Below are 288358 nucleotides of genomic sequence, written 5' to 3'. Positions count from 1 at the left end.
GCCAGGCTTTGGTATCAGGATGATGCTGGCCTCATAAAATGAGTGAGGGAGGATTCCCTCTTTTTCTATTGATTGGAATAGTTTCAGAAGGAATGGTACCAGCTCCTCCTTGTACCTCTGGTAGAATTCGGCTGTGAACCCATCTGGTCCTGGACTTTTTTTGGTTGGTAAGCTATTGATTATTGCCACAATTTCAGCTCCTGTTATTGGTCTATTCAGAGATTCAACTTCTTCCTGGTTTAGTCTTGGGAGGGTGTATGTGTTGAGGAATTTATCCATTTCCTCTAGATTTTCTAGTTTATTTGCATAGAGGTGTTTGTAATATTCTCTGATGGTAGTTTGTATTTCTGTGGGATCGGTGGTGATATCCCCTTTATCATTTTTTATTGCATCTATTTGATTCTTCTCTCTTTTTTTCTTTATTAATCTTGCTAGCGGTCTATCAATTTTGTTGATCCTTTCAAAAAACCAGCTCCTGGATTCATTGATTTTTTGAAGGGTCTTTTGTGTCTCTATTTCCTTCAGTTCTGCTCTGATTTTAGTTATTTCTTGCCTTCTGCTAGCTTTTGAATGTGTTTGCTCTTCCTTTTCTAGTTCTTTTAATTGTGATGTTAGGGTGTCAATTTTGGATCTTTCCTGCTTTCTCTTGTGGGCATTTAGTGCTATAAATTTCCCTCTACACACTGCTTTGAATGCGTCCCAGAGATTCTGGTATGTTGTGTCTTGGTTCTCGTTGGTTTCAAAGAACATCTTTATTTCTGCCTTCATTTCGTGATGTACCCAGTAGTCATTCAGGAGCAGGTTGTTCAGTTTCCATGTAGTTGAGTGGTTTTGAGTGAAATTCTTAATCCTGAGTTCTAGCTTGATTGCACTGTGATCTGAGAGACAGTTTGTTACAATTTCTGTTCTTTTACATTTATTGAGGAGAGCTTTACTTCCAAGTATATGGTCAATTTTGGAATAGGTGTGGTGTGGTGCTGAAAAAAATGTATATTCTGTTGATTTGGGGTGGAGAGTTCTGTAGATGTCTATTAGGTCCGCTTGGTGCAGAGCTGAGTTCAATTCCTGGGTATCCTTGTTGACTTTCTGTCTCGTTGATCTGTCTAATGTTGACAGTGGTGTGTTAAAGTCTCCCATTATTAATGTGTGGGAGTCTAAGTCTCTTTGTAGGTCACTCAGGACTTGCTTTATGAATCTGGGTGCTCCTGTATTGGGTGCATATATATTTAGGATAGTTAGCTCTTCTTGTTGAATTAATCCCTTTACCATTATGTAATGGCCTTCTTTGTCTCTTTTGATCTTTGTTGGTTTAAAGTCTGTTTTATCAGAGACTAGGATTGCAACCCCTGCCTTTTTTTGTTTTCCATTTGCTTGGTAGATCTTCCTCCATCCTTTTATTTTGAGCCTATGTGTGTCTCTGCACGTGAGATGGGTTTCCTGAATACAGCACACTGATGGGTCTTGAGTCTTTATCCAATTTGCCAGTCTGTGTCTTTTAATTGGAGCATTTAGTCCATTTACATTTAAAGTTAATATTGTTATGTGTGAATCTGATCCTGCCATTATGATGTTAGCTGGATATTTTTCTCGTTAGTTGATGCAGTCTCTTCCTAGTCTCGATGGTCTTTACATTTCGGTATGATTTTGCAGTGGCTGGTACCGGTTGTGCCTTTCCATGTTTAGCGCTTCCTTCAGGAGCTCTTTTAGGGCAGGCCTGGTGGTGACAAAATCTCTCAGCATTTGCTTGTCTGTAAAGTATTTTATTTCTCCTTCACTTATGAAGCTTAGTTTGGCAGGATATGAAATTCTGGGTTGAAAATTCTTTTCTTTAAGAATGTTGAATATTGGCCCCCACTCTCTTCTGGCTTGTAGGGTTTCTGCTGAGAGATCTGCTGTTAGTCTGATGGGCTTCCCTTTGATGGTAACCCGACCTTTCTCTCTGGCTGCCCTTAACATTTTTTCCTTCATTTCAACTTTGGTGAATCTGACAATTATGTGTCTTGGAGTTGCTCTTCTCGAGGAGTATCTTTGTGGCGTTCTCTGTATTTCCTGAATCTGAATGTTGGCCTGCCTTGCTAGATTGGGGAAGTTCTCCTGGATAATATCCTGCAGAGTGTTTTCCAACTTGTTTCCATTCTCCCCGTCACTTTCAGGTACACCAATCAGACGTAGATTTGGTCTTTTCACATAGTCCCACATTTCTTGGAGGCTTTGCTCGTTTCTTTTTATTCTTTTTTCTCTAAACTTCCCTTCTCGCTTCATTTCATTCATTTCATCTTCCAGGGCTGATACCCTTTCTTCCATTTGATCGCATCGGCTCCTGAGGCTTCTGCATTCTTCACGTAGTTCTCGAGCCTTGGTTTTCAGCTCCATCAGCTCCTTTAAGCACTTCTCTGTATTGGTTATTCTAGTTATACATTCTTCTAAATTTTTTTCAAAGTTTTCAACTTCTTTGCCTTTGGTTTGAATATCCTCCCGTAGCTCGGAGTAATTTGATCGTCTGAAGCCTTCTTCTCTCAGCTCGTCAAAGTCATTCTCTGTCCAGCTTTGTTCCGTTGCTGGTGAGGAACTGCGTTCCTTTGGAGGAGGAGAGGTACTCTGGTTTTTAGAGTTTCCAGTTTTTCTGCTCTGTTTTTTCCCCATCTTTGTGGTTTTATCTACTTTTGGTCTTTGATGATGGTGATGTACAGATGGGTTTTTGGTGTGGATGTCCTTTCTGTTAGTTTTCCTTCTAACAGACAGAACCCTCAGCTGCAGGTCTGTTGGAGTACCTGGCCGGCCCTGTGAGGTGTCAGTCTGCCCCTGCTGGGGGGTGCCTCCCAGTTAGGCTGCTCAGGGGTCAGGGGTCAGGGACCCACTTGAGGAGGCAGTCTGCCTGTTCTCAGATCTCCAGCTGCGTGCTGGGAGAACCACTGCTCTCCTCACAGCTGTCAGACAGGGACATTTAAGTCTGCAGAGGTTACTGCTGTCTTTTTGTTTGTCCGTGCCCTGCCCCCAGAGGTGGAGCCTACAGAGGCAGGCAGGCCTCCTTGAGCTGTGGTGGGCTCCACCCAGTTCAAGCTTCCAGGCTGCTTTGTTTACGTAAGCGAGCCTGGGCAATGGCGGGCGCCCCTCCCCCAGCCTCGCTGCCGACTTGCTGTTTGAGCTCAGACTGCTGTGCTAGCAATCAGCGAGACTCCGTAGGCGTAGGACCCTCTGAGCCAGGTGCGGGCTATAGTCTCCTGGGGCACCGGTTCCTAAGCCCGTTGGAAAAGCACAGTATTCGGGTGGGAGTGGCCCGATTTTCCAGGTGCCGTCTGTCACCCCTGGAAGGGGAACTCCCTGACCCCTTGCGCTTCCCGAGTGAGGCAATGCCTCACCCCTGCTTCGGCTGGCGCACAGTGCGCTCACCCACTGACCTGCGCCCACTGTCTGGCACTCCCTAGTGAGATGAACACGGTACCTCAGATGGAAATGCAGAAATCACCCGTCTTCTGCGTCGCTCGCGCTGGGAGCTGTAGACCGGAGCTGTTCCTATTCGGCCATCTTGGCTCCTCCCCCCCAAAAAGAGCCCAGGAGTTTCAGACCAGCCTGGGCAACATAGCAAAACCTCATCTCTACAAAAAAAAATACAAAAATTAGACTGAGTCTGGTGATTCATGCCTGTAATCCCAGCACTTAGGGAGGCCAAGGTGGTAGGATCGCTTGAGCCCAAGAGTTCAAGACCTGCCTGGGCAACATAGTCACTAGTTGCAGAGAACAGGAATCTATAAACTCATACCTTATTGTGTATACATATGTATACACACAGTATATACAGGCTCATGCCTGTAGTCCCAGCCCTTTGGTAGACTGAGGCAGGCACATCACTTGAGTTCAGGAGTTCCAGAACAGCAACATGATGAAACCTGTCTCTACAAAAAAAAATTAGGCAGCTGTGGTAGTGCCCGCTTGTGGTCCCAGCTACTGGCTACTCATGAGGCTGATACAGGAGGATCACTTGAGCCTTTCCTGCTTGCTTTGCTGAAGGCATCAGGCAGTTTCATGGCTGGGATCAACTCTTCTCAAAGCAGGTCCTAGCAGGACTGGGTGTCCACACCCAGGATATGGGTCCTGCAGAGAGTTTGTAATACTTACCCCTCAACCTTGGGGGAGGAGCAGGGGCTGGTGCCTTGAGGACTTACTGTCCTTCTGACCAGTCCTGATGTTTCCAAGGCACTGGGGTTTTCAGGACTGGATAAGACTGTTCTAAGGCCACAGTGTAGCAACTGCAGTGTGGCAACTGCAGTGAGTCACAGGCCAAATCCTCAACTTGGGCACTGTCTAAAGTGTCTTTCTTGGCCAGGTGCAGTGGCTCATGCCTGTAATCCCAGCACTTTGGGAGGCTGAGGCGGGTGGATTACTGGAGGCCAGGAGTTTGAGACCAGCCTGGCCAACACAGTAAAACCCTGTCTCTACTACAAATACAAAAACTAGCCAGGTGTGGTGGCACATGTTTGTAATCCCAGTTACTCGGGAGGTTGATGCAGGAGAATTGCTTGAACTCCGGAGGCAGGGATTGCACTGAGCCAAGATCACACCACTGTATTCCAGCCTGGGTGACTATACATATATACATACACACACACACACACACAACCAAGTACTATTCAGCCAGGCTGGTCTCGAACTCCTGACCTCAAGTGATTGGCCCACGTTGGCCTCCCAAAGTGCTGGGATTACAGGAGTGAGCCACCATGCCCAGCCCTCTTTTCTTTATGAATTACCCAGTGTCAGGTATTCCTTTATAGCAAGGCAAGAACTAACACAATCTCATAGGACAAAATAAATACCCATAAATCCATATGGATATAAATAAATAATTCATAAATGTATGAGAAGAGACACTTCTTCCTTACAAAATTCCAATTAATCAATGTAGAAGGAATGAGTAAAATACAAAATCCCCACTTGAACACCACATTAGTAACTGTTGACAAGATCCACCAACAAAAGCGAAAATCAGCAGCCAAAAGTTTGAGAAGAAACAGGATGCTACTGCAGTCTCAAAGCATCTCTCCAAGATGTTTATCATTTACAGAAGGAGAAAAGAAACCTGGGAGATGCCACCTTAACCAAGTGATCGTGGTAAATATCACTAATAAGCCACGTTGGCATCCTGTACCCCGATAGGAAATAACAAGAGCATTTCACCTTGTGATCTTCTTCCCCCAAACCCATCACCTTAGTCTAATCATGAGGAAAACATGGACAAACCCAAACTGAGGATCATTCTAAAAAACAGCTGACCAGTACTCATCAAGAGTCCATGAAAGACAAGGAAATATGGAGCAACTGTCACAGATTGGAGGAAACTGAGGGGACACAGAAACGAATGCAACGTGGGATCTTAGATTATATCCTGGAACATTAAAAAGGCATGGTAGGGGGTGGGAGGAGATGGTGAAAATCAAAGGGCTGTAGTTTAATTCATAGTATTGTATCAAAGTTAATTTCCTCATTTTGATTACTGAACTATAGTTACATAAGTTTTTAACATCGGGGAAGCAAAGTGGTAGATATATGTGAACTCTGTACTATTTCTGCAACTTTTCTGTCAGTCTGAAATTATTTCAGAAACAAAATAAATACACACGCATGCACAAAATAGGAACTATGAAGAGGTGATAATAGGCTAATTAGCTTGTGATGATCATTTCACAATGCATGTGTATATCAACCATCAAATTGTACACCATATATAATTTTATGTCACTAAATCTGTTAAAATATATAAAAATAAATGAATTAATCAAATAAAAAATAAAATAACTTAAAAATAAGAATAAGCTCCATCTGAAGCACTACTTGCATAGTGTACATTAAAAACCACACTCTATTGCTGCTGGCTGGAGGACTTGAATACCATTCAGAATTTCCCCTAACACTGGGCAGCTCTTCATCTAAAACCATAACTACAAAATTGCTGGCAAGGTACTCTCCCTGGTCCTCAATTTTCCACACCTATAAAATGAAAGCATTAGGAAAACAGATATTTTTCTTTCTCAGTTTTGACATTCTATGCGTTGTGCTTCATAATTCCTGACTCTTCTTAGCTTGGCTTTCATTGCAAAGTGAGGCTATACCAGCTTTGGTATACAAGTGACCAGAGATTACATATGCCAGTTTGGGGCTCAGTATGTCACCATATTAACCAAAGTCAGGCAATGTATGCGGCAGAGGTCTTTGGATTCTTAGTTTTCTTTTCTTTTTTTCTTTTTGAGACACAGTCTCACTCTATCACCCAGGCTGGAGTGCAGTGGCACAATCTTGGCTCACTGCAACCTCCGCCTCCCAGGTTCAAGCGATTCTCCTGCCTCAGCCTTCCAAGTAGCCGGGATTACAGGCATGCACCACCACACCTGGCTAATTTTTGTATTTTTGATAGAGACAGAGTTTCACCATTTAGCCAGGCTGGTCTTGAACTCCTGACCTCAAGTGATCCGCCTGCCTCAGCCTCCCAAAGTGCTGAGATTACAGGCGTGGGCCACTGTGCCTGGCCAGGTTCTTACGTTTCAATATCTCAGAAAGCTAACTAAAGATCTTAATCTCATTTAAATCTCCTGATTTTACACAGTAGTAACAGTGAACACATGGTGAAATCTGGCCAACTTAACTCAGAAACTTCATTTTAGGATGATATTTCAAACTCCTTTCCTATCTAGGCATTCAGTAGCCAGACATGTGGCACACCTGACTCCCTTCACCTCCCTCTTAGTGAAGGTTTAGGGATTAGAGATGTACTCAAAGCCAGAACTCAGTGGCCTACATTACCAATCCCTGGATTACTACGAGCTCACCTAGAGTCTAAAAGAACAATTCTCCTTATGCCCACTGTGACCCTGGAGAAATTACTTCTCTCCTCAGTTGTTGTTTCTCACTTAGCATCTCATTTTGAAAATCTTTATTTCACTGTGGCTACTATGACATCTGCTCCACTGAGCTTTCTGGCTTTAATTTTTTCCCCTTCAATCAGTTCCAAAGAGCCCTACTGAAGTAGCACCAGAAACTTGCATTGGTATTCCACTCTTTAAACTCTAATGATTTCTCATTTAAATATTAATTACCACTCCAACATTCCTGCATTTGTGGTCATCTTGTCAGCATATCTCACTGGCCTAAATGAAGAAATTCCTGTTCCTTTTACTCCAGATTATCCATATAATTCTTCTTAAAGCCATTCTTCGGATATACTGAGGAAAGTACCTCAATTTTGGAGTCTGCTGATCCAGGGTTTAAGTGTTGACTGCACCACTTACTTAGCAAATTTCAGAAAGTTATTAAATTCCTATAAATGTGAATGTCTGCTTTATAAGGTGTTTCAAAAATTCAATGATAATGTATGTGATATTCACACCACAGGGTCAGTCTGTCAAGCAGTACCCTGTCACTGGTGGCTAAGAAGATGAAGATAAGTACCCATGGGATTCCATGAACAGAGCAGTCATCTCTACTGACCTCAGCCACAAAACACCAGCCCTTCTAGCTTCCCTGGATCCTTTGCTAACTGTGCCTTTTTCTGGGATAGTATGTGGTTCTCTATTTGGCTTGAGAACAGAATACTCCTTCAAATGGTTGAAGTATCTTCATTATATACATGGTCTGCGCTTTATCATAATAATTTTTTTTTGAGGCAAGTTCTCACTCTGTTATCCAGGCTGGAGTGCAGTGGCATGATCACAGATCACTGCAGCCTTGAACTTATAGGGTCAAGTGATCCTCCTGCCTCAGCCTCCTGAGTAGCTGGGACTATAGGCACACACCACCAGGTCTGGCTAATTTTTTATTATTTTTTTTTAGAGATGGGGTCTCACTATGTTGCCCAGGCTGGTCTCAAACTCCTGGGCTCAAGTGATCCTCCCACCTTGGCCTCTCAATGTGTTGGGCTTACAGATGTAAGCCACTTTGACCAGCCCTGAATTTTTTTTCTTATGGTAAAATACACAAAAATGTACCATCTTAACCATGTTTAATTGTGCAACTCTGTGGTGTGAAGTACATTCATATTGTTATGTAGCCATCACAACTATCCATACCCTGAACTTTTAAAAGAATCATCCCAAACAGGATTAAACACTAACTCTCTATTCTTCCCTATCCCCAGCCCCTGGAAACTACTTTCTGTCTCTACGAATTTGCCTAGTCTAGCTACCTTACATGAGTGGAATCATATATTTGTCCTTCCGTGACCTGCTTATTTCACTTAGTATAATGCCCTCAAGGTTCATCTACGTTGTAGCATATGTAAGAATTGCACTTCTTTTTAAGGCTGAATCATATTCCATTGTACATATATACCTCATGTTGTTTATCCATTCATCGATGAACATTTGGGTTGCTTCCACATTTTGGCTATTGTGACTTTATCCTGTTTTATATTCTGCAGCAATTTACATCTTTATTTTCAGAACTATTAAGTTTCTTCATATTAACAGTCATAGGAAAAGAGCAATGAAAGACTTTTATTTGATTTCATTTTTTGGCCATTCCTTTTTTTTTTTTTTTTTTTGGCAGCCACAAAGACTGGGATTTCTAATTCTATGTTATGATAAGTAGACAATTTAAGCCATCTATCTTTTTTTCTGTTTCCTTTTTAAAAAAAAAGAAAATAGCATTTTTCTAAAATATGATCATGTCAGTTTGGTCTATTTTTATACGTGTTAAGGAAAGCACTAACAGACAAAAGAATAACAATACAGCGATTAAGTATTTAGTTTTTTTTAAAAAAAAAAAAAGGTTGACGATGGGGCAATAGATAGCCTGCCTCTTCTCTAACCAAGTTGTGAACTGTTTAAGAAATTGACGATAAAGAGTATGGCATATGGAGGCCAGAACATTCCTTTTATTATGAACAAAGTTGATTTGGGAGAATGCAGCTTATCTCTACTTGCAGGCAGATGGCCATCTTAATTCTATACCCCAGAATTAAACAGGTCTCCCAGCCACTCATAGACAGGTCTCCAGGAGAGAAGGAAAAATTATCAACTGACAAACAGTCTGATTAAATGCTTGTCTTTTATACCTGCTATGGTTTGAAGTGCCTCCTCCAAAACTAATTGTTGCTAAATGTGATAGTATTAAGAGGTGGGGCCTTTAAAAGGTGATTAGGCCACGAGGGCTCCTATCTTGTGAATGGGATTAGGTGCCCTTATAAAAGGGCTTGAAAGAGGGAGTTCATCCCTTTTTGTTCTTCTGCCTTCTGTTATATGAGGACACAGCATTCTTCCCCCACTCCTCAAGGATGCAACAGTCAAGGCCCCATCTTGGAAGCAGAGAAACTAGACCCTCACCAGATAAATGAACCTGCCAGTGCCTTCATCTTGGACTTCCTAACTTCCAGGACTGTGAGGAAACAAATTCCTGTTCTTTATAAATTACCCAGTCTGTGGTATTCTGTTATAGCAACTCAAAACAAACTAACACAATGCCCTCAACCCACTTCTCTGCCTTGGTACCCATCATATTGTGTAGCAATGAATCTTGGCCTGTCTCTTTCCTATGAGCATGTTGCTTTCATCCATTCTTCCACTGACTCAACTGCTTTTACTGAGTGCCTGTTTTGGGCCTAGCAATACACTAGGTCTTGCATTCAAGACCTCGCAGAGGTGACAGAAACTGACAAGACACCTACCCTTAAGGAGAGCAGAATAGATAATATCGCAAAGGAGACAGAGTGTGGCGCTAGACAGTAAGAAGGGCAGAGTGACTTAACAAAGTGGGAGAAGGCTTTTCTTGGGAAGTCACATTTTTTATGATGCCTCAAGTTCAATGAGCACTTCACCAGTATATTATACTCTGGTGTCCAGTAGAGGCGTATAGCATGTAGCAGAGCTCAATAAATGCTTAACAAATTAATGAATGAGTGATATATGTGAAAGCACTTTATAAGCAGTCAAAGTACCACACAGATGTTAATCATTATCATTTAGTTAATATGGAGAGATCCACTTTATTCAGCTTCTCTGAAACACCCAAAAAGATATATGGCAGTGTCTGGAGACATTGTGAGTTGTCACAACTGGAGTTGAGAGGAGATGTGGTAACGAAGTCTAGCGAGTAGAGACCACAGTTGCTACTAAACATCCTACAACATACAGGGCAATCCCCCAAAATGTCAATAATGCCACTATTAAGAAATCCGATTCTAAAACAATTACTGTGTTTACATGTGCATTCACCTGTTTTACAGTGGAGAAACATTTCACCGTATAAACATAATACAACTAATGCTAACATTTTTGCATTCAGTCATTCAACAAATAATTACTAAACACCTAGTATAAGATGGTATAGTCCTCAAGACAGTGGGGATTTTTATTTTATTTGTAGAGAAAGGGGCTTTCTCTGTCTCCCAGGCTGGAGTGCAGTGGAAGGATCACAGCTCTCTGCAGCGTTGAACTTCTGGACTCAAGTGATTCTCCGGTCTCAGCTTCCCGAGTAGCTGGGACTATAGACATGTGCCACCACTCCTAGCTAATTTTTTTTTTATTTTTTGTAGAGACGGGGTCTCACTATGTTGCCCACACTGGTCTGAAACTCCTGGCCTCAAGCCGTTCTCCCACCTCGGCCTCCCAAAGTACTAGGATTATAGGCATGAGCCACCACACCTGACTGGATTTTTAAAATATTAAAGACACATCTTCGACCATTTGGAAGTATGTGAGATACTTTAAGAAAGTTACTAAAGTTCTAAATAAATAAATGTGCTAAAAGCTCAGGAGAGACCACACCTGACTGTGAAGAGGAAAGGCTTTATACACCCTGAAGGACTTTGGAGGGCAAAAGCATTTGCAAAAGGCACAGGGAATGGCCTAACTGGAGCACTGGGGTATGCAAGGACACCGCACAGGGGAGTATGGAGAAGACCAATTTGCATCAAGTTCAGGACTTGACTTGAAAATCAGAGCAGTGAAAAATACGATAAAAAGAGGCAGAGTCGGGCGCAGTGGCTCACACCTGTAATCCCAGCACTTTGGGAGGCCGAGGTGGGCAGATCACCTGAGGTCAGGAGTTCAAGATTAGCCTGACCATCATAGAGAAACCCCGTGTCAACTAAAAATACAAAATTACCTGGGCACGGTAGTGCATGCCTGTAATCCCAGCTACTCAGGAGGCTGAGACCTGGGAGGCGGAGGTTGCAGTGAGCCAAGATCGCACCACTGCACTCCAGCCTGGGCAACAAGAGCAAAACTCCGTCTCAGAAAAAAAAAAAAAAAAAAAGAAAGAAAAAGAAAAAGAAGCAGAAGGCAGACTGTTAAGAACTTCTGAATGCTAGACTAAGTTCACTTATTAAAATGAAAAATTAATAGTATCCTAATAGCATCTTTTACTCTCTAATCAAGGCTAGTCCCCTGAGTCTATCCTTACCCCTAAACACACACTCACATAGTATTTATATCTACCTTTTGTTTTCTTTATTCAAATAATGCTCTCACCTCTATTTTTAACTGGCTAAAATCAGCATTTTTAACGCAAATATTAAAGTAAGCACCATAAAATTATATAAAACAGTTTAAATGAAGAATTGAGTTAGAATGTTATATTCTAACTTTTTTCTATGAAAAGGATCATTACTTTTGCAAACAGAATTTAAAAATCAAAAGGCAGACTTAACAAAAAGAGAAGCCCATTCACCACTAGGTTCTTTGACTTCTTTTTATCAGATTACTCATTTAAACTAGCAATTCCTAGTAATCTTTATACCATCTACCTTTAGCAAAAAGACCTTCAAAATTTGCACCTAAAATACCCTAACAAAGTGCTAACATAGGGAAAGTTGCCAACATTTTTAATCAGACATCAAGTGATGGTATGTGTATGTGGGGTATGTGGTCTCGAGTGTTTATTTTTATTTTCTTTAGGAGCAAAGAAATGTAATAAACAACTGTTTTCATAACAAGAAAAATATAAAACCATGTCACCGGGATAAGGGCAGAGTATAGTATCTTTAGTGTAATTTACATGTTTAAACTCCACATACATAAAAACAAATATTTCATAAGAATCTCTAGAATTCCCTAAAGTAAACTATGATTTTTTTTTTTTGAGACAGAGTCTCTGTCACCCAGGCTGGAGTGCAGTGGTGTGATCTTGGCTTACTGCAACCTCTGCCTCCCATTCTCCTGCCTCAGCCTCCCAAGTAGCTAGGATTACAAGCGTGAGCCACTGCGCCCGGCTAGTTTTTTTATAAAGTAATATACCACCAATAATTTCTCATACACGGGATTAAGTGATAGTACTCTGGTTACTTTAAGGCTGGGATATTTATCAAAAGGAGACAGAAATCCAATAGCTGGCAATGACACAGCAACAGTTACTGAAAAGAACTGTTAATATTATCTGAAAGATTAAAACTGCATCTTGCTCCTTTAATTTTCAACTTGTCTGAAAAATGAGGGCCTGGAAAGTACTGTGTTCATCATCACACTAAACTTGGCCACAGGGCACCCTATATTCACACTTCATGTTCCTGTAACTATGTACACATCATCTATAAAAAGTTCCTTGTTTCACCTGAAAAGCAGCACAGACTAGTATTTACATCTACTGACAGCCATCATAACCTAAGTAAGTGTGCAGCATGAACAAAGAGGCCTTTATAAAGCCAAAGGAAAAGCTCTTAGTAACGACCCGTTTCAGCTGAGACAAGCTGATCTCCACTTTTGAAATTATACTTAATCATTCACCAAAATGGCTGCATGTAATAAACCACTTAAAGCATCTTTTTTAGAAAGGTAAAGGGGGCTGGGTGCAGTGGCTCACACCTATAATCCTGGCACTTTGGGAAGCTGAAGTGGAAGGATCACTTGAGCCCAGGTAGTTGAGACTGCAGTGAGCCATGATAGTGCCACTGGACTCCAGCATAGGCAACAGAGTAAGACCCTGTCTCCCCCAGCAAAAAAAAAAAAAAAAAAGGAAAAGAAGGGAGGCGCTAATTTTCTATGAATTCCTTTTTACACTTAATTCACTTTCAATGCTTGCACTTTCAAATGTTTCAATGTTTTTAAAAATGAAGTTTTAAGTCTTGATTTTGGAAGATAGTTCTAGAACTAGCACTAGTCCAATTTCAGAGGTTTTTATTGCAATCATTAAGAAACCATTCCATTTTCATTTAAGTCAAAAATACTTTAAAAGTTAACTTAAAACTTTGGTAGTTTGCTTGAATGTTGCTCTCATATGTACCGGGAAGGTTCTCAAGGTGTTAATATCCCAAAAAAGTATTCACGGGTTATCAATAAGAATCCCTACTGTGCTGGATCATTAGTTCTCAACATTATATGTATTACCATCCATCCACCTCTAAAGTCTCCTCTGCATAGCACAGAGTTTAATTTTTTCCAATGAAAGAAACTTCAAAATTAAAGAGACGTCATTACTCTTAACGCAATCATGATATCCAGACACCACCATCTTAAGTGGGAAGATTCCACTTACCACTACTGACTAACATGAAGAGATCTTTCCCAGAGACTAAAGAGCTGGGGCAATTTATTGGCAAACTTTTGAGAAACATACACTTCAAGACCGTACTCATTAAATAATTGTTCCCCTGATCTTCAGAATGCAACCTTCCCAACATACTCTTACTGAGCTCTTTGCACATTTCATTGTTACATCAAATTCCTTTGTCTGATAATAGCTCAGTCTTCCTGAGCTCAAACTAATACATCTACCTTCTTTGTTTTTAAACTAAAATCTTTTTATAATCATTTTTTAAATGCAAAAAATGGCAACGAATGGAGAAGACCTGAAAGGTCTTCTCTCAAGCTTCTAACAGCTCATTTCAAATATTTGCTGAGTACCCACTCTAAGCTAGAAACAGTGCTGGTACATGACGACACAGCCTCTTTTCTTCTTAAAGTAGTTAATCAGAAGAGACATTCCCATAAGTAAAAAGATTCCAGTACGTGTCATGTGTAGTGATCGACCTGTGTATCAGGAAATAATGAGTTTTCCCAAGGGAAACATGCTAAAATGTCATCAGTGGTGAATCTGAGTGATTACTTCCTAAGCTCCTTTATCTTTTCCAGATTTTCTATGATATGTTATAATACGCATTTACTGCTTTTACAGCCTGAATAAAAATCTAAATAACCAAAATAAAATAATAGAAATAGTACTAGTAACATTTATTGACTACTATATAATACCCTGTGTGCTACATGCTTCACATGCATTATCTCACTTAATAAAATCACCCTATTAAAAAAAGACATCCATATTTCAGAGAGGAGAGAGACAAAATACGAAATAATTTGCTGGAGATGTCTTTTTCAGCTAGAATTTTTACTTATTTCCTCAGAAATAAGCAGGGGTTGGGACAAAAACAATCAGCTGTGTAAATAGAAAAACTTGGAAATAGGTGCCATTTGTTGGATGTATAACCATAAGCAAGCAACTTAATCTCAGCGAGCCTCAGTTTCTCCTATTGTATTGTATTGCAAATGACTTAGTAGGCCCTAACTTATTTAGGTTCTCAAGAATAACTCATTTAGGGTTCTCAAGAATAAATGATATTATGTATAAGAAAAATAAAGAACCCTGTCTGGCAAATAACTGATAACAGAATGCTAGTTATCAGTATCTTCATCAGTATAATCCGAAAAACCTGGACAAATTATTTAACATCTCTGAGTTCAGTTTCTCTACCTGTAAACTGGAGATAAAAATACCTACACCATGCAGTAACTATGAGAATTACATGAAATAATACACAGTACAGTGCCTGCAATGTGGTAAAACAGTCAAAACAGCTATTATAATTATCCACAGGACAAACAAAATGGAGCTAGCTAAATAAGGTACAGTACATGCATATGATGAAATACTTTGCTGTTGAATATGTAAGGACATGATAAAAATATTGACAATGTATAACTGTTCAAAAATTATGTAGAGTAAAAGTCTTCTTTAAAAATATATAAATATATGTTACAAAATATACGAAAAGTAACAAGAATACATTCTAAGATCTATGATTTGTGGACTTTTAACTAATTCAATTAAAAAAATTAAACAATTCTCACTATTATCACCACCACTATATGAAGCAAGATGTTAAAACAACAATTTTTAAAATTCCCATATATATGTATTCAGACAAGCAGGGGCATCATGCCCAGATACCCCACTCCATTACATTATCACTAGGATTCTTTAACATACATATATTCTTCTCTGAACATTAAAAAAAGGGATTACTTTAAAACTTCTCAAATTTTAGTAAGAGAAAAGGAGGCTATTTTGCTTCTAAGACATACATTTTTAATTCCCACAATTCCAGGCTTTCACATTTTGTATTGTTTAATACAGAAAAATTATTCTGACTAAAAATAGGAATAAAACAACATTTCCACAACGGCAAATTCACCCCCAAAAGACTGAGAATTCTAATTCTTAAAGGGAATAAAAATTAATGTCAGGTGTGGTGGCTCATGCCTGTAATCCCAGCATTTTGGGAGGCTGAGGCGGGCAGATCATGAGGTCAGGACCAGCCTGCCCGTCTCTACTAAAAATACAAAAAATTAGCCAGGCATGGTGGTGTGTACCTTAGTTCCAGCTACTCAGGAGGCTAAGGCAAGAGAATTGCTTGAACCCAGCAGGCGGAGGTTGCAGTGAGTCGAGATCATGCTGCCACTGCACTCCACCTGGGCAATGGAGCGAGACTCTATCTCAAAAAAATAAAACCTAATATTTAAAATGAATATTTCACAATATAGGTGACACTAAAGTCACAATTCTGAGACTGTGACCAGAGAAGAGTGTCATTAAATTAACAAGATGAAATAAAAAATTATAGTTTCTTAATTTCTAAAAAATTAATAGGCTAACATGAAAGGTGATATTCAGCAAAAGGTAGAAATAACTATCAGAGATACTGAAAAAATATGAATCCTGGCTTGGAAAAAACATATTAGATATTATATTGTAAAATAGTTAAGAAATGCTATTTCATTAATTTCAGGGTTTTACCTCTTTCTCTTCTTACTTTCATCGCAAATTATATATCATTCAAATTAATAACATTCAACCACCGACTACACATGGACATGCAACATTCATTCAACCTTGAAGGTGGGAAAGAAAAGAGAATTCTCAAAAGCACAGAAATCACTCTTTTAAGCTGCAAATTTTACAGAAGCTCTAATACTAAGCAGATTCTCCCCAGCAAAATGCATCTTTTCTTAATTCACAAAGGTCCAAGATATCCAAACAGTGAAATACAATCAAGATATCTGAATACATGAAGAGCAAATTATTTTAGTACTGTTCTCTCTTAATGTCCACAAAGTAAGCCTCAGTAACCCAGATTTTATTTTCAGTATTCTGTCTCCCTCTACTGTATAAAAAAGGAAATTGAAAGATTTTTATCATTTATTTCCCTTAAGACACAATTAAGAAAACTTCTTTCAATTTGTTTTCCCCCAAATAGTTTTCAGTTAGTAATCTAACAAGATTATGTTTGTGTGTGTGTGTGTGTGTGTGTGTGTGTGTGTATAAAATATATATGTATAAAATATGGAGATTCCAGGGACAGGACAAGAAAAATAATCATCCTTTAGAACAAATCCTTAGAATCTAAGTTCTTCAATTCAAAACTTAGGAAAAAACTAAGCAAAGGCGTACTAGTTTGGTTGGGAGTCAAGTGTATGTATGTTTCCTGGGCCAGGCTGAGCAATTTAGTTAACTAGGTAAACTTAGGGAAAGATTTAGAGTCCATTAACCTCAGATTTTTTTTCCACCTGCAAAACTAAGAATAAAAATACTCTGCCAGTGCCACAGGACTAAAACTAGAACCCAATTTTGATTGATTCACTGAACTAAGCACCCACTGTGCAATACACACGGCAAGGGCTGCCAAGTTTAGCAAACAAAAATACAACACAGAACAGAACACACTTATACAATAAAAAATAGGCCAGGTGCAGTGGCTCACGCCCGTAATCCCAACACATGGGAGGCCGAGGCGGGTGAATCACTTGAGGTCAGGAGTTCGAATCCAGCCTGGCCAACACAGTGAAACCCCGTCTCTACTAAAAATACAAAAATTAGCCACGTGTGGTGGCGCATGCCTGTAATCCCAGCTACTCAGGAGGCTGAGAAAGGAGAATCGCTTGAACCAGAGAGGCAGAGGTTGCAGTGAGCCGAAATTGGGCCACTGCACTCCAGCCTGGGTGACAGAGTGAGACTCTGTCTCAAATAAATAAATAAATAAATAAATAAATAATTCATTGTTTATCAGAAATACAAACTTAATTGAGCATGCTGTACTTTATCTGGGAACCCTAACTGAGGCACATACAAACATACAAATAAGACACGCTTCTTAACCTCAAAGACTTACATAGGAATGAGGGATATGAAATATATTCATAAACAAACTACTATACTAGGAAGAAAAGTAGTTGCTTAGCATTTAAAGAGGAAAGGGGAAGAAAGGCAAACTGAGAACATAGTAAGTAGGACTGAAGAATGGTTAAAATCAACAAATGCAAGATTCAAAACAGAAAAAAGAATGAGAGATGAGAGTGCTTAATTACATCCTCAACTCTAGCCACACAGATCTGTGTATTTACCACACATGCTATTCTTCCACCAGTATATGAGATGGCTCAGTAATTTAAGCTCTTAAGTCATTTATCATTTATTCACACTCAATTTAAATTACTTCAAATGGACACGCATTACCAATCTCTTGATAGACATACACCAAAAAAATCAAATTCATAATTTTTGGAAATACCTCCCTTTCAAATCTACCTAGAGTTTTGTGCTTGGTTACTCAAAATTATTTTATTAAACAAATTCTACACAATGTGGATAGGACCAGAGACAGACCAAAATCCTGATAAGGGCCGGGCATGGTGGCTCACGCCTGTAATCTCAGCACTTTTGGAGGCTGAGGTGGGTGGATCACCTGAGGTCAGGAGTTCGAGACCAGGCTGGCCAACATGGTGAAACCCCCATTTCTACTAAAAATACAAAAATTAGCCAGGCATGGTGGCATGTGCCTATAACCCCAGCTATTCAGGAGGCTGAGGCGGGAGAATTGCTTGAACCCAGGAGTTGGAGGTTGCAGTGATCTGAGATCATGCCACTGCACTCCAGCCTGGGCAACAAGAGCGAAACTCTGTCTCCAAAAAAAAAACTTGATAAGATTTCATCCCTTTTCTCACTTTCTATTGTCCCAAGCAGCTATTTCATAAATCTGCCTCATAATTAACCAGCTCTGTTCTTCGTAATCTTTAAATAAATAAATAGGCAGATCCTTTTTAGCTAGATGCAAAAAAACTACTTCACTTTGCACTTCCTTCTCCAACCCTCTGAACCTGTCTCCTTTCTGCAGGCCCAGTTACCCTTCTTCATGACACAGGCCAACCCTGATCCTATTCCACAATAGGAAACTTCACATGTCCTTAGAACTTCAACTTAATAAATAGTAACAGTATGCTGCAGAACTTTGTATAAAAAAGGAGTAGTGGCCGGGCGCCGTGGCCCACACCTGCAATCCCAGCACTTTGGGAGGCCAAGGTGGGTGGATCACTTAAGGTCAGAAGTTCGAGACCAGCCGGGCCAACAATGGTGAAATCCCATCTCTGTTAAAAATATAAAAATCAGCCGGGCATGGTGACAGGCAACTGTAGTCCCAGCTACTCAGAAGGCCGAGGCAGGAGAATCACCTGAACCCAGGAGGCGGAGGTTGCGGTGAGCTGGATTGTACCACTGCACTCCAGCCTGGGCAACAGAGAGAGTCTCTGTCTCAAAAATTAATTAATTAATTAATTAAACATTAAAAAAGGAGTAGTAATGGAAAAAGCCAACCTATATCATTTATTCACCTGAACTCATTTATCATTATACCTTCATATAATTTTACAGCTGAAAGGACTCCAGAGCTCATTTGGTCCACGGACTTCCTTTCAAAAGTACTAAAAATTTAGTCATAGCCATTTTGTGCCTAGACTAAATTCTCAGGGCTAGCAAAGATCCAGAGTCAGATTTCTTGATTTTCAGTTCAGTACTTTTCTTACTAAATTACACTGTTATCTACACTTTTTTTTTTTAATTGAGGCAGAGTCTCACTCTGTCACTCAGGCTGGAGTGCAGTGGCGTGATCCCGGCTCACGGCAACCTCCATCTCCCAGGCTCAAGTGACTCTTCTGCTGCAGCCTCCAGAGTAGCTGGGATTACAGGCGCGTGCCAACACGACCGGCTAATTTTTGTATTTTTAGTAGAGATAGGGTTTCGCCATGTTGGCCAGGCTGGTGTATAACTCCTGACCTCAGGTGATCCGCCCAACTCAGCCTCCAAAAGTGGTGGTATTACAGGCGTGAGCCACCATGCCTGGCTATTATCTACATATTTTGAGTGATAGTTAAATATTCTCTGAATATTAATTCTATTGTATAGCTTTATTTCTTTTTGAAAATATAAAGGAATCTAAAACTTAGTTAAACTGTAATTTTTCATTTTTCCCTCATAATGAAGTAACATAATATTTAGCTTAATTAAAAAACAAAACAAAACAAAAAAGCAGATTCATCTTTATGGTAGTTTGTCCTTTTTTTTTTTTTTAGACAGAGTCTCGCTCTGTCACCCAGACTGCAGTGCAGTGGCATGATTTTGGGTCACTGCAACCTCCACCTCCTGGGCTCCAGGGGTTCTCCCACCTCAACTTCCTGAGTAGCTGGGATTACAGGTGCCTACCACCACACCTGGCTCATTTTTGTATTTTTAGTAGAGACAGGGTTTCACTATGTTGGCCAGGCTGGTCTTGAACTCCTGACCTCAACCGATTCACCTGCCTTAGCCTCCCAAAGCGCTGGGATTACAGGCGTAAGAATCTGCACCCAGCCTAAAAAGCTTTTGCAATAAATAGAATATATTAGTGGGCTTGGTGGGGTGACATGCACCTGTAGTCCCAGCTACTTGGGAGGCTGAGGTAGAAAGACTACTTGAGCCCAGGAGTTTGAGGCTGCAGTGAGCTATGATGGTACCACTGCACTCCAGCCTGTGTAACAGAGCAAGACACTGTCTTTTAAAAAAAAAAAAATTAAAAGTTACTTTTATTCAATTCCACCATAATTTTTAATAACTGAAAAGACTTGAAGGTCTTCATGCCCAAAACAATAAACATTACACTGAATTAAAGATAAACATTTCCAATTTTCCTTAACTTTTGTCTTAGCCTATCATAAAAAGCCCTACAAGCGATTCAAACTGTTGGACCTAAATAAATGTAATAAGGTTTTAGTAAGGAACAGATAAATAATCATTTTGACCATACTAAAACATACCAAATCGATTTTAACCACACAATAAATTCATTAAAATAGCCCAATAAATTTCATGACTAGAAACTTCCATATTTATGAAAAAATGGTTTTATTTCAGTTCCTAGAGGAACCAGTACTTAAATGGAATTGCTTAATATTTAACTGACAGAGAGCTCATCCTGAGTCCTGTCTCAAATATATTGGGTATTGAAATTTAACCTAAGTAAACAAAAACATGAAGAATGAAAACTCTGGACTTACCACCTCAGATTCTGAGCCTATTAAAACATAAAAAGGAAGCATTTTCAGTTAACGGTACATTTAAAGGCAAAGGTATTTATATGATTTTTATTGCACAAACATACTGATTAAGCAAGCCAATTCTCCATACCTTTCAACTAAAGAAAAGTGGGTTCATTTTGCCTCCTGAATTCATTTTAGAATCCTCAGTAATTTCTCTTTTTGAGATGGAGTCTCGTTCGGTCACCCGGGCTGGAGTGCAGTGGCGTGATCTCGGCTCACTGCAACCTCCGCCTCCTGGGTTCAAGTGATTCTCCTGCCTCAGCCTCCTGAGTACCTGGGGCTACAGGCACACACCACCACACCCGGCTAATTTTTGAATTTTCTTAGCAGAGACAGGGTTTCACCATGTTGCCCAGGATGGTCTCAATCTCCTGACCTTGTGATCTGCCCGCCTCAGCCTCCCAAAATGCTGGGATTACAGGCGTAAGCCACCATGCCCCAGCCTAGACTCCTTAGTAATTTCTTACTGATACGCCATATCAGCAAATTCACCCAAATCTCCTTTTCAACCTAAGAAGCTAGGCAAAAAACAGTATATTTTTGGAAGTCTACATTTAAGGAAACATGTATTATTTAAAATAAATTAGAAAGGTAAAGACAAATTTGTTTAAACCAAAAAATTTCAAATGTTTACTTCTTTTTAAATTGAAATACCATGGGAGATCTACATACCATTCTGAGCTTCGACACCTTTTAATCCAGTCACTAAAATTAGCATCTGCACCTAGAAAGAAAAACCTATCATATCACTCATCTGCACAACCTATTAATCAGCAAATACTTATTAAATACCTACTACATCCCAGGCACTGTTCTAGGCACTGGGGAGTCAACAGTGAATAAAACCTGTCTTAACAGAACTTATGGCAAACTCTGTTATAGCTATAAATATACCAATAGTTTAACACTTGGTTGTTCATCCTGAAACATTTTGATTTTTTTAAATTAATTTTAACTACAGTCAACCTCACTAATTTCATAGATATAAATAATGTACGTTTCCCTCAATCCCTCTGCCCTTAGAGAAGCTTCCTTATACACACAACAAAGTCAGATCTAAATCAGACTCCCAAACATTAGTTAGGGTGGGGAAGAGGCTTGGTAACTGGGAGCTGAGTTGAGGTCCATAAGCCTTTCCCAGCCCCAGCTCGCTCTTCAATGCAGCTACCTATTCAGTCCACTATTCTCTCAGTGGCTTTATCTGTTCCCATCCCTTTCCTACCAACACCAAGAAGCATCTTTAAATTCTGTGAAGTTTTCTCATATATCCAAGTTACACGGGGGTCAAGAGGCTACAGGTGATAAATTATATACTTACAGATAATAGTGTAAATGTATGCATAAACAAATTATTCATTTCTGGAGACACAGAACAATGATTACATTTATACACAGTGCATAGTGAAATACGTTAAAAACATTGAAAGTACTCTAAATAAAAGCCTACTAATTCAAGTTAACTCCAGCCAAGAGTAATCTGGAAATTTTAAATTAAAAATCTCTTAAAACAAAATTTTGTAATTCACTAATTTATAAAAGAAATGCAACTACATGGGCCTTAATAACAATTTTAAATATACTGTCTCACACACACTATATTCTAGAGAAGAGGGTTTGAATAACTTATTATTTTAAATAATCAGTAACTAAAACCAGGCAGTCTATCATACAAAGAGGGGAAAAGGTAATATTCTGAGTTATAAATTTTTTACCCTGTCTGATAAAAATAGAAGCCTAAAAGTTTAACTTAAATTTTTCCTGGATTTAAATTTAAAGATAAATTTGTTTTTTAGTGAAATATCCTCAATAGGAATTTTACCAAAGAGGCCTTCTTCTGAAGGCCACCTCTGAAGTAATTAGAGAATAAATGTCAATGGCATGATATTAAGATATTATTCGGCCGGGCGCGGTGGCTCACATCTGTAATTCCAGCACTTTGGGAGGCTGAGGCAGGTGGATCACGAAGTCAGGAGTTTGAGACCAGTCTGGCCAACATGGTGAAACCCCCATCTCTAATAAAGATAAAAAAATTAACTGGGCGTGGTGGCACGCACCTGTAATTCCAGCTTCTCTGGAGGCTGAGGCAGGAGAATCACTTGAACCCGGGAGGCAGAGGTTGCAGTGAGCCGAGAATGCACCACGCACCATTGCACTCCAGCCTGGGAGACAGGGCAAGACTCTGTCTCAAAAAAAAAAAAAAAAAAAGAAAGAAAGGAAAAAAGGAAGGAAAGAAAATGAAAGAAAGGAAAGAAAGAAAGAAAACTCAAGAAAAGAATTTAGGAGCCAAGTGCTGTGGCTCATGTCTGTAATGCCAGCGCTTTGGGAGGCCAAGGCAGTAGGATCACTTGAGGCCAGGAGTTCAGAGACCAGTCTAGGCAATGTAGCGAGACCTCATCTCTACACAAAAATGTTTAATGAATTAGCTGAGTGTGATGGTACATGCCTGTATTCCCAGCTACTCAGGAGGCAGAGGCAGAAGGAGAGCTTGAGCCCAGGAATTCAAGGCTGCAGTGAACTATTATGGTGCCATTGCACTCAAGTTTGGGTGAAAGAGTAAGACTCTGTGCCCCCAGGTCCAAAAAGAAGAAAAAAAAAGAAAGGAATTTAGGCAGGAAACTTTTCTATTGCTCTTAAAAGTAATAAGGCCTAGAAATGTAGAGGATGAGGTCAGGCATAAAGGCTCACGCCTGTAACCCCAACACTTTGGGAGGCGGAGGCAGGTGGATCGCTTTAGCCCAGGAGTTCAAAGACCAGCTTTTGTAACAGGGAGAAACCCTGTCTCTGTGAAAAAAAAAGCAAAATTTAGTGAGATGTGGTGGCACGTGCCTATAGCCCCAGTGACTTGGGGGGCTGGGGTGGGTGAATCACTTGAGCTCAGGAGGTGGAGGCTGCAGTGACCCAAGATCACACCACTGCATTCCAGCCTGGGCAACAGAGTGAGACCTTGTCTCAAAAAAAAAGAAAATGTAGAGGATGGTATGACTCATGTTTTTTCAGGGTTTTCAAGTATGTATCAAGGCACTAGATAACTTGACTCTGGAATTTGCTAGGAGTATAGATATGCTGTCTTCCTGACTGAATAGCCCTATTATTCACATACCAAAACTGAAACTGGGATAAGCAAATTTGACAATAAGCCCTGTCACCCAGATCTTTCCTTTCCTAATTTGTAGCTTCCATTTGTGTAATCAGGCCTAAAATCCCTTTTTTGAATAGGTATATAGCAGAAAAGCAAACATTCAAAGCAGTACAGAGTAAGAATTTAACATATAATACGTAAGAGCAGAGTTTCTTAACTCAGCACTACTGACATTTTGAACCAGATACTTCTCTGTTGGGCAGGACTGTCCTGGCCATTATGGGATGTTTCGTAGCACCCCCTGGTTTATACTCATTAGGTGTCAGTAGCTCCTCCTCCATCCACCATTCATGATATCAAAAATCTCTTCAAACATTGCCTAAAGTTTCCTGGAAAACAATTGTTTCCAGTTAAGAACCACTGCTTTACAGAATTGTGATAAAACTCTATCATAACATAAAGATAAAATAATAGTACAAGTAGGATTATGTAGTCTACAATTTTCTGGGATTACTCACAACTTTTGTCTTAGTATTTTTCCAATTTTAAAATTCTTGCTCTCACAATTCCTATATATGTCTAAATATCCACAATGCTGTGAGAATTTTCATATATTCGCCTCAAAAATGTAACATTAAAAACTAACAATACTCTCAAAACTCTGGGTTTCTTCTGTACTGTCTCATAATTTATCCAAATGTACACTTCACTTCTCCATAAAAATCTTATTGTTAAGATTTCCCATCTCAGCATTCTTAATAACTTAAAATGAACAGACTTCTGACCAAGAAAGCAAATTAAACTTTCATTTCTCCATTAGAAAAAACAAAGTCAGGCCAGGTGCCAGTGGCTCACACCTGTAATTCCAGCACTTTGGGAGGCCGAGGCAGGTGGATCACGAGGTCAAGAGATCGAGACCATCCTGGCCAACACTGTGAAACCCCTACCTCTACTAAAAATACAAAAATTAGCTGGGCATGGTGGCACACGCCTGTAGTCCCAGCTATTCGGGAGGCTGAGGCAGGAGAATCACTTGAACCCAGGAGGCAGAGGTTGCAGTGAGCCAAGATCACGCCACTGCACTCCAGCCTTGGTGACAGTGCGAGACTCTGTCTCAGAAAAAAATAATAAATAAAATAAAGAAAAAAAAAAAAGCCAGACTAAGTAGAGAGAGCATGTTAAGTGTTTCCATATAGTTTTTTACTTCTAATGGTAAGTTTATCTGTGGTTTAAATGCTAAAAGGCTAATTTAACCAATTTTAAGTGATCTCATATCTGCAATCAATATGAAATGTAATTAAGGTGAGAAAAACAGGTATTGGGTTTCTGTAATTAACTTGAGATTAACATTAACAAAACTCAGCTTTGGTATTTAAGACAGAAATGGATAAGTTTATAAAACCATAATTTAATACTTACTAATTTTTGTCCTTCTATAAAAGTTTCTAGAGCAGCAGCATAGTTTTTTTAATGGTATTCACATATCCTGCATGAACATATTTAAAACAAATTAACACACACACAAGATCTGGAAAATAGCCTTCTTTCTAAATAAAAACATCTTAGTATTTTCTATTGTTGAAAGAAAAAATTTATTTTAAGTATATGTTAGTAAGCCAAGAGACTTTCTAAAATACTGTTAACATCTAGTACATTTTTAGTAAAATTCAATTTTAGAACTTACTTCAGAAGGAATTTCACTTTAATTGTGCATACTTGCTTATTCTAAAATATATACAAAGGAATTAAAGCAGTTTCTTACTTAAAGTTACACTTATCAACAGAAACAAGATGGGATATAAAGCACATAGATACAGAGCTTTCACACCATTAAATGTAGCCTGTTCAGCTTGGTTGAAGAATAGGATGTCCTCTAGTCAGTTAAATATGGTAAATTCAAAATTTTAAATAAAAAAAGAATGTGAAATCTATCAGTTTCATCTATACATTGCAGTTATTTCAATCATTGTTATTTTTAAATATATTAAGTATAGATCTCCATCACATACTATGGTTAACAAAATAATAGAACTATAACTTTATATTTAAAATTGAATCATATCTCTGCTATAAATACAGAATTTTACTACTTATAAAGCTTACACTGAACTCATTCAACAAATTACACATCTCCTATTTACAGTCCAAGCTCAACAAAAAGAGTAGCTATTGCATACCCTTTTCTCAGCATAGCAGTGGAACTATTTGGATTGAATTCGCGAGACTTCTTTGCATCAGCAACAGCAACTATGTAGAAAAAGATGAGTTTCTGGCTGGGCATGGTGGCTCACGCGTGTAATCCCAGCACTTTGGGAGGCTGAGGCAGGTGGATCACGAGGTCAAGAAATCGAGACCACCCTGGCTAACACAGTGAAACCCTGTCTCTATTAAAAAAAAATTAAAAATTAGCCAGATGTGGTGGCACGCGCCTGTAGTCCCAGCTACTCAGGAGGCTGAGGCAGGAGAATCGCTTGAACCTGGGAGGCAGAGTTTGCAGTGAGCCAAGACTGCGCCACTGTACTCCAGCCTGGGCAACAGAGTGAGACTCCATCTCAAAAAAAAAAAGAAAAAAAGAAAAAGATGGTTTTTTGTCAGTTATTTACAGATTCTAGCAAATACACACAGAATACGGATCGGTTTTAGATTTCTAAGTTTTCAAGTTGATAGAAACACCAAATGGTTTTAAATTAGGAAATGCTAATCCAACAAATCCAACACAGAATTCAAATAAATATTACACTTGTACCTTCCTTTTGGCTTAACATTTAGCTTCCTTCTTAAAGCTCTTCGGTCAGTGAATAAAGCTGTGTGACAAAATTCATCTCCTTTTCTCATTAGCATCATTTACGTAATTTGGCCGGGTGCAGTGGCTCCCACCTGTAATCCCAGCACTCTGAGAGGCTGAGGTGGGCGGATCACCTGCGGTCAGCAGTTTGAGACCAGCCTGGCCAACACGGTACAACCCCGTCTCTGCTAAATATACAAAATTAGCCAGCCATGGTGGCATGCACCTGTAGTCCCAGCTACCTGGGAGGTTGAAGCAGGAGAATCACTTGAACCCAGGAGGCAGAGGCTGCAGTGAGCTGAGATCGTGCCACTGCACTCCAGCCTAGGCAACAAGAGCAAAACTCCATCTAAAAAAAAAAAAAAGATATTCAGTTTTTCCCTATCCAGATTCTTCATCAGAATAATTTTTAAAGTTACACAGTACAGGAATACATTATTTTTTTAATAGAGATAGGGTCTTGCTATGTTGTCCAGGCTAGACTCGAACTCTTGGGCTCATGTGATCCTCCTGCTTTGGCCTCCCAAAGTGCTGGGATTACAGGTGTGAGCCACCATGCCACATTCTTTTTTATAAAAAAATACAAAGAAGAGCATTTTATTTTAATACTCTGTCAAATAGTAAATGTGATACTATTCTTTATCAGCCTACTCAATAACTATGAATGAAACCTATATACATTATCCACCCACTGAAGGAAAAAGAGACATCCATAAAATTTAAATAGGTGTTGCTCAACATGTCTGTCACACTTGAGCTACTTTACCTTGTAGGAAAGACCAACTCAAAAATCCTCAAAGACAACCTTTATTTTATTTGATTAATTGGTCATGGGTAAAATGTATAAGTAACTTATTAAAAAGGGGCAATATACTTTATAAGAAAAATTACCACAGTAATTCCCAAGAAGAATGTGACAATAAGCTCTTTGACGATAATATTGTGCATCATCTGGTTTCTGTTCCAAAGCCTTAGTCAGTTCCCACAAAAACAAACACGTTGAGTGTCAGTAAAAGTTTTTTAAAAGCCATCAAATTCTAATTAAAACATAATTTTTAAACAAATAACTTATTATCAGAAACTATTTGGAGGAAAGATAACAGGGATGTAATCTTGGAGTTTTTCCTCATAAGAGGATCTCCCCTTCTGCTGCTCCTCCTCCCAAAAGTAGACAATCTAACATAGTATTTCTGTACTGTAAAGCATTTAGGGGTCAGGTATGGTGGCTCATGCCTGTAATCCCAGCACTTTGGGAGACTGAGGCAGGTGGATCACCTGAGGTCAGGAGTTCAAGACCAGCCTGGCCAATATGGTGAAACCCCGCCTCTACTAAAAAAACAAGGATTATCCAGGCACGGTGGCACATGCCTGCAATCCCAGCTACTTGGGAGGCTGAGGCAGGAGAATCGCTTGAACCTGGGAGGTGGAAGTTGCAGTGAGCCGAGAACACACCACTGGACTCCAGCCTGGACGACAAGAGTGAAAGTCCGTCTCAAAAAAAAAAAAAAAAGCATTTAGTTCCTGACTTACAGAACTCAATAAATGGTAATTATTATCACCTCACATATTCTGAAGAGTTTGATATACATTGACCATTACAGATTTTCTCCTTCTAACTTGGAGAGGATTCAAACATCATATAGAATTTGAAATTCCTAGAAAATGTGAAGCTGTCCAATAAAGAAAGACTAAAAGTTAAATCTAGAGCTCAGGGAGGTTAAGACAATCAATACCTACACCATCAAGCTTACCTGGCCCTCTCTTATCCTCTATCAATAGCACACAACTCTAACAAAATGCAATTAAACATTCTGTTCAAAGCCCAGATATAATCTAGCAGATGGCTATGGCAACTGATCAAGAGTTAACATTAGACAGATTAAAACTTTTTCACCCTGTGCAGTCACAACATATAGGTGTGGTAGCTGGAAAAATAATGATGTAAGAGATTACACAATTAGGGAGATCACGGACAGGTGCAGGAACACAGGAGCACTTATTTTCTGCCAACTACCTACAAACTCTAGGGATTTGGTAGTTTTCTTAAATGGTAAAATTATTTCAATAGCCACATGTGTCACTGACTTTGCTTTAACCTAATAGATAATTCTCACAAAGCAATGAATACAGATGCCCCTCAACTCACCTGGGGTTGCATTCAATCAACAGAAACAAAGTGTGGCTCAAACTAAGAGAGCAAAGAAGCCATAAGATGCTACTTCAAGGGCCTCACTTTGTACCTTGCAGGCTGTTATAAGGAATTTGGACCTTAGGTGTGATGGAAAGCCATGGAAAGTTCATTGTTAGTAGGAGAAAGAAATGGTCCAATTTACTCTTTTCAAATGTCATTCTGGTTGCTGTATGGTGAATACATTATAACAAATCAGGACTGGAAACACAGACTTCTTAGGAAACTAATACATTAAGTCTAGTCTAGAAAAGGATGTTAGCCACAGAGGTGATGAAGAGAAATACAATGAGCTGGAATATATTAGAGCCAGAAAGACTTGCCAATGTGGGATAAGAGAAATTGAAGATCACTCCAGGATTTGGGGCTTACTTAGATCTATACCTGGCATCCAGTAGGTACTCAATGAAAAGTATTGATTTCTCTCCTTGCAGACTTTTTTCCGCCTTTTCCCCAATCTCTAATTTGACCGCACCTCCTTTGCCACAAAATATAAAAATGTTTGCCTCTCTAGTCTTAATCTTCTCAAAGCCACCAGTAACCCCTTATCAAATCCAACTGATTCCTATCTGACTTGATCTCTCTGTGGCCCCTGACAATAACCAGACCTTTCAGCTTACCATTCTGTTGCTTTTTAAAAACTAATGTTTCCGGGCTGGGCGCAGTGGCTCACACCTGTAATCCCAGCACTTTGGGAGGCCGAGGCAGTTGGATCACCTGAGGTCAGGAGTTCGAGACCAGCCTGACCAACATGGCAAAACCCCATCTCTACTAAAAATACAAAAATTAGCTGGGCATGGTAGTACATGCCTGTAATCCCAGCTACTTGGGAGGCTGAGGCAGGAGAATCGCTTGAACCCAGGAGGCGGAGGTTGCAGTGAGCCAAGATCATGCCATTGCACTCCAGCCTGGGTGACAAGAGCGAAACTCCATCTCAAAAAAAAAAAAAAAAAAAAACCTAATGTTTCCCTTGGGCTCAGTACTTAGACTTCCTCCCCTTTAGAAACATTCTTTGACTCTTCAAGTGGTGTCTGGGGCTTCACATATGTCTTGAATCATCCTGATGACTCAAGTCTATCTTGAGAGCCTAGAGAGTGCTCCTGTGCAATATCAGCATAGTTTTCTCTAGACTTCACCCGAAATGTCCCAGAGGCAATTCATATACGAATATTCAAAATCTAAAACTAATTCCTCTCTTCAAACATATTCCCCCATGCTGAATGCAATCTTCTAAGTGCTATCATCCTCGGTGCTATTTAAGTGAAAGGCACCAATTCCTACTACATTCCCCCAGCCAGAAACTCAGGAGTCATCCCTTATATTCCAATCATCACCAAGTCCAGTGCATTTTACATAAAACAACTCCCCTCCATGCTCACAATCACTGCCCTGCATGCAGATATTCATCTTTGACCTGGTCTGTACCACCATCTTCCTGCTATCCACTATCCCTTGTGTCTCCTCCAATTCATTACCTACTCTGCTTTTAAAGTAGGTTCTGTAATTCAGAAAATTTCATTTCCTTCCTCCAAATTCTTCACAGGTCTCCATGATCATATGATAAAACTGAAAACTATCTGTTGAGATTTAATGCCTTTGATGGACTAGCCTCTCTCCACTTGTTTAACCTTTATCTCCTAGCGCTTGCTCCTCACATTTTATGTTCTAATACTACTGAACAACTTGTATTATTCCCCAAACAGAACAGTTATGTAGTATTTACCATGTGCCTGGCACTGTCCTAAGCATATGATACAGGGTACCTCACTTATCTTCATAATAAACCTTTCAAGTAGGTCCTATTTGTTCCCATTTGACAATGAGAAATCTGCTCTGGACTGATGACAGGAACCTTACTGAAGTTACACCGTTATCATGAAACCAGAATTTTGACCCAAGAGTCTCTGACTCCAGAGCCTGGGCTCTTAACCACCACACATACTGGGCCCTGAACAATTCTCAAAATTCACATGTTTTCTCTCCCTACTCAATTTTGCAACCTCCTCTGTAAAGTTTTTAACTCCCTCAGTCAGATTCTATTCTGCTACACTCTTTTATACACAACCCCATTACAGTAGTTACCTTATATTTTAATGATCTGTTGACTTGTCTTTCCACTAGACTGAAAACTCACTCATTGAAGCTTATCCATCCTTAGATTCCTGATTTCCAGTACAATATTCACCACTTAATGTTCATTCTTTGTTGAATGAATGAAAAATGTGAAACAGCCTATGTGATAAGAACATTCCCCTTTATTCCTAATTGGATGACCTTATATCAAATATACACATTTTAACTCACATGATACCAAGTGACCTGAATCCCAAATGCCTGTTAAAGTAGCCCTTGGGACAATCCAGGAGAAATACACTTACATTCATCATCAAAGTTTCAGCCCTACTTATCACTACCAATTATTTAATAATTTACATTGACCTGTTCATCTTTGTGAGGTCATCTCACAGTTTAAAAAGAACATTTCTTCTTAACACAGCTGGTTCTTATCATGATCATCCTCCCCACACCCAGGGTTTCTGATTCTGGGTCTGTGGTGGGTCCTGAGAATTTGCATTTCTAGGGCCAGGCATGGTGGCTCACACCTGTAATCCTAGCACTTTGGGGGGCTGAGGCAAGTGGAACATTTGAGGCCAGGAGTTCGAGACCAGCCCGGCCAACATGGTAAAACCCCATCGCTACTAAAAATACAAAAATCAGCTGGGTGTGGTGACACGTGCCTGTAATCCCAGCTAATTGGGAGGCAGCGGCAGAATCACTTGAACCTGGGAGGCAGAGGCTGCAGTGAGCTGAGAATGCACCACTGCATTCCAGCCTAGGCGACAGAGCAAGACTCCATCTCAAATAAATAAACAATTTGCATTTCTAATATGTTGATGCTGCAGCTTATCTGGAGCCCACACCTTTGAGGACCACTGTTCTATAGCACTAGACTAAAATTCGGGAAACCTGTGTCCTGAGGCCCCCCTTCTGCCTGTAACTGGTGTGTCTCTATGACAGATCATTTGGATTTATTTGAATCTCTGTTTACTTTTTAAGAAACGGGATTTCTTTATGTTGCCTAGGCTGGTCTTGAACTCCTGGTTTCGAACTCCTGGTCTCAAGTGATCCTTCCACCTCAGCATCCCAAAGTGGTAGGATTACAGGCATGAGCCACCATGCTTAGCAAGGTCTGCTTTCTTATGTACACTGGGAAAAGGAAGAGTAAGAAGTACTGGACTACATGAGTCATAAGGACTTTTTTTTTTTTTTTTTTTGAGATGGGATCTTGCTCTCTCACCAAGGCTGGAGTGCAATGGTACAATTTCGACTCACTGCAACCTCCGCCTCCTGGGTTCAAGTGATTCTCCTGCCTCAGCCTCCCAAGTAGCTGGGATTACAGGCGCCTGCCACCATGGCCCAGCTAATTTTTTGTATTTTTAATAAAGACAGGGTTTCACTATGTTGGCCAGGCTGGTCTCAAACTCCTGACCTCAGGTGATCCACCGACCTCAGCCTCCCAAAGTGCTGGGATTACAGGCGTGAGCCACCGCGCCTGGCCCATAAGGACTTTCAATAAGAATTTGCACTTCTAGTGAATTGCCACATCATGCTGTTACTGCTGGCCCAAGAGCCACACATTAAAAACCAAGGTACCAGTGCTAACCACATGACTATTCTATCCAGTTCTACTTTTAGGTATATACAATCAAAAGAAAGAAATGCATGTGTTCACCAAAATACACAAAAGAGTACTCACAGAAGCTTTATTTATACTAGCTAACAACTAGAAATAAACCAGATGTCCAATTAAATTGTGCTATACTTACATTTATACAACATATATTTATACAATTATACAATGGAATACTACACAGCAATGCAAAAGAACTACTGCTTCACACAATATGGATGTATACTCATGGAATGATTAAAGCAAAAACAGACTGCCTACATTGAACACAGCACCTACTATATGATTCTGTTTATGAGTCAAGAACAAGCAAAACGAACAGATGGTGATGGAGGTCAAAACAGTAGTCAGCAGGACAGTAAGAAGAACTGCTGGCTGGGAAGAAGCGTGAAGGAACCTTATGAACGGAAATGCTCTATATCTTGATCTGGGTGGTGTACACGTATGTAAAAACTCATCAAACTGTAGACTTAAAATTTGTGTTATTTATGTATGTCATATATGCCTCAATAAAAAATTTAAGGCCGGGCATGGTCACACCTGTAAACCTAGCACTTTGGGAGGCCGAGGTAGGCAGATCACCTTAGATCAGGAGTTTGAGACCAGCCTGGCCAACATGGCAAAACCCCATCTCTACTAAAAAGTACAAAAATTAGTCGGGTGTAGTGGTGTGCGCCTGTAATCCCAGCTACTTGGGAGGCTGAGGCAGGAGAATCGCTTGAACCTGGGAGGCGGAGGTTGCAGTGAGCCGAGATCGTGCCATTGCACTCCAGCCTGGGTGACAGAGTGAAACTCCGTCTCAAAAAAAAAAATTAATAAGTAAAAGAAGATGGAAAGTGACAATGAAGTTTATTATATTAATATTCTTTAAAAGCAACTTTTTTTTTTTTTTAAGACAGAGTCTCACTCTGTCACTCAGGCTGGAGTGCAGTGGCGCAATCTCAGCTCACTGCAAACTCTGCTTCCCAGGTTAAAGCAATTCTCCTGCCTCAGCCTCCTGAGTAGCTGGGACAACAGATCCACACCACCACACCCCGCTAAAGTTTGTTTTGTATTTTTAGTACAAACAGGGTTTCATCATGTTGGCCAGATTGGTCTCGAACTCCTAACCTCAAGGGATCCGCCCTCCTTGGCCTCCCAAAGTGCTGGGATTACAGACATGAGCCACCGCGTCAAGCCTAAAAGCAACTTTTATATAAACTGGATGTCCAAAGGATGCACTAGCCCTAACATGACAATTAAGAAATGTAAATTCAAAGTAATAGCTATCTAATATAAGGAATTACAGAGAAAAATTTTCACTGCTTCCTGTAACATTATCCCAAAACTGATCCAGAAGCCTTATTGCTGGTATCTAAAGGTCTATATATTTAGATTCAAAAAACATACCTGGGCCGTAAAAGGCCATACAGGACGTGGCTCCTAGTTTCCTGTCCAACCTTATCTCCTAATCAAATGGGCCCTCTAATAAAAAGGGCCTTTTTGCTGCTCCATACACAGGCCAACTTCATGCCTACTTCAGGATCTCTGCACTGGCTCTTGGTCCTGCCTGGAATGCTCTTTCCCCAGAACTTCTAAGCGAATTCTCTTGCTTCTTCAGGTCTCTACTCAAATATCACCTTAACAGAGGCTCCAGCACCCTATGGCACATTTCTTATAAAAGCCATAGCTAGAAAAGACGCTGTCTTGCATCAGATTGTTAATGTTACTTATGTTAGATCATAACAACAAAACAGGGTTTCCTTTTTTCTGTGCTTTAAAGCAAAACAAACAAACAAAACGAAAAACAAAAACCTCCTGGTTAAATTCTGTGACCCACAGCATCATTTATCTTTAGTTTAGGCTCTTCTTTAACTCCTATTATTTAACTCTTGCTCTTTTACATTCCTTTACAGTTTTATAGTTTGTCTTCACTGCACACCTACAAGAAGTGATTTCTAGGTTAGCTAAGTATATAAATAAGACTAACCCATAGCAATCAGCGCCTTTGCACACAGCAACTCCTAAAACATTTTTTGATGAATAAACAAATGAGTGAATAATGAACTATGACAAGACATCTGGAAAGTTTCAGGGACGTGAGGGAAAAGGTTTTTGTTCCAGTAGACTGACTTCATACCGGCACTTTTACAGGAGAATGGCAACAATGATGTCAAACGAAAAAATTAATTTTCATCGAGCCCAGAGTCCACTTTTCTCTTCTAGTCATAACTGCCATTAAAAAAAAAAAAAATCCTTTCAGCCCAACTACAGTTGTCAACCATGCTCCCAAGAAATGGAGGAGGTTTTTCTCAGAAGCTGCAGGAATGCAAGAGTCTGGAAGTGGAAAGGGCAAGACAGGAGTCTGAGGTAACGCGAGGAGACTGAGAATCTCAATACTGGGGCGGAGACGCAGTAACCACAGGACCCTGGGTCCCAATCAGGTGCTGCTGGGAGGAGGCGCGTCAGCCAGGGGTGGAGGAAGCAGAAAAGGCTCTGTCACCTCTAACGCCGCAGTGGATTAGAGCATCTGAGAAGCTCTGGAAAAAACCTGTCAGGAAAACAACGACTTCAGCAGGACCCACTAGCCAAGGAAAGGGGGATAAAATAAACAGCAAAGGGAAGGAAAAACACGCACCTCTGAGATGCTGCAGGTCCTGTTGCAGCCGCCGCCACCCCTCGAAGTCACTGTTGCTTCTGCCTGAGCTGCTACTAGCGCGCTTATTAGCTCCGCCACCGCCCAAGGGGGAAACTTCTACAGAAACCCCAACCGAGCTTCCGTCGTTAGTAGCCAACGAGCAGACACGCAGCGTGCTGCTAGCGAGACGGGAGGCTACGCGCGGGCGCGTGGCCTGCTGGGGCAGTGGAGGACCAAGTCTTCCCAGCCCGCACCCTGGCCTGGGACCCGCGCTCCCAGTCCCCGCCCCTAGCAGCCATGGTTACGGAGGCCCGGGCCAGCACGTTCTCCTTCTCTTCCACCGCGCCCACCGCCGCGGTCACTCGGACCAAGCCTCCAGGAGTAGTAGCTCAGAAGCACTTTTGTAGCATACTGTTACCCCTCAGGAGCTTAGCGGTTAAGGGCGTTTGCATGTCTTTTAGTAACACAAGCTCCAGGCCGGGTGCCGTGGCTCACGCCTGTAATCCCAGCACTTTGGGAGTCCGAGATGGGTGGATCACGAAGTCAGGAGTTCAAGACCAGCCTCGCCAAGATGCTGAAAAACCCCGTCTACGAAAAATACAAAAATTAGGCGGGCGTGATGGTGGGCGCCTGTAATCCCAGCTACTGGGGAGGCTGAGGCAGGAGAATGGCTTGAACCTGGGAGGCAGAGGTTGCAGTGAGCCGAGATCGCACCACTGCACCACAGCCTGGGCGACAGAGCAAGACTCCTTAATAAATAAATAAATAAATAAATAAATAGATAACATAAGCTACTTCCAGCTCCGTTTTCCCTAGGTTTTGTCATGGCTACCACAGGTAGCCAAGCCCTTTCGTCTCCGTGATGTCACTGGCGGCTGCGTGGTCTTTTCAGGGAACAGAGGGGCCTGGATGGCGCCTGGATTCCAGCGATCGTTGCGCTGGGAATGGAAAAGGGCTGGGACTCGCTGGAAGTCGTTCTGAGCTAATAGCACTAAAGGCCTTCTGGTTCCTGGGGAGACGCGCCTGGCGCCCGCGTGCTATTCATTCCCTTCCTCATAACTCCGCAGCCCAGGCTTTCTTCTTAGTGGGCTTCCTAGACCAAGAAGCAAAACCTTTTCTATCCGAAAGCACTGAGGGGCAGAAGGTGGCCTAAAGTGATCTCAGGGCCGCTTTGTTTCCCACCCCAGTTGGTCAGGCCCTGCGTCAGCGCCCTTTGACCCATGCAGATCGGATGGGGAAAGCTGCCAGCGCCTTCCAGGGATGGGGGCAGAATGGGGAGCTGGAGGAAGTGGTCTTTTTCTAACTTTATACCACTATCAAACTGTGTTAATTCATTTATAATAAGTCTTGAAGTCCTGTGACTTTATTCTCTCAAGATTGCTTCGGCTTATTCTAAGGCCATTGTATTTCTAGGTGAATTTTGGAATTAGCTTGTCAGTTTAAAAAAAAAAAACAAAACTGCTGGGATTTGTACTGGGCTTGCGTTGGATCTGTAGATCTGTTTGGGGAAAACTAGTATATTAACAATACTAAGTCCTTCAATCCATTAATATCATTCTTTCCCACCATTTATTTAAGTGGCCTCTAATTTCTCCTGGTAATATTTTGTAGATTGTACACATATTTATATTTTAATGTTTGGATCCAAGTTGTGCTTGGATTGATTGCAGTATAGAGATCAAACATATCTTTCATTAGATTTATTCTTGAGCAGTGTTTTAAATGCGATGTTAAATAGCATTTTATTTTTTATTTTCTCATTTGTTGTAAGAATATAGAAATGCTATTGATTTTTACATATTGATGTTATATTCAAGCATCTTGCTAAGTTCCCTTATTATTTGTAAGGGAGTCCAAAAGACTTTGTAGAGTCTTTTGGAATTTATGTGATTACAATCTTCCAATCTGTGAATAGAGATGGTTTAACTTTCCTGTAATCTTTATACCTTTTAGTTTTGTTGCTGGCTAGTATGTCCACTATTGAATAGAAATAGTGATAATGGACTTCCTTGTCTTGGTTGTAAAATCAAGAGGAAAGCATTCAATATCAAGTGCTTTTTCTGCCTTTATTGAAATGTTCATATGTATTTTTAATAATAATGTTACTGTTATATAATAATAATTTTAAAATAATATTTTAATAATAATGTTACAATGTAACCAATTACATTGGTTAATTTTCAAATGTTATCTAAATGGCCAATTGTCCTTCCGGATCCCCATTGATTCCAATTGGGATGGCACTATAGGAGAGGCAGAACCAGTGAAGGAAACATAAGGTTTATTCAGGAGTTACATACAGGGGTGGTCCAGTGGTGGTGGGCTGGCCTGGAGAAACACTACCATTTGTATTAAAAAAAAAAAGCATGTAGTCCATATAGCATATAGCATTTTCACTTAGAACCCTCCTTCTAACAATCTCCATTTAACCCAAAACAAAGGGCCTTGATCACCTGTACAGCCTGTGTTCCAAGGGATGGGGCAGGGGTATGGCTGTCCTTCATAGATAAGTAGTGAATCTCAGTGTTGGCTACTCCTGGATTCCTTAGCCTGGGACTCCAAACACACTTAGAATAGGGTTATTCTCAGGTATGCTCCAGTTATGGCTCAGCCATACACCAAGGTGTATATACCAACCCCTGCCATGCATCAATATGCATATAAATATGAATAGCCTCTGAAAGGGCGAATTCCTAGACTGACCTATAGGCCCACATGAAAAGTTCTATATTAATAGCTATGTCATGACTGGGCGCAGTGGCTCATGCCTGTAATCCCAACACTTTGGGAGGTCGAGGTGGGTAGATCCCTTGAGGCCAGGAGTTGGAGACCAGCCTGGGCAACATGACAAAACCCCATCTCTACTAAAAATACAAAAATTACCTGGACTTGGTGGTGCGCACCTATAATCCCAGCTACTAAGGAGGCTGAGGCACAGGAATCACTTGAACCTGGGAGGCAGAGGTTGCAGCGAGCGAGATGGCACCACTGCACTCCAGCCTGGGCAACAGAGTCAGACTCTGTCTCAAAAAAAAAAAAAAAAAAAAAAAAATAGCTGTATTGTGGACATTGAAATTATAATGAGATACCAGAACTACCACCAGAATGACTTAAATTAAAAGGATTTCCAATACCAAGCATTGACAAGGATATGGAGCATTTTTTAGAGAGAATGACCAAGGAGTTGGCTACAGTCAGGTGCTGCAGAATCAGATCTGTGGACCTTAATGTGCATCTGGTGAAATAAATAACTATAATAGTGAAGAAGAAAGCAATTGCCCAGGAATCCTACTGTGGTCTGAGATAAGAAGATCGTTCCTATTGCCACATCCCTGGAGGCCATTTGTCTTTTTTCAATGACTGATCATCCTATTCAGAGTGAGAGGATCTGGCGTGGAAACAAGAGGCCTGTTGTACCACAGCAACTGAAAGCCACTCTTTTCTACTATTGTTTTCAAGCCATTAATTTCCTATTAAACTTCATTTTCCTCTTCCTGAGAGTTTCACTATAAAAATATATGTGTGTATAGATATATATTCCTAGCATAAGAGTACTATAATAGTGTTTTACATAGAACTTTTACAACAATTCTTTGAAGTGCTTTATTGTTCCCATTTGACAGGTGAGGCGATCTCGGGCACAGGAAGGCTGAATGACATTTCCAAAGTCACCTCCTTGTAAGAGGCAGTGTCAGAAGCTGACAATGGACTTGACCACTATGCTGTCGTAGCAACAGGGAGAAATAATTTTTAAGACAATCCATGTATTTAAAAAATATTTTTGTACCTCTTGTGAGTTTTTAAAAGAATCGTTTTGAATTTTTTCTTTTCGATTGTGATTGAAAACACCAATGCTTGTTTTATAGGCAAATATCATCTTATAGTGATCAGAGATCTAAGTAAAATATAGATAGGCTGATCTTAGCATAATCCTAGAAGAATAATTATATACAACCAAATGGAATTTCTTAAATGCACAAATGGAATTAAAAGAGGAGGTTCTTTTCCGTCTTAACCAAGAAGGAGAGCATAATGGAATGACCGTGTGCTAAGCAAGGGAGAAGGAAAACGAGTAGGAGGGAAAACATTGCAGAGGAGAAACTAAATTACCATGGGTGTAGAAAGAAAATGAGGACTGATGAATGTGAAAATATCAAATATAGTATTTCAATGTCAGAACAGTTCACTATATTAAAACTCAAGTCCATTTTGCACAAGAAAAACTGGAGGTAATGATTATACATTGACCCAAAATAGTACCAAGATGAGCACTGAGCCTGGGGATGACATGAAAACATTTTTAAACAAGAGGAAAGATAAAAAATAATGCAATTCTGAAAACTGCTGAGGAGCATAATGTTTTTTTCTAACACAAAAAGCTAAATTCAGTTACTTTTCTTTGCTGATTTCATGAGGGAAAAGAGTCTCACCATAATAAAGAGACAATAGATTTTTTCTGTCATGACACATTTATGGTCTCCATTTGGTATATTCTATGCACAGAGTTGGTGAAAACACTATATTTACTATTTCTGAACAGAATAAGGTAATTCAATCAGCTACATCTTATACATGATCACAGGCGTGGAGGTGTCATAGAAACACCTCTACAAATCTTGGAAATGTTTATGCAGATAAGACAGGGCAGCTGGCAAATTAATTTCCAAATTATATTAGAGAACTTAAAAATAGGCTGGGTGTGATGGCTCATGCCTATAATCCCAACACTTTGGGAGGCTGAAGCAAGAGGATTGCTTGAGGCCAGGAGACCAGCCTGAGCAACACAGGGTGACCTTGTCTCTACAAAAATTTTTTTTAAGTTTGCTGAGTGTGGTGGCACATGCCTTGTGGTCCCAGCTACTCAGGAGGCTGAGGTGGGAGGATCGTTTGAGCTGAGGTATTCGAGGCTGCAGTGAGCCACAATTGCACCACTTCACTCCAGCCTGAGCAATAGAATGAGACCCTGTCTCAAAAAATATATATATATATATTTCATGACTTTATTCAAACCAACGACGACGAACAGTGAGGATTACATTAAATGAGAAGCAGTTAGGGGCTGGTTTATGGTCTTGACCTCCATTCCTTCTCCACGAGTGCACCCAGTGATGATTTCCCCTTCCCTGCATTGCATTGGCACTGACTTAGTTTCTAGCCCAGAATCCTGTTTTCCAGACAAAAGCCCCTGCTCCATCTCCCAGCACACTTCCTTCTCTTGCAGGCTATGCCTTCTAGACTGAAATAGAAAATACTCACCTGATTTTTCCCTTGTTGCTGGGACAATAGGTGCAGGGTGATGCTCAAGACAGCCAGTGGGTGAGTGCATGGAGGGAGGCATCCAGGTCTCAGATACGGGTTTGTGTCCTGTGACCTCACCTTTTCGCAGCACTGCAATGAGCATTTCACCTGCGGCAACAATGACAGTGCACATTTGGGGAGCTAAAGATATTTCAAGAAACTTTGTCCCAGTTACCAATTACCAAAAACAAGTACAATTTTCTATGAAGGGAGCCAGCCCCCCTACACCTGTGGGTGTTTCTCGTCAGGTGGAATGAGAAACTGAGAAAAGAAAGAGACACAGAGACAAAGTACAGAGAAAGAAAAGTGGGCCCAGGGGACCGGTGCTCAGCATATGGAGGACCCGCGCCGGCACCAGTCTCTGAGTTCCCTCAGTATTTATTGATCATTACCTCTACCATCTCGGAGAGGGGGATGTGACAGGACAATAGGGTAATAGTGGGGAGAGGGTCAGCAGGAAAACATATGAACAAAGGTCTCTGTGTCATAAACAAGAAAAGGTGCTGTGCTTTGATGTGCACATACACAAACATCTCAGTGCATTAAAGAGCAGTATTGCTGCCAGCACGTCTCACCTCCAGCCCTAAGGTGGTTTTCTCCTATCTCAGTAGGTGGAACATACAATCGGGTTTTACACTGAGACCTTCCATTGCCCAGGGAAAAGCAGGAGACGGATGCTTTCCTCTTATCTCAACTGCACAGAGGCCTTCCTCTTTCACTAATCCTCCTCAGCACAGACCCTTTACGGGTGTCGGGCTGGGGGATGGTCAGGTCTTTCCCTTCCCATGAAGCCATATCTCAGGCTATCACATGGGGAGAAACCTTGGACAATACCTGGCTTTCCTAGGCAGAGGCCCCTGTGGCCTTCAGCCTTCCACAGTATATTGTGTCCCCAGGTACTTGAGATTAGAGAGTGGTGATGACTTTTAACAAGCATACTGCCTTCAAGCACTTGTTTAACAAAGCACATCTTGCATAATCCTAAATCCATTAAACCTTGAGTGAACACAGCACATGTCTCTGTGAGTGCAGGGTTGGGGCTAGGGTTACAGATTAACAGCATTTCAAGGCAGAAGAATTTTTCTTAGTACAGAACAAAATGGAGTCTCTTATGTCTACTTCTTTCTACATAGATACAGTAACAGTCTGATCTCGCTTTCTTTTCCCCACATTCTAGCCGGCATCTCTAGCAAGATGAGAGTGTCTGGCAGGGGCTCTTGCTTTCCATAATCCCTGGAGGCAACAGGAAGGGGCTCCTAGGGAGGGAGCAGGAAGGGGTGAGTCTAGACTGAGGGGCCAGCAGCAGAGCACACGCCTCTTACTAGAGTCTGTGCTTTCCTGAGATGGTCCCCTATAGAAAACCCAATTTTCTGTTAATCCTCAGATTCCTGAGCCAAAGTATTATTTCACTGTGAACAGAGAAATGGGATCATGCGAGGAACTTGAGAAGGATATGTGAACATATTACAGTGCAAACAGCAACTTGAAGTCAAATACTGATATGAAAAATAAATGGGAACAATGTTGGGCATTCCAATGTAAATTAACAATCAAATGTAGATGTTATATATTCTATAAATATATATTTTATTAACATTTACCCCTAGAGAAATAGAGATTCTAAATTGTACAATATTTATAAAAGAAACAGACATTTATCAGAGTCCCTCATATACACAGAAGCACCAAGTTCATACGATCCAGAGAGAAATTCTACTAGTAAACTAACTGATAACCTGATGCTACCTAAACTATTCAAGTCTTAGTCAATCTTCCCAATAGTTTTCAGGAAGAGTGCATAAAGGTGATATGAGATCTTACCCTGGTTTGAGCCATGTATTACAAAAGTATAGGACATGTGAATATAAATGTAAACTTTTTAAATATTAGAAGCCATTGTGTCAGCACATTGAAACATTACATCATAATCCACTGCCTTTTGTGCCAGAAATGCAAGTGAGAGTCAACACTTAGAAACCCATTAATACAATTAATTATGTTAAGAGAATCAATGAGAATGTTATGTGTTCATGTTCATAGATTTAAAAAAAGACATTGCCAGGATTCTGCAGAAAATCATATTTTAAAAATTAATAAGGAACTAGTGTAAAATATATACATATTTTTAGATAGGGTCTTGCTCTGTCACCCCAGCAAGAGTGCAGTGGTGCAATCATAGTTCACTGTAGCCTCGGCCTCCTGGGCTCAAGTGATCCTCTTGCCACAGCCTCCCCAGCAGCTGGGACTACAGGCACATGCCAGCACACCCGGCTAATTTTTTGTTTTTTTGTATTTTGTAGAGACAGGGTCTCACTATATAGCCGAGGCCAGTCCTGATCTCCCAGCCTGAGTGGATCCTACTGCCTCAGCCTCCCAAATTACATGCGTGAGCCACTGTGCCTGGCCCTAAATGTTTCTTGAGAGCAAAATCTACTTTCTATAAAGGTGGGCATAAGTCAACCCTTTCAAAGCCATTAGGGGCCAGGTGCGGTGGCTCATGCCTGCAATTACAGCACTTTGGAAGGCCGAGGCAGGTGGAACACCTGAGGTCAGGAGTTCCAGACCAGTCTGGCCAACATGGCAAAACCCCTTCTCTAGAAAAAATACAAAAATTAGTTGGGCATGGTGGGCATGCCTGTAGTCCCAGCTCCTCGGGAGGCTGAGGCAGGAGAATTGCTTGAATCTGGGAGGTAGAGGTTGCAGTAAGCCGACATTGTGCCATTGCACTCCAGCCTGAGTGACAGAGCAAAATTCTGTCTAAAAAAATTAAAAAAAAAATTTAAAAAACTATTAGGACAGTCTTGGAGGAAAAAGTCTTGAAAGAAAAAGTCTCTTGGGTAAGGGTTAATTAACTGGTACACAGGCTGGCAATGTGACCCCTAGTGGTCTGCCAGTCTCAGAAAAAAATTTATGCATCTAGGGAAAAATTGGTCACAACTAGGCAATTAGATCACAGCCTGCCCATCAAGTAAAACAAAATTCTGTGTCAAGCACACTGTAAAAAAAAAACACTGGTACAAACCTTAAACATTCCCTGATAGGCATCGTAGACTTTTTTGGTTTGTTCTGCTTTTTGTTTTGTTTTTTGCTCCCTAGAGATTAATCAGCAGAATGAGACCCTCAAATTTCAAAGCATGCAATAATTGTCCCCCCATTACTGGGACCCCTGCTAGTTACATGTTTGAAAATTAATTGATAACTGATTTTGGCCAGGCGCGGTGGCTCATGCCTGTAATCCCAGCACTTTGGGAGGCCAAGGCAGGCAGATCATCTGAGGTCAGGAGTTCAAGACCAGCCTGGCCAACATGTTAAAACCCCGTCTCTACTAGTGGCGGCACAGGCCTGGAATCCTAGCTACTCTTGAGGCTGAGGCAGAAGAATCACTTGAATCTGGGAGGCAGAGGTTGTAGTGAGCCGAGATCACACCACTGCACTCCAGCCTGGGTGACAAGAGCAAAACTCTGTCAAAAAGAAGAACGAAAGAGAGAAAGAGAAAATAAAAATTAAGGTCCTCTCTCAGGCATGTTTTAATTTGTATTTGTATAAATTTAAGAGGTACAAGTGTGGTTTTGTTACATGGACATACTGGGTAGTGGTGAAGTCTGGACTTGTAGTGTAAACATTCCCTGAAGAGTGCACATTATATCCACTACGAAATTGCTCAACCCTCACCCCTCTCACTCACACACCCTTCTGAGTCTCCAATGACTATTATTCCACTCTCTGTGTCCACGAGTATGTGTTATTTAGCTCCTATTTATAAGTGAGAACATGCAGTATTTGACTTTCTGTTTCTGTTATTTTACTTAAGATAATGAACTTCATTTCCCTCCATGTTGTTGCAAAAGACATAATTTCATTCTTTTTTAAATTTTGAAGTTTATTTTAGACATAGGGATACATGTGCAGATTTGTTACATGAGAATATTGTGGAATTTTATTGTTTTTATGGCTGAATAGTATTCCATTGTATGCATACCACATTTTCTTTAGCCAATCATCTATTGATGGACACTTAGATTGATTTCATATTTTTGCTATCGTAAAGATATGGAATACAGCAATCCTGCTACTGGATATATACATAAAGGAGAAATACTATATAAAAAAGACACTTGCACTTGTATGCTTAGAGCAGCACTTAGGTTGATTCCATATCTCAAAGACATAATACTTCTCTTTTATCTATATATCCAGTAGCAGGATGCTGGATCCAGCCTGGGTGACAAGAGCGAGACTCTGAGAAAAAAAAAAAAAAAAAGATTGAAAGATAGATCCTCACAACAGATCCAACAGAAATTTTAAAAGAATTTAAGGTATTATGATTAACAACTAATGTCGACAAGTTTAGCAACATAAATGAAATAAGCAAATTCCGAGAAAGACATTAAGTAGCAAAATTGACTAAAGAACAAATAGAAAATCTTAACAGATGTATATAAAGTAAAAAAAAAATTGAATTAGTAATTAAATATATTCCCCCTGAAGAAGAATGTAGTGCTAGATGCCTTAACCCATGAATTCCATCTAACATTTAATGAAGAAAGTATATCAGTCATACACAAACATTTCCAGCAAATACAGAAGAGAAGATATGCCAAAACATTTTAGAAAGCCAGTATTAGCTTGATACCAAAGCAGGACGGAGACATCAGAAGAAAAGGAAAGTGCCAAACAATATCTCTCATAAGTTTACCTGCAAACGTGTTTAACAACCTGGAAGCAAATTACATCCAACAGTATGTAAAACGATTGTACACTACATGTCTCTGGAATTAATACTAGTAATGCAAATTTGGTTTACTATCTAAAACACAATGAACATAGTACATCATATAAATAAAATAAAGTAGAAAATCAATAGAATCATGTCAAAAGACATAAAAGAATTTTGGCAAAATCCAACACTAATTCCTGAGAACTCACAACAAACATGCAGAAAAAAAAAAAGTGACAAAACTAACATAAAGGACAAAGGAGAGTAATTGGAATTATACCTTTTTAAGGCTCTTATCTTTAACAAAAGTGTTAAAATATTAATTCAGGCCGGGCACGGTGGCTCACGCCTCTGATCCCAGCACTTTGGGAGGCTGAGACGGGTGGATCACGAGGTCAGGAGATCGAGACCATCCTGGCTAACATGGTAAAACCCCGTCTCTACTAAAAATACAAAAAATTAGCCAGACGTGGTGGCGGGCGCCTGTAGTCCCAGCTACTTGGGAGGCTGAGGCAGGAGAACGGTGCGAACCCGGGAGGTGGAGCTTGCAGTGAGCCAAGATTGTGCCACTGCACTCCAGCCTGGGCAACAGAGCAAGACTCCGTCTCAAAAAAAAAAAAAAAAAAATATATATATATATATATATAAATTCAAGGTAGACTGTGATAAAGATACATATTGTAATTTTTTTTTTTTTTTGAGGTGGAGTCTCACTGTGTCACCCAGGCTGGAGTGCAGTAGCGTGATCTTGGCTCACTGCAATCTCCACCTCCTGGGTTCAAGCGATTCTCATGCCTCAGCCTCCCAAGTAGCTGGGATTACACGAGCATGCCACCACGCCTGGATTGGTTTGTATTTTTAGTAGAGACAGGGTTTCACCATATTGGCCAGGCAGGTCTTGAACTTTGGGCCTCATGTGATCTGCAGTCCTCAGCCTCCCAAAGTGCTGGGATTACAGGTGTGAGCCACCACGTCTGGCCTACGTATTGTAATCTTTCAGCTATCAATTTAAAAAATTGAAACGAACAGATATAGCTAAAAAGCCAGCAGAAGAGAGAAAACAGAAGACTAAAAAATAATCACACTAAAGAAAGAATCGAGAAAAAAAGAAACAGAGACAGAAAACAAATAGCAACAGGGTACACTTAAATCTAGTCATTTCAACCATTACATTAAATATAAAAGGGCCCAGCCTTCATAGCTCACGCCTGTAACCCCAGCACTCTGGGAGATGAGGTGGGAAGATGACTTGAGACCAGGAGTCTGAGACCAGCCCTGGCAACATAGTGAGATCCTGTGTCTGCAAAAAAAGAAAAATTTAAATAATAAAAAATTAGCCAGGCACAGTGCCATATCCCTGCATTCCTAGTTACTCAGGAGGCTGAGGTGAGAGGATCCTTTGACCCTAGGATTTCAAGGTTACAATGAGCTATGATCATGCCACTGCAACCCAGCCTGTGTGACTGAGCCAGACCCTGTTTCTAATACATAAATATAGAAGGACTGGATATCTCAATTTCAAAGTTCAGATTTTCAGATGAGATTAAACAATAAATAAATAAACAAGACCCAACACTATGCTGCTCACAAGAACCACATTTTAGATACAGACACAACATTTAGGTAAAAGTATAGACGTAAATGTGCCATGCAAATACTAATCCTAAAAGAGTTGGTGTGCCCATATTAATATTAGATAAAGTGGTCTTCAGAACAGGAGTACTGCCAAAGATAAAGGCTGGGCCCTTTTATATTTAATGTAATGGTTGAAATGACTAGATTTAAGTGTACCCTGTTGCTATTTGTTTTCTGTCTCTGTTTCTTTTTTTCTCGATTCTTTCTTTAGTGTGATTATTTTTTAGTCTTCTGTTTTCTCTCTTCTGCTGGCTTTTTAGCTATATCTGTTTGTTTCAATTTTTTAAATTGTTAGCTGAAAGATTACAATACGTAGGCCAGAGTCATAATCAAAATAGGCCAGTTCATAAAATTAACAATCTTAAATGGGTGAACCTAGTGAAACTTCAAAATGTGTGAAACAGACATCAACAGAGTAAAGGTGACGATCATCAGATCTACTTTTCAAGTGTATGTGGAACATTAATCAAGATAGATTAAATACTGGACCATAAAATAATTCTCAATAAATATAAAAGGATTTAAATCATAGTTTGTACTCTGAGCAAAATAGGACTAAATTAAGTCAATAACAAAAATATAGTCAGAAAAACCTTAATACTTGGCAATTGAGCAAATAACTTTTAAATAAAAATGGATATAGGAATAATTCTCAGATCTATATTTAAATTTTTAAATTGTGTTAAAATTTTAACTTTAAGTATATAATTCAGTAGCATTAAGTACATTCCCAGTTTTGTACAACCAGCATCTTCATTTCTATCACAAACAGAAATAAAGTACCCATTAAACAATAACTCAGCATTGCTACCTCTCCCCAGTCTCTGGGAAACACTAATCTTCATTCTATTTTCACAAATTTGCCTATTCTAGGTATTTCATATCAGTGGAATCATATAACATCTGTCCTTTCGTGTCTGGCTTACTTCACTCGGCATCATGTTTCCAAGTTTCACCCATGTTGCATGTATCAGAACTTCATCCTCTTTAATGGCTGAATAATATTCTATTATTTATGTATCATATTTGTGTATCCATTCATTTGTTGATGGACACGGGTTGTCTCTGCCTTTTGGCTATAACGAATAATGCTGCAATTAACTTGGGTGTAAAAATATCTGTTCCAGACCCTGCTGTCAATTTTTGCGTGTGTGAATACCTATGAGTGGAATTTCCGGTTCTGTGTGTGATTCTGTGAGGAACCACCAAATTGTTTTCCACAGCAAGTGCATCATTTTCTGTTCCTAGCAGCCAGTTCATGAGGGCTCCAATTTCTCCACCTCCTTAGCAACATTTATTTTCTGTGTCGTTGTTATGAAAGCCTTACTAGTGGATGTAAAGTGGCATCTCATTTTGGTTTTGTCTTGCATTTTATTAATGAACAACAGTGTTTAGCATCTTTTCTTGTTCTTCTTAGACATTTGTGTGTCTTCTTTGGAGAAATGTCTATTCAAGTCCTTTGCCTATTTTTTAATTGGGATGTTAGAAATTTTGTTGTTGAGTTGTGGGATATTAAGCTTTTATCAGATACACACTTTGATTTTTATCAGATACACACTTTGATTTTATCAGATACATATTTTCTCACATACTATGGGTTGTCTTTTCACTCCCTTGATAGTATCCTTTGATGCATAAAGGTTTTTTATCTTGATTAAATCTAATTTATGAGTATTTTCTTTTGTTATCTGTGCTTTTCTGTCATATTTCAAAATACACTTAAAACTCAAAGGTCATAAAGGTTTACCTTGTGTTTTCTTCCAAGAGTTACATATTTTTAGTCCTTACATTTAAGTTTTTTATTAATTTAGAATTAATTTTTGTATATACTGCAAGGTAGGGGTCTAATTTCTCTCTTGTGCACTGACATCCAGCTGTTGAAGAGACTGTTCTTTCCTCCCTTGACTAGACTTGGCCACCTTGTTGAACAGTCATTGACCATATATGTGACGACTAATTTGTAGGATCTCAAATCTGTTCTATTCTATTGGTCTAAAAGTTTATTGGTCTTATGCCAATACCACACTCTCTTGATTACTGTAGATTTGTAGTAGGTTGTGAAACTGAAAAATGTGAGTTTTCCAATATTCTTTTTCAAGACTGTTTTTTTCTGTCAGATCCTTTGAATTTTTGTATGAATTTTAGAATGAGCTTCTCTGTTTCTGCAAAAATGCCTTTGGGATTTTGATGGTATTGCATTGAATCTATAGATTACTTTAGATGGTATTGTCATCTTAACAATATTGTCTTACAACCCGTGAACACAGAATGTCTTTCCAGTTATTTCCACTCTCTTTAGTTTTTTTCAGCAAAGTTTTGTGTATACCACCATGGTTAGATTTATGCCTGAATAACTTATTCTTTGATGCTATTATAAATGGAATTTTTAAAATGTTTTCATAGTTCTTTACAACTATATAGAAATATGGCTCATTTGCATATGTTTGTTTTGCATCCTGCCTCTTTTATTAGTTATAATCGGTTTTGTGTTTTGTTTGGAGCTTTATACACATAAGATCATGTGCAGATATAATTTTACTTCTATTTTTTATTTCTAATTTAGATGCCTTTTATTTCTTTGTCTTGCCTAATTGCTCTGGGTAGAACTGTCAATGCTATGTTGAATACAAGTGGCAAATGCACCATCCTTGTCTTGTTCTAGATGTTAGGAAAACAGCTTTCAGTGTTTCATCATTGATCATGATATTAACTGTTGGTTTTTTATACATCCCATTGTCAGGTTGCAGAAGTTCCCTTCTATGCCTAGTTTATTGAGTATTTTTATTATAGAAGGGTGTTGTATTTCATCAGTTTTTTCTGCATCAATTGAAATAATCATGTGCTTATTCGTTTTACTGTTACAGTATATTACACTGATTGATTTTTTATATGTTGAGCCACCCTTGCATTTTGGGGATAAATATCACAGGGTGCTAGTTTACAATCCTTTGATTATACAGTATTGCTGCTAGTATTTTGGTAGTATTGCTAGTATTTTGCTGAGATTTTTGCTTATATATTCATAAGGGATATTGTGCTGTAGTTCTCTTTTTTGTGCTCTCCTTGGCTTTGGTATAAGGATAATGCTATTATCAAAAAATGAATTAGCAAATATTCCTTCTTCATATATTTCGTCAGAAGAGTTTGAGAAGAAATGGTATTAATTCTTCTTTAAATGTTAGGTTGACTCACCAGTTAATGCAGCGATTTGGTCATAAATGTTTCTTTGTTAATCACTTTCGATTACTAATTCAATCTCTTAGGTTATAGGTCTATTCAGATTTTCTCTTTCTTCTTGAGCCACTTTGGTAGTTTGTGTCTTTCTAGCAATTCGTCCATTTCATCCAGGGCACCTAATTTGTTGTTAGACAGTTGTTCACAGTATACTCCTGTAATCCTTTTGTATTTCTGTAAAGTTGGTAGTAATGGCTCTGCTTTTATTTATTATTTTAATAATTAGTCTTCCATCTTTTGCTCAGTCAATATAGTGAAAGGCTTGATCTTTCAAAGAATCTATGTTTATTTATTCTACTGCTCTCCAACCTTCTATTTTATTGATTTATGCTCTAATTATGCTCTTTATTATTTCTTTCCTTCTGCTAGCTTTGGATTTAGTCTTTTTTTGTTTTCTTCGACTGCCTTTAGGTATAGTATGAGGATATTGATTTGAGATTTTTTCTTAAATGTAGTTGTTTATATCCATACATTTTCCTTTGAACTCTACTTTCACTGCATTCAATAAGTTTTGGTATGTTTTGTTTTTATTTTAATTTGTCTCAAGATATTTTATAATGTTGCTTGTGATTTATTTTTTCACTCACTGGTAGTTTAAGACTGTATTGTTTAATTTCCACATTTTTGTGAATTTTCCAGTTTTCACTTATTTATCTGTTGTTTCTTCCATTGTGGTTGTAAATTATATTTTGTATGATTTCAAACTTTCAAAAATGATTAGGACATATTTTGTGGACGAAGATATGGCCTATCCTAGAGAAAGTTCCATATACACTTGAAAAGAATGTATGTTCCGCTGTTGTTGGATGGACTGTTCTGTATACGTATATTAGCTCTCAATGGCTTATACTGTTGTTTAAGTCTTGTATTTCTCATGAAGCTTCTGTCTGGTTTTTTTATCCATTAATTAAAATGAGGTATTGAAGTGTCCAACTGTTACTATAGAACTGTGGGTTTATCCTGTCAATTCTGTTAATTATTTCAGCTTTACTGAGGTGTAATAGAGAAAATTGTACATGTGATGCGTTTATATGCACATTCTGAAATGATTACCAAAATGAAGTCAATTAACATGTTAATTACCTCACAGAATAGTTACCTTTTTGTGTGCATGCCTGGGATGAGAAAACTTAACTCTATCCCCTGTGACTGCAGAGTGGCCATTCCAGCTGCTCCAGGTTCCGGCAGAGGAAGACCCGGTCAGGTGGCACCAGCAGGGGTGCCCTCAGGCCTGGCGTGCACGCATTCCAGAGGCCACCCAGACCATGCTCCGTCGCCTGGGCGCCCAAGCTGCAGTCACCCTCTGTGTGCAGGCAGCAGCTGCCTGGCAATCTCCGAGCCCGCTCGCGCTCCCAGCATCGCAGAACCAGGGCCAGGTGTCCCAGTGGCTGCGGCCAAGCCAGGCATTCTGCCGGGCGGCGGCTGCACAGAAGCAGAACTGAGAACCCGCCGCTCAACCCCACACGGGGTGACTGCCGAGTGCCCAGGCCAGCAGCCCCGATCTCCCCCTCAAGTGGAGGAGTGGGCGGGAGGCACGGCCTGGGGGCCCTCAGGCTGGGCGCGCTGGCGATCCCGAGGCCGACCAGGCCATGCACCTCCAGCCTGCCTGGGCACCCAAGCTGCAGCCGCCTTCTGTGTGCAGGCAGCAGCCTCCTGGCAACTCCCGAGCCCGCCCGCACTCCCCACATCTCAGAACCAGGGCCAGATGTCCCTGTGGCTGCGGCCAAGCCAGGCGGTCTGCCCTGCAGCAGCTGCACAGGGGCGGGAACCTGCCCTCAGCCCCATCTCCGGTGGCTGCAGAGGGCCCCTGGCTAGAGGTCTCGAGCTCTGGCAGAGGAGGAGCCGGGCGGGGGAAGGGTCTGGCGGGCTCTCAGGCCAGGGGCACTCGCGATCCAGGGGCCGGCCAGGCACCACCTGGGCGCCCAGCTACAGGCGCTGGGCAACTCCCAAGCTGGCTGGCGCGCACCCTCGCAGAACCGGAGCTAGATGTCGCTGTGGCTGCGGGCAAGCCAGGCGGTCTGCCCGGCGGCGGCTGCACCGGGGCAGGAACCGACCCTCAGCCCCATCCCCGGTGGCTGCGGACGGCCCCTGCCAGCGGCCCCATCTGTCTTCGGAGGAGGAGAGGGGCGGGAGTCACGCCCAGGCGGGCCCTCAGGCAGGAAGGGATGCGCGCCTGCGATTCCGGGACATGCCGCGCGAGCCCAGGAGAACCCGCAAGCCAGCGGCGCCTGCGCCCGAGCTGCAGCCGCCCTCTGCCCGCCACGCGAGCTCGAGAGCGGCTTCCGGAGTCCAGGCTAGCGCTGAGCTGCAGGCGCGCGCCTAATCGCTTTGCTGGGCTCACGCGGTCTGAGAGGTCGGAGCGCGGAACTGCTGGGGCGCTAGTAACGGCTTAGTTGAGCTCACTCTGTCTGAGAGGTCGGAGACTGCGAGTATCGCTGCTGAAGGCTGTGGTGGACCGGGCTGGATCGCGGATTCTGAGCTACATTCGTGAGGTTGGGGGTGGATCTTGGGTTTGGGGGTGGATCGCGGGTTTGGTGGTGGATCTTGGATTTAGGGGTGGATCGCGGGGTGGGGAGGGGGATCGCGGATTTGGAGCTTGGTGGGGGTGGAAAGGCCACGAGGAGCCGCGACGGCTCAGGAGCGGGTGGTGGGCGTCTGAGAAGTCGCCACCATGAGGAAGCTCTTCAGCTTCAGGAGACGCCTGGGCCAGGCGCTCCTGAGCTCCATGGACGAAGAGTACGCGGGTCGGGGGTACCACATCGGGGACTGGGAACTGCGGAAGATCCACAGGGCGGCCATCAAGGGCGACGCCGCGGAGGTGGAGCGCTGCCTGACGCGCAGGTTCCGCGACGTGGACGCCCGCGACAGAAAGGACAGGTAGCGGGGGCTCAGCCCGCGGTGGGAGGGGGCCCCTGGCCCGGTTTCCCCGCAGCCCCGGTTTCCCCGCAGCCCCTGACGCGGGGGCCTTGGAGGTCGCCGGGCCCTCGAGCCGCGGAGCCAAATGGAGCCTCAGCTGCTTTCCATCCCTGGCAATTTCCCGCCTGTAGCGCTTGGTGGATAATTTGAGTGATTTAACTCACAAAGTTAAGTATATCCACGTTTAAAACATGGAGCCGTATACATGATAGGGAGGTGCCTAATGAGAACTCATCCCCACGTCAAAAATACCATGAGCCATTTTCAGTAGGCGAAGAGTTCTCAGATTAAACCCTGTGTGGGTTTTACATCCGAATCTACCTAGGTAGATAGGTTCTTTACTGGGGCTTCTTAGAGGGACACTTGGAAGTGGGAGGTGAGTTCCTTGAATGAGAAGACTCAGTTTTCTCCAAATGTGAGCTCTTAATATGTTTATCAGCTTTACATAAATCGAAGGAAAATATCAAGGTTTTATCATTTTTGCATTACACTTGCTGTCTATCTTACCATTGTTTTGACATTTAAAAATTTTTATAATGGAGTGAAAAAAGACTTGCTCCTCTAGATATCAAAATGTGCTATTAATTCTCACAATTAATTATTTACTAACAGCTAAAAACACATATAAATAAATGGAACAGAATAGGAAATCCAAAAACACTGAAATATATGTAAGATATATACACAGAGATTAATAATGGTAACATTTCAGATGAGTAGGAAAGGATGAGTTATTAATAAAATGCCTGCTATGTGAAGAAAACTAATGAAATTTTATGTTGCAAAAATGAGTTCCTGATGGAATTTAGACTGAAATTTTTACATATGCAAAATGAGAAAAGTTCCAGAAGAAAACACAAAGACTTATTTATACAGGTACATTTTACATTAACAGAGGCCTTCCTAAGAATGACCTTACAAGCAGGCATTCTGAAGGTTGATTTAGCAAACTAAAATTAAAATCCCCTGTGTATCAGAAAAAAATTAACAAAAGATAACACACTTGAAAAATATTTACTATATATATTTTTACTAATATATAAAAATATGTATTCAGATGAAAAGTGTATCTTCATCCTACAGGGAATTTATTCTTTATTATATATAATATATATATTACTGATTATATGTATAACAAATTGTATATATTACTAATATAATGTTATATATATATACAGATAAAAAGCACATCTTTATTTTACAGGGAATTCTTTCCAATCAAATCCAAAATAAAAGAACTCTAAAAGTGAGCAAAATACTTTTTGCAGACCCACAAGTTACTTAGGTACATAGGAAAAATTCCTTAGTGTTTCTCATAAGAGAATTTAAGTTAAAAGAGGAATGAGACTGTTTTCTATCCACAGTGTTTGTGAGAATAAAGAGCAGTGGCACTTACACTGCTGCTTGAAGTTTAACTTGCTGATGACTTTTCAAGTGGATAATTTGGAGATAATTACCACATTTTAAAAATGTATATGCCCTTTACCCATCAATTCCATTGTATTAAAATACCTTCAGAAAATAGAGATACATGCACCTTTTTTCCCAGCACTTATGTTAACAAGAACCCATGGAATGGATATGTGGCCATTGAAGGTGGCAATAGGTAGAGAAGTATGTTGATGTGTGAAGATGCATTTTGTTACAGCCAGTGAGGAAAAACAAATCAGTTTGCTTGCACATACACACAAACATACTATGGTCTGGTGTTAGGAAAAACTATGTACAAAATAGGATAAAATTTGTGACTTCTGAGCATTTGTATTTTAAAGTTTTTTGTTCCTTTTTCTTACCTTTGATTTCTGAAGTGAGCATTTATAAAATTTCTGGTAAAAATTTATTATTAATGGAATAAATTTTGGGAAGAGAGAAATGTGAATCTTGTACAGATAAAAATAATTTCTCACTATTTTTTATCATTATTATTGTGAGGATTGTTATCTTGTTTGAACTTTTAGCTTCTTCAGAAGTAAAAAGGGAATCTTTATTTGCTTGCAGATTTTATGTATATACTTTATTATGTATATATGTTTTTCTTATGTATAGATTCGTTACATATAGGCAAACAAAGATTAATCATTTCATTATAGTTGTAGTCTTATAAAAATAACAAATAGCAAATATTATTACTATCACAAAAATATTGGTTTATAGAAGTTGTATTTTGAAATATTGAGCTCCCCAACTGTATTCTATCAATCCATTTATTCATCAAACATAACCTGAATATGTTATGTAGCAGACATTTTGCACTATCTCCCAGGACCCTTCCATACTTAAAAACTTTATGTTTACCTGTTCTGCCTCAGCAAGATGAGAGATTTAAAATGGGAATAGTAGGACTTAATCTTATTGAAGCTTTTCCTCCCACCTTTCAAGCAAAAGCATTTCTGAAGGTAGAAAACAATAAGAGATAAACTTTAACTGCCCTTTTGAAAATTTATCAGTCTTAAATACTAATATTAATCATTGGAAAGTATGATTTGCATATATTCTGTAAATCTAAGTGTTCACTAAAATGAGCCATACCTGTTCATCTCAATGATGAATTTTCTTTAGCTTCACGGTTTTTTTTTTTTTTTTTTTTTTGAGACAGAGTCTTACTCTGTCGCCTAAGCTGGAATGCAGTGGCGTGATCTCAGCTCACTGCAACCTCTTCTGCCAAGGTTCAAGCGATTATCCTGCCTCAGCCTCCCGAGTAGCTGGGATTACAGGTGCCTGCCACCACGCCCAGCTAATTTTTGTAGTTTTAGTAGAGACGGGGTTTCACCATGTTGGCCAGGCTGGTCTTGAACTCCTGACCTAGAGATCCACCCACTTCGGCCTCCCAAAGTGCTGGGATTACAGGCGTGAGCCACCGCACCCGGCCAGCTTCACATTTTTAAAAATCAGAGTAAGAAGTAATTTGTTTAAAAAATATGTTGTTATTTCAGTGCTCTTTCCCCATGGTACTTTTAGGAATTAAAATGTATTTAAGTGTCAATTAGACGCCTAGAACTGCCCTATACCTGCTGTATATATAGTATTCTACTTAATGTAAGGCCTCATGGATTGTGTGATACCCTACTATTTTCTATATTAATAAGATGATTTTTAAATTCTACCAATTACAGTTATAAAAAATTATGAATTATAAATACCGTTCCAATATCAGATATGCTAAAATGTGACCTAATCTTTAAATCATCCTGCAAAATAGCAATAATTGTATCATTTTACTTAATTAAAATGTTTTTGTTAAGTAGTAGTAATAGTAATAATTATAACATCTGGCTGGGTGTGTGGCTCACACCTGTTATTCCAGAACTTTGGAAAGCTGAGGTGGGAAGTTCCCATGATGCTAGGAGTTTGAGACCAGCCTGGGCAACAAAGTGACATTCCTACTCTACGAAAACATTTTAAAAATTAGCTGATCATGCTGGTGCACTCCTGTGGTCCCAGCTACTCAGGAGGCTGGGCAGGAGGATTGCTTGAGCCTACGAGTTCCAGGCTGCAGTGAGGCATAAATACACCATTGCACTCCAGCCTGGGCAACAGAGCAAGACTGTGTCTCAACAAACAAAAATCTAACAATTATTGAGTTGTTGCTTGTTCTGGAAATGGTTCTAAATGCTTTACATAGAGTCTCATTTAAGCATCACAGTGGTGTCCTGTGAGCTAGCTGCTGTTGTCATCTTTATTAATGAGGAAATTCAGGCACAGAAATGTTAAGCAATAGCTGGTACGTGACCGAGTTCAAAGTGGAACTCAAACCCTAGTTGAACTGAATCCAAACACCAAGCTCATTCTATCCAAATAGGCTGCTGTTTCATTAAGGTAGGGAGCAGTAAGAGCTAATAAATATTGTACTTTCTTCAAAAGAAAATTATTTGTTTTGAAGGCAGAGGAATAACATGCCATTCAATGTTTACTATTACATGAACCATTGTAGGTTTTCAGATACTGCACTACATTTCCTGAAAACTCCTCTCGCTCTCCTAGGACTGTTCTACATTTGGCCTGTGCCCATGGCTGTGTGGAAGTGGTCACCCTCTTGCTGGGCAGAAGATGCCAGATTGACATCTGTGACAGACTAAACAGGATGCCTTTAATGAAGGTATATAGTAGCCAACTCATTCAGCATGAAATGCATTTGATTTAAATACATAGAATTAAAATGATTTTTTAAATTTTATTATTATTATACTTTAAGTTTTAGGGTACCTGTGCACAATGTGCAGGTTAGTTACATATGTATACATGTGCCATGCTGGTGTGCTGCACATATTAACTCATCATTTAGCATTAGGTATATCTCCTAATGCTATCCCTCCCCCCTCCCCCCACCCCACAACAGTCCCCAGAGTGTGATGTTCCCCTTCCTGTGTCCATGTGTTCTCATTGTTCAATTCCCACCTATGAGTGAGAACATGCGGTATTTGGTTTTTTGTCCTTGCGATAGTTTACTGAGAATGATGATTTCCAATTTCATCCATGTCCCTACAAAGGACATGAACTCATCATTTTTTATGGCTGCATAGTATTCCATGGTGTATATGTGCCACATTTTCTTAATCCAGTCTATCATTGTTGGACATTTGGGTTGGTTCCAAGTCTTTGCTATTGTGAATAGTGCTGCAATAAACATACGTGTGCATGTGTCTTTATAGCAGCATGATTTATAGTCCTTTGGGTATATACCCAGTAATGGGATGGCTGGATCAAATGGTATTTCTAGTTCTAGATCCCCGAGGAATGGCCACACTGACTTCCACAAGGGTTGAACTAGTTTACAGTCCCACCAACAGTGTAAAAGTGTTCCTATTTCTCCACATTCTCTCCAGCACCTGTTGTTTCCTGACCTTTTAATGATCGCCATTCTAACTGGTGTGAGAATCTAACTGGTATCTCATTGTGGTTTTCATTTGCATTTCTCTGATGGCCAGTGATGGTGAGCATTTTTTCATGTGTTTTTTGGCTGCATAAATGTCTTCTTTTGAGAAGTGTCTGTTCATGTCCTTCGCCCACTTTTTGATGGGGTTGTTTGTTTTTTTCTTGTAAATTTGTTGGAGTTCATTGTAGATTCTGGATATTAGCCCTTTGTCAGATGAGTAGGTTGCAAAAATTTTCTCCTATTTTGTAGGTTGCCTGTTCACTCTGATGGTAGTTTCTTTTGCTGTGCAGAAGCTCTTTAGTTTAATTAGATCCCATTTGTCAGTTTTGGCTTTTGTTGCCATTGCTTTTGGTGTTTTAGACATGAAGCCCTTGCCCATGCCTATGTCCTGAATGGTAATGCCTAGGTTTTCTTCTAGGGTTTTTATGGTTTCTGTCTAACGTTTAAGTCTTTAATCCATCTTGAATTAATTTTTGTATAAGGTGTAAGGAAGGGATCCAGTTTCAGCTTTCTCCATATGGCTAGCCAGTTTTCCCAGCACCATTTATTAAATAGGGAATCCTTTCCCCATTGCTTGTTTTTCTCAGGTTTGTCAAAGATTAGATGGTCGTAGATATGTGGCGTTATTTCTGAGGGCTCTATTCTGTTCCATTGATCTATATCTCTGTTTTGGTACCAGTACCATGCTGTTTTGGTTACTGTAGCCTTGTAGTATAGTTTGAAGTCAGGTAGTGTGATGCCTCTAGCTTTGTTCTTCTGGCTTAGGATTGACTTGGCGATGCGGGCTCTTTTTTGGTTCCATATGAACTTTAAAGTAGTTTTTTCCAATTCTGTGAAGAAAGTCATTGGTAGCTTGATGGGGATGGCATTGAATCTATAGATTACCTTGGGCAGTATGGCCATTTTCATGATATTGATTCTTCCTACCCATGAGCATGGAATGTTCTTCCATTTCTTTGTATCCTCTTTTATTTCCTTGAGCAGTGGTTTGTAGTTCTCCTTGAAGAGGTCCTTCACGTCCCTTGTAAGTTGTATTCCTAGGTATTTTATTCTCTTTGAAGCAATTGTGAATGGGAGTTCACTCATGATTTGGCTCTCTGTTTGTCTGTTATTGGTGTATAAGAATGCTTGTGATTTTTGTACATTGATTTTGTATCCTGAGACTTTGCTGAAGTTGCTTATCAGCTTAAGGAGATTTTGGGCTGAGACAATGGGGTTTTCTAGATATGCAGTCACGTCATCTGCAAACAGGGACAATTTGACTTCCTCTTTTCCTAATTGAACACCCTTTATTTCCTTCTCCTGCCTAATTGCCCTGGCCAGAACTTCCAACACTATGTTGAATAGGAGTGGTGAGAGAAGGCATCCCTGTCTTGTGCCAGTTTTCAAAGGGAATGCTTCCAGTTTTTGCCCATTCTGTATGATATTGGCTGTGGGTTTGTCATAGATAGCTCTTATTATTTTGAGATATGTCCCATCAATACCTAATTTATTGAGAGTTTTTAGCATGAAGGGTTGTTGAATTTTGTCAAAGGCCTTTTCTGCATCTATTGAGATAATCATGTGGTTTTTGTCTTTGGTTCTGTTTATATGCTGGATTACATTTATTGATTTGCGTATATTGAACCAGCCTTGAATCCCAGGGATAAAGCCCACTTGATCATGGTGGATATGCTTTTTGATATGCTGCTGGATTCAGTTTGCCAGTATTTTATTGAGGATTTTTGCATCAATGTTCATCAAGGATATTGGTCTAAAATTCTCTTTTTTGGTTGTGTCTCTGCCAGGCTTTGGTATCAGGATGATGCTGGCCTCATAAAATGAGTTAGGGAGGATTCCCTCTTTTTCTATTGATTGGAATAGTTTCAGAAGGAATGGTACCAGTTCCTCCTTGTACCTCTGGTAGAATTCGGCTGCGAATCCATCTGGTCCTGGACTCTTTTTTGTTGGTAAGCTGTTGATTATTGCCACAATTTCAGCTCCTGTTATTGGTCTATTCAGAGATTCAACTTCTTCCTGGTTTAATCTTGGGAGGGTGTATGTGTCCAGGAGTTTATACATTTCTTCTAGATTTTCTAGTTTATTTGCATAGAGGTGTTTGTAGTATTCTCTGATGGTAGTTTGTATTTCTGTGGGATCGGTGGTGATATCCCCTTTATCATTTTTTAGTGCATCTATTTGATTCTTCTCTCTTTTCTTCTTTATTAGTCTTGCTAGCGGTCTATCAATTTTGTTGATCCTTTCAAAAAACCAGCTCTTGGATTCATTAATTTTTTGAAGGGTTTTTTGTGTCTCTATTTCCTTCAGTTCTGCTCTGATTTTAGTTATTTCTTGCCTTCTGCTAGCTTTTGAATGTGTTCGCTCTTGCTTTTCTAGTTCTTTTAATTGTGATGTTAGGGTGTCAATTTTGGCTCTTTCCTGCTTTCTCTTGTGGGCATTTAGTGCTATAAATTTCCCTTTACACACTGCTTTGAATGCATCCCAGAGATTCTGGTATGTTGTGTCTTTGTTCTCATTGGTTTCAAAGAACATCTTTATTTCTGCCTTCATTTCGTTATGTACCCAGTAGTCATTCAGGAGCAGGTTGTTCAGTTTCCATGTAGTTGAGCAGTTTTGAGTGAGTTTCTTAATCCTGAGTTCTAGTTTGATTGCACTGTGGTCTGAGAGACAGTTTGTTATAATTTCTGATCTTTTACATTTGCTGAGGAGAGCTTTACTTCTAACTATGTGGTCAGTTTTGGAATAGGTGAGGTGTGGTGCTGAAAAAAATGTATATTCTGTTGATTTGGGGTGGAGAGTTCTATAGATGTCTATTAGGTCCGCTTGGTGCAGAGCTGAGTTCAATTCCTGGGTATCCTTGTTAACTTTCTGTCTCGTTGATCTATATAATGTTGACAGTGGGGTGTTAAAATCTCCCATTATTATTGTGTGGGAGTCTAAGTCTCTTTGTAGGTCACTCAGGACTTGCTTTATGAATCTGGGTGCTCCTGTATTGGGTGCATATATATTTAGGATAGTTAGCTCTTCTTGTTGAATTGATCCCTTTACCATTATGTAATGGCCTTCTTTGTCTCTTTTGATCTTTGTTGGTTTAAAGTCTGTTTTATCAGAGACTAGGATTGCAACCCCTGCCTTTTTTTGTTTTCCATTTGCTTGGTAGCTCTTCCTCCATCCTTTTATTTTGAGCTTATGTGTGTCTCTGCATGTGAGATGGGTTTCCTGAATACAGCACACTGATGGGTCTTGACTCTTTATCCAATTTGCCAGTCTGTGTCTTTTAATTGGAGCATTTAGTCCATTTACATTTAAAGTTAATATTGTTATGTGTGAATTTGATCCTGTCATTATGATGTTAGCTGGTTATTTTGCGTGTTAGTTGATGCAGTTTCTTCCTAGCCTCGATGGTCTTTACAATTTGGCATGATTTTGCAGCAGCTGGTACCAGTTGTTCCTTTCCATGTTTAGTGCTTCCTTCAGGAGCTCTTTTAGGGCAGGCCTGGTGGTGACAAAATCTCTCAGCATTTGCTTGTCTGTAAAGGATTTTATTTCTCCTTCACTTATGAAGCTTAGTTTGGCTGGATATGAAATTCTGAGTTGAAAATTATTTTCTTTAAGAATGTTGAATATTGGCCCCCACTCTCTTCTGGCTTGTAGAGTTTCTGCCGAGAGATCTGCTGTTAGTCTGATGGGCTTCCCTTTGTGGGTAACCCGACCTTTCTCTCTGGCTGCTCTTAACATTTTTTCCTTCATTTCAACTTTGGTGAATCTGACAATTATGTGTCTTGGAGTTGCTCTTCTCGAGGAGTATCTTGGTGGCGTTATCTGTATTTCCTGAATCTGAATGTTGGCCTGCCTTGCTAGATTGGGGAAGTTCTCCTGGATAATATCCTGAAGACTGTTTTCCAACTTGGTTCCATTCTCCCCGTCACTTTCAGGTACACCAATCAGACGTAGATTTGGTCTTTTCACATAGTCCCATATTTCTTGGAGGCTTTGTTCACTTCTTTTTATTCTTTTTTCTCTAAACTTCCCTTCTCGCTTCATTTCATTCATTTCATCTTCCATCACTGATACCCTTTCTTCCAGTTGATCACATTGGCTCCTGAGGCTTCTGCATTCTTCACGTAGTTCTAGAGCCTTAGCTTTCAGCTCCGTCAGCTCCTTTAAGCACTTCTCTGTATTGGTTATTCTAGTTATACATTCTTCTAAATTTTTTTCAAAGTTTTCAACTTCTTTGTCTTTGGTTTGAATTTCCTCCTGTAGCTCAGAGTAGTTTGATCGTCTGAAGCCTTCTTCTCTCAACTTGTCAAAGTCATTCTCTGTCCATCTTTGTTCCGTTGCTGGTGAGGAACTGCATTCCTTTGGAGGAGGAGAGGCGCTCTGCTTTTTAGAGTTTCCAGTTTTTCTGCTCCGTTTTTTCCCCATCTTTGTGGTTTTATCTACTTTTGGTCTTTGATGATGGTGATGTACAGATGGGTTTTTGGTGTGGATGTCCTTTCTGTTTGTTAGTTTTCCTTCTAACAGACAGGACCCTCAGCTGCAAGTCTGTTGGAGTTTGCTAGAGGTCCACTCCAGACTCTGTTTGCCTGGGTATCAGCAGCAGTGGCTGCAGAACAGCGGATTTTCATGAACCGCGAATGTTGCTGTCTGATCATTCCTCTGGAAGTTTTGTCTCAGAGGAGTACCCGGCCATGTGAGGTGTCAGTCTGCCCCTACTGGGGGGTGCCTCCCAGTTAGGCTGCTCGGGTGTCAGGGATCAGGGACCCACTTGAGGAGGCAGTCTGCCCGTTCTCAGATCTCCAGCTGCATGCTGGGAGAACCACTGCTCTCTTCAAAGCTGTCAGACAGGGACATTTAAGTCTGCAGAGGTTACTGCTGTCTTTTTGTTTGTCCATGCCCTGCCCCCAGAGGTGGAGCCTACAGAGGCAGGCAGGCCTCCTTGAGTGTGGTGGGCTCCACCCCAGTTCGAGCTTCCCAGCTGCTTTGTTTACCTAAGCAAGCCTGGGCAATGGCGGGCGCCCCTCCCCCGGCCTCGCTGCTGCCTTGCAGTTTGATCTGAGACTGCTGTGCTAGCAATCAGCGAGACTCCGTGGGCGTAGGACCCTCCAAGCCAGGTGCGGGATATAATCTCCTGGTGTGCCATTTTTTAAGCCCATTGGAAAAGCGCAGTATTAGGGTGGGAGTGACCCGATTTTCCAGGTGCCGTCTGTCACCCCGTTCTTTGACTAGGAAAGGGAACTCCCTGACCCCTTGCGCTTCCTGAGTGAGGCAATGCCTCACCCTGCTTTGGCTCGCGCATGGTGCGCTGCACCTACTGTCCTGTGCCCACTGTCTGGCACTCCCTACTGAGATGAACCCAGTACCTCAGATGGAAATGCAGAAATCACCCGTCTTCTGCATCGCTCACACTGGGAGCTGTAGACCGGAGCTCTTCCTATTCGGCCATCTTGGCTCTTCCACCAAATTGAAATGAGTTTGTCTCATTTAAATATAGCTAGTTGGTGGAACCTGTGGAATATGTATTTTGAATTATTAGAATTTATAGTCTAATTTTTTATCCAACACTAATAGGCTGTACACTGCTAGGAAGAGGCTTGTGCCATTATTCTCCTGGAACACGGTGCCAATCCAAACATTTAGGGTATCTACAGCAACACTGCTCTCCATTAAGCTGTGTATAATAAGGGGACTTCACTGGCAGAAAAACTGCTTTCCCACCATGCAAATATTAAAGAACTAAACAAGGTACAGATCAATCAACTTTCTTTTCAAAATGTTTGTTTTAACATTGACATAGGTAAGAGTCAATTTTTCATATTTGGAACTCAAGTTTTCCTGAATGAAAATGTTTTGAAATAACTTAATTGTCTAAAATTTTATTTTAAATATTGATACTTTTAAAGAAGCATTAGAGGGCACAGCTATTTTAGTGCACTTATGGGAAGTATTTGTGAATTTGTTATGGTAAAACTTCTTTTCAAGTATTTATTTCCTACCCCAGGTGTATTTTTTTTCTAATTAGTGTAAGAACATCACAGGAAAAAAATTGCCCTGGAAATAGGCTTTATCTAAAAACTCAAAACTAAAACAACTTACAATAAATGGAAGTCTTGCTGCTGCTGCTGGTTTTCTAAAAAAATGGATGTATCTTTCATGGGCAAGGTTTAAGAGGGAAAAATAGGAAGGGAAAAGGAGAGCAATCAAAAACATGCAGGTCACTTGGAAATTAGGTAATGAGGGAAAATGCCAAGAAAAGGTTTTGTTTTTTAGTTTGTTGTTTTTCCAGTTTATGTATTGAGACAAAGCGCTCTTCAGCTTCGGGGTAATCATTTTTGGTTTGGTAAAAAGCTGACTGAAACTTGCCTAAAGATTAATTTTTAGAGGACTCTGAGGAAACCAGATTGGCAGTGAATATACAGTGATGAAGTGAGAAACACTTCAGCAAATGGTGGAACAAATTAGTAACTGACTTACTACTCATCCTGGCAAAAACAGCCACTTAGCTAAGAGTGTAAATTCTTCTTTCAAATCTAGAATATCTTGGTGGGAAGGTGGGAGATAAGCAGCTTATAAATAGCAAAATCAACTGGGATTTTGAGTTTACTTGTCCCTGTTATACCCACACCCAGGAAAATTAACTGGAGTTTTAATACATAACTCTATCTCATACTCTTCTCTCTGGCCACATCCCAAGCTAATAAAGGATATTGGCTGTGTGGATGAGAGATGAAACTGAAGTGATTGTCTGCTGCAGTAATTCTCAGCTAGAATTGTACATTACAGTAACCTGGGGAAATTTTGTTAAAAGTCTACAAGTGTAGGCTTCCCCTGAGGATTTTGATGTAATAGATCTAATAAGTTCTGAACATGTATGGTTAAAAATATTTTCTTGAAGCTATGCACAGTGGCATGTTCCTGTAGTCCCAGCTACTCAGGAGGCTGAGGTGGGAGGATTGCTTGAGCCTAGGAGTTTTAGTCCAGCCCGAGGCAGGCAGATCACGAGGTCAGGAGATGGAGACCATCCTGGCTAACACGGTGAAACCCCATCTCTACTAAATATACATAATAAGACTCTTGTCTCTTACAACAACAAGAGAAAAAAAGAAAAAAACCTCAGTGTTCGAATACACTCCTGATTAAGAAGCACAGAATAGATAAGTGCAGTATATAAATTCCCGTATCTCAAAGACATAAGAAATCTCTAAAAGAGTTGGCATTTGATAGGTGCTACTTTCTTCAAAGTTCTCTTTTCCAATAACATTAACCTGACTTATCTGTCTTTCTCTACGTTTGTGACTGGGAAGTGAAAGGAAGTATCATTGGCAATATCTCTCAGCTTACAGAATAATACCTTTTGCTTCCCACCGTGAATCATTCACTGCCATTCAGAAAGTTTTTAGCAATTTACTTGTGGGTAATCTTTCAATAAGTAGAGACTGACCCTTTCACAATTTCATGTTCCTTTGTCACCACTCAAGCGATTATGTGTCAACAAGTGTTCATTACAAGTGAGATTTTCTCAGTTAGATCAGTAGCAAATCTTGAACCTTTTTTTTTTTTTCAGTTGCAGTTGTATTAGGGACTATCTCAGTATGTCTATTAAGTTTATAGAGCTTTGGCATTATCAGGATGTCAGTTTTAAACACTGAAATCCTTGAAGTCAGTGAGAATACAATAGGAATTCTTTTAATAATTTAGTTTCAGCATTCCTATGAACTAATTATCTATTTGGTTAACAATCTGGGAAAATTATATACACATAGATTGCAAATGAATAAATGTTGGGAAAATTCTTGAGATGGGTATTATGAGTGTTAACAGCAATTTTTATTATGTATATATCAGGGCCTGAGTTTTTTTATTAAACATATGATACTAGAGAAAGAAAAAGTTCCACATGCAAATACTTGGTTTATACACAATCATTTAGCAACACATTCATAGCAAATATAAAAACACAAGGGCTATAGTCTAAATGTGGCATATAGATTTGTTCTTTGCCTCTTTGAATTGAGTCAACATGTAAACTTTAGTGGACTCATGCAGAAATCTGGACCTCAGGCTTAAGAATCAAATCTGGTGTTCCCTGAACCACATCACTGCTTGGTCTGCTGCGCAGAGGTTGCCCTTTGTAGGAGGCACATATTCTCCAGTTTGCTACTGTGCCCACCTGAGTACTTCACTTACTTAGGTAACCTCCTTCATCCTTATAAGTATTTGAGTTTACAACTCCTTTTTTATAGTATGTTTTCATAAAGATTTCAAGGTTTTCAAGACAGCATATATTGGTTCATAATATATAGTCTATAGTTTATGTAAGTCCCTCAATTATAGAGTTGAATTTTAGAATTCAGAAGTTTTTTTAACTCTTTTTTTATATCTATACCACAAATAGTCATCTGCTCATAAGAATGCCTAGAAGCCTTTTTAGGTTATTCCTGCTGAGAAGTGGATAGATTATGAATATTGCAGACATTATATCTTTCTTCTCAGCAATGTCCCTTAAAAATGCAAGTGATGGCTGGGTGCGATGGCTCATGCCTGTAATCCCAGCACCTTGGGAGGCCGAGGCGGACAGATCACAAGGTCAGGAAATGGAGACCATCCTGGCTAACACGGTGAAACCCCATCTCTACTAAAAATACAAAAAATTAACCAGGTGTGGTGGCAGGCACCTGCAGTTCCAGCTACTTGGGAGGCTGAGGCAGGAGAATGGCATGAACTCAGGAGGTGGAGCTTGCAGTGAGGGGAGATCATGCCACTGCACTCCAGCCTGGGTGACAGTGTGAGACCCCATTTAAAAAAAAAAAAAAGAAAAAAGAAAAAAAATGCAAGTGACTTACTGGCTTTTATTATGCTAGAAATAAGCCCTATACATCAGTATTAGAACTTTTTTTGATAAGCCATTGTATTTTTATTTCTGATTTATATTTTGCCTAAAGTAAAAAAAAATGTTAAATAGCAATTTAAATGGAAATCAATACAAATGGATTTAAAAAGTAAAGTTGCATTAGCATCCCAGGATTATTATAATTGAGAATAGAATTTCTTACTGAGCTTTGCTTTTTAATATTTGTTTTCAAAAATTTTTAACCAGTCTCTCTTACACAGAACATACTGAGATTTCTAAGAGTTAAGATAAAAATCTATCCTCTTGTATTAGGAAAAAATCCCATGGACTATTTAATAATAAGGAAAAGAAGTGCATTTGAGGCCAATCTCTCTTAATTCAGAGCTCATTTCCTTAGTGGCCCCTTTGGAGCAGGAGTGCCTGACACTGGCATCCTGACACCATCGATAGAAGTAAATCAAGCAAGTTTGTGCCACCCAGAGGAAACCGCCACTTGTATTGGGAAGCTCTGGCAACTGTATCCCTGAAACTCTAGTTCCTAAAATGTTAATGTTTGCCACAAAAAGTATTGTCAAATTGAGATTAGGCAAACTTCAAGGGATTTCTAGATTGTTGGCCATGTAATACAGTTTTATAATACTTCTCAAATGCAGATGATCATGGAATCTTTTTGTTGGGGTACAGTTCTTCTGGTAAAACAAATATTCTTTGAAATATAGTTTAAGAAACACTGCTCTAGAGATAATAATTTAGATCATTAATTTATTTTAAAAACTTAAAGCATTCACTACTATGTCTTAGGTTTTAGGGTTATAGACAAAAAAGATACAGCCCTTACCCTCAATAAGCTCTTGGTTTCAGTGGGAAACAATGAAATAATTACAATGTACTGTGCTAAATGCTGAGACAGAAGCAAGGATTTTTGGGACTGGGAAAAAAGGGAGTTTTGGAGATGACCGAAGTTAATGTGGGGAGGCAGAGGAGGGGTGTTCACAAGGCAGTGTGTGGGAAAGCACAGAGGAGTGAAAAGGACGGGACTGCTTTGCATTTACTTTCTCTCTATATTGCATGTTTAAGTTCATAGCATCTTATGGAAGATTTTTAGTTCAGTTGAGAAATACATAATTTTGTGAATTATAAATTGTTTTTGCTTTTTACAGGAGGGAAACACTCCACTTTTGTTTGCTATAAATTCTGGGAGACAGCATATGGTGGAATTTTTATTGAAGAACCAGGCAAATATACATGCCGTTGACAATTTCAGAAGGTGCAATAGTTTTTGTTTTTGGGTTTTTTTTTTCTAAAAACCTCAGTGTTCTAGAGTGGTAAGAGTCACTCAAGTCAGAAATGTTAATAAGATTAAACTTATAATTATTGGCATATAGTAAAAAATAACACGAATAGTCAGTTAGGTAGGAAAGCAGTTATTTGGACTGAGCAACATAAAAAACAGTATATGGTAGGATTCATCTTCTCTTGTAGACTGTTATTTGTAATTTGATGTTTTTGGTCCTGTAATCTTATATTAGCTAAAGGGGTTTTGTATTTTATTAATTTTATAAAGTGTAGACTTTAACTTTCAGTTTACAACTACTACTATTACCATTATCATTATTATTATTATTATTATTGTTGTTGTTGTTGTTGTTGTTGCTGTTGTTTTCAGTCTGCAGATAGCTCTTACTTATTTGATCCCTAGCTGACTTTGAATTACAATATATCAGACTAGGAAAGCAACGGGAAAATCTTCATCTAAATCTTTGCCTACTTTAGATAAGTGACCTCAGCACAGTTTCTTGGCCATCAAAGGACTATAAATTAGCAACTTGTATTATGTCATATCCCAACAGAACATGAAGCTTGCTTGTTGTCCCTGCCTTTTAGCCTTGGTGGTAATTTACCAAGATGAACACTTGAGCACCCAAGATGCTTATACACATAAGCTAGTACATGTAAATGGTTATTATGTCTATCCTGACAAGCAAGATATGAAATTGGTAAAGTGTATCCAATTTGCCAATTAAATATCTTTATTAAAGTTCTTGAGTGCTGTTATTTCTTTATTATTTTAGAACAGCCCTCATGCTTGCAGTACAGCATAGCTCATCAAGTATCATCAGCCTCCTCCTTCAACAAAATATAAATATCTTTTCTCAAGACATGTTTGGCCAAATGGCCGAGGATTATGCTGTTTGTTGTGATTTGAGAAGGTATGTGCTTATATTAAAAGACCGGTTAATACTAAATTAAGGTTTAAAATAAATACAACTATTGCATCTTATATATTAGGTGACTTCATAATTTGTTTGATGTAGTTTGGAATGGCAACAAGTTAGTCCACTTTTTAGCCAGAAATCAAACAGAAATCTAGACTAGTTAGAAGTAGCAATGAGTGCAAGATTCTTTCCGGACTTTTAAAGACCTTTATCCCTAGGGATCTCAGTGTTGTTCATTTTATTCCAAGTATAACCCTTATATGTGAGATAGAAATAATGTCACATCTTTTACTTTTTCTTTCTTTCTTTCTTTCTTTCTTTTTTGTTTTTGAGACAACATCTCACTATGTTACTCATGTTCCTGAGCTCAAGTGATTCTCCTCCCTTGGCCTCGCAAACTGCTGGCCACCATGCCTGGCCTGACTTTTCTAATTAGTTATTGGGTCTTGAAATATCCACTTTAGCAGAAAATCTTGTATTATCCCCTGGGGCCATCTCCTATGCCTTCCTCCTTTGAATTTTTCAAAAAGCTAAGGGGTTCCCTAAGCCCAAGGAAGACAATCTTGCTTTACAAGTCAGAAGAAGGGGGGGAAAGGCCATTCTAATCATTCTGTTGTTTCCATTGATTCACTTGCTCTATTGCTGCCATTGTAACTGGTCCTGCAATCTGGTAATGATTGACTTTTGCCACCAGAATGCCCTTACTGACTCAGATCCATCACTCTATATGGTGACTCACACACAGAGTCCACAGCTATAGTGTTTTGTTTTGTTTTGTTTTGTTTTGTTTTGTTTTGTTTTGTTTTTTTGAGACGGAGTCTTGCTCAGTCGCCCAGGCTGGAGTGCAGTGGCACAATCTCAGCTCACTGTAAGCTCCCCCTCCCAGGTTCATGCCATCCTCCTGCCTCAGCCTCCCAAGTAACTGGGACTACAGGCGCCCACCACCAACCCTGGCTAATTTTTTTTTTGTATTTTTAGTAGAGACAGGGTTTCACCATGTTAGCCAGGATGGTCTCAATCTCCTGACCTCATGATCCACCTATCTCGGCCTTCCAAAGTGCTGTGATTACAGGCGTGAGTCACCGCACCCAGCCCACAGCTACAGTGTTATTTAATTCATGTACATAGGCTTAGCCATTGTTCCCAGCACCCTGCTCTGGCAGTGAGGCCTCCTGGCTCTACCCACACACATAGTGAGTAAATTGACCTTCCCCCAACATTAAAAATCTTATTTGTAGCCCACCTCTTGGCTAGGCTTAGCCTATACCTTCATGGTATGTTATCCTTTGAGACCAGTGTCCATTTTTTCTCTAGCAAATATTAATTGGGATTGTACTCAACAGTTAGGGATGTTCAAATAATGTTGCAAGAAGAGAGAAGAGGTCCCTTTGCCTTTTGTTATCACATCTGTACCTTGAGGCTTTTTTCTGACCTGTGTAGCAGCTTTTGTTAGATAGCAGAAGGTTCCACATTATCCTTCAATAGAGTAATGGGCACCAACTTGGAGTTGGCCCCTCAAGTAATGTGTTTCCATAATAATGAAAATCTCTCAGGATACTTGCATCTCTACCTCAAGTTTTTAAAATTTTACCTCACAGAAGTCATTCAATACAATTCTCTGTATCTAAAGTAGGTAATTTGGATTTAACAGAGCTAAGCCTTACCCATGACTCATCAGTATCCATGTATAAAACAGGGCTTTATACTTGTTTCAGCAGCACATATTCTAAAATTGGATCAATACAGAACAGATAAGCATGCCTGCTGCCTAAGGAGGGCACGCAAATTCAGAAAGCATTCCACATGTTGCACAGTCCCCAGAAGGTCATTTGACTATTTGTTTACTAGCTTCTAGGAAACAATGTGAGTCAAACCAAAACAGGAGACACCCGAGATGGAAATTGTTATTATGATCATTATAAAAGTATTCATGTAAGGTGATCTGTGAAATGAGAACAGAGCTGAGTAGCACATGGGATGTTACATGCAAATATATTGTTAGTACATGACTTGGAAATGAGGAAACATCAACTTGCATCTCTTTCATGGAACTGAAAAACAATACAAGCAGGACTTTGTCTTGTATGTCAGTTGGAGAGGATCAAGAAGATGCAGCCTCTAACACAGACCTGCTGGCTCTGAGTTTGAGGAGGTAGAGAAGGAATGGTAGTTGTCCCAGCTGGGTTTTGACACCTATTAGTTTTCTGCCCTTGGTGTGATTGATGAGCTCAGTAATAGGGGACAATTAGGTTATATGTTTTAATGAGATAATAATATATTTATATATAAATTTAGTTACAAGTTATGAACTAGCTAAAATGCTCTGAACTACAAGCCACAATGAATAGAACTAATATAACAAAAATTAGCACATTCTCTGAAAACTGTAACATTCAAATATTAGAACTTATGGAAAAACACTCATCAGGTTTTATTTGAGATTCCAAAATGGTTTCAGCAATGCAGTTCAAGAATAAATTTTTCCATTGCTTTACTATTTCTCTGAACATTTAAACATGTTATCTCATCACATCCTCCTAACGACCTAGTGAAGTCAAGTAGTAAAATCTTTATTTTTTAGAAGAAGCCATGGAGCCTAAGAGAAGCAACTGGTCTGAAAACAAAATACCTATTGGTTACAGAGTGAGGACTTACTCTGAATGCAGGACAGTTTCCAGGCTGTTAAGCTAGCTAACTAGAATTAATTTACTGAGCTATTCTTTTCTCAGTTTATGACTACTTCCTGTTTTTCTTCTTTAATTAGAAGCTTAATAAGTTTATAGAGCTTAAAATTTTAAAGTGTATTGGACATTAGAGCTCTGATATTAGCTCTGATATTGTCTGAAATGCTTTAAGAATTTAATCTGTTTGGTAAAGATTTTTTGTATCACTGTTAAAATACTAATTTTATTTATTACATTTATTATGCATAGCATTCAACAATAAATTTTGGAACATAAAAATAAGATACTTAAAAATCATCTTTGAAATGACAATCAAGGTAAGACTTCTGATAATAAATTTCTGATTTCCCTTGGTGATCTTACTGATTTTAAAAAAGCAAAATTACAGGCCAGGCATTGTGGCTCATACGTGTAATCCCAGCACTTTGGGAGGCCGAGGTGGGTGGATCACCTGAGGTCAGGATTTTGAGACCAGTCTGGCTAACATGGTGAAACCCATGTCTACTCAAAATACAAAAATTAGCTGGGCGTCATGGCGGGCACCTGTAATCCCAGCTACTCGGGAGGCTGAGGCAGGAGAATCACTTGAACCCGGGAAGTGGAGGTTGCAGTGAGCTGAGATTGCACCACTGCACTCCAGCCTGGATGGAAAAGCAAGACTCTATCTCCAAAGAAAACAAAAAAAGTAAGATTACATATTTTTAATCATAAAAGAGCAGTTTAAAATATATATGTTTATATATAAGTTTTTTAAATTTCTTTAGTTTAGAATTCAGAGTTATTTAAGAAGTTAGTTGTAGCTAATTCTCAGTCTCAAACAGTATTGTCTGAAAAAATTCATTTACCTACTTATGATCCCTGAAATTCTACATATTTTTGTATTAATATAAATAAGAAATTAGATTAAGTTAATATGTTGCATTTTCCTCTATAATTACATTGTTACAAATTGGACTTGTTATGCAAATGAATCTTCTATTTAATTTTTATAGTAAATGGTTTGCATTTAGTAAATAAATGTTAATTACAGTTGATTCTTGAATATTGTGGGGGTTAGGGACTCTGATCCCTGTGGAGTTGAAAATCTGAGTATAACTTTGACTTCTTCCAAACGTAACTACTAATAACCTACCACTGACTGGAAACTTTAGTGATAAAATAAACAGTCAGTGAACATGTATTTGTATGTGTTGCATTATTACATACTATGCTTTTAGAATAAAGTAAGCTAGAGAAATGAAGCTGTTATAAAGAAAATCATAGAAAAGAAAAAATATACTTACTATTCATAAACATAAGTGAATCCTCCCAAAGGTCTTCATCTTTATCATCTTCAGGTTGATTAGGCTGAGGAGGAAGAAAATGGTTGGTTTTGCTGTCTCTGGGTTGCAGAAGCAGAAGAAAAATCTGCATATAAGTGGACCCTTGCAGTTCAAACTCTTGTTGTTCAAGAGTCAACTGCATTACACAGGAATTTGTGTCATTAAGAAAGTAACTGTCTTTAGAACTAGGAATTCAAAAATCCCTTTCTGATACCATAAACAAATGGCAATAAGAATCATAAAATGGAGCCAGTGTGCACCCATACAAATAGAAGATTATGTTTGAAGATACCTACTGAATGCAGAAGACAGAAAAGTAATTCCTTTCCAAGAAGCAGAAGTTATGTTACATATTCTTATACAAACAAGGTCTATTTTAAATTTATTCACCATAAGTTGGAACTTCATGAGATATAGTCACTTCTTAGAACAAGCTGTGTTTTTTTATGTGCTGGATAATTATCATAATAATAGTAATTTTATTGGAACAAAATAATCTGTTACCAGGCTGGGCGTGGTGGCTCATGTGTAATCCCAGCACATGGGAGGCCAAGGAAGGCAGATCACTTGAGGTCAGGAGTTTGAGACCAGCCTGGCCAACATGGTGAAACCCTATCTCTACTAAAAGTACAAAAATTAGCCAGGCATGGGAGTGGGCACCTGTATTCCCAACTACTCGGGAGGCTGAGGCAGGAGAATTGCTTGAACCCAGGAGGTGGAGGTTGCAGTGAGCCGAGAATGCACCACTGCACTTCAGCCTGGTTGACAGAGCAAGATTCCATCTCAAAAAAAAAAAAAAAAAAAAAAGTTACTCTGTTACCATTAGGCAAGAGATAATCATAATAAATATTCCAATAGCCAAACTCTAGGCTCAAAAAATTATAATAAAATTATAAAAATGGTTCACAATAACAAAAATATAACACCTAATGCATTGTACAATCTGAACTATATAAAGACACCTTTAATTTAGTACATATTTATCAAACCACTTCTATAAGTTAGGTTTGGCAAATTGCAGGAGAGAAAGATGGAATTGACATAGTTTTTGTCTTTAAGGTACTCAGAATATAGATAACTATTTAATTTTTGTGTTTTTTCAACAGAATTTTTAAGAAAAGTATTTTAATTCATTCAAATACTTGTCCACTTAAATAATAACTATCATGTATCTGTTACAGACTAAGTATTTTTCCAATGTTACGAAATGCATTTAAAAACTAGAGTTAGGAGATTGTTATTACTACTGTTATTTATTTTATTTATTACCTGAAATAGTGGTTACTGTGTGTCCAGTGTCATCTGGGAGCTTATAGTTATTTATTACATATGTATCATGTTCAGTATGTGCCAGGCATGTTTACGTTTGTGGTGATGAATGCAATCTTCTAAAATGTGGGTAGGATTTGGGGTAAGTGTGTAGAGTGAGTGGAACTTTGCCAGGTAAGGAGGCAGAGGGATGATGCTTGGCAGAAAGAGTATCTAACAAGCTTGCACGTTTGACAGAAGCAGCAGCCACGAAGAATGAAAGTTTTAAAACACAAGGAGCAAGTTCAAAATGTAGGACACCTGAGTGAACTTTGTAGAGTTTATGAGCAGTTCAAATTTACTAGTGCAAAAAAAAATATGGAGTGCTTGGTAATGAGGTGAAAATAGCTTATAGTTATTATTTATTATATATTTATTATGTTTAGTATATGTCAGTGAAGGCAAGCTTAGGAAAGACTTTGTTGTTGTTTTACCTGTGTCTAGAAACCAGTTCAATAAAAGACTTTTAATAGTATAGGAATGAGTAGATCTTATCCTGTAGGCCAGGGGAAACTTCTGAGGTAGAATGCTTTTGGCTGCAAAATACTAGAAGACCTAACAGTGGCCAAAACCATAAGAACCAGACTTTTTTTGGTTGTCGGGTGATATTATTGGATCCCACTTGTTCCTCTTTCAGCTATGCTGTTGGCAGTGTCTTGTTCATGTCTCCCTTCATGGTTGGCTACTTAGCAACAGCTCCAAACATCATGTTCTCACAAGACAGTATCTAAAGGCTGGAAGGGCTGCTTTTCTTCACATGTGCCTTAAATTGGGAGAAAACTTGCAGGGGTCTTTTTGTAATTTTTTTTTTTCCTTCGGGGATGTAGTCTCACTCTATCACCAGTCTGGAGTCTAGTGGCATGATCTCAGATCACTGCAGCCTCCACCTCCCAGGTTCAAGCAATTCTCCTGCATTAGCTTCCCGAGGAGCTGGGACAACAGGCACATGCAACCACGCCCAGGTAATTTTTGTATTTTTAGTAGAGATGGGGTTTCACCATATTGGCCAGGATGGTCTCAGTCTCTTGACCTCTTGATCCACCTGCCTCGGCCTCCCAAAGTGCTGGGATTACAGACATGAGCCACCGTGCTCAGCCCTTTCTGTAATATTTTATTAGCTGGGTCACACCACATACTCATTCCTAAACCAGGCACTGGGAAAGCAAATGTAGTTATGTGATTAGCTTAGAATAATGACTTATCTTTTGAAGCTGAGGAGGGAGAGGTATTGGGATAATAAATACCCAAATAGATTTGTGATTCTCCAGCAAGAAACAACAAGGAACTGCTCTTGGGTAGGGAGCCAGCAGTGTTTGCTCTAGAAATTCATTGGAAAATTATAAGCAGGGGGGGCATTAGATTCAATTCGAGATATAGGGCATTCTGTTGAGGGTATAAAGCAGGGATTGGCAAGCTGTTTCTGTAAAGGGCCAAATAGGAAATATTTTAGGCCATGTGGTCTCTCTCTCTCTCTCTCTTTTTCAAGAATGATTTAAGCAGCTGAAGGCCATGTGGTCTCTGTTGTAGCTACTCAACCCTGGCATTGTAGTGTGAAAGCAGTCATGGGTAGCATGTCAGTGAATAGGCATGACTGTACTCTCATAAAACTTCATTGAGAAAAAACATATGGTAGGCAGGATTTGGCCTGTGGTCTGCAGTGTGCTGACCCATTATGTAGAGGGTAGATGGAGGATAGATGTCACCTGGGAGCATATAGTTATTATTTACTAGGTATTTATTATGTTCATTAGATGCCATTCACTTTTAAATTTGTGTTGATGAGTGCAAGCTTCTAAAAAAAAATGGGTAGGATTTAGGGTAAGCATGCAGAGTAAGTGAAACTTTGCCAGGTAAGGAGGCAGAGGGATGATGTTTTCCAGAAGGAATATCTAAGAAGCTTGCCTTTTTGACAGAAACAGCAGCTATGAAGCCTGCAAATTTGAAAAAAAGAAAAGAAGGTGCAAAATGTAAGACACTTGAGTATCTCCACTCTTAACCATGTAAAGAGACTGGGAGACAAGGGAAGCTTCAGCCATAGTTAATGCTATAGTTTCCTTGTCACAAATCCATGGAGTACATGAGTCTATTACAAGGTTTTCACCCATCCATGATAAGATAAAATGATAGAGCTCCAGTTTATTCATTTGAAAATATTGGTGTTGCCGGGGATGGTGGCTCCTGCCTGTAATCTTGTCAGTGTTGGAGGCTGAGATAGAAGCATCCCTTGAGGCTTGGAGGTCCAGCAACCTGGGCAACATCACCAGACCCTGTGACTATTTTTTCAAAAACTGTAGCTGGATGTAGTGTTCTGCACCTCTGATCCCAGCTACTTGGGAGGCTGAAGCAGGAGAATTACTTGAGCCTAGAAGTTTGAGCCTGCAGTTAGCTATGATAGCAACATTACACTGTAGCCTGGGTGGCAGAGTGAGACCCCATCTCTAAGAAAAATCAAGTCAAATAAGATAAGATATGATCAAATAAAATGTTGGTCTTTTTCTTGCAATTATGCTTTTCTAATTTGTTTTGCTTTTTAAAAAAATTTAAGAAACGACAGTAATACTTGATTTATATAAGGCTTTCAGAAACTGGCTTCATCTTCATCTGCAGCCCTTTCTCTGTCTGCCCCTTTTTCTGGCGTTACTGAGCTGCTGGTGATGCCTCTGTCACCATCCTTCTCACGTAGATAAATACATACGCTCTGGGAGGCTTCTCTCCCTCTCTTGCCACTGCCTGGCATGTGTTATCATTGCTGCCCTCTGCCTCTTTTATTCTGGTGAACCTCACTGTCTAAGTCTCAGGTCAGGCATGATCTCTAGAAAAGCCATCCCTGACAGCTTTTATTCTCATTCTTTAAACCCCAGTGCCTACCACTTAGCAGGAACTCAATAAATATTTAGTAAAATAAAGACTGTTTATACAAAGATGATCGCTACAGTCTAGCAACAAAGGGAATAGACATGCAAAGAGCTGATGTGCAGCTCAGATGGTGAAATGACACTAGAAAAATGGACAAAGTACTAAGGGAACCCCTAGGAAGGAGACACCTGTGTATGTGGAGAAAGATAGCCAGATTCAGGGAGGACTTCACAAGGCATTTTGAGCCTTTTTTCCTTTTTTCTTTTTCTGTTTTTGGAAACAAGTTCTTACTCTGTCACCCAGGGTGGAGTGCAATGGCATGATCGAGACTTACTGCAAACTGAAACTCCTGGGCTTAAGGGATCCTCTTGCCTCAACCTCTTGAGTAGCTGGGACTACAGGCACACACCACCATCACTGGCAAATTTTCTATAGAGTCAGGGTTTCACTATAGTCTCCAGGCTGGTCCTAAACTCCTGGCTTCAAGCAGTTATCCCACCTGGACCTTCCAAAGTGCTGGGATTACAGGTGTGAGCTACTGTACCCAGCCTGCATTCTGAGTCTTAAAACACAAAAATAAATTTGTCAGAATAGTAGAGGAAAAAATTTCAGATATAAAAAACAGGGTGTACACTATAAAGATGTAACGGTAACAAAAATTTTGCAAATTATTAGTAAATAACAACTTACTTAGCATGTTGTTAAAAAGATACTATTATGAAGTAGAGAATAGTTAAGTGTTACTTTATATGTTTTTACTGTATTTTTAAATTTTGTTTTGTTTCCAGCAGTTTTTTTTTTTTATATTGGGTGGAATAATTTTTGGATGACCCTGAGACTTTTGCGTGGCTTGAACCTGCTGATATCTAGTGTCTCCCCAAGTGGTTTGTTAAAGTTTTAGATAATTGGAAGTGTTTCTTAAAAATGTAAATATTCCAGTAAACATTAAGCTTCATTTAAACTCTCAATTTATAAAAGTATATGTTGTTTTGTATCAATTTTTATAAAGATGATAGTCTTTATTTTAAGTCATTCATTTTAACTAAACATATGGATTTGTCAGCAGAACACAACTTAAAAGTGGCTTCAGAGGAAAAGCAAGAAAGGCTTGAAAGGAGTGAAAATAAACAGCCACAGGTATGTAACAATTTAAATTTCTGGTTTAATATTGGTTTGTTTGTTTGTTTTTCTTTAATAACATAGCATAGTCCAAGAAGTGACCTTTTAGACTATCCTTTTAGAATCCAACAGAGCATAATTTCATACTGAATTTAAAACAATTTAGCCTGTTATAAAATTTAAAATATTCTTATAGTCTGTAGTAACTCATAGCTATCTGTACCCTTGGAATTGAGGCCAGAAATTTCCAGAACTCTCTTTGCTCTTTTATTTTTATAACCTTCTTCATGATAAAGAAGGTAACATCAAAAATTGAGTTGTATTACTAAGCAAGAGAAATTATGAACAATTGAACAGTGATGGCCACTGAGTTCACCTCATGTTAAAGGAGTCATCATTCCCAGTAGTTCAAACTTTGCAGTTTTATGTTGCCGGTCACCAGTGCTGAGGTTAAAGGCTTCATCTGTTTTTCGGTTTCTGGTTGCCTTCGGTGTCTATGTTCAGGGAGAGGATGGGGTCATAAAAGCAACCCAACTGCCTATTGAGAGAATTATGCCTTCCAGAATGAGACTTTGGCGTCAGTGTACAAACAATAACTTTCTTGTTGTTTACATAAATAGAAAATGCTATTAAAATTTTTAACCCACTGTCACTAGTGGAGCTTAGAATATATTAGACCTGGATATACGCAGATAACCTATCTAGATAACACCATCATATTACAGTATAACATTTGAAGTAGAATCTAAAAATTTTCTTTTCTTCCTGATTGGTATTCATTTTGGTTTCGAATAATTTAACATTTGCCTAATCTTTAGTTAATCCTCAGAAATATGAATTCACTGTAGGGGTTCACTATTTAGGGTATGCTGAGGTAAAAATCTTTTCAAGAGAGAAAGCCTTTAGAATACTACATATCATCTGTGAACCCATTTCTGTCAGATTTAATTGATAATGAATTAAGTTTACTCCAAACAGAGTTAAGCTTCCTGGTTCATGTTTTTCTCCTATATTAAGCCAAGGCAAATTATTTCTTACTTCTTAGTTATAATCTAGTAACTTAGGGGTAGTAAAACATAGATTAAGTTTCACAGTTCAATTTTAATTATTTTCTATTTTTTTCTTTGTTCATACTTAATTTAGAATAAAATTAATTTTAAAACATGCACCCTGTCAGAAAAGACATCTGAGAAACAAAAGAAGCAAATTAATTTTCTACTTTTGGACCTGCAAAAAAAATGCCTCAAGAACCAGAACTGAGTAAGAATTGTAATAAAGAGGATATATCTATATATTCGGGACTTTCTTTAAAATTCATTACAATGCCGGGCGCAGTGGCTCACACCTGTAATCCCAGCACTTTGGGAGGCTGAGGCGGGTGGATCACCTGAGGTCGGGAGTTCAAGACCAGCCTGACCAATATGGAGAAACCCTGTCTCTACTAAAAATACAAAATTAGCCAGGTGTGGTGGTGCATGCCTGTAATCCCAGCTACTCAGGAGACTGAGGCAGGAGAATTGCTTGAACCTGGGAGGCAGAGGTTGTGTTGAGCCAAGATCATGCCATTGCACTCCAGCTGAGCAACAAGAGTGAAAGTCCATCTCAAAAAATAAAAATAAAAATAAAAAAAATTTCATTGCAAAAAAGTTCAACTGAAGATTGGTGAAAGTTTTGAAAAATCCAGAATTACTGTTTGTCCTGAGGAAGAGCTCTTACATTGTAACTTTAAGGAGAGACAAACTTAAAGGGAGTACCCCATAATCTGATGAATCCTATCCCTGATGGTGAGGAAGCAGATGCACCTGGAGTGTCTAACTCTGTGGTATTCTAGGCATTGCCTGAACAGAAGGAGCCCATCTCACTCAGGTCTTGTCATTGCATTTATACTCTGGGTCCCTCCAACACACTTGCCAGTCATCTTCTAAGCTTTATTCAAATGAAAATAGATCAGACTATAAAAATTATAACAAAGCAGACATGTAGCCTGTTTCTCACAGAGATGAAGAAGAGAATTGTTGTAATGGTACAGAAATTGAAAAATTAAGGAACCCAGTAGTTATGGCTGAAATGAAAAAAGACCAAGAGTTTGATATGCAAATACAAGAAAATATAACCCAAAATACCACAGATTGGAAATTAGTCATTAGACATTGGCCTCAGTCTGGAGATCCAAAAAGTCTTTTTGATTTGTGGTTTGCTCACTCCAAAGAATGGAAGCATGTGATACAAATAGAAAGCTACAGTATTTCTGCTGTTACAGACACTTACAAAAACTGAAAACCAATACAGCACTTGTTCCACAAGCCATATGGAACTTAGAAGCTCTTCTAAAGCTTAGGTGTTTGGCAAGTGTGTTTCAGGGACCCACATATGACAGTCCCACTGCTAATATCTATAAAAGCATGAAACCTGAATTTAAAAATGTGAGCTATTCTCCACCACATAGTGACAGAACATCAAAAGCATATCTAGAAGAAGACTTACAGCAAGATATGCAAAGGCTTAAGAATGAGATGGGCTTGTTACAAGTAGAGTTCCTGGCTTTGAAGAAAAAATTTCAACTATAAAAAGAAAGCGGTTCCCTTGCTGCTTCTCTTATTGTAAGTTATCTGATTCGTTCTGGTTTTCTACTGAAGAAAATCTCATGTGTATAGTTACAGTGGGGTTACCTAAATGTGTAATTATGTGTCAAAGTAGATTAATGCTGCTATCTAAATGACGGTTCTGGAAAACATTCTTATAATCTTTGCTCATTCATCAACCTAAGTCTCACTGTGAGTCTTCCAGGTGGCATATGGGCTGGGAAAATTATTTAGCCATATACCATGTGACCTTCTGAACCAGATAAGCATAAGGGAAATTGCTAAAGAAATAATGTCTAGATTCTTTTTTCTAAATTCATTTAAAGATGAATTACATTTATTTAAATGACAAAATGGTAATACAGTGGGAGGGAAGCAATGACTGAGAAGAGACATGAAAATGTATCTGACCTTGAGAGTTGCGACAAATATTCCCAGCCAAACAAGTCTGTTTAATGTGCCTTCATGCATGCAAGTTTATCTGTTTGACTCAAACTGTTTAAACTTATACTTCCATCATGGCCACTTTAAATGTTTTTGGAAACAAATATATATACTTTCATATATTTAAGAAAATCACCACTCTCCAATGTTTCGTTGAATCAGACTTTTACATGATGTTGTTTAATAAAATATGGTAGGTTTTAGCATGTATGATTTTATCATATAAGTAGCATAACTCCTCAGCCAAAAATTTAGCATTTGACTCTATAGTAGAAGGCTGAGTTCTGTACATTTTGTTCTAAAGATAGACAAAAATCTAGAGATTTTCCTCTTTCAAAGTAAAAGCAGATGAGGCTCCCCACCACCCTCTGAGCCATTGAATTGCTTTGCCAAAGTCACACTTTTAATTTATTTGACAAATTTGATGTATTTATCTGGTAATTTATGTAATTCAGCAATATGTAATTGTATCTTCCCTTTTGATGCCATGAAATACTAGGTAATGCCACCTTAGGAGCTTTGGATGAGTTACTTAATATTTCTTGGTTTTACTTCCATTATCAAGTAGATAATGGGGCTAGAGTGGACAACTCTACTGTATATCTTCCAGCTATAAACTTTTGTGGTAATTGAATGTAAACTTGAGGAACATCTCATTTTCCAGGATTCTGCACTAGCAACTCAGCAGTTTCACTCGGCTCCTTGTGTTGTGGCAAACTTTGGTTCCTCTATTTCAGTGAGCGCCTTCACTTTTTTGGTATCCCAGGATCCAAAGGAAAAAATAAGCTTAGTTCAGAAAAGGGAAAGCTTTTCTGTTTCTGAAGACCCACAAGGTCACATCCTCTCAATCTGGCTATTCCATGGAGAATCCAGGTGACAAAGGCAGAAGACACATTTTATGCCTGTGTCTTTTTGTTACTCTGTTTTTGTGTTGATATATTCACACCATAGAAGTAACTGTGATTTGATGGAGAACTGGAAGTAGAGTCAGAAGCCCAGAGAAAAATCCTGCAGCTTGCTTATATATTTATTCTATTGTCAAATCACAATAGAATATGATCAGGGAAACAGAACTTTTAAAACTTTGAGAGATTTTATCTGTCCAAATAGATGTGGAGGTAAAGCTCTTACTATAGGGTGGTGTCTGGGTTAGATATCAGAGTATAAATGCAATTTTCTTTTTCCAAGATTTTAATTTAGTCAAATTTTTTAACAACTTCATGCTTTGAGTTTGTTGTGATTCAGAGAAAGGCTTTTCCAATTCTGATATTCTTAAAAATTCTCTAGAGTGTGTGTGTGTGTGTGTGTGTGTGTGTATTTTATAGATTCATTGACTTCAAATAAATTTTTGAACTTTTTGAAATGTATGTTCTCTAAGGTTTAAGGTTTTGCTTTAACTTTTTCTCCAGTTGGATATCCACTTACAGCAACTTTTAATTGCATGAATGTACAGGTTGTTCTTTCACTTCAGAAATAACCATCATATGTTGTTTTACTGAGTGCTAGCTAAACATTTCTTTTGTTTTATTTAGGATTCTCAAAGTTATGGAAAAAAGAAGGATGGGATGTATGGAAATTATATGTTGAAGAGAGACATTGCCATGCTCAAACAGGAATTATACTCAATAAAAAATGACAGTCTCAGAAAGGAAAAAGAATATATTCATGAAATTAAAAGTATTACAGAAATAAATGCTAACTTTGAAAAGAGTGTAAGACTCAATGAAGAAATGATAACAAAAACAATGGCCCAGTATTCACAAGAGTTCAATGATCTGAAAGCTGAGAATTCAAGGCTGAATTCAAAATTGGAGAAAGAAAAACACAACAAAGAAAGACTAGAAGCTGAAGTCAAATCCCTCCATTCTAGCCTGGCCACTGCTATAAATGAGTACAATGAAATTTTGGAAAGAAAAGACCTAGAACTAGTTTTACAGACAGCAGATGATGTTTCTGGACAAGAAAAAATGGATTCTGATATTTCTCAACTAACAGATAAGAATGAGTTGCTTACTAAACAACTTTCTAAAGCTCGGGTGAAGTTCAGTACCTTAAAAGCTAAGCTGCATGAGACAAGAGATGCTCTCAGGGAAAAGACATTGGCTTTAGAAAGTGTACAGCTGGACCTAAAGCAAGCACAGCATCACATAAAGGAAATGAAGGAGATGCATCCAAATGAGGAAGCTAAGGAGAGTCAATCCACTTGAAGCAGAACTCTTTAGAGGTGAGAATATGTCAACATGAACTCAAAAATCTCTTGCTTGAACAACAACTAGAGGATGCTCATAAGGAAGGCAATAATGAAGAGATAGTCATTAATATACAACGAGGCTGTCGAGAATGGAAAGGAAGATCTTCTAGAAGAAAAAAATATGGAATTAATGAATGAATGTAATTATTTAAAAGAAAAACTTTCAGTATGAAAAAGAAGAAGCAGAAGGAGAAGGAAGTATGAAGAAAACTATTTATAACCTTCTGGAAAGAAAATTTAAACATTTCATTCTGGCTATATGTTGAAACTAGTTCAATATAAAAATAAATAGATGAAAATGTGTTTACCATACTTTATAATTCCATTTACATGAATCATCCAGGAAATACAGGTATAGGGACAGAAAGAAGATTAATGTTTGTGTAGCCCTGGGGCTGGAAGTGGGTCGTGACTGCTAATGGGCATGAGGGATTGTCCTGGAGTGATGAAAATGTTCTAAAGTTGAATTGTAGAGATGGTTGCACAACACAGTAAATTTACTAAAAATCTTTGAACTGTTTGTTAAAACAGATAAATTCTATAAATCATATTTCAACAAATCTGTTTTAATAAAAATCATATTTCAACGAAGCTGTTTTAATAAACCAAAAAAAGGGTTTACTGTATCAGCTTGGAAACATACTTTGTTTCCAGGAAATAAAAGGTGGAGCTGACAGATGCTTTCCTTTGAGTAAAGACGTTATGTCACCTATGAAATTTTAGTAGGTACAGAGCATTGTTGATAAGGTATGTAGTCTTATACTACTGAAATAATAAATGTAATGTCTTTATGTTGCCACATTTTAAGACCATAATGAAGAGGGTAAGTGGAAATGCTTGTACCTGAAATGTATATTTTGAAATTAAGATTCAATTAAGTAAGCCGCTTTGACACTTAATTCTAGATTTCCCAGATGAACTGAAGTGTGTTGCAGTGTCTTGTGATGCTTTTCCTTCAGTGGCTCTCTCTTTTATGTATTTTAGTTGGTATAACTTTGTTTTGATTCATACCAATGTGACTTAAGTCTGAAAATATGTCAGTCTCACATTATGTATTTTTCTGACCACTTAGTATTTTAAAGACTTCTACTTGTTGTAAAATCCAATTTGGAATAAATGTGGTAAATTTTAGCAAAAGATCTTTGATGTAATGTTTCCACTGGTAGGTATTTATAATTTACTTTGAATATTTTTATGAATAATTAGCTCATAATTTACATTTTAAGTCTCAATGACTATCATTTGGATATAACTTTGTCCAGTACAAAGATACTTGTAGCTGTCTGTGATTTATGAGTTTGACATTGAATCCCCATTTTCAGACTAATGAGGGGCGGCAGAGTTCACGGAGAGTGGGAATGAAGTGAGTACACGACAGAGTTGTAGGAGCTGAGGTCAGGGAGGGAGGTAGAGGCCATGTTACCTAGGGCCTTGAAGGCCGTTGGAATTTTACTTTTATTCTGAGATAGGAATCTGTTGGAAGGATTTCAACAGGTGACGGAATATGTGAGGCACTCAGGTTGAGTTGAGGGTCTAAGGTGAATGAATAGTGGGCTGATTCAATCTGTCATGTAAGAGAATACGATTTGGCGGGAAGATAACACCTTCTATGTCCCTCACTGAATTCAGTAGTAAAGAAGAAAGTGTACATATAAGGGAAAGAAAGTGAATCTGTGTGTGTGGTAATAATTTTCAAAGTATGTATGCTAGAGTGAAATATTATTAACGTAATTTAATAATAAGGTACTTTATAAAATTGGTAACAAAAATATTTTGTCAGGTGATTGTAAGACAACTTCAAGAAGAACTGGCTGATCACCTTAAACAATTTTCCGTGTCAGAGTCTCCACTGGAAGGTACATCATATTGTCATATTAATTTGGATGAGACAGGGGCTTCAAAGAAGAAATTATTTCAAGTAGAAAGTCAAGTATGGATGGAATTTAACATGTAGACAGTTAATCTGTAGCTGGTTGAATAATATAAAGTGTTTTAGGATACTAATTTCAGTGGACAGCTTGATTTTGTATTTTCATTATAATTGATCATTATCATTTTATTATCTTTATAACGTACTTTTTCAACTCTGGCTCTTGTTCTGCCATTTTGAAAAATAGTTGTATATGTTTTCTCTTACAATATCTACTCTTGGGAAAGTTGAGAATGATACATCATTCCTCACAGAAAATTGACTTTTTTTCTGTTAAACAGTATTTTTAGATAATTTCCTTAATGCCTTGGTAAGGCAAGCCAGATTAAGTCAGAAGAGAATGTTTAATGGAATATTCCAGAAAGTTGTCTTATTTCTTCACTTTTGTGAATGGACATAGAAGCTGTGCCTATTCATTTCATGGATTCTAGGTTAACTCGTACAGAAAGGCCATCATACTGTTCTTTGAAATGCACACGTTTTAGGTTAATTTACAAACTACTTGAAAAGTTAGGCATTGCCTTCATCTTCCTTTCATTTAAAATATACTGTAATGGCGTAGAAATACTCAGATCTAATAGAGTATGTACATCCAAAATAGAGAGCTCAGAAAATTATCTGGATCCTACCATGGGATTTTAAAAACAGTTTCACTGAGAGATAATTCACATGCCAGGCAGTTCAACCATTTAAAATGTACAACTCAGTGTCTGTTAGTATATTCACAGTGTTGTGTGGTCATTAGCACAATCAATGCTAGAACATTTTCACCACTCTGAAAAGCAACCCCACATCTCTTAGCCATGACTGCAACCCCACTCCATGTCTCTCCACCTACCCCAGTTGTAGGCAACCACCATCCACTTTTGTCTCCATAGATTTGCATGGTCTGCATATTTTATATACATAGAGTCATACAATATGAAGTCCTTTCTGACTGGCTCTTTCACTTAGCAGAATGTTTACAGAATTTTATCCATGTTGTAGCACATAACAGTAGTTTATTCCTTCTTATTGTCAAGTAATAGTCTATTTCATGGCTACAGCAGTTTTCCATTCATTCATCAGCTGATGGACCTTTAGGTTGTTTCCACTTTTTGGCTATTATGAAAACAGCTGTTGCAAACATTCATTTACAGGTTATTGTATGGACATATGTTTTTAATTCCCTGCTATTGGACTTTATCCTCAGAGTTAACTGGGCAGATGTCAGCACCAGTTTTTCCCATGCTGTCCTTCCTGCCTTCTCAGTTCCTGCGCATCTAGCCTCATTCATTCAGACCTGGCAGGCAATTTCCTCTTCATGAAGATTTCTCTGACTGTTCTCTCACTGACTTTACAGCTAAGCACTTGTTGCCCAGTCTGCAGAACAACTTAGCCCTTAATTTGACATGGCTTTTATTTTTTAATGGAAGATAATTTTGTCTTAACATAAATTTGCTTAAAGGGAAAATAATATATGACATGCATGTCACCTATCCTTGTATAAATTGAAAATATTTTAGCTTGGCAGCTTTCAGCATAGAACAAAATATACCATACCAATTATTTCTTCTTTGAGACATTAACACAGTAAATCTTTTATTCTAAGTGTATTTTTAGCAATTAAATATGAAACTAAAACCAATTAGTCTAATAGAGGAGAATTGTTCAATCAAATGCTCATGTTTTTCTCAGTATGAAAAAAGAATCTAAATTTGCCTTCCTTCACTATGTAGCCAAACTGTATTTCTGGGTGGTTGCCGGTTTGTCAGCTGAACAGTTCTGGCTGCAGCTTGTCTGATGAAGGATAGCACAGCCCCTTAATCCGAGTGCTCAGGAGAGTACTCATGAAGGCAGTGCCACAGCAACAGCTGCTGGGAGGGGATTCAGAAGACTTGATTTAGCAATAGAGTCCAGGGTTTTCAGCTCCGTGGCTCAGCCTGTCTCTGCTGGTCATGTCGGTTATGTACTACTCAATCCAGGAGGTGCTGTTTACATTGTAGTACATACATGACTGTTGCCCACTGAGTCACACAGAGAGAAAAGCTATAAATTATATGCTTCCCATTTGCTGCCACTTTCAGTGGTGTGAAGAATGATTCAGTGCAGCTATAGGAGACCACTTCCATTGGAATGCCACCTGCTTAGCACATACAATGGTCAAGATATAAAAAACAGTAAAAATTATCATGCTAATAGCAAATATTGTCTGTAGCTCACTATGTACATGTACTCTTCTAAGTGCTTCTAAGCAAATCTTATCTGTAGCTCACCATGCACCACGTACTCTTCTAAGTGCTTCATGTCAGTCCCTGGTTTAATCTTCCCAACATCCCAGTGAAGTAGATGGTATTATTCTCTCCATTTCATAGATATAGAACCAGAGACACAGAAAATTAATTTGCTCAAGGTCACACAGCTAGTATCTGGTAGATCTGGGATTCAGACCCAGGCCTTCTGGCTTCTGTGTAGAACTGCCTCTCAAACCATTCCATGGAACACCTGGTTGGTGAGGTGGCTCATGCCAGTAATTCTAGCACTTGGGGAAGCTGAGGCAAGAACAGTGCTTGAGCCCAGGAATTTGAGACCAGCCAGAGCAATATAAGTGAGACCCTGACTCTACCAAAAAAAAAAAAAAAATTAAACAGTTAGCTGTGGTATGGTGGTGCATGCCTGTAATCCCAGCTACATTGGAGGCTGTGGTAGGAGGGTCACTTGAGCTCGGAATATCAAGGCTGCAGTGAGCAGTGATCAAGCCACTGTACTCCAGCCTGGGTAACAGAGCAACACTGTCTCATAAATAAAATGTTTTGTATAGATTCCCATAGAATTGAGTTAGACATCAGGCATAGAATTATTAGCCACTTTGATGTCTGCCTTGGGAGTGAAACATATAATAAGGGGCAGCTTTAAACCATCTCAATCAATAGCCTCTAACTTCTCCAGAGGTTCTTATTTCATGAATTCCTAAGCAGGAGACTACCTGGATTAAGACATTTGGTGGACCCATTCTGAGATGAATAATCTCGATTAGGAAGAAGGGAGATCTCTACTTGACTGGAGCTTCCCAATGACATAGTTGTGTGTCCCCCAAAAGAAACTTTAGAACAAGATGTTTATCATGCCATATCTCTATGGAAAAGGAAATTCTTTAAAAGAAAACAAAGGCAAACAATTGATAATCTGTTTCTTGTGGGAAAGTCTTCATTATAAAAGAAAAAAAGGGCTGGGCACCGTGGCTCACATCTGTAATCCCAACTCTTTGGGAGGCTGAGGTGGGTGGATTACCTGAGGTCAGAAGTACAAGAAGAGCCTGGCCAGCATGGCAAAACCCTGTCTCTACTAAAAATACAAAAATTAGCTGGTGGTTTGCAACTGTAGCCCCAGCTACTTGGGAGGCTGAGGCAGGAGAATCACTTGAACCCAGGAGGTGGAAGTTGCGGTAAGCCAATGTGGCACCACTGCACTCTAGCCTGGATGACAGAGTGTGACTCCATCTCAAAAAAAAAAAAAGAAAAAGAAAAAATGGACAAAGTGTACTGGTCCAAAAAAGAAGGAAGAAAGGGAGAGAGAGGAGAGAGAGAGAGAGAAAGAGAAAGAAGAATGAAAGAAAGAAAGAAAGAAAGAAAAAAAAAGGAAGGAAGGAATGAAGTAAGGAAGGAAGGAAAGAAGGAAGTAAGGAAGGAAGGAAAGAAGGAAGGAAGGAAGGAAGGAAAGAAGGAAGGACGGACAAAGTATACTGGTGAATATCCTAAGGGTGAGACAGCCCCCTTCAAGATTAGAAAATAACACTGTACTCAAAGTAACATCCATAAAAATCAACATAAAATAGACAAGATTCACTATCTACAAAAGTAATCTGCACCAAATAGCAATGTATGAGTGTGTCGTTGAGAATATTGTCTATAATATGTTTACTAGAGGGAAGAGGCCTCAGTAAAAAGGTCAGAGCTGGAAATTTATATTAGGTAATCGGGTTAACGTTTTGAGATTTTAGGAGTTCTGAGAGAATTTAAAAAGAGGAGTAGCAGCCGGACATGGTGGCTCATGCCTGTAATTCCAGCACTTTGGGAGGCCGAGGAGGGCGGATCATGAGGTAAGGAGTTCAACACCAGCCTGGCCAACATCGTGAAACACCATCTATACTAAAAATACAAACAATTAGCTGGGCGAGTTGGTGGGCACCTGTAATCCCAGCTACTTGGGAGGCTGAGACAGGATAATTGCTTGAACTCAGGAGGTAGAGGTTGCAGTGAGTGGAGATCACACTGTTGCAGAATCAGGAGGACCAGAGAGAGACCTTGGGGTGTATACAGGAGGATGTCTTTATCAAGTGTACTCAGACCCAGCAGACTCAACATCTGACAAACTGGGCCCAGAACAAAGACAGCACTTGACTTTTATACACACTTCAAAAACGGGGTGGGCTAGCTTGAAGCAGGCTTACAGTTACAGTGGTATGAAAGCATGAATACAGAGGCAGAACAATTAATTAAATTGTGACAGGTTCATAATTTAGGATTACACATGATCTTTGCCAAGCAACCCAGATGTCTGTTATCTAGGTTTTGCTCTAAAGAGCCTTGCACTGGTTTATCTCAAGTTTCAATATAAAAACACAATAAGTGATGAAAAATAGATCTCTGGATGAGACCCTGTGTCATAGAGTCCAATGGAAGGGGAGAAACAGGATAATAGAAAAGCCACAAAAAGTAGACAAAAGTTATTATTTGTTTATTATAGAAAAAATAAACTTTGTTTAAAGAGAAATGGTTAAGAGACAGGGAAAAACTGAAACCTACAGGTGAATACTTACAGAGAATGACAGTATTTAGCTCAGCCTGAAGATAGATGAGGTTCAAAAATGTAATGGGAACTAGATAAGAGTTTTCTAAAAATCATCTTAGTAAGATGTAATTTAACTTGGAATATCTTAAACTGTTAATGACAATGTTTCTAGAGCATCTTTAAAAACTAAAATGTAAATATAACTACTCTTATCTTACTAACCATTAGTATTTTATGTGTAAAAACTCTCATTTTTAACAAACATTTTTGGCAGTTTAAATTTCAGAAAAGATAATGATGAAAGTGTGAATCTTTTTTAGCTGTTTTAAGAAAATGACTAGTTTTGAAATCTGTCATTATTGGCATCAGGTTTATAAAATGCACTTTATACAACTGCCTAAATACATATTATTCATCAATTTATGAGAAATAATATTTTTAAGATAGAAGAGGGTCTCTAGATTTTACAAAAATAATTTTAAACACTTTTTTTCAAGCCTGAAGAAAAACATGAAGAATTCAGAAAACTTTTTGACTTAATATCATCACTGGACTATAATGTGGATCAAATAAGAAAGAAAAATCATGAATTAGAAGAAGAGGCAACTGGGTATGGTTTTCATATTGTAGAACATTTTAACCATTTAGTAATTGATTTAACTCTAACTTTACTTGACTAAAACCTTGATACAAATTCATTTTATGTCTGCATTTTCGTAATTAAACGAATTCTATTTTAAAATGTATTTCAGAAACTCACAACTTTATAGGCATGTGAGCAGGAGTCCATGACCCTTGGACTTTTTTGTTGGAATTATTAAAAAAATCAAATTTCAGTATAAAAACAAAATAAGCGATGAAAAATAGATCTCTGGATGAGACCATGTGTCATAGAGTCCAATGGAAGGGGAGAAACAGGGGGTTGGAGTCAGCTGAGCTGCTGGGGCAAGGTTGGGATGAAAAAATTTATATTAAAAATATGTGAAAAAAGAAACTTACAACACAATCTGAAATTTTTTTGAATGCCAAAACATTACACTTATTTTTATTTATTTATTTATCTTTTGAGACAGAATCTGGCTCTGTCACCCAGGCTGGAGTGCAATGACACGATCTCGGCTCACTGCAACCTCCGCCTCCTGGGTTCAACTGATTCTCTTGCCTCAGCCTCCTGAGTAGCTGTGATTACAGGTGTGCACCACCCCGCCTGGCTAATTTTTGTATTTTTAGTAGAGATGGGGTTTCACTATGTTGGTCAGGCTGGTCTCGAACTCCTGATCTCATGATCCACCCTCCTCAGCCTCCCAAAGTTGGCATGAGCCACTGCACTTAGAAACGTATTCTTTAATGGTTTTGAAAACAATAATGACAACACTTTGACATGTAATGTCAAGTGTTCATTATCTAGTTTGAACTTTTATTTCTGAAGACATTTTTGCTGTATTTGGTCATCTTTTCTTCCTTTTGTAATATTCTTCTCTGCTGCATTCAAATTTTTTAAAGACCTATTTGTGTCCTTCTTTAACATCAAAATTTATCTTGATATATAGCTTGTATTTTGTTTCTGCTTCTTTGTTTTTCTTTTAGATATAAAACATATCATGGAAATTTACTCATTTTACATGGGTACCTCCATTGTATACATGAAGTATACATCTTATTAAACTTCTGTTTTACAGAAATAAATTTTATATATAAGAAAAGCATAACCTAAAAAAAGAGTAAAATGAGCATTCATGTTTTGATCACAGATTTAAAAAAAAAAAAAATGGAATGTGTCTTTGAAGCCCTGAACAAAGCTACTTTTCTATGTATTTACTGAGCACTTAAGTTGGTTTTCTGATTCTAATCAACATTTTTCTGTCATTGCCTTTCTCTACATGGTTTTGTATCTTTCATTTCGTTGACATTATGTCAGTAAAGATCTCTAGATCTCTTCTTCAAAGTCTTTAAATCATCACATATCTCTCTTCACCTTTCCTTTTTTCTGAAACTGCCTGTTTTCTTTTTCTCCTCAATTCAGACATTAAAGATGTTTTCTTCTCTTTTTCTACATTGAATAATGTCCTTATGCTTTTTGTGTGTACTTTTTTTTCTTCTTATAGACTGTGGTCAATGGATATCAAAATGTATTTTTGTGTCTTTTTCAAACATGTATGTGTTTTACTTTTTTTAAATCTTGGTTACTCATCTCTTGGTTATGCCTTATATTTACTAATGTTATTTTATCTTAGCATACCAAAATGGATATGAATAGTTTATTTATAAAAAACTGTATGGTTAGGCCAGGTGTGGTGGCTCATGCCTGTAATCCCAGCAATTTGGGAGGCCAAGGCAGGTAGATCATTTGAGGTCAGGAGTTCAAAACCAGCCTGACCAACATGGTGAACCCCATCTCTACTAAAAATACAGAATTAGCCAGGCATGGTGGCCCATGCCTGTAATCCCAGCTACTTGGGAGGCTGAGACAGGAGAATCACTTGAACCCAGGAAGCAGAAGTTGCAGTGAGCTGTGATCACACCATCACACTTCAGCCTGAGCAACAAGAGTGAAATTCCATCTCAAAAAAACAAACAGACAAACAAACTGTATGGCTATAATATCACTTTACCTGCCATATATGCCATAAAATTGTTCTTCATATTATTTATCTAAGATTATAATTTCATATAGAATGCTTTCAAACTATGTTCAGTTGAAACTGAGAGGATCATAGTTTATAGATTTGTTTCTTTGATATGCCATAACATAATATCTGTTTAAACAATTATTAAATATTTACTCTTAAAAATACTTGACTTACTAGTTCTTACATTTCTGCAGATATAAGAAATGCCTAGAAATGACAATAAATATGTTAAATGTATTTGGAAATGAAGACTTCAGTTGCCATGGAGACTTAAATACAGATAACTGAAAATGGATATTCTGTTTAAGAAGCTAAAACAGAAGGTAATTTAAAAAAATTATTATTTTATCTTAAGGTCTAGATTACATGTGCAAGAGGTGCAGGTTTGTTACATAGGTAAGCGTGTGCCGTGATGGTTTGCTGCACATATCAATCCATCACCTAGGTATTAAGCCCCACAGGCATTAGCTATTAATCTTGATGCTCTCCCTCCTGACCCCAGCAAGCCCCAGTGTTTGTTGTTCCCCTCCCCGAGTCCATGTGTTCTCATCATTCAGCTCCCACTTATAAGTGAGAAGATGCAGTGTTTGGTTTTTTGTTCCTGCGTTAGTTTGCAGAGGGTAACAGCTTCGAGTTCATCCGTGTCCCTGCAAAAAGCACGATCTCATTCATTTGTATGGCTCCATAGTATTCCATGATGTATATATACCACATTTTTTTGTCCTGTCTATCATTGATGGACATCTGGGTTGATTCCATGTCTTTGCTATTGTGAATAATGCTGCAATGAACATACAAATACATGTATCTTTATAATACAATAATTCATATTTAAACATAAGGTAATTTTAAATCAGTTTGGGGATTAGAATTATGTAATTTGGAGAAATACTAATGATGGATAAACCCAAATTTGGCCAAAATACATTTAAGGAGGTTGATTCTGAGCCAGTATGGTGACTGTGGCCCTGGATTACCCAATCTCAAGAGCTCTTGAGAATGTTTCATGAGACAGTGACATTACAGTTTGGTTTTGTATGTTTCCAGCAGACAGAGTTGTAGGGAAAATCATAAATCAATATGAGGAAGGCATACATTGGGTCAGCCTAAAAGTGGGACATCAAAAAGAGGGGCTAACAAGTCATAGGTGGGTATTAAGGATTCTTTATGTGACAATTGATAAAGAAAATCTGTTGTCTAAAACTGGAAATAGGTATAAAGGAAGGCCTTAATTAAGATAAGGTCATTATGAAGGTTAAGGTTCTTATTATGTAGATGAAGCCTCCTAGCTGGCAGCCCTCAGAGAAAATAGATGGTTAAATATATCTTTTCAGACTTTAAATGCATCAGGATCTTAGTTAATCTTCACTAGATCTGGGAAGACCTAGAAGGGGAGAGATTGGACCACATTAATGCAGACTTCTTACAGATGCAAATTCCCCCACAGAAGACAGCTTTGTATGGCCATTTGAATCTCTTGGCCCTGCAACAGCCATTTCAAAATATGTCAAAAACTATATATTTGGGGGTAAAATACTTTGATTTTTTTCATCTTCTTCTCTCTGTGATGCTGTACCAGAATCAGGTTAGAAAGTAAGCCACATTATAAGAGTTAATAAAACCCATCTGATGAGATTTGATTGTTTGAAGGGTGTGATTCCCAGACCCTTTAGATAGAAACTGGGGCAAAAGAATACAAAGTCTTCCTCCTCAATATAAATCTCTTAGTGCTTTAAGCAGTGAAAGATTATTCACTTAATTTTACAGACTTGATACTAATAAAAAGGATACTTTAAAATATATATATGTATATATTTTTCTATACAAAAGACATGCTGTTGATTCTCTTATGTTTTGAACCCTGGCCAGTGATCTGAAACCAAGCAGCCCATGTGTCCAGATCACTAGTACCAAATAAATTTCGGGGTGTAACAGGTTTATTGAGAAATAATTAACACACCATGCAATTCACTCCTTTAAAATATACAAGTCATTGAATTTTAGTAGTTTCAGAGAGTTATGTAATCATCATTACAATCAATTTTAGAATATTTTCATCACCCTAAAAACAAACCCCACATCATTTAGCTATCTTCACTAGTTTTCCCTTCCTCCCTCAGCCCTAGGGAACCACCCACCTTCTTTGTATAGATTTGCCTATAAGCCTCTGAAATAAAAAGCAAGTGGTCTACTGGGACTGGCTTATTTCACTTAACATAATTTTTCATGCTGCATCTGTGCTGTAGCAGGTATTGATGCAGGGCTTTTGCTCCTTAGTTCAGCTAAATCTGGGTTCATCTCTCATGACCAGGAAAAATTAGCCACGTGGACACATTGAAGGGTGAGAAGGACAGAATTTATTAAGTGAAAGGGAAGCTCTCAGCAAAGAGAGGGGTCCTGCAAACAGATTTCCACCTCACAATTGAATACCAGGACCAGCACACATTAGCTGAAGAGGCCAGGCTCCTCCTCCGCATAAGGCATGAATTCTTGGTGACTCCACCCCAACCCCCCAGTGCATGAGGGCCTCCAGTCTGCTGCTGGCATGTCCAGGCAAGCCCCTGTGCAGGTTCCCTTATCTGTACCAGGTGTTTTATCTGGTGTAGACACTTGTGGGCCTGGAGATTCTCTGGGGACCCTTCCATATCTGCCTAGGCATTTTGCTGTCTCCTGCTTCTATCAGTATCAGTACTTATTTCTTCTTATTGCTGAGTAATATTCCATTGTATGGATGCATCAAACATTTTATGTAACCATTCATGAGGTGATGGACCTTTGGGTTCTTTCCACTTTTTGATTCTTATTAATAATGCTGCTATAGGCCAGGTGTGGTGGCTCACACCTGTAATCCCAGCACTTTGGGAGGCCAAGGCAGGTGGATCATGAGGTCAGGAGTTCAAGAGCATCCTGGCCAACATGGTGAAACCCTGTCTCTACCGAAAATACAAAAATTAGTTGGGCATGGTGGTGCATGCCTGTAATCCCAGCTACTCAGGAGACTGAGGCAGGAGAATTGCCTAAACCCAGACCCAGGAGGCAGAGGTTGCTGTGAGCTGAGATCATGCCACTACACTCCAGCCTGGGCTACAGAACAAGACTCCATCTCAAAATAATAATAATAATAATGCTGCTGTAAACATTTATGTATGAGTTTTGTGCTTGCATATGTTTTTATTTTTCTGGAGTATATACTTATGACTGGAATTTCTGGGTCATAAACTTCATGCTTAACCTTTTTAGGAGCTGCCAGTTTGTTTCCCAAAGTGGCTGCACCACTTTACATCCCCAGCAGCATTGGATAAGGGCTTTAATTTCTTTACATTTTTCCTAACACTTATTTTCTTTTTTTATTGAACAAAGATTTCATCCTGCGGTGTGAAGTGATACCACAAGGTGGTTTTGATTTACATTTTCGTAATGACTAATTACATTAAGCATCTATTAATGTGCTTATTATCCATCTTTATATCTTCACAAAGATTTATACCAATGTTTTCTTCTGAGAGTTTTATAGTTTTAGCTGTTACAGTTAACTGTTTTATTTTGAGTTAATTTTTAAATGTGGTATTAGGTGAGAGTCCAACTTTATAATTTTTTTTGCACATGGATACCCAGTTGTTCCAATATCATTGATTGGAAAGTCTATGCTTTTCCCATTCTGTTTTTGTGTTAACCTTGTATAAAATCAATTGACTGTAAATGTGCAGGTGTATTTTCAGATTCTCAATTCTTAGTTTGTGTCTATTCTTAGTTTATGTCTATTCTTATACCAGGACCAAATCAAATTTAATGAGAAAATTTTTTCAGTCATGTTGCCTATTACCAGTTGTCTTATATCATAATAAAAATTAAATGTAGTAGAATATCTTTAACTTCACCTTTTGTGTCTCAAAGGAGTCTGTGGCCAGCTTATACCTTACTTACTCTAAGACATGATGGGAAGTCAGGCTTACAAGACACACTATTTCTTTTTTTCCCCATTCAAACCTTTAGTCTCTTATCTAGTGCCTCCCTCTATAGTTTCATTTTCAGTAAATTTTGGTCACAGAATCTGCTGACATAGTCTACTATTTGGTGCCTTATGTTTTACTAACTCATTATAATTCATAGAATCATCCATAGGTGTTTACTGTCCAGGAAGGAGAAGTTTAAGTCCAAGCTGCCAGCTTTCCTCAGTGGAAATCAAGTGAAGTCATCATCTTTCACTTTGCAGATCCTCTTTCCACCTGGTAGCTGGTTCTCTTGGGTAGCACTGTGGCTAATCCTTTTCTTGGTGCAGGTCTTGCATTCTCAGAAACCACAGTTTCTGTATTGACCTCCTTTTACTGAAACAGAGATGCCCAGCTCTGCTTTATAGCTCAGTAGAGGATTCTTGGAATAAAAATTTTAACTCATTCCAAGAAAAAGTTCTAGGAGTGTGGCACTTAAAAATAAAGTAATATTCAGGCAATTTATCAGAGACAAATAGTAGATTAGTATTTTGAATTTCAAAATTTCAGAGCCAAGTTGTGTGCTACAGAGAAGCATTGTGGTGTAATATAGAGATGGGATGGTCTTAACTTCTCCATACAAACGAATGTGAAGTAAGGTAAAGGAGAAATTGCATTTGATGTCTTAACACTCAAAGTATGCTATGCTTATTTTACTTCTGTGAAGAGTAAAACTCATTCCATAATTTTCTTCTTATTTCCTCATTGAGAAAAAGGAAAATGAAAATTGAATACTAGATTGATTAATAAATCCTCAAAGCTTCTTCTTTTAGAATTTTCATTAATTGAAATCAGGTAAATGTCTGATTTTGGTTATGTAACCAAGCATTTCCAGTTGTTTTGCAAATCATACGTCTTCTTGCTTCACAGTCTTATTTCCTAACTTGTGGGGAAATTGTAAGGAGACACCCTTGCCTTGTTATCAGAGTTCATAATTGAAGGGGCTTTTAGGAAAACTTCCTCCTCAGCAGCTTACATCTCTCTCCTGGTCATCTGCTGCTTCTCAATAATGTTTGTCATCAATAAATTAATCTCAACATTTATTAGATCCTACTTTAAAGGAGACTCTTTTCTGCTACATAAGTTATGTTTCCTGTTGTCTCTTTTTAAAACTTATTTTTCTAAAATTACCCAGAGTTTTGTGGCTTAAAAGAAAAACATTTATATTGTTCATGAACCTGTGGTTTGGAAAAAGATTGGCCAGGACAGCTTGCCTCTGCTCCCTTCAGCTTCCCTGGGAAGTTGGAGAAATTGAATCATCTGAAGCTTTGCTCACCTATATGTTTGATGGTTGATGTTGGCCATTGGCTGGAACCTTGGCTGGGGCAGGCAGCATGAACACTGACACTGGCACTCCCAGGCTGTCTTTGTGGACTGATCTCTCTCACAATCTGGGGGCTGAGTTCGAAGGGAAAGCAGTCTGAGATAGGGAAGCCACATGGTATCCCTTGTACTACATTCTATTCATTTGGAGAAGGCCATCAGTAAGGATGGCCCATATTCTATTCTTTTAATGGGATGAATATAGATTCTCTTTTGTTTTAACTGACATGTATATACATAATTATGGGCTATAGAGTGACATTTTGATACATTTATATAGTGCGTAATGATCAAGCTAACTAACATATGTACTACTTCTTACTACTTCAACCATTTTTCATTTCTTTGAATTATGAACATTCAAAATCTTCTAGCTTTTTAAAAATATTCAATAAATCATAGTTAACCATATTCACCCTGCAATGCCACAGAACATCAGAACTCATTCCTCTTATCTAACTGTAATTCTGTATCCATTAACCAGACTCCCCTCCCCTACTTCTATGAGCTTTTTTATTGTTAAGAGACAGGGTCTTGCTAGTGTAGTCTGGGCTCTGGGCAACTGTAGTCATCCAGACTAGAGGGTGATTTGATCATAGCTCACTGCAGCCTCAAACTCTTGGGCCCATGTGATCCTCCAACCTCACCCTCCTGAGCAGCTAGGATTATGGGCATGCACCATTGCACCTGTTTGATTTTTTACTTTGTAGAGATGTCTCTCTATGTTGCTAAGGCTGCTCTAGAACTTTTGGCTTCAAGTGATTCTCCTGCCTCGGTCTTTCAAAGTGCTAGGAAATTACAGGCATCAGCCATGTTGCCCAGCCCTCAGTTTTTCTTTAGCTCCCACACATGAGTGCAAATGTACAGTATTTATCTTTCTGTGTCTGCACTTAATGTAATATCCTCCAGACTGATCCACGTGGCTACCAGTAAGAGGATTTCATTTTTTTATATGGTGAGTATTCCATTGTGTATATGTACCACAATTTTTTTGTCCATTTATTTGTTGATGGACATGTAGGTTGATTTTATACATTAGCTGTTGTGAATAGTGCTACAATAAACATATGAGGACAAGTATTCTTGTGATCTATTGTTTTCTTTTCTATTGCCTGAATACCCAGTAGTGGGGTTGCTGGATCCCTCAGCAGTTCCACTGTTCATTTTTTCAGAAAACCTCATGTTGTTTTCTATAGTTGCTGCACTAATTTACCTTCCCACCAACAGCATGTAAGAGTTCACTGTTCTCTGAAACCTCACCAGCACTTTTTTTGTGTTTTCTATGATAGCCATTTATTGAAATGGAGCAAGATTATATCACATTGTAGGTTTGATTTGTATTTCCCTGATGATTAGTGATACTGAACATTTTTAAATGTATTTATTGGCCATTTGTATTTCTTTTTTTCTGTTAAAAAAAAAAAAGAGAAATATCTAATCAGATCTTTTGCCTAGTTTTGAACTCAGATTATTTTTGTTTACTGTCAGGGTATTTGAGTTCCTTGTGTATTTTGGATATTTGTCTTCTATTAGATGAATAGCTTGAAAATATTTTCTTCCATTCTATAGGTTTTCTCTTCACTCAGTTGTAGTACCATTTGTCTATCATTTGTTTTTTGCCTATGCTTCTGATGTCTTACCTATACAAATCTTTGTGCAGACTAATGTCCTGAAGCATTTTCCCTATGTTTACTTATAATAGTTTGATAATTTTGGGCCCTACATTTCAGTCTTCAATTGATTCTGAGTTTATTTTGCTATATGGTGTTAGATAGGAAGCTAGTATCATTCTTCATATGAATAGTTTCCCTGTGCCATTCATTTGAAGAGGGTGTCCTTTCCCCGATGTATGTTCTTGGCACCTTATTCCAAAATAAGTTGGCTGTAAATATGTGGATTTATTTCTGGATGCTGTATTCTATGGCCTTTACCCCAAGAATCATTACTTCTTAAAATGCATTCAAATTAGCATGAAACATGTGCGGTTTGGGGAAAGGCTTATGGCATCAGAATCCTTATTTACAGGATTCGTTATTCTGTGTTTTTTTGAGATATGGTCTTTGTCTATCATCCAGGCAGAAGTGCTGTGATGTGGTCATAATTCACTGCAGCCCTGAACTCTGGGTACAAGCCATCCTTTTGCCTCAGTCTCCCAACTAGCTGGGTCTACAGGCCTGAGCCACCATGCCTGGCTAATTTATTAAATTTGTTTTTTTGTAGAGATGGAGGTCTCACTATGTTGCTCTGGCTGATCTCAAATTCCTGGCCTCCAGTGACCTTTCTGCCACAGCCTCCTAAAGTGCTGGGATTACAAGCATGAGCCACCATGCCTAGCATAGAGTATTATATTATTTTCAAAGTCTTATTCTGAGAGCCATTTACTGACTTTGGCCTAAACAACTCAATATGATATCTCTGAAAGTTTTTTTGACAAATTTTGGGGAATGATGATGAGGGAAGAGGGTTAGACACTTTCTACTAGGAGATAACTTAGTGCCATTTAAGGAGGAACAAAAATGAATTATCAGAAAAATAAAAGTAAAAGCAAGTGCAAAAGTTCTGTGGCAAAGATGATGACAGTAAAGCATATTTTTGTGACTCATGGTAGCTTTAACTTTGTTCTTAAAATTCTGAGTAATTTAAGTGTTCACATTTGAAGAATCTACTGCATTATAGATAACATTTTATTGCAAGTCAATGCATTTCAAAATTTGCTATTGGTTTTGTGTTAGATTATTCTCAGCCTACTTCATTATCAAGCTCTATTATTTTATTAATGCAGTTTGATGATCTTATGGCTGAGAAGGAAGCTGTATCTTCAAAATGTGTCAATTTGGCCAAAGACAATGAAGTTCTTCATCAGGAGTTATTATCTATGAGAAAAGTACAAGAGAAATGTGAAAAACTTGAGAAGGATAAAAAGATGTTGGAAGAAGAAGTATTAAATCTTAAGACACATATGGAAAAAGATATGGTAGAACTTGGTAAAGTACAAGAATATAAATCGGAGCTGGATGAAAGGGCAATGCAGGCAATAGAAAAATGAGAAGAAATACATTTACAGGTTAGTTTTTAAAATCAGGTAAGTTTATCTGTAATGGGCTTTCATTTATTTCACTGCAAACTATATTTTGGATATGTATATATTGTGTTTCCTCTGCATCTCTTATGGCAATTTCCTTTGTAGAGTTCTAGAAAAAAAAGTGATGTTTTTTCCTTTTAAATATTTAAATTTCCATTATTATTATAACAAAATCAATCTTTCAAAGTAATGATTCTCACTATAGAGTAAAAAGGGGGAATTTGATGATTAAGACCAGTTGGCATAAGAGAAAACTGTGATTTAGAAATTATATGATACTTTTGAATTGCTCTTAAGCTATGTTGTTCATTGTTCACTTTTTAAAATTATAAATGGATTCTATTACTTTTTATAGGACCAGATTACATTAATACTAACATAATTATGATTTCAAATTTTTATAAATCAGACTTAATTCTGAATTCAGTTATTAGTTTTGTTGATATTGCTGATAAATATTTTAAGCTTCAGCCTCTTTTTAACATATTCAAAATTGCTCTTCGAATCACTGATTCAAAATGAAAGGCAACAAACATCTGGTAATTAACTTATAATTGTTTTAAAAGTGTATTCTTTTCATTTGTTTTAGGAGCAAGCAGAATATGAAAACAATTAGAGCAGTTAAACAAGGATAATATGGCTTCACTAAAAAAGAAGGAACTCACACTTAAAGATGTGGAATGTAAATTCTCCAAAATGAAAACTGCTGAAGAGGTTACAACTGAATTAGAAGAATATAAGGAAGCCTTTGCAGTAGCATTGAAAGCTAACAATTCCATATCAGAAAAAATAATGAAGTAAGTCAAAACATATACTCATAGAAAATGAATTAAGCTCATTAATTTGTTTTGAAAGCATAATTTTTAGTGAGATGGCTTCAGGAGATCAGTAGGAAGTAAATGCTAATTTGATAATGTAATTTTGGAAAATAATGTTAGTAAATAATCCTACCTTTAAAATGTTCATCAAGGATAGTTTCTGTCTCTCTTCTTTTTTTTTGTTTTTATGTGGCTTTTTTCCCCTGAAAAGTCTCATGTAGTTAACCTGACCTGTTAGTTTTTTTCACTAAGTATTTTTGAAGCTTTATGATTAATAAAGTGATCTTTTTACAAAATTACTTGTCAGAATTTCCCTAAATGGAAATATTAATGAGTTTAATTTATTTTTTGGTAGATCACAACCTAAACCCAAAGTGTCAAGTGATACTGCTACTCTGGGCACATCCTGGCACTCAGGCAGGGACTGTTTTTGATTGTGATCTTTAGGTGTTATCACTAGAGGGTGCCTCAAGAAAGACTATTTGTGTAACATTTTCAAGGTGTTACATAAAGGCATCCTTGTGAAATAGGGAATAATTATTGCAGGAATGAAAAGAAGTGTAATCAACAAGGTGGTTCAAAAATAACACCTTGTTCAGCCTGAAGGGTTGTGTGGAAGGCAGAAAGAACAACCCCACCTCCAGTGCCTTGGTCACAGTGTTGAGAGCTAATTGCCTTCAGAGATGCTTTAGTTCTTTTTGATCACCAACCAACCAGTCTAGTTCTCCCCCAGGAGTTGTTGCTCTGAGTTATTCCTCAGTGCCAAATACTTAAGTGTTCTTAGATAATGGGTGAAATGTACAAGGGTGAAACATGAAACTGGTTTACTAAACAAGTATTTCTAGATTATTTTTTCTAGATTATTTTTTCTAGATTTTTTCTAGATTATTTTTTCATTTTAGTTTTCTTAATCTACATTATTTAAGGAGTACAACATGATGTTTTGATATAATTATTTATAGTGAAGTGGTTCTTATAGTCAAGCAAATTAACATAATCATTTTCCCACATAGTTACCCTTTAAATACAAGTATTTCTAAAGGAATCTTTAGAATCTTATAAGTAGAGCTATTTTAGAAGGCAGCTAGGTTACCTACTAAGCTGTACATCACTGATAGCCATTTCTCTTCCCTGTCTACTTTGAACTGCTTGTTCAGTAGAAATCACCTTAGAAACACATACAATTATTTAGAATGATTTTAAAATTATAATTACTTACAAGAGGTATGCTCTCACACATATTAATGTGAAAACGCTGTTTAGTGGGTAATTTGGTTTACTCTCAGGGCAACTTTTCAAAAAATGCAAGTCATTAAGAATCATTCAAGGAAAAATGAAATACTGAGCATTTGTCTTTGCTCTCTTTACAGATTGGATAAGAAAATAGCAGTGATCAGCACCAAGCTCCTTATGGAGAAAGAGCGAATGAAATATTTTCTCAGCACTCTTCCTATGAGGAAGAGTTGAAATGTTGAAAATTTTAATAGTATAGGACTCAACAGAAAATATATTCCCAAAATGCCCGTAAGAATTCCTACTTCAAACCCACAGACTTCAAATAACTGCAAGAACTACTTGACTGAGTTTAGTTATGTGACCATTTCTCTTTTGGGTTTCATTTCTCTAATATAATTCTTGTTTTTAATTTGGTGAAATACTGAGTTGTTCTGTTGACTTATGCATGCTAAGTAAAGATTATAATTAGCTTTGTTAACACAGAAAGGAAATGGGAACTTTATATTTTTTAATTCCCCAGAGCTCTCATTTTCAAGAGGCACCCATTTGCTAATTTTATTCAATAAATGTGCCTAACTGGCATATTTAAAATTTCTTTAAAAGCTGCATTTAAGTTAGGTTTTAGAAATTGCATGTTATTGCCTAATAACTGATGGTATACTTGGAGATGCTTTGTCTTACTCTACTTGACTGTAGTTTGTCTGTGGTTCACATCATTTTTTTTTTTTTTTTGAGATGGAGTCTCGCTCTGTTGCCTAGGCTGGAGTGCAGTGGCGTGAACTCAGCTCATTGCAACCTCCACCTCCCAGGTTCAAGTGATTCTCCTGCCTCAACCTCCTAAGTAGCTGGGACTACAGGTGCCCGCCACCACACCTGGCTAATTTTTGTATTTTTAGTAGAAATGGGATTTCACCACATTGGCCAGGCTGGTTTCGAACTCTTGACCTTGTGATCCACCCACCTCAGCCTCCCAAAGTGCTGGGATTATAGGGGTGAACCTCCATGCCCAGCCCGTACCACTTCTAAAGTTTCTTTACACCATCTTAATTCTTCCCATCTATAATCACAAGTGAATGACTGGCAACCAAACACTTAACCACATATAGATATTTATTATTTAATAGAATCCAAAATAAGTGCATTTTATGAATTAAATAAACAAAACATTGAAAGGTTCATTTCCATTTTTCTATTAAAAGCTTTGTGCTTGGCCAGATGCAGTGGCTTACGCCTGTAATCCCAGCAGTTTGGGAGGCTGAGGCAGGTGGATCACCTGAGGTCAGGGATTTGAGACCAGCCTGGCCAACATAATGAAACCCCATCTCTACTAAAACTACAAAAATTAGCCAGGCATGGTGACAGGCACGTGTAATCCCACATGCAGCAACCCCATTACTATACTAGGGGTATGCCTAAAGGAAAATAAACCATTGTAACAAAAAGATGCATGCACATGTATGTTCATTGCAGCACTATTCACAATAGCAAAGACATGGAGTCAAGCCGCGTGCACCCAAGGTAGATTGGAAAATTCCATATATACCATGGAGTACTATGCAGCCATGAAAAGAACAAAATCATGTCCTTTGCAGCAACATGGATACAACTGGAATCCACTATCCTAAGCAAACTAACGCAGAAACAGAAACCAAATATCTCATTTTCATTCATTTGTGGGAGCTACACATTAGGTGCACATTGACATAAACATGGGAACAATAGACACTGGGAAATAAGAATGGGGAGGCACAGAGCGGGCCAGGGTTGAAAAACTACTTCTTGGGTCCTATGCTCACTACCTGTGTGATGGGTTCAATTTTACTCCAAACTTCAGCATTCCTCAATATACTTTTAAAAGAAACTTACACAGGTACAACTGTAATTTAGAATACAAACTAGAAAAAAAAAAAGAAAACTTTACAAATTTTTTCAATAAGTAAAGAATATAAATTTCTTTTTAAGAAAAAATTTATTGAAAAAATGGATTAAACTTTTATAAAGGACAGAGTTTTGCTAAGAATTTCAAAGCAATGCATTCATTGCAAAATATGACTTTAATTGTTTAACCTTTTTTTTTCTTTTTTTTTTTTTGAGATAGAGTTTTGCTCTCTCACTAGGCTGGAGTGCAGTGGCACGATCTTGGCTCACTGCAACCTCCACCTCCTGGGTTCAAGCCATTTTCCTGCCTCAGCCTCCCAAGTAGCTGGGACTAGAGGCACGCACCACCACGCCCAGCTAATTTTTGTATTTTTAGTAGAGATAGGGTTTCATCATGTTGGACAGGATGATCTCGATCTCTTGACCTCGTGATCTCCCACCTTTGCCTCCCAAAGTGCTGGGATTACAGGCATGAGCTGCCATGCCCGGCCATTGTTTAACCTTTGTACTAATAAAACACCACCTTTCTAAAATTATGTATATCTAATAGACCAGTATTATCTATTTTTGTCAGATTACTCTCAACAGCATTACACAGATACATCCTCTATTATCTCAACTTAAAATAAGTAGAAATTTTACTTTACTTATGTGATTATTTTTCTATTTGAGCAAACTTCATGTTATGTCTAGTCACTAAAAATACTAAAGGCCACATTTTGTAAGTGATATATTAATCTCATGATAATGTCTCTTGTTTAACTTAAACATTATCTTTTTTTTTTTACTTATTTTAGATGGAGCCGGACTGTGTAGAACAAATAATTACAGAAACAAAGAAAAGTATGTTGCCAAAATGTATTAATTAAATTTAGGTTGATTTTAGTAATAAAGTGTAAATAGCAAATGACATTCCTTTTCATTGTTGGGTTAGTAGATACTACGTTCGGTATCTTTTTCTTACACACATCTAATGAAAGATGTGAAAACAAAAATTTTCACAGTGAAGAGTATACTTATGCACCATTAATTCATCATGTTCCATAGCTTAAAAAAATTCCCAAGAAGTGTATCCATCTCTTTTTTACTGGCTCTACAATTTCTTCACTTTTGCCATCCTCATGGAACTGTCAGCTGGCACACTGAAACAATTCTCCAAAAACAAAGCCATCATCAGGTTCTCAGGATTTTGGTAGAAATTGAAGGCCAAGAGGCCTCAGATTCATTTAGAAATACTTAGCTGAGCAATAACCCTTCATAAGCAGTCACTTGACAGGTGACATTTTAAATCTCCTGTCATTTACTGTGTCATTGGCTTACATCTGTTCTCAGGAAAAGTTCCAAAAATTTCACCATGAAATAAAAACACCCATGTCAATGTAATTCTTGTCAGGTTACTCAGCCTTGTCTTTTGCCACTTACTGCACTCTGCCCTTTGCTCTAGCACCAAAGTGGACAGAGTAGAACTCTGCAGGGCTCTTTGTTACCTCAGGCTCTTTGCCTTTGCCTCTTCCCTCTATCTGGCAAGATTTTCCTTGTCCTTCAGGCATCAACTTATCTATCCCCTCCACCAGAAAGCCCATGATATTGACACAAAAGTGGGATAGATGTCCCTTCTGTGTGTTCCAGTAGTGCCCTGCTGTATACCTGTCATGGCATTTATGACTCTATATGGACATTACCTGCCTGTCTTTTAGGTTATAGCATATGACTATTGGGAGGTAGACCATGCCATCTTCATCTTGTAATTCCAGTGCTGGTTCTAGTACCTTAGCACGTGGCTGTTGAGTACATGAATGAAGAATGAAAAAGCTGTGATATTTAACCACAATTAGAATTAATGCCATGTGTAAATTATTTAATAGTAATTTTGTATTGTAATTGTATGTACATATTTCTCATTCTTATTAACTCTGATAACATTCTCAACTCTTTAGATTTTAAACTTACACTTTGTTAACTGAAATGTTTTAGGTAAAAAACACAATTCTTTCTTTTTCTTTCCAGCTTTTGCTGTGTTGGACACTTGCTCCCATCTACTTTCTTCTCTAGAATCCACTGGTAAGCCACATCTAATGAAGAGAATATTTAACCATAAAATCTTAAGGAAAAGTATGATTTAAAAGATCATAAAACTTTATTACTGGGCTATTTACATGAAATTTTAATTGTTTCTCATAAATATAAAACATCACAATCTTTACTAAAGTAGAATATTTTCATATCATGTATGATGAATATTTATATGTTATTTTAAATGATGTTTTTTAGCCTCCTTAAGTTTTAAGTGGATCTTGCAAATGAACACCAGTATTATTGAGTTTGACCTACTCAAATTGCCTGAATGTCAGCTGTTTAAACAGCCAAACAACCAAGTCATCGTTGATACTTTAGTAAAGGTCATCGAAGGCTTCTTTGCATTTTACAGTTTTTATTACTATATATAATAGGAGACTTAAAGAGTATCTGCCAGCTTTGTCCATACTAATGTTATGATTTTCTTTGTGTAGTTCAACAGTATTTTGTGTGGAGATACTTTGAGGCGCTGTAAATATCTGGTTACTCCTCAAAACACACTAGATTTAGCATTTTATGGATGACTTGTGTTTGAACAAGTATTACTGTGACAGTTGCCAGATGATTATTTTTCTTATTCTCTTCTTTGTTCTACATGGTGAAATAAAACCAATAAATAAAGGAGAAGGGAAAGCTCATGATTCTGGTGCTCCAATTCCCTGAGATTAGGCCAGTGGTAGACATTTCAAGCTGACTTTATGTCTTTTTGATTTGTCCCCGTTACTCTGTCAGCACTTTTTTACTTTCTGGCACAAGATGTTCTAAACTAATCTTGTATTTTCTCTGCCCTAGCCCTAGAATGAGTAATTTTTCTTAGAAGCAGAGTTGGAGCCACCGAGGAAGCACAGGCGAGCCCTCCCCAGCACGTGCTCACTAGTGCCGAACAGAAGAACCGCTGCCCCATCCACTGAGGTACCAAGAAACTAGCAAAGGGCCTTCTAGCTGTCTGGGGACAGTCCTCATGTGGTCCCTGGCTCAGCCTCAAGAGTTCTGGATTAGTTTCCCTGCAGCCTCTGTGCTGTGTCTCCAGATCAGGGCTCTGTGGGAAGGGCCCTGGGAGACCCAGCAGCACAGGGTGTGTCATCTGCCAAATGTCCCTCCCTTCCTCCTACTCTGACACTCAGAAATAGGCTACATGGCATGTCTAGACAGTGCCAGGCCACCTCACTGTCTCCTTTGAGATGGGCCTAGAGGGCCTTGGAGGGTGAGTGTGAAGCTGAGTACCTGGAGCCTGAGGCTGACTGTCCCTCCCTGTGTCTTGGAGGAGAGGCCTTACAGCCCAAGAAAACCCCCAGGGCCTGACCTCTGGGCACACATGCAGGAAGGAAGGGTCTGTGGGCTGATGGGGGCATTGTAATGAGACTTTGAACACAGCTGCTCAAGGGCCTCATCAGTGGACCATGGTCAGAGATGACCTAGCCATCAGGACCTGGTCAGTTGGGACCTGATCAGCAGGGACCTGGTTAGCGGTGGCCTCCTCAGTGAAGATATCATGAGTGGGTACCTTGTGACCTAGTCATTGGAAGCCTAGTCAGTGGGGATCTGGTCAATGGTGGCCTTATTAGTGGGGCCTGATCAGTTGGAACATAAACAATAAAAAACTGGTCAGTGGGATCTATTCAGTATATTAGGGGTCTGGTCAGTGTGGGGCCTTAGTGGCTTGGAGCCTGGTCATTGAGGGTCTGGTCAGAGGGGGCTCAGTCAGCTGGGGACTGATCCATGGAGAATTGTTCAGTGGGGGTGAGGTGAGTGGCAACCTGGTAAATTGTGGTCTTGTCAGTGGGAACTCAGTCAGTGGGGACCAGGTCAGTGAGAAATTGGTCAGTGGCGTCTGGTCCATGAGGCCTACTAATGGGGGCCTGGTTAGGGAGACATGGTCAGTGGGGACTTGATCAGTGGGACCTGGTCAATGGAGGAGTGCTCTTTAGGGGCCTCGTTGGGGGCACCTGGTCAGTAGGAACCTGGCCAGTTAGCCAATGTGTGACCTCAGGCAAGGGGTTTGTCTGTGGAGCCTCCTTGCCTCCATCTGTAGGGCAACTGAGTCAGGGCACCCTGGAGAGTTGCTGGAAAGAGAATGTCAGAAGATGTGTTGAATTCAGCACTGCTTGGCAGACCTCCAACTTTACACACGACCTGGGTTCCACCTAGAGAGGGTGCCAGCCCTCTCTGCTCTGCTCAGCGCCCCTCCTCTGTCTTCATCCCCAGGACCACCCTCGGTGGGGAGGGCAGAGATTGGGGAGCACCTATGGAGGCTCTAATCCTGGCCCTGGGCCCTGGTGGTGTTAGTGATGAGGACCTGGGTGCACCTGTGAGTGGAGCAGCTAGGCCTGGCCAGAGAAGCAAGAAAAATACACCCATATGCACATATATACACACACACACACACACACACACAAACACAATGCATGCACACATGTCAGTTCAGGGGATAGAGGACACTGACTCTTGGCCCTCTTGACTCAAGCAGGCTCCCGTTGTGGTGGGTTGTGTCACCCCATGATGTCACTCTTGCTGAGTCCCCATCGTCTCTGTGTTGTGGAGCAGTTAGAGACATACAGCAGTCTCTGTGAGTGGCTCTGCGTGAAGGATTGTTTTCTAGGTGAAAGGCACATCTCAACACAGCTGACTGATCAGACTCAGGTGAGTGGGACCTGCTCTCTTCTCTTCCTCCTGGCTTGGGAACAGTTGCTATCAGATGGTTGATTTTGGCCTCTGGGCAGCTACTGAGGGTAATCCCTGAGCACTCACCGGGTGCCTGTTCTCTGCTGACAGTCATTTCATTCATCCTTGCAGCAATTCCATTATGCATCTCCTCTGGACACTCCCAGGACCACCAGGACAACCCCATCATGGCCCTGTCACCAGGCCCAGTCTGGCTCCATGATAACCAAGACGCAGGTCCAGAGACAACCACCCTGCACGGTGCCTGCATCTGACCCCCCTTGGTGGGTAGTGACCAGCACAACATGGAAGAAGCCAGGGCAGCATGCAGCCAGCTGCCCTGCAGCCCCAGATGGCACCTGGGCCTTGGGAAGTCATTCTTAAAGGGGAAGCTGGAAACTTTGATGTCCCTGGAGGAAAGGGTGAACGTGGCATCCGAACAACCCTGGCAACCAGCAGCATCTTCTCATCCAACCTGTGGGACAGAGGCCCCCTGCTGGGGAACAAAGATCCATACTTAAAGGGTCCTGGCCCAGTCAGGCCTCATCCTGGGCCCTGGGAGGGGAGGGGCACTATGGGCCCCCCAGCAGCAGTCAGGATTACCACCCAGAGGACCCAGCCTTCTGTGGCCCTGGCCAGAGTTAGAATTTGGCCAAACACAGGACAAGCTCACTCAGAGTACCGTGTCAGTACCCAGGACCTGTACATGCCAGGCAAGGCCAAGCTGGCTCAAAGAGCAACCAACCACCTCTGCAAGGGTGTGCCTGGAGCAGGTGGACCAGCCACCAACCTCACTCACTCAAGGAAGCAGGGGTGGCCAGGTTCCCACAGCCTGAGGGGCTGCCACCTGACGGCTGATGGAGCGGAGGCCTGAGGAAAAGCAGATGGCACTAGGGCCCTACCTCCAGGGCAGAATAACTGATTTACCCTGACTGGCAGTGAGTGAGGTTGGTGGCTAGTCCACCTGCTCCTGGCACACTCTTGCAGAGGTGGCTGGTTGCTCTTTGAGCCAGCTTGGCCTTGCCTGGCATGCACAGGCCTCAGTGCAACAACTGTGCTGCAAGTGGAGCCACATAAAGGAAATGAGCAGCAGGCTCAAGAGCAGGGTGTGCGCTGCCTTTGGGGCTCCAGTCCGTGCATCAGGGCTCCTACAGCACTGTGGGCTTCTTGGGTGCCAAGAGGCAGACCACAGGCCGTCTTGAGAAGGACTGTATGTTCAAGTGCAGAAAGGGCCCAATCTGGTGGGTGAACCACATGGCCAGCTTCTGGGTGCAGGCACAGTGCCACATCTTCCATCACTTCCTGATGTGCCACACCAGCACCGAAGAGATAGCCAGGAGACAGGGCAAGAGGAAGGCTGAGAAGGATGAGGTGGTGAATTCCAGCTTCTTTCTGACCCTGAGCACACCCCCAAGGTGGCCCTCAACCTTTAGGAGTGGGAGAACAAGACTGATAGCTTCGAGTGCTTCACCAAGAAGATGGACAACAGGGCACTCAGCTCAACTTCTCAGCCAATGAGTTGACATGCAAGCAGATGATGGTGATGGGCTTTAAGAAAGTGCATCAGAAGGTGGCCAGTTCTTCATCCTCAGCCAGGTCTTGCAGCTGGACCAGGCCATCACTTCACCAGAGATGCCTTCAACACTGTCGGTGAGTTCTCTGCCAATCAGCCCAGCCAGGAACGGGACCGAGTCATGGACCTGTTAGTGCTGTCTCAGGGACACCAGGCCAACATCCCGGACATCATCCACATACACTAGGAAGCTCTAACCAAAGTCATGGAGAGCAGGCAACATGTGGCAGAAGGGAAGACAGAGGTGCAGAGGCTGATGACATCAGAATCACAGGAACAGGATTTCTTTGGACACTGTGGCTGAAATTCACCACTTCCATCCAATTCGAGTGAGAAACATGGACTCACAGATGCAGGATTTCTTGCAACAAGAGATAATATTTTTTCAAAAAGTCACCCAGGAATTGATAGTGTTGAATGACTAGATACTTGATTGTGGACTGTTTCCAGTTCAAGGATACTTTCTACAGCAGAATAATAACACTAGCAAAGAGCTAGTGCCAGCTATTGGTGGTAGTACAAGGATGATTTTGTTCTCAATTGAAACTCAGCTGAATATAGAATTGTGTAGGAAACAGTTAATATGGTGATAGAGTAGAAAGAGTAGCAAACATGACCTAAACCGTGCTATGAATTCCTACACTACCATTGTAACTTTTGGAAGAATGATACCACTTACTTTATTGCTTTTTGAAGTATGAATATTTTAGTGTATATGCTGTAGGCCTCAAACCCTGTGAAGAGTCTCAAAGAAGCTGGCTGGGTAAAGCCTGCTGTGGATGTCTTTATATTCAAAGATTGATGATGCAATTTGAATATGTGTCCCCACCAAATCTCATGTTGAATTATATTTCCTAATGTTGAAGGTGGATCCTGGTCTAAGGTGATTGAATCCTGAAGGCAAATTTCTCATGAATGGTTTAGCACCATCCCCTTGCTACTGTCCTCACAATCATGAGTGACTTCTCATGAGACCTGGTCATTGAAAACTCTATGTCACCTCCCTACTCTGCATGTTTTCCTCTTGCCATGTAAGACAACTCACTCTTTCTTCACCTTGCACAAAGATTGAAAGATTTCTGAGGCCTCCCAGAAGCAGAAGCCCTGTGCTTCCTGTCCACCCTGCAGAACCATGAGCCAATTAAACCTCTTTTTCAAAATGAATCATACAGAAAATGGCAAATGAGGACTGAAGCATTACTATAAAGATACCTGAAAATGTGGAAGCAGCTTTGGAACTAGGTAATGGACAGAGGTTGGAAGAGTTTGGAAGGCTCAAAAGAAGACAGATAGATAAGAAAATGTTTGGACCATCTTAGAGACTGGTTAAGTGGTTGTGACAAAAATCCTGACAGAAACAAGGACAGTGAAGGCTAGGCTCAGGAGGTCTCAGATAGAAATAAGAAGCTTTCTGGAAAATGTCTTCCTTTTGGATACCGAAAGCTTACACAATGCCTGTACCATCATTGTACCTTAGAAGCAGTGATCTTGCATTTTATTTCAGAGGCTTATACGCAAAAGAGGCTATAGCCTTGACTCAGATGAGACTTTGGACTTTGTAACTTTGAGTTAATGCTGAAATGAGTTAAGACTCATGCTGGCAAGGCATGATTGTATTTTGCAATGTGAGAAGGACAAGAGATTCATGGGGTCAGGGACAGAACAATATGGTTTGTCTCTATATCCCTATCAAAACCCATGTGGAATTATACTCCCTAATATTAGAGGTGGGGCCTAGGTGGAAAAAGATTTAGTCATAAAATGGTGCAGGTAGATCTTTCACAAATGAAAAAGCACCATCCCCTTGATGCTGTCCTCCTGAGAGTGAGTGAGTTTTCATGTGATCTGGTTGTTTAACAGGCTGTGGAACCTCTTTCCTCATTCTGTCTTCCTCCTACTCCTGCCATAGGAGACATCTCATTGTCCCTTGGCCGTCTGGTGTAATTAGGAGGCTCCCTGACTTCTCCCAGAAACAAAAGACACTGTGCTTCCTTCACAGCCTGCAGAACCCTGAATCAATGAAACCTCTTTTATTTAGGATAATACAGAAAATTAGAACTGCAGAGAGGAGCTGTGAAATGTCTTCAAGGCCTTTTTCCCTTTGTCTTGGCCATTAGCACAGGGCTTCTTTATATGCAAATTTCTGAAGTCTTCTTGAATGTTCCCCCTTAAATCGGGTTTTGTGTTATTACTACATAGCCAACCTGCTATAGAGATACCTGAAAAAATAGAAGTTCAGAAGTGGGTAACAAACAAAGATCGGGAGGGTTTGGAGGGATTGGAAAATGACAAAAAGATGAGGGCCTGGAGGGAGTGATTTAATCATGGATGGGAGGTGGGTGGGGTGGAAGGAAAAAGAGGTGGGCAGGGTGGGGAGGAGTAGGCTGGCTGTAGGGTGCTGGAAGGGTGGGATGTAGTGGGAGTGGGGAGTCGCCTGCTGCAGAGGCACAGCCTCATAGACAACCTCTACTAGGGCAGTGCACCTGTGGCTTTGCAAGTTTTAGCCCCCGCAGCTGCTCTCATGGACTGGGCTAGTGTTGAGTGCCTGTATCTTTTCCACAGTGAGGGTGCAAGCTGTTGGTCAGTCTATGAATCTGGCTCTGCCTCTGCAGCAGGCTTCTGCCTGGAAACAGTGGGAAGTGGAGGTGGGTGTTGGGGGGGCAGATCCTTCACCAGTGGTTAAGCCCCATCTTCTTGATGCTGACCTTGTGATAGTGAGTTCTCATGAGATCTGGTTGTGTAACAGCGTGTGGCACCTCTTTCCTCTCTCAGTCTTGCTCCTACTCCTGCCATATGAAGCATCTTCTTGCCCCTTGGCCTTCTGGTATGATTGGGAGGCTTCCTGAGTCCTCCCAGAAACAGAAGCCACTATGCTTCCTTTACAGCCTGCAGAACCGTGAGCCAATTACACCTCTTTTCTTTATGATTATACACAAAATTAGTGCTGTGAAGTGGAGCTATGAAATGCCTTCAGAGCCTTTTCCACATTGTCTTGGCAACAAGCACTCAGCTTCTTTTCATGAAGATATCTGAAGCCTTTGTGAATCTTCCCCCTGAAAATGGACTTTTCTTCTTTTACCACACTACCAGGCTGTGACAAAGATATCTGAGAATGTAGAAGCAGGTTCAGAAGTGGGTACAAGAGAAAGAGGTCGGGAGAGTTGGGAACCCTTAGAAGACAGCAAGATGAGGAAAAGTTTGGACCACTGAAAATAATTGTTAAATACTTGTGATCAGAAGTCTGACACAAAGATGGACAGCAAAGGCCAGACTTAAAAGGTCTCAGATGAAAATAAGGAATGTCCTGTGAACAGGAGCCAAGGTTACATTTGATTGGCCTTAGCCCTGGAGATCTCTGAAACTGTGAACATGGGGGTGATGATTTAGGATGTATCTGGTGAAATGAACATCTAGGCAGCATAGCTCAAGAGGTGTCCTCTCTACGTCCAACAGCCTGTGTTCTTATATGTGACCTAAGAAATGACCTCAAGTTGCAACTTCTATTTAAATGAGAAGTGGAGCTCAAAAATTTGAAAAATTTGCAGCCTAGCCAAGTGGTCAAAAAGAAAAGCTGATTTTCAGGGGGAAAATTCAAGAACACTTAGAGTATTTGCATAAAAAGGAGCCCAGTGCAAACAGCCAAGACAATGGGGAAAAGGCCTTGAAGGCATTTCAGCGACCTTTTCAGCAGCCCTTGCTGTCACAGGCCCTGGGGATGAGGAGAGAATGGTTTCCTGGGCCAGCTCCATGGCCTGGCTGCTGTGTGCATCTTCAGGACACCACTGCCTGCATCCCTGCAGCTCCAGCTCCAGCCATGGCTGAAAGATGCACAGGTACAGCTTGGGTCACTGCTTCAGAGGTGGCTCCAAGCCTTGATGGCTTCCACATAGTGTTAAGCCAGGAGGTGCACAGAGCAAGAGACTAGAGGCTTGGGAGCCTCTGTCTAGACTCCAGAGGATGAACAGAAAAGCCTGGGTGTCCAGGCAGAAGCCTTTCCAAGAGGCAGAGCCTCATGGGAAACCTTTACTAGGGCAGGAAAGAAGGGACGTATCAGGTTGAAGCCCTCACACAAGGAGGCACCATCCTTCAAACCCCAGATTCATAGACCCACCAACAGCTTGCCCCCTCAGCGTGGGAAAGATACAGACACTCAACACCAGCCCCATCCATGAGGGCAGCTGCGGGGACTTATCACTGCAAACCCACAGGTGGAGATCTATCCAAAGCCTTGGGAGCCCAGCCCTCACACCCCTGTGCCTTGGATGTGGGACAAGGATTCCAAAAGGATGATTTTGGAGCTGTAGGATTGAATGACTGGCCTGCTGGGTTTTGGACATTCATGTATCCTGTGAGTCCCATCGGTGTTTTGTTTTTGTTTCTGGCAATTTTTCTTCTGTTGGCTGGGAATGTTTACCCATTGCCTGTACAATCATCGCACCTTGGAAATAGTTAACTTGCTTTATAATTCAGAGGCTCATGGGCAGAAGGGACTGTAGCCTTGTCTCAGATGAAACTTTGGGCTTTGCACATTTGAGTAAATGCTGGAATGAGTTAAGACTTGGAGGACTGTAGGGGAGGCATCATTGTATTTTGCAATGTGAGAAAGACATGGGATTTGTGGGGGCAGGAACAGAATAATATGATTTGGCTCTGGTCCCACTGATGTGGAATTGTAATGGGAAATGTTAAAGGTGGGGGTGGGTGGAAGGTGATTTAATCATGGTGAAAAGTGGAGGTTGGAAGATGGGGGTAATGGGGTGAATTGGGGGGAATTATGGAGGGGGTGGGGGTGAAAGGCAGGGGTGGGGAGCAGATCCTTCACAAATGGTTAAACACCATCTCCTTAATGCTGTCCTTCTGATAGTTCTCTTCATGATTTTGTAGCTGTGAGATTGAATGAATACTGTTCTGCTGGGTTTTGGATGTGCATTGGGCCTTTAGTCCCATTTGTGTTATTTTTCTGGGAAATTTCTTCCCTTTGGATTAAGAAAGCTTACCCAATACCTGTATCATCATTGTACCTTTAAAGAAAAGAACTCCGTTTTAACTTCAGGGACTCATATGCAGAAGAGACTAGCCTTGTCTCAGATGAGACTTTGAACTTTTTATATTTGAATTAATGGTGGAATAAGTTAAGGCTTTTGGAAACTTTTGAAAAGGCATAATTGTATCTTACCCTGTGAGAAGGACATGAGATACAGAAGGGTCAAGTTCGGAATACTATGGTTTGGCTGTGTTTCCCTAGAAAAACTCATGTGGAAGTGTAATCCTGAATTTTGGAGGTGGAGCCTGGTGGGAGGTGATTTAATCATGGATGGGAGGAGGGCAGAGGTGTAAGGAGAAAGGTGTGGGGAGGGTGGGGAGGAGTAGGCTGGCCATAGGGTGGTGGGAGGGTGGGGGTGGTAGGAAGGGGGAGTAGCCTGCTTCAGAGGCAGAAGCTCATGGAAAACCTCTACTAGGACAGTGCACCTGTGGCTTTGCAGGGTTTAGCCCCATGGCTGCTCTCATGGGCCGGGCTGTTGTTTAGTACCTGTAGCTTTTCCATACTGAGGGTGTGAGCTGTTGGTGGGTCTATGAATCTGGGGTCCAGAGGATGGTGGTATCCTGCATGGGGGCTCCAAGCCCATATTTTCCTTCTGCACTGCCCTAGTAGAGGTTTTCCAAGAGGCTCTCTCTCTGCCTCAGGCTTCTGCCTGGAAACAGTAGGGGGTAGAGGTGTGTTGGGGGGTGGATCCTTCACCAATGGTTAAGCACCTTCTTGATGCTGACCTAGTGATAGTGAGTTCTCATGAGATCTGGTTGTATAACAGGGTGTGACACCTCTTTCCTCTCTCTGTCTTGCTCCTACTCCAGCCATATGCAACATTTTATTGCTGCTTGTCCTTCTGGTATAATTGAGAGGCTTCCTGATTCCTCCCAGAAGCAGAAGTTACTATGCTTTCTTTACAGCCTACTACAGAACCATGAGCCAATTAAGCTCCTTTTTGTTATGATCATACAGAAAATTAGTACTGCGAAGTGAAGCTATGAAATGCCTTCAGTGACTTTTCCCCATCATATTGGCTATTAATACTGGTCTTCTTTTTAATGCAAATATCTGAAGGCTTCTTGAAGTTTGCCCCAGAAAATAGACTTTTTTTTTTTCCTTCTACATTGCCAGGCTGTGATGAAGATAGGTGAAAATGTAAAAGCAGGTTCACAAGTGGCTAACAGCCAGAGGTGGGAGAGTTTGGAGGATTTGGAAGAAGACAGGAAGATGAAGGAAAGTTTGGACCATTGTAGAGATTTGTTAAATAGTTGTAATTAAAATGCTGACAGAAGGAGGGACAGTGAAGGCCAGGCTTATGAGGTCTCAGATGAAGATGAGGAACTTACTGGGAACAGGAGCCAAGGTTACTTTTGTTTTGCTGTAGCAAAGAACGTGGCTGCAGGGTGACCTTGCCCTAGAGATCTGTGAAACTTTAAACTTGAGGTTGATGATTCAGGGTGTATCTGGTGGAATGAACATCTAGGCAGCAAATCTCAAGATGTGTCCTGTCTGTGTCAAACAGCCTGTGCCCTTATGTGTGACCAAGGAAATGACCTCAAGTTGTAACTTATATTTAAATAACAAGCAGAGCTCAAAAGTTTGGAACATTTGCAGCCTGGCCAAGTGGTCAAAACAAAAGCTGATTTTCAGAGGGAAAATTCATGATGGCTTCAAGAATTTGCATAAAATGAAGGCCAGTGCTAATAGCCAAGGCAATGGGGGGAGAAAGCCTTGGAGGCATTTCAGAGATGTTTGCAGCAGCCCTTGCTGTCACAGGCCCTGGGACCTAGGAGAAAAGAGTGGTTTCCTGGGCCAGCCCCATGGCCCTGCTGCTGTGTGCAGCCTCAGGATGTGGCTGCCTGCATCCCTGCAGCTCCAGCTCCTGCTCTGGCCTTGTCTCAAAGTTGCACAGGTACAGCTTGGGACACCATTTCAGAAGGTGCAACCTATAAGCCTTGGTGGCTTCCACATAGTGTTAAGCCAGTGGGTGCACAGACCACTAGTTCAGAGGCTTGAGATCCTCCATATATATTTTGGAAGATGTATGAAAGTGCCTGGGTGTCCAGACAGAAGGCTGCCAAAAAGGCAGAGCCTCATGGGAAACCTCTACTAGGGCAGTGCAGAAGGAAAATATGGGGTTGGGGCCCCCACACTGGAGGCCACCATCATGCAGATCCCAGATTCATGGACCCACCAAGAGCTTTGTACCCTCCATGGGTAAAAACTACAGGCACTCAACACCAGCACAGCCCATGAAGGCAGCTTCATGGGCTGAACACTGCAAAGCCACAGGTGCAGAGCTGCCCAAGGCCTTGGGAGCCCAGCCCTCACACCCTTGTGCCCTGGATGTGGGACAAAGATAAAAAAGGGATGACTTTGGGGCTGTGGGTTTGAATAACTGGCCTGCTGGGTTTCGGACTTTTCATGGAGTTTGTAAGTCCTATTTGTGTTTTGTTCTCTCAGGCAAAAATCTTCCTTTTGGCTGGGAACCCTTAATGCCTAGAGAATCATCGTACCTTGGAAGTAGTTAACTTATTTGTATTTCAGAGGCTCAGGGGCAGAAGAGACTGCCTTGTCTCAGATGAGACTTTGGGCTTCAGACATTTGAGTAAATGCTGGAATGAGTTAAGAGCTTGTGGCACTGTAGGTAAGGCATCATTGTATTTTACAAAGTGAGAAGTACATGAGATTGGGAGAGGCAGGGACAGAATAAGATTTGGCTGTGTGTTCCTAAAGAAACTCATGTGGAATTGTAATTGGAAATGTTAAAACTGGGACAGGTGAAATGTGATTTAATCATGGAGAGTAGTGGGTGTTGGAAGGTGGGGGTTGGGGAGGATGGGGGGATTTTGATGGGGGTGAGGGGTGAAAATGGGTATTGGGTAAGGATCCCTCACAAATGGTTAAACACCGTCTCCTTAATGCTTTCCTCATGATGGTGAGTTCTCGTGATGATTCTGGAGCTGTAAGATTAAATGGATACTGTCCTGCTTGGTTTTGGACTTGCACTGGGCCTGTGATCCCATTTGTGTTACTTTCCTGACAAATCTCTTCCCTTTGGATTGAGAAAACTTACCCAATGCCTGTACCATCATTGTACCCTGAAAAAAAGAACTCCCTTTTAAATTCAGGGACTCATAGGCAAAAGGGACTGTAGACTTTTCTCAGATGAAATGTTGAACCTTTTACATTTGTGTTAATGCTGGAATGTGTTAAGGCTTTTGGCAGCTTTTGAAAAGGCAAGATTGTATTTTACTCGGTGAGAAGGATATGATATTTGGGGGATCAGGGTTGGAATAATATGGTTTGGCTGTGTGTCTCTACCAAAACACATGGGAAATTTAATTCTGAATGTTGCAGGTGTGGCCTGGTGGGAGGTGATTTATTCCTGTACTTGAGAGGGGTGGATTGGAAGTAAAAAGAAGTGGGTAAGGTCGGAGGAGTAGGTTGGCTATAGGGTGGTGTGAGGGTGGTGGGTAGTAGGAAGGGGGAGTAACCTGCTACAGAGGCAGAGGCTCATGGAAAACCTGCACTAGGGCAGTGCACTTGTGGCTTTGCAGGCTTTAGCCTCCATGGCTGCTCTCATGGGCTGGGCTGGTGTTGAGTGCCTGTAGATTTTCCCTACTGAGGGTGGGAGCTTTTGGTGGGTCTATGACTCTGGGGTCTGGAGGATGGTGGTATCCTGCATGGGGGCTCCAAGCCCATATTTTCCTTCTGCACTGCCCTAGTAGAGGTTTTCCAAGAGGATCTGCCTCTGCCTCAGGCTTCTGCATGGAAAGAGTGGGGGGTGGATGTGGGATATTGGTTGGATCCTTCACCAATGTTTAAGAACCATCTTCTTGATCTTCATCTCCTGATACTGAGTTCTCGTGAGATCTGGTTGTATAACAGGATGTAGCACCTCTTTCCTCTCTCTGTCTTGCTTCTACTCCTGGAATATGAAACATTTCATTGCCACTTGGCCTTCTGGTATAAATGGGAGGCTTCCTGAGTTCTCCTAAAAGCAGAAACCACTGTGCTTTCCTTACAGCCTCCAGAACTGTGAGTCAATTCAACCTCTTTTCTTTATGTACATTAAGAAAATCAATGCTGTGAAGTGAAGCTATGAAATGCCTTCAAGGCCTTTTCCCCAATCTTTTGGCTGTTAGCACTGGGCTTCTTTTATGCTAATATCTGAAGCCTTCTTGAAATTTTCCCCTGATAATGGACTTTTCTTCATTTACCACATTACCAGGCTGCGACAAAGATAGCTAAAAATGTAGAAGCAGGTTCAGAATTCAGTAATGGCCAGAGGTTAGAGTGTTTGGAGAGCTTGGAAGAAGACAGGAAGATGAGGGAAAGTTTGGACCATTGTAATGACTTGTTAGTTGTGATTAAAAAGCTGACAGAAGGATGAACGGTGAAGGCCAGGCTTAGAAGGTCTCATGAAAATGAGGAACTTACTGGGAACAGAGGCCAAAGTTTTGTTGTTTTGCCTTAGCAAAGAATTTGGCTGCACAGTGTCCCTGCTCTGGAGATCTGGGAAACTTTGAACTTGAGGGTGAAATTTAGGGTCTATCTGGTGGAATGAACTTCTAAGCAGCAAAGCTCAAAAGTTGTCCTGCCTACATTGAACAGCCTGTGGTATTACATGTGACCAAAGAAATGACCCTAAGTTGAAACTTATATTTAAATGAGAAGTAGAGCTTAATCCTTTGGAAAATTTGCAACCTGGCAAAGTGGTCAAAAAGAAAAGCTGAATTTCGGGGGAAACATTCCAGAAGCCTTCAGATATTTGCATAAAAAGGGAGCCCCGTGCTAATAATTCAAGACAATGGGAAAAAAGGCCTTGAAGGCATTTCAAAGACCTTTGTAGCAGCTCTTGTTGTCACTGGCCCTGGGGCTTAGGAAAAAAGAATGTTTTCTCTGGGTCAGCCCTATGGCCGCACTGCTATGTGCAGCCTCAGGACACTGCTGCCTGCACCCCTACACCTTCAACTCCAGCTCCAGCCATGGCTGAAAGATGCACAGGTACAGCTTGGGTCACTGCTTCAGGGTTGCAAGCTCCAAGCCTTGGTGGCTTCCACATAGTGTTAAGCCAGCAGGTGCACAGAGCACAAGACTAGAGGCTTCGGAGCCTTTCTTTAGACTTCAGAGCATGTATGGAAAATCCTGGGTGTCCACACAGAAGCTTTTCCAACAGGTAGAGCCTCATGGTAAACCTCTACTCGGGCATTGCAGAACAAGCATATAGGGTTGGAGCCCCCATACAGGGAGGCAACATTTTCCAGACCCCAGATTCATAGACCCACCAACAGTTTGCACCCTTAGTGTTGAAAAGCTATTGGCACTCAACAGCAGCCCAGCCATTGAGGGCAGCTTTGGAGAAAGACCCTGCCATGCCACAGGTGCTGAGCTGTCCAAAGCCTTGGGAGCCCAGCCATCTCACCACCCTGTGCTCTGGATGTGAGATGTAGTTTCAGAAAAGATTATTTGGAGCTGTAGGATAGAATGACTGGCCTGCTAGGTTTTTGACTTGCATGGAATCTGTAAGTCCCATCTGTGTTTTGCGCTTCTTTCTGGCAAATTTATTCTTTTTGGCTGAGAATGCTTACCCAATGCCTGTACAAGCATTGTACCTTGGAAGTAGTTAACTTGGCTTGTATTTCAGAGGCTCGGGGATAGAAGGGACTGTAGCCTTGTCTCAGATGAGACTTTGGGCTTTGGACATTTGAGTAAATGCTGGAATGAGTTAAGACTTTGGGGGACTGTTGAGAAGGCATCATTGTATCTTGCAGTGTGAGAAGGACATGAGATTTGGGGGGCCAAGGGCAGAATAATATGATTTGGCTCTGTACCCCTACCAAAACTCATGCATAATTGTAATGGGGAATGTTAAAGCTGGGGCTTGGCGGAAGGTGATTCATTCATGGTGGACAGCGGGGGTTGGAAGTGTGGGTGTGAGAAAAATGGGGGTTCATGGTGGGGGTGGTCATGAAACATGGAGACGGGGCAGATCCTTCACAAATGGTTAAACACTATCTCCTTAATGCTCTCTGTGTGATAGTGAGTTCTCATGATAAATGAATACTCTCCTGCTGGCTTTTGGACTTGCATTGGGCTTGTGTCCCAATTGTGTTATTTTTCTGGGAAAATCTTCCCTTTGGATTGAGAAAGCTTACCCATCATTGTAACTTGAAAGTAACTTGAAAGAAAAGAACTCCCATTTCCCTTCAGGGACTCGTAGGCAGAAGGGACTGCAGTGTTGTCCTAGAAGAAACTTGAACTTATTACATTTGAGTTACTGCTGGAATGAGTTAAGACTTTTGGAAACTTTTCAAAAGGCACGTTTGTATTTTGCTCTGTGAGAAGAATGTGAGATTAGGGGGCCTCAGGGTCAGAATAATATGGTTTGGCTGTGTTTACCTACAAAAACTCATGGGGAATTGTGTTCCTGAATGTTGGAGGTGGGGCCTGGTGGGAGGTGATTGAATCATAAATGGGAGGTTGGTGGGAGTGGAAGGAAAAACAAGTGTGTAGGGTTGGGAGGTGTAGGCTGGCAGTAGGGTGGTGGGAGGGTGGTGGGTAGTAGGAAGGGGGAATAGCCTCCTGCAGAGGCAGAGGCTTATGGAAAACCTCTACTAGGGCAGTGCACCTGTGGCTTTATAGGGTTTAGCCCCATGGCTGCTTTCATGGGCTGGTCTGGTCTTGAGTGACTGTAGCTTTTCCACACTAAAAATGTGAGGTGTTGGTGGGTCTATGAATCTGATGTCTGGAGGATGGTGGCCTCCTGCATGGGGGCTCCAAGCCCATATTGTCCTTCTGCACTGCCCTCATAAGGTTTTCCAAGAGGCTCTGCCTCTGCAACAGGCTTCTGCCTGGAAACAGTAGGGGGTGGGGGGGGGTGGTAAGGGGTAGATTTTTCACCAAGGGTTAAGCAGTATCTTCTTGATGCTGACCTTGTGATACTGAGTTCTAATGAGTTCTCATTGTATAACAATGTGGAAGCATCTCCTCTCTCTGTCTTGCTCCTACTTCTGCCATATAAAATATCCCATTGCTGCTTGGTCTTCTGGTATGATTGGGAGGCTTCCTGATTCCTCCCAGGAGCAGGAGCCTCTATGATTCCTTTAAAGCCTGCAGAACCATGAGGCAATTCAACATCTTTTCTTTACAATCTTACAGAAAATTAGTGCTCTGAAGTGGAGCTATGAAATGCCTTCAAGGTCTTTTCCTTCTTGTCTTGGTAATCAGCACTCAGCTTCTTTTCATGCAAATATCTGTAGCCTGCATGAATTTTCCCCCTGTAAATGGACTTTTCTTCTTTTACCACACTGACAGGCTGCAACAAAGAGAGCTGAAAATGTAGAAGCAGGTTGAGAATTGTGTAATGGCCAGAGGTTGGAGAGTTTGGAGAATTTGGAGGACTTGGAAGAAGACAGGAAGATGAGGGAAAGCTTGGACCATTGTAGAGACTTGTTAAATAGGTATAATTAAAAGGGTGACAGAAGGATGGACAGTGAAGGCCAGGCTTAGAAGGTCTCAGATGAAAATGAGGAGTTTACTGGAAACAGGAGCCAAGGTTACATTTGTTTTGCCTTAGCAAAGAATGTTGCTGCATGATGCCCCTAACCTGGAGATCTGTGAAACTTTGAACTTGAGGGTGATGGTTTCGGGTGTATCTGGCAGAATGAACTTTTGGCAGCAAAGCTCAAGAGGTGTCCTGTCTGTGTTCTGGTCTTCTGTGTGACCAAATAAATGACCTCAATTAGAAACTTATATTTAAATGAGAAGTAGAGCTTAAAAGTTTAAAAAATTTGCAGCCTGGCCAAATGGTCAAAAAGAATAGCTGATTTTCAGTGGAAAACTTCAAGACAGCTTCAGAAACTTGCATAAAATGGAGCCCAGTGCTAATAGCCAAGACAATGGGGAAAAGGCCTTGAAGGCATTTCAGAGACCTTTGCAGCAGCCCTTGCTGTACAGGCCCTGAAGCCTAGGACAGAAGAATGGTTTTCTAGGACAGAATGGTTTCCTGGCCCAGCCCAATGGTCCCCTGCTGTGTGCAGCCTCAGGACACTGCTGCCTACATCCCTGTAGCTCCTGCTCCAGCCATGGCTGAAAGATGCACAGGTACAGCTTGGGTCACTGCTTCAGGCTTGCAAGCTCCAAGCCTTGGTGGCTTCCACATAGTGTTAAGCCAGCAGGTGCACAGAGCACAAGACTAGAAACTTAGGAGTCTTCATCTAGACTCCAGAGTATGTATGGAAAATCCTGAGTTTCCAGGCAGAAGCTTTTCCAACAGGCAGAGCCTCATGGTAAACCTCTACAAGGACAGTACACAAGGAACATATAGGGTGGGAGCCCCCACACCGGGAGGCACTATTCTCCAGACCCCAGGTTCATAGACCCACCAACAGCTTGCACCCTTAGTGTTGAAAAGCTACTGGCACTCAACAGCAACCCAGCCCATGAGGGCAGATTTGGGGAAAGACCTTGCCATACCACAGGTGCTGAGCTGCCCAAGGCTTTGAGAGACCAGCCATCAAACCATCCTCTACTCTGGATGTAGGACGTAGATTCAAAAAATATGATTTGGAGCTGTATGATGGAATGACTGGCCTGCTGGGTTTTTGACTTGCATGGGGTCTGTAAGTCCCATCTGTGTTTTGTGCTTCTTTCTGGCAAATTTCTTCCTTTTGGCTGGGAATGCTTACCCAATGCCTGGACAAACATTGTACCTTGAAAGTAGTTAACTTGCCTTGTATTTCAGAGGCTCAGGGGCAGAAGGGACTGCAGCCTTGTCTCAGATGAAACTTTGGGCTTTGGACATTTGAGTAAATGCTGGAATGAGTTAAGACTTTGGGGGACTGTAGAGAAGGCATCATTGTATTTTGCAAAGTGAGAGTAACATGAGATTTGGAAGGCCAGGGGCAGAACAATATGATTTGGCCCTGTGTCCCAACCAGAACTCATGTAGAATTGTGATGGGGAATGTTAAAAGTGGTGCTTGTTAGAAGATGATTTAATCATGGTGGACAGTTGAGATTGGAAGTGAGGGTGTGGTGAGTTTGGGGGGTTTAGGCTGGGGGTGGGGGTGAAAGATGGGGCTGGGGGGCAGATCTTTCACAAATGGTTAAACAGTATGTCCTTAATGCTGTCTATGTGAAAGTGAGTTCTCATGATGAATGCATACATACTGTCCTGGCTTTTGGGCTTTCATTGGACCTGTGTCCCAATTGTGTTATTTTTCTGGAAAATTTCTTCCCATTGGACTGAGAAACCTTACCCAATGCCTGCACCATCATTGTATCTGGAAAGAGAAGCACTCCCTTTTACATTCAGGGACTCATAGGCAGAAGGGACTGCAGCCTCGTGTTGGATGAGACTTTAATCTTTTTACATTGAGTTACTGCTGGAATGAGTTAAGACTTTTGGAAACTTTTGAAAAGGCTTGTTTATATTTTATTCTGTGAGAAGGACATGAGATTCAGGGATTTTATGGTCAGAGTAGTATGGTTTGGTGGTGTTTCCCTACAAAAGATCATGGGAAATTGTATTCCCGAATGTTGGAGGTGGGGCCTGGTGGGAGGTGATTGAATCATGGATGGGAGGGGGTTGGGGGTAGAAGAAAAAAGGAGGGAGTAGGGTGGGGAGGAGTAGGTTGATAGTAAAGTGGTGGGAGGCTGGTGGGTAGTAGGATGTGGGAGTAGCCCCCTGCAGAGGCAAAGCCTCATGGAAAACCTCTATTAAGGCAGTGTACCTGTGGCTTTGCAGGGTTTAGTCCCATGGCGGCTCTCATGGGTTGGGCTGGCCTTGAGTGCCTGTAGCTTTTCCATACTGAGGGTGCAAGCTGTTGGTGGGTCTATGAATCTGGGGCCTGGAGAATGGTAACCTCCTGTGTGGGGGCCCCAAGCCCATATTTTCCTTCTGCAGTGCCCTAGTAGAGGTTTTCCAAGAGGCTCTGGCTCTGCAACAGGCTTCTACATGGAAACAGTGGTGCGGTGGGGGTGTTGCCGGGGACAGATCTTTCACCAATGATTAAGCATCATCTTCTTGATGCTGATTTTGTCATAGTGAGTTGTCATGAGATCTGGTTGTATAACAGGGTGTCGCACCTCTTTCCTCTCTCTGTCTTGCTCCTACTTCTGCCATATGAAACATCCCATTGCTGCTTGGTCTTCTGGTATGATTGGGAGGCTTCCTGATTCCTCCCAGAAGCAGAGGCCTCTATGAGTCCTTTAAAGCCTGCAGAACCATGAGCCAGTTCAACATCTTTTCTTTATGATCTTACAGAAAATTAGTGCTCAGAAGTGGAGCTATGAAATGCCTTCAAGGCCTTTGTCTTATTGTCTTGGCAATCAGCACTCAGCTTCTCTTCATGCAGATATCGGATCCCTTTGTGAATTTTTCCGCTGAAAATGGACATTTCTTCTTTTTACCACATTGATAGGCTGCAACAAGGATGGATGAAAATGTAAAAGCAGGTTCAGAAGAGGGTAACAGCCAGAGGTTGGAAAGTTTGGAGGCCTTGGAAGAAGTCAGGAAGATGAAGGTAAGTTTTGACCATTGTAGAAACTTGTTAAATAGTTATAATTAAAAGGGTGACAGAAGGATGGACAGTGAAGGCCAGGCTTACAAGGTCTCAGATGAAAATGAGGAATTTACTGAAAACAGGAGCCAAGGTTACTTTGGTTTTGCCTTAGCAAAGAACATCACTGCACAATGCCCTTAACCTGGAGCCCTATGAAACTTTGAACTTGAAGGTGATGATTTAGAGTGTATCTAAATCATAGGGTGTATCTAAATCACAGGCACGAACTTTTGGCAGCAAAGCTCAAGAGGTATCCTGTCTGTGTCCAAAAGCCTGTGGTCTTCGGTGTGACCAAATAAATGACCTCAAGTAGAAACTTATATTTAAATGAGAAGCAGAGCTTAAAAGTTTGGAAAATTTGCAGCCTGGCCAAGTGGTCAAAAAGAAAAGCTGATTTTCAGTGGGAAAATCCAAGACAGCTTCAGAAATTTGTATAAAATGGAGTCCAGTGCTAATAGCCAAGACAATGGGAAACAGGCCTTGAAGGCATTTCAGAGACCTTTGCAGCAACACTTGCTGTCACAGGCCCTAAGGCCTGAGGCAGAAGAATGTTTTCCTGGGCCAGCTGCAAGGTCCCACTGCTGTGCTCTGCCACAGCACACTGCTGCCTGCATCCCTGCAGCTCCAGCTCCAGCCATGGCTGAAAGATGCACAGGTACGGCTTGGGTCACTGCTTCAGGGGTACAAGATGCAAGCCTTGGTGGATTCTACATAGTGTTAAGCCAGCAGGTGCACAGAGCAAAAGGCTTGAGCCTTGGGAGCCTTCGTCTGGACTCCAGAGCATGTACACAAAAACCTGGGTTTCCAGGCAGAAGCTTTTCCAAGAGGCAGACCCTCATGGGAAACCTTTTCTAAGGCAGTACAGAAGGAACACATGGAGTTGGAACCCCCACACATGGAGGCACCATTCTGCAAACCCCAGATTCATAGACCCACCAACAGCTTGCACCCTCAGTGTAGAAAGCTACAGGTGCTCAACACTGGCCCAGCCCATGAGGGCAGCTGTGGGGGAAAGACCCTGCAAAGCCACAGGTGCAGAGCTACCCAAGGCCTTGGGAGCCCAGCCATCACACCCCTGTGCTCTGGATGTGGGATTTAGATCGAAAAGAGACGATTTGGAGCTGTACAATGGAATGACTGGCCTGCTGGGTTTTTGACTTCCGTCGGATCTGTAAGTCTCATCTGTATTTTGTGCTTCTTTCTGGCAAAGTTTTTTCTTTTGGCTGGGAATTCATACCCAATGCCTGTACAATCATTGCACCTTGAAAGTAGCTAACTTACTTTGTATTTCAGAGGCTCAGGGGCAGAAGGGACTGCAGCCTTGTGACAAATAAGACTTTGGGCTTTGGATACTTCAGTAAATGCTGAAAGGAGTTAAGACTTTGGGGGACTGTAGAGAAGGCATCATTGTACTTTGCAGTGTGTCAAAGATATGAGATCTGGGGGAACTAGGGTCAGAATAATATGATTTGGTTCTGTGTCCCTACCGATACTCATGTGGAATTGTAATAGGGAATGTGAAATTTGGGACCTGGTGGAAGGTGATATAATCAGGTTGAAGCCTGGGTGTTGGAGGTAGGGGTGTGGGGAGAATGATTGATATTATTTTGGGGGTGGGGTTGAAAGATGAGGATGGGGGTGGATCCTTCACAAATGGTTAAACACTATCTCCTTAATGCTGTCTGCATGATAGTGAGTTCTCTTGATGGTTATGGAGCTTTAAGATTGAGTGAATACTGTCCTGCTGGGTTTGGACTTGTGTTTGTATTATTTTTCTGGAAAATTTTTTCCCTTTGGATTGAGAAAGCTTATCCAATACCTGTACCATCATTGTACCTTGAAAGAAAAGAAATCCCTTTTGAATTCAGGGACTCATAGGCAGAAGAGAATGTAGCCTTGTCTCAGATGAGACTTTGAAGTTTTTACATTTGGAATGAGTTAAGACTTTTGGAAAATTTTGAAAAGGCATGATTGTATTTTGCTCTGTGAGAAAAACATGAGATTCTGGGATATCAGGGTCAGAATAATATGGTTTGGCTGTGTGTCCCTGTGAAACTCATGTGGAATTGTAATCCCAAATGTTGAAGTTGGGGCCTGGGGGAGGTGATTTAATCATGGATGGGAGGGGGGTGGGGGTGGAAGGAAAAAGGGTGGGTAGGGTGGGGAGGAATGGGTTGGCTGTAGAGTGGTGGGAGGGTGGTGGGTAGTAGGGAGGGGGAGTAACCTGCTGCAGAGACAGTGGCTCATGGAAAACCTCTACTAGGACAGTGCACCTGTATGCACCTATGATTTTACAGGGTTTAGCCCCTGTGGCTGCTCTTATGGGGTGGGTTGGTGTTGACTACCCATAGCTTTTTCACACTGAGGCTGTGAGCTGTAGGTGGGTCTATGAATCTGGGGTCTGGAGGGTGGTGGCCATCTGTGTGGGGGCTCCAAGCCCATATTTTCCTTCCACACTTCCCTAGTAGAGGTTTCCCAAGAGACTCTGCCTCTGCATCAGGCTTCTGCCTGGAAACAATGGGAGTTGGGGGTGGGTGGCGAATCCTTCACCAATGGTTAAGCACCATCTTTTTGATGCTGACCTTGTGATAGTGAGTTCTCATGAGATTTGCTTGTATAATAGGGTGTGGCACCTCTTTTCTCTCTCTCTTGCTCCTACTCCTGCCACATGAATCATGTCATTGCCCCTTGACATTCTGGTATTATTGGGAGGCTTCCTGAGTCCTCCCAGATTCAGAAGCCACTATGTTTCCTTACAGCCTGCAGAATCATGAGCCAATTAAACCCCTTTTCTTTCAATCATAGAGAAAATTAGTACTGGGAAGTGGATGTATGAAATGTCTTCAAGGCCTTTTCCCTATTGTCTTGGCAATCAGTATTCAGATTCTTTTCATTCAAGTATCTGAGGCCTTCTTGAATTTCCCCCCTGAAAATGGACTTGTCTTCCTTTACCACATTGCCAGGCTGCGACAAAGATAGCTGATAATGTAGAAGCAGGTTCAGAAAAGGTTGGCAGACAGAAATCAGGAGAGTTTGGAGGGCTTCGAAGACAGGAAAATGAGGGAAAGTTTGGATCTTTGTGAAGAATTGTTAACTTTCATGCGCGTCCGTGTGAAGAGACCACCAAACAGGCTTTGCGTGAGCAACAAAGCTGTTTATTTCACCTGGGTGCAGGCGGGCTGAGTCAGAAAAGAGAGTCAGTGAAGGGAGACCCCCACTCCTTTTTGAGCCAGGATGAGCCAGGAAAAGGACTTTCACAAGGTAATGTCATCAGTTAAGGCAAGGACCGGCCATTTACACTTCTTTTGTGGTGGAATGTCATCAGTTAAGGTGGGGCAGGGCATATTCACTTCTTTTGTGATTCTCTAGTTACTTCAGGCCATCTGGGCATATACAAGTCACAGGGGATGCGATGGCTTGGCTTGGGCTCAGAGGCCTGACATTCCTGCCTTCTTATATTAATAAGAAAATAAAACAAAATAGTGTTGAAGTGTTGGGGTGGTGAAAATTTTTAGTGGGTGGTATGGAGAGAGAATGGGCGATGTTTCTCAGGGCTGCTTCAAGCAGGATTAGGGGCCGCATGGGAACCTAGAGTGGGAGAGATTAAGCTGAAGGGAGGTCTTGTGGTAACGGGTGATATTGTGGGGATGTCAGAAAAAACATTTGTCATATAGAATGATTGGTGATGGCCTGGATACAGTTTTGGATGAATTGAGAAACTAAATGGAATAACAGAAGGAGAAAAACAGGTATAAAAGTTCTAAGAATTGGGACGACTCAGGATATCTGATTAGAGAGTGCCTAAGGAGATTCAGCATAGTCCTGCCAGCAAAGATATTTATTTACTTCAAGAGTTAAGAGTGGCAGTTTGGGGATAGCACCAGGAGATATCAGCTGTGATGGCTTGGAAAAACAGTGTAAACCGGCAGTGTAAACAAGAGCAGGGCATGTATGAGTAGTTGAGAACGGTGAATAGGAGTATGACTAGACAGAAGATAGTAGGGATGACAAGTTTTTTTGGGGCACAGTCTAAGTTGGTCTGGTGTCTGGAATGAGACTGGGGCCTAATAAAAAGGAGCATCTATACAGGAGCTCAAATGGGCTGTACCCTGTAGCATTCCAAGGACAGGCCTGAATTCTGAGAAGGGAAAGTGGTAAAAGTATTGTACAGTCCTTTTTAAGTTGGTGGCTGAGCTTGGTGAGGTGTGTTTTTAAAAGACCTTTAGTCCATTCTACTTTTCTTGAAGATGGAGGACCGTAAGGGATATAAAGGTTTCACTGAATACTAAGAGCCTGAAAAACTGCTTGCCTGATTTGACTAATAAAGGCTCATCTGTTATCAGACTGTATTGAGGTGGGAAAGCTAAACTGAGTAATTATGACTGACAGGAGGGAAGAAATGACTGTGGTCGCCTTCTCAGACCCTGTAGGAAAGGCCTCTACCTATCTAGTGAAAGTGTCTACTTAGACTAAGAGGTATTTTAGGTTTTGTGACTCAGGGCATGTTGAGTAAAGCTAATTTGCCAGTCTTGGGTGGGGGCAAATCTTCAAGCTTGATGTGTAGGGAAGGGAGGGGGCCTGAATAATCTCTGAGGAGTAGTAGAACAGCAGATGGAACACTGAGAAGTTATTTCCTTGAGGATAGATTTCCACGATGGAAAGGAAATGAGAGGTTCTAGGAGGCAGGCTAGTGGCTTGTGCTATAGCATAGCCTGCCTTTGCTGGTGTGTGGCGATTAGGCCTGGTGGAGCTGCGATCAATAAATCAAGCATGACCAGGGTGAGGAACAGGAAAGAAGGAAATATGGGGAAATGGGGTGAATGTCAGGTGGATCAGAGAGATGCAGTCATGAGGGTCAGGTGTGGTATCTGGAATAATGTGGGAAGCTGGATTGAAGTCCGGGCCAGGAAAAATGGTAATTGTGGGACTTAACAAAGAGTGAGTACAGCTGAAGGAGCCGGGGAACAGAAAGTATATGGCGTCAGGTATGAGGAAGAAAATAGATTTTGGAAATTATGAGAAATGTAGAGAGTGAGTTGAGCATAGTTTGTGATTTTGAGGGCCTCTAAAAGTGTTAAAGCAGTGGCAGCCACTGCACACAGACATGAGGGCTAGGCTAAAACGGTAAGGTCAAGTTGTTTGGACAGAAAGGCTACAGGGTGTGGTCCTGGCTCTTGTGTAAGAATTCTGACCACACTAACCATGCCTAGGAAGGAAAGGAGTTGTTTTGTAAGGGATTGAGGTTTGGGAGATTAATCATTCACGATCAGCAGGGAGAGCACGTGTGTTTTTAGGAGAATTATGCCAAGATAGGTAACAGATGAGGATGAAATTTGGGCTTGACTGAAGTAATGGGTGCTGTCTGTGAAGCCTTGCAGCAGTACAGCCTAGGTAATTTGCTGAGCCTAATGGGTGTCAGGGTCAGTCTAAGTGAAGGCAAAGAGAGGCTGGGATTAAGGGTGCAAAGGAATAGTAAAGAAAGCATATTTGAGTCTAGAACAGAATAATGGGTTGTAGAGGCAGATACTGAGGATAGGAGAGTATATGGGGTTGGCACCACGGGGTGGATAGGCAAAACAATTTGGTTGATAAGGCGCAGATCCTGAACTAACTTGTAAGGCTTCTCTGGTTTTAGGACAGGTAAAATGGGGGAATTGTAAGGAGAGTTTATAGGCTTTAAAAGGCCATGCTGTAGCAGACGAGTGATAACAGGTTTTAATCCTTTCAAAGCATGCTGCGGGATGGGATATTGGCGTTGAGTGGGGTAAGGGTGATTAGGTTTTAATGAGATGGTAAGGGGTGCATGATCAGTCACCAAGGAGGGAGTAGAGGTATCTTATACTTGTGGGTGAAGGTGGGGGATACAAGAGGAGGACACAAATGAGGCTTTGGATTGGGAAGAAGGGTGGCAATGAGATATAGCTGTAGTCCAGGAATAGTCAGTGAAGCAGATAATTTAGTTAAAGTGTCTCAGCCTAATAAGGGAACTGGGCAGGTGGGGATAACTAAAAAGGAGTGCTTAAAAGAGTATTGTCTAAATTGGCACCAGAGTTGGGGAGTTTTAAGAGGTTTAGAAGCCTGGCCATCAATACCCACAACAGTTATGGAGGCAAGGGAAACAGGCCCTTGAAAAGAAGGTAATGTGGAGTGGGTAGCCTCTGTATTGATTAAGAAGGGGACGGGCTTACCTTCCACTGTGAGAGTTACCTGAAGCTCAGTGTCCGTGATGGTCTAGGGGGCTTCCTAGGTGATTGGACAGCGTCAGTCTTCAGCCACTAAGCTGAGAAGATCTGGGAAGGAGTCAGTCAGAGAGCCTTGGGCCAGAGTTCCAGGGGCTCTGGGAGTGGCTGCCAGGTGAGTTGAACAGTCCGATTTTCAGTGGGGTCCCACACAGATGGGACGCGGCTTAGGAGGAATCCCGGGCTGCGGGCATTCCTTGGCCTAGTGGTCAGATTTTTGGCACTTGTAGCAAGCTCCTGGGGGAGGAGGTTCTGGAGGAACGCCTGGCCACTGCAGTTCAGGTGTTTGGAAGTTCTTGTGTGCTGGAGATGTGGCTGGGGTTTGTCTCACAGTGGAGTCAAGGAATTGCAACTTATTTCTATTATTGTACACCTTGAAGGTGAGGTTAATTAAATCCTGTTGTGGGGTTTGAGGGCCAGAATTTAATTTTTGGAGTTTTATTTAATGTCAGGAGCAGATTGGGTAATAAAATGTATTTTGAGAATAAGATGGCCTTTTGACCTTTTAGGGTCTAGGGCTGTAAAGTGTCTCAGGGTTGCTGCCAAACAAGTCATGAACTGGGCTGGATTTTTATATTTGATGAAAAAGAGCCTAAACGCTATCTGATTTGGGATAAAGAAAAAGGAGCATTAACCTTGACTATGCCTTTAGCTCCAGCCACCTTTTTAAGAGTAAATTGCTGGGCAGGATGGGGAGGGCTAGTCACGGAACGAAACTGTATGCCGGACCAGGTGTGAGGAGGGGAGGTGATAAAAAGATTATAGGGTGGAGGAGAAGAGCTGAGGAAGAATTGAGACCTGGCTCGGCCTGGCGAGGAGCAGCCTGGGGAGGAAGGGAGAGGTCAGATGGGTCTGTAGAAAAGGAAGATTAGAAAGACTCAGTGACACTTGGAGTTCGGACTGAGGGGACAGGCGGGAGGGAAAGAAGGAAGATTTGGGATGAGTTGCACTGGGCACAGAGACTAGGAAGCGATTGATGTGTAAAGGAATGCCTGGACATCAGGCACCTCAGACCGTTTGCCTATTTTACGACAAGAATTATTTAGATCTTGCAGGATGGAAAAATTCAAAGTGCCATTTTCTGGATATTTGGAACTACTGTCGAGTTTGTATTGGGGTCAAGCAGCATTGCAGAAGAAAATAAGGCATTTAAGTTTTAGGTCAGGTGTGAGTTGAAGAGGTTTTAAGTTTTTGACAACACAGGCCAAGGCAGTAGAAGGAGGAATGGGGAGTGGAAGATTGCCCATAGTGAAGGAAGCAAGCCTAGAGAAAAGAGAGAGTAGAGAAATGGAGGGAAGGGATTCGGGAGTTCTTACCTTCCAGAAAAGTGGGAAAAGGGGTTGGGGTGCAGAGATAAGAGGTCGGGGTGTGGAAATAAGGGATGGGGTGCAGAAATAAGGGGTCAGGGCACGGAAATAAGGGATTGGGGTGCAGAGATAAAAGGTTGGGGCACCGAAATAAGGGATTGGGGGTTCTTGCCCCCTAGAAAAGTGGGACTTGCCACTAAGGGTGAAGGAGAAGGGGTTGAGGGGTACTTGCCCCTCTCCCAGAAAAGTGGGACTTGCCACTAAGGGTGAAGGAGAAGGGGTTGAGGGGTACTTGCCCCTCTCCCAGAAAAGCAGAGAAGGGGTAGAGACAAGGAGAGAAGGGGTTGGGGTGCTTGCCCCTTCCCCAGAAAAGCAGGACTTGCTGCTAAGGGTAAAGGACCAAGGCAGGCATCCCTGCGTGGTCTGACACCCTTGAAACGTGGGTGTATAATCAGAGAGGCATCCCTGCAATGATTAAACACCAAGGGAAGGCTGCCTCCCCAGTCCGTGACTGGCGCCGGAGTTTTGGGTCCACGGATAAAATGTGTCTCCTTTGTCTCTACCAGAAAATGAAAGGAATTGAAATTAAGAGAAGGGAGAGATTGAAGTAAGGTGCCAAGATTGAAAGGAGAAAGAGGTTGAAGGATAGTGACAGAGGTTGGAGAAGAGAGTAAAAAGAGGCCGCTTACCGGATTTGAAATTGGTGAGATGTTTCTTGGGCTGGTCAGTGTGAGGACCTGAGGTCATAGGTGGATCTTTCTCATGGAGCAAAGAGCAGGAGGACAGGGGATTGATCTCCCAAGGGAGGTCCCCCGATCTGAGTCACGGCACCAAATTTCATGCGCGTCCGTGTGAAGAGACCACCAAACAGGCTTTGTGTGAGCAACATGGCTGTTTATTTCACCTGAGTGCAGGCGGGCTGAGTCCGAAAAGAGAGTCAGCAAAGGGAGATAAGGGTGGGGCCATTTTATAGGATTTGGGTAAGTAAAGGAAAATTACAGTCAAAGGGGGTTTGTTCTCTGGCAGGCAGGAGTGGGGGTCGCAAGGTGCTCAGTGAGGGAGTTTTTGAGCCAGGATGAGCCAGGAAAAGGACTTTCACAAGGTAATGTCATCAGTTAAGGCAAGGACCGGCCATTTACACTTCTTTTGTGGTGGAATGTCATCAGTCTTAACTGATGGGCAGTTAAGTGGGGCAGGGCATATTCACTTCTTTTGTGATTCTTCAGTTGCTTCAGGCCATCTGGGCATATACGTGCTAGTCACAGGGGATGCAATGGCTTGGCTTGGGCTCAGAGGCCTGACATTAACTACTTGTGATCAGGAGGCTGACAGGAAAATGGTCAGTGAAAACCAGACTTAGAAGGTCTCAGATAAAAATGAGGAACTTGGAACAGAAGCCAAGGTTACTTTTGTTTTGCTGTAGCAAAGAACATGGCTACACAGTGACCCTGCCCTGGAGATCTGTGAAACTTTAAACCTGAGGGTGATGACTTAGTGCATATCTGGTGGAATGAACTTCTAGGAAGCAAAGCTCAAGAGGTGTCCTGTCTGCATTGAACAGCCTGTGCTCTGATGTGTGATGGAGAAAACGACCTCTGGATGGGACTTACATTAAACAAGTTCCAGCTCTTATATTAAATGAGAAACAGAATGAAAAGTTTGGAAAATTTGCAGCCTGGCCAAATGGTCAAAAACAAAAGCTGATTTTCTGGGAGATAATTTAGGAAGGCTTCAGAAATTTGCATAAAAAGGAGCCCAGTGCTAATAGCCAAGACAATAGGGAAAAGCCCTTGAAGGCATTTCAGAGACCTCTGCAGCAGCCCTTGCTGTCACAGGCCCTGGGCCCTAGGAGAGAAGAATTGTTTCCTGGGCCAGTCCCGTGACCCCCCTCTATGTGCAGCCTCGGGGCACTGCTGCCTGCATCCCTGCAGCGCCAGCTCCAGTCATGGCTGAAAATGCATAGATGCGGCTTGGGCCACTTCTTCAGAGGGTGCAAGCTAGAAGCCTTGGTAACTTCCTCATAGTGTTAAGCCACTGGGTGGATGGATCATGAGACTAGAGGCTTGGGAGCCTCTCTGTAGACTTTGGAAGATGTATGGAAATGCCTGGGTGACCAGACAAAAGCATCCCCAAAAGGCAGAGCCTCATAAGAAACCTCTACTAGGGCAGTGTAGAAGGAAAATGTGGGGTTGGAGCCCCCACACTGGAGGCCACCATCATGCAGACCCCAGATTCATAGACTCACCAACAGCTTGTACCATCAGTTGGGAAAAGCTACAGGCACTCAACACCAGCGCTGCCCAGGAGGGCAGCTGTGGGGCATAAACCCTGCAAAGCCACAGGTGCAGAGCTGCCCAAGGCCTTCAGAGCCCAGCCCTCTTGTCCCTGTGCCCTGGATGTGGGACAGGGTTTCAAAAAGGGTGATTTTGGAACTGTAGGATTGAATGACTGGCCTTCTGGGTTTGGAGTTTCATGGGGCCTGTAAGTCCTGTATGTGTTTTTTTCTTTCTGGCAAAATTCTTCCTTTCAGCTGAGAATGCTTACCCATTGCCTGCACAAGCATTGTACCTTGGAAGTAGTTAACTTGCTTTATAGTTAAGAGGCTCATGCACCTAAGGGACTGTAGCCTTGTGTCAGATGAGACTTTAAGCTTTGGATGTTTGTATTAATGCTGGAATGATATAAGATTTGGGGGGATTGTAGGGAAGGCATCATTGTACTTTGCAATGTGAGAAGGACATGAGATCTGGGAGCCAGGGACAGAATAATAAAGTTAAAGGTGGGGCCTGGTGGAGGGTCATTTAATCATGGTGGAGAATGGGGGTTGGAAGGTGGGGGGTAGGGAGAATGAGGGGATTATGGTGGGGGTGAGGGGTGAAAAGTGGTGGTGGGGGGCAGATCCTTCACAAATGATTAAACACCATCTCCTTATTGCTGTGCTTATGATAGTGAGTTCTCTTCATGATTTTGGAGCTGTGAGATTGAATGGATACTGGCCTTCTGGGTTTTGGACTTGTATTGGGCGTGTGTTTCTATTTGTGTTTTTTTTTCCTGGGAATTTTCTTCCCTTTGAATTGAGAAAGCTTACCCAATGCCTGTACCATCATTGTACCCTGAAAGGAAAGAACATCCTTTTAAATTCAGGGACTCATAGGCGAAAGGGACTGTAGACTTGTCTCTGATGAGATGTTGAATTTTTTACATTTTAGTTAATGCTGGAATGAGTTAAGACTTTTGGAAACTTTTGAAAAGGCATGAAAGTATTTTGCTCTGTGAGAAGGACGTGAGATTCTGGGGTATCAGGGTCCGAATAATATGGTTTGGCTGTGTTTCTTTACCAAAACTCCTGTGAATTGTACTCCTTAATGTTGGAGGTGGAACCTGGTGGGAGATGATTTAATCATGGCAGGAGGGGGTTGGGGTTGGAAGGAAAAGGGGTGGGTAGGGTGGGAAGTAGGTTGGCAGTAGGGTGGTGGGAGGGTGGGGGGGGTAGTAGGAAGGGGGAGTAGTCTGCTTCAGAGGCAGAGGCTCATGGAAAACCTCTACTAGAACAGTACACCTGTGGCTTTGCAGGCTTCAGCCCCTATGTCTGCTTTCATGGGCTAGGCTGGTGTGGAGTGCCCATAGCTTTTCCATACTGAGGGTGTGAGCTGTTGGTGAGCTTATGAATCTGGGGTCTGGAGGATGGTGGCCTCCTGTATGAATCTGGGGTCCTGGAGGATGGAGGATGGTGGGCTCCAAGCCCATATTTCCGTTCTGCACTGCCATAGTGGAAGTTTCCCAAGATGTTCTTCCTCTGCAGGAGGCTTCTGCCTGGAAACAGTGGGCTGTGGTGTGGGTGGGGGATCCTTCACCATTGGTTAATCTTCTTGATGCTGATCTCCTGATAGTGAGTTCTTTTGAGATCTGGTTGTATAACAGGATGCGGCAGCTCCTTCCTCTCTCTGTCTTACTCCTACTCCTGCCATATGAAATATCTCATTGTCGCTTGGCCTTCTGGTATGATTAGGAGGGCCCTGATCAGTGTGGGCCTCATCAGTGGACCTACTCAGTTGGGACTTGGTCAGAGAGGCCTATTTATTGGGGGCGTAGTCAGCAGAGGTCTGCTTAGAGAGGGTCTCATTAGGGGGATCTAGTAGTGGGGTCTTGGTGAGTGGGGTCCTAGTGGCAGCCACTTGTTTGGTGTCTGGTCAGTGTAAAACTGGGCTGCGGGGCTTTGTCAGTGGAGACCTGGTCAGCTGGGGCTTAGTGGTGGCCTTGTCAGCATGGGCTGCGTCACTGGTGACCAGGTCAAGGGGCGCTATTCAGTGGAGGCCTGGTCACATGGGACCTAGTCAGCAGGGCCTGGTGACCATGTCCTCATCAGTGAGGCCCTTGTCAGTGGGGCCCTGGTCAGGGCAGCCTAGTCAGTGGAACCTAATCAGTGGGGGCCTGTTCAGAGAGATCTTGGTCAGTGGTGGCTTTTGTAGCACTGGTCTATGGGGTGACCTGGTCAGCGGGGATCTGAGCAGTGGGGCCTATTCAGTGGGGCCTACTCACTAGGGTCACAGTCAGGGGCATCTGGTCACCAAAGCCTGGTTAATATGGGCCTGGTCGGTGGCAGCCTGTTCCCTGGAGGCCTGGTCAGTGGGGCCTCATCTGTGGTGCCAGGCAATGGGGTCATGATTAGTGGAACCTGATCAATGAGGCCTAGTCAGTAAGGACCTGGTCAGTGAGGCCTTGTCAGTAAGGACCTGGTCAGTGAGGCCTTGTCAGTAAGAACCTGGTCAGTGAGGCCTTGTCAGTAAGAAACTGGTCAATGAGGCCTTGTCAGTAAGGGCCTGGTCAGTGAGCCCTTGTTAGTAAGGACCTTGTCAGTGAGACCTGGTCAGTAAGGTCCTGGTCAGTAGGGTCCTGGTCATTGTGGGCCTAGCAGCAGGGGCCTGGTTAGTGGGGCCCGGTCATGGGGTTCTAATCAATGAGGGCGTGGTCAGGGAGGACCTGATGTGCGGGATATGGTCAGCAGGGACCTGGTGCAGGGGCTGCTGAGCACTGCTGGGAGATGTCAGGTGCAATGCACGTTATGGAGGGCCCTGTGGACAGTTGGGATGGCCCAGTAGTGCCTAAAGGCCCAGTCAAAAGTGGACAAAGCAGGTGTTTGGATGGACCTGGGAGATCTTGCTCAGAGATATAGAAAGGACAAAGGTAAAGGAAGGGCCAGAGTGGCCAGATAGATGGTCACAGTCTATGGGCTGCACAGGATGGAGGAAGCCAGGGAACAGGCAGGGTGGGCAGCTGGAGTGCAGGGAGAGGCAGGTGCATGCTGGGAGGTGAGACCCTGTGAGGGCTGTGGGGGCGTCAGGTGGGGTAGGCTCCAGGTGCACCCTCAGTGCACTGGGCAGGTCTCAGCCCAGGCTCCCTGGACCCTGGTCGGGTGATGTGGTCACTCCCTGGGGGACTGCTGTCAGGCACTGGGCACCCACCGTGGGCAGCACTGTCAGATCTCAGGACTGGACTTTCTCAGATCCTGCAAAGGGCACAGCCTCCAGCCCAGGAGGGGCAGCCCCATGGTGCAGCCCAAGCTCTCCATGGGCCTGGAGTGTCCCCTGCCAGCCCTGCACTCCCTCTTCTCCTGGGTCCCACTTTTCCAGTGTCAGCCAGCAGAGAGGCTCCATCCTCCCTTCCCTATGTGTCTCCTGGGCTGAAACTTGCAGCGGATTGGGACAGGGATGGTGCTTCCCTCAGGCCCATTTAGGGAGGGGACTGGCTCCCAGCCTGGCACAGGTCCTCAGCTCTGCCTTGGTTGCCTTAGAGTGAGATGGTTCAGTCAGTGCCCTGAAGGTAAACGTAAGAGACTGTCCTTGCTGTGTGGGAGGCTGGTCTAGAGATAGAGGACTTAACAGGTCCTCCCAGTCTGTCAGGCCTGGATAGTACTGTCCTGTCTCAGGACTCAGAAAGCCCAGTCCTAAATGGGACAGTGCTGCCCAGGGTGGGTGGTCGGGGCCTGACAGCAGTTCCCCAGGCAGTGAGCACATCACCCAGCCAGGGTCCAGGGAGCCTGGCCTGAGACCTGCCCAGTGCATTGAGGGTACACCTGGAGCCCACTCCTCCTGATGCCCCCACAGCCCTCACAGGGTCTGACCTCCCAGCATGCACCTGCCTCTCCCTACACCCCAGATGTCCACCCTGCCTGTTCCCTGACTTCCTCCATCCTGTCCAGCAGCATGGGCTGGGCAGTGGGACAGCCTGTGTGCACATTTTGTGGCAAGTAGGAGTGACACACCATCCCTGGGTGGCACCATGGTTCCTGCCAAACCCAACCCCAGAACTCTGTCCCTGAGGTGGTTTTACAAAACCCAAAACCCAGAACTGTGGTTGTGGCTCAGGGGTCAGCACCTGCTAGTACCAGGACACTACTGGGAGGTTGGGACCTGACCATGGTGTCTGTGGCCTGAGGACAGGGTGTCTTGGGGCCATAAGGCCCAGCTGCCAATGGCCATTGGGTCATAGGGCCTCAGCCCCAGTGTTTGCCCTTCCCTGGCTCCTTCTGGTTCAGTCCCATCAAGGCCCTGGAGCCCAAGACCTAGCACCCAAGGTCCCCTCCAGGAATCCTTGCGTCTTGGCTTCCTTTATCGTGTTTCATCTGAGAGCAAAAATGTCAGATCGGATGTGCAGAAAAATGGCCCAAAGTGCTTAATGACTAGAAGAAATCTAGGAGCAGCAAGAAGGTAATGTGGAGAGGGGCGGACTTCCATGACCGGTGTCTGCAGATCCAGGGGTACAGGCACCCAGTGCTGTGGCCTGGTACCACCTGCCTCTCAGAGGGTGGGTGGCACACTGTCCTTACTCGGAGGACAGCAGGCCTGATTACCGGCTTTTCTACCTGTCCTTGTAAGCATCACGTTGCTAGAAGAAAATCTCATGCCAGAGCTTGTACCATCCCTAGCTCAGAGGTTAGGAGTTGTCTCTTGGTGACCTAAATGAAAAAGTAGGTCCAGATCAGAGTTCCTGATGCAGAGAACTCATCCACTCTTTGAATCATGTGAGGGAAGGCCTGGTTTTAGGTAAACCTAACCTCTTTGAGGAACCACAGAGCCCAAGACTGGAAACCTTCAGAATCTTCTGGCCCCCAATCCTCCCTGGGGACCCCTGTGGCCTGTCTCACCAGAGCACTCTTCTGTCTGTAGGTGTCTCGGCTGCTCTACAAGGGAGTCCCATTTCAGGCATGGGGCTGGGCATGGTCACTCCTGCTGGATGTCTAGAAGGTAGAAGCCAAGGACCTAGGAAAATACCAGATACAGCCTTTCCACCCTCATCCAGAGCAGGACAAACAGGCCAGGTGGTGTCAGGAGCCCAGGTCTCCAGCTAGAGGGAACATCAACCCTGCAGTGGGAGCAGGGGCCCATCGCACATCCTAGGCACAGATGCTAATGTAGGCATCACAGGTAAGCTGGGCTTGGTACCCTTCTCTGGCTTCAGAAAGAAGTCAAACAAGGAGCATTTTACAGAATGAAACCTTTCTTTCCAGAAGCACTGCTGACTGTTTAGTGGTTGCCGTTTGTGGCAGTGAGCATTTTGTCCACTCTGAGGTTGGATTGGTTTCTCCTTTTGGCCTTGCCCTGCCGTACAGACCATAAAGGAGAACAGCAAGAGGCCCCCACCAAACATCCACAGATGGCCCTGGACATCAGCCACATTCTGAGAAACATGTCATGTTCTGGGATGGCTAAGGCATCAAGTAAGGCCTATGGGGCCAGAGGATCCCAGGCAAGGTGGGGCAATCCAGAGCCATGGGGGCTTCCCATGGGAATTGGGAGGTCCCCAGGCAGAGTCAGAGGTTCCACAGGAGGAGTCACAGAGTCACCAAGGGCTTTCCTGGCCCAGGGAGCAGTCAACACCATGGACTGAACACCTGCTGGGCTCCAAGCCCTGGGCCAGGCTGGCCATGTGGGAGCAGGAGGCAGCTCAGAGCAGGAGGCAGAGAGAGAAGTGTGCTCACAGGGCACCTGTATCTGGATGTAATGTGGTCCTGAGATTCTGGCTGGGAAGTGCTTCCAGGGTTTCATATGTGTTATGCAGCTGCTTCCTCTCCCCAGCCTTACCCTGTGGTAATTCTAGTGACTATGTTGCCACCATCTTGGAGCTCCATGCCCTCATAGTGTACGGCACCTGCAGAACTGCCTGTGCATGGACATCCTATACTACCTCACTCCTGAGGGGTGATGCTTCTGCAGGGCCTATGATCTGGTGCACAACTTTAGACACCATCATCCTGGAGCAGCTCTGCACCCTCACTAGCCAGAGTTTTGACATCCTCAAGGCCAAGGCCACATTCAAGACTTTGGACTTCATTGATGCACTTGTGCTGAGCAAGGTAGGCATCTCTGGGATCTTAATTCAGGAGGTAGAATGCAGCTTGAGATCAAGTGTCTGATCAAAGAACTTGAACTTGATCTGCAGGGCTCTGGGGAGCCATGGAAGGTTCTGGATAAAGGAGGGACGGTCAGCCACGTTTTAGAGATGACTGTAGAAGGCTTCCTGGAAGGAGTGAACAAGAGCCAGGAGACCAGGGAGGGAGCTTGTGGGGCAGGTCTGGAGATGGCAAGGGAGGGATCCTGCTTGGACGAAAAGTCTTCAGGGACCATCTCAGGTTACACTCAGGTGCCCTCAGAATTAGTGTGTCCAGAAATCTTTTCTCCAGGATGAAAATGGAAGGAGTTGTCACATAAGAACATATAAATGGAGGCTGGCATCTTCATGAGTGTCAATGGTGGTCCGGGTGTGGGACTACTGTGAGAACAGGGGTCTCTCCATTCAGGGACGTGGTGGATGGACCCCACATCACTCCATTCTGACCTTCCTTACCCTCTTCCCACTCTCCCGAGGGCCTCAGTGCATGGGCACTGTCCATCCTCTGGTGCTGAAGCAGCCAAGCGACCCAAACCTGCCTGGCTGTCTCTTAGGATATGACAGCACAGCCAGTGGCCTCTACTGGATCCTGTACAACTTCACAAGACACCCAAAGACTGGGAGTGCTCCCAGCACGTGGTGCAAGAGTCCTGAGGGACTTCAGTCCTGAAGGCATTGAATGGTGGGTGGAGGGCCTAATGGCTATTCCCCAGCCCCTCTCACTGGCTCTGCTCCAGGTGGTGAAGGGGGATAACATTTCTATCAATTCTGCCATTATTGCCTAGCAGGAAAAGGAGCAGAGCCGAGAAGCAGGGCCTGATACCCAGCCTGCCTAACAAGGGAGAATTTGTAGGCTTTGTGGACAGAAAGATCTGGGAGTCCATATCTATCACCCACTAACTTGCTGAGACATTAGTAAAATCAGTTTTCTTTTCTGAAGTACATTTCTGTCATCTGTAAATTGAGGGGAATTTCTTTTACCCCATGAGGCTGCTTGGAGAATTAGTGACAGTGTGTGTAGAGCAGGTGCCAACCAGCAGGCATGTGGTGTCCAAACCACTCCTCTTCCCACTTCATTTTCTGCCTAAATTTGCATTTTGTTCCCAAGACCTTCACTCCTCTTAATTTTGCTCTTCCCTCTGATTCCCACCTTATTGTCTATTCCATGGATTCACTAGGATCTAAGTGGGTAACAGTCATGTATGCATGTGTGTGTATGTATATATGCACTGTGTTGGTGTTGGAGTGTGCTGTGTGAATGTGTTTGTGTGTTGGAGTCACTGAGTGACAAACTCTCCACACCAGGCTGTGTTTCTGCTCATTGCTGGAGGCGCTGTTGGGCCCTGCCCTCAACCCCAGTTCTGACCCTTGCAGTGCAGGCAGGACATTCTGGAGGAATCATGACCTTGGAAGGATCCCTGAGGATTGACTGGTGGGTATTTGTGGATAAATACCCCAGCTCCCTTGCTCTGGGTGGGATGACTCTGAGGCAGATGTTCTATGCCGTCTCTTGCAGGTACTTGGCAGGGCTGAACCCTGGCTGCCACAATGGAAACTTTCTTGATGAAGGTCTGTTTAACTGCTGCATTCCTTTCCTGTCTCTGTTACCCACTCCTCTACCAGTGTTTCCTGGGATTAGCACCCTAAGGAAGAACTGGCAGTCGAATTAATATCCTAGAGTTGTCTCCAAATGAAATTTTTGTATTTGAATCTTTGCCTCAGGATCTACTTCCAGGAAACTCAAATTCAGACACATTTTTCTATCAACTCCTCCAATTCCCATAGACCTGTATTGGGGGACCTGCCCTGATAATCACGTAGGTTCTTTTCTACTTTCCTAAGTGTCGGCTGGCTTGAGAAATAAAGGGACAGAGTACAAAAGAGAGAAATTTTAAAGCTGGGCATCCAGGGGAGACATCACATGTTGGTAGGATCTGTGATGCCCCACCAGCCACAAAAACCAGCAAGTTTTTATTAGGGATTTTCAAAAGGGGAGGGAGTGTGAGAATAGGTGTGGGTGACAGACATCAAGTACTTAACAGGTTAATAGAATATCACAAGGCAAGTGGAGGCAGGGCGAGATCACGGGACCACAGGACCGAGGCGAAATTAAAATTGCTAAGGAAGTTTCGGGCACCATTGTCATTGATAACATCTTATCAGGAGACAGGGTTTTGAGATCAACCGGTCTGACCAAAATTTATTAGGTGGGAATTTCCTCTTCCTAATAAGCCTGGGAGCGCTATGGGAGACTGGAGTTTATTTCACCTCTACAATCTCGACCATAAGAGACAGGTACACCCCGGGGGGGCCAGTTCAGAGACGTACTCCTAGGTGCGCATTCTCTTTCTCAGGGATATCCCATGCTGAGAAAAAGAATTCAGCGATATTTCTCCCATTTGCTTTTGAAAGAAGAGAAATATGGCTCTGTTCTGCCTGGCTCACCGGCGGTCAGAGTTTAAGGTTATCTTTCTTATTCCCTGAACAATTGCTGTTATCCTGTTCTTTTTCAGGGTGCCCACATTTCATATTGCTCAAACACACATGCTGTACACTTTGTGTAGTTACAATTATTACAGGGTCCTCAGACGATATACATCCTTCTCGGCTGACAGGATTAAGAGATTAAAGTAAAGACAGGCATAGGAAATCACAAGGGTATTGATTGGGGAAGTGATAAGTATCCATGAAATCTTTACAATTTATGTTTAGAGATTGCAGTAAAGACAAGCATAAGAAATTACAAAAGTATTAATTTGGGGAACTAATAAATGTCCATAAAATCTTCATAATCCACGTTCTTCAGTCATGGCTTCAGCCAGTTCCTCCGTTTGGGGTTCCTGACTTCCCACAACAGACCTGTCATTGTGCTGTTTTTATCAAAAAGGAACATGAGGATCAGAGAGGGAAAGTCACTTGCCCAAAGTCACCCAGCTGAACAGTGGTGGAGTTCAACTTTGACCATGGGATGTCTGGCCCCAGTGTGGATGCTTGCTTCTCTCCCATGAGACTCCTCCCTTATTAGGGTCAAATTAATGACTGGAGGATGTTAAAAGTAGGGTCTCTAATGCCTGTGCCAGAGGAGCCCCAGGCTCATGGCTGGTGCCTGTGTTCTCATTCTTACCTCATTAAGATTAGTAATGAAAAACATGCTCAGTGCTGACCATGTGCCTGGGGGTGTTGTTGTAGGCACTTTGCTTACTTTAATTCATTTAATTTTCATAATAACCTTGTTCTTACTTCTAGTTGTTAGATGAAAAAACTGGGGCAAAGAGCAATACAGAGAGTTGTGAAAATTCATACCGCTGGTCCAGGTTTGAACCAAGTAGTCTGTACCTGGAGTCCTTGTTTGTAACCATGGCACCCTGGCTTCTCACACATCTCAGAGTGGAGTTCCACCTGGTCCCTTTGGGGAATGTGGCAGTCAGGTGCTGGCAGGGACTGCTAGGCAGCTGAAGGGTCATTAAGAAGAAGCTGTTTACAAAGGCATGGGCAGGGCCAAGGGTAACCAGGAGGGATGGCACAGGGCCTTGGGGTTAGCATCATCTGGGAGCTGTCACCACACCCCAGGGTGGTGGGGCCATGGAGAAGCTGTTCCAGGGACTCATAGGGAGAATCTGCAGCTAAAAGAGGAGGCCAGAGGAGGCATCACTCCATGTGCCCTTTGACTGCATCCAGATGCCCCCACTGACCACACTACTATCTCCTTATTAGACTGGAGAGGCTGCAGGGAGGGGTTCTAAGCCTCCTACTGTGGCTCATCCTGACAGTGTCAACACCAGCTCCCCTAACTCCACAGCTCAGGGTCTACTTCACTCCTGCATCCTGCCTGTTCCCCTTTCCTGCTGAAAAAGATTCCCCAGTGAGCAGCAGAATCCTGTTTCTCCCCGCAGGCCCCTCTGCTCCTTATGAGTGGTGTTTTGTGAGATTCCTCCCTTGGTTTTGGATGAGGACACCCTTTCCTGTTCCACAGGGATTGTTTCTTGGACCTTACCCCAGGTTTTCCCCTGGTCAGGCACTGGGCAGGTGGGGGTGGTGGGACCAACTCTTTAGAACCAGCAATGCCAAACAGATCTCACTCGGGGGAAGTTCATGCTAAGTGTCATGGGTCCTATGGAATTTTCTGAAGCTTTCCTTCCCCCTACCCCTAACCAGCTTATCTGATCTCCTGGGATCTCTAAGATGCTGGCAGCCTGGCCAGCTGGTCTGGCCCTGGACATGCCTTCAGGGGCTGGTTATGCTTCATAACCTGTGTTGCGGTCAGTGGTAAGCAGCATCTGCTTCTAGCTTCACTGTTGGGCCAGATTTCATCCCCACCACAGCTCTGCAGTGCAGCTACTTCCTGTTCCCTCCATGGACCCTGCGTGGAATTGCCCCATGTTTCTGTTTGGGCACCACTGAGGAAGGAAGCATGAAGGATGCACGGGTCAGGACATTCTGTTGCCCACCTCGTGCTGGGTCTTTACTCCTGAGATGGCTCCAGGGACTGGTCCTTCTCCATGGCACTCCCCTCCACATCTCTCAGGTTTCTGCTCAAAAGTCACCTCTTGGAGGGGTCTCTTCCTCTCACAGTGTTTGGAACAGCTCCCTCAGTTTCTTTCTAGCTCATCTCACTCTGGTAATGTCTTTCATTACCACCACCATCTGACCTGGTCTTATGACCTGTTAGCTTCCTTCATCAGACATGAGCACCAGTATGGCAGGGGCCTCATCTGTCTTGTTCCTCCTGTGGCCTGGGTCCTAGCACCATGTCTGGTACAGTGTAGGTGCTCAAGGGAAGTCTACTGTTGAAGAACTGTCTACCTGGGAGAGGTTACCATTAGTCTAAGCTGCACTATTTGGTAAACCTCTTGCTGTTTTGCAGATCCTGGTCAGAGTAAAACATTCCATGGGAACTCGGGCTGTGAGAACCATCTTAACCAACTGACTGCAAAAACATCCTTATCACATCCTGCTGGGCAAAGGCCCAACAGCCTGACTGCAGGAACATCCTTATCATCTTCTACTGCGCAGCAAGCTGTACTGCCCAGAGCCCTCCCTCCCAGCCCCATGATTACCCCAGCCTGTGAGCGGCAGTGGGCGCTGACACTAAGCTGGTTTCCCCCTCCGCAGGGTTTTGCTAGTAGTAAGCCTGTGTTGCTGTTGATGCGGCCAACTCTCTGTGTGTGTGTGCATGTCTTTCTTTAACTCTTAACTTGCCTTCAAAACCTTACAATAACTCCTCTTCTCCATTTTACCATGGAGGATATGGGACTCAAGGAGAGCAAGTAACTTACCCAGAATTACACAGCCAGTGAGTCACAGAGCCTGAACTTGAACTCAGTTCAGCTGAATCCAGAACTCCTGTCTTCCTGAGAGTGCAGGAAAGGAAAGGTGGACATGCAGCTGGTGGGCAGCCCACATGCTTGTTCTAGAAGACCCCAAGGTGGGCTCTTGGGAATTGTGTCTTCATGGTCACAAAAGAAGAACTGCTCACCTGCACTGTGCATCAGCTAAGTGTCCCCCATTGTCCCAAATCTGCATTTCTTTTTATTCTTTTATTTATTTATTATTATTATTTTTATTATTATTATTATTATACTTTAGGTTTTATGGTACATGTGCACAATGTGCAGGTAAGTTACATATGTATACTTGTGCCATGCTGGTGCGCTGCACCCACTAACTCGTCATCTAGCATTAGGTATATCTCCCAATGCTATCCCTCCCCCCTCCCCCCACCCCACAACAGTCCCCGAAGTGTGATGTTCCCCTTCCTGTGTCCATGTGTTCTCATTGTTCAATTCCCATCTATCAGTGAGAATATGCAGTGTTTGGTTTTTTGTCCTTGCGATAGTTTACTGAGAATGATGCTTTCCAATTTCATCCATGTCCCTACAAAGGACATGAACTCATCATTTTTTTATGGCTGCATGGTATTCCATGGTGTATATGTGCCACATTTTCTTAATCCAGTCTATCATTGTTGGACATTTGGGTTGGTTCCAAGTCTTTGCTATTGTGAATAATGCCGCAATAAACATACGTGTACATGTGTCTTTATAGCAGCATGATTTATAGTCCTTTGGGTATATACCCAGTAATGGGATGGCTGGGTCAAATGGAATTTCTAGTTCTAGATCCCTGAGGAATCGCCACACTGACTTCCACAAGGGTTGAACTAGTTTACAGTCCCACCAACAGTGTAAAAGCGTTCCTATTTCTCCACCTCCTCTCCAGCACCTGCTGTTTCCTGACTTTTTAATGATTGCCATTCTAACTGGTGTGAGATGGTATCTCATTGTGATTTTGATTTGCATTTCTCTGATGGCCAGTGATGGTGAGCATTTTTTCATGTGTTTTTTGGCTGCATAAATGTCTTCTTTTGAGAAGTGTCTGTTCATGTCCTTTGCCCACTTTTTGATAGGGTTGTTTGTTTTTTTCTTGTAAATTTGTTGGAGTTCATTGTAGATTCTGGATATTAGCCCTTTGTCAGATGAGTAGGTTGCAAAAATTTTCTCCCATTTTGTAGGTTGCCTGTTCACTCTGATGGTAGTTTCTTTTGCTGTGCAGAAGCTCTTTAGTTTAATTAGATCCCATTTGTCAATTTTGGCTTTTGTTGCCATTGCTTTTGGTGTTTTAGACATGAAGTCCTTGCCCATGCCTATGTCCTGAATGGTAATGCCTAGGTTTTCTTCTAGGATTTTTATGGTTTTAGGTCTAACATTTAAGTCTTTAATCCATCTTGAATTGATTTTTGTATAAGGTGTAAGGAAGGGATCCAGTTTCAGCTTTCTACATATGGCTAGCCAGTTTTCCCAGCACCATTTATTAAATAGGGAATCCTTTCCCCATTTCTTGTTTTTCTCAGGTTTGTCAAAGATCAAATAGTTGTAGATATGTGGCATTATTTCTGACGGCTCTGTTCTGTTCCATTGATCTATATCTCTGTTTTGGTACCAGTACCATGCTGTTTTGGTTACTGTAGCCTTGTAGTATAGTTTGAAGTCAGGTAGTGTGATGCCTCCAGCTTTGTTCTTTTGGCTTAGGATTGACTTGGCAATGCGGGCTCTTTTTTGGTTCCATATGAACTTTAAAGTAGTTTTTTCCAATTCTGTGAAGAAAGTCATTGGTAGCTTGATGAGGATGGCATTGAATCTGTAAATTACCTTGGGAAGCATGGCCATTTTCACGATATTGATTCTTCCTACCCATGAGCATGGAATGTTCTTCCATTTCTTTGTATCCTCTTTTATTTCCTTGAGCAGTGGTTTGTAGTTCTCCTTGAAGAGGTCCTTCACATCCCTTGTAAGTTGGATTCCTAGGTATTTTATTCTCTTTGAAGCAATTGTGAATGGGAGTTCACTCATGATTTGGCTCTCTGTTTGTCTGTTATTGATGTATAAGAATGCTTGTGATTTTTGTACATTGATTTTGTATCCTGAGACTTTGCTGAAGTTGCTTATCAGCTTAAGGAGATTTTGGGCTGAGACAATGGGGTTTTCTAGATATACAATCATGTCATCTGCAAACAGGGACAATTTGACTTCCTCTTTTCCTAATTGAATACCCTTGATTTCCTTCTCTTGCCTAATTGCCCTGGCCAGAACTTCCAACACTATGTTGAATAGGAGTCGTGAGAGAGGGCATCCCTGTCTTGTGCCAGTTTTCAAAGGGAATGCTTCCAGTTTTTGCCCATTCAGTATGATATTGGCTGTGGGTTTGTCATAGATAGCTCTTATTATTTTGAGATACGTCCCATCAATACCTAATTTATTGAGAGTTTTTAGCATGAAGGGTTGTTGAATTTTGTCAAAGGCCTTTTCTGCATCTATTGAGATAATCATGTGGTTTTTGTCTTTGGTTCTGTTTATATGCTGGATTACATTTATTGATTTGCGTATATTGAACCAGCCTTGCATCCCAGGGATGAAGCCCACTTGATCATGTTGGATAAGCTTTTTGATGTGCTGCTGGATTCTGTTTGCCAGTATTTTATTGAGGATTTTTGCATCAATGTTCATCAAGGATATTGGTCTAAAATTCTCTTTTTTTGTTGTGTCTCTGCCAGGCTTTGGTATCAGGATGATGCTGGCCTCGTAAAATGAGTTAGGGAGGATTCCCTCTTTTTCTATTGATTGGAATAGTTTCAGAAGGAATGGTACCAGCTCCTCCTTGTACCTCTGGTAGAATTCGGCTGTGAACCCATCTGGTCCTGGGCTTTTTTTGGTTGGTAAGCTATTGATTATTGCCACAATTTCAGCTCCTGTTATTGGTCTATTCAGAGATTCAACTTCTTCCTGGTTTAGTCTTGGGAGGGTGTATGTGTTGAGGAATTTATCCATTTCTTCTAGATTTTCTAGTTTATTTGCATAGAGGTGTTTGTAATATTCTCTGATGGTAGTTTGTATTTCTGTGGCATCGGTGGTGATATCCCCTTTATCATTTTTTATTGCATCTATTTGATTCTTCTCTCTTTTTTTCTTTATTAATCTTGCTAGCGGTCTATCAATTTTGTTGATCCTTTCAAAAAACCAGCTCCTGGATTCATTAATTTTTTGAAGGGTTTTTTGTGTCTCTATTTCCTTCAGTTCTGCTCTGATTTTAGTTATTTCTTGCCTTCTGCTAGCTTTTGAATGTGTTTGCTCTTGCTTTTCTAGTTCTTTTAATTGTGATGTTAGGGTGTCGATTTTGGATCTTTCCTGCTTTCTCTTGTGGGCATTTAGTGCTATAAATTTCCCTCTACACACTGCTTTGAATGCATGCCAGAGATTCTGGTATGTTGTGTCTTGGTTCTCGTTGGTTTCAAAGAACATCTTTATTTCTGCCTTCATTTCGTTATGTACCCAGTAGTCATTCAGGAGCAGGTTGTTCAGTTTCCATGTAGTTGAGCGGTTTTGAGTGAGTTTCTTAATCCTGAGTTCTAGCTTGATTGCACTGTGATCTGAGAGATAGTTTGTTATAATTTCTGTTCTTTTACATTTATTGAGGAGAGCTTTACTTCCAAGTATGTGGTCAATTTTGGAATAGGTGTGGTGTGGTGCTGAAAAAAATGTATATTCTGTTGATTTGGGGTGGAGAGTTCTGTAGATGTCTATTAGGTCCACTTGGTGCAGAGCTGTGTTCAACTCCTGGGTATCCTTGTTGACTTTCTGTCTCGTTGATCTGTCTAATGTTGACAGTGGGGTGTTAAAGTCTCCCATTATTAATGTGTGGGAGTCTAAGTCTCTTTGTAGGTCACTCAGGACTTGCTTTATGAATCTGGGTGCTCCTGTATTGGGTGCATATATATTTAGGATAGTTAGCTCTTCTTGTTGAATTAATCCCTTTACCATTATGTAATGGCCTTGTCTCTTTTGATCTTTGTTGGTTTAAAGTCTGTTTTATCAGAGACTAGGATTGCAACCCCTGCCTTTTTTTGTTTTCCATTTGCTTGGTAGATCTTCCTCCATCCTTTTATTTTGAGCCTATGTGTGTCTCTGCACGTGAGATGGGTTTCCTGAATACAGCACACTGATGGGACTTGAGTCTTTATCCAATTTGCCAGTCTGTGTCTTTTAATTGGAGCATTTAGTCCATTTACATTTAAAGTTAATATTGTTATGTGTGAATTTGATCCTGTCATTATGATGTTAACTGGTTATTTTGCTCGTTAGTTGATGCAGTCTCTTCCTAGTCTCGATGGTCTTTACATTTTGGCATGATTTTGCAGTGGCTGGTAGCGGTTGTGCCTTTCCATGTTTAGCGCTTCCTTCAGGAGCTCTTTTAGGGCAGGCCTGGTGGTGACAAAATCTCTCAGCATTTGCTTGTCTGTAAAGGATTTTATTTCTCCTTCACTTATGAAGCTTAGTTTGGCTGGATATGAAATTCTGGGTTGAAAATTCTTTTCTTTAAGAATGTTGAATATTGGCCCCCACTCTCTTCTGGCTTGTAGGGTTTGTGCCGAGAGATCCGCTGTTAGTCTGATGGGCTTCCCTTTGAGGGTAACCCAACCTTTCTCTCTGGCTGCCCTTAACATTTTTTCCTTCATTTCAACTTTGGTGAATCTGACAATTATGTGTCTTGGAGTTGCTCTTCTCGAGGAGTATCTTGGTGGTGTTCTCTGTATTTCCTGAATCTGAATGTTGGCCTGCCTTACTAGATTGGGGAAGTTCTCCTGGATAATATCCTGAAGACTGTTTTCCAACTTGTTTCCATTCTCCCCGTCACTTTCAGGTACACCAATCAGACGTAGATTTGGTCTTTTCACATAGTCCCACATTTCTTGGAGGCTTTGCTCGTTTCTTTTTATTCTTTTTTCTCTAAACTTCCCTTCTCGCTTCATTTCATTCATTTCATCTTCCAGGGCTGACACCCTTTCTTTCATTTGATCGCATCGGCTCCTGAGGCTTCTGCATTCTTCACGTAGTTCTCGAGCCTTGGTTTTCAGCTCTATCAGCTCCTTTAAGCACTTCTCTGTATTGATTATTCTAGTTATACATTCTTCTAAATTTTTTTCAAAGTTTTCAACTTCTTTGCCTTTGGTTTGAATATCCTCCCGTAGCTCGGAGTAATTTGATCGTCTGAAGCCTTCTCTCAGCTCGTCAAAGTCATTCTCCGTCCAGCTTTGTTCCGTTGCTGGTGAGGAACTGCGTTCCTTTGGAGGAGGAGAGGCGCTCTGCTTTTTAGAGTTTCCAGTTTTTCTGCTCTGTTTTTTTCCCCATCTTTGTAGTTTTATCTACTTTTGGTCTCTGATGATGGTGATGTACAGATGGGTTTTTGGTGTGGATGTCCTTTCTGTTAGCTTTCCTTCTAACAGACAGGACCTTCAGCTGCAGGTCTGTTGGAGTACCTGGCCGGCCGTGTGAGGTGTCAGTCTGCCCCTGCTGGGGGGTGCCTCCCAGTTAGGCTGCTCGGGGGTCAGGGGTCAGGGACCCACTTGAGGAGGCAGTCTGCCCATTCACAGATCTCCAGCTGCGTGCTGGGAGAACCACTGCTCTCCTCAAAGCTGTCAGACAGGGACATTTAAGTCTGCAGAGGTTACTGCTGTCTTTTCGTTTGTCTGTGCCCTGTCCCCAGAGGTGGAGCCTACAGAGGCAGGCAGGCCTCCTTGAGCTGTGGTGGGCTCCACCCAGTTCAAGCTTCCCGGCTGCTTTGTTTACCTAAGCGAGCCTGGGCAATGGCGGGTGCCCCTCCCCCAGCCTCGCTGCCGACTTGCTGTTTGATCTGAGACTGCTGTGCTAGCAATCAGTGAGACTCCGTGGGCGTAGGACCCTCTGAGCCAGCTGCGGGCTATAATCTCCTGGGGCACCGTTTCCTAAGCCTGTCGGAAAAGCACAGTATTCGGGTGGGAGTGGCCCGATTTTCCAGGTGCTGTCACCCCTGGAAAGGGAACTCCCTTACCCCTTGCACTTCCCGAGTGAGGCAATGCCTCGCCCCTGCTTGGGCTGGCGCACGGTGCACTCACCCACTGACCTGCGCCCACTGTCTGGCACTCCCTAGTGAGATGAACACGGTACCTCAGATGGAAATGCAGAAATCACTCGTCTTCTGGGTCGCTTACGCTGGGAGCTGTAGACCGGAGCTGTTCCTATTCGGCCATCTTGGCTCCTCCTCCCTTCTTTATTTATTTATTTTGAGATACTGTCTCACTCTGTTCCCCAGGCTGGAGTGCAGTGGTGTGATCTCAGCTCACTGCAACCTCCACCTCCTGGGTTCAAGCTATTCTCCTGCCTCAGCCCCTGAGTAGCTGGGACTACAGACATATGCCCAGCTAATTTTTGTACTTTTAGTAGAGATGGACTTTCACCATGTTGGCCACGCTAGTCTTGAACTCCTGACCTCAAATGATCACACCTGCCTCAGCCTCCCAAAGTGCTGGGATTACAGGCATAAGCCACTGTGCCAAGCTTCAAATCCTCACTTCTTTTCAAAGTTTTTTTTTTTTTTTTTTTTTTGAGATGAAGTCGTACTTTTGTCATCCAGGCTGGAGTGCAATGGTGTGATCTCGGCTCACTGCAACCTCCACCTTCTGGGTTCAAGCAATTGTCTCGCCTCAGTCTCCTGAGTAGCTGGGATTATAGGTGCCTGCCACCACGCCCAGGTCCTTTTTGTATTTTTAGTAGAGACAGGGTTTCACCATATTGGCCAGGCTGGTCTCAAACTGCCTACCTCAGGCTATCTGCCCGCCTCGGCCTCCCAAAGTGTTGGGATTACAGGCATGAGCCACACTGCCTGGCCCAAGTTTTGTTTTAATAATTAAATTTATCACAGCTCAGTGTTTAAAACAAAGTACAGAGACATGTAGAAAGTTGTGTGTGGATTTTTCTCAATTCGTTTCCCAGTGACTATGTAAATGAATGTACAAAAGAACACAAATACGCTCATACTTTTTAGAGATGGGGCCATTACAAAAGAGCTGAGGTTTACATTTCCCTGTCCCCTCTGCTAGTGTTGGATGGAATGCTTGCAATGCTCTCTGAAGCTTTACTAGGACCATTTTTGTTTTGTTTTGTTTTGTTTTTGTTTTTAAGACGGAGTTTTGCTCTTTTTGCCCAAGCTGGAGTGCAATGGTGTGATCTCGGCTCACTGCAACCTACACCTCCCGGGTTCAAGCGATTCTCCTGCCTGGGATTACAGACGCATGCCGCCAGGCCCAGCTAATTTTTTGTATTTTTAGTAGAAATGGGGTTTCACCATGTTAGTCAGGTTGGTCTTGAATTCCTTACCTCAGGTGATCCGCCCGCCTCGACTTCCCAAAGTACTGGGATTACAGGTGTGTGCCACTGTGTCCGGCCATGAGGACCAGTTTATAGATGGAGGAACAAGGCTCAGAGGTTGATAGACAGTGTCTGAGGCTAGTCACTCACAGAGTGGTTATCCAGAATAATTTCTGCACCAAATTAACTTTTAACCCACAGGAGAAGTATGTACAGCTGCCACACTATAATAAATTTAAAAATGATCATTTTCATGAATTTGAGTCAGCTGGCTATTTTCTGCATAGTTTATAATGTGCAGAAGCTGGATGATCCATCTCTGATACATCTCCTTGAAATAAATGTATTATCTTTATAATTATTATGGCTCTAATAAGGAACTTCTCATGGTTGCTTTGGACATCCCACTTAATATGAAGATAGTTGTTCTCCTTCTTCCAGTGTGATCAGCAGTATAGTTCAATATATAATCACCATGCTTCTCATGGCTATTTCCAACAGATCGATAATTTTCTAGGAGATGCTAAACAACTTGATTCTCACTCCTAGAACACAAGTCCCAGCTATATGGATGGCAAACATTTATCCTGTTTACATGGGAAGTCATAGGAACACATGATTTTCTGACTAGGACATTAAGGTCTTTGGAGGAATATTGCAGTCTGTCCCTTGCAGCTTTCTCTCTTCACCTTCCTAGGCCACCATCCCCTCCAGAGCTGGCATGGAGCCCAGGGGGAAGGTGGCATTTCTGCTCAGCAAGCGACTAAGAGAAGCCTGCCCTTGGCAACAGAAAGTTCTAACAAGATCCCAGGTCTTTAGACAGCCAGTCTCCGTATTTCTTCTGATTATGGTAGAAAATAGGCAAGGAAAAAGGAGCCTTTATAAAAACAGTGTATTTCTGTGACAGATTTCCAAGAGGAAAAAAAATTGGAACTGCATTAGAAATGTTAGCTGGGCAAGAGGGAAGACCTGACTCCAAGGACCAGCTGAAATTCTAAACTAACTTCCTTTTCTATGCCAGGGTGAATTTAAAATAGATACATAAATGTCAGTTTTATTTATATTCTTCAATAAAAAACAAGTATACAAAAATTTAAAATACTACTACTGAATAAATAATTTGAATACCACTATGAAGTAAGACATAACAGATTATCGAAGAAAAAGAAGCTTGGAATCTCTCCTAAAGTAAATGAAGGTGGCTGCAGACAGAAGAATCTCTCATGAAATAGGAGGAGAAAGGCACAGCCCTTGAGCAGGAAGGGGAAGACCACGATTTAAGAACGTCCTGTCAGGTAAAGCTTTCATAAAACAGCTTTATGCATCCTTTTGAATAAATGCTCTGCATGGCTGTGTGGAGGAGATATTACTAGGATGGGCTGAATTCTTAAAATGATGAAATTGAGTTTGCTGTAAATTTATGGAGAAAAGGAAATAAAAATATGCTCCTGTAAGTTATCTGGGACAGAGAACTTTAAAATCAAGACTAAGAGAAGTTCTTAGCTCCTTGCACCTGTTTGTTTAGGCTCTCTTGTAGAGGTAGGTATTAACATACACTATGTTAAACATCTTGCCCAAAAAACACAACATCAGGAGAAACAAAGTCTGCATATTCCCTGTCAGCCAATGGAAAGGAGTGGAGTAAACCAATGACTACTTAACAAGCATGTTTTAAAACAGAAAACTATTATACACAATGTGGAGTACACTTATAGTCTGTTCAGTGTTATGGAATGGTTTTATTTTCTTTATTTTTAAAATATGTATCATTTTCGCAATCTCCTAATAAGACAGTACATTTAAAAGCCCAGAACAAAACACACATGGAATGATCACCTTCTCTAGGAGCAAGGAAACCCAGCCTTTCTGGTTTATGTATAGCCTTCCACTAATGAAACCTTCACAATTTTGTTAGGTCTAATTCAAAGACCAACAAGGCATTGGATGGAAAATAAAGAGAGCAAGTTTTGTGTCTTTTTAAGGTGTTTTCAACAGCCAGAACATAGCCCTTGAAAACAAACTTCAATAAAGAAGTATAATTTTATAATAAAGAAATGGAAAATCCCCTTAAATACCTAATCCCAGATTTTCCTTGTCATAAAGTCAGTGTTCTTGATGCATGAAATTTCCCATACAAATTTCCATTTCTTATTTACAATCCCTTTTTATTTGTTGATGAAGTTACCTCCCGACATGCTTCAGAATACATTACTCTGTAACTATGATTTTTCTTGTGAAAAAAGTAAGATGCAGGACAAGTCAGCTATTATGATGGGATATATAAAGCAGTGCTGGGAATGGAGTCCTACACAAAAAATCACCGGGGCAGAGCATGCTCTTCAGTTCTGGAATTTCTTACATGAGAGTGTTGATTCCAAGTTGTTACAGTGGCTTCTAGGAGCCACTATACCATTGACTATAGCACTATTTCTTCCAAAACGGAAATACATGAATCAGGGGCTCAGGGGTCACTGTGGGAGGAAGACCCTTCGTTATTGTGCATAATTTACAAAATCGTCACTCATGTTCCTAGGGCCTCAGTCTCCACTGGGTTTCAGGTACAAAGAAGGCTCCTTCTCAAAACCTCCCTTGTTTGCCCCGTAACTTTTAGCACTCGGGCCATCACACATGGGCCATGAGAGACGGTTCTGAATCATGGAACTTGGGCAGAAGTGGCAGAAGCCAGTGCTAGGCCAGGCCCTTTCCACTTTCTGCATCATCTCCCAGCCCTCTTCCGCCTATAGAGACAACTGTGGAAACCTCGGGAGGCCGGTCAGATCCAGACTGGATGAGCAGTGAGCCAGAGAAGACACGAGGCCACTGAGACCCCAGGCTCTTTCTATTTCCACAGCCAGTATGATCTACCCTCACTAAGACAACACCAGGCACAGAAATGGTTCCAGGGGGCTAGAGATTGAGACGGTCACCAGCCACTGTGCTGTTCTCAGTACTTCGGGGCAGACAGAACAAAGGAGCTAATAGGGGTCCCAGTGACCGTGAGGGAACGAAGTGACTGCTGCCCCGAGGAAAGAGAAGAAGGTCTCCCATGCCCAGAGTCCCCGTGGGGGTGTTCCTAGCATACTGCATCCAGGATAAAAGCCAAGAGAGGATCACACAAACCGCAGGCAGGAGGTACCCCCCAAAAGGGAGAAATTGCTGAGGAATGGAGACTCCAGCAGTTGCGGTGCTCACTGGGGGCCCAGGAGCATCGTGGGGCACTGGCTGCAGGAGGCTGTGGGTTCCAGGGGCGGCCATGCAACCCGTACCAGACACAAAGGCAACAGAAGCTGAGCATGTTCCCTTCCCACGCGCGTGTGCATGCATTCATCAGCCGTCTTCTGCTTTCGTCTCTTCTCGCCCACCCTCTATTTTGTGCGGTGCACTGGCGCTCACTGGTGACACAGCTGATGCAGTGGGTGTGGGGAGTCAGGTGCGCCTGCACCTTAGCAGGCAGGAACGCTGCTGGGAAGGAGATGCTGGGAGGGGTCGGGTTCTCTCTGTGTGAGCAAATGCTTGCTTCAACCAGTGTTGATGCCTTGAGTGAAACGGGAGCATATTTTGGCACCGTGATAGTTATGTCGGTCTGTGAGCATAGAAAGAAGGTGTGCGTAGCCTGGCAGTCACAGAAATGAAGCCTGGAGGCCTGAGGATGGGTTCCTTCATTGTCCTCCTGTGACCTCTATGCAGGGCCTAGAAAGCTGCAGCCGCTCCCAGGCTCCCCATGAGCTGGGGCTCTGGGCGTGATGCAGCATGGCCCTGAGGGGTCTGTCCTGCGTCCTGCGATTGGAAATGAGATGGAGAAAGACGCAGGGCGTAGAAACAGGGCTGTGGGAGTCGTCGTCTCCCAACTGGGCTTCTGATTGTAGCTGAGGTCGCATGACACTGGTGTCTGGCGTTGCTCCTGAAATCCTGACTTAAAGCCACCGTGTGCCTTTCTGCTTAGAGGATCCAGCCTTGTTCCTGCAGTTGGCATCTGAGCTGGGGTTTTTTATTATAATCATTAGAGACATGACTTCTAGAGTTACAGGTGAATGTATACCTTTTTATAGCTACATGACTTTATAATTTATTTTTTGATAACAATTTAGTTTTTTTTTTTTTTTTTAAGAGCATGAGTGCTTGAGCATCTCATTTCACAATGACCTTTGCCCAGAGTAGTCTTGCTTGGACATTTACAATCTGAACACGTTTCATAGACATTTACATCAACTTGAGTTATAAATCGAGAGAAATGCACTATACAAAAATTAAAGCCAATTTCAAATCTTTAAAAACAAGATATGGAAACTCCCAAATATATACTAGAATGCATAATGAAATAAGTTTGAAATACTTTATTTAGAGTTTGTTAGTCACTAAATCTAAAAGATGATAGAAAGTACTCACATTTAAAAAAATTGAATCAATAAGTGAGATGGGACATTAGAACCTAAATGTCTTCATTTAATTTTGGTGAATATTAAGTATACTACATCCGTGTTTAGATACTTTTAAGTCATGTTTTGGGGTCTTCCCTCCAGGCACCCACCCACCTTGCCTCTCCCCACACAAAAACTTGATCCAAATGTTGTGCACACCACAGTACCAGGATTCTCTGGCTTGTTTGTAAACCTGTCAGCTGAGGCAGTTTTTGTGTTTCTTCATTTGTTTATAAATATATTAAAAACTGATCCTACAAACAGAAAAATAAGACTCCAACTGACTTCTACGTTACCGTTTAATTTCTTTTCTAAATGCCTTTATCTGCTGTTCATTCTTTTTTTATACAGTGAGTCACTTGTTCTCTGAAACCAGGCATGTCGTTTCTAGTTGTTATCGCTGGATATTTGGTTTTTCCGTTTAGTCGTCAATGGGGTCCAAAATGTCACTTCGTAGATTCTACATAAACACTGTTTGGAACCTGGTGTATCAAAATACAGGTTCCATTCTGTAAGATGAAACAACACATCATCACAAAGCATTTTCACACACAGCTTGTTTCTAGTTTTTATCACTGTATATTCAATTTTTTCTGATAGGCTTCAATGGGCTCAGAAATGTCACTGTAGGTTCTATGAGAAGAGTGTTTGGAACCTGGTGAATCAAAACTCAGGTTCTATTCTGTGATATAAAACAACACATCACACAGCATTTTCACAGATAGCTCGTTTCTAGTTTTTATTGCTGGATATTTGATTTTTTCTTATAGGCCTCAATGGGCTCACAAATGTCACATTGTAGATACTACAAAAAAGTATTTGGAACCTGTTGAATCAAAACACAGGTTCCATTCTGTGCTATTAAACAGCACATCACAAAGCATTTTTACATATAACTTTTTTCTAGTTTTTATTGCTGGATATTCAGTTTTTCCTTATAGGCTTCAATAGGTTCAGAAATGTCACTTCTTAGATTGTACAGAAAGTATTTTTGGAACCTGGTGAATCACAGCCCAGGTTGCACTGTGTGATATAAAACAGCACATCACAAATCATTTTCACAGATAGTTTGTTTCTAGTTTTTATCACTGGGTATTCAATTTTTTCCTTACAGGCTTCAATGGACACAGAAATATAACTTCGTAGATTCTACAAAAAAGTGTTTGGAACCTGGTGAATCAAAACACAGGTTCTATTCTGTGATATAAAACAACACATCACACAGCATTTTCACAGATAGCTTGTTTCTAGTTTTTATCACTAGATATTCGATTTTTCCCTGTAGGCCTCATTGGGATCAGAAATGTCGCTTTGCAGATTCTATGAAAAGAGTGATTGGAACCTGGTGAATCAAAATACAGGTTCCATTCTGTGATATGAAATAGAACATCACAGAGCATTTTCACAGAGAGCTTCTTTCTTGTTCTTATCGCTGGATATTTGATTTTTCCTTATAGGCCTCAATGGGCTCAGTAATACTTTGTAGGTTCTATAAAAAGAGTGTTTGGAAACAGGTGAATCAAAACCTGGTTTGTTTCTGTAATATAAAACAGCAAATAAAAGGCTGGGTGCAGTGGCTCATGCCTGTAATCCCAGCAGTTTGGGAAGGTGAGGTGGGCAGGTCATGAGGTCAGGAGATTGAGACAACTCCGGCTAATATGGTGAAACCCCGTCTCTGCTAAAAATACAAAAAAGTTAGCTAACTGTAGTGGCACGCGCCTGTACTCCCAGCTATTCGGGAGGCTGAGGCAGGAGAATCACTTGAACCCAGGAGGCAAAGGTTGCAGTGAGTTCAGATTGCACCACTGCACTCCAGCCTGGGCACTCAGCTTCCTGCCTGAGCCTCCTGAGTAGCTGGGATTACAGGTGCCCGCCACCACACCCAGCTAACTTTTGTGTTTTTTAGTAGAGATGGAGTTTCCCCATGTTGGTCAGGCTGGTCTGGAACTTCTAACCTCAAGTGATTCACCTGCCTCAGCCTCCCAAAGTACTGAGATTACAGACATGAGTCACCATGCACAGCCTCATATTCTGTTTTTAGAGATATAATTTTTTGCTGTTATATACAGGTTGTACTCTGAAAATCAGATATTGCTTGTTATACTGTACCCAACATGGAGACAAATGCATTCTAAGTTAAAGATGGTATAACCCAACATGAAATAATATTGTAACATCACAATCCATAACAATTTGATTCCATTATGCAGATTTAGAATTGAGGAGGAGGGGAGAATGTTTGTAGTCAACCAATCTGCTATGAAGTCGATATGGTATATCTGACTGTATTTCAGAAGATAGAGGTAAGACATTCTGCCTGGGTAGCAAAATACATTTGGGAATTTCACTCATCTATGCCAAATATCTAGGCAATAATATATTTCTCGAGTTAAGCAAGACATTGTGTCAGTTGGGAATCTGAGTATTTGTCTCTAGAAATGAAATATAATAAAGACACATATACATACAGGATTTTATGTAACAGGGTCCTCATATCCTATTTTATATCTATTCTATTCTTCAGTAAATATATCATGGACAAGTTTTCTTGGTAATAGTGTACATAGATCAACAACATCATCAGTTTTAATAACTGTATAATCTTTCATTGTACAGGCTAATATAATTTATTTAGCCAGTTCCCTATTGATGGATATTTAAGTTGTTTCTAATTTTTCAGTATTACAAACAACACTGCTAGGAACATCCTTTTACTATATGTTTTTCAATTTTTTCTAATTATGTCCTTAGGGTAAATTCTTAGAAGTGCTGTTACTGAGTCAAAACTATAATAAAATGTGAATACAGGAGGAAATGGGGAGTTACAGTTTAATGGGTACAGTTTCTTTTGGAATGATGAAACCTCTGGAGATGGATGGTGGTGATGGTAGCACAACAGTGTGAATGTACTTAATGCCGCTGAACTGTACACTTCAAAATGCTCAAAAAGGCTGGATGCAGTGGATCTGCCTGTAATCCCAGCATTTTGGGAGGCCAAGACCTCACTTGAGGTCAGGAGTTTGAGACCAGCCTGGCCAACGTGGTGAATCCCCAGCTCTACTAAAAATACAAAAATTAGCCGGGCATGGTGGCACATGCCTGTAATCTCAGCTACTCAGGAGGCTTAAAGTTCAGAATGGCAAACTTTGTGTTATGTGTATCTTACCATAATACAAAAAAAAAAAAAGTGTGACGGCATAAAGGCAAACTGCCCCTCGTGGAGAAGATTACTCGTTTTCCCCACACAACCACTAATACTAGATGTTATTAATTTTTAAAAAATTGCCAATTAACAGGTGACTTGCTCTACTGATTTGGATTTCTTTGATTGCCTGGAAGGCTGAACATGTGTCATATGTTTATTAGTCACCTGTATTTCTTCTTTTGATACTTGCATATTCAACTCCTTTGGCCATTTTCCCACCAAGGGTGTTTGTCTTTTTCTCTGATTTGCAAGTGCTTTTCCTGTGTGTCAGGAATAGGAACGCTTTGCCTGTCATGGGCTTTGCCTTTCAAGCTCCCTCCCCTTTTCCTGCAGCTTCTTGAACCCAATCCCAATCCATCAAGATTCCCTACCCCTCTTACCTTCCACTCTACTGGGTCACAATCTTTTGCCGCAGTGATTTCAAAGAAGAGAGTTTGTAATCATTCCTTAGAGATCTTCTCTTGCTCCTTGTTTTATCTGTTTGTATAGACAGGGTCTCATTCTGTTGCCCAGGCTGGAAAGCAGTGGCACAATCCTAGCTCACTGCAGCCTCAAACTTTGGGACTCAAGTGATCCTCCTGCTTCAGCCTCCCCAATAGCTGGGACTGCAGGTGTGCACCACCACGCCTGACTAATTTTTTGTTTGTTTGTTTTTTGTTTGGTTGGGTTTTTTGTTTGTTTGTTTTTTACATCTGGCTAATTTTTAAGTTTTTTGTAGAGACAGGGTCTTGCTGTCTTTCCCAGGCTGATTTTGAACTCCAAGCTTAAAGCATTCCTCCCACCTCAGTCTCCAGAGTAGCGCCACCTGGCCCGGCTAATGTTTTAAGTTTGGTAGAGACAGGGTCTTACTATGTTGCCTACACTGGCACTCCTTGTTTTTACAACCTGGAGAAGAAAGTGGGAAAACAAAGTAAATCTGAGGTGAAATTAATAATCCCCACTTCTCCCTCTCTTCCCCCCCTCCTCACCCTTCCCCTTCCTGTCTTTCCAGACCACCCTCTCCTGTGCTCCTCAGTGAAATGTCCCTTCCTGATTTTAGAAATACAATCCTAGCAGCAGCTAAGACAGAGTTGAGGCCTGGACTGTTAGTGTTGAGAAGGCAGGCGCAGGGAGGAGGAGACTTTGCTTCTCATCCTATCGCTCACAACACTGTCATCAGAACAAAAGGGATGACAATGTCAAGCTCATGGAGATGTTGAGAGGGTTGATTGGGACAATACAGGCAGCACAGCATCTGGCAGGTAATAGTTATTATTGCTATTATTGTGTTAACCTGATGGTGATGATGAAGAAGATGGTGGTGGAGGTGATGGCGGTCCTCAACTGTCTTCGAAGGCCATTGTAAATAAGACATGCAAGAGGCAAAACAGCATCTGAATCCTAAAGCAAATAATTAAAAATGACACATCTAAAAAAAAGAAAAAAACAATAAATACATAATAAATAAACAAAAATAAAATCAAATGACACATCTGCACACATCTACACTCACATCCACACTCAATTTGTGGAGGCTGGCTGGGCACGGTGGCTCACGCCTGTAATCCAGCACTTTGGCAGGTCGAGGCAGGTAGATCACCTGAGGCCAGGAGTTTGAGACTAGCCTGGCCAACATGGCGAAACTGTCTCTAGTAAAAAAAATACAAAAATTAGCTGGGCATGGTGGCGCCTGCCTGTAATCCCAGCTACTCTGGAGGCTGAGGTGCAAGAAGTACTTGAACCCAGGAGGTGGAGACTACAGTGAGCCGAGATCACACCATTGCACTCCAGCCTAGCAACAGAGTGAGACTCCAACTTTAAAAAAAAAAAAAACACAAAAACTGGGGAGGCTTATGTTATCATAGCACACTTTTAACCAGGATGCTGAGTACCCCAGAACACACAGCATAGACCATGCCATTCATCTTCTTTCTCCTTACTCCCAATGCCTTCATCTCTCCGTCCCTCTGGAATGACTCTTTGTGTTACTTTCTAGCCCTTGTGTATTTTGTACTTCGTGCAGTTTTCTCTGTTGGGTTTTTCTTTTCTCTTTGTGTGTTCTCTGCTTCTTTGTTTTGGTTTTGCTTTTGTGCCTGTGCCCTCTTCCTCCTCGTCATGTCCCCCGCCTCCACCCCCACTCCATTTCCTTTCCTCTCTCATTCTATCCATCCAGGTCTTTGTATGGGATCTTATTTTACCCAAGTAAGCTTTTAGTTTTTAGTATTTGCTCCCTTCTTCTTTGCTGATTCTTACCTAACCAATCAATCCCTTAATGGAGTTCCATCTAGAAATCTAGTGCCTGAACTTCCTACATGGAGTTTATTTCCTCTTAGCTCCTGGGTTTCTAGGATTTCTGTCTCTCTACCCTGGCCTTATCTTTATTCTCTCTCCCTCCTTCACACACACACACACACACACACACACACACACACCCCTTTCCCATTCTCCTCTTCCTGCCTAATTTCCCACACACTTAAAAAAAATCTTTCTCAATCTTTGCTGTTTCATATCACAGAATGGAACCTGTGTTTTGATTCACCAGCTTCCAAACACTCTTTTTGTAGAATCTACAAAGTAACATTTCTGAGCCCACTGAGGACCTGAAAAAGAGAAACAAGCTATCTGGGAAAACAGTTTGTGATGTGCTGCTCCTTATCACAGAACGAAACCAGTATTTTGATTCACTAGATTCCAAACACTCTTTTTGTAGAATCTACAAAGTGACATTTCTGAGCCCATTGAATACTATTTTAAAAAGTGAATATCTAGCTGTAAAAACCAGAAACAAGATATCTGTGAAAACACTTTGTGGTGTGCTGTTCCATATCACAGAATGGAACCTGTGTTTTGATTCACCAGGTTCCAAACACTCTTTTTGTGGAATCTATGAAGTGACCTTTCTGAGCCCAGATGCTTTGTAGAAACAAATGGATATTCAGCCCTAAAAACTAGAAACAAGCTATTTGTGAAAACACCTTGTGATGTGCTGATCCATAGTACAGAATGGAAGCTGTGTTTTGATTCACCAGGTTTGAAGCTCTTTTTTTGAAGAATCTGTGAAGTGACATTTTTAAGCCCATTGAGGATTACAGGAACACGGGGTGATCTAGCCTCTGTGCTTTGTTTTCAACACTGAGCTGTGATAAATTTAATTATTAAAGCAAAACTTTGGCTGGGTGCGGCGGCTCATGCCTGTAATCCTAACACTGGGAGGCTAAGGTGGGCTGATCATGAGGTCAGGAGTTTGAGACCAGCCTGACCAAAATGGTGAAACCCCGTCCCTACTAAAAATACAAAAATTAGCCGGGCATGGTGGTGCGTGCCTGTAATCCCAGCTACTCAGGAGGCTAAAGCAGGAGAATCGCTTGAACCCAGGAGGCGGGATTTGCAGTGAGCCGAGATTGCGACACTGCACTCCAGCCTAGGTGACAGAGTAAGACTGTCTCAAAAAAAATAAAAAAGGGAATACAATAGTTTTGCTGAAAATGTATTAAAACCTCTGTCCCAGAGAGGAAATATGTACTCCTTTTTTTCTTTCTTTTCATTTTTTTTCTTTCTATTTTAATGTGGAGGAATACCAGAGAGGAAACTTGAAGAAAATACCAGAAAGTTCTATGTGTGCCTGAGAAAGAAGGGGTGTTTTCTGAGAAGAGGTAAGTTTCAGGGGTTTTGTTTTTTGAAACTCAGTCTCACTCTGTCACCCAGGCTGAAGTGCAATGGTGCAATCTTGGCTCACTGCAGCCTTGACCTCCTGAGCTCAAGTGACCTTCCTACATGAGCCTCCCATGTAGCCAGGACCACAGGCATGCGCTACCACACCCAGCTAATTTTTTGATTTTTTGATTTTTTTTTTTTTTTTTTTTTTTTTTTTTTGTAGAGACAGGGTCTCACTTTGTTGCCCAGGTTGGTCTTCAACTCCTGGGCTCAAGGAATCCTCCCACTTCAGCCTCCCAAAATGCTGGGATTACAGGCATGAACCAACGGGCTTGGCCAGATTTTTATGTTTGAATTCTTTTGGGCGCTGAGTCATTTTGCCTTCTTTTCCAGGGAAGTGTTATCCCTGGCCCTCAAAAATCTGTTTCCACTGGTTTAATAAAGGACACCAGAATTTAACTACGTGGAAAAACTGAAGTTAGACTCTTTCCTCAGACCAAACATCAAAATTAATTCCTGCCAATATTAAAGAATAAAATGGTCGGGTACAGTGGCTCACGCCTGTAATCCCAGCAGATCCCTCAGAAGATGTCATCAACACTCAGTGTGGCTATGATGCCAGGCAAACACCAGAAGTTGACCAGCAGATTGTAATCCACACGGAAGGCTGTGTGCCCCAGTTTGAGAAGTGGTTGCAGGACAATTTAACCATCATGGCTGATATTTTCATAGGCATTGCATTGCTGCAGATTTTGGAAATATGCCTGGCCCAGAAATGTTCAGCGATATGGACGCTGTCAGGGCGAGCTTGTAGAGCCCGTGCAACCACTGCAGCAAGAGACTGGACAGACCCAGCTTTCAGGACTCTCTCACCTGCAGAAATGATCTCCAAGCTACACGGATCTCTCACAGATGCAGCCTGCAATCTCACCTAATGGAGCTGCCAAGAACTTGTTTTGGGGGTTGTAAAACTGGGAAATGCTGCTCACTGACAGAATTTAAAAAAACAAAAAAAGGAAATGGGTGATTTCGGCTCACTGCAACCTCCACCTCCTGGGTTCAAGCGATTCTCCTGCCTCGACTTCCCAGGTAGATGGGATTATGGGTGTTCCCACGACACTGGACTAATTTTTGTGTTTTTTAGTAGAGACGGTAGAGAAGGGGGTTTTACCATGTTGGCCAGGCTGGTCTCGAACTCCTTACCTCAGGCAATTCTCCTGCTTCAGCTTCCCAAATTGCTGGGATTACAGGCGAGGGCCACCACGCCTGGCCTAGGGTATGCATTTCCGAGACCCTTTTGCAGCTAGGATTCTGAAGATTATTAGGTTCTGACAATCAGATGCACTCTCACAGTATTTAGAAGGCAGATATGCAGCATATTCCATCTTTCTTCCGCTGTTGCTGTTAGCAACCAAGATTATAGAGACTGAGGTGTTTGGAGGCAGCAGCAGCCATACTGAGTTCCGATGTTTCAATCGTCAGCTCCGTAGATGTTGAAAGATAATGTGGGCTTAGGAAAAATGTACGAGGAAAAGAGAGCCAAAATGAAAGGAGCGTAAGGGTAAATAGACTGTTTTGTTCGTTTATTTGCTTCTTTGTTTTTAGATGGAGTCTCGCTCTGTTGCCCAGGCTGGAGTGCAGTGGCACGATCAGCTCGCTGAAACCTCTGCCTCCGGGTTCAAGCGATTCTTCTGCCCCAGCCTCCTGAGTAGCTGGGATTACAGGTGCCAGCTACTTGTGTGAGGCACGGCACCCGGCACAATAGACATTATTGAAAACACCATAAAGGACATGAGGCAGACATGAGAAAAAAGATAGTAAAATAGAAATAAAGAATTCAGGACTAGAGGGAAAGTGATAGTAATTGAAGACAAGCACATATATAACTGGCATTCCTAAAGAGGGACCCTGGAAACAGTAACTGAAGATCAAATTTAAGAAAAGTTATTTGAGTCCCAGCTACTCGGGAGGCTGAGGCAGGAGAATGGCGTAAACCCGGGAGGCGGAGCTTGCAGTGAGCGCGATCGCGCCACTGCACTCCAGCCTGGGCGACAAAGAGAGATAACGTCTCAAAAAAAAAAAAAAGAAAGAAAGAAAAGTTATTTGAGCCGGCTGGGCGCAGGCTAAGGTGGGTGGATCACCTGAGGTCAGAAGTTCGAGACCAGCCTGACCAATATTATGAAACCCCATCTCTACTAAAAATACAAAAATTAGCTAGGTGTGGTGCGGTGCACCTGTAGTCCTAGCTACTGGGGAGGCTGAGGCAGGAGAATCACTTGAACCCGGAGGTGGAGGTTGCAGTGAGCCAAGATGGTGCCACTGCACTCCAGCCTGAGCGACAGAAGATCTCAAAAAAAAAAAAAAAACCACCTCTTTTATTAAAGTTTTATGTTTTTTAGAGACAGGGTCTCTAAAACAAAAATGTAGTCTTGAATGGCGGGGGCGCGTGCACAGCCTTGTGGACGCAGCCTCTTGGCTGCTTATGCGCATGCGCACGTCTAACTCCGCCGCCCGCTCCGTGTCTCCAGCGTTCGCGAGTGTGTCCACGCGGCTGCGGAGTGATAGCACCGGGATTCGGGGAGGAGGGACGCAGGATCCACGAGGCCTGGGGACCTCCTGGCATGGTCCGGGCGGGAAGTCCAGGAAACCGCCGGAGCGCTCCCTCCCGGCGCCGGTGTGAGGGCCAAGGCGGCCGCGGGCTCCCGGGGGGCTGGGGCTGAGCGCCGGTCGGGAGCAGGTGCTCGATGCAGGCCGGGCTTGCGGGAGCTGGAGCCTGGCGCGGCCCGCGGGCGGGCGGGAGGGAAAGCGCGCTTATAAACGCCGATGGCGAACGTGCCCGAAAACGGGCGCGCTGTGTCCGCGATGAGACTCCGAGCCCTGGAGCTAAAGAGACCAGGGTAAATTCCAGCTCTGTCCCCTGGAAGCCGGGCGGGAAGCAGCCTGGGTGAGAGGTTTCTTATTTGAAAGGGAAGACATAGATACTGACCGGGACGTAGTGTTCTGAGAAATGCATCTGGAAAGCAGGCAGCCAAGGATCCTCACTAAGGATAAGTGGCACCTACTGTCCCTTTTGCTGGATGGCTGGTAAACCTCAAAACCATCCTGGGAGACAGCTGTAACTATCTGCATTTTTAAAATAATGCATTGGTTAAAATGTAAGCAAACCGAGGTTCAGGCTCGTGAAATGGCATGCTCAGATCACAGGCTAGCTGGTGATGGTGCTTACATTCAAAAACAGGGGTTTTGGCCGGGCGCGGAGGCTCACGCCTGTAATCCCAACACTTTGGGAGGCCGAGGCGGACAGATCACAAAGTCAGGAGATTGAGACCACCCTGGCTTATGTGGTGAAACCCCTTCTCTACTAAAAATACAAAAATTAGCTGGGCGTGGTGGTGCGTGCCTGTAATTCCAGCTACTCGGGAGGCTGAGGCAGGAGAATCGCTTGAATCAGGGAGTCAGAGGTTTAAGTGAGCCAAGATGGCGCCACTTTACTCCAGCCTGGCAACAGAGTGAGGCTCCGTCTCAAACAAACAAACAAACAAACACAGGGGTTTTAATCCCAGTCTCAGACTCTAGTATCAGATGTTTCTTTTTTTTCTTTTTCTTTTTTCTTTTTTTTTTTTTTGAGACGGAGTCTTGCTGTCGCCCAGGCAGTGGCGCGATCTCGGCTCACTGCAAGCTCCGCCTCCCGGGTTCACGCCATTCTTCTGCCTCAGCCTCCAAAGTAGCTGGGACTACAGGCACCCGCCACCACGCCCGGCTAATTTTTTTGTATTTTTAGTAGAGACGGGGTTTCACCACGTTAGCCAGGATGGTCTTGATCTCCTGACCTTGTGATCCGCCCACCTCGGCCTCCCAAAGTGCTGGAATTACAGGCGTGAGCCACCAAGCCTGGCCCCCGTATCAGATGTGTCTTAAAGCCACCGTTGGAGTTCTTACAGCATTCAGACTGAACTGTGTCCAAATGCCCAGGAGTAAAATTCTAAGTGATTGTGGGTGAAATCTCACCACATGACAAATGTACCATGGGATTTCTAGTGCCGCTTGAGGCTCCCGGCCCTTCTACTCTGGCAGGCTGGTTATATTTTAAAGTCTGACATTCCTAGAGTCAAATTTGTGATCCTAGAATTCATTTGCTGTCCCGTCCCAAATCCCAGTTCTCTTGGAACGAAGCCATTCTTATGAGGTAGAAAGCAGGGGGCCTCTGGGAACAGGAATCTACCTGGGAGAGAGCACTTCTGATTTTTGGCCCCTCACAGAGCTTTAGAACAACAGCGGAGGAGTCTAGAAGGGTATAGATCCTAGTTTGTATGGTCAGAATGAGTCCTTGATCCTTCTTCCCAGAATGAGCCAAACTTGCTGGTGACACCCCCTCCAGAAACCCCCACGGACAGGATGACTGTGAGAGGTTTGGGCCAGCTTTCAAAAGAGCAAAGTCAGCTGGGGATGCCCAGGGGCAGGCTGCCCTGGAAAGGCCTCTGCATTGCAGAGCTTGTAAGGGAAAGGCTGGGGTAGGGGTAACCAGGCAGAGGGTGGAGATTCTGTCCCCACCATCCCAAAATAGTCTCCAGTCCCTTCCTTCTCCACTCTACAGATACTGCACTGCTGTCACACGTGTGGCACTGTTGAGTTTACCCTGACCTCAGAGAATCCCAGCATCATGGCTCATGAAGGGCTTCCATGGTCATCCACGTATGACCCTTTTTAAAGCATTAAAGACATTCGGCCTCAGAGCATCAGTGCATTGTCTGGAACACTCAGTTTGTGATGAAGCCAGGAGGTAACCACAGTACTCCTCACTCCCTAGCAGGTCAGTCACCAAAAGCAACTTCACATAAAGGACTTTTCAGAAACTGCAACCCAGTTAAAAAAAACACTGTTTACTAAGCCTTGCCATAAAGTCCCCCATATCAATTTTAATGAGAAACTAAGTAGCTTCCCTTCACTTACCATTTGTGTACATTTGATTTTAGTATTGGATGTGCACTGAATTCTATTGAATACTTTTCTGTACTTATTGGAGTAAAGGTTTAGTTTGTTACCCTTGCATGTACTTTAATAATCCTCTGTTTTCTTAGGTTTTCTGTTAACCAGTCATAAGAACACATAGACAATTGCTAAATCAATAGGAAAAGTTCATATTCAACCAGTGGAAAACTACAGGTTCAAGTCGTCATGATCATCTCAGTCACACATGGACAGATGGCACCTCCTCTACATGGTCCTTATGCTTTTTCAGGGACTAACGGGTCCTATTCCCTTGGGGAAGCTGCTCCCCAACTGGTTGCTGAGATTTGGGGAAGTAAATCTAAGAGCTATGAGGCAGGCCAAACCTCATGACCCAGTCTTCTTTCCCTACCCCCAGTTGGGCCTTCACGGTTCTTTGCAGTCTCCCAAGAGCCACAAGAAATGAACACATCTCAGGTGGTGAGCTCTTTATTCATTCCCTGCTGTGTATTATAATGGATTTTGCTTTAGAATGGCCCATGCATTAAATGGAAAAGGAGAAATCAAAAGAGATTAAGTCAATCTTGAGGGAAAATATGCACAGTTTCGCCATCAACTCTGATGTGCACTGTTAGCTCTTGGTAGGTAACCTTTGTCGGGTAAGTAGCTTCCCTCCAGTTTACTTAGATTTCATCTTAGTCAGAAATGTGCAATGAGCAATATTTAGTACTTTTTCTATATGTATTGAAATAAAGATATGACTTATTTCCTTTATGAATATTGTGAGTAATATATTGGGCTTTCTAACAAACTTATTCTTGAATTTCTCTATAGACCCTGCTTGCTACTGACTGAGTGGCACGTTGCTCTCCGTGTATGTTGTGGGGGTCTTTTTCCCATACTATTTGTAGGATTTTTTTTCTCTGTATCATAAGATAGGTCATCCTATAATTTTCTGTTCTCATGTGCCTGTCCCATTAGAATATCATACCTGTGGGCTCATAAAAGAAATTGGGATACTTCCTGCTCTTGATTTTCTTTCTTTCACTTTTTCTAGTAATTTATATGAGAAAATTACCTATTGATAGACTTTCTGAAACTCATTTACAAATATAGGTCTTGTGAGGACAGCAATATTATAGAAAAGTGAATATTTTGATTATTTAACTACTTTATTAAATGTTCGTAAGTGTTTTCTTCACTTCTGCTTTTTCTTAATTTTTGTCATTTCAGTTTCATTTTTAAAAATGTAGTTTTAGGCTCACACCTGTAATCCCAACACTTCAGGAGGCCAAACTGGGAAGATCTCTTGAGTCCAGGAGTTCACAACCAGCCTGGGAAACATTGTGAGGTGCCACCTCTACAAAAATTAGCTGTGTGCAGTGGTGGCCTCCTGTAATCCTACAGGAGGACCACTTGAGCACAGGAGTTCAAGGTTACAATGAGCTATGATTGTGCCACTGCACTCCAGCCTGGGCAACAGAGCAAGACCTTGTTTCTAAAAAAGAAATTTTTTATATGTAGTTTTATATGTTTTAATGTAATTTCATAACCTAGTTCATAGTATTCTCTTACAATTTTGAAGTTGTTATTCTGTTGTATCAGTAATCCCTATTTTCATCATTTTTAAATTTTTATTTTAATATGGGGCTGCAGATCAAAAAAAGAAGAAATATGTTCTAGTTGGCCTAATCTGAAATCTAGAATTTCTGGGTTTGTGTGTGGTCTTCGCTTTTCTGCTGGCAGAGTTCTCTAACTCCTGAGTGTAGAGGGGATACATAACCAGCATTTTGGTGCCCTACATCTCTGCATACACAGCTGTCAATGTTTTGTTTTGTTTTGATAAATAACCTATTTATAAGGCTATAAAGTCTTAAAAGATTGTTTGGAAGGTGCACATGACCACCTGCAGGTTCAGTGATTTGCTAGAAAGAGTTCCAGGACTCAGAACATTCATTATACTCAAAGTTATGGCTTATTACTGCAGAAAGATACAGACTAAAACCTAAAAAAAAAGAGGAGGTGTGTAGGGCAGAGTTTAGGAGAGACAAAGCATGAGCTTTCAGCTGTGCTCGCCCAGTGGAGTCAGGGGAACACCACTTCTCCTAGCAGTGATGTGTGGCAGCACACACAGTGGTCCCAAGCAGGATGTTCACCCAAGCTCTGGTGCCCAGAGTTTTTACCGGTGATTTTACAGTCATGGTCAAACTTTCCTGTGACGGACTTTAGTCTCCAGATCCTCTAGAGGTCAAACTGATACTGCACGGCCCAAGGACCCCACCATAAATCCCATAAACCAAGGCCCCCAGGTAGATAGAGAATCTCATCAATCTGAACATTCAAAGGGTCAGGGTTACCCCCAGGATCTGGACAAGGACCAGATCTGTCTTTGGGAAAGATGAGTCCTTTACCACAGGGGTGTACATTAAGAAATCGTACTGGGCCTTTTGTGGTGGCTCACGCCTGTGATTGCAGCACTTTAGGAGGCCAAGGCAGGAAGATCATTTGAGGTCAGGAGTTCGAGACCAGCCTGGCCAACATGGTGAAACCCGTCACTACAAAAAATACAAAAATTAGCCAGGTGTGGTGGCCGGCAGTGGTAATCCCAGCTACTCAGGAGGCTGAGGCACGAGAATTGCTTGAAACTGGGAGGTGGAGGTTGCAGTGAGCCGAGACTGCGCCACTATACTCCAGCCTGGGTGACAGAGCAAGACTCTGTCTCAAAAAACAAAAAAGAAAAAAAAAGAAAAGAAAAGAAATCATATTACCATCCTCATCTATCCCAGTTTGCCTCCAATAGGAAACCACTTTCATTGTTTAATTATGAAAATGCAAGTAAATGTGGATACTTTTATTTTAATTCCTAGCCAACAGTTTGTATACCCTATTCTACTCCTTGTTTGTTTTGTTCACATAGCAATGTATTCTGGATACTTTTCCATGTCAGTACTTAGTGACCTTCCTCATTTTCTTTGTGCAGCAGCATTGTATTGCGTTATGTGAAAGTACCACTGATTTTTCAGTCAACTTCTTAGGAAAGAGATATAAATTGTTTATAGTGAATGGCTTTATGTATAAATAACTTCATATGCATGTGTCCAGGGGTAGGGGACATTCTATATTTTGAAACTAATTTCTTCCATGTTATGGCTTGATTTTTGTCTATTCTTTAAAATATCTTGCAGAGTATGAAACCACAAAATTCCCTAAATAGCTAAAGCGATCTTAAGCAAGAACCAAGTTGGAGGCATCACATTTTCTGATTTCAAATTCTATTACAAACCCATAGTAGTCAAAACAGTATGGTACTGGCATTAAAAACAGACGCATAGACCAGTGAAATAGGCTAGAGAGCCCAGAAATTACCCCACACACATAGAGCCAACTAATTTTTAACAATGGCATCAAGTATACAAAAATGGGGAATGGGTAGTCTCTTCAATAAATGGTGTTGGGAAAACTGAATATTCACATGCAAAAGAATGAAATTGGACCCTTCTCTTCCACCATAAACAAAAGTCAACTCAAAATGAATGAAAAACTTACATGTAAGACCTGAAACTTTACAGAGAAAAGCTCCTTGACATTGGTCATGGCAATAATGATTTGGATTTTACACCAAAAGCACAGGCAGCAAAAGCAAAAATAAACAAGTGGGGCTACATCAAAGTAAAAAGTTTCTGCAGAGCAAAGGAAGCAATCAACAAAATGAAAAGGCAGTCTACAAAATGAGAGAAAATATATGCAAACCATATATATGTGATAAAGTGTTAATATTCAAGACATAAAAGGAAATCTTATAACCCAATTTAGAAATGAGTGAAGGACCTGAATAGACATTTTTCCAAAGAAGATATACAAATTGCTAAAAGGTATGTGAAAAGATGCTCAATATCACTAACCAGCAGGGAAATGCAATTTGAAACCACACTGTTATATCACCTCATATCTGTTAGGATGGCTATAATCATAAAGTCAAAAGATAACAAGTATTAGCAAGGATGTGGAGAAAATGAACCCTTGTACACCGTTGGTTGGAATGTAAATTGTTACAGCCATTTTGGAAAACATTATGGAGGTTCTTCAAAAAACTAAAAATAAACTACCATGTAATCTAGCAGTCCCAGTTATGCATATATATCCAAAGAAAATAAAATCACCATCTTGGAGTATCTGCACTCCCACTGTCATTGCAACATTATTCACAATAGCCAATCTATGGAAGCAATCTAAGTGTCTGTTGACTGATAAACAGGTAAAATATGGTTCGAGTGTGTGTTTGTGTGTGTGTGTGTGTGTGTGTGTATTGGAATGGAATAATTGAATATTATTCCATTATTGGAATAAATGGCGTATTATTCACCTTAATAAAGAAGGAAATCCTACTATTTGTGACAATGTGGATGAACGTGGAAGACATGTTAAGTGAAATAAATAAGCCACACAGAAAGATAAACATTACGTGGTCTCACTTATATATGGAATCTGAAAAAGTCGAACTCATGGGAACCAAAAGTAGAAGAGTGGTTACCAGCAGTCACGGGGTGAGGAAAATGGAGAGATGTTGGTTCAAGGGTACAAATTTTTAAATATAAAATGAGTAACTTTCTGGAAACCTAATGTAGAACATAGAGACTCTAGTTAATAATAATGTATTGTATACTTGAAATATGCTGAGAGTAGATCTTAAATATTCTCACCACAAAAAAACTCAGGAGGCTGAGGCAGGAGAATCGCATGAACCTGGGAAGCAGAGGTTGCAGTCAGCCAAGATTGCACCACTGCACTCCCAGCCTGCGTGACAGAGCGAGACTCCGCCTCAAAAAAAAAAATGCTATGTATGTTGATGTGAATGTTAATTAGCTTGGTTGTGGTAATCATTTCACAATGTATACACATATCAAAATATATTGTACACCTTAAAGACATAATTTTTATTTGTCAATTATATCTCAATGAAGCTAGCCAAAAAAAAAAAAAAAACTGCATCCCAGCCTTGGGCAGTGGTAGACAGTGGATTCAATGGTTAATAGGATGATATGGCTGGGAATGACTCTCAGAAACATGAGGCCTTGGTTGGATGGCTAACCATCCCAAGCTAACCTGGTAAAGAGGAAGGCAACAGACCTGGAGCCAGATCCCAATGTTAAAATCCCAATCCAAAGTAAAGTGTTATGGTAAAACATTGGTTGATATCATCTTTCTTTCTTTCTTTTTCTTTCTTTCTTTTTTCTTTCTTTTTTTTTTTTTTTTTTTTTGAGACAGAGTCTCACTCTGTCACCCAGGCTGGAGTACAATAGCGCCATCTCAGCTCACTGCAAGCTCTGCCTCCTGGGTTCACACCATTCTCCTCCTGCCTCAGCCTTCCAAGTAGCTGGGACTACAGGCACCCACCACCATGCCCGGCTAATTTTTTGTATTTTTAGTAGAGACGGGGTTTCACCGTATTAGCCAGGATGGTCTCGATCTCCTGACCTCATGATCCACCTGCCTCAGCCTCCCTAAGTGCTGGGATTACAGGCATCAGCCACCACACCCGGCCGATATCATCTTTCTAGAGCCAACGACAAGAGCAGCACTTATTTCCTGTACCATGAATTTGTGGGATGATTCAGACCAAATTCCTCAGCCCTCTTCAGGACATTTTGGCTAACTGAGGTCTTCTTGTCATGTTGGAGAAAGGGAGCAAGATGGGGATTCTGCACAACTCAAGCCCCAACATGTGGGGACAGACTCAAGTAGATCACCATTGAGGCTTTTTGTGGTAATGTGGATACTGGGAAGCCTGAGGAAGGCTGTGGCCACAAACAGGCTCATTGAATTTACCCCTTGAAATCTGCACAGAACTAGGACAGCTCACTCCCCGATGAGCCATCACATTTATACCTGCAGCTATCCTTTCTCTTGAGCCTCAGACCCTTATATCCTCCTGAGCACTGGTTATTTCTACTTTGATATTTAAAAGGCCCCTGAAAACTAACTCCTCTCAAACTAACTGTTCATGTGGACGATTGACATGCCAGAACCAAACCTTAGACTTCTCCTCCAAATTTACTGTCCCTCAGTACCCCTTTTCTGTGAAAGCAACATCATCCTGACAGGTGTTCAGAATACAGCTTTGTGGTATTTCTTGACTTATTCCCCTGTTGCCTCTTCTCCGTCCCATCAGCAAAGCCTCTATCCCTACCTTCAGGATATGCCTGTGTCTTACCACCTCTTTGCCTTCATCTGTTCTTGACACCATCACCTCTTGATAGGATGACTGTGGCTGCCTACTAACAATATTCCTTCTCCTGCTCTTGCACCCAGTCTGTGCTCCAGCCAGCACCAGAATAGCCTCCCAGGTCACTCCCCAGCTCAAAACCCCAATATATTTCCACTCATCAGAGTAGAAGCCAAAATATGCCCATCACCCATGAAGTCCAGGCTGAGCTGGCCACTAGTTATCTCTCTGATCTAACTCCAGAGCTGGGCCTTCGCTCACTCTTCTCCAGTCTAAAAAGTCACCTTGCTGCTCCTTGAATGCACGAAGATGCACCTGCCCCAGGGCTTGGCATTTGCTCTTCCCTCTGCCTTGAATTGCTACCCCTGATACCCAAATGATGGTCTCACTTCTGCTCCAATCTCTGCTGAAATGTCACCTTGTCAATGATGTCTTCCCAGATCACTTGTAGTGATCATCCATTAGGAACAGTGTTGACACCCACCCCTAAACCACCACCCCCTACCAACTGCCTGCCTCATTTCTCTTGCAGCCCTCATTATCATTTGGCATGCCAAATACCATCCTTATTTGTGTATTTCTCTCCTTCATCGCTAGATTGTAAGTTTCATGAGGACAGGATTTTTTTCCACTTTGTCACTGCTTTATCTCCAATGACTTTTACTGAGTAAGCACACAGTAAACGCCTGTAAAAAGAATGATTGAATTGCATGAGGACAAAGAAACTTTTATTTTACTGTCATAATGCCATGACTTCCTGCAAATCTCCACGTGGATCTCTATGTCAGCTTTTTACTGCCTCTACTTAATTTTCTCCAAGACCTTCCTTGGAAATATCTGTAGGCTTAGGAGTTGCAATAGTAAATAGTGGAGCAAATAAATAAATAAATAAATAAATAAAATAAGTTATGAAATATACCTAGCAGCCATGAAACCTCAACTTATAAAATGCAGAGAAGACCAGATACGTAACATTCTCACCTGTTGGGGGTGGCTGAGGAGTTGGTCTTTGTGTGGCCTAAACCAGAACTCAGATGGCAAAAGTGACTAGCTCAAATCTCAGGGTAGTGGAATCTGCAGGAAGAAGTGAGTATGGCTTGTGAAAAATGTACCAAACTACAGAACCAGGGATGCCAGCGGAAAGAGGTTTTTGATTAAACAATGCAATAGAATGCTGAGGCCTCTAGAAGAGGCAGGAGTGAATCTCCTAGGGAAATTAAGACATTAATAACAGCTGTCTATGTGGGGTATTTGGAAAAATAGCACACACATAGGCCCATGGAAGGTGTATGTCCAAAAGACCTCAAGTCTTTACACTAGAGTGATTAACAAAGGTCTTCCTCTGCGCAGAGCCATTCTTCAAAGATTGGGAGAGGTGGCCATTTAATCCAAATTGCAGTTTTCAACAAAAACTTACAAGGCATGTAAGGAAATAGGAAAACATGCATAGCCCATTCAAAGGAAGAAAACAAATATCCAGACTCATCTTTGAAAAAACACAGGCCTCAGACTTACTAGATCAAGATTTCAAAACAGCTGTCTCAAATATTCTTAAAGGGCTAAAGGAAAACACAGACAAGGAAGTAAAGGAAATCAGGAAAACAATATATAAACAAGAATATCAACAAAGAGATTGGAATTGTAAAGAGAACCAAATAGAAACTCTGGAGCTGAAAAATAGAGTAACCTAATAGAAAAATTTACTAGAAGGATACAAAAGCAGACTTGAAAAGGCAGAAGAAGGAATTAGCAAACTTGAAGATAAGTCCATTAAAACTATCAAGGAGCAAAAGAAAAGAGTGAGGAAAAGTAAACAGAGCCTAAGAGACTATGGGACACCATATTCCAAACACATATACATTATAGAAGTCCCCAGACAAAAAAAAGAGAAAAGGGCAGAAAAATTATTTGAAGACGTAGTGGCCAAAAACTCAAATTGGAGGAAAGATGTAAATATACAAATCCAAAAAGTTCTGTGAATCCATGTTGGTTAAACCCAAAGTTACCCATAGTACATTCATGCATAATTATGTAGGATTTGAAGATTAAAAATTTTAAATACCTTTTATAATATCATCCAAAATCATAGGGATACATTTAACAAAAGTGTGTAAGAAAACAAATGAAAACTAAAACTTCGCTGAGAAAAATAAAACTACTGTTAACAGATGACTTCTTTCCAAATATATCTATAGATGCAATGGAATACCATTCCAAATCCTAGTTGTTTGTTAAAAATAGAAACTAACAAGCTGATTTAAAAATATATATGGAAATTCATCTAGAATATATAAGATATATATGGAAAAGCAACCTAGAATAGCCCAAAGAATTTTGAAAATGAAGAAATTTAGAGGACTTAAACTACCTGACTTCAAGATTTAGAATAAACTCACTATCTTCAAGATTATAATGTACTGGTGAAAACAACACAATAAATCAATAAAAAAGATTCCAGGAATAAACCCACGTATATATGGTCAAATGATTTGTTAACAAAAACCCAAAAGCAGGCCGGGTGCAGTGGCTCACGCCTGTAATCCCAGCACTTTGGGAGGCCGAGACGGGCGGATCGCCTGGTTGGGAGTTCAAGACCAACCTGACCAACATGGTGAAACCCCGTCTCTACTAAAAATACAAAAAGTTAGCCAGGTGTGGTGGCACATGCCTGTAGTCCCAGCTACTCGGGAGGCTGAGGCAGGAGAATCGCTTGAACCCGGGAGGTGGAGGTTGTGGTGAGCCGAGATCGTGCCATTGCACTCCAGCCTGGGCAACAAGAGTGAAAACTCCGTCTCAAAAAATAAATATAAATTTTAAAAATTATATTAAAAAAAAAACCCAAAAGCAATTCAATGTGAAAAAAAACAATTTTTTTCAAAAAATGATGTGGAAACAAGTAGATATCCATATGAGGGGGAAACAAACCTCAACCCTTACTTCATACCCTGTATAAAAATTATTCCAAAAGGGATCACAGGCCTACTCATAAATAAAGTAAAACTAGAAAGCTTTTAGAAGAAAAACTAGGAGAATATCTTTATGACTTTGGGAGTGGACATAAATTTGTTAAGGAATTGACAGAAAGCATTGGCCACATTGTTTTGAAAAATTTGAGTTCATTAAAATTTAAATCTGACCATCAAAAGACATTCTTAAGAAACAGGCAAATCTCAGACTGAGAGAAAATATTCATATGTATATGTCAAGGGACTTATGTTAAGAATATATTTTCTAAAAGTTGCTACAATTCAATAATAAAAAGACTAACCTCCAAATTTTAAAATGTATAAAACTTTGAACTGACAATTTACGAAATAAGATATATGGCAGATCAGCACATTAAAAGATGCCCAGCATCATTAATCATCAAGGAAGTGCAGATCAAAATCGCTCCCTGACACGAGTACAGACCTACCAGAATTGCTAAAATGAAAAAGGCTAATCACTACTAATGCAATAGCAACTCTCATACACTACCGTATGGTGTAAAATGATACAACCATTTTGGAAAACTGTTTGCAAGTTTCTTAAAACATTTATACATACCCCTTCCATTTAACCACAGCATCTACAGAAATGCAAACACATGTCCACAAAAAGCCTTGCACAAAAGTGTTTACAGCAGCCCCAAACTAGAAGCAACCCAAATGTCCATCTACTGGGAAGTGCATAACCAAACTGTAGTACATGCATGCAACTGTCTTCTGCTTCCGGGCTAAGTTCTTTGCTTTTAAGGGCTTCCGGGATTAGACTGGACCCACCCAGATAATTCCAGATAATCTTACTTTTAGTCCCACAAACACCACCATCCCCTGCACCACCTCAGCCCTCCTGCTCTTCAGAGCTCAGTGCACAGGGCTCATTTCCTCTCGGATGACCTTCTCCGCTAAGTCAGTTTATACAGGGTTCCCTTCTTGTGCAGAGCTAGGCCAGCTTCCCACATGTTCCAGAGCAGACTCACTTTGAGCAGGCTGTGTGTGTGTGTGTTCCTGGCTTTCTGCTATACATTGAAGATCGTGGAGGGCAGGGACTATGTCTTTTTCTTCTTTTTGCCCTCCACTTAGCCCCTTGACTTTTTGCCCTCCACTTACTCCCTGACACAGTCCAGCTTAGTGGAGAAGCACATGGCCTGTAGAATCGGATGGAACCATGTGAGGTTTGGGACCACAAGTGGATACACAAAACAGGAATCCTCTTCAATAAGGATACCCTTGAGCCAACCGCTGGGTAAGTGAGGAAGGCATAACCACAGGGGAATCTGGGAAGGGCTCTGCAAGTGCACAGGCCCTGGGGCCCGCACGTGCTGAGTGTGAGAAAGAGCAAGAGGCCAGGATGGCTGATGAGAGTGAGGGAGGGGCCCGTGTTAGGAGGCAGTGGGGACAGATGGTGTTGACCCTTTAGCTCAGGGAAGGGCTTGGGTCCGTGTTATGAGTGAACCAGGATGCCATTGGCGGGTTTGAGTGGAGGAGTCACATGATCTGACTTTTGTTTAACAGAAGCATCTCCTGAAGCACTGAGAATAGACTGAACAGCCAAAGCATGGAAGTTAGGGCAGAGGTGACTGTATGTGCAGCAGCTTCCCCTCGTTGCCTGAATCTTCAGTATTGTTTGTGCAGGAAATGGAGGATCAAGAATCAAGATTCTTTCCCTTCATTTACCAATTGTCATAGCAATCAGTTGGTTCCCTAGCATCCTCCAAAGGAAACAAATGGGGTTCTTATTTTTTTAGAGACAGGGTCTGGCTCTGTTGCCCAGGCTGGAGTGCAGTGGCGCAATTATTGCTCACTGCAGCCTTGAAGTTTTGGGCTCAAATTATCCTCCCACCTCAGCCAAGTAGCTGGTATTACAGGCATGTGCCACTATGCCCAGCTGACTTTTTTATTTTTTGTAGAGTCAAAGTCTCACCATGTTGCCCAGTCTGGTCTCAAACTCCTGGTCTCAAGCAATCCTCCAGCCTTGACCTCCCAAAGTGCTGGGATTACAGGTGTGAGCCACCACATCCAGCCGAATGAGCTTTCTTAATATCATTATAAAGTCTTGAGTTTTTCAAATATTTGATGTGTTTCGAAACATTGCAGTTATTATCATTTTTACAGCTCAAATTATCCTATATCTGGCCAGTGAGAGCCTCTTCACGTTGGTGTCTGGACCCTTTAGACATGTGCCCAGTAGTCCTTGATGGCTTCTTGGCGTCTGTTTATAATAAGATGCTCCAGGCTCATCTGGTACATTTCCTGCCCCAGATAGAGACCTAGCCATTCTCTAAGGATCTCTAGTTCCTCTTAGATGGAAATAACATTTAGAGTCCACAATGTAGACAACAGGAGTGCTTGTTGCTACTAGATTTTTGTTTCCTAGAATATTCAGTGGATAGAGGTAGAACATATGTATTGTTAATTAAAATTTTAATTTTAAGATAATTGTAGATTCACAAACAATTTTAAGAATATTATTTACACAGATCTGCATTCCAGTTACTCAGTTTCTCCCAATAATAATATCTTGCAAAGCTGTATTGCAATATCACAACCAGGATATTAGCATTGATGTAGTCAAGATGCATTGCCTTCACTGTAAAAGCCCCCTCAAGTTTTCCTTTTCTAGCTACACCCACTTCCCTCCTGCCCCCAGGCCCTCCTTCATCTCTGACAACCACTGAATCTGTTCTCCATTTCTATAGTTTTGTCATGTCAAGAATATTATATCAACAGAATTATGCATTGTGTAGCCTTTTGGCATTGGCTTTTTTCACTCTGTAATTCTCTGAAGATTCATCCAGGATGTTGTGCATATCAATAGTGTATTCCTTTTTATTGCTGAATATTATTCTGTGCTATGGATGTACCACAGACTGTTTAATCATTCACGAACTAAAGGACATGTAGGTTGTTTCCAGTTGGGGCCACTACAGATAAACTTGCTCTAAACATTTATGTGCAGGTTTTTGTGTGAACACAAGTCTTCATTTCTCTGGGACAAATGCCCAAGGATGCAGTTGCTGAGTTGTGTGGAACTGCCAGTTTCATTTTTTTTTTAATTGCCAAACTTTTTTCCAGAGTGGCTGTACCATTTTACATTCCCATTAATAGTAAATAAGGGAAAGAGTTTCCCTTCATCCTCACTAGCATTTGGAGTTGTCACTATTTTTTATTTAACCATTGTCATATTTGTATAGTAATAGCTCATCATAATTTTAATTTTTATTTTCATAATAGCAAATGATGTTAAATGTCCTTCCTTGTGCTTATTTGACATCTGTCTGTGCTTTTTGGTGAAATGCGTGTTCATATCATTTGCCCATTTTCTGTTAGTTTATTTTACTATTGAGTTTTGAGAGTTCTTTATGTAATTTAGATACTAATCCTTTGTCTACTATATGCTTTCAAAACATTTTGTCCTAGTCAGTAGTTTGTTTTTTCATACTCTTAGCAAGATCATTCACAGAACAAAATTTTTTTCTTTAATTTTGATAGCATCCGGTTTATCAATTTTTGCTTTTATTGATGATGCTTTTGTTGTAAAGTTTAAAATATTCTTTGCCTGGCCCTAGGTCCCGAAGGGTTTTAATGTACTTTTCTAAAAGATTTGTAGTTTTACATTTAAGTCCATGGTCTATTTTGAATTAATTCATGTATGGAGTGTTAGGTTCATGTCACCATTCAACTTTGCTTATGGATATGCAAATGCTCCAGCAATATTTGTTGAAAAAACTTCCTTTCCCCACACTGAATTACTTTTATGCTTTTGTCAACAACCTGTCAGTTATATTTATGTGGGTCTGAGTTTTCCATTCTGTTTAATTTGTCTGTGTATCTTTCACTCTACCAATACCATGTGCTGTTGATTACAATAGCTACACAATAAGTCTTGTAATGGGGATAGATTGATTCTTCCAACTTGGTAATTCTTTTTCAAAAATGTTTTAGCTATTTTAGTTCCTTTGCATCTCCATGACAATTTTAAAATAATCTTGTATTCATCTACAAAAAAATTGCTGAAATTTTTATAGGAATTGTATGTATGAGTTTGGGGAGAATTAATGTCTTTGCTATTTTGAGTCTCCAAATTGAAGAACATGATGTGTCTCGTCATTTGTTTAGATCTTTGATTTCTTTCATCAGAATTTCTAATGTTTAGCATTCAAGTCTTATGAATGTTTTGTTAGAATTTGAAATGAGTATTTCCTTTTCTGAGCAATTATAAATGGTACTTATTGTATTTTTAATTTTTATATCCAAGCATTCATCACTCAAAGTACACTTGATTTTTTTGTATATTTATGTTGTATCCTGCAGCCTTGCTGAATTAACTTACTAGTTCTAGGAGTTGTTGATTTTGGTGTTTTAAAATAGATTTCTTTGGATTTTCTACATAGCCGTCATGTTATCTGCAAAAGTGAACAGTTTTATTTCTTCCTTTCCAATCAATATGCCTTTTTTAAAATGCTTTACTGAACTGGCTAAAACTTCCAGTGCTATATTGAATTAGCGTAGTAAGAGCATATATCTTTGCCTTATTCCCTTTCTTAGGAGAAAAGCATTCTTTCTTTGACCATTAAGTATAATGTTAAGTGTTGGAGTTTTTGTAAAAGCTCTTTATCAAATTGAAGAAGTTCCTCTCTATTCTTATTTTTCTCAGAGTTTTTTTGTTTTGTTTTGTTTTGTTTTTTCAGAAAGAGTCTCACTCTGTCACCCAGGCTGGAGTGCAGTGGCTCAATCTCAGCTCAATACAACCTCCACCTCCCAAGTGCAAGTGATTCTCATGCCTCAGCCTCCCAAGTAGCTGGCATGCATCACCACAACTGGCTAATTTTTTTGTATTTTTAGTAGAGATAGGGTATCGCCATGTTGGCCAGGCAGGTCTCAAACTCCTGGCCTCATGTGACCTACCCGCCTCACCGCCCAAAGTGCTAGGATTACAGGTGTGAGCCACCACACCTGGCATTTCTCAGAGTTTTTATCATGCATTTTGTCAAATGATTTTTCTGCATCAATTGATACAATTATGTGATTCTCTTCTTCGTCTTGTTAATATGGTAGATTACATTGATTTTCACATATGGAACAAGCCTTGCTTTCCAGGAATAAACCCTACTTGCTCATAGCATATAGTTCTTTTTACATATTGCTTAATTCTGTGTCTATATTTATGAGGGATATTGGTCTGTAGTTCCTGTTTTGTTTTTTCTGTTTCAACTGTCGTTGTTTTTGGTATCAAGGTAATACTAGCTTTCAAAAATGAGTTGAGAGAAGGAGAAGGTGGGATTTGGGGGGAAAAGGTTGCAGACTTTTTGACTCAGGTCATTGTGGGCTTAGTCTCTATTGAGTGGCTGGGTTACTGCAGGAAGCCACTCTCCATTCTTAGGCGCATTCTTGTCTATAAAAGGAGAAAGTTAAATGCCTCTGGAAAACCTCAGGTTTATTTTAGTGCTTAAAGTCTGTGGCTCTAAATTCAGATCCAGAACTCATGTGGCCTGGCCAGGGAGGGTCATGGAGTGCTTTCCTCACACCTTGTGTCTCTAGGCTCTGTAGACCTAGAGGTGTGGGATGTAAGAGCAGGCCCTTACCCATGGAATTTACATACAAATGGTGGAATAAGACAGGAAGTAAATAAATGTGATTATTCTGATAATGGTAAAAATAAATAAATAAGATAAATAAGTAAATAAAATCACTTGAGAAGTATTCCCTTGTATTTCTTTTTTCTCAAGAGGATATATAGAATTGGTATCTATTATTCTTTAAACTTTGGGCAGAATTTTCCAGTGAAACCATCTGAGCCTGGAGATCTTATGTTGGGCTATTTGCATTGTTTGTTTTATATTGATAAGTTGTCGTAGTTTATGCTTTTCAAGAAAGTGGTCTCTTTCATTTAAGTTGCCAAATGTACGTGTTTAGAGTTGTTTGTAGTATTCATTTATTATCCTTTCAACATCTACAAGGTCTTTAGTGATACCTTCTGTTTCATGCCTAATATTTATCATCTATAATTCTCTCCTTTTTGCTTTGCCACTCTTGCTAGATGTTTGTGAATTTTATAGATCTTTTTAAAGAACCAGCTCTTTGTTTCATTGGTTTTCTTTATTGTTTTTCTGTTTTAAATTTTATTGATTTCTGATATTATAGTCATTATTTCCTTCCTTCTTATTCTGAGTGTTTTTTTTTTCTCTCTTATTTTCTACATACTTCAAGTGGAAGCTTAAATTATTGGCTTGATAATTTTCTTATCATCTAATTTATGCATTTAGTTCTATGAATTTCCCTCTCACCCTGCTTTATACATGCCCACAAATATTGATGTGTTGCATTTTCATTGCCATTCAGTTCATTGTATTTTTTAATAAGACATATTTATTAAGCTAAACAACAAATTTTATTTTTCATTTTCCCCAAACACTAAAATAGCACATGGCATAGTAATTCAGCACACAACATAAACTGATATATGCAATCGCTAATCCCGAAAATGGTTAAGTCTCACTTTGGGAGTCTTTAAAACCTTATGCCCTTAAATGACCTTTATTAAAGTTATCAACAGACAACAAAAGGAGTCACCTGGAAAATTTTTAGGGTACAAAATACTACAATTCCTAGGATCTGGGAAACTTTTTATGTGGGAAATAACTTGATTTGCTTCTCTGTAACTGAGCTACTTTTTTCTCGAGCTCATTTTTAAGGTAACACTGCTAGGGTTCCAAGTTTGAGAAGGGATCTTCTAAAGGTAAGCTTAATATTGCAACTTTCACCACAGGGCCTCTGTCTAAATTGCATTTCAAGTGGAAGGAAAGGGGTGTAAGAAGTGAAATAGAATTTTGCTGCAGACCAAAATCATTCTACAAAACGTAGAAATCATAATAGCTTACCACAAATTCAGCAAGATTTAACGCCAAGTACAGCGGTGTAGACTTTACAAGTATCCACTTCCATTGGGTGATCAGACAAGCTGAAGGGACACACAGGATTTGGGACAGTAGCCCTTTAGACAGTGCTGGGTGTTGAAGACAGAACTTCATGGTAAAACCGTATGTTCTAATCTGATATTTATACAGGCTATGATCGTCTCCTGAAATGGTTCCCAATTCTTTATATGTCTTTTAAAGCACAATTTAACACATGCTAAAAAATTTCCTTCCGCATCAACCAGCTTTGAATTTAAACTCAACTAAGTCTGCCAGGTCGTACAAACCACACCTTAATCATTCTAAGACAACTCTTAAAATTAATCTACTTGTATTGTTCTGCTTGTACCTTAACTACGGCATAATGAATTTGCTAATCCAAAATGTTGCAGAGCCAGTAACCCCAGTGTTATCTGCAGACCATCTGAGGTGCTTTTAAGCATTTTCTTGAATTCTATTGTTTGCTTTGAAAACATGGGGTTTAAACGGTCAAGGAAAACGCGTTTTGTCTCATCATTCAGGAGCACTTCGGGACACGCGTGCAGTGTTGCAGACAGGATGGAATGCAGGCAAGAGGGTTCCAACTCAGAGCCCAGACCCTTGGGAAAAGCACTTGGTGGGTCATCCTGAAAACTTCCCATTTCCGTTAGTTTTTGATGGCATGGCAGTCGTGACACCCGAGGCTCTCCTTTGGGGCACTATCCTCTGTGGCCCTGGGTGGCCCTGGGCCCTCCTCCCAGCCAGTCCCGCCCCAGAGCTTCAACACCACTGCAGGACACCGGAGCAAAATACTCTGTTGGAGCAGGGAACAAACCCACGGCTGCGCTCGGAGTGGCTGCTGAGGCTGGATTTCTTCTTACTGATTCTTTCACATATGCAAGAACTGGGCCGCCACTGGGAAGCGAGAGGCCAGCCCTGCTCGGATCCTTTCTCATTTCCAGTGATAATGCCTCACTCTGAATTTCCATCAACCGCAGCCTTATTCATCCAGGAGGGTGCATCTGCAGGCCAAGGGCCCTCCATCGGCATTCTTTTCTTAAGGCTGTAAGACAGTTTGTCCGAGTCACCTCCTCCGGCCCACTGCACTTGTGCCAGGCAGGTGCCGAGGGGCCCTCTTCTGTCCCTCATGCTTCGTGTTCTTGGATGCCGTGGGCCTGAGATCACGCCTTTGTCAGTCCGGGAGGGCCTTCAATGGATCTCAATATAAACCTGTAGGCGGACGTTGAGCATCATGGAAGCCACGAGGTAGAGGTAGGGGAAGTTGATGCGCAGCCACCAGGCCAGATTGAAGAAGACAGCAGCTTGCGAGTCAGCCCCTTGCGTAAGACCCCACAGGAGTGGGCGGCGGCTGAGCGCTAGAGCCGGACAGCCAGGCGCGACAGAGCCGCCGCCATATGGAGACCGGCGCTCCCACAGCCCGCCCGCCCTCTCCGCGCCGCGTCGCTCCGGCCGCTGGCCTTCGCTTGGCGGGCTCAGGGAGCGAGGGAGGCGGCGGCTAGCCCGGCGGGTGAGCGGGCTGCGGGAGCAGAGTCCGCGCGTCACGCTCGGAGAAGCGCCTCCGCGAGCCGCCGCCTGGTCCCCCAGTTCACTGTATTTTTTAAATTTTCTTTGAGACTTCCTCTTGACCCATGGATTACTTAGAAGTGTGTTGTTTTGTTTCTAGTCATTTTAATATCTTCCTGTTATCCTTCTGTTATTGATTTGTCATTTGATTCCATTGTCATTACAAAACACACTCTATGATTTCACTTATTTAAAATTTGTTGAGGCTTGTTTGATAACCCAGGATATGACCTATCTTGGGATATATATTTTGTGGTCATTTGAAAAGAATGTGTATTCTGATGTTGCTAAGTGGAGTGGACCATAAATGTTGATTTGACTTTGTTGGTTGTTTCTTGAGTTGTTCTATATCTTTACTGATTTTCTGCTAGTTGTTCTATCAATCATTGAGGGAGAGGTATTGAAGTCTCCAACTATAATTGTGGACTTGTCTATTTTGTCAGTTTTTGATTCATATATTTTTCAGCTCTGTTGTTTGGCTGGCATCACCTTTAGTATTGCTATGTCTCCCTGGTGAACTGATCTTTATGTGGTTAGATACCGTCCCTCTCTATCTGCTAACTTTCTTTTCTGTGCTCTAAAATCTACTTATGTGATACTAAAGAAGCCATTTCTACTTTCTTTTGAATAATATTTGCAAAACATGTATCTACCATCCTTTAATTTTTCATTTTAACCTGCTAATATTGTTATATTTGAGATGATTTTCTTATAGACTTCATACAGTTGTGTCATGTCTCTCAATCCACTCTGCCAATCTCCATCTTTTTTTTTTTTTTTTTTTAGACAGGGTCTCACTCTGTTGCCCAGGCTGGAGTGCAGTGATGCCATCTCAGATCACTGCAACCCCTGCCTTCCAGGTTCAAGCAATTCTCGTGCCTCAGCCTCCCGAGTAGCTGGGACTACAGGCATAGGCCACCATGCCTGGGTAATTTTTATATTTTTGGTAGAGACAGGGTTTCACCATGTTGGCCAGGCTGGTCTTGAACTTTTGACCTTAAGTGATCCGCTTGTCTCAGCCTCCCAAAGTGCTGGGATTACGGGGCAATCTCCATCTTTCGATCAATGCATTTAGACTATTTACATTTAGTGTAATAATTGATGTATTGTGGTTCATGTCAGACATTTTATTTTGGGTTTTGTTCGTTCTTTCTCTGGTTTCTCTATTTTACATTTTCTTCCTTCCTATGGATTACTCAAACTTTTGTTTAGAATTTCATTTTCATTTATCTGTTGTGTTTTTTAGGTATCTGTTTGAATATCTAGTTTAGTGGCTGTTTTAGATATTACGTTATAAACATAACATCACAATCTACCAGGGTTGACATTTTACCACTTCAAGTGAAGTATAAAAGCCTTATGTCCCCTTGTGTTTCTTTGCCCTCTCCATATTCCTTTGCCCCACCTTCATTTAAGATGATATAATTGTCTTAAATATTTTCTCTATCTACTTTTAGAACCATATCTACCAGTTTTCTACTTTTTGCTTAAACTGTCAACATAATTTAGAAAACTCAAGAGAAGCCTACAATGATTACCTACAGTTTGCTCACCTTGTTCTTTCTTCCTTCTTGATGTTCAAACTTCCTGCTTTTACCATTTTATTTTTGTTTAGAGAATTTCCTTTAGCTATCTCATTAAGTGATTTCTGCAGGTGACAAATTCTCCTAATTTTCCTTCACCCTGGGATATTTTTCCCATGTATAGGGTTCTGGGTTGACAGGTATTTTCTTTCAGGACTTAAAACATATTTTGCACACCCGTTTGACCTCCATAGTTTCTAGTGAAAATCATGTTGCCGAGCAAATTGTTTTCCCTTTGTAGATAAAGTGTCGTTTCTTTCTGACTGAGTTTACAGACTTTGTTTTTAGTTTCTAGAAGTTGAATTATGGATGTGTCTTGACATGGATTTGGGGGATTTATCCTGTTGGAATTCACTTAGCTCACTGAATTTGTGGGTTTATGTCTCTTGCCAAATCAAATTTGGGAGATTTTTGGTTATTATTTCTTCAAGTACTTATTTTGCCGTGTCCTCCTTCTATTCTCCTTCTGGGACAACAGTGTCTTAAATGTTAGATCCTTTGTTAGTCCTACAGGTTCCTGACACTCTGTTCATTTTTTATTTCCAGTCCACTTTCTCTCTGGTCTTCAGTTGGGGTAATTTCTATTGTTCTATCTTGAAGTTCACTGATTTATTTTCTCTATCCCTTCCATTCTGCTGTTGAGCCCACATGCTGAGGTTTATATTGTTATTTATATTATTATTTTTCCGTTCTCAATCTCTTCTTTGTATCTTCTCTTTCTTTGCAAGCAAGTTTATTGCTTGTTGGAGGCATTTTTTTTTTTTTTTGAGATGGAGTCTCATTCTGTCACCCAGGCTGGAGTGCAGTGGCACGATCTCAGCTCACTGCAACCTCCGCCTCCTGAGTTCAAGAGATTCTCCTCCCTCAGCCTCCCGAGTAGCTGAGACTACAGGCGCATGCCACTATGCCCAGCTAATTTTTATACTTTTAGTAGAGACAGGGTTTCGCCATGTTGGCCAGGCTGGTCTCGAACTCCTGACCTCAGCTGATCCACCCCCCCAGGCCTCCTAAAGTGCTGGGTTTACAGGCCTGAGCCACCACACCCGGCCATTGCAGGCATTTTTATCATGACTGCTTTAAAACATCTATCAAATCACTTGAATTTCTTTGTCATCTTCGTGTTCATATCTATTCATTATCTTTTTTAAAAACACCTATTAACAGACTTCATTTCCTAAAGCAATTATATGTTCAAAGCAAAAATGAGCCCAAAGTACTGAGAGGTCCTATGTATCCTCTACTCCTTCCCCACATGCGCAGCCTCCCCGACTGTCAACCTCCTATATTAAAGTGTTACAGTGGTTCCCATCAATGCCCCTACACTAACACATCATTATGACCCAGAGTCCATAGTTTACATTAGTGTTCACACTTGACATTGCATATTCTGTAAATCTGGACAAATATAATAATGACATGCATCCACCGTAACAGTATCATACAGAATTGTTTATTGACCCCCAAAACCCTTAGTTCTCCACCTGTTCATCCCTCACTCTCCCTAACTCCTGGCAATCACTGATCTTTTTACTGTTTACATAGCTTTGCCTCTTCTATAATGTGTAATTGGAATCATGCAGTATGTCACCTTTCAGATTGGTTTTTTTTCACTTAGTGATATGCATCCCAGCTTCCTGTTTCGCAGCCAGGCACAGTGACTCAATGCTGTCATCCCAGCACTTTGGGAGGCTGAGGAGGGCATATGGCTTGAGCCCAGGAGGTTGAGGCCAGCCTGGGCAACATGGCAAAACTCTGTCTCTACAAAAAATACCAAAATAAAAAAAAGTTTCTCCATGTCTCTTCATGGAGAGAGGGTCTCACTCTGTCACCCAGGCTGGAGTGCGGTTCTACCATCATAACTCACTGTAACCTCAAACTCCTGGCCTCGAGCAATTCTCTCACCTCAGCCGCCTAAGTAGCTGGGACTATAGGTATGCACCACTACACCCAACTCTTTTTTTTTTAATTATTTATTTTTTTGTAGAGACGAGGTCTGGCTCTGTTGCCAGACTAGTCTCTAACTTCTGGCCTCAAGCTATCCTCCTGCCTCAGCCTCATTTCTTTTTAGTGCTGAATATTCCATTGTCTGTATGTACCATAGTTTATTTATTCATTCATCTACTGAAGGACATCTTAGTTGCTCCTGAGCTTTAGCACTTAATGAATAAAGCTGCTATAAGCATTTGTGTTTAGGTCTTTGTGTGGACATAAGTTTTGAACTCATTTGGGAGTTATTTTTAATAGATACAAAGTCTCAGCTTTGCAAGATGAAAAGAGTTGTGAGGATGGACAGTGGTAATGGTAACAGAGCAATATAAATGTCTAATACCACTGAACTGCATTCTTCGGTGTATTTTACTGCAATTTTTAAAAACTAAACAGCATGACCCTTATACAAAAATGTACCACCTCACTTTCTCAGTAAAATTATTTTAGCAAAGTTCCAGTGGTAACAGAAATCAAAATCTTAAAAATATGTATATTCTTTGAATCAGTAATTCCATTTCTAGATATGTATTCTAGAAAATCTGGCAAGGGAATAATATTGTAAATACACACATTTGGCATGATTTTTTTCAAACAATGACAAGTGGAAAACCACCTCAATGTTTCAGAATAGGGGATTGGTTAAATATCACTCTGATTATCAACACAATTAGCTATTTACAATTATGATCTAGATGGAGAATTGTAACATGAAATTTTGTTCCAGTATTTTGTTTTGTTGAAAAAAGCAGATCACAAAACTGTGTGTGTGTGTGTGTGTGTGTGTGTGTAATGCTTTTCAAGTAATTAATCTAGAGAATTATCTGACAAGCATCCAGAGATCATGTTAAAACTTTACGCAGATGAAGCTTGGGGAACCTGTCTAACATTTTATTCGCACAGAAAACATCTCTGAGTGCTCATTCTGGGCCAGGCCTTTTATGTATACAGCTCATTTAGTCCTCATAGCAGCCCTTCATGGTGGACACTTTCATTATTTTATTTTTCCTTTTTATACTGTGCTAAAATATACATAACATAAAATTTGTCATTTTTACCATTTTTAATTGTGCAATTCGGTGACATTAATTACAGTAACAATGCTGTGCTACCATCATCACTGTCCTGATCCAAGCTGAAATTCTGTATCCATTAAACAACTGCCAGTTCCTCCTTCCTCAGCCCCTAGTAACCTCTATCTCCTTTTACTCATGAATTTACTAATTCTAGCTCCTTCACAGAATGGTATCATGCAGTATTTGTCTTTTCGTGTTGGGCTTATTTCATGTAGCATATAATGCTTTCAGTTTCACCAATATTGTGGCAAATGTCAGAACTCTTTCCCTTCTCATTGTTGAATAATATTCCATCCTATGTGATGCCACATCTTCTTTATCCATTCATTTGTTTGTGGACACTTGGGTGGTTTCCATCTTTTAGCTATTGTGAGTAATGCTGCAATGAACATTGGCATGTAAGTATCTGCTTTAGTACCTGCTTTCAGTTCATTGTATATATACCTAGAAGTGGAGGTGCTGATAATTCTATATTATAATATCATAGAATAATTCTATGTTTGATAGATATGACAAGTCTATGTTTAACTTTTTAAGGAACCACCAAACTGTTTTCCACAATGGCTGTCTCATTTTAGTGTCTCCCAGCAGCAATGCCCAATGGTTCTAATTTCTCCACATCCTCATTGACACTTGTCATTATCTGTTTTTTTCGTAGTAGTCATCCTAATGGTTGTGAAGTGCTATCTCATTGTGGGTTTGAATTGCATTTTCCTAATTATGGATGACGTTGAGTACCTTTGCATGTGCTCATTGGCCTTTTGTTTATCTTCTTTGGAGAAATAGTTTTACTCATTTTTTAATTGAGTTTTTTGGTTGTTGATGAGTTACAGGAGTTCTTGATCTATTCTGGATATTAATCCCTTATCAGATTTATGATTTGCAAGACTTTTCTCCAATTCCATAAGTTCCCTTTTCACTCTGTTGAGTGTGTCCCTTGATGCACATAGTTTTGTGCTTTTTGTTTGCACATAGTTCTTTTGTTGTGCGTGCTCTTAGTGTTTAGTGGAGGTTCATACCCTCTTATTTTTTCTGCATTTGTGGTGTTTGAAAAATTTTATACAAAAACTATTAAAAAAATAGTCAAAATGATTGTGATTGTATCCAGCCTCTATCATTTTACATTCCATGTGATTTTCAGGAATAGTCTTAAGCACCCTGAGTTTCATTTCCTTCACCCTTAAAGGGGATTATATCTACTTCATTGGGTGTATGAGAATTGATATCCTATTATGTATAAAATGCTGAAAACAATTCCTGGTACTGAACAAAATTTGCAAACTAATATATCATTGTTATCATCAACAATAACAAAAAATAATAGCAACATAATATACTATTATAGCTCATTACACCATGTCCCTATTTTGTGTGTTGTCTATTATTTTCATCAAAATAGAATTATCAAGTTATTTTAAGTCATTATTTATGCTTCTGATTATTTCTTGGAATATTAAAAAACAATTTGGGAGATTGTCTTAGTCCATTTCTACTGCCAAAACAAAATACCACAGACCGGGCAATTTATAAACAATAGAAATTGATTTCTCATGGTTCTAAAGGCTGGGACGTCCAAGATCAGGGTACCAGCAGGATTGATGTCTGCTGAGGGCTGCTCTCTGCTTCCAAGATGGTGCCTTGTTGCTGCATCCTCCAGAGGAGTGTAACACTGTGTCCTCTCATGGTGGACGGGATGGAACGGGACAAACTCACTCTTTCAAATCTTTTTATAAAGGCCCTAAACCCATCCATGAGGGCTCCACCCTCGTGACTTAATCACCTCCTGAAGGCCCAACTGCTTAATTCTATCACATTGGCAATTACATTTTAATACTTGAATTTGGGGGATCGGTGGGTATAAAACAGTTTAAGAATATTGAAGCCTGTAGCCAAGTTGCATTCCACAACAAGTGAATCACCAATAGTAAAAGAAAAAAGTATAATTATATTGCTATATTTTTACACCAGCAGATTTGTAAATTAAAATGTTACCTCACCAATTTGATAGGCATAAAGTATTAAAAAATGTTCTCATTTCAACATGAAGTTGCAAGTAATTTCATATATTCCTCATTTTTTCTTTCTGTGCATTCTGTCTTTAGCCATTGATTTATAAATAGTCCATGTAATAATTTAACCTTGTATTTCTCATATGTTTTAAAATATTTTTCTAGTTTATCTATTCTTTTTAATTATGCTGTGCTCTGCATGAAGAATTTCTAATTATTTTAATTTAATCCATTTAATTTTTCTTTTTTTTTTTTAATTTGAGAGAGTCTTACTCTGCTTCCCAGACTGGAGTGCAGTGGCATGATCTCAGCTCACTGCAAACTCTGCCTCCCAGGTTCAAGTGATTCTCCTGCCTCAACCTCCAGAGTAGCTGGGATTACAGATGTTCACCACCACGCCTGGTTAATTTTTGTATATTTAGTGGAGATGAGGTTTCACCATGTTGGTCAGGCTGGTCTCTAACTCCTGGCCTCAAGTGATCCGCCGGACTCAGCCTCCCAAAGTGCTGGGATTATAGGCGTGAGCCACCACGCCTGGCCTCTTTGTTTTCTTTTTTGATTTGCTTAAGAAATCCTAAGACCTCTCAAAAAACATGAAATTTCTATTATAACATAATTAATTGTCTAGCTGTTAAGAACTTATTTTGTTTGTATGTAAAAATTGTCAAACAACTTTATAGCCTCCAAATAATTACCTGGTTTCCACAACACCATTCAGTAAATTATTCTAAATTTTCCACCAAATTTATAGCATAAAATTATCAGGTACTTTATTTTTATTTATAATATAATTATTTTCTTTTCTCTGTGTTCTATTTCTTTTAGTTATCAGGTTATTTCTATGCTCGTAACAATTATCTTTTTTTATTACTACATGAAATGCATTGCATGTACAAAAGTTCATGAATGAACTTTTCATCTTTTCATGATGAACTTTTCCAACATCACTTATTGATTATACTTTCCTATTTATTACTCCAAATTAATTTCAGAATATCTGTTTTTATAACATATTAGTTCCTTGAATACAATTCTATCAATAAATTGAATTTGTAACATTTGGCAGCTTTTCAATACTTAATCTTTTTTCCATCACCCTCATATATTTTTCTAGGGTTTTAAAGTTTTCTTTATATCATTTCCTAAGTTCATGGGTTCTTTTATCTGGTTTATTTGTACTTCTCTCTGTTACTAAAACATCATAGTTGCATTTCTATTTGGGTAGAATCCTTCCTCTGAATATTCCCTAATCATTAGCATGAACACTTTTTGCCTACTTCTTTGTTCCTAAGTTATGGGAGTGCCTGTTGTGCTTTGACCTTTGAAGGAGCATTTTATTTATTTTTATTTTTTATTGTTTTTTATTTTTTTGAGACGGAGTCTTGCTCTATTGCCCAGGCTGGAGTTCAGTGGCTCAATCTCGGCTCACTGCAGCCTCCACCTTCCGGGTTCAAGCGATTCTCCTGCCTTAACCTCCTGACTAGCTGGGATTACAAGCATGTGCCACCACGCTTGGCTAATTTTTGTATTCTTAGTAGAGACGGGGTTTCACCATGTTGGCCAGGCTGGTCTCGAACTACTGGCGTCAAGTGATCCACCTGCCTCGGCCTCCCAAAGTGCTAGGATTACAGGCATGAGCCACCACGCCCGGCCTGAAGGAGCATTTTAAATGTCAGTGAAGTTCTCTGAATTGGGGAGAATGAAAACACACAGAGGCTTGGGATGAAAGCAGGCATGATGGGGAAGCAGAGAGGCTTTCCCCTAGTGTGTTTCTCTTCCCTGTGGGGAGTGATGAAAACAAGAGAGACATGAGGGGTGGGAACTGCAAGACTCTTCACTGCTAGGTTTGCCACAAACGGCTGCAGAAACTTTCCTCATCATCCATAAATTTCAGTTTTTTCATTTGTAAATGTTAATGCTGGGAACAGATCATCTCTTAGGTTCCATTTAGAGCCCACAGAGCCCAATGGTGAAGGGCCTGGTCCCAGGAGGCATGCTGAGCAGAGGCTGATCCTGTGCTGAGCAGAGGCTGATACTGTGCCTTTCAGGTTACTCCAGGCAGGCCAGTGGGAAAACTTCAGTTCATTGACAGGGCCTTAATTGTTGGGACCTTGTCAGACACCGCTTTGCAGACAGTGTCACTGAGACTGCGGCTGTGATGATAATCACAGCTGGCGTGGGGAGGTCTTTTCCAGGATCCTTCCCTATATCTGGGGACCTTCTCTGTCATTCCCCTCTAGGACCCTGCTCTCAAAGGCTCCGTGTGTGTGAGGAGGTGGCTGCAGAACAGCAGAGTCCCCTTTGGTAAGAGCCTCACCTTTCCAAGTTTCTGTGCATGAGGAATGCACAAAACAGGGACGTGTTCCAGTGAGTTATAACGGTGTATTAAGTTACTGTTATTCTGTGGTTGTTGAGGATCTTGATGGTATATTAGCTAACATGTCTTAGCCAGACACGCTTTTTGGCATTTTCTGTATAGTACTGTATCAATTCTCACACATCTATTACGGTAGCTGTAATTATAGTCCCCCTCTTAAAGATAAAGAAAATCAAATTCTGATTCAGAATATTGCTTGAAGTCCACAGTGGGTAAGTAACAGAGCCTGGTTATAATCCTAGTGAATTTGAGTAGTTTTAAATAAACACCTAATTATGGAAGTTTTTTTCTGGCATCCATGGTTTCTGATGTCATGGGAATTGTCCTCATTTCGGGAATAGAGCATTTCTCTCTGGTTTTTTCGAGTTTTCGGAAATCTGGTCATGGTGTATCTGGACTTGGATTCATTTGGACATGACCTCTTAGTGGTTATCTTATCTCCTTGAATTTATGTATTTCACCATGTTTGTGACGTTTTTTGCCACTATTTGTTCAAAAATGTTTTCAGTCCTGTACTTTTTTTTTTTTTTTTTTTTTTTTTTGAGATGGAGTTTTCCTCTGTCACCCAGGTTGGAGTGCAGTGGCATGATCTCGGCTCACTGCAACCTCCGCCTCCCGGGATCAAGCGATTCTCCTGCCTCAGCCTCCTAAGTAGCTGGGATTACAGGCACCTGCCACCATGCCCGGCTAATTTTTGTATTTTAGTAGAGTCGGGGTTTCACCCTGTTGGCCAGGCTGGTCTCAAACTCCTGACCTCAAGCGATCCACCTGCCTCGGCCTCCCAAAGTGCTGGGATTACAGGCATGAGCCACCACACCCGGCAGGTACTCCTTTCTTTTCTCCATCTGGGAGCCAATCATTTGAAAGTTAGACCTTTTGTTATTTTCCCACAGGTCTCTGAGGCTGTATTCACTTTTCTCCATTGTGTTTTGTCTCCTCTATTCTAACAGGACAATTTCTATTAAACTTGTCTTCAAGATCCCTGATCTTTCCTCTGTCATCTCCATTCTCTTGAGTCTGTCCAGTTCAATTTATTTCTATTTTTTTTTCACTTCTAAAATTTTCGTTTAGTTCTTCCTGGTGTCTTTCATTTCTTTGCCGTGAATTCATATTTTTCACGTGTTCTAAGTATGCCTGTAATTACTTGTTGGAGCACTGTTGTGATAGCTACTTTAAAATCCTCATCACATAATACCAACATCTGTCTCATCTCAATGTTGGTGCCTGAAGATTGTATTTTCTTGTGCAAGTTTATTGTTTTATAGTCCTCGGTATAATGAATAACTTTGGACTGTATCCTGAATGTGCTGAGTATTATTATACATCATGAGACTGGATACGCTTCACACCTGTTATTTCAACAGAGAGTCCTTAGAAAGTCCTCAGACAACAACAACAGAGAGTGCTTAGGTTCATAATACAGCTCAGTGCGCTTTTTGGGCTGTGGTTCAGCTCTCCCTTGATCTTTAAATGCTTTGCAGTGATGCTTAGGCTTTCCCCGCTTGCCTGCTTCCCAGAGCCTCATCTCACACCTGTGTGAGTTCAGACCAGTGCTAAACTCTCACACATTCTGCTGTGTTGTTTCTGGTCCCTTTCAGGCACAGACTGCTCAGATTTCCGCCCAGAAATTCACGCACACATCGTGAAATTGTCCTCGGTTTTCAGGAGTCAGCTCAAATATTACCCACTCAGAGAGGTTTTCCCCGGGCCCTTGTCTAAAGTTGATTCTTCTAGTCCTTTCTATTGCTTCATATAATATTTTCATATTTATCCCAACTTTATTCTATGTTTCCTTACTTGTTACTAGTCTATCTTTTCACTCCCCCCTAATAAAATATTAACTACGTAGAGATAGGGATTTTTTAAACTAATTATTCAGGACCTAACACAATGCTGGACAAATATGCACATATTTCAAGAAATTTGTACAATATCTGCACTACAGTAACTGCTCTGTATACATTACCTTGTTCAGCGCAGTTTTTCTGATGCTAAGTATATAATTTTAAATTTTCATTTTAACTTTCTTTTCTCAGAAGAAAATTTATTCATATTAACTAAATATTTAAAATCACTCTTGATGGATATATAATATTCTATTACAACTAATATTCTACTGATACAATGAGTAAGCCCTTGAACCCTGGATTTATTGAGCAAATATTTAATAGGCTTTAAGTCTAGCTGGGACTATTGTAGGTAATTAAAGACACAAGACTCCTTTCTTTGCTGGGTGCAGTGGCTCATGCTGCAATCCCAGCACTTTGGGAGGCCGAGGCAGGTGGATCACTTGAGGTCAGGAGTTCAAGACCAGCCTAGCTAACATGGAGAAACCCCATCTCTACTAAAAATACAAAAAAATTAGCTGGGTGTGGTGGCGAGCACTTATAATCCCAGCTACTGTGGAGGCTGAGGCAGGAGAATCACTTGAACCCAGGAAGAGGAGGCTGCAATGAGCCAAGATCGTGCCACTGCACTCCAGCCTGGGCAAGAGGGAAACTCTATCTCAAAAAAAAGAAAAGAAAGAAAAGAAAAGACTCCTTTCTTCAAATAGCTTACATTGTAATTGAGGGAAGGAGTTAATAAGTAAACAAATTAATAAATAGATTAACAAGATAATCCAGCGCATAACAATTGATGTGGGAAATTAGAGTAAGGATATGGAGAGTGACTAGGGAGGCGGATTATTGGGTACTTGAGACAAAGATGAGTTTCAGGACAGAAAAACCAGACATGTCAGAAGTCCAGCAAAGGACATTTCAGAAACTAGTCTCTGAGCAGCACATGTTCTTTTGTTCAAGAGAGGGTAGGAAGCACAGTGTCGCTAGAGTGCAGGAGCAGAACAGAGGAAGGAGAGGGGTGGTGTGGCCAGGCTTTGTTGTGGTCAAGGAATCTCTTGTATTCTAACTGAAATTGGAAGCCCTTGGTGACATTTGATGCATGTCACTGTACTCCATTTTTATTGCTGTGTAGTATTCTGTTGTATGAATATCCCAATATGCATATACCTGTTCTAGATTTGATAGGCATTTGATAATTCTGGGGTTTGGGCTATTGTGAATAACTCTACTGTGAACATTATTATTCATGACTCTTGGACATAAGTACCCACTTCCTTTCAGTGTATGCCTAAGAGTGATTTGCTAGGTCATAAGATGTGCCCGTATGTGTGTATATTTGTGTGTGTGTTTATCTTTAGTAGGAACTGCCAAAATATTTTAGAAGTCACTCAAACAATTTATCCTTTTACCAAAAATGTAAGACAGTTCCAGTTGATCTAAATTCTTGCCAAACTCAGTACTTTAGGCATTTTAAATTTTAGCCATTATGGTAGGTGTATAGTGGCATTATTGTTTTATTTACATTTATCAGGTGACTAATGATGTTGAGGACTTTTTTATATGATTAGTATGCATGCAGATATCCTCTTTTGTGAAATAGATTTTCAAGTATTTTGTCTATTTTTATTTGGGTATCTGTCTTTTTAAATTGATTTCTAGGAGTTCTTTATATATTTTGGATATTAGTATCATCGAATATATGTATTACGCATATCTTCTCTCAGTTTCTGGATTCCTTTTACAAAAGATAATTATAGTAAAATCTGCATACTGTGAAAAGCAAGTTTGTAATGTACACTCCAGTGTGTTTTGATAAATGTTTACATCCATTCAAAATATAGAAAAATTCCATTACTACAGAAATTTCCTTTGTGTCCCTGTCAGTCACTATGCAAAAAATCATACTGCTGTTGCGATTTCTATGACCGTGTATTTGTTTGGCTGTTCTTGAACTTTAGATATAAATGAAGTCATACACAGTATGTACTTGAGTATGTCTGGCTTATTTTATTTGGCATAGTATTTCTGGTAGTCAGTCATGCTATTGCATGTATCACGTGTTTTTTGTTTTTTGTTTGGTCACCTGCATGTAAACTAAATGTATTCTTTTATTGGTGGGTAGGATTCCATTGTAGAAATATGCCACAGTCACTTTATTCATTATCCCTTGATGGATTTATGGTTTATTTCCAGTTTTGCTTATTACTAAGAGCAACTATAAATATTCTAGAACAAGAATTTTTATGATTATTTTTTCATTTTGCTGTGAGGAATTACCTAAAGTGGAATTGCTCTATTATGAATTAAGTGTGTGTTAAAGAAACTGTGAAAAGTTTTCTAAGTGGCTGTGTGACCCTCCTCCGGGCAGGACTTTAGAGTTCCAGTTGTTCCACATCGTCTCCAGCATGCTCAGGCCTTCATCTCAGCCTTTCTAGTGGGTGTGTGATACTTTCTCATTGCACTGGGGACTTTGACTGCATTTTTTGCTGTTTGACTCCTGACAGCCTCACCCTTCCCTCTTCCCCCATGCCCCACATGTGGGCATACAAGAAATGCTGCTACTCCTTTCCTTTGGTGCCCATGGAAAGGAGATTCAGCCCACGCAAGTCCTTGCCCTCATGTGAGGCCTCTCACCCCAGACCACCCCTAACCACAATAAAATCCTGGGGCAGTCTCTTTTTCTTTCTCTTTCAAGTCATTTTGGATCTGCTCGAGAGGCCTGCCCTGGGCTTCCCAGAGAATTCAATTATGTCAGCAGTGAACCTTTTCATATCTCTTGGTGTGTGTGGCATCGTCAGTCTCAACATCTGGGCCAAGTTTTGAGTGGAGGTCCCTCCTGCTTTTTCGGGGTGACCATGGCACTCACTGTGGTTTAATATGTTTCCCTGATGATTGGTACCATTGGGCACTTTTCCATATACTTCCATTCCTGTGTGAGGGTCTGTTCAAGCCATTTTCCCATTTATTTGGGTTGCCTGTCTTTTTTAAATTTAAAAATATTTGTTAATTCAGTCAAAATGACAATAAATCACATTTATAAAAATTACCTTTTTTAATGAAAAAAACTATATTTCTCAAAACAGAAATTGCGTTGACAAGTTGTGTTGTTTTACATTCTTACACATCTTCTAAATGTCTGTTTCAATGGAAAATAGCTGACTTCTCATATCTACTTCTGCATTCATTATTTTTATTATTAATATTTGAGACAGAGTGTCACCCTTCACCCAGGCTGGAGTGCAGTGGTGCCACCTCGGTTCACTGCAACCTCTGCCTCCCGGGTTCAAGTGATTCTCGTGCCTCAGCCTTCCGAGTAGCTGGGATTACAGGCATGGGCCACTATGCCCAGCTAAGTTTTTATATTTTAGTAGAGATGGGGTTTCACCATGTTGGCCAGGCTGGTCTCAAACTCCTGGCCTCAAAGTGATCTACCCACTTCAGCCTCCCAAAGTGCTGGGATTATAGGCATGAGCCACTGCGCCTGGCCTATTATGTTTTGACATGTGGCTTTGATTGAAGTATATGGAGAAAATCTCACTTCACATAGACCTTTAGTGGGAAAATGGAGTTTAATAGACTTTCCTGAGGATTTTCCTCTTGAATGTCAGACCAAACTCAACAAGTGATAGTTTTTGAAAGTTAGTTGCAATGTGGAATCTGAAATCTTGTCAGTGAACTTTTTGTACACTTTTACATTAATATCCATTGATTATCTTGCACTTTGGCTCTATTTTCCTTGACAAATTTGAAAATATTTTATTACTGACCTATGCAGAATTTTCAAATATTGACATTTCATACACTATCCATAAATCACATTCATTCATTTCACCACAGATCTCCTTAGAAACATTAAGTCATCAGAACTTCTGAAGCTCAGCTTCTGAATACTTAATGATTCCAAAGTTTTCCAAAGTTCTAATTTTTGCTTGAAAACGTGAATTCTGTTACTGGCAACAGTAATGGTCTTGCATCCTTCATTTTCAAGACAGCTTCTGCTAACTATTCTAATCTGAAAAATCAGTTTGTCCACCCATCATTCTTTCAAGCCAAATGCTGTTCCATGCAGCTGGTCCTGCCCAGCCTCCCGAGCGCTGTGTCTTGAGGCAACCATCATGCTACAACAAGGAGCAGCGACGCTTTGTGGACTCCATGCATTTCATCACTCAGAATACTAAAGACGCATTTTTTATAGGGGCAGGATGAAGAAGATTAATAAAATTAACTATCTTTAGTGCCTCGTTTTCAGGACATTCTTTTTTTTTTGAGATGGAGTCTCGCTCTGTCATCCAGGCTGGAGTGCAGTGGCGCGATCTTGGCTCACTGCAACCTCCGCCTCCTGGGTTCAAGCAATTCTCTGCCTCAGCCTCCCCAGCAGCTGGGATTACAGGTGTCTGCCACCACGCCTGGCTAATTTTTGTGTTTTTAGTAGAAATGAGATTTCACCATCTTGGCCAGGCTGGTCTTGAACTCCTGACCTCGTGATCCACCCGCCTCAGCCTCCCAAAGTGCTGAGATTACAGGCGTGAGCCACCGTGCCTGGCCGTCCAGGACATCTTAAGAGAAATTGCCTTTTTTTCTTTTAATCCCCAGTGTGTGGCAGGGAAGAATGCTACCACTACCAATTTGGTGCTGGTGCCCCTGCCTTGATCTGTGCCCTGGTGCCAGCCATTTTCTGTCATGGCTTTTGCACCCAGAGTGCAAATATAAACAAAGTTGTTCCAGAAGAACCATGAGATTCAATAAAGTTATTTAACTCTGAATATTTATCACCACTTACATTTGTTGCTGAGCATTCACATTTAAAAAAATCCTTTGAAGAGTAGTGGGTGCTGATACAAGTCCAGCCAGGTCTGTAGGTTTGCATATTTGTCCGGTGAAAGTCAAATTCTATAAACAAGATACCAGCTCAAACCATATGTTTGCAGTTGAATCTTTAACTTGATGAGTCAGAGTAACATCGGAAGTGGCCCTGCCCTGATTTTTCCTGATGTTTCGCCCAGTGGGCATTCAGCAGTGTCAGCTACTCAAGAGAAATTGTCCACGTTAAATATGTGCAGTTCCTTGTGTATCAATTGTAACTCAATGATGCTATGAAAAATAAATTTTAAAAAGAGTTTTTTACTGTTTCTGCTTCTGTGTGGGCTTCTCCAGCCAAAGCATTATGATAATTTACCCTGTAAGAGATTTCAGTGAGTTTCATTTCAAGTTAGAAAAACTGGAACAATTTTTCACTTTTGAAGAGCTCATAGTACATACATTTAAAATATACCATTTTTGTCTTTAAACACTGAATGATTAGTCTCAAATGTTACCTGACTTTTTTAAGTGATAATTTATTTTTTGATTCTTGATACAAGTTATTTAACAAATATCAGGCCGGGCACAGTGGCTCATGCCTGTAATCCTAGCACTTTGGGAGACTGAGGTGGGTGGATCACCTGAGGTCGGGAGTTCCAGATCAGCCTGACCAATATGGAGAAACCCTGTCTCTACTAAAAATACAAAAAAAATTAGCCAGGTGTGGTGGTGCATGCCTGTAATCCCAGCTGCTTGGGAGGCTGAGGCAGGAGAATCGCTTGAACCCAGGAGGCGGAGGTTGTGGTGAGCCGAGATCGTGCCATTGCACTCCAGCCTGGGCAACAAGAGCAAAACTCCGTCTCAAAAAAAAAAAAATGTATATATATATATCTCTCTCTCTCTCAGTATTGCAGCTACAGTGTATTCTTTATCTCTGTTACTTGCATTTTTATTTTCTTCCTTTAAAATTTATTTTATTTTTTTTTTTAGAGATGAGGTCTTTCTATGTTGCCAAGCTGGTCTTGAACTCCTGGGGCCAAGTAATCCTCCCACTTTGGCCTCCCAAAGTGCCGAGATTACAGATGTGAACCACCACACCTGGCCCATTTTTATTTTCTTCATGGTGCTTTTGCCTTTAGATGAACAGAAGATTTTTAAATTTTCATAAAGTCCTATTTATAATTTTTGAGCAGTTAGTGCTCTTTTAATGTTATAAAACTATTTCCCTTCTACCTTTTAGAAGTGCTTAAATTATGTTGGGCCTAAAGCTACCTCTTTTTGTATTTTAAATTTGAATCAAAAGGTCTCTCCATACTAGTGAACTGGAACAGATTGTAACCTACTCTTGTGCCAAAGGCTGCCAGCTATTCAAACCATGTTCAAATAAGGCACATGCCAAACTGTAACCAGTCCAATTCTGTATCTCTCTTTTGTTTTCTCTAGGTCACTTTCTTTATTCTGTCCATAAATCCTCCCCAACCATGCAGCAGCAAGGGAGTCGGTTCAGGGGCTGCCTGATTTGCAAATCGTTCTTTGCACAGTTAAACTCTGCTCAAATTAATTTGCCTGAAGTTTTTCTTCTAACAAAGCTTAAAAGACGTATGTTTTATGCTTAGGTCTCTAATCAATCTCTAATTTTAAGTATGGTATGAAGCAGTAGTTCAGGTCCATTTCTTTCTGTATGTTTATTCAGTTTCCCCAGAAAAATTATTGATAAGAATCTTATTTCCCCCATTAAATTGCCTTATTACTTTTGACAAAAAACAGCCAACTACGTATGCGTGAGTCTGTGGATTCTCTCTTCTGTTCCATTTTTCCCTTTGTCAGCTTTGCGTGAGCAGACAACTATCACACTGTTGGGATTACTGAAGCTATCCTAAGTTTTTGAATCTTTATATAAATGTTAGGACCAATGTTTTAATTTGTACAAAAATGCATGTTGGGATTTTGATGAGAGATTACATCGAATCTATAGATCTACCTTGTGCAAATTGAAATTTTAACGATATCCAGTACCTGATCTTTGTAAACAGTGTATCCTTCCATTGATTTGTTGTTGTTGTTGTTGTTGTTGTTGTTGTTGTTGTTTGAGACTGAATTTCACTCTTGTGCCCCAGACTAGAGTGCAATGGCATGATCTTGGCTCACTGCAACCTTCGCCTCCCGGGTTCACGCGATTCTCCTGCCTCAGCCTCCGGAGTAGCTGGGATTATAGGCGCCCGCCACCATGCCTGCCTAATTTTTGTATTTTTAGTAGAGACGGGGTTTCACCATGTTGGCCAGACTGGTCTTGAACTCCTGACCTCATGATCCACCTGCCTCAGCCTCCCAAATTGCTGGGATTACAGGCGTGAGCCACTGCACCCAGCCATTTTGTTGTCTTTATCTAAGAAATGTTTTGTAGTTTTCGGTGTATGTGTTTTGCATGTTATTTGTTAAATTTATTCCTAAGTGTCTTATACTTTCAATGCTATTTATTTCATTTTGCAAATGGGTGTTGCTCTTTAATAAAACACAATTGATTTTATATGCAGAACTTTTATACTCCAAACTTGTTTAATTCATTCACTAGTTCATGTAGATCTTTGTAGATTTCTTTGTTTTTCATATACACAGTCAAGCTATCTGCAAATGAAGGTGGTCTTACTTTCCAAACTATCTTAGTATTTTATTTCATCTTTTTTCCTCATTGCACTGGCTAGGAGCTCCAATACAATGTGGAATAGAAGTATTGGAAATAGAAATCCTCCTCCTGTTCCCAATTTTAGGAAGGACATATACAATAATTCATTATTAATTATAACATTAGCTGCACTGGGTTTCTTTGCAGACTTTTAAAAATCATATTGGGGAAATTTATTTCCTTGAAATTTTATTGTCATTAGTGGGTATTGAATCTCATCAAATGTTTCTTTGTACAACAGTTCAGATGATCATGTGCTTTTTCTCTTTCGTTCTATAAATGTGATTAATTCTTTGGATTTATTTTTAAATACTAAAGCAACATTGCATTCCTGGGATAAATCCCCTTTGGTCATGATACACCTTTATATATCTTTTACCTTTTGCATATGTTTATGTCTTTGATGGTGATGATGGTTTCTGGATGTATACTTACCCAAACTCATCAGGATGTATATGTTAAATATATACTGCTTTTTATATGTCAATTATGCCTCAATAAAGTGGCTTAAATTTTTTTTCTTTTTTTTTTTGAGATGGAGTATCGCCCTGTTGCCAGGCTGGAGTGCAATGGCATGATCTCAGCGTACTGCAACCTCTGCCTCCCAGGTTCAAGCGATTCTCCTGCCTCAGCCTCCCGAGTAGCTGCGAAAACAAGCACGCACCACCACACCCAGCTAATTTTTGTATTTTGAGTAGAGATGGGGTTTCACCATGTTGTCCAGGATGGTCTTGATTTCTTGACCTCGTGATCTACCCGCCTTGGCCTCCCAAAGTGCTGGGATTACAGGCATGAGCCACCATGCCCAGCCAAATTTTTTTAATTAAAAAAAACCCACATGAAATATCTTATGTGAGCACAACAGTATTATAATAAATTAGAAATCATTATATTATACCTTTTATATATTTCTATATTTATTTTCTCTATACTTATACCTTCTATATATATCTATATTTAGAGATTATACCTTTTACATATCTATTTATTTATTTTTTTATTTTTTTTTTTGAGACAGAGTCTTGCACTGTCGCCCAGGCTGGAGTGCAGTGGCGCGATCTCAGCTCACTGCAACCTCTGCTTCCTGGGTTCAAGCCATTCTCCTGCCTCAGCCTCCCAAGTAACTGGGACTGCAGGCGTGCACCACCATGCCCAGCTAATTTTTGTACTTTTAGTAGAGACGGAGTTTCACAATGTTGGCCAAGATGGTCTCGATCTCTTGACCTCATGATCTGCCCGCCTCAGCCTCCCAAAGTGCTGGGATTACAGGCATGAGCCACCGGCGCCCGGCCCTTCTATATTTATTTTAAACATTTTATATATCTCTATATTTATTTTCATATATTTTATTGTATATTATATCTCTATATTTTCATATATTTTGTTATATATGATATCTCTATATTTATTTCCATATATTTTATTAAACATTTTTGCATCTCTTGTTCTTGAAGAATATTGGTCTCTATATTTACTTTGTGTAATGTATTGTTACCAAAGTTACACTGGTCACTTAAGTTAGAAAGTATTCATTCTTTATTTCTAAAAATACTTTTACAAAATTGGTATTTCTTTCTTAAATGCTTCAAGAATTCACTAGTGAATTCACTATTGTCTTGAAGTTTTCTTTTTGGAAAAGGTTTTCATTATGAACTCTCTTCTTTAACATATATAGAGCTACTTAGCTTTCTCTTCTATGTCAGGTTTGATGAATTGTGGCTTTCAAGAAATTTATTTTATCAGTTATTTAATATATTGGCATAAAGTTACTCATAATATCTTATTATAATTTTTAATATCTGTAGGAATTACACCTATGCCCCTATTTTATTCCTGGTATTAATAATTTGTGCTTTATTTTTAGGGATTTATTCATTTTAATGTCATTTTAAATGTTCAAATTTTGGTTTTAATTTTCTCTATTGAGTTTTTTCCTATTTTATTGACTTCTTTTCCTTTCTTTAGTATTGCATTACTTCTATTTATTTTTAGTTTATTTCTTCTTTTTCTAGCATCTTAAGTGAATCATTAAGTTTAATAATTTATTGTTTAAGCATTTTTCATTCAGTACTTCCTTAGATAGATCTCACAATTTTTGGCATTTGTTTTCATAATTGTTTAGTTCAATAAGTTCCTGATGTCCATTGTAATTTCTTCTAGTAACCATGGATTATTTAGAAGTGTGTAATTTAATTGTAATATTTGGTGATTTTTCTCAGTTCCTGATTTCTAACTATTTATTTATCTGTCTATTTATTTTTGAAACAGAGTCTTGCTCTGTCACCCAGGCTGGAGTGCAGTGGCACGACCTCAGCTCAGTGCAGCCTCCACCTCCTGGGTTCAAGCAATTCTCCTGCCTTAACCTCCTGAGTAGCTGGGATTACAGGCGCCTGCCACCACACCCAGCTAATTTTTGTATTTTTAGTAGAGATGGGATTTCGCCACGATGGCCAGGCTGGTCTCAACACCTGACCTCAAGTGATGCACCTGCCTTGGCCTTCCAAAGTACTGTGATTACAGGTGTGAGCAACCACACCTGGCCCTGATTTCTAATTTATTATAATACTATTGTGCTCACATAAGATATTTCATATGGGTTTTTGTAATTAAAAAAATTAAGCCACTTTATTGAGGCATCATTGACATAAAAAAGCAATACATATTTAATGTATACATCCTGATGAGTTTGGGTAAGTATACATCCAGAAACCATCATCACCCTCAAAGACATAAACATATCCATCACCTCCCAAATTTCCTCCCACCTCCTTTATTATTATTTGTTTTTGTATGGGTTTAATATTTTAAAGTATATTGAAATTTATTTTTATTTCCCAGAATTCTGCCATTTTTACTCTGCCATTTTGTGGTGTAATGCTCTATAAATGTCAGTTGAGTCAATTTGACTTGTTCAGATCTTTTACATTCTTACAGTTTTTTTAGCATTTCATTAATTATTGAGATAATGGCATTGAAACATCCAACTATGATGTGTGTTGATACAGTTTTTTATTTAGTTCTGACAGATATTGCTCACCGCATTTTGAAGCTGTTACAGATAAATGCACGTTTAGAACTTCTGTGACTTTTTGATGAATTGACAGTTTTATCATTAGGAAGTCTCTTTCTCTGGCATTTCCAGTTTCTTCAAGTGTATTTTATTTGAAATGAATATAGTCACACAAGCTTTATTATGTTTAGTGTTGTGCATATCTGTGTCTATCTATTTGAACTGTATATGTTTTAGTATATATGTAGGTCTTGCTTTATATTTATAATGTCTGTATTTTATTTATTTAGTTTATTTACATATAGTATAATTACTAATACAGTTTAGTTTAAATCTATCATCTTACTATTCGTTTTCTCTTTACTCCATCTGATCGTGTCCCAGGAATTCATGTCTACTCGTGTCTTTTGCTTTGTTTTTATTTTTTGGTAAGATTTTCTTCACTGTTTTTAAAAGCTTATAGACACACACACACACACACACCCCTGATGTTAACCAATTATCTATGAACAGGTTACTAATATTTTTCAGATTTATTATATGCATTTTGACTTACATTATTTTCATCATGCAAAAGTTCTTCAGGTCAATTTTTAACAACCCTTTTCTTATTTTATATGAACTTTTTATCTTGGAAACATTACCCTTGACACTAGTTAACAAGTAATTCTCACATATTTTCTTCTAACCGTCTCTTGTGTAATTCCAGATAACTACATAAAGAGCTTTCTGATTTTTAAACACATGAAATTATTGGCCAGGCGCAGTGGCTCACACCTGTAATCCTGGCACTTTGGGAGGCTGCGGTGGGTGAATCACCTGAGGTCAGGAGTTCGAGACCAGTCTGGCTATCATGGTGAAACCCCGTCTCTACTAAAAATACAAAAATTAGCTGGATGTGGTGGCACATGCCTGTAATCTCAGCTACTTGGGAGGCTGAGGCAGGAGAATTGCTTGAACCCAGGAGGCAGAGGTTGCAGTGAGCTGAGATCATGCCACTGCACTCCAGCCTGGGCAACAGAGCTAGACTTTGTCTCAAAAAAAATAATAATAAAAATAAATAAATAAATAAATAAATACATGAAATTGTATTGTTTCATGTATTGATATACTCTGTGTACTCAATCCATAATTAGTGGGTTGTCCTAGTCTTTTGCTACTACAGAAAATGAATGAATATTCATTCATTGCAGTGAAAAGTTTATTACAGTGAATAAGTTTTTAAATAAAAATTTTACACATATGCAAGTATACTTAGAGGATAAATTTGTGAATATGAAACAGTTGACTGAAATGGTAAGAGAAAAATGTACCTTTTGTTGGAAATGTTATGAAAGTACCTTTTACCCAACAACTCTACCAACAGAAATGAATGGCTACCTTTTTTTAAGAAATCAGTCTTATTATGTTGCCCATAAATTTTTAATTAAAATTGTAATCTTAGTCATTCTAGTTGTCAAAGAAATGGAATTGAACTTTTGATTTGCATTTATCTCATTATACATATGTAGGAAAATATGTTCATCTAAGAGTCATTTTATTTTCTTTTTCTGTGAACTGTAACCTCATACCCTTTGCACATTGTTTTCTATTGGGTTTTTGTTTTATATCTTGATCATTTTTAGAACCCAAAAATATTGAAATTCGCCCTTTGTATCTGGTAAGAGTTGCAGATTTTCCATTTTTCTCTTACCATTTGTCATTTGAATTTGTTCATTGTGTTTCTTCTACTTAGGAATGAAGTTCACTAATGAATATTCTAGTGCCAGAACGTTTCAGCGAATTAACAGAAGAGAAACAGTACGATTAGAAAATCACTGCTTTGTAACTCTAATGAGGACTATGTCTAGGCAACGAACATGAATGAATACCAAGCATTTAACAGGTTGATGAGGAACCTGTATAACGGATGACTCAGGCTGATAATACTTGGACCCAATAATCAATTTTAATATCACTAAACAGACATTGTGCTTTCTGTTTTGATGCAAAGGGAAGTACGCAGTACTATATATGAAATATTCTCAATAAGACAAAAATGAAATATATCAAATCTGTAGATACACTTAAAAGTTCATGCAAAATATAGAGGATGGAGATACAAGTAAAGTGAAACCATGAGGAAACTGTCTGTCAAATCCAGATTACGAAAAACTTGGCAGGCCAGGCACAATGGTTTATCCCTGTAATCCCAGCAGTTTGGGAAGCCAAGGTGGGAGGATTGCTGGAGCCAGGAGTTCAAGACCAGCTTAGGCAACATAGTGAGACCCTCTCTCTACAAAAAAATTAAAATCTAGCCAGATATGGTTGCTGACACCTGTAGTCCCAGCTACTTAGGAGGCTGAGGCGGGAGGATCACTTGAGGTTACAGTGAGCTATGATTGAACCACTGCACTCCAGTCTGGGTGATACAGCAAAACCCTGTTCTAAAAAATGAAAAAAAAGAGAAAAAAAGAAAATTCTACAGTAATAGTGACATGATATCTTCAATTTGTAAATATAATAACAAAAAAAGAGAGAGGGGGGCCCAGCCCTCTCAGAGGAATAAGTAGCAGATTTATTGTTTCACCATCAACAATTGTCAAAGGAGAAGAAAATAAGCAACTGTGTCCAGGTTTTGAAAAACAGACAGTACAGACTACAGTTCCTTTTATTTATTCTCTTTCTTTCTTTTATTTATTTATTGGAGACAGAATCTTGCCCTTTGGCCCAGGCTGGAGTGCAGTGGCTCCATCAAAGCTCACTGTAGCCTTGACCTCCCGGGCCCAAACAATCTTTCCACTTCAGCCTCCTGAGTAGCTGGGACTGCACGCACACGCCACCACATTTGGCTAATTTGTCGTAGAGACAGAGTCTCACTATGTTGGCCAGGCTGAATGACTATAATTCTTAAGTGAAGGGAACAGAGCCATGAGCCAGGAAATGGAGCCCAAACATACAGCAGAGATCTTGCGGGATGATGAAACCTATGAGATGTTGGGGCTCTTGAAGTGGCTGAATTTTATGTGGAAAGTCACCAGAGGGGAAAGGGTGGGGCAGGGAAGGAGCCCCAGGATTGCATGCAGGTCATGTGATGTCCTGGTTGTACACTAAGCTGCACATGCACAAGGACACAAGGCAGGACCCTGAGAGCTCAGAGAGGATAAATAAGGGGCCGGAGCAAAAGGGAGAGGAGCACTTGAGGGCTGAATGAAGAATTCTAGATTGCACTGCTCCCAGATAGAGTTCAAGCAGCCAGAACAGAGACCATGCATGACTCTTTCTTTATATTTCCCATTGTTATGGTGTTTGTTCTTGTGTATAGTGTGAGAAACTAATCTGACTTTTTCAAATGGCTATGCCATTGGAAAAATAAATGGCTACATCATTTACTTAAAAAATCCCCTTTTTAGCCCAATGATTTGAGATATGAACTTTTTATGATTTACTAATTTTCCATAATATTTGGATTTTATTTGTGTGCTTGATTTTAGTTCTATCTCATTCATCTATTTGTTTAGTTGTGGGCCATTATTATTGTTTTAATTATACAGTCTTTGCAGTTGGCTTAATATATGGTGATGTTAATCCCCCTCGTTTCTCTTGACAGTATTTTTCTACCCTTGTGATTATTTTTCCATATTAACTTCAATATCAACTTGTCTAGATCCAAAAACCCAACCAAAAAAACCTACTATTGTTATCTCAATTGGGATTGCATTGACTTCATATGCTAAATTACCGGAGAACTGACATACTGATGATATTGAGGCTTTCTATCCAAACGTCTCTACATCTGTTCAAGCCACTTTTATGTTTTTTAGAAATGTTTTACAGTGTTTTTTTGGTGTGTGTGTTGCTGTTTTTTGTATTTGAGACAGGGTCTTGCCCTGTCGCCCAAGCTGGAGTGTAATGGCGTGAAACAGCATCCTGCAGCCTCAACTTCCTGGGCTCAAGCAACCCTCCTGCCTCAGCCTTCCTAGTAGCTGGGACCACAGGCATGCACCACCACGCCCAGCTAATTTTTTTTTATTTTTTGTAGAGACGAGGGTCTCACTTTGTTGCCCAGGTTAGTCTCAAACTCCCAGGCTCAAGCAATCCTCCTGTTTTGGCCTCCCAAAGCATTGGGATTACAGGCGTGAACCACAATTCCTGGCCTACAGTTTTCTTCTTACAGGCTTTGTACATTTCTTTGTAAGTTTGTTCCTAAGTATGTTTTATTGCTATTGTAAATGTAGTTATCTCTGCCCTTATAGCTTCTGATTGTAATTTGTATGTGTGAAGGCTATTTATTTTTGTACAATTGTCTTCAAATTTTTAATATGTATTTTAAATTGCTTTGCCAAAGATATCAACACTTAATCCCCATTAGCATTATAGGAAAATTTATTATCTTACTGGACCTTTTCATTTTTGAAGCAGATTAATTTGGAAACTTTTACAAATTGATGAGCAAAATTATTTGTTTCCATTTGAATTGATTTAATGACTGAAAAAGTTATTTTTCATGTTTTTATCACTTATAAACCTTCTATAAATTATCTTTAATTTCTCTTTTCTACTTTTCTGTTTCAGCCTCCTGGTATTTTTAAGGAAATGTAAGAGTGTGAATCAGGTACTGATGGTTTTGACTTCATTATGATCAGCATCTTTGGCTTCCATCAGAGTAGACACTGAACAGTTTCATCCAACCAGATGATGAGTGCATTAGTGAGTATTTATTTAGTTCATAATACATGTTCCTGCCACACTCCACTGTAATTTGTTTCAGACTGACTAACGTAATGAGAAATCTTACCAAATATAAATGGCACTGCAGATCAAAACTCACTTGATTTTTCTCATTTTATTCTGGGTTCTGGAGAGAGACTAATTATTACTGCCAAAATAAATGTGTGTCATAAATGAAGGTTTATTTGCTATGGAAATACTCATTATTTCCTATTGGCCTACATCATATCCCAAAATTACCTGTGAACACTGAGAGGGATAATTGGTTACCATGGAATTTTCCAACATGATATTTAATATAGTTCTATTCCTTTTGTGTTCCCTTTTAAAGGAACTACATAAGAGATGAAATCCTTTCTCCCTGGGACATGTATCCTTTTGTGTTCTGCTTTTAATTTACATTTTAATTTGATGTTTTTCAGTCTTTTCAGGCTGAAATATAATATTTGTATCATTCTGAGAGCCTGTAACACCATGCTTTCCAGCAATACAATTACAGAAATTTTTTCCTCTCTCATATTGACATTGGGATTTGGAGGAACTTACTGCTACTCCTGATGCCTATTTACACCTTTTTGATATGTCCCCAGCAGAAGAAAGCAAGCCCCATGGGCTTGCTTTTCCTTCACTTGTCTGTTGCTAATACGATGACACTTCTCCACAAAGTTATTACATTGGCAGTAAAATCTTTCAACATTAAAAATATTTTGAATTATACTGGATGTAGGGAATTTGAATTTTTATATAGAGTATCTTGGGGACTTCCCCTATGTACAACATACCTCCTAAGCATGGTGCAGGCCCTCCGTGGGAGCCCCAGCAAATCCAGGTGGACGTGGCTGAAAGATAAAATGCTCAAAACACCACTGTGCTTCTTCTTACACTCTGGGTCATCAACAGTCTCATCTACATCAGGCTTGTGCTATTTGTTGACACTATCAAATATGGCAGTGTCACCAAGAATCTCTCCATAAAAATGTGTTTAGCTACACCACACATGGGTAACGCAATTGCTGTCTCTCATACGAGTGTTATCACACTCCAAGACTTAATTTTTCTGGTTCTCATGAGTTGGGCCAGTGGCTACTTTGTGATTTTCCTTCACAACACCAGAAAAATAATCAACATCTTCACAACAACAGCTGTTCCTCTAGAGCCTCCCATGAGACCGGAACCATCACAACTGCGCTGCTGCTTATGATTTGCTTCATTGGATTTAATGTGAGCAACTCGTGCCACAGCATTTACCTAAGTATGGTGAAGGAAAGGGATCAGTTGTGGACCGTCTCAGATTTGATTTCCTCATGTTACCCCATTTTTTTGGTCCATTTTTCCTCATTGGTAGAGAAAGTCTTATCCTAAATTCAAAATCTATGAAGTGGAGAAAGTCATCTTATCCCATAGATATGTCAAAGTAAACTTTCACCAATATAAACTTTTTCCAAAACAACATTCTATAAAGAGTTGGTATTCTGAAGAAATGATGGGATTTAGGTCTGAAAAATGAGATATTTCTCAGTTCACTGCATGAAATATAATCTAATGACCTTGACCTTCAGTAAAGACAATATTGCATAGCTTAGTATTTAATGTTTGTATACATAGATATAATCATTTAATAGACAAGTAGACAGATAATTTTTCATGTCAGATGTCATAATGGACTTCTTGCAACTAGTCATTCAATATCCGTATTTTTCTTACTTTAATTACTCTGTGTTCAGCATGAAAAATCATTTCAAAAGGAGATCAGGCACTCCAGGAAGCAGAGCGTAACTCCCCACTTCTAAACTGTGGGCTTCACATAATGACATCCTACCAAGAACTCAGTATAGCAAAGGAGGAAAAAGAGTAACTTCACATTGGAGAAACCTAACAAACACTGTCTCAGTCAGGTGATCAAGGCCACTGTGAGCAGTGATCAATCAAGTCGAAAGTGCGTATCATATGACAGGATGAGAATGGCATTTTACCTCGACATCTTCCCTCCCAAAACTAATAATCCCATTATATCAGACAAACTTCAGCTGAGAAACAGTTTCCAAAAACACCTGACTAGTACCCCCTAAAACCATCAAGGTCATCAAAAACAATGTAGTCCTGAGAAATGATCACAGCCGGGAAGAACCTAAGGACTCAGTGTCCTTTGGTATCCTGATATGGAATCCTGGAGCAGAAAAGGACATTAAGTAAAAACCAAGGAAATAGAAATAAAGTATAAACTTAATAATGTATCAATATTAATTCATTAATTGTGACAAATGTAACATAGTAATGTAAGACATTAAAATGGGGAAAATTGGGTATGGTGTGGAGGAGAACTCTGTGTATTCTATTTGCAACTCTTCTGTAAACGTAAACCTATTTGAAAATTAAAAATTTATTTTCTAAAAAGAAAATTAAGAAACCTATATACTTAAATTTGAGGAAACAAAAATTACTTTCCTTGCCTAAAGTATGTGTTCTACATTTTAGGATTTACCTGACATCCTAATGAATAGACTTTTTTAATGTATACAATCTTATGTCACTAATTTAAATGTAAATATTTAAGAGTTACAAGGTTCAGTCTATTAATTTTATTAACTTGGCCCTTGAAGAAGACTCATATAACAAAGAGGATGTTTTGACTTAAATTATTTCTATATAAAGTACTCTTTGATGAGGACAGTACACACCTCATATAATAACCAGCACAAAATAAAATTCCAGATAAATATTCATACTATCAAGCATGTAAGAAAAAAGCAATGCAGGCTTCTGCTTAATATGCTAAAACTTTCTAAGATTTCCCAGAGCCAAGCACATTGGTCTGAAGTTCAGTTTTTAAAAGTTATTTTAACTCTGTCCCCAGCTGACATGGTTGATGAGTTGGAAATGTCATAAATGAAGTCATATTTCAGCAAGTACACTAGGAACAGAAGAGATAAAGATCACAGCAAGTTTAGTGATGAAAATTTAACTTCATTTAGTACTGTGTCTCAAGTGTTAAGCTAAAATAGAAATATTGTTGGTTTATCAACATAACATTATTTTGGTTCCCTGACCCTCTGCTATGTAAACAGCCCTTTCATTTTGCACAAATGCATGCACGCATGTAAATCTAGAGAAGAGAAGATGACGGTGGTTGCTACAGGTGAGTTGGAGAATTGAGTCTCAGAATCTGGGTACAGGGACTCCTGGTTTTTAAAAGAATGGATTGGAGGAGAAATTTTGAATTTTTAGTCTCTTTTTGTAATACTTCAGGATCTTAAATTCTAATGTCATAAACCCAACTTGAATTAATTTGGGTAAAAGATGACTTTGTTGACTCACAAAAGTCAGAGGAAGAACAGAGCAGCTATAATGTAGGAGGGTGACAAAATAATTTGGGTTAAAACTAGAGCTAGATATCGGCTGTTGTTATTTCCCAGCTTTACTTCATTTTTTTAATGATACAATATTCTAAATTCCCAGGAAGAAGTTCCAGTTGGCCCCTGTTGGAAAAGTGCTCATGTGAGGTCCATCTAGCTGTAGACAGGGAATAAATTCATGTCAGAATCTATTACACCAGCAGGAACCATTTTGGTCAGGTGGAAAATTACCAGATGGGGCTTACCATCTCACAGAGAAAGAGTCTTGGGGTGATGTTCAGGTGATATATAGGCAATGTCTAATTTAGAACTTAGTAGAAAAATTGGCCAGGCGCAGTGGCTCATGCCTGTAATCCCAGCACTTTGGGAGACTAAGGCTGGTGGATTACTTGAGTTCAAGACCAGCCTGGCCAACATGGTGAAACCCTGTCTCTACTAAAAATACAGAAATTAGCTAGGCATGATTACAGGTACCTGTAATCCCAGCTACTTGGGAGGCTGAGCTGGAAGAATCACTTGAACCCGGGAGGCAGAGGTTGCAGTGAGCCGAGATCACGCCGCTGCACTCCAGCTTGAGAGACTCCATCTGAAAAAGAAAAATCAGAGGCTAACCCATATGACAACTTTGTCTTATTGGAGCTATTGATGAATGTCTGAGCTTTGACATACTTCGGCAATGATGGAGATCTTATTGCACTAACAGTGCAAGTTGAAGGCCCTATGACATACTGTGAGGGGAAGAGTTCCTTTCTCCAGTTCAGACCGTTTTACTTGAGTCAGTCAAGTGCATACACAAGGGGTTTTACAGAAATAAAAATAATTTCATTTATGTACTCGCAATATACTTATTAAGTTGTTGCCATACTTGAGGCCTGTTCTAGGAACTGGTGATACAATGATGAACAAGATAGGTTGTGTCCTTTTCCACATGAAGAACACATTTTAGTTGGTGAAACAGACAATAAAAACGGAAAACCTATGTGCGTTGTAGAGATTGTGACAACTTTTACATGAAAACAAAAATACAGAAACTATAAAAGAAAGGGGAAAGGATTTTGCTATAAAACATTAGATACATTTGAGGGACTAAAACAACCCAAATCGACTAAGAAAATTTATTCACAGTTCATATATATGATAAAAAAAAGCTCTTCCAAGCTGATGAAAAGTCAAAAATCCATTTGAAAAACTGCAAATTATGTGAGTAGCACCCAAATATACAGATATATAAAGCAAATATTGACAAATCCAAAGGGAGAAATTGAGTGCAATACCATAATAGTAGGAGACTTCAATTCTCCACTTGTAATAATAGAATATCCAGGCAGAAGAGCAATACAGAAACAGCTGACTTGATCAATGCTATATTCTGAATGGATCCAACAGACACATACAGAACTTCCCACATAATAGCAGAATACACATTCTTCCCAAATGCCCACAAAACTCTCCTAGGATCACATTAGGTCACAAATCAAATCTTAACTAATTTTAAAAAGTTGAAAATTGGTCGGGCACGGTGGCTCATGCCTGTAATCCCAGCACTTTGGGAGGCTGAGGCAGGTGGATCACAAAGTCAGGAGTTTGAGTCCAGCCTGGCCAATATGGTGAAACCCCGTCTCTACTAAAAAAAATGCAAAAATTAGCTGGGCATGGTGGTGTGCGCCTGTAGTTCCAGCTCCTCGGGAGGCTGAGGCAGGAGAATCGCTTGAACCTGGGAGGCAGAGGTTGCAGTGAGTCAACATTGTGCCACTGCACTCCAGCCTGGGAAACAGAGTAAGACTCTGTCTCAAAAAAAAAAAAAAAAGGTTGAAAATCATACCGAGTATCTTTTCCTACCACAATGGAAGAAAATTAGAAACCAATAATGGTAAGAAAACAGGAAAATTCACAAATAGATGGAAACTAAATAATACACTCTTGAGCTACCAGTGAGTCAAAGAGAAAATGAAAAGGGAACTTAAAAAATATCTCAAGATAAACGAAAATGTTTAAATGAATGATGTTGAATCTCAGCTGCTTGCCTGACACTGGAACTAAACTTAATAAGTAGTCTATGAAGCAGACTTCACTGCCTGCCCACTTAACTAAGTGACTGAGTGACTAACTTTACCACCAATCATTTCTGACCTGATGGTCAGGATGACAGGCCGCTGGGTTGTGTAACCCACCCAGTCAAAGAAGTCAGGGGGTGTTGTCAGAGCAAGTTGCTGCCTGTGCTGCTGCTTCATGCCTGGGCTCCTCTGCATTCCAGATCCATGTCCATCCGCTCGCTTGAGCACGCTTACAGATGCTAGGATCAGGTAACCAGCAAATAAATATTCTGAGATGCCTCCAGCCCCTTCCTAACCTAAGAACCATCAGTGACCTGCAGAGAGTCCATAAGCCACCGAGTTTGTGGGTGTGCGCATGTTGCTGTGGTGAGAGCTTATGGTTTCCATCAGATTCTTGATGTCATTGCTAACTTAAATGTCCCAAAATTGTCAAAAAAAAAAACACTACTCAAAAGAGACTCCTGCCAAAAAAATGCTCATGAATATCTACATAGCCACTGCACTGTACTCTGCTGCTCTTTGGGGTCAAATGAGGGGGAGAAAGAGCAGGACTCTGAGTTGACCCCCAAGCTCCACTTGGAGCTCTGTTGTTCAGGGTGGCCTCTGATTCTCGTTATTCCCACTCAGTGTCCAGGAGGGGAGGTGTGGGCTGAAGTCTTCCAGAGAAAACCCAGGAGAGCCTGACAGCCTGTCTTGCTGACGGCCTCCTTATTCCAGCTGACTGTGACCTCTCCCTTCATGACAGGTACTCTTCACTCTCAACTCAGGGAAAAGGACCCTGACAGGACACCATCCTGTCGGAGCTAACAGATGTGCACCTTTGAGAATGATCATTGAGAAGATAATTTAGATAGATTTCTGTCTCTGAAAACGTCCATTCATTTGTGTTGTAGAATTACACTCGTGTGTGTTTGTGCTCTGCATAGCAGTGTGTGCATCCTATAGTCTTTTCACAGAAGTGTATGTGTCTGTAAAAACATAGAGTGTAATTTCTGAGCACATAGACACTGAGTAAACTCAGGGTATGATTTAATAACATTTAATCTTTACTTAATGAAACTTGTTACTCATTTTTAAATATAATATTTTTTGTAAGAAGCAAGTATGAATATGAGAATCAACTTGACCTGTTTCACTGAATAGCACCAACTCAGGATGCTCACGCAGGAGCCCTAGAAGGAATCCTTTACCTCTTTCTTCTCCTAACCCCCAAAACAAAAACTGATTCTTTTCCATTTTTGCCTCTTACGTACCTAACATTTTTCCTTCCTTCTCTTTATCCCTGAGGCCATCATCTTATTCCAGCAACCTCAGGACTTATTTCAGAAGCCTCTTAACTGCTTCGAATCTTAATTCTTTCAGTCCACTGTTTGCACAACAGCCACAGTGATTCTAAAAGGCTCAATACCTGTGACTACCACTCTGCTGATGACAGTATCATACCAAGCTACTTGCACTCAAAAACAACTATCAAAATTGACAATATACGACACAATTGTTTTCAAGCATTGCACACAGCAGGCGTTTGGGGACAGTGATCCTTGAGGGAAGAGAAATGCATGATTTCGGTCCCTCTATCCTCTGTCTCTTTGCTTTGTGGACACTTTCCTGCTGTGGCACAATGAGATTAAGTCCAAATGGAGCAATGGTCTTGCTGAGCTGCTGAAGGAATTTGAATCTGGGTCAGGATCAAGAAATGGAATCTCTAGTATGTGGGAAGGGAGAGGTGTGGCAAAAGCTTGTTTGGAATTTGTGCTGTTTTTACTCACAACACTTTGGACACCAAATGTGTGGGGGGTTTTCTCACACCAACCAATTATCCAACTCTCCAGACACCAAACACCTGTCCAGTGACTCAGTTCACTTCTGACACTAAGCTCCCAGAGTCAGCGTCAGACTCCACAGGAAACAAACTCAGACCCACAAGTGCCCCCTCACTTCAGATGCCAGTTGCAAGTATTGATTCACCGGGTAACCCATATTTCTGTCCAGCGTGGCTACAAAGTCAGGGGATTCCCAAAGCACTGCACCCTTTCAGGTATGATAACTTGCTGGAATGGCTCACAGAACTCAGGAAAACACTTTACTTAAGGCTTACTGGTTTATTCTAAAAGATACAACTCAGGAACAGCCAGATGGAAGAGATGCACAGGGCAAGGAATGGGGCGTTCTGTGGAGCTTCCATGCCTCCCCAGGCATGCCGCCCTCTCAGCAGCTCAGGGTGTCTGTCATCCCAGAAGCTCTCTGAATATCATTGTTTAAGCACTTATAGAGAGTTCAATCTTTAGCACCCCTTATTCCTTCCCTGGAGGTTGGATATTAGGGCAGAAAGTTCCAACTCTCTAACAACTTGGTCTTTCTACTAACTAGTCCCATGCTGAGACTGTCTTGGGGTTCACCCTAAGTCACCCCATTACCATAAGCTCAGGTGTGATGAAAAGGGGTTTGTTATGAATGACATAAGACACTCCTGTCACTTGGGATATTCCAAGAGTTTAGGAGCACTGTGTCAAGAACTGGGGACAAAGAGCAGATTTTTTTTTTGTATTATACCACAGTTTTCAACATGTAATAGTGAGCAAGAGCAAGTCTAATTACACAGGCTGAGGCTTCCTGAGCCTAGCAGAGGTCATCCGCTTGGGCTGAGAAGTATGTGAGCACTTCTGGCTACTCAGAGAGGGGAGACCTTAAGGAACACCTTGGCATTTCAATGAAACTATAGAAGAGTGAAGACTACATCTTAGCAAAAGGACCATGCCCTAAGATTAAGCTCAATGCCATCATAAACCTAGCCTATCAAAGTATGAACAAAGCCAGACAAAAAGGGTTTCCAGTAACTCAACTGACTGCCTGAACAAAACTCAACGTCCTAGAGATGAATAAAAACGTAATCCAGAAACCACATAACATCGCATCCCCACTGTCCAGCATATGGTCATGAACCAGTAGACCTGGGAACCTGGACAATGGGATCCAAAATCCTGGGAGGAAGTACCCATAAAAATGCCTGAGAGGATACAGATCTTGGAATTAGCAGACAGATTTTGAAGGAGCTATTTTGAGTTTACGGACTTAAATATTATCATAAGGAGTGAGCAGATGGGAAATTTCAGTAAACTAAAAACTTTTTTTTTAAAAAAGGAAATCCTTGGCTGGGCGCGGTGGCTCACGCCTGTAATCCCAGCACTTTGGGAGGCCCAGGCGGGCAGATCACGAGGTCAGAGATTGAGACCATTCTGGCTCGCACAGTGAAACCCCATCTCTACTAAAAATACAAAAAATTAGCTGGGCGTGGTGGCGGGCGCCTGTAGTCCCAGGTACTCAGGAGGCTGAGGCAGGAGAATGGCGTGAACCCGGAAGGCGGAGCTTGCAGTGAGCCGAGATCGCGCCACCGCACTCCAGCCTGGACGACAGAGCGAGACTCCGTCTCAAAAAAAAAAAAAAAAAAAAAGGAAATCCTTGAACTTTAAAGCTGAGTATTTGGAATGAAACATTACTGAATGGCTTATTTGTGAACTTGAAGATAAATCCATAGAAAGTATCCAAACTGAAAATTGGAGAAAAGAATAGATTGGACAAATGTGAACAGAGCCTCAGAAGCACTAATTTCACAAATTATGAAACCTATGTGTAATGAGACACAGGGGAAGGACTAATGGCAAAATCTTTAAAAAAAATAACGGCTAAAGATTCTCAAAATACAGTGGGAAATACCACCTTATAGACCCAAGAAGCTCAGTAAAACCCAAAGAAAGTAAATATGAGGAAAACCATATCTAGGCAGAACATAGAAAAACTTTTGAAAACCAGAAAGAAAAAGAAAATTTTAAATACTGAAAGAGGGAATAAAAAGGCAGGTTACACCATGGAGAACACCACACAAATGACAGCAGGCTTCTCATCAGAAACAGTGGATGCCCGGCTATGAGGGAATGATGTCTTCAAATGATGAAATTTTTTAAAAGTATAAACCCAGAATTCTCTATCAAGGAAATTATATCTCAAAAGTGAGGGTGACATAAAAACATTTAAATAAATAAAAACTAAGATATTTCATTGCCAGCAGATTTGCACTAAAAACAAAAAACTGAGATAGTTTTTCAATCTGAAGAGAAGTCATATCACACAGCAACTTGGATACATAGAAATGAATGAAGAGCATTAGAAATGGTGAATATATGGATAGATTTTTTTTTAAGACTATATTTTTCTTAGCTTTTTTGAAAGACAGTTTAAGGCACAAATGACAGGATTATATCCATCATATGGGGTTTATTAATATGTAGCTATAAAATATATCACAACAATGACAAAAAGGACAGTAAATAAGTGGAATTCTATTGTTGAAAGACTCCTAATGTGAAGTGGACCAATTTTAACTCTAAATAGGTTGCAATAAACTGAGGATACATATTGTAATCCCTAGCATAGCCACTAAAAAAATGCAATGAAATATAATAAAAATCCAATAAAATAATAAAAATGGAATACTAAAAAATATTTGATTAATCCAAAAGATGGCAAGAAAAGTGAAACAGAGGCCCAAATGAAAAACAAAACACAGGGGGCAACTAGAAAATGAATTTTTAGGTGGTAATCTTACACTTAATCATATCAAAAATTGTACTCATACTGAAGTGGGGACAGTGGGCATTAACAACTGGTTATTTCAAGAGATAAAAGGTGATATATCACAATCTTAATACAGGTTAATTTCTCCAGGAAACACAATCATCATAAAGATGTTTATACCTAATAAGAGAACTTCAAAATACACAATACAAAAACTGAGAGAACAAAAAGAAAAAATAGACAAATCTACAATGTTGCTTGGAGATTTAACAAGTGTCATAGCAACATCTGTCAACTAGAGTAAACTATAGTGCCCTGTGTTGGTTAATTTTATATGTCAACTTAACTGGGCCACAATGTGCCCAGTTGTTTGGTCAAACGCTATTCTGGGTGTTTCTGCAAGGGTGTTTTTGGGTGAGATAAACATTTAAATCGGTTGACTGAGTAAAGCAGATTGCCCTTCCTGATGTGGGTGGGCCCTATCCAATCAGTGAGAGGCCTGAGGAGAACCAGAAGGCTGAACTGCCCCCAAGCAAGGGAAGATTTCTGCTATCTAATGACCTTCAAAGAAGGACAGTGGCTTTCTTTATTTCCTGTCTTTGGACTCAAACTGAAACATTGGCTCTTAGGATATCGAGGCTGCTGGCCTGTAGACTGGAACTATACCATTGGCTCTTCTGGTTCTCGGGCCTTAAGACTCAGACTGGAGCTACACCATCAGGTCTTCTAGGTCTCCAGCCTGCCAACTCACCCTGCAGATCTTGGGACTCTCCAGTTTCCATAATTGCATGAGCCAACTCCAAATAAGTAAATAGATAATAGATAAGTAACCAAAAATTAAACAAATATCAATTAAGTAAATATACATGTACACACATATACAGAAATCACAGACACACAAGCACACATACATACACACATACCCTATTGTGCTTTTCTAGAGAACCCTGACTAACACATGCCCGGTTGCTTCAGCAAACACCAGCCTAGATGTTGTGGGGAAGGTATTTTTTAGATGTGATAAACATAGTTTGAGGCTTTGAGTAAAGTCCATTACATTCCACCCTCCATAGTATGGGCGGGCCTCATCCAATCAGCGGGAAGCCTAAAGAGAAAAGATTGAGGTCGACCCTAGGAGAAAGGAGTTCTGCCTCCAGACTACCTTCAGATTCAAGACTGCAACATATACACACACATCATAATGGTTCTATTTCGCTCAACAATGCTAATCCAAAGTTTGCTATCAAGAATAGCTCTACAGGAAAAAAATCTTAAGAATAAATTTTCTGGATTGGCTCTGAGGTTTCTGGAATTGGTTCTCTAATCTGATTAGATTTAAAGACATCAATTACTCTATTTCCATTAGTGAAGAGAGCACTGGCATGATCTGGCAATAGAGACACACACAATGTCACCATTAGATACTCTTAATCGAAAGCTCATAAAAGACACGCTACTGGGTGACCATATATTTAATATGTTATAATATTTTTGTCAAACTAATGAATGGAATAAAATTTGCTAATTGCTTCTAATTGCATTGGGGAAAGAAAAGGATGAACTCAGGGAGTCAGTACAAAGGGTGACCCATGAGGAGGTCCACTACAGATGGATAGATTGCAAAAAATTTCTCCCATTCTGTAGGTTGTCTGTTCACTCTGATGATAGTTTCTTTTGCTGTGCAGAGGCTCTTTAGTTTAATTAGATCCCATTTGTCAATTTTTGGTTTTGTTGCAATTGATTTTTGCATCTTCGTCACAAAATGTCCTGAATGGTGTTGCCTAGATTTTTCTTCCAGGGTTTTATAGTTTTGAGTTTTACATTTAAGTCTTTAATCCATCTTGAGTTGATTTTGTAAGGAAGAGGCCCAGTTTCAATTTTCTGCATATGACTAGCCAGTTCTCCTAGCACTGTTTATTAAATAAGGAATCCTTTTCCCATTGCTTGTTTTGGTCAGGTTTGTCAAAGATCAGATGGTTGTAGGCGTGCAGTCTTCTTTCTGTGCTCTCTATTCTATTCCATTGGTCTATGTGTCTGTTCTTACACCAGTACCATGCTGTTTTGGTTACTGTAGCCTTGTAGTATAGTTTGAAGTCAGGTGGCATGATGCCTTCAGCTTTGTTCTTTTTGCTTAGGATTGTCTTGGCTATTGGGGCCCTTTTTTGGTTCCATATGAATTTTAAAATAGTTTTTTTTTATAATTCTATGAAGGATTTCAATGGTAGTTTAATGGGAATAGTATTGAATCTATACATTGCTTTGGGCAGTATGACCATTTTCAAGATATTGATTCTTCCTATCCAGGAGCATGGATTTTTTTTCCATTTCTTTTTGTCATTTCTGGTTTCCTGGAGCAGTGGTTTGTACTTCTCCTTGAAGAGGTCCTTCTCTTCCCCTGTTAGCTGTCTTCCTAGGTATTTTATTCTTTCTGTGGCAATTGTGAATGGGAATTTATTCATGATTTGGCTCTCTGCTTGCCTGTTTTTGGTGTACAGGAATAATTGTGACTTTCGCACATTGATTTTGTATCCTGAGACTTTGCTGAAGTTGCTTATCAGCTTAAGAAGCTTTTGGGCTGAGACAATTGGGGTTTTCTAGATATAGGATCATAACATCTGCAAGGAAAGATAGTTTTACTTCCTCTCTTACTATTCAAATACCTTTATTTCTTTCTCTTGCCTGATTGCCCTGGCCAGAACTTCCAATACTATGTTGAATAGGAGTGGTGAGAGAGAGTATCCTTGTTTTGTGCCAGTTTTCAAGGGAAATGCTTCCAGCTTTTGCCCATTCAGTATGATATTGGCTGTGGGTTTGTCATATATGGCTCTTATTATTTTGAAGTATGTTCTTTCAGTACCTAGTTCATTGAAAGTTTTTAACATGAAGGGATGTTGAATTTTTTCAAAGGCCTTTTCTGCATCTATTGAGATAAGCATGTGGTTTTTGTCTTTAGTTTTGTTTATGTGATGAATCACATTTATGGATTTGTGTATGTTGAACCAATCTTGCATCCTGGGGATGAGGCCAACTTGATTGTGGTGGATAAGATTCTTGATGTGCTTCTGAATTTTGTTTGCCAATATTTTATTGAGGATTATTGCACCAATGTTCATTGAAGTTACTGACCTGAAGTTTTCTTTTTCTGTTGTATCTCTGCTAAGTTTTGGTGTCAGGATGATGCTGGCCTCATGGAATGCATTAGGGAGGAGTCCCTCCTTTTCAATTATTTGGAATAGTTTCAGGAGAAATGATACCAGCTTTTTTTGTACCTCTGGTAGAATTCAACTGTGACTCCATCTGGTCATGGGCTTTTTTTGATTGGTAGGCTATTTATTACTGCCTCAATTTTAGAATTCATTATTGGTTTATTCAGGGATTTAGTTTCTTCCTAGTTCAGACTTGGGAGGGTGTATGTGTCCAGGAATTTATCCATTTCTTCTAGATTTTCTAGTTTATGCACATAGAGGTGTTTATAGGATTCTCTGATGGTTGTATTTCCGTGGGGTCAGTGATGATATCCTTCTTATCATTTCTGATTATATTTATTTGAATCTTCTTTCATTTCTTCATTAGTCTAGCTAGTGGTCTATTTTATTAATTTCTTAAAAAATTCCAGCTCCTGGATTCATTGATTTTTTTGAAGGATTTTTTTTTGTTTGTCTCTATCTCCTTCAGTTCAGCTTGGATCTTGGTTATTTCTTGTCTTTTGCTAGCTTTGGGGTTTGTTTGTTCTTGGTTCTCTAGTTCTTTTTGTTGTGATGTTAGGTTGTTAGCTTGAGATCTTTCTAGCTTTTTGATGTGGGCATTTAGTGTATAAATTTCCCCTTGACACTGCTTTAGCTGCATTCCAGAGATTCTGGTACATTGTATCTTAGTTCTCAATAGTTTTAAAGAACTTCTTGATTTCTGCCTTAATTCCATTAATCAACAAGAGTCATTCAGGAGCGGGTTGTTCGATTTCCAGGTAGTTGTGTGATTTTGAGTAAATTTCTTAATCTTGAATTCTAATTTGATTGCACTGTGGTCTGAGAGAATGTTTGTTATGATTTCATTTCTTTCACATTTGCTGAGGAGTGTTTTACTCCTGATTATGTGGTCAATTTTAGAGTAAATGCCATGTGGCAATGAGAATAATGTATATTCTGTTGTTTCTGGGTGAAGAGTTCTGTAAATATCTATCAGGTCCACTTGATCCAAAGCTGAGTTCAGGTCCTGAATATCTTTGTTAATTTTCTGTGCTCTCTTAACTAATACGGTTAAATCTTCATTGAGACCATTGACAAACATGGAGTTAAGTGCTACTTAAGTGGCATCAGTCTGTTCTTTTGAGAGACCAGAATTTTATTTAAATATTACTTTCTAGTTTGTTGGAATAACCATGAACTAGTCTGCCTTCTCTTTGAGCACAAGCCAAAATTTTATTCCAATCTACTGGCTTTGGAAAAGCCATGAGAATAACTTTAATTAATGTGTCAACCAATTCTTTGGCCTTTTCTATATCTTGGAGCAAATCTTGATTTAAATCATCATAAGAGGCCAAATGTGAGTGGTGTGTGCCTACAGTCCCAGCTACTCAGGGGACTGAGGTGGGAGGATCATTGAACTCAGGAGTTCAAAACCAGCCTGAGTAACATAGTGAGTCTCCATATCTAAATCAATCAATCAATCAATCAACCAATCAATCACCAGAAGGATTTTCCCATCCTGCCAATTTTTGCCCAATGTCTCCCTCCTCCTGGTCCCACCAGCAAATGTATCAGCTGATAGAAATCGAAAACTCTAGGACATAACTTGTACAGACTGTCAAGAATTCCTCGGCAAATCTGAGAGGTCCTCAGTCACCTTGGCAAATTATTTGGCTGTTGTATCACAGGCAACTCAGAACTGGACCAGAGTGTAAGACGCCATCAGTAAATTCTCTTTTTTATTTGGGGAGTATTGGAAGGGGTATGTAGGAATTGGGACAGGAGTAGGGAAGGCCATCGTAGGGGTTGCTAGTCTAAGTTTTGGTTCAGCTGTTTTAGGTGGCTGTAAAGGGGAGGGAATAGGAATGTTGGAGTTCTGCCGGCGGGGCATATGATAAGGCTGAGTGTGAACGTTCTCCTGAAGATTTGATTTGATTTGATTATTATTTTTTGTGACAGTGTCTTACTATATTTAGCCCAGGCTAGACTTGAACTCCTAGGCTCAGTGATCCCCCCGCCTCAGTCTCCTGAGTTGCTGGGACTACAGGAACATGCGTGCCCAGCCTCCTGAAGATTTTTATTTAAATGCTTGTTTTCTTTTACTAATTTAGAAACAGTGTCTTGGGAAAACTCTTTTAGATTTCATGGTCTTTTTTACGTGTATCCCTTCTGAATGCTAATTAAAGTATGCTTCCCATCCATTCTGAGAAGCGCAAACCTTTTTATTTCCAAGATGTTATCTTTAAAAATATATATATATATGTTTGAAAAGGTCAAATGAGCCTCCAAGGGGCCACTGTAACTCCAAACTCTGGTCTTTGTCTTTACAAACTGTGAATAGGTTTTTCCTGACCCACTGATGCAAAAGGACTCTTCTACTAACAATTAAAGAATTCTTTGTTTACGAAATAATCTGGCAAACAATTTATGTAATCTAAATAAGTTTCTATCAATGTGAGCCCTTGCTCTCTTGGGTGGTACAGTTTCTGATTGGTACCCAGGTTGCAACCCACATTCCTGAGTAAACACTTGTTGGCCTGACCGGCTAATTCCTCCTTTTTATTAGTGGGGAGGCCATGTGACTTCATCCTCCGTGGCTCTGGTGGTCTCTTCCACATCTGTGAGGTACTCACTAAAAGCTGGTTGCGCTTTGAGATCTGGGCACCTGCTGGAACCTGGAGCCACAAGTCTTCATTCATGCTAAAGAACTCCTGTCTTGGTGGAGGTATTTGCCTTTGTTTGAGTTTCTTCGTAGGGCTCTCCATCTTTTTGCTTGCTCTCGCTTAGTTTTAAGTTCCCACAAGGTGAGAATGGGAGCCTCTGCTTCTAAGCAAATTGAAAGTCCCCCCTCTCCAGGGACTCCAGCTGGCTACATGATGGCCCTCTTCTTGTTCGTTTTATCTAAATGACACAATTTCACTAACCAGAGTTTGGAGTTACAGTGGCCCTTTGGAGGCCTTGTATAATGTGTTGTATACTGTTAAGAGCACGGCTGCTGGTGAAGAAAGTGTTTCTCATAGTTCCTTTGTGGGTCTCAGTGTTCCCCAGCAGTTCAGTATGGAGTCAGCCCTGATGACAGGACTCCCTGATGTTAAGCCTGCAAGGGTGCTAAGCTCACGCTAGTCAGGCCCCTCTAAGCCCTTAAGGTACCAACCTGGGGCTCTGCACCTTGGCCTGCTTATTCAAGACTCTGTTGAGTCAAATTAGGCAAAATTCCCACCACTACCAAGGTCTCTGATCACCCTTGATACCTGATCAAATTCCTCAGCCCCTACCCTCAATATCGTTATCATCCCGGCCCGCCGTTAGGAGGCCGCAGCGGCCCGACAGATCCAGCTGTGGCTTGCAGGCGCCTCCATGCTGCGGGCTAGGCCTGGCTCCTGCCCCTGCAGCGGCGATACTCCCTGCGGCCGGTGGATGAGCCAGGAAAGCGGGGAGACCCCCAGTACTCCCTGCCCGGGGCCAAACAGCAGCGTTAGCAGCCTCTGTTCCCTGGAGCTGTGTGAGCTTGAGCGGCCCTGCACCCTCTCTGGGCCTGGGCCATCAGTTCTGACCCACAACCGACGGCCTGGGGTTCTGGGGAGCTTCTTGGCTGAGGGGGGGTCTGGCTTTCACCGCTCGGCTGCTGGATCGCCGAGATAGGCCGCGCGGCGCAGCCTGGACGCCCTGGCTCCACCCACAGCTCTGAGACCTCCAGCGAGCTCTTACCCTTTCCGCGCCTCAGTTTCCTCATATGTAAAATGGAGATAATATCACCACGCACTCAGCCCTAGCCACTTCATTGCTGTTACTGACACCATTACTGCTGCTACGTCGTTTTTTGATGGCACAGCCCTTAGGGAAGGGGGATCAAGGGAGAAGCCCGGACCTTCCCGCAGGAGGTGGGCTGGGCACAGCCCTGAACCATGGAGGTCACCCACCCTGAGGTCGGGACCTGGGTTCCCTTCCTATCCACTGGGGGTCCCAGCCGTTGTCTTCATCTCTCCAGGTCCCAGCCCTTCACAGTGGGCACTTCCCTGCCTGTGAGGGAGGCCCCAGCCAGCCCCTATTCCCCTCTCCAAAAAAAAAAAAAAAAAAGGCTGCGTAGCCAGTATTTACGGATGCTAAGTTGCTTATTAAAAATTATCCCATTGAATCCTACCAAGCAGGTAATTTACTGTACCCATTTCTCAGATGAGGCAACTGAGGCACTGAGGTTTCTCAGAGCCAGCAGGTAAACCAGACATTTGGCCTGAGTGACGGCTTAGTCTGCACTGAGCGCCTGCCGGGTCCTCACAGCGATCCTGGTTTGTACCCCCGCCCACAGTGGCTCGGCTGGCCTGTCTATGGGAACCCATGAGGCTGTCTGCGCATCCCGAAGTGTGACCTTCCGGGCCCACAGGGTGGCTGGCGCTGGGCTTCTTCGTGGCCCGCGACAGTGCGGCCACCTTCATCGGCCAGTGGCGCACGGATCTGCGCGAGTCCGAAGTGCTCCGCGAGCTGGCGAGGGAGACACTGGGCCTCTGCACCCGCTCAGCTCCCCAAGATAAAGGCCTCGGAGGGGAAGTTCCGCGTAGGGGACTCCGGCCTGTTGGTCTCTGTGCAGGTGCGGGGAAGCCGCGTGACGGCGCGCATGGGTGTGGCGACCCGCTGGAGCGCTACCTGGACCGTCAGGACCCGCGCCGCCGCTCCTCCACCACCCACCGCCCGCCCCCGTCGAGGGTCCGCCCCCTGTCCCCGCAGAGAGTGTCGCCCACCTCTAGCCCCTGCCCTGGTAGCCTGGTCCCCGCGAGAAAGCGCCGGCGCTCCGGGCCCTAGGTGACCCCTATTTGCTTACAAAGCATAAAGCAGGGGCCGAGGCTCCCAGGCCCTGGGATCAGCTGCCCGCCGCATCCCCGCTCCTACTCCGAGGACAGTGACTTCTCAGCTTTCTCAGCCCAGAGCCGCCCCCTTGGTGCCCGCAGCGAGGATGAGGCACTAGGCCGGGAGGAAGCGATCCAGACGGGGGCTGACCACCACCACCTGGCCTCTCCGAGACGGCCCCCTGCCACGCGCAGCCAGTCCCGGGACCGGCTGGATCCGGGTCAGCCCCGGGGAGCTCCAGGAGAGAGGGGAGGGGAGTCCAGCTGCGGCCCTCAGCCCTGCCCGGTGGGCGCAGGAGCAGGCTGGGCGCAAGGATGGAGATGGGCAGCACTCGTGGGAGCCACAGGGCTGGGGCAGCGGGGCTCGGGCAGGAGCACCCCTGGGGTCTCCGTGCCCACCGCCCTGAAGCACCCTGGCTTTCCCAGTCCAACCCCAGTTTAGAGTTTAGCACCACACCCGCCAGCGTCTTCCGCACACACCAGAGCAGCTGCTCTGACGCCTGGACACGGAGTTTCTGGCCAATGCCGGGACCCATAAGGCTGTTGCTAGCGGGACCCCCACTGGACCAGCCCCTAACCGGGCTCCAGCCCCAGACCCTCTAGCTCCTGACTCGGCCTACAGATCCTCCAGTTCCTCCTCTTGATCCCTCATTCTCTTGTGTGGCAAACGTGGCCAACCTGCGGACTCTGGCCTTAAGACCAATGGGCTGCCCGGCCCGCTGTCAAGCCCTTCCCAGCTCCTCCTCCAATGAAAGAAGCCCTGCCCTAGCATGGGAGGGGCTACTAGATGCACCTGGGAGCCCCCTGACCGGTCTAGAACACTCAAGGACCAGAGCACTGGGTAGGATGGACACACAGCCAGACTGCAAACCCTCAGGCATCCCCATGCCTAGGGTCTCCCCCGGGTTCCTCCAGACCCACAGAGTTGGGGGGTGCGGGGGGAAGGGGAAGGGAGCTTGCATGCCTCCAGCCAGGTTCCTGGACCAGCCCAGCTGCCCCCAAACCCTATCCCTTCTCCTTTTCGTTTGTGGCCTTAACCCCCTCTGCATCAGGGGGCCCCCTCTGCCTCTTGCGTTCTTGACCTCATGGGACCAGACTCCTCAGGAATGTCACAATGGGACCTCTATTGTACATTACAGTTGGGGGATGAGCTTTGCTATTTAATTACTAATATTATTGAATGCCTTAGAGGAGGCCAGAGCAGCCTGGTATCCTGAGGACCCGTGGCCCAGCAGAACCTCTGAACAGTAAAGTTTTGCTCCAGCCAAAATGAGAGAGAGAGAGAATCTATTAAGTTAGTTTAACCAGAACCCGCCTTATCCCTGATGCTTCCTGTTAGTAACTTTGTGTCCAGTGACCCCTGTCCCTTGGCCGTAAATTCCTACTTGTGCTTGTTCTATTTGGAATAGAGCCTAGTTCCGTACTGATGTCTCTTTTCCCCTACTGAGATAGTTTCTGAATAAAATTTGCCTTTCTGCTTTAACTTCTATCTGACACTGGTTTTTTGTTTTTTTTTTTTTTTTTTTGACAGTAGTCTGCCCTGCCCCATGATCTTGCCTCGGCCGTCAGTCTGAATTCAAAACATTCTCCGCAGCTAGGAAAGGCAGCACAGTGGGGGTTTCTTCCAGAGGAGGAGAGAGCTTTCAGGAACGGCCTTGAACAACAGAGATCATGAATGCCTTCCCCCTTCCTGGACCTTCCAGATACTAGGATTTGGTTTTTTCTCTCATTATTGCAAAATCAGTGTGTCCTTTTCAGCAATCATAACTTTACATTTTTGAAATCATACCTTACTTTCATTCAGACATGTCGTCAGGAAGGATTGTCTGGAAGAGGAATAAAAACATTGTCACAGGAAAACATTATTATGCAATGTAAGTAAAAAGACATGCCGTGTTCAGAAATTAGGACGAAATCTTTAATTTAAAACAAAATTCAAGGCCGGGCACGGTGGCTCATGCCTGTAATCCCAGCACTTTGGGAGACCAAGGTGGATCACGAGGTCATGAGATCGGGACCATTCTGGCTAATATTATGAAACCCCGTCTCTACTAAAAATACAAAAAAATTAGCCGGGCATGGTGGCAAGCACCTACATGTAGTACCAGCTACTTGGGAGCTGAGGCAGGAGAATGGCGTGAACCCGGAAGGTGGAGTTTGCAGTGAGCAGAGATGGTGCCACTGCACTCCAGCCTGGGCGACAGAGGGAGACTCCATCTCAAAAAAAAAAAAAAAAAAAAAAAATTCAAAATGGGTTTACACAGATCAACTTGCTTTACTGAAGTGCATACACCAGGAGAAACATAAGGAAGGCTGTTATTGCAAGCTGCAAGTAATCCAGAAAGCCAAATAAAATAATCAACAGATAGCCGCAAGACCCCCAAAGGGGGTCAAGAGTCCAATCTGCCAGGAGGGGGCAGGGAGTTCAGAGTCCCTGTGATGTGTCCACCCCAAACTTGTTTGGGGCAGAAATCACAAGTTTAGGAACGCAATTAGTTTTTGGGTCAGACATATGAGGCTGATCAGAAGCCTGATTGCAGATGGTCCCATAAGAGAACAAGCCCTTTCTTGTGGGCATTTGTGTGTGATGCACACAGTCCAGCCAGCATCCATGATGTTTTCTTAGTTTGGGATCCCATGCAGGCATGTCCTAATCTGCGGTGATACCAGAGTCTGAGTTCTGTTTATTGTGCTTACAGAGTTTTTTGTCCAGCACAGTTCGTGCTGAGGCTGAAAGAGCCAGCAGCAGATAGTGTAAGGTTTCATCTCAGAGTCAGGTCCAGGCAATTAGGATCTGTGAGTTAGGATTCCCCACAAAAAGCCAACAGCTTTTGTTCCGCTATAGCAAAGCCAAAGCCCTGCAGAGTGGGAAAGCGGTGTTGCTGGTCCCAGTGACGGGCAAAGCTTTCCTAAGCCCTGTTTGGCTTGTTATTTGCTGAGTCCAAATGGACCCACTCAAAAATACGCTCAGAGGCCAGAAAATTATCATCCTCTAAGGCGCAGGCATCTGATCTTACAACAGCTCATTAGGAACTAAAAACTAATATTTAAAATTCTAAAAGTGTATCTCCAATTAGAGAGTGCCTGTCTTTTCATATTGTCTCCCTTTTTTCAGAGGCTCCTATAGGTGAAAATCATACTTAAAATTGTCAGTTATGGAAATTATTTTCCTTTTAATACTCAAAAAGTTGCATTTCAATTCCCTCACCAGCTGCAACAAGCAAGGCAGTTGTATACCATCCTGGGTTTTGTTTGCTTTTGGCAGCTTTCCTGATCAGGATGATTCCTCCAATGTTTATGAAATTACAAGCATAGAATATGTTTTTTATCATATATCTAGATGCAGTAGCCATAAGACACAAAGCCAGCTTTTAAAAACTCTCTTTCAAGTTTTTTAAATTTTCCATTCCATTTCAAGTTTACTCAAACCTTCGACAGTGCAGCTGGCATTTGAGAGTGAACATTACAGCTGCCAAGAAATGCCTAGAATGGGGGATGGGAGGCTCTCGCAACATCTGAAATGGGTTTTTCTTTTCTTTCTTCTTCTTTTTTTTTTTCTTTGTTTTTAGGAGTTTTTCTTTTTTCCAGTTTATCTAATGCTTTGCCCCAGCCCTAGTACCTAATTTAGCTTTTTGTAGAACAGAACAACACAAACTTTTAGCATTTTAGGTCCACCTGAAATTCACCTTTGGGAATGCTTGGGCCCCTTCTTTTCCTACCTGGAGGGAAAAACAAAAACCTAAGGCAACACCTGGGCTTTTTGTTTTTTGCCCAACTGGCAGGTGTTTACCAATTTACTCTTCTACTGCCAGGATTTGAGAGAACACAGGCTTTCCACGCAAGTTTCCCTTTAGAGGTTGGAGAATGTGCTGTGCACAGTTGAGAATTTGACTCTACACTGTTTTGTATTTATCTTTTCTTAATAAATATATGTAACATAAAATTTGCCATTATAAGTATTTTGAGTTACAATTCAGTGGCATTAACAACATTTACAATGTTGTACAGTCATCACTGCTATCTATTTCCAAAATTTTTTCAAGAATGGCTACACTCCAGATCTGAAGCTATTCTAGAGCAGAAACACACATCAGGATGGCACTTCCATCACTCACATACACACACCCTGCAGACCCCAGCTTCCATTGTTCATATACACACACCCTGCAGACTCCAGTTTCCATAGCTCACATACACACACTCTGCAGACCCCAGCTCACATCGCTCACACACACGCACCCTGCAGACCCCAGCTCACATCTCTCACATTTACACACCCTGCAGACCCCAGTTCACATGGCTCACATACACACAACCCTGCAGATCCCAGCTTCCATCGCTCACAGACACACACGCTGCAGGTCCCAGCTTGTAGTGGAGGTGATTTTGTTTCCTGTGATTCCTTGAAACTCATGAAGTCTGCTCCAAGTTCTCTTCGCCAGTGGAATAACATTACAGTGCCCTCCTTGACAAGGAAATTTTAGTGATTGGTACCTGCTTTGGCTCTTAGTCACTGTGAAAAGTGGTGATTTCACAACTGTGATAGTTATCTATTGCTGCATAAAAATTACAACAAACTTAGCAGCTCAAAACAACACAATTTCTTATCACACAGTGTTTATGAGTGAGGAGTCCAGGCACAGCTTAGCAGGTCCTCTGCTCAGGGGCCCCCCTGAGGCTGTAATCCAGGTGTCTGATAGGCTGCACGAGGGAAGAGTCTGTTGTTGACAGAATTTCAGTTCCACAGGCTGGAGGACTGAGGGCCTCAGTTTCCACTGTCTCTTGACAAGAGGCTGCCCTCGGTGCCCTGCCCTTTGGGCACGTAGACCCTCTAAGTTCAGTGCAGTGGGTAGGAGCAGACATGTGAGCACTGGAGTGCTTTAGAGAGGTATTCCTGGATAAAAAGCACTGATGTCTAAAGACATGGAATTATCGTTCTCAGTAGAGCAACATCAGTACTGAGAAGACAAATTCATCATCTACTGGTACCTACTTCTATGCCTGCAACAGCTATTTTTGTCTCAATTTTTAAATTATTCTTCAGCTTCCCAGTTGCTAGAAGTGGAATAGTCATCTTTGTGAATGAAAATGACTAACCCCTCCCGACAATTCCAACTCCCTCCCAGTCAAGGCTCAATATTTCTCATTTGTTTTAATTTCAAAGGAATATATATGATTGTAAGACCAGGCACCCATGGCTCACACCCGTAATCCCAGCACTTTGGAAGGCTGAGGCGGGAGATCACCTGAGGTCAAGAGTTCGAGACCAGCCTAGCTGACAGGGTGAAACCTCATCTCTACTAAAAATACAAAAAATTAGCCGGGTGTGGTGGTATGTGCCTGTAATCCCAGCTATCCAAGAGGCTGAGGCAGAAGAATCACTTGAACCCCAGGGACACAGGTTACAGTGAGTCAATGCTGTGCCACTACACTCCAGCCTGAGGAACAGAGTGAGACTCTGTCTCAAAATATATATATATGATTGTAAAATGACCTCAGTACAACAGTGTAAGGCATATTGTTAAAGAAAAAAGTGCTAAACCAAATATAATATATACTTTATGGTGGGGAAGAAAAAGAGAGAATAAGAAGCTCTATTTCTACTTGGTTTGATATGCATAAATACATCTGGAAAGGTGCATAAAGAAACCAACAATGCATATTATAGGGGTGAGGGTGGAGAAGCGACCCACATATTTTCAAACCTTTCATTTGTTATATTTTTTTGAAGAGGTGTGGAACCAGCAACTTACCTGTTGAAAAAAAGTACTTTGTTTAAATTATGACAAAAAGGCCTGGCACAGCAACTCACTCCCGTAATCCCAGCGCTGCGGGAGCCTCAGGCAACAAAAATTAGCCAGATGTGGTGGTGTACGCCTATAGTCCCAGCTACTCAGGAGGCTGGGGTAGGAGGATCGCTTGAGCCTGGGAGGCAGAGGATGCAGTGAGTCGAGATCGCACCACTGCACTCCAGCCTGAGCAACGCAGTGAGACCCTGCCTCAAATTTTAAAAATAAATGAATAATTTTAAAAATTAAAAAATTGTTCCCTACACAGCATCCTAATGTCCCTATCAATGCTAGAGATTATTGCCAATATTCTTATAGCAAATTTCAACCAGGACTTCTCAACCTCAGTCCTATAGATTTTGAAGCCAGTTAATTCTTTGCTACGAGTTATTTATCAGCATCCCTGGCCTATTCACCTAGGCATGAAAATCAAAAATGTCTATTGACATTTGTCAATGTCCCCTGGTCCGAAATCTCCCCGAGTTGAAGACCACTTCACTAGGCTCTCTCAATGCATATTGCTACATCTGCATATCAAAATACACATATATGGTAATTTGTGGCATTTTTCACAGATTTTCTTCATTCTTAAATTCATTCTTCCAAAAATATACTTTATTTTTGAAAATGATAAAACAAAAGCTTCAACTATGAACTGACAAAATAGAGGTGAGTTGGTCCCAGTGGGCCAATTCTTAACGTGGACATTTTAAAATGCTGTGTTCCATATTACATCAAAATGATTTGCAATAAGAAATGGGAAGGGGGCGCAAAGGAGAGTGCAGAGCATGTACTGAGGTCTTTCTACAGGTATGTGATAGAACGCTGATTCAGCATGATAAAATGTACTTTGCAACAGTGGCCTTCAAAGTGTCATAGAGCAAGCATACCCCAAGGAACCTGTGAAAATCATTTTTTAACTATTCTAAACAGAAAAAGTGGTACCCACTTAAACACAAAGTAAAACTTCATGGTAAGATCTGCTGTAAAGCTACTTGCTATAGCCCACAGATTCAGTTTGTTCAACAAACTCCCTCATTGACAGAAAAAGTCAGCAAATAAGACTTAGGACAAAAATATTTTCTATCAACCTCCACATGAAAAGACCACAGCTTTAATGATTTTACAATCCTTAAGCTTAATCATTGGTCAGTACAGATTTCCATATCAAGATCAAGTCATGAACTGTTCACAATAGCTACACTATACTAAGATGCTAAACGTTTTCTTTCCAGTATGTCTTCCTATGAGGGAAATAAAATAGCAGGAAGTTTTCCTCTTTGCCTGTGAGGGGATTTATGAAAAGCCTTCTAATCTACAAGTGTTCTTCTGCGAAACTAAAATACATTATGAAGTCAAACAGGTAAATTAACAACAAAACCAAACTGATCTCAATAGTCTTGTTTCCAAAGTAAAATCTATTAAGAACAAGTAATATATAAGCACAAGAAATTACAAGAAATGAGGATCACAGTTAGTTACAGATGCAAAGTGGTATCTAGCATCCCAAGTTTTTGGACATAATAATTAAAATCAAATTAATAAGTTAGTTCAAATATTATGTACAATTTTGATAAGCTGGTCACGTGTTATTTGAATACACACCATATGTGGTAAACCTAAAAGTATATTACCTCTTCTCTTCCTTTAATATTTGTAGATACATGCCAATATGGGAAAAAATTTATTTCCATTTATGTACCAATAACAGAGAATAACAGAATTTCTACTGTGTATATTTAACACCGTTAAAAAAAAGTTGGCCGGGCGCAGTGGCTCATGCCTGTAATCCCAGCACTTAGGGAGGCTGAAGTGGGCAGATCACAAGGTCAGGAGTTAGAGACCAGCCTGGCCAACACAGTGAAACACTGTCTCTACTAAAAATACAAAAATTAGCAGGGCATGGTGGCGCACACCTGTAGACCTAGCTACTCAGTAGGCTGAGGAAGGAAAATCCCTTGAACCCAGGAGGCAGAGGTTGTAGTGAGCCAAGATTGTGCCACTGCACTCCAGCCTGGGCAACAGAGCGAGACTCCATCTCAATAAATAAATAAATAAATAAATAAATAAATAAATAAATAAATGGCCAGGCACGGTGGTGCATGCCTGTAATCCTAGCACTTTGGGAGGCCAAGGCAGGCGGATCGCAAGATCAAGAGATCGAGACCATCCTGGCCAACATGGTAAAACCCCGTCTCTACTAAAAATACAAAAATTAGCTGGGTGTGGTGGTGTGTACCTGTAGTTCCAGCTACTTGGGAGGCTGAGCAGGAGAATAGCTTGAACCTGTAAAGTGGAGGTTGCAGTGAGCCACGCCACTGCACTCCAGCCTGGTGACAGAGTGAGACTCTGTCTCAAAAAAAAAACAATAGGGTATATTTTCCTTTAAGAAAGAAAAAAAATAAATTGCCAGAAGTTTAATTTATAAAAGTTTAATATCGACTTATTTATAAAAATGAAAAAAAAGTTTTAAAACAGATCCTATACAATTATCCTGCGGTCTCCCTACTGATCAGGAACTACAGAAGACACTTCAGGAAGGGATGCTGGGTCAAAAACAAAGCCTAACCCGCGGGATGTATGTTGCTCTCAAAATCTGATTTGCAGGAAAACTAGTTGCTTGTCCTAGGTTTAAGCTAATTACAAAATCCGTTTTCTTAGTGGTCCAGATATTTTGCCAATTTTTCCATCTCAACAGAACTTCTGTTGATTTCCACATTCATTACAGTCAAGAAACGTTGTCATTGGTTCACCAGGACTGCAGGCTTGTACCTGTGTGGAAGCGCAATTCTTCTTTTTACATTTGCCTCATGTGAGCGAATCAGACTGGGTTCCACCTGTCTTGGCCATCTGATGCTCTCTGATGGCTTCTTTCGTCAAGTTTTTGTGCATCTCTTTGAGCTCATCACTAGCCATTTCTTCTGCCGTCATTCTAGCAAGTAAGTCAGGAGGAATATTCCCACACGGTGCATTTTTCCTTAAATCTGGATTCTTTGCATCTGTAAGATTTGATATCTTACTTTGGACTCTATTTTTGTACTTCATGCCTGTATTCCCTCTTTCTGGATCTATAGCTTCCTCAATTCGAGATCCTAATTCTTCCTCGTCAGCTCCCATTTCAATGCAGTCATCTCCTGTTCGAAGAGCTGCAGCAAGCATCTATCTCCCTGTACTTCATCTGCGCAGAATCAGAAGCGCTTCGTGCCAAGGAACAGATGAAACAAATATCTCAAGCATTTGTCTTATCCTTTCTGCCGCTTACATTGCCGCTGGAGCTACTTCCTTTTGCTGTTCTGCGATGTCATTGCAGGTTCTATTCGCTTTTCGTTGGGGTCTTTCTCAGTTGATGGCTCACCTGGTAACTTTTTCCAGGATTTGACGAGAGACTTTGCTAAAGATGTAACTTCTTCATCTGCACTCTGCTTGAGACTAACATTAAGTAACATTCCAGTTCCTGTGGACTGCAGTAATTCCAGAATATTCTGAAGCTCTGTTAACAAACCCAGTGCTCCGGCCGTGTTCTTCTCCTGCACCATCTCGTCCATCTTCTTGGCACTGCGGGCCACCTCATCCTCCGTGGCTCCGGCAGGTCTCCTCTGTGCCTAGCCCACTGGCAAGGGGACGTGGGCGAAGCTGGAGCAGAGGAGAGGGCGCGAAGCAGCCCCGTCGAGGCAAGACCCACCACCGCAGGCCGGGCCTAGGCCTCCTCCTAGACCAATCCCGCCGTGGCTCTTCCTCCCTAGGCAACGCCAACCCAGCTCCGCACCTTCCCAGCTTCATTCAAGTATGACTGACAAATAAAAATTATATATATTTAGGATATGCAATATGATTTTTTGTTTTGCTGTGTTTTATACAAATAAGAAAACTACAGTTCAGAGAAATATTGCATTTTGAATGCCTAACTTTTCTCTCAATGCTTTCAACATTGCTTTTCTTTACTTTTGATTGACAAATCATAAACATTTATGGGGTACAATGTGATGTGTGTATATATAGGATGATTAAATCAAGCTAATTAACCTATCCATCACCTCACTTCTTTTGCTTACCACAGAACCATCAAGTCCAAATCTCTTTTTTTTTTTTTTTTTTTTTTTTTGAGACAGGGTCTCACCTGCTGCCCAGGCTGGAGTGCAGAGCGCAATCTCGGCTCACTGCAGCCCTGACCTCCCAGGCTCAAGTGATCCTCCCACCTCAGCCTCCTGAGTAACTAGGATGACAGGCTCATACCACAACATCCAGCTAATTTTATGTTTTATTATTTGTGTGTGTGTGTGTGTGGAGATAGGGATCCCCTACGTTGCCCAGGCTGGTCTCAAACTCTTGGGCATTAGTGATCTACCCACCTTGGCCTCCCAAAGTGCTAGGATTACAGGGGTGAGCCACCATGCCTGGCCTCTTCTTTTTTAATGCAGGCATTTCTTGCTATAAATTTCCCTCTTAGAACTGCTTTTGCTGCATCCCATAAGTTTTGGTATGTTTTGTTTCCATTTTTCTTTGTCTCAAAATGTTTCATTTTCCCCTTTGATTTCTTCTTTTACCCATTGATTGCTTAGAAGCATGTTTAATTTCCATGTATCTGTGAACTTTCCCGTTTTTCTCCCGTTACTGATTTCTAGTTTCATAACATTGTGGTCCAAAAAGATACTTGATATGATCTATATCTTCTCAAATTTATTAAGATTTGATTTGTGGCCCAACATTTGCTCTGTCCTGGACAATGTTCCATGTGTGCTTGAGAAGATGTGCATTCTGTTGTTGTTGGATGGAATGTTCTATTTATGTCTGTTAAGTCCATTTGGTCTAAAGTTTAGTTCAAGTCTAATGTTTTCTTTCTTACTGTTTTCCTGTCTGAATGTTCTACCTATTGTTGAAAGTGGAGTATTAAAGTCTCTTGCTATTATTGTATTGCTATCTATTCCTCCCTTTAGATCTGTGAATATTTGCCTTATATATTTAAGTGTACCCGATGTTGGGCACATATTATTTACAACTGTTCTGTCCTCTTTATGAATTGACTCCTCTATCATTATATAATAACCATCTTTGTCTTGTTAGTTTTTGACTTAAAACCTATTTTGTCTAGTATAACTACCCCATGCTCTTTGCTTTCCATTTGCATGGAATATCTTTTTTCATCCCTTCACTTTCAGTCTGTGTGTAGCTTTAAAGGTGAAGTGAGTCTCTTGTGGCAACATATAGTTGGGTCTTGTTTTTTCTTTTCTTTTCTTTTTTCTTTTTTGAGACTCAGTCTCACTCTGTCTCCCAGACTAGAGTGCAGTGGCACAATCTCGACTCACTGCAACTCTGCCTCTCAGGTTTGAGCAATTCTCCTACCTCAGCCTCCCTAGTAGCTGCAACCACAGGCATTCGCCACCACACCTGGCTAATTTTTGTATTTTTAGTAGAGACGGGGTTTTGCCATGTTGGCCAGGCTGGTCTCAAACTCCCAGCCTCAAGCAATCCACCCACATCTGCCTCCCAAAGTGCTGGGATTACAGGTGTGAACCACCAGGCCTGGCCTTGTTTTTGTATTTTTTAAATCCATAAAGCCACCCTGTGTCTTTTGATCAGCAAATTTAGTTCATTTACATTTAAAGTAATTATTGATAGAGAAGGATTGATTATTGTCATTTTGTTCATTGTTTTCTGGTTGTTTGCAGCTCTTCTACTATTTTTTTCCTCTCTTGCTGTCTTTATTTGTGATTTGGCGATTTTCAGTAGTGATATGCTTTGATTCCTTTCTCTTCATCTTAGTGTATCTGCTAAGTTTTTGCTTCATGATTGCTATGAGGCATATTAAAACATCTTATTGTTATATTAGTCCATTTTAAGCTGATAACAACTTAACTTTGATCCTGTATAAAAGCTCTGCACACACACATACACATTCTGTTTTTGATATCACACTTTACATCTTTTATGTTGTGTATCACTTAATGAGTTATTGTAAAGTTACTCTTAATACTTTTGACTATATATGTACCTTTACCAGTGAATTTTATACTTTCATATGTTTTCATATGATTAATTAGCAGCCTTTCATTTTCAGTTTGAAGAACTCATTTTAGTATTTCTTGTAAGGCAAATTTAGTGGTAATGGACTCCCTCCCTCTGTTTGTGTGAAGAAGTCTTTATCCCTCTCTTATTTATGAAGGAGAGTTTTGCCAAATAATGTATTATTATTTTGGTTTTTTAATAGGATCATACTATAAACATTGTTCTGAAGTTTGTTTTTTTTTGTACTTACAGTTATCCTGCACACCTTTTCATTACACACAGATACAACTATACACACAGATACAACTCATTCTGCTTAACCATCACATGTAACCATAATTTAAAATCTCATTATTGATAAACTTATAGATTCTTTTCAGTTTTTTTATATTATAAACTATGCTACAGAACAATCTTTTAATATGTGAATATAATATCCATGCTTGTGTGACTACTTTTGTAGACTATAAGTGGATTCATTGAGGCAAACGGTATGTACTTTTTTACAAAGCATAAATATTCCCAATTTTTTGGTTAACAAAATTACATCAACTTACCAGTAAATGAGGGGACCCACTTCTCCACACTCACACCAACCCTAAATATTATTTAATCTATTTAATTTTATAAAACTTAGAGGTTAAAAATAAGAAGTTATCTTACTTTAATTTGCATCTTTTGGATTTGAGAGAAGCTGAGCATCTTCTCGTGGAATCTTGTCTCCTTTTGTTCTCACTGTGAGAAAAATAGTGGCCATAAGGTGGAATCCCTGGAGGAAGTATGGCTTCCCCTCCTAACACTCGGACTTCATCAAAGTTTCATCACATCGGAGGAGGAGCAATGAGATATCAGTGTCATCTAAGACAGAGGTGGAAAATTGAAGTGCTGGAGGGCCCTATAGGAAAATACAAATGTTCAAGCAAACCTGTAGATAGCACAGAGGACTTTGGCAACTGGAGAGAGCATATCTTATCAAAAGGAATTCACAGCTGGGTGTGGTGGCTCACGTCTGTAATCCCAGCATTTTGGGAAGCCGAGGTGGGCAAATTGCTTGAGCCCAGGAGTTCCAGACCAGCCTGGGCAACATGGCAAACCTCACTTCTACAAAAATATAAAAATTAGCTAAGCGTGGTAGCACACACCTGTAGTCCCAGCTCCTCAGGAGGCTGAGGTAGAAGGATCGCTGGAGCCCAGGAGGTCAAGGCTACAGTGAACTGAGATCATGCCATTGCCCTCCATCCTGGGTGACAGAGTAAGACCCTGTCTCAAAAAATAATTAAAAAAAAAAGAATTCACGTTTTAAAAATTGTTCATGGTTGGGCACGGTGGCTCATGCCTATAATCCCAGCACTTTGGGAGGCTTAGGCAGGTGGACCATGAGGTCAGGAGATCGAGACAAGCCTGACCAACATGGTGAAATCCCGTCTCTACTACGAATATAAAAATTAGCTGAGTGTGGTGGCACACACACGTAATCCCAGCGACTCAGGAGGCTGAGGCAAGAGAATCACTTAAACCCGGGAGGCGGAGGTTGCAGAGAGCTGAGATCACGCCACTGCGCTCCAGCCTGGGCGACAGAATGAGACTCCGTCTCAAAAAAAAAAATTGTTCATGATTGTGTAGACTGACTATCACAGGTCAGTGGGTCAGATCTGCACAACTTGCACCAATTTGCAAAATGTACTGGATTTTGGATTCTGTAGCAAAGGAAAAAAATTGTTTAAAATTCTAATTTTCAATTAAAATTTTTGACTTTTAATTTTTAGAAAACATGTGAAATACATTTTCTTTATTACCTAAAAAGGGATACCAAGTAAGAACAAGCATGAATTTGCCCAGAAGCAAGTATTAGGAGTGTGCTAATTTTTATATTAACAGATACCTATACTGAAACATATACATTCTGAGAATTCTTAAACCTTTCATTAGGTTGAACCATATACAATTGCACTTTTGGAGGTCAAAAATTGTCAAATGTTTGATTAACCAAAAACTTACCTATTTATTTATTTTTAATTTTAATTTTTTTTTTTTTTCTTTTGAGACGGAGTCTCACTCTGTCACCCAGGCTGGAGTGCAGTGGTGTGATCTCGGCTCACTGCAAGCTCCACCTCCCAGGTTCATGCCATTCTCCTGCCTCAGCCTCCCTACTAGCTGGGACTACAGGTGCCCACCACCATGCCTGGCTAACTTTTTGTATTTTTAGTAGAGACGGGGCTTCACCGTGTTAGCCAGGTTGGTCTCGATCTCCTGACCTCGTGATCTGCCCACCTCGGCCTCCCAAAGTGCTGGGATTACAGGCGTGAGCCACTGTGCCAGGCCTCCATAGCCTGTTTATTTTAAGATGTACATACCTTTCCACAGGAAGGTGGGAACAATACCATTGAAGTGTTAAGACTCACATGAATTCGTTTATTTGTTTTATGATCTGATTCAGGCTCTTGCTCCATCTGTTTGTTCAGTTGATTGCCAATCAGTGTGGGAGTTTGGGTAGCAGTTTTGGTAGAAGCCTGAATCAAAGCAAACAGCTGTATCTCTTACATGAAACGTCTGCCTACAGGGTTGATTTTTTTAAAAAAAAAACAAGTTCTACTCTTCAGAGAAGCCTTTTCGGCTGTGAATAGAAATGACTAGGCCCTGGAAGGCAAAATGTTCCATGTTGCTCTGAGGTATGAAACATTACCTGTTTGGTGAAGCAACATTACATAACTGCTGAACCTGGGACTCTCCAACCAAATGATTCATCAGTTTTATGGGGCCAAATGATTCATCAGTCAACATCATTATTTTGTCACCACCAATTAGCATTTGCAGGGTACCCACACAGAGATGACACTGGATTTGATGCTTGACAGAACACAAGGAAGACAAAGAGTACAGCTGATAAACTGTTGGAACTGTACATTTGAATATGAAACATAGCACAGGCATACCTGTAAATCCATGCCTGCCTGAGCCACACGTGGTGGAATAAACTCATAGAAACTCACCATGGAGCTTCACAATGGTTCTTTGTGTTGCAGCAGAGGATGAAGCAGGTGCTCTTCCACAAGGAAGATGTGAGAAAGGCTCCAGGTCCCCTTGGGAATCCCAGAATCAGACCCTAAAACTTTGGAAGGGCCTTTGTTGAACACTGAGTCAAACTCCCCAGAATCCTTCGACAGAACCCCTGTCCAGCAAGTGACCAGCGAGTCGCTAAAGACTTTGAGAATTTGCAGATTCTAGGGAAGACTTCATAGGTTCAGAGATGGGAATTTTGGAGCATTCTAGAAAGAAATTCTGGAATACAAACAAATTTGGAATTATCATAGGAAGGCTATTACGCAATTATTTTCCAGTTAATAGCTCTTAATAAGAGATCTAAGGTGGCCATTGGAGTTGAACCAAGACAATTTTCTTCCATTGTTGCCATTCTAATTTCAGAGTTCCTTGCTGTTTTATTCCTCCTCAATTCCATTTTGGACTAGTTAGAGATAGAATAGAAAGAAAAACTGAGCCACAAATTCCATTTTTCCCTGCTTAAAGGGTAAACTCCTGCCTGAGAAGCACACTGAAGTTTTCCAGAAGATTCCAACAGGGGAGTCCCAGTTTATAAGCAGGTTGTGTGTCTTCGGTGTGTGGTCAGTCGGCTGTGTGGAAAACAAGATGTATTTTCCCCCAAAGACTGTGCACTTAGTGATTGGGTACTGAGGCTGGTACATGACAGCCTGCTTAACTGGGCGGCTGAAGGGTGATGCCCCGTCAATGACATACAATGCAGCCTAGCCCTTGTGGGCCACAGTATTTCCCTAGGTAGCCAGGCACACACCTGTCCCAGTGCAGTAGGATCAAGGCCTCCCTCCCTCCCTACTGCCCAGTGCAGGGCATTGAGAGATGATGGGCTCTTCTCAGCACCATGTCCTAATGGTGCAGTCTGGGAAAGAAGAGAAATGAGATTGGGGGGTTCAGTTAGCCTCTGGTGGTGAGCGGGGCTGGAGTAATCTTCTTGTCTGTCCAAGCAGGTTTTCCATTCCTCCAACCTAACAGATTTGTCTAGCATTCTTTCTTTGCTAAGGATTTGAAAGTAGCCTTGGTGGAGAATGCCCAGCCCTGTGAGGTTTTCTGAGTGTTTACAGCCAGTAACGAAGCAGAATGTAATGAGATGGAGAGCCTCTCCTGCCCATTTGGCCATGTGGGGTTTCTGGTCCCAGGACCAGGTGCACAGACTCAGAGACAATGACAAAGGCCAGAGTCTACAACTCTGCAGCTGGGGAAGCCACCCAAAGATGGGAGCCAAGGAGCAGGGGTGGAAGCTGGTGCTCTGTCCGCTCCTTTCCCCTCCAAGGACCCAGCCCCTGTCCAGCCTGGGCACTGGTGAGAATCAGGCCAGTGTGGGTGCACCAGGGTGTGCTCCTCTGTGGCAACCTGGGCAGTGGAAGGGAGCAAGCACCTCCAGGGTGGTAGAGAATGAAGAACGGTGTCTCCAGCCATTGGTGGCTCCAAATGGGGAATTTGGTGGGACAACATGCACTCAAGAAGCTTTAGGAAAAATAAAATCAACTTTCATATTATTCATTGCCTTTCAAAAAATATGCTTCTATACATCTCTGATGAAAAAAATCAATGACCCAATAAAAAATGGGCAAAGGATATAAACTGTCTATTTTAGAAGATATACAAATAGCCAGTGTGAAATTAGAACAAAACACACTAATGATCAAACGTGAATCTCAGAAGCATTGTGCTAAGTGAAGGAAGCCAGACACAAAAACATACATACATCTATTCTATGAGAGTCTAATAAAGGCAAAGCCATAGGGACATAGCTGATCGGTGTCTGGCAGGGTCCAGGCTTCTGTTCTTCTTCATATTCTAAATAATTATTGTGATGGTGGTGGTGGTGACACAATTGTATGCATTTTGTATGTATGTATTCAAAACTCATCAACATGTATACTTAAATTTGGTGAATTTCATTGTACGTAAACTATACCTCAATAAAGCTGATAATTAAAAAAAGATTTTAAAGCCTAATCATGGATATTAAGCAAACACATAGTTTAACCTTGTTAGCTCTAAAAAAAAGGTCCTTTTTAGGTCTAAAAAAAGACCCAACTCCTACCTGTTAGATTTTATAAATAAGAAAATGGAGTTCCAAAGAGATTATTATTATTATTATTATATTAAATATCACACAGCCTGCTAGAAGTCAAACCACATTCCAGCACTCAGACCTGTGTTTTTTCAGTCTTGTCTTTATCTTTCTTTTCCTCTCTTTCTCTTTCTTTCTTTTTCTTTCTTTCTTTCTCTCTTTCCTATTCTTTCTCTTTCTCTCTCCTTCTTTCCCTTCCTTCTTTCTTTCTTTCCCCTTTCCTTCCTTCCTGCCTTCCTTCCTTCCTCCCTCCCTCTCTCTCTTTCTCACTCTCTCTTTCTTTCTCTCTCCCTCTCTTTCTCTCTCTATCTCTTTCTTTCTCATTCATTTGTTCCCTTTCTTTCTTTCTTTCCAGAGAACCTGGACCATGATGCAGGGTCTGATGCCAGCTTCACTCTGGATCTGCAGAGTCCTTCCTGCAGTGACCACCACGACTCGTTCTTCAGATGAGACTCACCCAGGTGCAGTGTGCAACAAGAGATCTTTTCAGTCTTTCTATTTTGTCATCCTCCCCAGCACATTGAAACTATAAACTGTGTTCTCACACAATCCAGAGGCACTGTAAAATACCTTGCAGATATATAGTACTTTAGTTTCTAACACATGCCCATTGTGCTCAAAGAGGCAGAGCCAGTGGGAGATACACGTGACAAGGTTTATTACAGGGAATTGGTTTATGTAATTGTGGGGCCTGGCCAGGCAAGTTCAAAATCTGTAGGGTGGGCTCTCATGAAAACCATGCTAGGACTGTCCAGTACAGCCAAGCCCATGAGTGGCATTTCTTCTTCCCCAGGGAAGCATCAGCTTTGCTCTTAAAATATTTCAACTGATTGAATCAGGCCCACTCAGATTATCTGGGATGATCTCCTTTATTTAAACCTAACTAATATGGACTTTCTTCATATCCACAAAATCCATGCATACCACCTAGATTCGTGTTTGACTGAGTAACTGGGAACTGTAACCCACCCAAATTAACAAGCAAAACTGATCATCACGCCTATGTAGTAGAGAAGGAAGATACTGCCATTTACTTCTTTCTACTAGGGAACTAGAAGCAGAGAGAATTGAAATTACTTGCCCAAGGACACACAGCTAACTCACTTTTTGTTTTTCAGTTGGAGACTGGATTAGCAATTCCTAGTTGGTGTGATGTTGTGAGGAGTTAATTAAATACATTCCAGTTTTGTATGTACAGACCCTCAATTTTGTATAAAAAACATCAGCCAGGTGCAGTGGCTCATGCCTGTAATCCCAGCACTTTGGAAGACCGAGGCGGGCAGATCACCTGAGGTCAAGGGTTCGAGACCAGCCTGACCAACATGGTGAAACTTCGTCTCTACTAAAAATACAAAAAAAAAAAAAAAAAAAAAATAGCTGTGTGTGGTGGCACACACCTGTAGTCCCAGCTACTTGAGGAGGCTGAGGCAGAAGAATCACTTGAACCCGGGAGGCAGAGGTTGCAGTGCACTCCAGCCTAGGCGACAGAGGGAGACTCCATCTCAAAAAAAAAAAAAGAAAATCCAGCTATTAGGTCATGTTCTACCTATAAAGTGAGCTGACTTATGAGTTGTGAGGGTTATAGACATTCTCTTTAACTACAGAGGGAGTACACGTTAAAATAACTTTTTTCAGCAAGTAGTTCCATTTCCAGAGATTAGTTTTATTTCTATTTTTATTTATTTATTTTTTTAGATGGAGTTTTGCTCTTGTTGCCCAGGCTGGAGTGGAATGGTGCATTCTCAGCTCACTGCAACCCCCACCTCCTGGATTCAAGTGATTCTCCTGCCTCAGTCTCCCAAGTAACTGGGATTACAGGCATGCCCCACCACGCCCGGCTAATTTTCGTATTTTCAGTACAGACGGGGTTTCACCATGTTGGCCAGGCTGGTCTCAAGCTCCTGACCTCAGGTGATCCGCCTGCCTTGGCCTCCCAAAGTGTTGGAATTACAGGCATGAGCCACCATGCCCGGCCCAGATATTAGTTTTACAACAATATTTTTAAACATCTATAAAAACACATGCACAAAGATATTCATTGCAGTGTTGTTTGTAAGTGAAAAAAATCTAAATGTCCATCAACAGGAGAAAAAGAGATTGTTAAATGAATTACGATGTGGTCTAACAGTAGAATGCTCTATATATATCGACAAAGAAAGGTGTCCATTGTATATTAGATCTAAAATAAAAGATCTAAATAGAAGATCTGTTAAGTCTATTCGATCTAAATAGAAGAGAGTGTGTTATTTGATGCCCTTTATGATGTTAGACATTTTTCTGCTGCCTTTGGTGGTGGGCAGCAGATGGGTCCTTTACTCATCTGCTAAAATGGATGCTTTGTCCCTGAGGAGGAACTCTAAGGTGGTGGGGGTGTTTGAGTTGAAACTTCCAAGGCTGCAGGCCTCCAATAGCTGCCCCATCCACACCATGACCTGTTCTCCCCGAGTGGGAACCTCAGCCATTATTTAGAAATCACCAACAGGAGTCGCTGTGCAGGAGCCTGGGGTTCCACGGTGCAGTGACGCAACTCCTTGAAAATGGAGACCAGACACCAGGTCACAATAGGGTAAGCTAGAGCAGAGCTACCTGACAAATGGTTAGGGCTGAAAACCTGAATCGGCAGGGCACGTTCCATTCATGATGAAAGGTGCCAGGATGGCCAAGCGCAGTGGCTCATGCTTGTAATCCCAGCACTTTGGGAGGCCAAGGTGAGCGGATCACTTGAGGTCAGGAGTTCAAGACCAGCCTGGCCAACATGGTAAAACCCCATCTCTACTAAAAGTACAAACATTAGCCAGGTGTGGTGGTGAACGCCTGTAGTCCCAGCTACTCGGGAGGCTGAGTCAGAAGAATCGCTTGAACCTGGGAGGCGGAGGTTACGGTGAGCCAAGATTGTGCTGCTGCACTCCAGCCTGGGTGACAGGGCAAGATTCCATCTCAAGAAAAAAAAAAAAAGGCACCAGTAGCCTTGGTCAGAATGTCTTCTGAGACAATGGGTAGCATGGTGTACTTTTACGTAACATCATTCAGGACTTCTCTTTTTCCTGATGGGATCTGGAGAAGAGTAAGTGGCCATACTTTCTGAGATTCCCTCTATAAGGGAATGAGATGGCTTCATGGACACCTCAAGACCCTCTACCTCACACCTACTTCCTTTTCCAAAGTGGAATTGGGAGCATAGTTGACAATTCTATTATCCTTAGAGGACTTCAGATTCATTTAAAGGTCCATGTGGAATCCTTGGAGCAGAGAGAAGACTTCTGTGGACCAAATGTGCAGGGATTTTACCCCACCAGCAAGGAAGCAATCATTGCTGCAGTGGACACCAGCTGTGTGTCTTCCAATTCAATCCCAACATTATCTACCTGGAGATAGCCTCAAATCCCACAGGTCGAAGGCTCAGTCCCACAAGACTGTCCCCGTTTCAGACACCAGTCACAAGTCTAGTCCTCCAGAACTTCTGAACAACTGGCTTCAAGATGGGGCTCCCATGACCCTCTCTTTGGGTTTTGTTAATTTGCTACAGCAGCTCACAGAACTCAAGGAAACACCTATTTACATTTGCCCATTTATTTAAAAGGATATTACAATGGATGCAGGTGAAGAAATGCATAGGGCATGGTATGGGGTAAGGGGTGTGGCGCTTCCACGCCCTTCCTGGGTGCACCACCTCTTCGAACCCTGTCCTTTTGGGTTTTTATGGAAGTTTCATTAAGTAGGCATGATTGATTAAACTATTGGCCACTGGTGTTCAGCTTAGCCTTAGACTTTTCTCCCCTCTCCAGACGTGGCTCAAAGTCCCAATCCTAAGCCTGCCTTGGCCTTTCTGGTGACCAGCCCCCATCCTGAAGCTATCTAGTGGCTACCAGCCACCAGTCTACTCATTTGCATACAAAAACCCATTATTTTGGTGTTTCTAAGGATTTTAGGAGTTGTAAGTCAGGAATTGGGTTGAAGACCAATCACAGTCCACCCCTAGTCTTTGAACCAGGGTCTCTTACAACCAAAGGACATGCAACTCAAAAGATACTGCTACATTAGTGGAATCCAGTTCAGTCACTAATAATTAGTCCAGTCCATCAGATTGTATGAATGTCTGCCAGGGCAAGGCCATTCAGGTTTGCAGGCTTCCGGTCCATCTTGCCAGGTTCCAAAAGCAAGTGGTCTCGGCATACACATCTTTCATCCTTTCAGGCATCTGGGATCATTGAGCTAAGAGACAGTACAGTCTCTTGCTCTGAGCTTCTTTCAAGGTGTTCATGTAATATTGGATTTCCCTCAATTTATAATCCATTTATTCATTTCTTTACACTCAGCTACCATTCCTTTCTCTCCATTAATATCCAAACTTTTCCACCTTTGGAAGGGAAATTAAAATCACCACTGTCTGTACTCCCCTCACTCTGGGAGACCGAAGCAGGCAGATCTCTTGAGCCCAGGAGTTTGAGACCAGCCTGGGCAACACAGGGAGACCTCATCTCTTCAAAACACACAAAAATTATCCAGGCATGGTGGCATGCAGCTGTGATCCCAGCTATGAGGGAGGCTGAAGTGAGAGGATCACTTGTTCCCAAGAGGTCAAGACTGCAGCGAGCCATGACAGTGTGTGTGACAGAGCGAGACCCTGTCTCAAAAAAAATTATATAAAATTTTATATAAAAAATGTATATAAAGGCCAGGCACAGTGGCTCACGCCTGTAATCCTAGCACTTTGGGAGGCCAAGGCGGGCTGCTCACTTGAGGTCAGGAGTTCAAGACCAGCCTGGCCAACATGGTGAAACCCCGTCTCTACTAAAAATACAAAAATTAGGCATGGTGGCACACGCCTGTAATCCCAGCTACTTGGGAAGCTGAGGCAGGAGAATCGCTTGAACCTGGGAGACGGAGGTTGCAGTGAGCCAAGATTGGGCCTCTGAACTCCAGCCTAGGCAACAGAGCAAGACTCTGTCTCAAAAAAAAAAAAAAAAAAAAAAATTATATAAAGGCCAGGCACAGAGGCTCACACCTGTAATGCCAGCACTTTGGGAGGCTGAGGTGGGCAGATCACTTGAGGTCAGGAGTTTGAGACCAGCCTAGCCAACATGATGAAACCCCATCTCTACTAAAAATACAAAATTAACCAGGCATGGTGGCCCAGCTACTTGGAAGGCTGAGGCAGGAGAATCACTTGAACCCGGGAAGTGGAGGTTGCAGTGAGCCAAGATCACACCACTGCACTCCAGCCTGGGTGAAAGAGCAAAACTCTGTCTCAAAAAATAAAAAATTATATAAAAAATTATGTATTATGTTTTTGAGACAGGGGTCTCTGTCACACAGGCATATATGTATGTGTGTGTGTATATATATGTATATATATATATATACACATATTATATATACATATATATATATATATCACCACAGTGGTGGTCTAGATTGCAGGCAGCAATATTAGCCTAGCGAGTGCTTCCCCCCAGTCCACTGTCACTCCCACTCAGATGAGGTAAGGTTACATAGGTATAAACTAATGAACCCAAATTTTGTACAACCCACTTCTATCAGGCCCTTAGAAATGCTGGTATAAAGTTGAGAAACACAGCTACAGTTTGTTGCTTAGGAGTCATCCCTGCTTCCTGCACTTGTACTTGTAGCCCTCATCCTAGGACCACTGCATCAGGTAGGGGAAAAAGAAACCTGAGGTGATGTGGAGAAAAAGGAAAAAATCATAGTCATTATACTAGTGTACTCTTCCCTTGTCAAGAATTGCAGTCATACCAGCATCCTCCCTGCCTCTCCTTTCCCAGGTCCACTAGAAAAATAGAGGAAAACTGAATGGGGACCCTTCTTTAGCTCCACTCCTGGTACATATAAGTGCACACTTGTGAAGGCAGGTCAGCCAGTCCTTCATGCTCTTATCTCCCCCTGGTTCAGATAACCAAGGCCCACTCCACTTCCCTCTCAAACTACAACTCTGAGGGGGACCTCTCCCTCCCACTGTCAGACAGCATGGGCTGTACCGTGTGTTCCTTCCTCTGGAGAAATGATGGTACGCTTCCACATCTGTGTAGTATCTACTGCTCTGGAGATCACCCTGAGTCCTTGCATCTCCCACCAGGTAAGCCAAGCCCAGTCCAGAGCCAGCATCCATTCCCATCAGAACCCGTGTGTAGCCCCGAGGGCCACCCCATCAGTCTCACTTGGCAGCTGTGTTCAGGGCCTTCCCGCCAAGGAGCCTATCCCGGAGCCATCGGCAGTGTCTGTCTGTCTTGCGGGCAGACAGAACAGTTCTTACTGGCATTTTGTGCCTGAGAGGGTGCAAGAGGAACGTGTCTAGACTCAGCCTGTCTCTGCACTGCTGTTGTTCCCATAGCCACTCGTTTCACGGACCCAGGTGGCCACCCTAAGTGAGAACAGCAAACAGGGATATCTGCCAATTCCAGGCAACTTTCCAGCCTGGAGGGGAGATTTTCTGATGGGCATTCGATGTGTTACTTTTGTGCACCCTTCAGATTTCCACAGGGTCGGGCCTCATATGGGCATCCCTTTAACAGGCCAGGTTTCCATTGCCCCTCTACCTGACCATGTCGCCAGGCCATTGGCCACTGCCCATGAGTCAGTGAAAACCAGACATAGAGGCTTCGCCACTGCTTAGTCACTGCTAGGAAAGCAGCATGCAGGTTGGCCACCGAGCTGATTTGCTTTTGACTTCCTTGATCAGAGTGGCAGATTACAAACAGAGTGGCAGCTTACAAACAGAATGTTGTCCCCTTGCCTGGAACTGCCATCCACAAACCAAGCAGTTGTTTATCACTCAGTAAAGAGGTATTTGTAGGGCAAGTGGAAATCGGTACCAGCAGCTCCTCAGATGGTTTCAAAGTCAATCCTGGAGGAAAAGAGGCCACCTGCTTGTGGGGATGGTGGGTGCCTCCCTGCATTCCCCCAGTAGCATGTCCCTGTATCAACTATTTTCTTTTCTTTTTTTTTTTTTTTTACACCAAGTCTCACTCTGTCACCAGGATGGAGTGCAGTGGTGCAATCTCGGCTCACTGCAACCTTCACCTCCCAGGTTCAAGCGATTCTCCTGCCTCAGCCTCCCAAGTAGCTGGGACTACAGGTACATGCCAGCTAATTTTTGTATTTTTAGTAGAGACAGGGTTTCACCACGTTGGCCAGAATGGTCTCCATCTCTTGTCCTCATGATCCGCCTGTCTCAGCCTCCCAAAGTGCTAGGATTACAGGCGTGAGCCACCACACTGGGCCAAACATTTTCTTTTCATGATGATGGAGCTCTTCTGGGTACTGGGTACTCAAGTGGAGAATCTGTCCCTCCAGGCACTCCAGCTTCTGCTGTCTTCTGTGTGGGCTCAGGTAATCTTACTGGTTCCCCTTTAGCATGTCCAATTAATATTGCTTTTAGGATGGTTTACATGCCTTCTGTTTTCCAGAAATAAGTAGGGAGAATATTCCCCACTCACATACAATGTCTGTTCCTATAAAACATTTAAGTAAAGGAAACACAACTACTTTACATGAAGGCGGTGTAAACATTCCAACTTTCTTAATCTTATCAACGCCTACATTTTTATGTTCTAGTCCCAGGAACTTCTCTCTCCATCCCCAAACCACTTTCACCCTCTCTTATATAAAAGGCTTTTGGTCTCCAGCAAGGGTCTGGCCAAGTGACTCTAGTCTCTGGTTACCTTGATTAGCCAGTCTATTGCCCCAGGCAATTCCAGGTGGGATTTCTCATAGTAATCTTTTTGCCTTTTAAAATTCCTCCAAACTGGGGAAAATACAGAAAACTGGTTTGGGATCCTTTAATATTGGGGAATGGGGGCCGGATTCCCTTTGGTCCATCCAACCTTTGATAGTATTACATTAAGACCTTTGTTTCAACTCCATCAAGTTATTTATTCATTCCATTTTTAAATAACCGTCTAAAGATTTCCACCCTGCTGGGATGAGTCCCATGACTCTCTCCTTTCCTTTTCCCCTGTGTTTCACCTTTATCAATTTTTAAAAACATTCACCTTATTTCTTAATAACATTTAAAAATGTTTTTATTTTTTAAATTTAAAAATTTCCACTTCCTGGGATGAACATTTGACTCTCCCTTTTGCCTTTCCCCATTCTCTTGTTAATTACCCTAATGTTTTATTAGCATCTGTAAGCCCCATGCGGGAAAGCTGTAAATTACATAAGGCTTCTCTGATCGTAGCTGGATTTTACAGACTTTAAAGTTACACGAGGTGCCCATGCAGAAGGGTCCCCTTAACCACAGCATTTACCAGGACCCGGGTAACAGGCACATTCAGCAGGTGAATATTCATTCATCAGAAAACCAGTCCCACATGGCTTACATATGAAGGATATCAATTGCTTCATCTGGGTTGCTCCACTTGGCATTTACAGGGGGAGAGGGACAGTTTCCCTTTTCAGGGTAAACAGACCTTACAGTGGCTTTTTTCCAATCCACCAGGTTGGCTGTTCCCTCGGAAATAACCTCCTCTGTGTCTGCATCATACATAGCCATCTGTGATGTTCAATAGTGAACTGTGGGTCCCTCATTGACCCAAACATGCTCTTGTACCCTGTAGCATACAAAACCAAAGACCCTGCTCCTAAGTCAGTTACTTCAGAATCTGCTTTAGTAAAAGCTAATGATACTGGTCTCCAAAATGAAACAATTCCTTCCACCATACCCTCTGGTTTCAACAGTTACTTGGTTTTGTCCTCCCCCCACACTGACTACTTTCTTGGTAATCATGGGTCTCAGAGGTATTTCTGTTGTCCCTGCATAATTTTCTCCTTTGTGCGTAGCTTTGAGGCTAGTGGCCAAAGCTCAGACTCACTGAAATCTGAGCTTGGTCTAGCATCAAGCTCTGACCCAGCACTCTCTTTTATTTTCATTTCAGCTGTCAGAAAAAGAAAAATATGAAAAAAAAATTTTTGAGACAGGGTCTCACTCTGCTGTCCAGGCTGGAGTGCAGTGGCACTATCATGGCTCACTGCAGCCTCAGCCTCCAGGGCCTCCACCTCCAGGGCCTCCACCTCAGCCTCTCAAGTAGCTGGGACCATAGGTGCATGCTGCCACACCTGGCTATTTTTTTTTTAAACAGTTTTTGTAGAGACAGAGTTTCGCTACATTGCCCAGGCTGGTCTCAAACTCCTGGGCTCAAGCAATTCTCCCACCTCAGCCTTCCAAAGTGCTGGGATTATAGATATGAGCCACTGCACCCAGCCCAGAAAAAAATGTTTAGGTGATTCAAGATGGCTGCAGGTTGGACATACAGGCAATAGATACTAGACCTGTGAGCTAAAGCTCAACCCTCCCCTGCAAGGCTGGAGTCTCAAATATTTCACTGGCAGGTACTGATGACAACATTGCCTATCAGATGAAGCCCAAAGGCAGGATAGAATCAATCACCCCTCTCCAGACCCTAAGATGCCTGCATACTTCCTAAGCCTTTCAACCCATATACATTAACTGCTCATTTGCTTTATCTTAAGTACAAAGCCACTGAGCACCAGTCAGAATTGGAACAATGTCACCTTTGCTTTACTCTTCCCATCTTCTATATAAAAGAACATGTAAATAGAATTGGAACAATGTCACCTTTGCCCCCTCCTTCTATTCCCAACATGTGAATAGTGCACGGGACACATTCTCAGTTCGCACTGAATTTCTGTTTCTCGGCTATTAGTCCTCAAACTTGGCTCAGGATAAAAGTAAATTTCTTTAAGTTGATAGTGCCTGTTATTTCAACTTTTGGACTACATAGCTATTACAGATAACAATAACCAAGGGATTGAATATTTTGCTTTTTACTTATCAGTTTGCATTTTCTTATGCATCCAGGGAACCAACCCCCTGAGAGTTGGATCCATCTCTAAATTCCACCGGTGGCCAAATGTGGTGGCTCGTGCCTGTAATCCCAGCACTTTGGGAGGCCAAAGCGAGAGAACTGTTTGAAGCCAAGAAGTCAGCTGCCGTGAACCACGATGGCACCACTGCACTCCAGCCTGGGCGACAGAGCCAGAGATCTTGTCTTTAAAAAAAAAAAAAAAAAATTCTGGTTGACACAGCAGGAGCACCATCATCTCAGACAAACACTGCCTCTTTAAGTTCCAGCTCCCTTTCTATCCTCATGCATTTCAAGAAAATCACTTCTAACAACAAGTAGCCAGAAAAAGCAGACAATAAAACACAGATAAGACAGCTCGGGCACAGAGTGGGGAGTGGGGGAAGTCTCTTGGGTAACTGCCAAACTTCACCCTCATACAATGGGCCCCAGTAAAACAGTGGGTCTTAATAAGCACATTCCTTTCCCTGCAGGGGCACTAAGATAGGAAAGCTAAAAGCAGACTTGGGGGATACGCCTGCAGCTGCAGGAAGATGTATGGGAACAGACACACAACTCTCCCTCACAGATAAGCACAACAAAGAGACACAGAAGCAGTCCAAGCCTCTGATAAACTCTCCCATCTTGAATCCTTAAAAACTCTTAGTCTGTAAGAGAGCAGGGGCCAGGCACAGTGGCTCATGCCTGTAATCCCAACACTTTGGGAGGCCGAGGCAGGTGGATCACCTGAGGTCAGGAGTTCGAGACCAGCCTGGCCAATGTGGTGAAACCCCATCTCTACTAAAAATACAAAAATTAGCCGGGTGTGATGGTGGGTGCCTGTAATCCCAGTTAATTGGGAGGCTGAGGCAGGGAGAATCCCTTCAACCTGGGAGGCAAAAGTTGCAGTGAGCCGAGATCATGCCATTCATTGCACTCCAGCCTGGGGGACAGAGCAAGATTCCATCTAAAAAAAAAAAAAAGTCCTTTGACCTAACGGCCAGAATCCCCTCTCAGGTTTATTTTCTCTAAAATATCAAGCCACCTTTTGTGTTTCTTTCCTCTTTCATTAATTCTTACACCAGTAACTTTTACCTTTAGTAACTCAACAGCTCCACACTGTGCGTGACCATGTGGCCACCCAGGAATCAAAGGATTCTGGTCTTGTCCCTACCCTTGCATCCTTTCTTTCACCAAACCATGTGTTTCCATGAGCCAGAGCCAGTCTAACAAATCCCACTCCTCTGACACCAGATGTGAAAGTGGAAAAACTCAAACTGTGTTCTTCTCTGCTTTCACACCAAAACAATCAACACAGAAGACTTCTGTGACTACATAGGTGGTCCCCACCAGCAAATGAGCAATCAGTTTTGCAGTGGACACCAGCAGGGTGTTCTTCAATTTAATTCTGACACTATCTACCTGGAGACAACATCAGATCCCACAGGTTGAGGGCCAAGACCAAACCCCCACCCCTGAACCCAGTCAAAAGCCTGCCCTCTGGAACCTCTGCCTGAATGGCTTCAAGTGCAGGTTTCAACAATGCCCTTTTTGGGTTTCATTAATTTACTAGAGTGGCTCACAGAACTCAGAAAAACTTACTTACATTTACTGGGTTATTATAAAGGATCCAGTTGAAGAGACGCGCAGGCCAAGGTACGGGAGAAGAAGTGCAGAGTTTCCACGCCTTTTTCATGTATTACCCACCAGGAACCTCCATGTGTTCAGCTATCTGGAAGCTCTCTGAATCCTGTCCTTTTTGGATTTTTATGGAGGCCTCATTATGTCAGCATGATTGATTAAACCACTGGCCATTGGTGATCAATTGAACTGTCAGTCCCTCTCCCCTCCCTAGAGGTTTGGGGGGTGAGGCTGCAAGTCCTACCCCTCTAATCCTGCCTTGTTCTTTCCTGTTACCAGCCCCATCCTGAAGCTACTGAAGGGCTGCCAGCCACCAGTCAATCATTAGCAAACAGAAAGACACCATTTTGGTGTTTCTAAGGATTTTAGGAGTCATATGTCAGGAAACAGGGTCGAAACCAAATATATATTTCACGGTTTCACAAGTGGGATAGCAGGTGGGCAAGAATGGTTAAAGCAATAAACATGGTCAGTATATAGAATTTCAATGGCAACAATTTTCACAGAAAAGTTACTCTGCCTTTGGATTGAATGTCACTTCTCAAAGATATGCCAATTTTCATGGGAGAAATTTCTATAGATGGCTGGCTATATCAATACTTGTGTTCTCTCGTTTAATTTTTATTTATTTATTTATTTAGACAAGAATCTTGCTCTGTCATCCAGGCTGGAATGCAGTGGTGCAATCTCAGCTCACTGCAACCTCTGCCTGCCAGGTTCAAGCAATTCTCCTGCCTCAGCCTCCCTAGTAGCTGGGCCTACAGGCACATGCCACTATGCCTGGCTAATTTTTGTTTTTTTAGTAGAGACAGGGTTTCACCATGTTGGCCAGGCTGGTCTCGAACTCCTGACCTCAGGTGATCCACCTGTCTCGAGCCCCCAAAGTGCTGGGATTACAGGTGTGAGCCACCATGCCCAGCCTCTCATTTAACTTTTAATACTACCTTATGGGGTAGTTGATATTGTCCACATTTTGTAGTGGATGAAACCAAAGCTCTGAGAAAGTAAGTCAGTTGTACAAAATTTATGCCTACCAGAAATGGGATTGGAAATAGCTACATTCCAAAGCCAGTGATAATTTGGGTCAAGGGGTACTGATAATTGTTGCTCCTATTCGTTCATTTTCTACTGAGCTTCTTTTTTCACTTACTATTATTACTTTTATTATTATCTTTTGATTTCATTTCACAAAATTATAGGTTTGCATTCCAAAAAGCACCTAGTTCCTGGCTCGATCCTCATCTTTGCAGAAGATTCTGAAGCTTAATTGCTTTACATAGTTCAGACTAACCACTGAGCTTTTTTCATTTAAAAATATTTAATTGATAAAGATTGTATCTATTCAAGGTGTACAATGTGATGTCACTGTTTCAGTGCAGACATAGCTGTAACATAGAGAGATTTTAAAATGAAAGCTTTTGGATAGTCTGTCAGTTTGGTTGTCAAAGTTTGGTATTTCCAGCAAACACTTATTTATCAACTCACTCTTTTATTACCACAATCAAAATAATAAATAGTAAGAAGGGATAGCATATATGATTTATTTTTCAGTGCTTCTCCAATCCAAAAGGAAAAAACAAAAGTATAAAAACAAATGAAAGATCACAGAAGTCCCCAATTTTCTTCTCTTTCATCAGTTGGGCAAAATAACCAAATGTCCATTTTCAGATGGCAACTCCCCTTTGTGCTTACAGAAAGGCTTTGTTGCCTGTTGGGTGCAAAGCTTCCATCTCTGTTACCTAGGGTATAATGCCCTAGGATCTCCTAGATCCTAGGGGAAATGGAACATTATTATCTCAAATGGATTTATTATGCTGCATATTCTTGGATATCTCTAGATCAAATACTAAGTTAAGATGTGTCTTACCTTAAGTAGCCTCTGTGCTCATTTGTACCATTAACTTCATGCATCCTAAACTGTTTTCTTCTCAATGTCCCTCCAGGGCTCTCGGGTAGGAGCAGCAGAAGAGGGCCCCACCTCCCTGGGTGTGAAAACTACTTGGATCAGGCAGGACTGGGAGCCACCTGGCCGGCCATCCTGAGAAGTCACCTCTACAGGCCTCTTGCATTGCCCTAGTGGACTCTGGCAGAGTTCTAGCATTCCCGCGGATGGGGCACTGAGGCTGTACAGGACCCTTGCTGAAGATGCTGGCTGGCTCCTGGTTGTGGGGACTCCCTAAGAAACAGAGGACATCGGCCTGATGCATGGCTAACACTTGTAATCCCAGCACTTTGGGAGGCCAAGGCGGGCACATCACCTGAGGTCAGCAGTTCAAGACCAGCCTGGACAACATGGTGAAACCCCACATCTACTAAAAATACAAAAATTAGCTGGGCATGGTGGAGGGCACCTATAATCCCAGCTACTCGGGAGGCTGAGGCAGGAGGAGAATCGCTTGAACATGGGAGGCAGAGGTTGCAGTGAGCCGAGATCGTGCCATTGCATTCCAGCCTGGGCAACAAGAGAGAAACTCCATCCAAAAAAAAGAAAGAAAGAAAGAAAAGAAAAGAAAAGAAAGAAAGAAAGAAAAGAAAGAAAGAAAGAAAGAAAGAAAGAAAGAAAGAAAGAAAGAAAGAAAGAAAGAAAGAAAGAAAGAAAGAAACAGAGACTTCTAAGCTCCCTGAGGCATTTCTAAGCATCTACAGGACAGCAAGGAGGATGTAGGATTTGTGTGTTGTGGGGGCAGAGGAAGTTCCCCAAGTCCACCTGAGGCCCACTGAGCTCTAGGCCAAGTGCCAGGTTCCATAAAGTTGTAGCCAAATTAGCAACAATTCCTCTCTTAGCCTAAAAATTGCCATTCTGTGATGCTATTTACTGGGCATCTATCATACACTGGGGTCCCCAGTGCTATAAAACAAAGTCTTTGTCCTCAATTCACTTGGTTAAGGAGAAAGAATATGCAACTTAGTTTCGCTTGCCGTCCTGGTGTAATTAAAACACTTTCCTTATATCATTCAAATTATCATTTAGTTCCATTTCTGTCTTTGAACTTGGAGGAAAACTCTTTTTTACCACTATCTAATTTTTCTTGGTCAAATTTCTCTCAGTTTCCTCGGAGCCATGCAACCATCACCAGATGCTAACTCATGAATGTTGCGTATCAGCAACTTTCTACACAGAGTGCATGGAAATTTAGAAGCTGGGAAAGTGTGCATGAGGAGAAGGGTGCTGTGCAGAGGTGTGGGTGGGTTGAGAGGACACGCAGGCCATATCTGCAGTGTAGAAGCTAATTAGCCGGGAAAGGTCAGCTTGTATGGTCCTTGCTCCATTGATAGCAAACCTGAGGTGCTGGCCGAGGGAACACAGGCAGAACCACCCGACTCCAAGCCTTGCCAAATCACCTGTGCCTTCTGCCATCGCCCGACTCCTCCTCCTAGAGTGGGAGATAAGCATCTGGGCAGAGGATCTTATGAACAGAAAATGCATTTAAAACAAGCAATTAAGGCTAGGCCCAGTGGCTCACGCCTGTAATCCTAGCACTTTGGGAGGCCAAGGTGGGCGAATCACCTGAGGTCAGGAATTCGAGACCAGCCTGACCAACATGGTGAAACCCCGTCTCTACTAAAAATACAAAAGTTAGCCAGGTGTGGTACCAGGTGCCTGTAATCCCAGCTCCTCTGGAGGCTGAGGCAGAAAAATCTCGCTTGAACCCGGGAGGCAGAGGTTGCAGTGAACCGAGGTAGTGCCACTGCACTCCACCCTGGGCGACAGAACCAGACTCCATCTCAATCAATCAATAAAGCAATTGTTCCTGCTTGGATCAGAACTGTGAGTTTTATACTGAACTGTTACATGTTGTTTCCTCTTTCTATCTTAGCAATGATCAAAAAAAGATCAGATTCCTTTTGCAGAGGGTGGGCTAGTTCTCCTAAGGAGAAGCTGGGTCCTCAGTGGAGCCTCTGGATTTGAGGATGAAGTTTAGAAGTGCTTGGGACCATAGCTGTGGGTCTGATTTGAGGACAAGAAAACCAAAACAAGGGGGCAGCACTGGTGTGGGGAGGTGGGAAGGAGAAAACAAGGAACATTAAAAACAAATAAAACCACCAGTGCAGAGTTTGTAGCTCAGAAAAACTTTCAAGCTTATACGGAGAAGATTTCCCTGTTTTGATTTATAAGGGGATCATACAGAGACTCACAGATGCTTGATTATCTGGTTCTATTTCCTTTCTGTGGTCTCAAATTTTTTTTAAAAAATATTTCATGTGTTTGTTTTTAAAATTGGTGAATGAATAGACCTCGCTTTTTTTAATACCTGGGCTTCTCAGAACCATGAGTTATTGACTTATTATCATTGGAGCCAGGCTTAAAATCTGACATTTAATTAGTACAGGTAAGAGGCAGAGCCTTTGTCTCCTAGAAATGATCAAGCACAAAAACACCCACGAAGCACCGGGCAAAAACGCCCTCCTGGAAGCTGGTGGGGTAGGAAGGTGTGGAGGCCCAGTCCTGCCCGGGCAGCCTGCCTGCTGCGTGACTCACCTGTCTTTTATTCCTTTCAGTGTGAATCCAGCTGAGCCTCATTCACACTGAAGTGGAGAGACTGCCCTGGGGAGCCTCGGGGCTTTACCTGCATGGCCTTGGTGCTCCCGTTCCAGCTCTCTTAGTACCCTCTGGCTCCCAGAGTCCAGTTTGCCAAGCAAGTGATGGGCACTGGGGGAGGGACCAGGCAAGAGACCAAAAGCTCAGCTTCCTTTTCTAAGCCCTGATGGCCTAACGTACATTAAGTTATTCATTCACTTTAGAAAAGAGCCTGTCCTCACCCTTGATTCTGTATCTCCCACTGCCCTGTCCACCCTCATCTGTAAAATGGGGTATAGAAGAGCCCGCATCTCCTAGGGCAGTGGTTTTCAAAGTGGGTTCCCCTGCATCCCTTGTGAAGTTTTGTTTTTTTTGTTTTTTGTGTGGGTGGTGGTTGTTGTTGTTGTTGTTGTTGTTGTTTGGGGAGGGTGGGGTCGGAGTCTTGCTCTGTCGCCCAGGCTGGAGTGAAGTGGCGCTATCTCAGCTCACTGCAACCTCCGCCTCCCGGGTGCAAACAATTCTCCTGCCTCAGCCTCCTGAGTAGCTGGGATTACAGGCGTGCACCACCACGCCAGCTAATTTTCGTGTTTTTAGTAGAGACAGGGTTTTGCCATGTTGGCCAGGCTGTTCTGGAGCTCCTGACCTCAGTGATCCGCCCACCTTGGGCTCTCAAAGTGCTGGGATTACAGGCATGAGTTACTGCGCCCAGCCCACCTTGGGAAGTTTTTAGAAAGCAAATTCTGGAACCCCGTCCCAGACCTACTGAATCAGAAACTGGGGGATATGTTCAGCAACCTGAACTTTCAGGAGCCTCCACGTGATTCTGATAAAGCTGGTGTCTGAGAATGAGCATCATAGGGTTGTTGGGAAGATGACCTCAGGAGCACGTGTGAAATGCTCAGAACAGTGCCCACACCTAAGAATTCTTCAGCTATTGGAAACCCAGGAAGTCACAGAGACGCTCTTCCTCTGGAGCAACCCCAGGACAGGTGCATCTGCAAGCTGAGCCTCTCACAGCACAGAGCCTTCTCTGTCTTCACCACTCACTAAAGTGACACAGGGTGTCAAGGGGAAAAAATGCACGTTCCTACATTAGTAAGGAAAGACTTTATTAATACAAGATATTGCAACAAGGAGATGCTCCAAGCCGAAACCAGAAGTGTCTCAGGAAAAGGGTGGGTAAGCAGTGCTTTTTTATGCAGAGACCATGGGACAGCTGGCTGTGAAAAGAGTAAGGAGGGGTTGTAAAAGCTGCTGTGTGGGGATCTTGAAACTTTTTTGTTTTTTGAGACAGGGTCTCCCTCTGTTGCCCAGGCTGGAGTATAGTGGTACAGTCATGGCTTACTGCACCCTCAACCTCCTGGGCTCAAGCCATCCTCCCACTTCAGCCTCTTGAGTTGGTGGGACTATAGGCACGCACCGCCAAGCTTTGGCTATTTTTATTTATTTTTTGTAGAGACAAGTTCTCCCTATGTTGCCCAGGCTGGTCTCGAACTCCTGAGCTCAAGCAATCCTCCCGCCTCCGCCTTCCAAAGCACTGGGATTACAGACATGAGCCAATCACTAGGCCTGGCCAGGGTCTTGAAACTTAAAAGGCTGTGTCAAGCATTGCAAGGGAAACACAAGGCAGGAAATGTTGCCAATACTCAGGTACATGAGGCAGGGATCTGAGGCTGAGATGGAGCAAAGAAGTCACAGTGTGGGAAGTTCCCAGGGAGTGTAGGGTCCAACTCTCTTAGTCAGGTCAGCCTTAAGTTATTTTATTATTTTATTTTATTTTATTTTATCTTATCTTATCTTATTTTAATTTTATTTTATTTTTTGAGACAGAGTCTCACTCTGTTGCCCAGGCTGGAGTGCAGTGGCATGATCTCGGCTCACTGCAACCTCCGCCTCCAGGGTTCAAGCAATCCTCCTACCTCAGCCTCCCGAGTAGCTGGGATTACAGGTGCCCGCCACCAAGCCCGGCTAATTTTTATGTTTTGAGTAGAGATGGGTTTTCACCATGTTGGCCAGGCTGGTCTCAAACTCCTGACCTCAAGTGATCTGCCCGCGTCAGCCTCCCAAAGTGTTGGGATTACAGGCATGAGCCATCGCGCCTGGCCAGCCTCAAGTTATAATAAACACAAAGTTTTCATCAGCGTTGTCAAGAAACTGATTTTTATTTATGCCATGTGTACCAGGATGTTTATAGCCCCCACTGACAGCAGGTCTTAATTCCTGGCCCCTGAAGCTGTTATCTTAAACAGCAAAGACTTTGTAAATGTGATTCCATGAATAGTTCTGAAATGGAACGGTTATCCTGGGTTACCTGAATAAGCCCTAAATGCAGTCACAGGTGTCTTTATAAGAGGGAGGGAGATTAGACACAGACAGAAGAGATAGCAATGTAGTCACAGAGATTAGAGTGATATGGTCACAAGACAAGGAATGCAAGCAACCACCAGTGCTGGGAGAGGCAAGGCACAGATTCTCCCCTAGAACCTCAGGAGGGAGGAAGGGAGGGAGCCCTATCACACCTGGTCTTTAGCCCAGTGATGCCTCTTTAGGACTTCTGGCCTCCATAACTGTGAGGGAATAAAGGACTCCTGTTTCAAGCCACTGAGTTTGTGGGGATTTGTTACAGCAGACACAGGAAATGAATACACCTTGTTTCTTGAAAGGACTTTTTGAGGTTTGAAGAATTTTTCAGATTTGGCTGAGAGTTTGTGGATTACTGTTTTAGAGGAGGGGAGAAATTCCACCATTTCTCTTGTGAATTGGTTTCCTTGTTACCTGCTATACAAAGGTGCTTCACCACAGTTCCATTTAAATATATCTGTCCTGTTCGATTTGCTATAGAACTGAAATTACTACAGTGAACCACATATTTGAATACAGAAAGGCTGAACCTCAGAGAAAGCTGTTAGGAAAGCTAAGAATGTGGAAGTGAATGCTCATGCTACACCAGAAGAGAAGAACTGGTACCGAGTAAGAGCTGAATTCTCATTGATTGATTTACATGCTTGATGAATTGGCTGATAATTTAACTCTACAGGAAAAGCACAGTTACAGTAACCCAGAAAAGTAGTTATTTCATAAGTGGTTTCATATGAACCTCAAATCATAAACAGGCTGTTTGCTATATGATTATCAATGGTGACAAACCATTTTGCAAGTGGACAGTTTGCTGGATAATGCTTCTTAAGAGTAATTCTTGGCTCAGTGAATTTAAACAAATCGGAGGGGGCTGTTATACTGGGGAGAGGTGTTAAGTGATGTCAGGGTCTTGAATGCCGCCACACTAAGTTTGCCAGTTCCCCTATGGTTTAAAATTTCCGGAGACTGGGTAAAGAATTATATCCTCTTTTATTTATTTATTTATTTATTTATTTATTTATTTATTTATTTATTTTTGAGACAGAGTCTCACTCTGTTGCCCAGGCTAGAGTGCAGTGGCGCAATCTTGGCTCACTGCAACCTCCGCCTCTCCCCGATTCTCCTGCCTCAGCCTCCCAAGTAGCTGGGACTACAGGCATGCACCACCACACCTGCCTAATTTTTTTTGTATTTTTAGTAGAGACAGGGTTTCACTATCTTGGCCAGGGCTTGTTTCAAACTCCTGACCTCAAGTAATCCACCCACTTCAGCCTCCCAAAGTGCTGGGATTACAGACGTGAGCCACCATGGCTGGCCTATATCCTCTTTTAATAGTGAGTAAAAGAAAGCTACACAGATGCACGTGAGAATATACTTTCACAGGCACTGCATTTTAAATAGGAATCAGGAAGTTCTGCCAACTCTGTTTTATTAAAGGCATAACCAAGTCTTGGTTGCTTCACTAAAATGTGACCGTTCTAAAAATTATCACTCATCAAAATTATTTTGCAAAGAAATAGGAATAGAAGAGTAGGGAAAGAAACAAATATTTAAATATATCTGTCCTGGCTAGTAATACCACATTTCTGTAATGCATTTTTTTACAGATGTGTATAAATAGATATAAATAGGTGTCCTAAGTTGGAGCAATAATGTCTTCCGCCCTCTTGCTTATTGGCTTTCTCCCATGTTTCTTCTGCATTTACATATTTCTGGTATAATTTTAGATTTGGGGCACACTTGGTTGGAAAAGGGTCTATGTTTTCTTCACTACTTTTGTCTCACATTCCAAAAAGCAAAGGGGATGCCATTCTTCAGGGCAGCACCTGCCACTCATCTGCTGTCAGGCTGTTGCTTAAGGCACAGATCTTAATGGCCTGGCAGGTTTCTCCACCCTACAATCTTAAGGAGCTGTGGCCCAAGGGCAACTGTAAAACCCACGTGTTAGAATAACTTACCTTTCTTGTGATAGACTGAGTAAACAAATAGACAATGGCCATAGTATATGGCAATAGAACTCTGACCCACAGAAGAAATGAAGCATAATATCTGCAAGGACCAACTCAGAACAGTCAGGACTTACTCAGTGGCTGACAGCTTCCTCATTTTTGCCTCTGCTTCCAACCCAGGACAAACCAGAAAAACCAAATATACTCCACAAACAAATCACATAAGATGCTCCATCTCTAGTTATCCCTCCTTCAGCTTCTCCATGACGACACCCTGCAAAGAGGACATAGCTGAAGTTGCCCCCTTTTTCCCCTAAAGCTTTTCTTCTCCCTTGTCTTTGAATTATCTCCTTTGTTATAGCAAGTTCTGAATATATGGCCTCTGTTTGTTCTTATGTGGTGGTCTTCATTTATTTCCACATATGAATGATGATTGTGTTCAACACAATGATTAATTTTTAAAAAAGAAAAAAAAAACCCAGCTATTTGCAGTACAAGATGCTTTTTTTTTTTTCTTTTTTTTGAGAAGGCATCTCGCTCTGTCATCCCGGCTGGAGTGCAGTGGCGCATGCTCTGCTCGGCTCACTACAACCTCAGTCTCCCAAGTAGTTGGGACTACAGGCATGCATCACCAAGCCTGGCTAATTTTTGTTTGTTTGTTTTGTATTTTTGGTAGAGGTGTGATTTCGCCATGTTGCCCAGGCTGGTCTCAAACTCCTAGGCTCAGGAGATCCACCTACCTTGGCCTGCAATACAATATACTTTTGTATTTTTTATATAACCACCTGAGAGCTTTGGCCCCTAGTTGTGTTTGAGAGGGAAAAGCTGCTATTTATTTAAAGGAAGGACATATAATTATTAATAAATTGATTTTTAAAAAGATGTATTTGCCTGATGGTGCTTCTGAAAAGTTGTCAGTTTGTTTTTAATTTGTTAAAAGAAAATCCATAGCCAAATTAAATTTAAGAGAATTTAATTGAGCAAAAAACAATTCGTGAATCTGGCAGCCTCCAGTGCCAGAGTAGGCTCAGAGAGACTCCAGTGCAGCCACATGGGGGAAGATTTATAGACAGAAAACGGCAAGTGAGGCACAGAAACTGCAGGATTGGTTACAGCTCCATGTTTGCCTTATTTGAACATGGTTTGAACAACTGAACCTCTTTGATTTACAGAAATTCGGGGATGGGCACAAGAGCAGGCTACAGTCTGTTTACACCTCCATTTAGGTTACAATTTGCTATGTACAGAGAAACCTTTAGGCCAAACTTAAATCACATGGGGAGGCAGCTTTAGGCTAAACTTGATTTCACAAATTTTCAAATTAACAAGTAAAAACTGTGGATATTTTTCAATTTAATCTTTAAGAGTTTATTAATCAATATGCATTATAACTTCATTTTTGTAAAGACAAAAAAAGATATGCCTAGAAAAGGGTTATGGAGAGGGGACAAGGGACGTTTATTTTCTAAAACATATTTTTTATAATGGATGTTTTTTATATAACTTTAAAAAGAATTAGAAACGTTTCTGAATTATTAATGATTTCCTTAAATCTTTAGCTATATATATTTCTCCATAAAGAGCAGTTCCTCAAACTGCATCACCTCAACCCTGATATTATATATTTTTATTTTTATTTTTATTTTTTGGGACGGAGTTTTGCTCTGTCACCAGGCTGGAGTGCAGTGGCACGATCTCGGCTCACTGCAACCTCCGCCTCTCGGGTTCCAGCAATTCTCCTGCCTCAGCCTCCTGAGTAGCTGGGACTACAGGCGCGTGCCACCACGCCCAGCTAATTTTTGCATTTTTAGTAGAGACAGGGTTTCACCATGTTGGCCAGGATGGTCTCGATCTCATGACCTCGTGATCCGCCCGCCTCGGCCTCCCAAAGTGCTGGGATTACAGGCGTAAGCCACCGCGCCGGTATTAAACATTTTTGAAGTAAATTTATTAAATCTCAAAAGAAGCACACTTTGAATACTGAGGAAGAGACGTTGTAACCCATAAGCAGAGAGTAGGTAAGTAAAAGCAATTTCCACCACTCTCAGACTGGGCGTAGTGGCTCACGCCTGTAATCCCACCACTTTTGGGAGGCTGAGAGGGGAGGATCGCTTGAGGCCAGGAATTCAAGAGCAGCCTAAGGGAACTTAGCCAAACTCCATCTCTACAAAAGAAAAATTTTTAAAGCAATTTCACCATTCTCAACTTTTTTCTCTTTTTTATTAACCAAATATTTCTGTAACTTTTTTTTTTTTTGGTATTGAAAGACATGGGAGAAGGAAGAATCCCTGAATGCAACAGACTGGGAAGGACGCACCACAAAACGCCCCGCGGTCTCTGGACACCCTATCAGCTAGTCCCGTCCCTCCTGGTGTCCGGTCTCGACCATCCATCCCGTGTTTTGGGGGTGCCTTTCCTTACCCGATTCTTCTAAAGCCCTGATGCACCCACCCTTAAGTGGAAGGTAATGCTTCTGCCGGGGGCTGTGCGTTCTTCCACTCCGTCCCACCTTTGCCGTGGACTAAACAGGAGCCACTGAACGAGAGTACCCTGGCTCCCGGCCCTGCAGATTTTCACCAAAAACTCTAGGACTAAGGAAAAGTAGGGACTGAAAAACCACACAGAGCTCGCTGTAAACCACCCGCTCAGCGCAGTAAGTCGGGAAAGTCAGTAGATGTGAGCCCTTCAGGGAGGCGCCTCCCCCTCCTCCGCGCAGCCCCCGGGCGCCCGGCTCCGCTTCCTGCAGCCAGGGTCTATTGAGGTAGGCGCGCCCAGACCTGAGACGGGTTGGGACTGGGCTGCGTCACGCGCGGGCTCTGAGCGCCCGGGGCCCCGCCCAGTGGCCGGAACAGCCAATCGCAGCGCGGGAAGGCGGTGGGGGCGGGGAAGGCCGCCTGGAAACTTAAATCCCGAGGCGGGCGAACCTGCACCAGACCGCGAACGTCTGTAATCTCAGTGGCTTGTTTGCCGAGGGCACCTGCGCAGCTGCGACGGCTACTGGTGAGCGCCCCCGATCAGACCGAGGGGCAGGGCGAAGGGGGACTGGAGGAGGGGAACCGCCCTTCAGGGACACTGACAGGAGGCGGGCGCTACCCCTGAGAGTGAGAGCTTCTGCCCGGAGCTCTGCCAGCCTCGAGGTGGGGAACGGGGGAGGGCGGTTGGAGACCCCAGGGAGGCGCCGGGACCACTGGGAGGGCCCGGGCGGTGCAGGTCAGTCATCCTGCGGGCTGAAGCCGGGCCGGACCGGGTGGCTTCATCCCCGCAGCCTGGCCGCAGAGCCCCCGCTCCCTGCGCCGCCGCAAACATTCTCGGTGCGCGGGGGCGCGGCGGCGCGTGCGAAGGGCGAGAGCAGGCGGTGCGGCCCCGGCCCTGGCCCGCCCGGAGCTCCGGGAGCTGCCTGCCCCGGTCCGGGCCATGGCCCTGGGGCCCCTGGCTTCCAGCGGCGCGGCCTTGTGACCCTGCCCCGGTTTAGGGGAGCGAGTAGCACAGACCCAAGTGTGGGACGGCGGGAGTAGTGGGTGCTCTCTTTCCCAGTGTCTCCTGGAAAGGGATTCCCGAAAGGTTTTATTCCAAAAGGAGAGGTTGGAAGACACAGCTCATTTCCTGTTGTGTATCAGCCAAGAAGGTGTGAGGTGGTGTTCCTTGGGGATCCGCTTGCATCTACTTGGGATAGTATGTCTTCATTAGTGAGGTTTTGCCTGGATGACCTCAGTACAATTGGTGCAAAACCTGGACCAACTCTTTCCTAGTTTTCTAGTTGTTGCCTTAAGCTTCTCACCCGTCAGGTATCTTTCACACCCTTCTCATACCCTAAATTATCGCATATGCTGTTTCAACGCCTCCAACTCTGCAGGCTGCTTTTCATTTTGGTGGGCCCATCAAATACCTCCACTTGGCCTGTTTCAGCCTCTTCCACAGTCCTTGGGGAAATGCTAGGGAGAATAATTGAAATATTTTTATTCCACGGGGGCTGTAAGATGGCTTTTTAGGATTGGTCTAATCAGATACTCATTTCTTTTCTCTCTCTAGGTTTTGGAACATGAATCTTTCGCTCGTCCTGGCTGCCTTTTGCTTGGGAATAGCCTCCGCTGTTCCAAAATTTGACCAAAATTTGGATACAAAGTGGTACCAGTGGAAGGCAACACACAGAAGATTATATGGCGCGGTTGGTAACATCTGAAACTGTCCAGAGGGACTCTGGAGAGAATGTTCCTTGCTGTTGGGAGTTGATAGCCAGAGAGTAGCTTCTAGACGCCAGACCTTACCAGGCAATAACCTAACAGCACCCATTATAGGTGCAATATGGGCATATATCTCCATTGTGTCTTGGCTTGGAGAACAGCTCCCGGAGAAGTATCAACCCATCCCTGGCCATGATTTCTCTTCCATTTCTGCCCGCAAATCGGCTTGGTGAACATGGGTTGGGTAAGTAGACATAAAGTCCACCAGCTATATGTTTGCCTCTAGAATGAAGAAGGATGGAGGAGAGCAGTGTGGGAAAAGAATATGAAAATGATTGAACTGCACAATGGGGAATACAGCCAAGGGAAACATGGCTTCACAATGGCCATGAATGCTTTTGGTGACATGGTGAGTGTGGCAAGGATTGCTGAACTCTGTGCTGCTTCTCAGTTCTTCACCAAAATAGTCTTGCTTTTAACATTTTATTTACTTCTCCTTGAAGACCAATGAAGAATTCAGGCAGATGATGGGTTGCTTTCGAAACCAGAAATTCAGGAAGGGGAAAGTGTTCCGTGAGCCTCTGTTTCTTGATCTTCCCAAATCTGTGGATTGGAGAAAGAAAGGCTATGTGACGCCAGTGAAGAATCAGGTGAGACAGCGTCAGATTCAGACCTCCGTCTCCACAGGAAAGCCAAGAAGGAATTGGTGTCATTGCTGTGGTAGATGGTGGCACAACATATGGTGATGGGTTTTTTGTATTTTTGGTTTTTGGTGGTTTTTTTTGTTTGTTTGTTTGAGACGGAGTTTTGCTCTTGTTGCCCAGGCTGGATTGCGATGGCGTGATCTTGGCTCACTGCAACCTCTGCCTCCTGGGTTCAGGAGATTCTCCTGCCTCCGCCTCCCGAGTAGCTGGGATTACAAGTGCTCACCACCATGCCCAGCTAATTTTTGTGTATTTTTAGTAGCGACAGGGTTTCCTCATGTTGTCCAGGCTGGTTTCAAACTCCTCTCCTCAAGTGATCTGCCCACCTCGGCCTCCCAAAGTGTGGCAATGGTTTTTTTTTTTTTTTTAAAGAATATTCAGATAATTCAATTATGGGGTACTGTATTTGTATTGGTCTTGTAAATTGACAGCTTTTTTTTCTCCCTTTTTAGAAACAGTGTGGTTCTTGTTGGGCTTTTAGTGCGACTGGTGCTCTTGAAGGACAGATGTTCCGGAAAACTGGGAAACTTGTCTCACTGAGCGAGCAGAATCTGGTGGACTGTTCGCATCCTCAAGGCAATCAGGGCTGCAATGGTGGCTTCATGGATAAGGCCTTCCAGTATGTCAAGGAGAATGGAGGCCTGGACTCTGAGGAATCCTATCCATATGTAGCCATGGTAAATGGAGCTCCTTATCTTGTCTCTGCTTTTGGAAAGTGGAACACTTTCAGAGATAACAGATACTTTTTTCAGAATTCACATTTTATATGGTAGAATCTACATCTGCAAACCGTGAGTATTGTTATTATAAATTATTAGCCTTTGGCCAGGCGTGGTGGATCACGCCTGTAATCCCAGCACTTTGGGAGGCCGAGACAGGCGGATCACGAGGTCAGGAGATCAAGACAATCCTGGCTAACACAGTGAAACCCCGTCTCTACTAAAAATACAAAAAAAATTAGCCTGGCCTGGTGGCGGGCGCCTGTAGTCCCAGCTACTCAGGAGACTGAGGCAGGAGAATGGCGTGAACCTGGGAGGTGGAGCTTGCAGTGAGCCAAGATCGCACCAGTGCACTCCAGCCTGGGCCGCAGAGCGAGACTCCATCTCAAAAAAAAAAAAAAAAATTATCAGCCTTTACACAGTTCTCTGGTGAGATGGTCAACAGCTAATGGTTACCATATAAGTAACATTAGATGGTTAACACATAGCTGTTCTTGCTTTTACATAACATGGAGAATAGGCAAACCATTCTACATATAATAGAACTTTATCCATTGTGAAAAATTTTTTATGGACAGATTGACCTAGGGGTTCTCATTGAAGAAATGTCAACTGATTTTTCATTTTCAAATCAATGAATAGCATTTTATTTCATGGGACGATTTATAAGGGTGTTGATTTGGAAATCCTAGGTTGCAAATTGCTGAGTGTTTTGGTTCTAGAACTAATGTTCCCCAGGAGGTAGATGGTAGTGATCAAGTCTCTCCCCCTTTAACTTTAAAAGGATGAAATCTGTAAGTACAGACCTGAGAATTCCGTTGCTAATGACACTGGCTTCACAGTGATCCTACCTGGAAAGGAGAAGGCCCTGATGAAAGCAGTCGCAACTGTGGGGCCCATCTCTGTTGCTATGGATGCAGGCCATTCGTCCTTCCAGTTCTACAAATCAGGTAAGTGTCATTTTATTATAGAAATTTAGGCAGAATTGGGAAGCATCACCGTGATTGATTCTTTGATATGACGTCCTGCTTTGCAGGAATGTAGTACTTTGAGAGTGAGCATTTAACATAGTGATGTTTGCATTTGACATGAGAAAATACTTAGTTATGTTAAACTTCTCATAAATATTTTTAAATGGCCATGTAATTGTATAGAGACAACCTAATTTTCCAAACTATTTTCCAGTTGTTGGGCCTTTTTTTCTCAAAGTTTTTTACTACTGTAATTAGGACTGTAAAGAATCCCCTTCAAGTTTTTGTTTGTTTATTTTGGTGCTATTTTAGACTGACATCCTGGGAATAGAAAGGGATTATGCAAATTGGTATTTGGGCTTAGAGATAAGTATCTAAATCACCTTAGCTGTAAACCATAGGTTTTATCTTTTGGATTTTCTTTTTTTTAGGTAGAAAATATCTTGAACTTAGTTGAAGTTAGTTGATTTCTATTGAGTTGAGGTTGACTTTTTTCCTTTATCAGCCATTACTGTTTTTTGGCCAATATTGTTTGGGTCCTTATTTGGCATTTGTTTATGACATTTTACTGAATTTAGAGATGACTCCCTTATGGAGGGTGGTAGGGTGGGTTACTGTCACACGTCACTTGGAGCTTCTCACCCCAGCATTGATTTTACTCTCCCAGGCATTTATTTTGAACCAGACTGCAGCAGCAAAAACCTGGATCATGGTGTTCTGGTGGTTGGCTATGGCTTTGAAGGAGCAAATTCGGATAACAGCAAATATTGGCTCGTCAAAAACAGGTATAAAACTCAAAATTGAAAAGGGAATTTTTGTTCCAAATCAGTATTTGGATACAAGTTCACAAAAGCTCAATTTCAAAATTCCAACAGTCTTTCTTCTACTTAGAGTGAACACAGAAATATTAATGTTTGACTATAAGATTCCATACCAAGCTTTTTGGAGTTATTGCTGTGTATTTGTAATATTTTATTACTAAGTTTTGAAAATTTTTAAATTCTGAAACACATTAGGCCTCAAGGGTTTCAGACAAAGAACTGTGGACCTGTAGGTTTGAGAGCTGATTGCTTTTTTCTGTCTAATTTTTCAACAAGGAATAGTAAGCAGAAACATCTGCCTCTGCTGGTTCTTTGTTAAGTCTGAAAGATCATCCGGGAGTCCAGTGGTCTGTGTGCATCCTTCTATTGTCATTGGATGCCCTGTCATTGAATTTCACTCCCCAGCTCTCAGGCTTTGAAGGTTATCAGAATCCATTTTCTCACAATTAGCATTCTTTAATTGAGATGTGACATAAGGTAGTATGTGGAGACAGACTGCTACAGTGGAAATCCAGTTCTGCCTCAGTATCTTAAATAGTTAAGGACCCACAAGAATCAATACATTCATTCATTCATTCATTCGTTTATTTGTTTATTTTTTGAGACAGAGTCTCGCTCTGTCACCCAGGCTGGAGTGCAGTGGCACGATCTCAGCTCTCTGCAACCTCCGCCTCCTGAGTTCAAGTGATTCTCCTGCCTCAGCCTCCCAAGTAGCTGGGACTACAGGGATGTGCTACCATACCCAGCTAATTTTTTTTGTATTTTTTAGTAGAGATGGGGTTTCACCATGTAGGCCAGGCTGCTGTCGAACTCCTGACCTCATGTGATCCACCTGCCTTGGCCTCCCAAAGCACTGGGATTACAGACATGAGCCACCGTGCCCAGCCAGTTTTATTTTAGTTTGAGATGGAGTCTTGCCCTGTCACTCAGGCAAGAGTGCAGTGCTGCAATCTCAGCTCACTGCAGCCTCCATCTCCCGGGTTCAAGTGATTCTCCTGCCTCAGACTCCCAAGTAGCTGGGACTACAGGCATGCGCCACCACACCTGGCTAATTTTTATGGGGGTTTTTTTGTTTGTTTTTTTCTTTTGAGATGGAGTTTTGCTCTTCTTGCCCAGGCTGAAGTGCAGTGGTGCAATCTTGGCTCACTGGAACCTCTGCCTCCTGGGTTCAAATGATGATTCTCCTGCCTCAGCCTCCCAAGTAGCTGGGATTACATGCCCGGTTAATTTTTTTTTTTTTTTTTTTTTTTTTAGTAGAGGCAGGGTTTCACCATGTTGGTCAAGCTGGTCTCGAACTCCTGAAACCTCAGGTGATCCACCCGCCTCAGCCTCCCAAAGTGCTGGGATTACAGGCATGCACTGCGCCTGCCCAATTTTTGTATTTTTAATAGAGATGAGGTTTCACCAGATTGGCCAAGCTGGTCTCAAACTCCTGACCTCAAGTGATCTGCCCACCTCGGCCTCCCAAAGTGCTGGGATTGCAGGCGTGAGCCACTGTGCCCGGCCTCAGGACATTTATAAATGGATATTAACAGCACTTAGAATAGTGCCTGACACATGGGAAGCACTGTTTAAGTATTAGCTATTATTATTAATGGAGCCGATTTTCCCTTGATTCCTTGTATAAAACGGAAAACCTGCTCCTCTTTCAGCTGGGGTCCAGAATGGGGCTCGAATGGCTATGTAAAAATAGCCAAAGACAAGAACAACCACTGTGGAATCGCCACAGCAGCCAGCTACCCTGATGTGTGAGCTGATGGATGGTGAGGAGGAAGGACTTAAGGACAGCATGTCTGGGGGAATTTTATCTTGAAACTGACCAAACGCTTATTGTGTAAGATAGACCACTTGAATCATTGAGGATCCAAGTTGAGATTTGAATTCTGTGACATTTTTACAAAGGCAAAATGTTACCACTACTTTAATTATTGTTATACACAACTTTATGATATCAAAGACTCATTGCTTAATTCTAAGACTTTCAAATTTTGATTTTTAAAAAAGATGTACAAAACAGTTTAAAATAAATTTTAATTCGTATATAAAGGTGGGCCTTTTCTTTTTTTAACGCATTGGCTTTTTGTGTAGTCAGGAAATATAATTAAGCTCTGAAATAATAACTTCATGTGCCAATGGTATGTTAGGAGAAAGATGCTAGCAGAAAACTGGCTTCCTGGCTCTTCTAGTTATAAAAATACAGACTTTATATCAGCTGCCCAGTTACTATGTGTAACCCAACTCCTGAATCTACCAAAATTTGATAAACAATTTGGAAGGACAAACCTAAATTTTTTTTTTTGTAATGAGACGGAGTCTCTCTCACTCTGTCACCAAGGCTGGAGTGCAGTGGCGTGGTCTCAGCTCACTGCAACCTCTGCCTCCCGGGTTTAAGCAATTCTCTGCCTCAGCCTCCTGAGTAGCTGGGATTACAGGCACGTGCCACCACGCCTAGTGTATTTTTAGTAGAGAGAGGGTTTCACCATCTTGGCCAGGCTGGTCTTGAACTCTTGACCTCGTGATCCACCTGCCTCAGCCTCCCAAAGTGTTGGGATTACAGGTGTGAGCCACTGCGCCCGGCCCCTAAATTATTTTAGTAAAGAAGAAAGCAGTTGACTTTTTAGAAAAGGAGATGTCTTCTTCCTTTGGCACATAACCTCAAGATGGTTAGGTTGTGTGATAAGAAGTGAAGCCGCTTGTTACTGGAGCCTCTCTGAATTGCTGGTGACCACTTTGCAGTCTGAGGAAGACGCAGGTGCAAGTAAGTTACCAACGGTATTTTGTTTTCATTCCAAGTCTCTGATGACATATTCCACCTAGCTCTTCTAGAAAAGCTTGTTTGTTAACTAGTGTTAGCAAAAATAAATGGTATGATTAACAAATCTCAGGCATTTGGCAGTAGCTGGAGAAATTTGCTCAAGGGCCACAAGAGATGAGGCTGGGCTACAAAAAGAGGCTTCTGGCTGAAGATGGATAAGAGATCACAAGTGAAAGGTCAGAAGTCACTAGGCCAGACTCTGGCTACCTAATCCCTGAATTAAAAATAAACTCAAAATGGGGGAAAAAAGGCTAAGCATATAGTTACACAGGTAGTAAATACAAATAAAACAATATCTTTGCATATTTAAAATACTGGAAGAAAGTACACTAAACTTGTGGGTGAATTATGGGTGATTATTTAACTTGTTTAGTGGAAAGCATGTATTTTTATGAGCAGGAGAAAATAGTAAAGATATACCCACATTCTGCAGGCTAAAGGAGAGCCCCATGTGTTTTAAAAGCCCATGTTTCCAGTCAAATAAAAAAATAACAGGGGATGAGCTGGTGAAATTTAATCAAGAGGTGATCCATTGTGAATGCAATGGGAGGGAAGGGGCATGTGGGACTGTGTATCCTGAAAACCCTTCGATAGCCTACTTCCACAGCCATCTCTGGAAAATCCAGTCTACCATATTCAGTCTTGAGTTTTCTCTGAGAAAGGATTCGTTCGTCTTTGCAGCAGCAGGCTAAGTCGGTACTCTCCACAGATGCTTGGAACAACAACTCAGGCTCTAAGGAAACATCTAGGCACTAAATTGAATGAAAGAGTGATGGCTTTTTATTCAAATAAAAAATTACAAATCTGTCAAAACAGCACCCCTCAGAAAACTAAAATAGATATTTCAAGATTTTATAATTTTCAAAGACCTTTGAAATATTTTAAACTTGTGAAAAGTTACAAACCTGATGTGTTGTCTAAAAGCGTTTTTCAAACAAGCCAGTAGACTTGAAAAATCTAGTCTGAAGCACAGACTTAACCAATATTTGCTGGGCATAGGCCCCCAAATCTGGCCGTAAACTGGCCCCCAAACTGGCCATAAACAAAATCTCTGCAGTACTGTGACATGTTCATGATGGCCATGACGCCCACGCTGCCCACGCTGAAGGTTTACCAGAATGAGGGCAAGGAACACCTGGCCCACCCAGGGCGGGAAAACGGCTTAAAGGCGTTCCTAAACCACAAGCAATAGCATGAGCGATCTGTGCCTTAAGGACATGTTCCTGCTGCAGATAACTAGCCAGAGCCCATCCTTTTGTTTCCCGGAAGGAATACTTTTAGTTAATCTATAATCTATAGAAACAATGTTTATCACTGACTTGCTGTCAGTAAACATATGGGTAAATCTCTGTTCGGGGCTCTCAGCTCTGAAAGCTGTGAGCCCCCTGATTGCCCACTCCGCATGCTATATTTCTGGGTGTGTGTCTTTAATTTCTCTAGCACTGCTGGGTTAGGTAGGGTTTCCATGACCGAGCTGGTCTCAGCAAATATTTCCTATACTCGAACATCTAAATTGTTTTCTTACTTGAATTACAAAGGAAGTAAGGAAGGGTGAGATAGAAATGACTGAGCATATTAAGAGGGAGGAGTTTGCTGATGTGGGAGTGTAGTTATGACACTTGGGCATCATACTAGAGGCTATGGACTCAGCAATTAGGAAACATCCACTCAGCCCTATGTGTGGTTCATGTGTATGTTTTGCCTATGAAAGTTGAAACTGTTTTCTAAATGTATTTCCTTTTGTAACTGATAGAAAATTTCTAAAAAGCAAAGAAGAAACTTCTCTGTATTAAAAATAACAAACATTAGTAAATGTATATATATAGTCATGTGTTGCTTAATGATGGGGATACAGTCTGAGAAATGTGTCTTGGGTGATTTCATCATGACATGAACATCATAGAGTACACTGACACAAACCTAGATGGTATAGCCTATTACACACCTAGGCTATATGGTACAGCCTGTTGCTCCTAAGCTACGCACCTGTGCAACACATCACTGTGCTGAATACTGTACACAGTTGTAACACAGTGGTAAGTATTCGTGTATCTGAACAGAGAAAAGTACAGTAAAAATATAGGATCATAATTTTATGGGACCACTATCATATGCAGTCACTGACCAAAACATCACATAGCACATGATTTGTGTGTATGGATATCTCAATTGTAAACAATTTCACAAACATTCATTATCTCTTTTTAAGTAAGTTAATAAGTAAAACTATTACTAAGCTGCAACATGTTCTTGTTCTGCAGTGTATTTATTCATTTGGATACAGTTGATCCTTGAACAACGCAGAGGTTAGGGGCACCAACCCTTGTGCAGCCAAATATTTGCATATAATTTTAATTACTCCAAAACTTTTCTACTAATAGCCTACTGTTGACTGGAAGCCTTGCTGATAACATAAACAGCCAATTACACATATTTTATGTATGTATTATAAAATACTGTATGCTTACAGTAAGCTAGAGAAAAAAATGTCATTAAGAAAATCATGGCCGGGCAACGTGGCTCACACTTGTAATCCCAGTGCTTTGAGAGGCCGAGGCAGGCAGATCACGAGGTCATGAGATCAAGACCATCCTGGCTAACATGGTGAAACCCCGTCTCTAATAAAAATACAAAAACAAAATTATCCGGGCGTTGTGGCGGGCGCCTGTAGTCGCAGCTACTCAGGAGACTGAGGCGGGAGAATGGCGTGAACCCAGGAGGCGGAGCTTGCAGTGAGCCAAGATTGCGCCACTGCACTCCAGCCTAGGCGACAGAGCGAGACTCCATCTCAAAAAAAAAAAAGGCAATCACAAGGAAGATAAATTATATTTACTAAGTGAAAGTGGATCATCATAAAGGTCTTTATTGCTGTTGTCTTCACATCGAATAGGCTGAGGAGGAGGAGTAAGAAGCAGGGTTGGAGTTGCTGTCTTGGGTTGCAAGGGCGGAAGAAAATCTGTTTATAAGTGGACCGTCAGTTCAAACCCATGTTGTTCAAGGATCTACTGTTTATTGGGCTCCTATGCAATAGCACTGTGCTAGGCTCTGGGGACACGAGTGAAGCAAATAGTCACACTCCCTCCCTTGCTTACATTCTTATGTTGCTGAGCCCATGCATAACCTCTATCCTTGCCACCATGGCCACTTTGTTCGTGAACCCCAGGGTGGCTGGGGAAAGAGGCTGACTGGTATCCAGAGAAAGATCATCCTATTCACTCAGTTATTAAAATCCTCCTCTGCTGAGGTCACCCTTTTGTAAGAATTCACATGGGATACAAATATCTTCACTTGTTTTTTTTTTTACCCATTCAGAGATATCTGTTCAGATAGGCATTCTCCAGACCCCTTTATCACCAATTTGCCAATCATGTTCATTACAAGTCTGTGGCCATCCAGCCAAATCATTAACCATAGCCCATATAATGGTATATAATCATACACCTGGCTGTTTCTTCTTCCAAGCAAAATGAACAACCAAGTACACTGCTGAAAGTTTTGTTTCCCTTCACCTCTGTTCTTCAAGGATGTCTCAGAAACGTGCTGTAATCCCGCAGCATCCATTGGTTGGTGCCTGGATATTGTACAGAACCATCTATAAATCAGGCCCAAGTTTTCTCTTCCTCACCCAGTTGATGATCGGGAACTCTCTATGGGGCCATAGGTGTGGGCTGGGAAAGAAAACATGTAGCAGGAGTTAGGACTGTCAGTGTTGGGACCACTTCTTCCTGTAACTTACCTGTGCCTTCAGGGCCTCCTCATGCCCCATCACACATACAGTCATCCCTTGGTATCCATGGGGGATTGGTTCCACAACCCCCTGCAGATACCAAAATCCACAGATGCTCAAGTTCCTCATATAAAATGATGTAGTATTTACATATAACTTACACACATCCTCCCTTATACTTTATCTCTAGATTCCTTATGATACCTAGCTCATTGTAAATGTTATGTAAGTAGTTGTTATACTGTATTTTTTTTTTAGGGAATAATGACAAGATAAAGAAGTCTGTACATGTTCAGCACAGATTATCCTTTAAAAAAAAAAAAAAATTGGGCCGTGCGCAGTGGCTCACGCCTGTAATCCCAGCACTTTGGGAGGCCGAGGTGGGCAGATCACGAGGTTAGAGATTGAGACCATTCTGGCTCGCACAGTGAAACCCCATCTCTACTAAAAATACAAAAAATTAGCCAGGTGTGGTGGTGGGCGCCTGTAGTCCCAGCTACTCAGGAAGCTGAGGCAGGAGAATGGCGTGAACCCGGGAGGTGGAGCTTGCAGTGAGCTGAGATCGCGCCACTGCACTCCAGCGTGGGAGACAGAGTGAGACTCCGTCTCCAAAAAAAAAAAATTTCTATCCGAGGTTGGTTGCATCCCACACAGTTTGAACTGTAAGGGCTCACAGATGCAAAACCCACGGATACAGAGGACCAACTATATACCACTTCATGTGATGTTGGAGTGCTGTTCTGCACGCCTAACTTTATGGCTTGGTGGATCAGACAATGCCCAATGTATGATGGAAAGCTCAGGTTGCAGGGTAGCTAGGTGGCCCATGCTTGAGCAGTCTCCACTAAGTCCAAGGAGCAAGCCAAAACTGCTTCTCAAAAGGAGAGTAGTTACCAGCGGCAGATGGCATGCTCCAAAGTTCTAGGGTCCACGCTGATTTTCCTGTAGAGGCCTGCCAGTGGCTTCAGGTAGTATCCCTATTTGCCACTGACACTTCAAGCACCATTGGATCTCCTGAAACATAAAGTCCAAGTGGGAGAGCAGTTTGCACAGCAGCTTGGACCTGTTGCAGAGCCTGCTGTTATCCTGGGCTTAAAACTAGCAGCTTTTTGGGTCACTTGGTAAATAGGTCAGAGAGTAACACACTCAATTGAGGAATATGTTGCCTCTAAAATCCAAAGAGGGCCTAATGGTGTTATGCCTCTTTTTTTGGTTGTACAAGGGGCTAGATGCAACAACTTATTCTTCACTTTAGAAGGGATATCTCGACCACTAGACTCCTAGAAATTTCACTGAAGTGAAAGGCCCTTGAATTTTTGTAGGATTTATCTTCCACCCTCTGGCATGCAAATGTCTTAGTAATAAGTCTAGAATAGTTGCTACTTCTTACTGCTTCCAGTCAGCATTATGTCATCAATGTAATGGACCAGTGTGATTGATATCTTATAGAAGGGAAAGGCAATTAAGATCCCTTCAGATTAAATTATGACATAGGGCTGGAGAGTTGGCATACACCTGAGGTAGGACAACGAAGGTGTATTGCGAGCTTGCCACCTGAAACCAAACTGTTTCTGGTGGTCTCTACTAACAGACATCAGGAAAAAAAAGTATCTGCCAGATCAATAAGTGCATACCAGGTACCAGGGGATGTATTAATTTACTCAAGCTATGAAACCACATTTGGAACAGCAGCTGAAATTGATGTCCCCACCTGATTAAGTTTCCAGTAATTTACTCTCATTCTCCAAGATCTATCTGTTTTCTTCACAGGCTAAATAGGGGAGTAGACTGGGAATGTGATAAAAAGTACCACCTCTGCATCCTTCAAGTCCTTGATGGTAGTACTAATCTCTGCAAGCTCTACAAGAATGCAGTATTGTTTTTGGTTTGCTGTTTTTCTAGATAGAGGCAGTTAAGTGGCTTCCACTTTCTACCGTAATTGCCCTCACTCCTCAGGTCGGGAAACCAGTGTAGGGATTCTGCTAATTGTTGAGTATATCTATTCCAGTTATTCTGCAGCTACAGAGATAACGAGACTGGACCCACTGCAAGACAGACCTAAACTAAAACTCCACTGATCACCTAACTTCCCTAAGCCCCTACTCTCACTTGTGGACCAGAGTGATGTATTAGTTTTCCTGGGGTCCTCTGAGTCTGATTTCAGAACCAATGTCCAGTAATTCCCCCAAAGTCTGATTATTCCCTTTTCCCCAATGCACAGTCAGTCAACTTGGTAAAGTGCTATAGGTCCCTTTGGGGAAGGCTGAGAGAAAAATGAACAGTATACAATTTTGGTAGTGCAGTGGGGACACAGCCTCCTCATTATTTAAGGAGATATGGGTCTGCAAACTGGCCCAAGTCTTGGAATTGATTCAGGAGCTGTGACTCCGTTTTTTGGATTCGAGTTAGACTTTTATTCACTTGATTCTTCTTTTTATACAGAACAAATAAGAATTTAGTAGGCTTTCCATCTATTTTATTTCTATGGATACTATGACCAGCTAGCTAATGCCATAAGTCTGTAAATCAGACTTTCTAACTACAGTTTTGACTTTACTGTCCATTACAGTAACCATGTTCACCTTGTCTTTGGTGATTAAATGCTGCCACTTGGCCCCTGCCATCCTAGGATCCAGTTACTCTCCTTGTACTTAAGAATCCCACTCAGTGGCAGCAGTTCCCACTGTAATTTCTGACCTATACAGAAGAGCAACCACAGAGCTCTTTAAAAATGTTGGAACTCCCTCACAAATTTATTTCTCATAGTCATAACAGAAGGTGTGTCCTGAGCTAGATGTGGTAGCTCACACCTATAATCCCAGCACCTTGGGTGGCCAAGGTAGGAGGATCGCTTGAGCTCAGGAGTTTGAGGCCTGCTTGGGCAACGTAGCAAGACCTTGCCTCTATAAAATTTTTTTAAATGAGCCAGGTATGATGGTGCATATAGTCCCAGCTACTCAGGAGGCTGAGGCAGGAGGGTCCCTTGAGCCCAGGAGCTTGAGGCTACAGTGTGCTATGGTCACACCACTGCACTCCAGCCTGGGCAATAGAGTGAGCCCTGACTCTAAAAAATAATAATAAATAGAAAAAGAAAGCATGTCCTCTTGTTAAAGATTTTTCAATGACACTTGTTCAAGGATGGTAAGGCTGACTTTTTCAAGATCATCAGAATAGATATAGGGACCAATGCAATAGCATTTTACAGCGAGGGAGAGAGATTGGGCTCAACTCTGAATACAATTTGGGTAAGTGGGAATTTATTGCCAAGGAGTAGGGTGGGGGTCAGTGGATTGAAAATTACTAAGAGGAAACTTCAAGAGTAAGCAAAGATTCTAGCTTAACTGACCTAACAGGATTCTTGCTGAAAACAGGCTGGGGTGTTGAGACACCACCTGGGGGATGGTGGAGGATGAAGCCCTGATCAGATATGGAGGATGATCAGATATTGAGCATGGGGGTTCTTTTTTTTTAATACTTTAAGTTCTAGGGTACATGTGCACAACGTGCAGGTTTGTTACATATGTATACATGTGCCATGTTGGTGTGCTGCACCCATCACCTCGTCATTTACATTAGGTGTTTCTCCTAATGCTATCCCTCCCCCCTCTTCCTACCCCACAACAGGCCCCAGTGTGTGATGTTCCCCGCCTTGTGTCCAAGTGTTCTCATTGTTCAGTTCCCACCTATGAGTGAGAACACGCAGTGTTTGGTTTTCTGTCCTTGTGATAGTTTGCTCAGAATGATGGTTTCCAGCTTCATCCATGTCCCTGCAAAGGACATAAACTCATCCTTTTTTATGGCTG

General features: G+C 41.6%; 4 protein-coding genes, 3 long non-coding RNA genes, 1 other non-coding gene and 5 pseudogenes across 18 annotated transcripts; 7 read left to right on the top strand and 6 right to left on the bottom strand.

The window, feature by feature from the left end:
• Window positions 1–22786: 22786 nt before the first annotated feature.
• Window positions 22787–35156, bottom strand: LOC100936614 (uncharacterized). Its single transcript, XR_008509868.2, has 3 exons — window positions 34958–35156; window positions 25096–25162; window positions 22787–24065 (listed from the first exon to the last, which is right to left on the bottom strand). It is a non-coding gene; the product is annotated as an uncharacterized LOC100936614 (long non-coding RNA).
• Window positions 38117–38300, bottom strand: PONPYGV1R-PS1858 (vomeronasal 1 receptor ponPygV1R-ps1858 pseudogene; annotated as a pseudogene).
• On the top strand, window positions 51421–52164 carry LOC112134888 (uncharacterized). The gene is given in 3 exon segments (XM_024251948.3): window positions 51421–51747; window positions 51749–51805; window positions 51807–52164. Coding segments are annotated over 3 exon segments (732 nt in total). The 5' UTR covers window positions 51421–51430.
• A 278-nt stretch (window positions 52165–52442) lies between these two features.
• LOC100937122 (ankyrin repeat domain-containing protein 18B-like) lies at window positions 52443–103272 on the top strand (annotated as a pseudogene).
• On the top strand, window positions 70404–70506 carry LOC112135010 (U6 spliceosomal RNA). Its single transcript, XR_002916331.1, has one exon. It is a non-coding gene; the product is annotated as a U6 spliceosomal RNA (small nuclear RNA).
• Window positions 103273–110739: 7467 nt separating the features above from the next.
• On the top strand, window positions 110740–164472 carry LOC134759791 (cytochrome P450 4F6-like). Of its 10 annotated transcripts, XR_010136561.1 has the most exons (6): window positions 110748–112471; window positions 126688–126789; window positions 141541–141798; window positions 141882–142727; window positions 143239–143444; window positions 147627–147921. XR_010136561.1 is itself a non-coding variant. In XM_063714322.1 (4 exons), the coding sequence occupies exons 3-4, from the start codon at window positions 142101–142103 to the stop codon at window positions 147687–147689; spliced, it is 690 nt and encodes a 229-aa protein (XP_063570392.1). In that variant the 5' UTR covers window positions 110753–112471; window positions 126688–126789; window positions 141541–142100; the 3' UTR covers window positions 147690–147921. The 10 variants fall into 10 exon arrangements, 4 of the variants coding, with proteins under 4 accessions (XP_063570392.1, XP_063570394.1, XP_063570393.1 ...); XR_010136560.1 differs by having other exon boundaries at window positions 110746–112471; window positions 141541–142727; XR_010136564.1 differs by lacking the exons at window positions 141541–141798; window positions 141882–142727; window positions 143239–143444; window positions 147627–147921 and adding exons at window positions 162068–162160; window positions 164054–164472 and having other exon boundaries at window positions 110740–112471.
• Window positions 157167–168876, bottom strand: LOC129047944 (uncharacterized). Its single transcript, XR_008509859.2, has 4 exons — window positions 167899–168876; window positions 164336–164470; window positions 163443–163947; window positions 157167–160366 (listed from the first exon to the last, which is right to left on the bottom strand). It is a non-coding gene; the product is annotated as an uncharacterized LOC129047944 (long non-coding RNA).
• LOC129047945 (uncharacterized) lies at window positions 167760–217705 on the top strand. Its single transcript, XR_008509860.2, has 5 exons — window positions 167760–168256; window positions 215246–215380; window positions 215733–215771; window positions 216515–216622; window positions 217126–217705. It is a non-coding gene; the product is annotated as an uncharacterized LOC129047945 (long non-coding RNA).
• LOC100447334 (putative protein FAM220BP) lies at window positions 187732–189137 on the bottom strand. Its single transcript, XM_063714124.1, is given in 2 exon segments — window positions 187732–188723; window positions 188725–189137. Coding segments are annotated over 2 exon segments (777 nt in total). The 5' UTR covers window positions 188892–189137; the 3' UTR covers window positions 187732–188113.
• LOC129047942 (small integral membrane protein 10-like protein 2A) lies at window positions 187732–189157 on the bottom strand (annotated as a pseudogene).
• PONPYGV1R-PS1856 (vomeronasal 1 receptor ponPygV1R-ps1856 pseudogene) lies at window positions 215878–216819 on the top strand (annotated as a pseudogene).
• A 24004-nt stretch (window positions 217706–241709) lies between the features above and the next one.
• On the bottom strand, window positions 241710–258841 carry LOC100441341 (transcription elongation factor A protein 1-like; annotated as a pseudogene).
• A 14649-nt stretch (window positions 258842–273490) lies between these two features.
• Window positions 273491–280059, top strand: CTSV (cathepsin V). 2 transcript variants are annotated; one of them, XM_002820008.4, is made up of 8 exons: window positions 273491–273617; window positions 274647–274782; window positions 275085–275207; window positions 275302–275448; window positions 275955–276179; window positions 277006–277171; window positions 277860–277977; window positions 279666–280059. In XM_002820008.4, the coding sequence occupies exons 2-8, from the start codon at window positions 274657–274659 to the stop codon at window positions 279763–279765; spliced, it is 1005 nt and encodes a 334-aa protein (XP_002820054.1). In that variant the 5' UTR covers window positions 273491–273617; window positions 274647–274656; the 3' UTR covers window positions 279766–280059. The 2 variants fall into 2 exon arrangements, with proteins under 2 accessions (XP_002820054.1, XP_024108573.1); XM_024252805.3 differs by lacking the exon at window positions 273491–273617 and adding an exon at window positions 273628–273754.
• The last annotated feature ends 8299 nt before the right edge of the window (window positions 280060–288358 follow it).

Source organism: Pongo abelii, chromosome 13 (assembly GCF_028885655.2).
Source record: "Pongo abelii isolate AG06213 chromosome 13, NHGRI_mPonAbe1-v2.0_pri, whole genome shotgun sequence".
In the NCBI taxonomy this organism is placed as follows: domain Eukaryota; kingdom Metazoa; phylum Chordata; class Mammalia; order Primates; family Hominidae; genus Pongo; species Pongo abelii.
The sequence above is the reverse complement of the archived record's forward strand: the minus strand, read 5'-3'. Positions and strand labels throughout refer to the sequence as shown.

Bases quoted from the DNA above. Each gene is read 5' to 3' on its own strand.
- LOC134759791 (XM_063714321.1), top strand. From the start codon at position 142,101: ATGGGGCCAGAGGATCCCAGGCAAGGTGGGGCAATCCAGAGCCATGGG. The intron at 142,728-143,246 runs GTAGGCATCTCT...CGAGGGCCTCAG, and splicing joins ATGCACTTGTGCTGAGCAAG to TGCATGGGCACTGTCCATCC.
- CTSV (XM_002820008.4), top strand. From the start codon at position 274,657: ATGAATCTTTCGCTCGTCCTGGCTGCCTTTTGCTTGGGAATAGCCTCC. The intron at 274,783-275,084 runs GTTGGTAACATC...GTTTGCCTCTAG, and splicing joins ACAGAAGATTATATGGCGCG to AATGAAGAAGGATGGAGGAG. The intron at 275,449-275,954 runs GTGAGACAGCGT...CTCCCTTTTTAG, and splicing joins TGACGCCAGTGAAGAATCAG to AAACAGTGTGGTTCTTGTTG.